Source organism: Lampetra planeri, chromosome 7 (assembly GCF_965212315.1).
Source record: "Lampetra planeri chromosome 7, kcLamPlan1.2.h2, whole genome shotgun sequence".
Classification (NCBI taxonomy): Eukaryota; Metazoa; Chordata; class Hyperoartia; order Petromyzontiformes; family Petromyzontidae; genus Lampetra; species Lampetra planeri.
Genome location: NC_136113.1, coordinates 7599646 through 7844928, shown reverse-complemented (window position 1 = coordinate 7844928; position 245283 = coordinate 7599646). Strand labels below are relative to the sequence as shown.

At 43.3% G+C, this 245283-nt stretch overlaps 2 protein-coding genes across 3 annotated transcripts; both read left to right on the top strand.

Annotated features, from left to right (window-relative positions):
* The first annotated feature begins 7155 nt into the window (after positions 1–7155).
* On the top strand, positions 7156–196472 carry PLCB1 (phospholipase C beta 1). Of its 2 annotated transcripts, XM_078596202.1 has the most exons (35): positions 7156–7510; positions 14768–14845; positions 48803–48871; positions 129320–129460; positions 132189–132268; positions 132949–133002; positions 135137–135212; positions 135887–135987; positions 140984–141150; positions 144102–144248; positions 157025–157182; positions 160898–160980; positions 162334–162418; positions 162902–163091; positions 168234–168332; positions 170793–170858; positions 175410–175480; positions 176044–176128; positions 177776–177860; positions 178202–178326; positions 178696–178850; positions 179877–180041; positions 180504–180603; positions 181713–181817; positions 182663–182769; positions 183208–183376; positions 184513–184560; positions 185049–185268; positions 185422–185611; positions 190443–190519; positions 191979–192077; positions 192458–192515; positions 193908–193994; positions 194589–194682; positions 196097–196187. In XM_078596202.1, exons 1-34 carry the CDS (start codon positions 7412–7414, stop codon positions 194664–194666), a joined length of 3717 nt encoding a protein of 1238 aa, XP_078452328.1. In that variant the 5' UTR covers positions 7156–7411; the 3' UTR covers positions 194667–194682; positions 196097–196187. The 2 variants fall into 2 exon arrangements, with proteins under 2 accessions (XP_078452328.1, XP_078452327.1); XM_078596201.1 differs by lacking the exon at positions 194589–194682 and having other exon boundaries at positions 196097–196472.
* A 22114-nt stretch (positions 196473–218586) lies between these two features.
* Positions 218587–229625, top strand: LAMP5 (lysosomal associated membrane protein family member 5). Its single transcript, XM_078596669.1, has 6 exons — positions 218587–218902; positions 219453–219610; positions 221367–221507; positions 224731–224839; positions 225692–225883; positions 229179–229625. The coding sequence occupies exons 1-6, from the start codon at positions 218821–218823 to the stop codon at positions 229349–229351; spliced, it is 855 nt and encodes a 284-aa protein (XP_078452795.1). The 5' UTR covers positions 218587–218820; the 3' UTR covers positions 229352–229625.
* Positions 229626–245283: the final 15658 nt, after the last annotated feature.

The following is a 245283-nucleotide window of genomic DNA, read 5'->3' as shown; positions in this document are numbered from 1 at the left end:
AGTTGATATATAACGTGTCATGCTGTCCGCACGGCCTTACTGTCGTACCTGGTAAACAGTGCGCTTAACAATACCATCACCAATCACATGAATGCAGAGACGAACATGAAACTGGTTTCCTCTTACAGTACAGTATAAAGAAAACCCTATGACTCGCAAGTTGAGAAGTTGTTTGACTTTGTCAAATACAGCACTCGTGCTTTTTTATAACTTTTCAGAGCAAAACTTGGAGGAAATAATCAGCTGAGAAAATCACAATCCCGACCGGAAGCGGCTTCGAGGTGTAATGACATTAATAGTGTTGGCCGGCATGATGACCTCATCCTAATCCTTTTCTATTATGAAAAATAAAATAAAAGTATTTATTACACAAGGCATTAGTCGAACGACCTTCTGGTGGTGCTTTACTTCAACAGCATTAATTCGGCACAAGTAAACTCTGAACCGGTTTCGACATGAGTTTCTCATCAGCAGTTAGGATTTAATCTTAGGATTTCTTGAACCATTGCTCGCCAACTGCTAGATCTTAAAGAGAGGGTCCTTGCCTATAACATCTGGCAGTTCACAATATTTGAATTAAGCAAGTATTCTAAAGAGCCACTGGATGTCGTTAACTGGTCAAATGGCTGCTTGTACTGAATTCATGCTGCTGAAACTGTGCACTCAGAGAAAGACGTTGGCCAACAGGTAGTCTTTGTTCAGGAATAGAGTACTTGTATTTTGTTTATGTGGCGAGACAGAGAAATCAAGGCGACGGCAATGGTGTGAATCCACCGTTTGATATTTTCCCCACAATGACCCTCGCGATTTTTCTGTGTTTATTCAATCATGTCCATGTTGGCGAGAGTAACATGCAGTACGGTACACTCCTGTAGGCACCACACATGAAGAATTGTTCAAAATAAAAGTTTTCATAGAGCCATTCACACATTCTTTGTGGCATCACTGGGGGGCGTGAATTGTTGCGATTCAATTCACAAGCCAGCTCGATTGCAGCTGCCAGGTGGATTGGACCGTAAGAGATTGCGACGGCTTGGGGAAGGAACTTGATCCAGCAGTGCAGTGACTGGTGATGATGACGACGTTGAGCTGCACGTACATTTGTAATCAACAGAGGGCAGCACAGTGCTGCGGTACAGCACTGATGAAGCCCAATATGTCTATACGACATCTCGTCCAGTGGTTCTGAATCGGGGGTAGGCGGACCCCCTGTGAGGAACGTGGCAATGTCCCAGGGGGTACGCGTGGTGATTTATAAATGGGACATTATATCACGCATGAGAGTCATTGGTGAATAATCATGTATGAATCTGCGGATGTAGAATAACGGATTCATTTAAAATCCATATGGTAACCATATGGTCACCTAGAAAGTAAACAACAATATAATAGATGTAAAATATCTTTATAAACTCATAGATCGGAAACAATGTGGTTTCCAAGAGTCACCAGCGAGCGTGAACCAATCACGGCGTGCATGCAGAGCGTCCGTTGAATTAATCATTCGCTTGCCAGTTAGGAAACCTCACAAAATGGACAATTTGTTCAAATATTGATGCTCATTATTCATGCATTCGTTTCTCAGAACAATGTTGGGCCAGGCAAGGGGGGTAACTCGTTCGTTCTTTTCTCAATCCGCTTGTCCTGGCGAGGGTGTTGAGTCGGGCGTTCCAGACCTCCCTTCCCATGGCCACACGACGACACCACACACGACTATACACAGACACCAGCTCTTCCTGGGGAATTCCCAGGCCAGCCGAGCGACATCGTCCAGCCAGCGTGTCCTGGGCCGGCCCCGGGGTCTTCGCCCGGTGGGTAATGCCCGGTAGAGTTCCAGGGGGAGTTGTGGGGGGGGGCATCCTTACCAGGTGCCCGAATCATTTCAACTGGCTCCACTTTATCCGGAGGAGCAGCAGCGGCTCGGATCACGGAGATTGGTGAAGCGCGGCAACCCTGCGGAGAAGCCTAATTTTGGCCACTTTGTATCCGCGATCTCATCCTTTCGGTCACTACCAAACGCTCATGATCATAGGTGAGGGTGGGAACGTAGATCGACCTGTACACCGAGAGCTTTGTTCGAGAACTCTGCTCCCGCTTCAGTGCCCGCAACATTGCGGACGCCGCACAAATCCGCTGGCCGATCTCCCGCTCCCATTTACCATCACTCGCGAAAGAGACCCCGATGTACTTAAACTCGGGGTCTCTCCTTAATCCACTCGCTTGAAACTGAATTCAACAAAAGGACACAGTAGCCAAAAAAGATTGAGAAGCACTGTGCTGTAGTCTGTACATTGCGTTCATAACGCATCGTTTTAATCCCTAACGTGTTGCCCACAAGTTTTCGGCTCGTTAGACACACTTACCTGTTGATGTAGTGGAGTATTTATGCGATATAAACTCAATTATATGTAATCTCGTATAAATGTCGTAAATGCCTACGCCTATGAGCAAAGGTTTCAAACAACACACAACATTTGTAAAAAGCACATTTTTTATGATATCAGTGCCGTCACTATGAAAATACATTTCCATTCGGAACTCTCAGTTAGCAGTGCACTACCCTGTGGCAGAACAATCCCGGAATAAGACGCCACAGAATTGATGTCGAAGCCATTTTATGTGCGTCGTATACTAAACCATAAAAATATATATTCAGAAAAAAAAAATACACGCATTGCATTTTATGGCTTTGTGTGTAGGCATTGGTGACCTGGCTCCGACCATACAGCTCTCCACAATTCAGACACCAGATTTAATTAAACACCGGCGGTTGATGGGTTATATTGATGCAATGGATAACGGATCCGAGTCAAGAGTCTCATAAGTTGATGGCAATTGAGGACGAATGCTTAAAGTTAGGGCTACACATCTCTTCGCGGGTCAAGATTAAGATTCAGAGTACGGATGCTGGCCCAGCAGCGCCGAACCCGGCCATGAATGACCAGATCGTCGTAAGCGTTTAGCAGCTCATTTATCTTGGTAACCTGCAAGACTCGCTCAGCGGCTCTCGAGCAGAGATCACGCGTCGCATCGGATTGGCAGCGAGCTTGCATTAAGAATGGCCTTTCATGTGTCTCACGTCAAATGCATCGCTGCGTTCAGATAAAATTGCGGCTGTACGTGTGATCGATATTGTCGGTGCCGATTCATGCATCTGAGACATGGACATTAACTCAGTGCGACTTTGACCACCTACAATCATTCCACATGCGCCACAAATTCTAAAGTGGTTTTGAAAGAATAAGGAATTTTGAGTTTGCTCGGTGGACTTGTGTTGCTCACATCGGCACGACATTTCAGCAGTGAAGACGTGCGCTATTTGGAAACATCGCACGGATGGATTCTGCTACTCCGAATCATTCGGTGCACGTGTGGTTTGCACAAAACGGAATGCTGCTTAAATCCGGATAAAATCGGAGGTTCTGTTCGTTAGCACTCAGACTCAGGCGAAAACATTTGTGGAGGGAGCAGGTGGAGCGGTCGCACACTCCAGGATTAAGTTTTCTACTCATCTAAAGAGCCTTGGCACCATACTCGAAGAGAATGTTTTTTGATCACCACTTGCAAAATATAGTCAGGTCCTGCAATTTTCATATCAGACTCTACGACATATTTGCGACGTAGCCAACACGGTGGCGTGTCGCATAGTATCGACAAAGCTCGAATATTGCAACTCCCTACTCTACAGGACGTCTGGCAAAAACATTACAAAGCTGCAGGGTGTACTAAATTCTTTGGCACGTGTCATGAAGGGTACTGCAAGATCCGACCATGTCCTTCCAGTGGCCACCAAGCTGCATTGGCTTCCAGTTTCTGAACAAATACATTATAAGGCCGCACTCAATACACACAAAGTGCTTGTGACAAATTAAGAAATACCTTGCTGATCTCGTAAAGGAGCATAAACCATCACGCGAACTCTGGTCATCCTCGCAGCGGCTTTTGGCTAGCCATCAAACAAAGACGGCCACTGCATCGTGCACTTTCATGTGCACTTCTGCGGCCGTCTGGAAAGCTCTTCCGTCAATATTAGGAAGCTACTGGAGCTATGCAATTTTAAATCTCGATTGAAAACTCGTGTCTTTAGAACTGCTTTTTTGGTGTTTAGTTTGTTGTCCTTTCTGGTCGCCCACGTAACACCTTGCTGACTGTGCCAGGACGAGCAGGGCAATATGATCTCTCCTGATCGCCAGCGCATGGACTCGTTCCTCCGATCGGCGATTGTGCAAGGCGGCGACGGCCTCGAAAGACGACGCGGTTTAGTGAGTGAGGTAGCTAAAATCCATGGTCGAAGGTTTACACTCAGCGTTTAAGTCATGCTGGCTTGAAGTCTCTAACATGGATATGATTAGTCACCGAAGTCAAGCGATCACCTTCAATAAGCTACTTTGGATGCAGACATTACCCATATAGAATCCACACTGTTGTCTACTTTGGATGCAGACATTACCCATATAGAATCCACACTCTTATGTCTACTTTGGATGCAGACATTACCCATATAGAATCCACACTCTTATGTCGAAGCCGCTCCAGAGTTTGCTTGCACTTATTCAAGGCTGCAGAAATTAGGTATTTCCAGAAGGCCGTACGGCCGATTGGTTGTGTAAGATATATGTTTTATATGTTTACGTGGAGAGACAAATATATGAAGGAGACATAACTATTTTGCTACATCGAGAATGCATTCGTCATGCATCTAAAACTGTAAAACTCTTCATTTGTGTGCAGCGACTCAAAACCAATGTCCAGCTTTGCAATGACCGACTCACACCACTGCTGACAGAATGACCTCAACGATAGGGAGCTGTAGAGAACCTCTGTAGACGGAATTTGGCCTACTCCTCCACATATCCTGGATAGGTGGGAATACTCACACGCGAGGTGCCGATTGACGAACTGTTGCGTACCCATTTATACTACTAGATGGACGAGCCGAGGGGGGGAGGATTCAAGAAACTTACAGACTGATTTAACTGCCGCGCCAGGAGATCGCACAAGCGGCGACTTCTCAATTGCAAGTCCAACGTTGCCCTTAGCGATTATCGGCTACAGTATCTCGTGCAGTGAGTGACTAACGTGGCATATACGTAGGATTGGCACAGCTTTTGGTTACAATTTTTTAACACGAATTTGTTCAGTGGCTCAACCATCGTGCTATCTAGGACACATTAAATATGTCATCGATGTGCAGCACTCCCTATTATATTACCGTATTGACATATCCAATTGTTTCCAGCGCAATGATAATGTATAAAGGACTTGCCAATTATCTCGGCAGAGGGCGCGATTAGCCAGTGTTCTTTTATCTTGAGCAGCTGACAGATGTCACTTCTGCGTTCCCATAAACGCAATTACAGATACAGCCGTTAAGATGCCGCATTAGAATGCAAAATAGATTTCTTTATTCCAGACTTACATCCAGTACAATCTATATCGCACAATGTTCTATATATATTCGACTGACAATCGACACATACAAAAATGACCCACTTTTCCATTAAATGTTCTGATTGCACGTTTACTCCAGTTTTATGAAGGGGTTTTTCGTAGAATATTGTCCATTTAATAAACTAAAATTTAATTGAAAAAGAGCTGACCCATTGATACATACTCCACTCATCTATAATGGCCCTCTTACTTTGTTCTCAACAGGTGATTGAGTTGGCTTCGTATCTTTCGAGGATGGTAAAATATTCAAAATCGCATATTGAGCTTGGTGGGACACACGCAAAGAGACTTTGAAATACAAGTTTTCTCTATAATGTATCCCTATTATTTTAGACGGATATACATATTTAGAAATGCTTAACCGTATACTATGGCAGATTTAAATGAGTATTTTTAGAGATACAGCGTCGTATTTGATAATCTATATTTAACAAAAAATTTCTTAAAAAAAAATATTTTATATTGCGATTATGATTTGCGAGCAATTTTGTATTTGTATTGTCTGTTATTGTTTATTATTTATTGATTTTGTACTGTGACTTGTCGATAAGCGGTGTTGTTTTTGTTGATGAAGCCCGATTTAAGAGCTTTTTGGCTCACAGGGTACTTCAAAATAAACTAAACTGTATACGAAGATGTATATTAAACATTCCTACCGTGTCCTACCAAGGTAGAACAAACAAATGATGTGGGTGGTAATGGGTAATATTGACATGCGGTAATTGCAAACATTAACATAATTGAATATGATCGTTGAAACACGCGAATTATGTTTGTGGGTTCTAATCGACTTAGTTTTGAAATGTATTGATAGTCATAGAGGCTATAGTAGTTACGATGCAGTACTTTCTAATTTCAGTGGACTCGTAATGTTGTAACGGAGGAGGGATTATCGCCTTAAGATATTTTCCATATTTTCCCAAGCACACACACCTCTACAAATATCTCCTGTATATAACCTAAACATACTCTAGGGACAAGTTCTGTCAGCAAACCACTCTACAGCACCACGTCCAGCCGCCTTTCTCACAAGTGACGATATTTAACACACCGCACCAGATACTGTGCTTATTTGAGGCTTTAGCCAACGTAGGGGAGGACCATGACCGGTTCGGATAATTTGTCACCGGTATTGGGTGGCCTTAGCGCGGGAATCGAACTCTGCTCGCCGAATTCGCAGCGCAACGCGCTAACCAGTGTGCCACCGGCTCCGCACAGGTCCACCACACACACAGACCATCACAAACACCATCACAAACACCATGACAGCAGCATCATCATCATCAGGACAATACAAATAATGATGGCGAGCCAAAATAAACACCGGGCCGCTGTTACGGTAACTATTTCGGGACTGAGACGTGATATCCCATTGAAATGCAGAAATCAAAGCATGAATCAAGCGGCCACCGACAGGCCCCGCTCACACACAGGTGTGCATTACAAGTCCAGGTGCACCACCCCGCTTAGCGTGGCGCGCGCTTTGATAACGACAGAACCTACCTACGCCGGGCTCTCTATTCCGTGTTCAATGAATGCAAACCTCACCAGCGGCATTACACAGCGACAACTGCCGTCGACAATGCACCGCCGATTGGAGCGACTGCGAGGTAGTGTGTGAACAACGTCAAAGAGGAGAGAGAGAGCTGGGGGAGCAAAATCACAGGTGGCGATTAATATTCATTGCGCGTAGGCGCATCATGAATATTAAGCGCGTTGTGACGAGCATGGTGGCGAGCGCCTCTGTAAGAGCGCTCGGGCATCCGAAGTGCACGACAGCCTCCTTCACTCGCAACCAGCCGTCATTGGGAGCACATCCTCCCCCCTCCCCACCCCGCTCGCTCTCTCTCTCTGCCCTTTATCTCTCTACAGCCCCAGCTCTCTCTCTCTCTCTGCAACTCCCTCCACGCTTGCTCTTTGCTCCTCGCTTGGCGGCTGCTGCTGCTGTTCGCCCGCTGACATGGCCGGGGCTCGTGCTGGTGTGCACGCCCTCCAGCTCAAGCAGATCGGCGTTCCAGACGCCCTCAAGAAAGGAAACAAGTTTATAAAGTGGGACGACGTGAGTAGCATTAGCCACCCACCCTGCCACCACCCCCCCTCCACCCTACTTGTCCGTTCTGCTGGCCGTCGCTGTACGCGACCTGAGAGAGAGAGAGCGAGAGATGTTGATGATGATGATCAATATCCCACGCCGTGGTGGCTGTGTGTGTGTGGTGTCTGGTGGTCGGTGCGCTTCCGTGCGCTGCTTGTTGAACAACGCTGCCGCAGCCACACGGGCCAACACGCAAGCCAGAGAGGTGTGTGTGAGTGTGTGTGTGTTGGTTATTTTGGCGACGACTGTTGCGCTCGGGTTGACTTTGTCAAGAAAAACAACATTCCAAGACGAACCTTGCTGTCAGCTGATTTTGACACCGGTTTTTTTTGGCGCTCTGCTTGTGCCGGTAGTTTGTTAGTTTGTTGTTTTGCCCGGCGCGACAAGTGTTTGTCGACAGGATTACATGGCAGTCCGTCCCAGGGCGATACGAGGCGACCTTTTGCTGCGCGTGTGTGTGTCTGTGTAGCCGACCTTCATAGGTGCTCGCTAACGGCACTTGCCCCAAAAGTGCCTTCAGGCTATACAGGGGATCTTTGTCTTTGTGGGTAGGTCCCCCCCGTGTAGCCTTTAGAGCCCCGGGGGGATGGGGGGGCCTTTGTCTATGTGGAAACACAGAAACAAAGGTCCCTTCTTACAGACTGTTGGGGACAAGTGCCCTGAGCGAACACCTTTCCTGAATGCCGGCACGGCACACGAGCGCGTGTGGGTGACCAGCGCCACGCCCGCGCGCCTTTGTCTCCCCAGTGCTGATGTTTACCCACCGGCCTAGGTACTCATTTGAGGCTGAGTTGACCTAGGGGAGGCTCGGTATTAGTTCGGATAATCGTCACTTGGTGTTGGCCGTGGGGGGTCACGCAGACGCACGCGGTAGTTGAGTGCTGAGCGCACTGCGCAACACACCCGCACCATGACCAACAACATCAGTCGCGATTCTCTGAACCGCTCCTGGGCCTCCCATAGGTCGACTCGGCGTTAAATGAGTTCCTGTTGCGGTGTGTAAACATCGGCAGTGGTGGGGGGGGGGCGACAAAGGCGGGGTCCAGGCGTGGTGTTGTCCATCCCACATCTTCGTGTGGCCGTACCGGCCTTCGTAAGGTGGTCGCGAACTGCACTTGCTCCATCAGCCTGTTTAAAAGGCTACGTGGTGAATCTCGTTTCGTTTCGTTGTTTTTGTTTGTTTGTGGTCATGGACGTGACCGGCACGCGGTCGCGGTCGATGTGTGCCTTTGCTCGCCGTCATTCATTCGAACTGAATACAGCGACAATAAATCCATAGCCGCGATTGCATTATACCAGACCGCATCACGCACCGCGGCGGACGTAAAGGGTTTGCTCCGCTTAATGATTGTGCCCGCCTCCGTCTCTCGAAGAGTCCTCTTATTATTTGGTACACTTCAATCGCGCTGTACGCCCACGGTGATGTACTACTGCACGGACTGCCCGCTTCCACATTTGCCCTGTCCGTCTTGGCACCGCCAGGCATTTGCTGCTATTCTTGTTCAAGTGTTGAACACACAGTACGCCGGGATACTGTGGACGCCAATAAAGGCTATGAATAGGCCAATAAGCATTGTGCGCGCGACAGCTTTGCCTTCAAGCCTAGCAGTGGATAGAAAATTACCGATGGTGATGGACAGACGTGATGAGTGCAGACGACCGTGCCCCTTCACGAATAAACCGTTACCAGGGCCACGTGCTGCGCACGCATCACGAGTTCACGGAGGTAAACGTTGCTGACCAAATGTGAACCTGTCTTACTTAAGCGGAGCTATCCATCTCTGCTGAAAACACGAAGGCGATTATCCAAAACGTCGCCTATTTTACATAGACATTTCTCTTTATGGCAGTGCCATCGACGAACGCGTTGCATTGTTCATAATTCGTGCTCATGAACCACTTGCCAACGCATTGTCACTGCACGCATTGCGAGCAATTGCCTCGAAACTTGGGACGGTGCTGATTGTGCGTCGATCAACGCGGCTCAGTCGTGGTGTTAAGAGACCCTTTGCAGGGGAAACCATGGCTTCATCAAACGCTTCGCATGACCAGGGGTGGCATAACCAAAGAAGCAGCTATTCTGGTTTCGCAGCCCGTTTCTCAAGTGCTGTTGTTGTGCTGCCAGTGGCATCTTTCCATTCATCCTTCATCCGAGGAGCGGCCAGATAGATACCTGCCGCCGCGCTCTATGCAAGTGAACACTGCCAGAATGTGTGAAACCTCTCTACAGTATTTATATACCGTGCTGTACGTACAGGGCTTAATTTCTCTATCTCCCCCCCTCTCCCCCCATGCCGAACCTCCCGAAGCCCACGTCAGGAGGGCCGGGAGTATTTTCCGGAAATTAGTCCCGGACAGCTCCAGCTGAAATGAAACCCTGTGTGCATAGGCATATATACTGCATGTCTACTGTATAGGCAGACATTTCCATTGCATGTGACCATTTGATGTTTCAGAAATTGAAATGCGTGGTCGTTGCCCTCGCAGGAGTGTGAGCTGCAGGGCACCAATGGCATTGGTCGGAGAGGGGTCGATGATTTGTAATGCCCGCGACGGCCAACACTTGGCACGTGACGTCACAATGCACTGAAAACAAACTTCCGGCGAATTTGTGAATGCCGACTTTAAACGTTCAGAATGCCTCTAAATCGTGCAAGGATGTCATGCGCACACAAAGCGCTGTTTATTCGGCAAATCCCCATGAAATCTCAAGTATGCCATTCTGAGACTGTATTTCTTCGTGTAAAAAAACGAAAGTAACCAGAACAAATGTAACTGCCCAGCACTGATGTTTCCAGAAACATTTTTCGTACTACCTTTCTACCCCAACGGATGAATTTCCCAAGCACATGATCTCAACGCGATCCACCAATCCTGCCTCTCTGTTGGTGTTTTTATAGGCACACGTCACCACACCCGCTCATTTCCTTTGCACCGATGATGAATTTCATGAGAAACACGCCCTTCATTATAGTAATGTGAATCATCAACTGTCATTATCATCAGCCATGGTCAATCCACTGCTGGATGAAAGCCTCCCAAGCCAACGCCATCTCTCCCAATCCCGTGATGTAATAATCCACCTCGCACCAGTGCACAAAAGCGAATTTCTATACTCCATCTCCTTGCGGGACGTCTCCCATCTCGAAAACATTTCATCCCTCGGCTGCCAATTCGTCATTATTCTTGGCCATCAATGATATTTTTTTCTGTAATGTTCCCTGACTACTTATCGAGGTGAGGTTTTACATAGACAACGAGGTATTGCAATATCAATATGCAGCATCATGATTGAGGCATGCTTATGCATTGTTACTGTAATACTCGGCACTCGATGTTTTGAATAAAATAAAATTTAAAACGAGTTATTTTGGAGAGGTATAATCTAGTTATCATTTGTAACATCTTGTAATATGTGGATCTATGTCTGAATAATATCTGCACCATCCTCTTCTGTCACCGTATTTTAACTGTGTCAAGGGCCTTGAGTAAAGATGCTCTATAAATATAAAATAAGATATATGGATGTAGACAATTGTCATAAAAAGGAGCGTAAAATGCATTAGAATAGATGAGATAGCATTGATAAAGTAAGTACTATTAAAATGAAATAATTGTAGTCAGTAACATTGTTTAATGAATTCAGGTACAACATTGATGCATATGATGATACTGATGCATACACCATCGCATTGATAGCCTATAAACGGAATGTGACTAAACGAGCATTAAAATAAATATTTTCCAAGCCATTCTCAATCCGCCATGATTGAAGGCCTTCATATAGGGGGATTTTGACCATACTTCAGCACAATGGTCAGTATTAGTTGGTGAAGGGGAGGCCAGATCGGCTCTGATATCACTCACCATTGATGTTAGCCGTGGCCGGGATCAAAACTTGGGTCGCCAGGTTCATAGACAGCGTGCAAACTACCACAACCTCCACTTCACCTGAACCCAGCAGTAAGTTACTGCTAAGATAAAAAAAAAGCATAAATGTCATTGCCGCTTACTTTAATAAGTTAGAATTCTATTGTTAGACTAGGTTAATTACATCCCCAAAGGACAACAGCAAAAAGTCCCACTCCCTGAAAATCTCAGACAAATACGAACGTGATTTGTTTGTGTTGTTGCCATGACTTTGTTTTGCAGTATTTAATTAAAAAGGGAATGTTTTGTCATCCGCGATTGCTAGGACCTGAATATATACACTACTATGACTGTTTTTAAAGGGAACACGACTACATCACGCACACATGACATTTTTTTCACAACTACAAATAAATGAGAATAAGAAATACAGCACATGATCCTTGACTTGTTTCCATGGTTGAAGGGCACTTCGACGTTTTTGAAAGCCAAAAATAATAGGGTGAGAGTGGCTAACGTGTGATGGCTTTTCATCTGGAAATTGAGTGAAGCGCATTCTACATGTTCACGTAAAAAATAATATACTTTAAAGGTTTAGTTGATTATATCCCGTGCTGTAATAGTTAATCCAACTGGCCTTGTAATCCAGAGGTCGCCGGCTTGTTCTTCTGGCGCGGCAGTTGAAGTTGTCCACCCAACGGTATAAATGGTACGCCACAATTAGTCGATCAGCAGATCGCGTGTGATAGAATAGAGCGCCATCACTCTGACCTCTTCCAAGACATCTGGGCAGCAGGGAAGAGCAGGCTAAAATATCCTAAAGGTACTGTTTTAGAGCTCCCTCTCGTGAGGGCCTTTCTGCTAGCAGTGATGTGAGCAGGTTATTCATGGGCTGAACCTTTACCTACAGCACGTTATATTTTCATGATGATTAAATGAGGCAGTTTCTGTAACTATTCATTCGCCCCCCCCCCCACCCCTGGTGATCTGAAGAATCGTAGTGCTTCAGGATCACAATTTAATTTAATACACTTTTTTTATTGTGGTGAATATAGCGGCCACTAGTCATGTGAACCAATTTCTTACAACGTATACGAATTAAATACCTGCAACATCAATAATTCCACCCGCACACTTGGAGGCATGTATAGCAAAGCTTAGTCGCTAATATTAATTGATAAATCAATGCAACATTTTCTGAATGATCTGGCATGCATGCATAATATAAACTCTTTCATCCAATAATCGACAAACGGTCACCATAATAATTGATTCAAACTAACAATTACAGGTAAAAAACAGACTACATGATTTGCAATGAGTTAACATTTCAAGAATGCATAATGTAACAAGCGCTAGTGTGCTCACAATTTACTTTATCGGTTCAGCAGAGCATGCTCCAAATAAATTGTAGCCACACAAAGAAAGCTTATCAACCTCGGTAAAATTATTATCAACGTCGGTTTTCATGGAAACTAAACACAGGTCAAAGACAAGTTGATTTATTTAGCAAATGAGCATTGAAGCAGTGATCATGTTGGAAATTACACATTGTAATGTTGTGGGGGGGGGGGTCTTCCATTGGACAACCCACTGTTGACTTCCCCACAAAGTGGCACTAATTGTATCAACCTCGGATGGATGATTGGCCAGGTCAACAATCGACCAGGATTTCAAACTGCTCGCTCTAGCGCTTTAGGAAACGCAAGGGCGCGATTGAATAATAAAAAGTGTGTGTAATGCATATAAAATATGTATTATAGTGCATATATAGGCAGTCCGTCAGGTGTAATCATGGGGGATTCATATAGCTTGTGATGTTGGCTTCAGGGTTCAATTGCCTGACCTCGGATGCATTGTGGCTGTATCACCTAATGTTGTCACAAGACTTTGAGCTTGCCAAAACAAAAAAATAGCTTCACTCAGCCCTTTTTATATATATTGGCGTCATACATTACCTATACATTAGGTCTGTAAAGCAGCATTGACGAGCATGGCAGTCTTAATCACAACATCAATTGATGTATAAGCATAAACAATAAATTAAGCCCTCCCAATGCTGCAGTCGTCTCACGATCCTCCAATTAACATCTCATAAGAATTCATATTATTTGGGTCTTTCGGTAGAGCCACGTGGATAGAAAAAATAATAACAATAATATCACGACGTTTCGATCACAAGACGGGCGAGTGAGTTAGAAAGCCCCGAAAGACCCAAAGAATATGAATGAAAGAATATGAATTCCTGCAGTCACGAAAGCTTTAAGTCAAAATTTATCTCGTAAGAATATTCAAATGAAGCCGTTGCTCAATTTTCATATGTATGTAAAATCGGACTTGTGTGAGGAAAATTCACTATTTTCGTAATACGTATTTGCAAGATTAACTATACAGTATACCACTTTAAGCCTAGTTGCCGAACCTGTTTTCGCGATGTTGGATGTATTCAAGTAATTGCTGTAATGTGAAAGTATTCAAATAACTTTCAATTGCCACTAATCCATGCAATAAGCCAGCCCCACTCTGCCCCCTTCCATAGCTTCATCACCTGTGACCATCACCTCTCCATAACCTTGTTGGTTTTGAATTTTTTTTACGTAAATTATCAAATTTATTATAATCACTATACTGTCTTTATAGACATACAAACAAAAAAAAATCCCCAAATATTTGTTTTATGCCACGTTATCGCACATTGTTCTGGAAAATGTAATAAATATGTAAATATCATCGCCGCTAAACACAAAATCACGAACTGATTATGATCACTCAAAATGCACCTGACCTCGTCAGACCTCGGATGCAAAGCAGGTTGAGCCTCGTGAGCGCTTCGATGGGTATCCACCGGGGCTTGCAGGGGTATTGTCGGCATGGTCAGGGTATGGCAGTATTGAGTTTCACGTTTTGTATGCATGGCTTTACTCTGGGTTCTCTGGTTTCCTCCCACATTAAACAAAACATTTATTAATGTTTTTTGCCAAAACATTGCTTTTTCAGGATCCTCCTCAAAACGTATTGAGACTCAATAAGGCTTTCTTTTGCTAAATAATTAACATATCAGTATGTGTGCTTACCCATTTCCTTTTTTGCCCACTCACTTTTATTTTTTTTTGCTGTACCCGACACCTCCATCTGCAATAGTCTCTTTCAGTGTCCAAACCTTAATATTTACATTCTGGTGGTGAAAAAACTTGTCGTTGATAGTTGCTGGAAAAAAATGGGTGAGGAATTCAATGAAATGTTTGCTTTATTATCATCATCATCATACAGTTTGGGATGAGAGACGTTCAGATCGTGTTGCGGGGCTTTCTAACTCGCTCGCCCGTCATGCAACCTTTCACTTCTGTTCCACAGGATTCGACTGCAGGTGTGCCTGTCACACTCCGAGTGGACCCGAATGGCCATTTCCTATACTGGTTGGACCAGAACAAGGTAGGGGGGGGGTGTGACAATGGTGTAAATGATACCTCTAGATGTGTGAAATGATAACGCTTTTGTTTTGTTAACTAACCACCACAGCAGATTATCACCAAAACACACGTGCTATACAAATGTCAATATGCACATTCAAATAAGGCAATTTCCATACATTACCATTGATGCTGAGAAAAGCACGTGACTGCTAGAAGTTCTTTGAGCGGTAAAGTGAAGCTATTTACAATCTGTGCAAATGTTTTTTTTAGAAACAAGCCAATTATGGCATTTCAAGTACAAACTGGGATGCATGTTTTTTTACTGCAGTTATAAAACATCATCTGCAGTAAATATGTTCTGCTGATAAAAATCTCGCACCTCTCAGTGCAACATACAACTGTATGTACTTTGACCCCATTTGTGCATTGCAAGTGATGCTTTATAATACTTTAAAAGGGCAATTGAAGGCATTGGTGTACGATTAGTGTATAAATGGTTCGGTTCATAATGGGATCTCATCTGAACTAAATGGAAAAAAAATAACATCAGATTGGAATAAAATTAGACAGGTATTTGATTGTGACGTGTTTCAGATCATAAATCTGATTACGATTAGCTTAAAGAATGTTGATCAGATCTGATCAGTGCAGAGTTGTATTTAAGTTAAAATTGACAAGTGAGTTCCATCAAAATGAAGTCACGGAAATATATACTAAGCTATATTGGACACCTCGCTCCTTATACAGTATATATAAAATGATTCAACACATTTGTCAATACCATTGCCTTAAAATAAATAAATATTGGCCACATGTCAGGCATATTGCACGTGATCATATTTTTACGTAGCATTTTTGTATTGCACATAATCGTTTTTATTTTTAAACTTTTAGAAATAATTGTTTAATCTCACTATCAAGAAGGGCCATTTCCAGAAACATTGCCGATTTTCTATATATACTTTAAGGCCACATGGTGTTATTGACGAATGTGTTGAGTTTTTGTTGATTGTGCTTGTGCACCACTGCCAATAAAGCATCCCCACATTATTTGTATATACATACATAATGTATTACTATTAAAAAAAATCAGTCGTTGATTGTGTAAAGTTGCACGTTAGTGGGATGAGTATTGGGACTCATCACTTGTGCTTCTCCGCGTTGCAAATGGGAGTGGTTTGTGGCAATTTCCAATTCGGCATTCGGCATTCGGCATTACTCGTGCAGAGAATAGCTACCGTTTCATGGCAAACAAGGTTAAGGCAATTCTCTCCATGTCGAGATGGTCACCTGTCATGTGAAGGTAATGTATACGCTGCACATCTTTTGTACGCAATATTAAATGTCTTGAGATAAAATTATATGCGGCAATATTAATATAACCCATTTAATCTGTCAAGAGAAATGTGCATAATGCATATATTTCTGTCTGTTTAAATGAAATGGAGGAAGGTCATGGCAGTTATGACTTCCCACTCAAATAACGTTGTATAATCCTTCACCTGGCAATGTATTGATGAAGGGCTGAACATTACTTTTATTACTATGCTTATATGGCATACAGTGTAATGAAATGGAAATGATTATCATAATTTATAATGTCAGCAATGATAAATGTTGTCATGCATTTCAGCAATACCAAGTATCACAGACCTTACCCGCTCAAATTATAAAACAATGTATTCCACCATCTTTTCCCACATTATCGTAAAATAAGATAAGTCATAAACAATAATGACCACCATTGAAAGGTGCAATTATATAAAATGACCCTTGAACATCATGATTTTCATCGGGAAAATAATATTGCCATGATTCCTATCAAGACAGCATTAGGCCAATCTACTAAAATATAGATCTATAATTTTTACTTGTTATTGTTGTCTTTTTAGAAAAAATGTAAAAATGTTGGTATTTGAATATTTGTTGTACTTATGTTTGCATTTTAAAAATATTCTCTGTACATTACAAATTGTGCTGTATCATGTAGTTTATAGATTTAGACGTTTCGGACACTTTACCTGCATTGGCATGGTATTAGAAAACAAAATTAACTTGGATTATCAATTATAACAGGGCCATTGATACATCTGCTTATTTAATATTATGTTGCAATTTAATCTATCAACCTGGGAAGGAGTAGTGGGTCTGGTAGTTAGCACACGATGCGCTACACTCGCGTTAATTGCCCAGCCATGGCTAACATCACATATTCTCAGTGATTGTTTTAATTGAAGAGTAATAGTTATCTCTAAAAGCAATGTAAATTACACTATTTACAAGGTGAATTATTTGGTGATGCTGCATTGATAGTGGTGCAAAAGCACAAACAACAAAAAACTCAACACATTTGTCAATAAAAGTGTGCCCTTTAAAGGGAAAATGATACAATATGCACTTCAGGCAATTGTCCTTCTTCATAGCGCATGTGCTATGAAGATTTAGTTTTTTATGATTTATATTTGGGATAAGATTGCAATTTAAACATTTTGGATTTAACATTTTTAAGGACCATTGCAGATATAATGAGGGTTTTGGATCGTATACATTACGTGATAATTTAACGCGTCTTCATGATAACACTGGTGACGTCACCCGATTCCATGTGACACTAATTTGACAGGAACAAAACAAATGTGATGTAATATGTGGCGTCATTCCCTGTGATGTCATACATTCTGATGAAATCAAAACAAAGAAAACATTTAATCATACAACATTTCTGGATCGAGGCCAGATTTTCTGATATATATATTTTTTGGATTCATCTGAAAATCAGGAACATCCCTAGTACATGCCTAAACATTGGCGATGGTGCACAATCGTATAGAACGAAAACTATAACTAATACATGCCGTTATTTATTTTTTTAAACCTCGGTTTAAACAAAAATATATCCAGAGTGCCTCAAAAATTACATTTCTAAAACAACATCTTGTATGATTCTCTGTGAACAAATGAGAAAACCCAGACTATCCCCTGAGGTTTTATTTTAACAGACAGTTGTTGCCAGGGGCCAGTTCTGGGTTGTAAGGTGCAAGGCTGAGATGTTTTAACCCCACAGTCAAAGATTGCAGCCTGTAAACCGTGAGCAATGTGAGTGGAAGCATTGTTATGCAAGATAAAAAAAACACCCATCAACATTTCGATTTAAAGCTTTCGTGACTGCAGGGATTCATCTTCTTGTTGGTTCTTTCGGTAAAGTCACGTAGAAGGGAAATAATAAAATAATAAAAATAAAACATAATAAAATAATTCTCACGACGTTTCGGCCACAACGCAAGCAGTCATCCTCAGGTGGAGAACAGGTCTGTCGGAAAGACAGCGTCTGAATGTTTTCCCGACAGACCTGTTCTTCACCTGAGGACGGCTGCTTGCGTTGTGGCCGAAACGTCGTGAGAATTATTTTATTATGTTTTTTTTATATATTATTATTTCCCTTCTACGTGACTTTACCGAAAGAACCAAGAAGACCCATCAACATTGTTTGCATTTTTTTATCGTCCACATTGTACATCAGTTTGTACAGTATACACACATGGTGCATGTGTGCATCTGTACGCTAAAGATTAATGTGACGACGACACACCCTTAATTTGCTTCCTGACAGTGTCAATAGTGAGCTGGGGGTAAAAAGTTTTTAAGGAAAGGTTCAGTCCCGGAAATTACTTGCTCGTGCCACTGCTGGTGGAAGTGACTCCACTAGAGGAAGCTCACAATAGCCTCTCGAGATGGTATTTTGGCCTAGTCTTTCACACTGGCCAAACATATTGCAAAAGCTGGGAGTGCCCACACTTTAGCCCCCAAGACAAAGATACCCCATATTGCCTTAGAGATGGTTTTTTTTACACATGCTGTTAGCTACCGCCTATGACGACTGGCACCGCACACAAGGGACGTGAGTGGCCTGAACCATGCCCGGCCGCCTTTGTTTCCCCAGTGGCGATGTTCACCAGGTACTCATTTGAGACTGAGTCGACCTAGGGGAGGCCCAGGACTGGTTCAAATAATTGTCACTGGTTCGTTGCCCAATGCGCTAACCACTACTCTACCGCCCACCCCCACACACATGCTGCCTATCAACAAACTGTTGTTTACCCATTAATACTGCTGGGTGAACAGAGGCCGGGGTGGGACGGAGGGGAGGGGTGATTTAAGAAACTTGTACCATTGTTTCAACTACTGCGACCTCTGGAAGAGGTCAGAGTACTGGCACTTTATCCAACCACACGCGATCTGCCAATCGATTAATTGTGGTTTGCCCATTTATACTGCCGGGTGGACATTACTTCAACTGCCTCGCCGGTAGATTGAACCAGCGACCACTGCATTACAAGTGCAGTGTGCGGACCATTACACCCAGCGTTCTGAATGCGAGGGGCTTTGGTCACGAATCCTATTATCCGGGGAGATTGTTTGTGTCGTCTAGGCGCCTGTCTGTGGATAAACACAGAAAATATTATGATTTCGCTCCTGCTTCTGGGTTTTACTCCTCTTAACCACAGAAAACAGCAGATAACAAGATGAATTTGTTGCTGCCAGGAGATCACTTCTACTGACTCATTATCATCGGATAACTGTGGATGATTGGAATATTTTTTCACCACTTCTCGATTACGGTACTGCTCTTATCTGCAGATGAGTCCAGAATATCAGGGTCATACATTAAATGTGCAAATTGCATTTTCCGCAGAGAGTTTGAAGTGTATGGAGAAGAGTAGGTACTCGGCACATGGATACGATGTGTTTCACAATACAATATTGTGATAATGAGTGTGTGTTTGTTTATTCTGCCTCGGCATATAAATCACTTTAAACTTGCGACACGTATTAGGCTTGGTGAAAAAGCCCACTAATTTATTACAATAATACAATAATCACATGAAACTATTTCAATGTATCGAGAACCTGTTTTAAAAATTAGTTGTTCTCCGCCAACTTTAATTGCAGGATTTAATTCAATTAAATATTGACTCATGATTAATTCAATGTTTTCGCTTTAATGCGGCTGTTTTTGTTGTGATTTATATGTGGTTATGTTTTCATCTGATTTATAATTTATTCATTGTTGTACTTTAGTTTGTGTTACTGCTTTTTTTATTTTGGTGACCGAGGTCGATTTTTCTACGTTAGACTCCTGGCCTCTGTGTTCACAAAATAAACTTGAAATAATTTAACTGAATGACCATATTGTTCGTATTTTCACATTGCTTTTTATTTCTCACTACTGAAAATGAACATACAGAAATGTATTCATTTCATTGAGACACTCTTTGTCATTAATGTTTTCATTGTGCAGAACATGAACATTGGCCCTGCCATTGATTGTCAGGAAGTTCCCACTTACAATGGTGAATACAGAGATCATTAATCTAGTGTGTCACAACACTGGAAACTCAGTTGTTATTTCCCTAACCGCAGTTGCCATACGGAGCGAGGAAATAAGTTAAATTGCAGGTGGCTAGTTGGAGTTTTAATTTGTGTTGGTATCGCTGATATACTTTTTTCTTCTGATTTTATTTTTCTGTACAAGTGTTTTGATACACTGCGAATCGCACTTCTTAAAAATGGACATTGATTGATAGTTACATCGCAGGATCATGAGAGGTGTGGCCAGCTTGTAAGAGGCCTTACACCAGCACTGGATTGAATATTTGTAATGATGGTGATCATGATGAAGTTTCATATATTCTCTCTCTTTGATAAAAGTGCAATGTTATTGATATTCACGTAGACTTCTAGTTGGAGGGGAGTGGTGGCACACCGCTTAGCACATTGCGATATGAACCCAGCTACCAACATCGATATTAAAAAAAAAAGTGATTTTAAATAAGTTTTGCACGCGATATAATTTTCTCTTTTTACGTGTGATCTATTCGTGTTATGTACATTGTTGTTTGGTCCACTACAATGGCATTTATGAACGGAATTAAGCAGGGGATGAGGAAAGGACTAAATATATATCTATATTCTAATTGGTACATACTTTATAAAACATTGTATTATAACATGTTATCATAAGCCATTATGAAAACGGTGCAATATTGCCGCTTCCATTAACTTAAAAAACAATGAGAGTTAATCGGTGAATTGTTCTTGTCAATGTTAATCTTACAATGCAAGGAAATGTACAAGTTGCAAATGGTTCAGTACTGTGCAGTATCATATCGTGATCCAGGCATGGTCAATCCACTGCTGGATGAAGCCCTCATGCTACCGCCAACCCTCATGATCCCACGATGCAAAAATCTATGCAGCACGTGACTTGATTTTATTCCTCCATCTCCTCAATGGACTTTCTCTCAGACACGTTCCAGTCCTTGGCTGCCGTTATTTATAGCCAATTAAATAAATTTCCAAATCCATATTGGTTTTATAATTTCTCAGTCTATCATGCCAGGTAGAGAAAAATCGGAAGAATGGCTTTAACAATAACTGTAATACGTTACCTGCAAATTGATTATCCTTCCTCGCATGAAGGTGTCTTTGCAAACTGAACACCATTGTTTTGCAATGTTTTTGAAAATCCACAATGAACATATAATTTCTACAAGCAAAAATATGCGGATTAGAACATATTTTTAAATATATATATATATTCCTTTTAATGCCAAAGTGTTATTGCCAAACGTGTTATTTTGTTATTTGCGTTGGTGGGCAACTGCTAACATATCAGGATCACCAAACGATTTGTTTAAGGTTATCTCTAAACACTGCCCAGCTCATATGTGCACAATGTTGTTACTACCCGAGGCTACCTCTTATGTCAAGTTACATCCCACTCTGGATATTGTATGGAGTAATTACATTATTTCACAGTGTGGTGGTGATAAACGCTTACCACGCATACTGGCGGTTTCAAGCGTGAGTGATGCACTTATTTTACTGTTATCTTTCTTCCCTTTGGATCAAATGAACAGGATAGTTTCTCGAAGAGCCATTGTGTTTTAAGCCTTTATCAAAGAGTGAAAACTGTCTAACTTCGTGATTCTCCGCATTGTAGGCGAGGAAGAGTGAGGTCCCCTTTATATTCTCGTCTGTAGCTTGGCTCTTATTTGACATGACAACGCTGCGATTTCTCCACACTACTGTATATGACTACATCAATATAATTCCTTTACTTGCAACGTAACGTGTTTTTGAATGGTATACGTCGGCTTTCACGACCAATTTTGTGATCCATAATTGTGTGTTCTTTTATTTGAGTTAGATCATCGCGTCAGTGTATAATGTCCGTTTTTGTTTTAACTTAGCCTCAACCATCCGACAGAGCCAAGCGAATGAAGTTTTCACGTGATGGACACACACCAATTGATTCGGTTTATCACCATAATCGGAGGAATGTTGAAGAACGAGAAACGCCTGACTTGATTAGCTCTGTATGGTGGTGAAGAGATATAGTCACACATGGTGTCACACCTGCACGACATAACCCAAAAGAAACCAGTTAGAAATAATGACGTTTCCTCAAGACATATTCACATGGGGTGCCACGGTGACGAGGTGCTAACTACCTCGCCTGGTATGCAGGCGGTCTTCGATTCGATCCCGACCGTCAAACGCCTGTATATTTGGAGTTTGCATGTACTCCCCGTGGTCGTGTGGATTTTTCTCAAGGTTCTCTGTTTTTTCCCTCCACATTTCAGGAGCAATTATTCATTTAGATTATTTGGCTGCCGTCAATTAAAGACGTGATGAGATGCCACTTCGTTAAGCTATTATTCATGGCTTGGTCGCTTCTGAAAAAGAGCTATGGACCTTGCCTGGTAAAATAAAAACATAGTTTAGTTGATACATGCAGGTAATTATTGTAAAATCATGAAAGATACAACTCTGAAATAACAGAATATTGGAATAATTAGTGCAGTATTGAAGTAGCTGGGATTCGTAGACATTTGTATAACCAAGGGCCCATTCGTACAGGCAGGTGTAAGTTTAAGAGTTCAAATCCTAGTTGGGGGTTGGCTCAACCCAGACATGTCCAGGGTTGATGAAACGAGTACCACTTTTGCAGGGAAGGCAACAGTCGTTGTCCTACGAATACACTGGTCCCTGCCATCGGAATGTGAAATTTCTACCACTAATCAGGGCTGTGGACAGGCGCACTGTCTTCAATGCTCATTTGAGCAAGACGTTACTTAGACTTGTTTTTTTACGGCCATTTGAACCAGTGGCCCAATTCACATACATATGACTTTAACGTTTTTGTAAAATTCTGTCAAAATCCAGAAAGTCTGCAAACGTGATTGCACGAAACGAATTTAACTAATTATTTGCCTCAATTCACCAAGCAAAATGGCTGGAGCTTCATTCCTCAAAAAACCTAAAAACGTCAGCCAATCAACAGCTGGAGGAGTTTCGACAGAAATTTCGGCCTCGCAATGAAGACATCGCACACCCATGCACCACGCTGACCAAACCGCGATCTGTCCATCACGCACAAACAAAACAAAGACAATGATCCCCCTGTATAGCCTTCACGGACTTTTGGGGCAAGTGCTGTTAGCACGCACCTATGAAGGCCGGTCCGGCACACGAGGGGGGTAAGTGGTCAACATCACGCCTGGCCGCCTATGTCTCTCAGCGCTGATGTCTACAGATCGCACCAGGTACTCGTTTGAGGCTGAGTCGACCTAGGGGAGGCCCAGTACCGATTCTGGTGGTGGCCGTGAGCAGGAATCGAACCCGTGCGGCCGGTTTCGTAGTGCAGCGCGCTCACCGCTACACCACAGCTCCCCATCACACGCGAGCACGCATACACTCTCTCTACAATTAACGCTGCAATTCCACACCTTGGTGTCGAGCAGAATAACAACAACAGGCACCATTCGCCACTAAGTGGTGGTGACATAACCACAGCGCCTGTGCCAGGCCCGGTACACTCAAAGAGTGGAGCAACACACACGCGCGCGAGTGATTCATAATTGGGCTTTATTTTTTGGTTCACATCGTGTACATATGATGTCAGTTCGAAGTACAGCCCTCTGCCACCCGATAAAGCCTAGCAAATCAAGTTGTCACCTGGGCAAATGCGGCGATTGATTTTGGGGTTTCAGCAAATCGGAATTTTGATAAGGAAAGCGAAATTTTTTACAATTTTGTACGACGTTTCTTTGAACATTACAACCGGCTTCGCTAAAGTTTTGTGCCGCTCTGCAAAAGCTGCCAAATCCTGGCATAAATCCAAACATGACCGAGCGCTCCTTTTAACAATAATGCTGACGGCAATAGATAATGACGTTATATGACGATGAAAACAATTCGAACACGATCGTGGTTATAATCCAGTAATGATAATGTTTGTGGTGCTGCTGTTGCAGCTGATGATGATCCACCAACCGTTGCCTCCAAAGCACTGGGTTACAGATGTGTGCACACCGTCTAGACCCGAAAACCTGTTCTATATTTAGTAATAGGTTTTTACCCTTTTAAACTGGTACAAAACTGACACCTTTATTCAAGGCATCATGTTTGCAATAACCACAACACAAGTAGTAAAAAAAGCAAACAAAAAGAAGCAACTATGATAATGATAATAATATGCACTGTCCTTGAAGTTGATTGGTCCACACCCGAGACGGCTTTCTTTAGAGCCTAGTCCCCATTGGTGTTGGACCAGATGACACCAGAAGGCGTACAACTCAAACACAGTGCAATATCTATATTCGTTTGGAAATTTTGAAACAAGTTGTCGACTGGAAGGCGACAGGCAGCCACGTGCATTTGTGCGGACGAGGGCAACCACGCATTCTCAGCACGCTTCCCGCAGCCACTCTTCCGGAACGTGATTGATCCGATTCTGCACGGTGAAGGAGATTTACCTCCATCACCGGCCATGCCCCCTTAACCCTGCCCTCTTTGGGCAAGCCACTCTACAATCGTGGCGTGAGTGGCGGTGGAATGGATGGATTTTCGTGCAGAATTAACTGCACGTCAATTGCAAACTCGTGGAATGGATCCGATTTTACGCCAAAACGGCTGCGACTTTGCCACGTAGTGGTCTTCGAATGATGGCCATTTGAAGACCACTACTGGAGTTTAGATTTTAATGGAGAGTTGTGTGCAAATTGGTACGCATCCTGTAATTTACATATAATACATAGTGTGGAATGCAGTATAACCTGCATATTGGCTTAAATGTACAAATGTGCATTCGTTGCCAACTTTTTGGCAACAAAAATGTGTTTATTTATAGATGCAGTGATACCAAAGCAAACAAAATACCCCCCAGAGGGGCTCTGTAGAACTCACGCGAGTGAGAGCTCTTCCGCCAGCAGAGGTGTGAGCAAGTCATTGAAAGACTGCACCTTTACTAAAGGGAGTTGGAATGCCAAAGTTGTGCCATTCTTAATGGTTACAAAGTACAATACTGCATTTACTATGGATCATTCCTTTACCTTTTCAACTAATTTAGGCCATAGAAGGGTTTAATATAACAAACCGTAAACGAACTACACGAAACATTTTCGCCGATGTCATGTCACTATTCAAAGTACATCGTGTTGAAGCCAATTCCTCACAGGGCTTTGCGATGACTCGCAGGAACCATTCATCCAGCAGTGGATGGGTCATGAATGATGATGGTAATGATGATTGTATTAAGATAGTGGTCTGGGCATGCAAAAGCCCTCGAGTAAACGACAACAAATTCATCGCAGTCGGGTGACCTGACTGTGACACCAAGCGTGGGCTGTGTGTTGAAAACGGCACAGCATCACATGTGCGGAATACTCAATGCTAACACTGCGCCACCATGAAAATATACGATGTAGATGAACGTCGTAAGAGGAAAGCAATTTTGCGTGGAGCGTGTCGCATACACCGTTTTGTTGCTCATGTTTCCAAAGGAAATAAATTACGGTTGTAAAAAAATATACCATCCCCTTAATTAAGTGTAAAATGTAAACGCCGACTCAGCTCTGCTTGTTGCTCTATAAGCGTCTGAGCTGGAAAATACTGTATACAGACCATCGTGAAGTCGTTGCATTACCCTGTAGGTTAATTAGAAAATTACAGGAATAAATGTAACACACTATCAAGCAGCATTTTGCACTCTAAAGAAGGAATGAGCTCCTGAATTATACATTCGCACATTTCTTCACAGAAAGTTAAAAATGCGAAATAGCGATGATAGAAATGTTTACATTTTATGTTTGTTGAGATACGTCTTATACGTCGTAATGTTGACGTCAATATTATAGCCGAATTGAGTCCTGTCGTCTGCGTCGATGCTTTTGGATAGACATGGATAATAGAATAAATTTGATGTAACGTTTGGGTCACTCCCCTCTTATCCGCAAAAAAAGTTGTGTATAATAGGATTAAGTTCATGCTTCTGGGAGACCACTTCCAAATGACTTATCCACGGATAAGTGCAAGATAATAAGAAGATGTGGGTGAACTGTCTGTGAACCACGGGCAAACACGCATAATGATATTTTGAGCAGTTTGAGTGCAGATAATTGGAAAAGCGGATACTGTGAGGCTTGGATAACGAGTTCAACTGTACATTTAAGGTTGTAAAACAATGCAGTCAAAAAAGCCACAACTCAAGCGGCACCCTTTTATCAAACATTTAAATTCTTATATGAAAACGCATTTACAGACACTGTTAGAGTCACAGCTTAATTTCTCACTTGCTAATTTTCTGGTTGCTGATAGACCGGAGAAAGACATCTGACATTGCAGTGACAGGTGGTAGACTGAATGTGGTGTGCATAAATATATTCCGAGTTACCAACCCGGACAAACCCCTGCTGAAATAAATCCCTGGATACATCGGAGTGTCGTTCTTGTTCCACTCGCCCAAAACACTTTGTATTTTAAAAATGTTACTTGTACCGTAGCGATATAATCTTGTGCCAAAGTACATGTGCACTTACACATTTATTTATTGATTTGTGTGGCTGTTGTTTAAGAGTAAAACAATAAACATACACACTAACCGGCACTTCCCTTCTAAAATTAAACAAAAGCAACAATCCGTTTGCATCGTAATCTGTAGGCGTCGCAGCATGGGTTAACAACGCCCATTCCGAGAACTTAATGGTTCATTTCGTCTATTGGACAAACGTCTGTTTTGGCTTTTCATTCAAATTGCTTACACTGGAGAATCATGTCACAACAGCTCTTATCACTTGGGTTCTATTGAAAATATAGCCTAAAAAAACACATAAAAGGCTTTGCATAACTCTGAAAGTTATTGCTTTCAAAAGTCAAGCATGTTTGCCCTGGTGGGTTGGTGTTTCAGCTGTACGCAAATTAAAGTAGCATATTTTATTCATTTTTTTTACATTACCAAGTTCTTTATTCTGAAGCTACCTTGAGTAATACTGTAACTGTTCGTATGCCAATGTAAGACTATTCATCTAGAAACAAAGTGCTGTCACCAACTATTATTCACTCCATCTCTCTAACCTCTTTCTGCGATGAATAAGGATCACTGCCCAAAACGTCGCCCATCACAGGACATGATGTTCATATTCTTGGTTCTTTCGGTAAAGTCACGTAGATAGAAAATAAAAATGAAATTTAAAAGGAAATAAAAATAATAAATTGAAAATAATAAAAGCAACACAAGCGATCGTCATCAGGCGATCGAAACGTCGTAGGTTTTTTGTTTTTTTTTATTATTTTCAATTTATTATCTTCATAAAAAAAATTATTTTATTTTTATTTTCTATCTATGTGACTTTACCGAAAAAACCAAGAATATGAATTCCTGCAGTCACGAAAGTTTTAAGTCCGGACAGGATATATACTCTTTGGTTCTTTCAGTAAAGTCACGTAGGTAGAAAATAATAGATCACGACGTTTCGATCGCAACACAACGGATCGTCATCAGGTGAGACAATCACAGCAGGGAAGCTTCAAATCCAGGATATGTTAAGGTTGTGATGCGGCCCAGTGGTCGCGCGTCTACCGTCGTTGCAGAGATTCACGGTTTATAGCCAGTGGTCACCCTGATTACTGATTATAATAATGACTGCGAGTATAACGACCCAAGTGATACTACCTGCCATCTGTTTTACAGTGGACGTTAAAAATCGCATAACATTCGCAAGAGTAGGTCATTGTGTGCAGGCGTCACGGTCAAAATTTGCCGAATTAAAAATATACTCGTAAAATTACTCCATTGTGATTGTACAATAATCACCCCCCCTACTGGCAGACGAATGCCCCAGGTTTCTCTTGCAGTTATCATTTGGGACAAGCTAAATAAACATGCATTTTTCCTCTGGTGCAGTCTTATTCATGTACGGGTTACGTTTTTTTATTTTGGCTTGAATAATACTGTGTTGAATGCCACTTGTGATTGCCATTATTATAACATGGTATTTTTTTTAAGCTCAATACTGAGGTGATGAACTCTATCAGGTTGTAATCTGATGGTATATTTCACAGCATTCTATGAATGTAAACAGCGAAATGCAGCATCTTATTGTGCAACTTTAATCATAGCCGCCCAGAGGTTCCTGGAGTCTCGGGCAGATTGCCACATGGTGTCTCCTTATTCATTAGCGACACAACAACAGGCTTGTTGTGACGTCCGCTTTTGTTCGAGGCCAGGGGAAATTTTCCCCCTTTGCCCCTGCCTCTGGATGGCCCTGACATGAAATGTGATGGGCGTTTTGTTGATGCGTGCCATTCTTTTGTCTAATTATTTGACCACAATGCCTGGGAAACCAGAAACCTAGCATGGATTTCTAGATGGAGAGTCATAGCCCATGACCTCTAAGAGATACCGTCTAACTAATTTGACATGGGACGTCCAATTTGTCATGAACGTATGGTACCCAATAATAAACACACACTCACGCACTCAAATGTTGTATTTGACTTCTTTTAAACATTCATGAAACATAATATTTAGCCCTTTGTCAATTGAATGCTGAATGCAGGTAGTATTCCGACATTGTGTTGGTCCTGGGAGTTGTTTGACTGTGCTTCATCACGCTAGTCAAAGGTGGGTTGGTGAAGTCATGTTCCCAAGTTCATAGTGCAATGTTATCCCCATTGCACCTTGGCTACATTGCCAGCACTGCATAAATAAATGTACTCATGTGAGCGTATTGTAATAATATACACGTGTCTCAAGTATTTTCGCGCCCATGACTTGCAATAAAACGCCAAAAGCCTAATTCATGTCCAGGTGGATAAACACCCAAATTATCCCTGCCAATGTATAATTTTTCCCCACGTAAAGTCGGAAAGCAGTACGTTACATGAACAGAAATCAAACCCAATGTGTGTTAAGTCGATTTATCTACAATTAGTTTATTTTTTCCCACAAGCAAACAAATTGCTTAAAGCTGTGTTTGCACGTTTGTTGTATGCTACACAATATTTAACTCGGAGTCTAGATTTGACTAACTCGGAATATTGGTGTTATTTACATGAAAACAAATCGTAGTCTAAATATGTGGCTAAATATTACAAATATTACTTGAGAAATTCCAATACAAATTTGTTGTAGTCATTAAAAAATGTATCTACTATCTGTAGTGGCACGAAAGTTTAGTTTTGTGCTGGAATTACAGTTCTTGTCCTGGAGTATTTTATATAACTAACCTAATAGCCATGACATCAGATAATACTATAAACTACCTTTATATTTCCTTAAACTTTAAATCTGAAATTACCAGTACACATCTGGAATTAATTTGTTGTAGGACTAAATCTTGACTTAAAGCTTTCGTGACTGCAGGAATTCATATTCTTGGGTCTTTCGGTAAAGTCACGTAGATAGGTTCAAAGAAAATATCAAAAAATAACAAAAAACGATGACGTTTCGATCGCAACACAAGCGGTCGTCTTCAGGAAACGGGGGGTTAGCTTCCAAGGCAAACTGTTTAAAGAGGTTTAAAATGGGCGTAGCCCAAATATCAGCAGCCAATTATAATGTAAGTGGTGGGTAGCCAACCCGACGGTGGTTGGTTTTCCACCAATCAAAGGGCTGCCAGGTGAAAATTAGCATGTTAAAGAGAGATTAGCATGTTAATGGCAGATCGCAGCGCCGCAACCAAGGGATCGGCGCGTGAAGTGACTGTGAGAGTGCAAGGTTTGAAATGGGTGTTAAACACAACTAACATCAGAAGGTGGTAGGATGGGAACATCATAGCCAATTATGACTTAAACTGGTTGATAATGTCCTTCCAATGATTGCTCAGTTTGTACTGTACACTTTCCTATATGACCTTGGGTTGTGGTCAGTATTGATTTACAGAAACAGAATCGATCTGAGAAGACACTGGTATTTATCCTTCTGAATGTAATTATTTTGAAAAGGTCTTTGAGTTCATGCACTGGCTTACATTACCCTTATACTATTGAATGCAAACTTACTAATGTACATTACACGTGTGTTTATGACGTACTATCATTGGCGTAATATGCTCCATGGGCTCAAATAAGTTGATATGCACCAGAGCTTTGAAAATAATGACAGTGAGCTCTGAGAAAATGCTTTCCAGAATTTGAGTAACATTAATTTTGGGTTGATAATAAATTCTTTCACCATTCACTTAAGGTTACTCATCGCCTGATTGTTAATTTGACCATGGAGATTGTCATATTGACGAGATGAACACTGTGACGTGATTAATTGTACTATTATTATCATCCACATTTTCCAGTTTGTACTGTATTACCTTATTGACATGAGGCACAAGTTTGGCGTATGTCTTACAATCCAGAGAACATTGTATTTCTGTAACATTCATATTTCAGTGGTGAGGAAAATTAATACCAATTGGTAATCGCCACATCATGGGAAGTTAGCAATGGATCCATCTACAGCAGTAGCAGAAGATACGGTCAATGTACTGATGGCCTCCCCACTTCCACAAATCTCCCAATCCTGCAGTGTAATCGCCCATCGAGCACAGGATCTGATATCATCGTTCCATCTCCCCTGTGAATGTCCTCTGGAATGCATTCCATTATTTGGCTGCCACTACCATCAACAATGGATACTCTACAGATAATACGGGCACCGCGGTGGTGAGATGTAAACTACCTTGCCTGGTATATAGGAGGTCGTGGGTTCGATCCCGACCAGAGGTTCCTGGAGTCTCGGGCAGATTGCCACATGGTGTCTCCTTATTCATTAGCGACACAACAACAGGCTTGTTGTGACGTCCGCTTTTGTTCGAGGCCAGGGGAAATTTTCCCCCTTTGCCCCTGCCTCTGGATGGCCCTGACGTGAAATGTGATGGGCGTTTTGTTGATGCGTGCCATTCTTTTGTCTAATTATTTGACCACAATGCCTGGGAAACCAGAAACCTAGCATGGATTTCTAGATGGAGAGTCATAGCCCATGACCTCTAAGAGATACCGTCTAACTAATTTGACATGGGACGTCCAATTTGTCATGAACGTATGTTACCCAATAATAAACACACACTCACGCACTCAAATGTTGTATTTGACTTCTTTTAAACATTCATGAAACATAATATTTAGCCCTTTGTCAATTGAATGCTGAATGCAGGTAGTATTCCGACATTGTGTTGGTCCTGGGAGTTGTTTGACTGTGCTTCATCACGCTAGTCAAAGATGGGTTGGTGAAGTCATGTTCCCAAGTTCATAGTGCAATGTTATCCCCATTGCACCTTGGCTACATTGCCAGCACTGCATAAATAAATGTACTCATGTGAGCGTATTGTAATGATATACACGTGTCTCAAGTATTTTCGCGCCCATGACTTGCAATAAAACGCCAAAAGCCTAATTCATGTCCAGGTGGATAAACACCCAAATTATCCCTGCCAATATATAATTTTTCCCCACTTAAAGTAGGAAAGCAGTACGTTACATGAACAGAAATCAAACCCAATGTGTGTTAAGTCGATTTATCTACAATTAGTTAATTTTTTCCCACAAGCAAACAAATTGCTTAAAGCTGTGTTTGCACGTTTGTTGTACGCTACACAATATTTAACTCGGAGTCTAGATTTGACTAACTCAGAATATTGGTGTTATTTACATGAAAACAAATCGTAAGTCTAAATATGTGGCTAAATATTACAAATATTACTTGAGAAATTCCAATACAAATTTGTTGTAGTCATTAAAAAATGTATCTACTATCTGTAGTGGCACGAAAGTTTAGTTTTGTGCTGGAATTACAGTTCTTGTCCTGGAGTATTTTATATAACTAACCTAATAGCCATGACATCAGATAATACTATAAACTACCTTTATATTTCCTTAAACTTTAAATCTGAAATTACCAGTACACATCTGGAATTAATTTGTTGTAGGACTAAATTTTGACTTAAAGCTTTCGTGACTGCAGGAATTCATATTCTTGGGTGTTTCGGTAAAGTCACGTAGATAGGTTCAAAGAAAATAACAAAAAATAACAAAAAACGATGACGTTTCGATCGCAACACAAGCGGTCGTCTTCAGGAAAAGGGGGGTTAGCTTCAAAGGCAAACTGTTTGAAGAGGTTTAAAATGGGCGTAGCCCAAATATCAGCAGCCAATTATAATGTAAGTGGTGGGTAGCCAACCCGACGGTGGTTGGTTTTCCACCAATCAAAGGGCTGCCAGGTGAAAATTAGCATGTTAAAGAGAGATTAGCATGTTAATGGCAGATCGCAGCGCCGCAACCAAGGGATCGGCGCGCGAAGTGACTGTGAGAGTGCAAGGTTTGAAATGGGTGTTAAACACAACTAACATCAGAAGGTGGTAGGATGGGAACATCATAGCCAATTATGACTTAAACTGGTTGATAATGTCCTTCCAATGATTGCTCAGTTTCTACTGTACACTTTCCTATATGACCTTGGGTTGTGGTCAGTATTGATTTACAGAAACAGAATCGATCTGAGAAGACACTGGTATTTATCCTTCTGAATGTAATTATTTTGAAAAGGTCTTTGAGTTCATGCACTGGCTTACATTACCCTTATACTATTGAATGCAAACTTACTAATGTACATTACACGTGTGTTTATGACGTACTATCATTGACGTAATATGCTCCATGGGCTCAAATAAGTTGATATGCACCAGATCTTTGAAAATAATGACAGTGAGCTCTGAGAAAATGCTTTCCAGAATTTGAGTAACATTAATTTTGGGTTGATAATAAATTATTTCACCATTCACTTAAGGTTACTCATCGCCTGATTGTTAATTTGACCATGGAGATTGTCATATTGACGAGATGAACACTGTGACGTGATTAATTGTACTATTATTATCATCCACATTTTCCAGTTTGTACTGTATTACCTTATTGACATGAGGCACAAGTTTGGGGTATGTCTTACAATCCAGAGAACATTGTATTTCTGTAACATTCATATTTCAGTGGTGAGGAAAATTAATACCAATTGGTAATCGCCACATCATGGGAAGTTAGCAATGGATCCATCTACAGCAGTAGCAGAAGATACGGTCAATGTACTGATGGCCTCCCCACTTCCACAAATCTCCCAATCCTGCTTTGTAATCGCCCATCGAGCACAGGATCTGATATCATCGTTCCATCTCCCCTGTGAATGTCCTCTGGAATGCATTCCATTATTTGGCTGCCACTACCATCAACAATGGATACTCTACAGATAATACGGGCACCGCGGTGGTGAGATGTAAACTACCTTGCCTGGTATATAGGAGGTCGTGGGTTCGATCCCGACCCTCAACGCCTGTATATTTGGAGTATGCATGTTCTCCCCCATGGTCATGTGGATTTTTGTATGGGTCGTCCGGTTTTACCCTCCACATTTAGAAACATGCGTTTAGAGTATTGGGCTGCTATAAACTTCCACATGATAAGCCACTTCGTCGAGCTATCATTTGTGGCCAGGTTGCTTCTGAAAAAGAGCTAAATAGCTCGGTGGGCCTTACCTAGTAAAATAAAAAAATGTTTTCGTTAAATCGATTTAAATACTGGTCCCGCCATACAGAAGTAGAATTCATATGATAGTCTTAGGGCTACTGAAAGAGATCAGAATCCATTAATTATTTGGGCATTGGAAGATTGGTAAGTGATGTCTGCATTGGCATGCTAATCTCAGATTTTACATTAACAGATTAAATGTCTCACTAACACAGCCGCCGTTGCTCGTGTCCTCGAGGTGGCGGCGGCTCTGCGATCTTACATTGACATGCTAATCTCTTACATTGACATGCTAATCTCTGATCTTACATTGACATGCTAATCTCTCACAATACAATGGCCACCTCCGTGCCCTCATCGTGGAGGTAGCTCTCCGATCTTACATTCACATGCAAATTTCTCACTTTAACATCACTAGCTCCACCCACTTCGTTTATGACCCTTGGGCTACACCCATTTCAAACCTTTAAAACAGCCTGCTTCAGCAGCTTTCCCCCTATTTTTTTCTCCTGATGACGATTGCTTGTGTTGCGATTGAAACGTCGTGATATTTTTTTATTTTTATACACTTTATTTTCATTTTTATTATTTTAGTTTTATCATTTTTTCTATCTACGTGACTTTACCGATTAACCCAAAGAATGTCAATCTTTTATAATGATAACATCACATTAATGACTAGTAATTAACATGCTTAAATATTGTTGCTCTTAAAATTTAAAGTTTTAAATGGCATTACAATCTCACGTTATGAAATTGTAACAACAAATAACAGATGTAATAACGACGTCTGGGTGCGATGTACTTTGTTCAGTATTGTGTGAGGTACCAGTTCTGTAAAGTTGTGATATGTGTTTTGTTTGGGAGCTCTTCCCTTGAGTATCAATTGACAAGAATGGTTCTGGATGGTGGGACACCGGTGAGATTGACTTAAATCCCACGTGTACTGCTCTCTCACCCTCTAATTGGTATAATTAAGGCCATCACTCAATTGGAAGTGGTGGTGAATGTATTCTGAGCATTGTGCAACAGTAGAAAAACATAGCGACATGTCTACTGTACAGACGTACAACAGGACACATCGTATCCGTCACCTTATTCGTATCTGCGGAGCCTGCATGGTTCCTGAACACTCATATTAACCATTTCCATGGCCTGCCTGTAATACGCAATGTTTTTCACGTGTCACTTGAGTACATACTCGGAAAACATCGTGGAAAACAGGATCTGTGATGTTCGAACCTCACATCATCATGGATGAGAGAAGTTCTACCATGTAGGATTCAGCACAGTACAGTATCCTGTTTCAGGCAAGCAGTTACTCGACATGCATGGTCACAAATGACTGGGGTGGTTGCACAGCCTTTTTATTCATGAGCAAAAAAATACATGCTGTGTATTTCATTCATGTGGAAATTCATTTTTCAATAAATCGAATTTTACTGATGCCATATCCATGTAACAAAATAGCATAATCCTCAATGTGTTTATGTATGTATGCTGTGAACTTCTTTCGCACCATACGTAGCCAACCGTGATAATCGGAGCTTTACTATAATGAAATATTCTACCAAGTCATTTAGGTAAATGTCATAATTGAGTAAAAACTAATATTGTTAGCTATTGAACATTTTGTGGCATTTCATGGCTGGTCACCTGTTCAGTCTTGGTTCGTAATTTGAGGCGTCAGCATTTGCATGAAAGCGTAAAGGTAAAGGTGCAACCCTATAATGTCTTGCTGTTGCTCCTGCTGGCAGACGGGCCCTCATGAGTGAGAGCTCTCGTGAGCCCCTTCTAGAAAGTATTTGGCCTACTCTTCCCCACTGACCAGACATCTTGGTCGAGGTGGGATTACCCACATTTGACCTGATAAGAGCATGCAGCTTGCCGATCACCTGTGATGAACCCATTTATACTGCTGGGTGAACAAGAGGCGAGTGGAGGGGATTTAATAAACTTTCCCGGTTGTTTCAACTGCTGGGAGATCGAACGAATTAAACTGGCCACTTGGATTGCAAGCACAGTGTGCCAACCATGACACCACGCTTAGCATCCCGATAAAACATTCCTAAAACATAGGCTCTAAAAGCCAGTCCTGTACTCAAGATGTTTGGCCACCTTGGAAGAGTAGGCCAAACACCCTCTGGAGGGTCCCTCTCGAGCTTCCTCTCATATAGGCGTATCCACTGGCTGTGGCATGAGCACACTATTGTATGGCTACGCAATTTTCCTTTTTTTTACTGTATTGAATCAGTTGAATGTTGACTGTTATGTAGTTGATGAATACAAATCACCATTTCAAACCGTGTGGTTTTTTTCAAAGCCTTTACGCAGTTAAAATCCCCTTTTCAACACAAGTGCAGTGCTGCACACGCACTCATGCTCTGATGTACAGAGTGGCCTGTGATAGCATTGTAATTTAGCAAAATAGTTTCAATAATCGTGTAGCGTTTGTTGTTGTTGTTGTTGTTTTAACATAGTGATGAAAAAATCCATACCCTCTGGCCACCAAATTGGATGAGCAATCACTGCTTTCACGTGAATACAAATGACCCAACGGTTTACCAGAGAGCAAGAGACGTGAATAGTGACAGAACGGGACTGCACAGACCATTGACGTCATTAAATTAGGTGGCTTTATTTGTGAATGACATGAATTATGTCATCAATACCAGTAGCAGTGGAGGAAAAGAATGGATTTACCCGCATATTTACCGAGCCTCTCTTTGAATCGAAACGACAATAGCTTTTTGGAGGAATCTGAAAGAGAAGTGTTAGTATTCTGCAGACACACTCGCTCCGCTTTTACGTGTACAGTATAATAATGAACATTTTGCCATTACGTGCTGCACTAAAAGGGCACGTTTGCAGATGCTTCTGCGGGGGAAGAGTCTATTTTCTATAATAATGCATGCTTTTTTAGTGTGCCTGCTGCTTTTTAACCAATTGTTAATACTTCGCAAAGCTCACGGAGAGATTAAACCTTTGTTTTTTCCTGGTATCTCTCGTATACACGTTTATGCTCACGTTTGTTTGTTTTCAGTCGGTGCGTATTATTTGCTGTGGTCTAATGGATCAAAAATACGGATACTTCTTGACTTAAAGCTTTCGTGACTGCAGGAATTCTTATTCTTGGGTCTTTCGGTAAAGTCACCTCGATGGGTTCAAAGAAAATAACAAAAAATAACAAAGACGACCGCTTGTGTTGCGATCGAAACGTCGTAGTTTTTTTTTGTTATTTTTTGTTATTTTCTTTGAACCCATCTACGTGACTTTACCGAAAGACCCAAGAATATGACCACGGATAATGTGAAAGAGAATTGAACAAAAATTGAACAAAATATAAGTACATGAAGAAGTATCGAGCGATGGAAGCTGGGAATTGCACCGACAGACGAACGGGAAACGCACAGATCAGAGACCAAATGTTAATTGGCGATGAAGAAAAGCAAGTTGGCTTGGGCAGGACACATCGTGGCTAAAAGGGGCGATGTCTGATAGATGAGGCTGGTGACAGAATGGCAGCAAAAGCAGGGAAAACATGTCTTGAGAGGATGACCACGATGGAGACATGCCAATAAGATCAGCTCGCGTACAGGAGCAAGATGGACAGTGGCATCGTGGGAGTGTGAGGGATGGCGATGACTTAGAGAAGTCTTTATCCAGCAGTAGATAGGCCATGGCTGCTGGTGCTGATGATTATATTTCAAGCAACCTTTGTTGCAGTACTGTAGTTTGAAATCCTTCATATTCTTGTTTTCGTACTACTGTAACAGCATGCATAATGTAACTTTGTAAGTATGTTGAACTTCTTTCTCACCGTACATAGCCAACCATGCTAATTGCGATTGCAGTTCTGTAGAACAAAGAAGTATCCATTCTGTTATGGAACATACCTGTCACCAGATAAGTAAACTCTTGAGTGAAATAAAATTCCTTTGCTAAAAATTCATTGCTAATCCCATATTCTAAGAATACATTTTTCCTTGTGGGATACATTTGGTCTCTAATTATATTCTACCAGGTTCAAAGCGTTTTTCCAAGATGATGCATTTTTGTTCATAGATTGCATTGAGCAATTCACACAGTTTTCCCGTGCAGGAGAAGTGTTATTTTTACATCACCATAATGATTTAGAAATCCAATACTATGTTACTTGATGATGATGATGATGACGATGCTGATATGCAGTATTTACTTTTTTTAAGGAAAAACAAATCCGACATCTTTATATATCATCATCATTAGCCATTGTCAACGAATGAAGGCCTCCCCAACCCACCACCTTTCACGATCCTACGATGTAATAATCCAACTATAACCTGCACACGAGCTTATTTCATTGCTCCATCTCCCAACTGATGCGTTCCATTATTTGACTGCCACGCCTGTTAACAATGGTTACTCTACAAATAATACTGGTCCCACCATATGGTGTTGTTCAGGAGATTAATTTGATAATTGACATTTTTTGATCTCTCAGTTGTTTAGCAAGAGTACTTACATGCAAAAACAATGTCTTCATCAAAATCAAGATACACTAAATATGAGCTTGGGTAAACCATGAGCTTTTAATGATTTATATGTGCTGATCTCTAAGTGATTCGCTTATTGAAAATGTGGAAAAAGATACGGTATTATAGACCAAAAAATATCCATAATATACAATCACAAAGCAAACATTGTGTGTCATTGCCGAGTACATTATATGACTGGGCAATGCAATGATTGGTTCTCATTCTAAGACATACGTGTGCACATCTGTGAATATTTTTTTTTAATCTTGCGCAACAAATACGTTACAAAATGTGAAATTCAATTTAGTATGTATCTTTCACACCGTACGTAGCCAACCGTGCTAAATCAGAGGTGTGAAATGATTCCCTGATTGCATGTGCATCCATATGCTGCTTTGTGCTAGGATTGCTTTTTTTCATCGTCAACAGTTACAACAATAACACACACATCAGTGTTTTAATCAAGCATTCTTATTTCAGTGGTTATGGGTGCTGTGCCAAATTATTTCCATGCATTTAGGGCGAATCCGATTTTAACTTGGGGACAAATGTTCGGAGTAGGTTACGTTTTAAGACGTTATGGAAAGACCGTGAGAGGTCGCTTAGTATATAAACTATGTTGCAATTTTGACAAATTAAAGAAAGTAAATGTAGTTATGTAAAGAACAGCTTGCACAAGCTTCTGCCCCCCCCCAACACACATATCCTCCCAATTTCCACCTCCTCCCCCACTTCTCCCTTACCACCTCCCCACCAGTATATAACAGCCTATAAATGAAACGTGCAAATACAACAATATGAAGCAAAATCTTGGTGCATGCTCGTTTCAAATTATTTAAATGATAAATAAAGCTTCGAGGGTTATTTTGCATGTTTTTACCATAACCAAGCAAATGTGAAATGGAATTGAGAGTCAAATGACTTATCATCAAAGTCATTCTCTATCCACTGCTGGAAGGCCTTCCAATGTCCATCTCTCAAGTGTCTTGCAAGTGATCAGGAACGGAACTCACACTGACAAATCAAATGTAACAATCGTGCACGTTGGGAATTTCGCTGCGAGACAGAAAGCGGAACAACATAGATGAGCACAAGTGCGAGTATAGCATATAAGTACAGTACGACAACGGATCCTTCAGCTGACCACCTTGCACCGCTGCAGCTGCCCATGCCAACCTGCTATGCGTGTGGTCACAACTGCCCCAGCAACATCCAGGTTCAAACCTGATTATCTTCTAGGATTTGATTAGATCAGGTACATTCTGGATTATTTGGGCATAGATGCTGCTGATGATGATGATTTAACACATTCCTGCGGAGGGAGCTGGTAGGAACGTTGGGTTGCTCGGTCAATGGCCAGGGTCAACGGCGGCGTGGTGTATTCCGTAAATATGCCCGACTGTGAGGGCGGGCACAAGCCGGCGTGAGTAGGTTAAACGTTGAGTTTTATAAGGGCACCACGGGGTGACCAGCCCCTCCCCACCCAGCCCAACCCTCCCCACTCAGCCCCTCCCCACCCTCCCCTCCCCACCCAGCCTCTCCCCAGCCCCTCCCCACCCTACCCAGCCAGCCCCTCCCCTCCCCACCCAGCCCCTCCCCACCCAGCCCAACCCTCCCCACTCAGCCCCTCCCCACCCGCCCCTCCCCACCCAGCCCCTCCCCACCCTACCCAGCCAGCCCCTCCCCTCCCCACCCAGCCCCTCCCCACCCTCCCCACCCTCCCCTCTCCACCCAGTCCGACCCCTCCCAGGTGGTTCCTACCAGTAAAAGTTTTCATCCTGTGAACACAATAGGCCCCTCATTATGGGAATGTGGAAATTTCACCTTGTTTGGAGCTGGCATTGGTGATGACAGTCACTCGATGCTTTTTATGTGAGCAAGAAAACACTGAGTGTTTTTTTTATGGGATTGATTGGCAAATTGTACGTGATTTAAGTAATATGAACAAACTGCCTTGTATTTGGTTTAACACGTGGTAGGCTTTCGTGACCAATATCCATAACACAGAATTGTTTGGGTTAGATCGCGTAAATATATAAATGTGTCGTTAAACCCGCCACCACCCGACACAGCCAACTAGTAAGGGTTGTCACGTAAACAAAACGTGCAAATTCGTTACTAGTACAGGTAGTCCCCGACTTACGATGGAGATGCGTTACGACGACCCCATCGTAAGTCGAAAATATCGTAAGTCGAAAATGGCCTAGCCTGCCCAGGAGTCTTAAAGAATGGTGATAATTTAGCAAAACAGAGCAATTAACAGTACCGTACTGTATAAACTATATATTGTATGTATTTATTAATTACAATACCGTATTGCACAGTAAAATTTAAAGTAAAAAACAATATAAATTCTTAGCCTACCTATATGAACTGCAATTTCATAGAAAGCTTTTTCAGGAAACAATCCTATCTGCTATAAAAACGTTTAACATTCATTGAACGTATGTATCGTGATAACCCTAAAATGAAATCGCTAAAACTACGTATCATACATGTATTGAACGTATCGTAACGTATATTGTACTGTACCCACCAATATTCGCACTAACACTGAGACAACTTAACTCCGTCGACCGCTGGTGAGAGTGAGAGGCATCACCACACGAGGCGGGAGATGCGTACAGTACATCCCGGCAGCGTCCCAACGTACAATATCGTACCTCGTACGCTGCTGCGTTTGCCTGCCGCGCGAAATGTAAAATATTTTACAATTTTGTCATATCGCTATCGCCATCGTAAGATCAAAATATCCTAAGTCGGACCATCGTAAGTCGGGGACTACCTGTACAGCACACCGGTGTGTTGGAGAGCAAAGCCACAACATTTACAATCTGAGTACTGTTCGACGTTTCGCCAGATGAAACGCATTGTAATAACTTGTAATAAGTAATTACTGGTAATGAGTAATTTGAGAAAGACCTATGACTTATTAATTGAAAAATGAAAGTGGCTTCAGTCGCATTTCAGTTGCCACATGATTTGTCTTCAGAATTTAATTATTGGATTAGAACATTTAACATGTTCGGTAGCTTTATGCAGAAAATAAGCTACCTAAGACGATTGTGTCCATGTGGATTCACACTCAAACTTACTAACATGGTTACAAAAATACATAAAATATTATGTTAATCGTATTACATTTACATGTAAACATCTCTCATAACAGTCCGTTGAATGCCTTAATCAGTTTTCTTCTTACGTTCATTCTGCGTTAACCCAGATTTCTGCTGGTGTATAGTAGCACAGTCCTGGTGTAATAAAAAAATAAATTGTGTATTTTCATGCACAAGCATGTAGCGGCAATATTTAGATGCTTTACTTCACTCAATGTCAGCCACGTGTATAAAATATGACGATAGTCACACTAGTGTTTTTAACAATTGGAAACTCAAAAGGTGGGTAAAGTTATCTGCTAGCAAGACTGCTACGGAAACTATCCTTTATGTTGGAATGCTCATAAAAACATGTTTCTCACTTGAACTGTCACCCAAAGATCAATACATTGGCAACTGGAGTTGGAAAATATGATTTTCCTTTGGATATGGTCATTAAGTCATTTTTGCTCAGTAACGCTGCCATGTCGGTCATCGTGATTGTGCTTCATGCCTCTCCGAGGTGTTTTCAGGCGGTACCGCATGTTCTTCCGAACAATGTCCGACGTTCCGCTCCATCTACAGGAACTTAATTAAATTTAAACAGAAAATACCTTACAGAGTTATATTGTTGTGCACATCTAGAATTGGAATATTTAAGTTAAGATTCAACTGAAGACTAAGTTGGAAAATGTCAATACAGCAAATGTATATTTTATTAGCGTTTGTGTTCTTTCGTTGAATATAGTTGCTTTAATCCAGATTGTGTAGCCTATGGGTTTTCATAAATTCTCAATTGGCATTTGGCATGTGCAATGTCCTCATCAGCTATAATATTGCTTATCAATCCCCGGTGTGGCCAAATTATGTCATTCAAATGTTCAAAAAAATAACACTTAAATTTAGCTTTTAAAATGCATTCGTGGTTGCAAGGTTTTATTACATATGTAGTGAGTCCAACTGAGTCGCAGACGTTGTTCTTTAGAGGCAACACTTTTATTGTAATATCAACACGTTAACACGAAGGGGTAACTGCCCCTTCACCAGATACAGCCTCGGGTGGTGACCACCCAGCTAACGACTCTATGCGTAGGAGTTACAGCTACGAAGGGTCGGGCCCTCACTTGGGTCCCCGACCACGCGTTGATGCCTCGTAGGACGTAGAGCTTCCAGCTTGTAGAACAAAGAACCCCGGTCCCTCTCAGGGACCCGCCTTATATCCCCCCCACCCCCCCCTTGGGGCCGCTCTGCCCTCGGCCCCGCCCGCCTTCTCGAGCGTTCCAGCTCCCCCTCGACCCCTCCTCGGGAGCTCTTCCTGGACACGTGATCACCCCTAGCCCCCCCACCTGGGGCCTTCTCTATGGACACTCCGGATCACGTGTCTACGGGGTCAACCAGAGTGCCATGGCCCGGGGCAACCCTGCCCCTGGGCTGACACTCTCCCACTCCCCCTTGTGGGAGCCCGCACCACACGCTATGCGTGGTGCCCGCGCTATCCCAGCGCTCACCAAGCCCCGCTAGGACTGGTACTACACCCACCGACGGGGTGTACGCGATGACGGTGCATCATGTGCCACGGCCCTCCCGGGCCGGCACCACGCAGTGACATCCCTGATGTCACTACACATATAGAGTAATGGTTGTTCTTAAGGGCCACTGTATTTTGGAATTAGCCTGAAATATTTTTGAAGGGCAAGGTAAGGTTTGGGACAAAGTAGAAAAAAGGGGACTTTTGCTGGAGGAAAGCATAGCAGTGAACAACGTTCCTTTACCAGTAAAGCAGATTTGTAATCAGAAGGACACTTTTCTCTGGAGAGTTTAATACAGAGTGTATTAATTTACTTACGCAAGTCCATGGGGCTTTTTCATGATTTTTTCTTTATCTTATAAAGATATTAGATGTTAGATTGTTGTTGAGCACTACACACACTGAGCTGCAGTAGCTTACGGCAATGCCCAAAGCTTTCTGGACATACAACATTGGATTTCACGCAGACAAAAAATATGCTATACAAAAAGCAGACTCTACGCGTAATGGACAGGTTAAAGCCCCAAGGTAAACATGACCTTTGAGGAAAAACACAAATGTAAATGCATGGCACTCCATCTGTTATGCCTTCTGGCAGAAAAGTGACTACGACAGCCATTGTCTACGATATTGAAATCCCAATAGGGTATCTGACATTTAAGGAGCATATTCACATTACTTTTCCTATCCATTGATTTATTTTATAATTAAACTCCTGCTGCGAGGTTGTGAGATTATCAACAAATGAATTATCTGCAATAAGAAGGTACAACGATCGTTTTCGTCCGTCTCAGATATTCAGGCTGTGCTCATCTCCTCTTTAGAGCCCTGAGCCAGTAGTGGACATTCCACATTCCTATGGTGGGGTAAATCTGTCCGTAGGACAACCAGAGTTGAATTTCTCATGAAGTAGTACTTATTTTATCGACCCCCGAGGGATGAAGATGGGCTGCATCAACCCCCAACCAGGATTCGGACTCCCAACCTTTCAATTGCGAGTCACTCGCTCTACCACTGAGCCCACCTGCCTAGAAAACAGTTATTTCGTTTTGCAGGTACAGAGTTCAAAGGAAGTTTAATGAATGATGATCGTAGTGCCGCTGGATATTGTTTATGTAGCTGTGCAGAGCGTTTCTAAGGAAGGACCTCCAGCACCGTTAACATTAAAGACATGAAATGCATATTTTTGTATTATGAATTATACCACCATTCAGAGTGTTGAGTCAGATTGAGGATTTGGTTGGCAATTAGTATAGAATAATATCGGTGTCTCAGGTATAGCCTCATCTGAATGAGCAATGTGTTTTTCAAAGCTATAATTGAATATAAAATCCCATAATCTGTCAGTATGACGTCTATGAAATTCATTTTAATAGCATGCTTACATAGCTTCCACTGTAACTCTTACAGTTAGTTGATCGGCAGGTTGTGTGCGGTGGGGTGAAGTGTGGGCACTCCCACCTCTTCCAGGACATCTGGCCAGTGTTGAACAGTCGACCAAAATACCCTCCAGAAGTGTTCTCTCGAGTGGGGAAGCCTTTCTGCCAGCAGTGGCATGAACACCTTCGATTAGCACCGTTGGCTACGTACGGTTCAAAATAAGTTCAACGAGCATTGGCAGGGCTTCACCTTTACCTTTTGGGTTATGGAATCCACTAACGTATTACGTATTTTGTTTTTTATTCATTGCGACTCTTATTACACCACCCTGGTTTCAGGGTTCAGCGTTGAGCACGGAACAACATTATTGCACAGTTCACACTACCTTTGCAATGGGTTTCAAGAAGGAATGGTGACTTGATGAAATAATTGTCACCCAAGGAAAGTACATTATTGCCGCTGGTGAAGTTTGCTGCTTGCTTTGGAGGTTTGTTTTCCCTTAGCTCTCAACAGAATCCCCTTGCTGCCCTTTTCTATGTACTTCCCGGTGAGACTTTGGGTGCTGAGTGAACAAATCTCACATACAGTCCTGGGTACTTTGACTTCAGGGTGTCTGAGCACGACTCTTCAGAATCATCACAGCCACTCACCTTGCCTGTCCTGCATTTTCAGTTGCTGTTGCCATTGAACATCTGCCCAACTTACACTGTTATTCCTCTACCGTAGCGTGCTGCCTGTACACAGCTGAAACCGACTTCTCATATGCATGTTGCAAAATTTGACTCCAAATCTAGATTTGAAGTTTTCGTGCCTGCAGGGATCCATACTCTTTGGTTCTTTCGGTAAAGTTACGTAGGTATAAAACAAAATGAATTAAATCATGACGTTTCAAATGTTGTCTGCCCGTTATTAACACACACACACAAGTACTCCGCAGGAGGATGGCTGCAGGCAGCAGCGCATGGCCATTGTTTGAGGAAATTTACAGCCTGAAGCCCCAAACCAAAAACCCGCACCTGGCTCTGTCAGTTTGTTACACAATCTCAGTCGACCAACAACCCTGCCTTCACTGATATAGGGTACTATTTATTATGTTGTTTTCCCATCAGTTGTAGTCGATATGCACGTGCATTTAACATGTTTGCCACTGTACTGTATTAAATATGTCCGACGTATAGTCCTTTATTTATAGCCTTGTGCGAGCCCGTTCAAATTAAAACTCTAAATGTTAACAAAGATTGGCAAATGGTTGAAATCCGAGGTAAATCAGTGCCTACTGAAGGTTTCCAGGTGGTTCTCAGAGGTCAGTGTGCTGTGCTGGTACGACTAAGATCAACTCCGTGTGTCAGCCACCTAGGATTAAACCGGTTCTTAAGCAATCACGTTAGATTTGAATTTCGATTTAAAGCTTTCGTGACTGCAGGGATTCATCTTCTTGGTTCTTTCGGTAAAGTCACGTAGAAGGGAAATAATAAAATAAAACATAATAAAATAATTCTCACGACGTTTCGGCCACAACGCAAGCAGATTGGTGTTCATTCAGACACTGTCTTTCCGACAGACCTGTTCTTCACCTGAGGACGGCTGCTTGCGTTGTGGTCGAAACGTCGTGAGAATTATTTAATAATGTTTATTTTTATTTTCCTTCTACGTGACTTTACCGAAAGAACCAAGAAGACGTTAAATTTGATCGAGATATTTTACTTAATTTGGCTAAATTCCAGCTCTGAAAATATCAGTCGAATTGTCATGCGACAAACACCCACCGCAAGAGAAGTGTTATGGGAAGGTTTGCACCCGACTGTGTAAATTATTGGATGCACAAGGGTCACACTGCTCTGCAATATTTCCAAATGGATTCACTGTCACAGCACAAGACATCGATAGCACACTGGAATGTAAAATTGGGGAAAAGTTACGATGAAAAAAAGCATTAACATTTTTTTTTCATGGCATTCATTTCAGTGGGTTTAGAAAGTTTATTCTATCAGCTGGGTTGGTGATTCAGCACGTTTAATTAGGACGTAAATAGATTTTTGGAGCAGAGAGAATACATGTAAATGTGTTCCCGACCTCTTGGAAGTAAAAGGAATAATTATTTATTTATTTGATGAGTTATCCAATCTTTATCACCAATGAAATAACAATATATAATATTAACAATGAATAACAATATATAATATTAACAATGAAATGACAATAGAAAATATTAACAATGAAATAACAATAGAAAATATTAACAATGAAATAACAATATATAATATTAACAATGAAATAACATTATGTAATTTGAATAATGAAATAAATAGCTACAGAACAAAATATACTGAAATTAAATGGTTTCGATTTAAGACAATGTGAAGAAATTTGAAACTTTAGTTCATGCAGCGATATAAACATTAGTAATGTTTGTACTTGCTGTTTAAATGTATTTTCTTTGAGATATTTGCACTTTTCCCCCATCCGTCCCCCAGGACTGTTTTGTATGCTACATCTACCGGAGAAAATTATATATTATTTTAGTTTTTCAATAAAAAAAAAACGAATTGCAAGAAACTCAGAAAAAACTACCACTGCAATTTATATGCCATTAAATTATAAAGTTTAAAACTGTATAATGATGTGGAATGCAATAAAACAGTTCCTGAATAAATAATTACGGTACAAAACTTTATCTGCACTTTGCATTTAAAATATTCGCAATATAATATATATAATTACAATACAGTAATGTAATTCGCAATTTAGCAAAATGCCTATGACGAAAACTTCCATGATACACCGATGCCATCATATTTCAGAAACTAAGCAGGATTGAACCGAGATAATGCTTGAATGAGTGACCACCATGCATTAAAAGACTAGTGTCCGTTAGAGTTGTGGGCATTAAAGTGCAGTGCAGCAAAATCCATTGTGGCTTTGAACTCCCCACCACCTTTGCACTGCACTGACCACACCAGGCACAGGGAAAGCCCTCATTCAGCAGTGTATTTACAAAACGGGCTGTACACACGTGATACGTGCTCGAGCGTAATACTATCACACACAAGTTAATATATAATGTCAGCGATATTGGCCTTTCTTGATAAGTGGAATCACTCCAGCACGTCGGCGAACTCTAGAGCTACGTTGAGTGCTTTGCCAAAACGTAACTTCATTAAGCTTGCTGCACCTTGTCAGCACTCAGCGGCTCTCTTAAATTATTATACATCCGTAAATAATGGGGGGGCTGTAATGAGGATATAATAGATTGTGCCGGCAATGAGAATAAGGTAGGATGTGAATTTAATAAGTATAACCTAAGAACGTCCCAAAGGTGATTAGTTAATTGGTAACAAGCTGCAGGTCAGTCAGGAACACAACATAGCATCCTGATTGAGGTGCCATAGCCGTTTATTATTGAATGTTGTGTTTCTAAACAACCTCAGGCCATGGAAGTATAGTTTAATCCCCTCTATACTGTGCACGTGATTTGCTCGCCTGACCTGTTCACATGCTGCCTGCCCTTAGTGCAGGTCCACCTTGATGTTTGTTGGGAATAAGTCTTCATTTAGGCAATGGGATTATCTCACAGCAACGACATCTCAATACAGTAAATAGAAGATAGAATTATACAACAGCTCCAGAGTAGAAGTTACATTTGGCTGGTATTGCATTGACCAAATGATAAGTGTATGTACTGTGTATCAGGGGTCCCCAAACCCTGGGCCGCGGACCGGCACCAGTCCGTGGCCTGTTAGGAACCGGGCCGCACAGCAGGAGGTTACTGTGAGTCCACGCGTGACCCGCCCATGATTTTATTTACCACTTCCGTCCGTGCCTCTTTCCCGCACTGCGCACTTGTCGCAGTTTTGGTAAGCCCACAAGCTCTAACCCCTAGCCAAAATGAGTAAAAAACAAATGTCGCTGGAGAGCTTCTTTGAAAAGGGCGAAAGACCCAATGATGACCAAACCCCCGGTCCGTGAAAAAATTGTCTTCCACGAAACCGGTCCCTGGTGCCAAAAAGGTTGGGGACCGCTGCTGTATATAATACATTTTTATTATGGAATCCCCTATGTTGATTCCCTCTGATGTTAAGCACACTAGATATGCAATTCAGAGGTCACGATATTGACGAACTCCTGGTGCAGCAGATGAAATAATGGGCAAGTTTCTTACATATCCCTGTTTCAGGTTCACCCAGCAATATAGTCAATCGGCGTTTTGCTTGTGGTCAGATAAAGTGTGAGTTCTCGCACCTCTTTCAAAAATATCTGGCCAGCCGGGAAGGGTAGACCAAAATACCCTCGAGAGACGGTTCTCTCAGGCTCTCTAGAGTTCCCTACGGTGGAGGCTCTTCTGCTAACAGTGGCATGAGCAATGGCTGCCTCTTTACCTATTAATAACAGAATCCGCTAAAGTATTAAAGTGAATTGGTATTTATAAAAGTTGACAAATAATTAGCCTTTTTGCATAGTCATGCCGTGATTTAATAAAGCCCTTGATGTTCTTACAGCTCACGGTGAATGTTTACCTTGTATGGTGCACAATTTCCAGTGAAAATGTCTACTTTCTATATTTTTTGCTGTTAATGTAATGAAGCCGTTTCTCTATTACATTCCAGGAGACGGAGTGTCTGGATATCACCAGCATCAGGGATACGCGCACAGGAAAATCCGCACGGACTCCAAAGGTAAGATGTGCTAAATTCAAGGGCAGATAACTGCCCTTGTCCTCACTTCTCATGCCTTCTCCCCAGCCCACAAGAAGCAAATGGCACGCTGACAACCAGAGCTTTATTCCCCCTGGAACATTCTGGAACACTATTCCGGAATTATTTTAGCACGCCATATCCATCTCATCGGATTATAGAAATACAGGGTACAATAATATAGGATATTATATTCCAATAATGTAGGATATTAATATAGGATATTATTGTATGGATCGGTGTACCTTACACTGTGGTGGTAATGCCTTATGTCGATAATTCATACTCCAAGGCAGCCGAGCAGTGATCCAGAAAATATCGAGTGACATTAATCCCTGCTGACCATAATTTGTGGTCAAAAATATAGATTCCAATATTTATTTACTTATACAGTATATGAAATGTTTGACTATTTATTTTCTTCAGTTTTTATTTTTTACTTTTTGGACAATTCATACACTCAACCAATTCAATTGCTTTCATTGAGAAGCAAGTTGGAGCACATTGAGATGAAGGTTACTTGTAAGGTAGACCTGGGGGAAAATGCAGAGAGACAACATTCACAGTACACAAATGTATTGCAGAAAACAAAACACAAATGTCAATAAAACAAAGTGAGCACGCGTACATCTAAAGAGTAATAAGGTTTCTGTCAAGATTAACACCTTGTTTTCTAGGAATTGTGACATAAATGTGATACGTTCTTAATTTTTTCTTAATTTGTGCCCAAATTAAGTTGTGCCCATGTTGTTCTGCATGGGATGAGTTCGGGACAGACCAGGTCACAATAACTCGCTGGAACAGCATCCTCATGTCATGTGCTGCATATATGCCTTATCACAGCTTTAGCAATATTGACTTATTACAGGTCAACAATCTAGCTATATTTAAAGATTCTCTTTTCACCACTAACTAATTTGCAAGTACTCCTTAATGATAGCAATTACGAACACAGAATGTATACATACATTACATGTACTCGCACAATTACACAATACAGGCTTAAATTTCATATTTTCTCATATATATTTAATATATTTGCCATTACATCGACATAATTAAAAGAATACAACACCATTTTTATTATACATTTTCATGGGAATTATTACAATGTACTGATATTTGTAGACACAATGCTTTCAGTGTTGAATTTTTATCAAAGGAATGCCAAGGAACGTGTTTTTTCCCTGGTTTTAAACATGCTTGAAAATGTGTACCTTTTATTTACTTTGCGTGATTGGCTCAGACCTGGACGTATAGGAGGAGGCAGTGCACATTCCTCTTTACCGTCGTTCAATTCATTATTATTTGGGTAAAGCCACGTGGCAACATTGCCCCCTTCCAACAGGCTAATGTCCACTTGCTGCGTTCACCTTGTTCCGCATAGGGACAGCTGCCATTCAGGGGCATCCCATAGGTAAAAAAAAAATCCTGCCCTGAAATATTGACGACGTTATGAGCACGTCATAAATGCCAGTGTGCCGTTGTTTGCTGTTCTAAGTTTAGTGTCTAAAATAGGATCATGAAGAAACGTATCGCCCATCTTTATCACATGTTGCTGTAAATGTTCGCCTGTATGTAACATTAAAACACTATAGCGGGTGACAGTTTTATAATGCAATTGCATTCCTGTGTTTAAAAATACCTTCTGATTCAACAGTTAATCATGAAGCCAACTCTCTTTTTAAGTCACTCCAATTATTAATAGCAAAGACCGAAAAGAGAAATGGTGCTCTTTGCATTTAATGTTAACATCTCTTACACACGCTGGATAATGTGGCCACATCTGCTAAGAAGGAAGAGGTTACAAGGTTCCATGCAGTTAAAATTGGACCTGTACACCGGCTGGAATGACTCCAAATCACAGCCAACTTTATATTCTTTCTTTGACAAAACATAATGTTTACCCTGACCATAATAACATTCCTCTAAGACTTTGCATAAACTGTATGGATGTGTTGGATTTAAGCATATCTTGCCAGAATGTGAACAGTCTCAATACTGTAAACAGTAACATTGTGAAACATATTGTAAACAGTTTCTTTTTGTTTCGTACTTTTTTATATTTAAAGGATTTAGTTTTTAGTTAAGTACATTTTCATGGTACAAAAATATATTGATTTGGTGTCTACCAGTAAAATGAACGTGCACTCTGAAACTTGTGATTAGTATATAAATACTTTTTGATTTAAAGCTTTCGTGACTGCAGGGATTCATATTCTTGGTTATTTCGGTAAAGTCGCGTAGAAGGGAAATAATAAAATAATAAAAATACAAATAAAGAATTTTATTGTTTTATATTTTTATTATTTTATGATTTCCCTTCTACCAAAAGAACCAAGAATATATAAATACTATCATCATCAGTCACGTTCTATCCACTCCTGGATGATGGCCTCCCTATGACCGCACAATCCCATCGTCTTCTACATATATGCTACTCATAGTTGCTCCATCTCTGGGGCCCATTGTCCATCAACCCTTTCTTGCAATGTATCTTGCCCAATCCAACATTTCCTAACAGTGAAAACGATATTATCAGATTCATGTGTTGCGTTTTCTTTCTCTCAGTGTATTTTCCAGTAGCTGTCTCTCCCTAATTTTTCTAGACTTTCAGATTTTGTGCCATTTTCTCGATAAGTTTAAATGTAGCCAATCCACGTGTGTAGTTTGTTGTCCTTCCCCCACACCTCCGATTGGCACAGTTGACTACGTACGGTGCGAAATAAGTTCAACATGCATGCATATATACATATCAGGTGATAGTCACTGATTGAAAACTCTCCGTGTTGGGCGCATTGGTTTGTTGTTTTCATTAAGAAAAATTTCCAGAAGCACTTTCAACTGCTCTCTCATACTCAATTAAATACATTTTCATACAATGGTCAAGCGGGATGGTATGTGATAATCACTTGTTTTTGGTGAGAATCATAATGATATGTAATTGTTTAATTGTAGAAAAATAGTTACTAAATCTAGCATGTTAGCATGGCGGGTCGGCCTCTTTATTGTCTATTGTTCGTTTCTCTGATAAGAGGCGAATGCATCTGCTGGGATTCTTCCCATCAGTTTTGTCTACTGTGTTTATTTTAAATGCGTTTAGGAAACATTCCAAGATTAAATTAATTGATTCCTGTGTTCGTTTGTAACACACGCAGATGATAAACAAATAAAAATGACACATGCACTCAGAGAGGAAAATAAAAATGAGTGTGATACAGAAATAGAAACATCACTTTGTGTATCTGCACAGTAGTTGTGTCGTTATTATTGTTGTTTTTCCAAAAAGGCAATGTTCCAGTTTACAGTAGTATCCACAGGTATTATACAACATATCACCTAGCAACTACTCTAGGGGGCTTCAATTTTTGTGGTGTTCCGTAGGTGACAGTTTTAAACTGTGAGCTATTTTGTAAAATGTAGCCTATGTTTGCAATAAAAAAAATAGAAATTGCAAAAAAGAGATTTAATATTTTCACATAATAAGCACAATACCATGTTGGATCCTTCACAGAAGAACTCGTAATACTACCATTATGTATAAGAAACCCAATATATTAATTTGCTTCGTGATTAATTGTAAATTATGGTTTTAACGACGTCCATTTCACTCGACATTAGTTGCAGTGTTTAAGGTGGAGCTAAAACCCTTAACAGGGGGGCCCAGGGTGAGATAAGGGCTCTCGTCTCCCACCCCGTATTGCCATACGCAAGAATAAATAGAAACATAATATTGGCGTAATTCTTCATTTTCACGTGAAACCGACAGCATATTTACATCGGAGCCTTTGCACGAGTAACACAATTAACGCATAAAATGAGGGTGATTTTTGCGCGAGGTTGTATTCACGGCATTGCCATACCGGCACAACGTCTCGTAAGCACCTTCAGCCCCAATCCCACACAGGTCACGGGGAGCGCGAGCAGCAGCGCGAAATGTGCGGTGTGCGTGCTATAATAATAGTGAAATGTGCGGTGTGCGTGCTATAATAATAGTGAAATGTGCGGTGTGCGTGCTATAATAATAGTGAAATGTGCGGTGTGCGTGCTATAATAATAGTGAAATGTGCGGTGTGCGTGCTATAATAATAGTGAAATGTGTGGTGTGCGTGCTATAATAATAGTGAAATGTGCGGTGTGCGTGCTATAATAATAGTGAAATGTGCGGTGTGCGTGCTATAATAATAGTGAAATGTACGTTGTGCGTGCTATAATAATAGTGAAATGTGCGGTGTGCGTGCTATAATAATAGTGAAATGTGCGTTGTGCGTGCTATAATAATAGTGAAATGTGCGTTGTGCGTGCTATAATAATAGTGAAATGTGCGGTGTGCGTGCTATAATAATAGTGAAATGTGCGGTGTGCGTGCTATAATAATAGTGAAATGTGCGGTGTGCGTGCTATAATAATAGTGAAATGTGCGGTGTGCGTGCTATAATAATAGTGAAATGTGCGGTGTGCGTGCTATAATAATAGTGAAATGTGCGGTGTGCGTGCTATAATAATAGTGAAATGTGCGTTGTGCGTGCTATAATAATAGTGAAATGTGCGGTGTGCGTGCTATAATAATAGTGAAATGTGCGGTGTGCGTGCTATAATAATAGTGAAATGTGCGGTGTGCGTGCTATAATAATAGTGAAATGTGCGGTGTGCGTGCTATAATAATAGTGAAATGTGTGGTGTGCGTGCTATAATAATAGTGAAATGTGCGGTGTGCGTGCTATAATAATAGTGAAATGTACGGTGTGCGTGCTATAATAATAGTGAAATGTGCGGTGTGCGTGCTATAATAATAGTGAAATGTGCGTTGTGCGTGCTATAATAATAGTGAAATGTGCGTTGTGCGTGCTATAATAATAGTGAAATGTGCGGTGTGCGTGCTATAATAATAGTGAAATGTGCGGTGTGCGTGCTATAATAATAGTGAAATGTGTGGTGTGCGTGCTATAATAATAGTGAAATGTGCGGTGTGCGTGCTATAATAATAGTGAAATGTACGGTGTGCGTGCTATAATAATAGTGAAATGTGCGGTGTGCGTGCTATAATAATAGTGAAATGTGCGGTGTGCGTGCTATAATAATAGTGAAATGTGCGGTGTGCGTGCTATAATAATAGTGAAATGTGCGGTGTGCGTGCTATAATAATAGTGAAATGTGCGGTGTGCGTGCTATAATAATAGTGAAATGTGCGGTGTGCGCGCTATAATAATAGTGAAATGTGCGGTGTGCGTGCTATAATAATAGTGAAATGTGCGGTGTGCGTGCTATAATAATAGTGAAATGTGCGGTGTGCGTGCTATAATAATAGTGAAATGTGCGGTGTGCGTGCTATAATAATAGTGAAATGTGCGGTGTGCGTGCTATAATAATAGTGAAATGTGCGGTGTGCGTGCTATAATAATAGTGAAATGTGCGGTGTGCGTGCTATAATAATAGTGAAATGTGCGGTGTGCGTGCTATAATAATAGTGAAATGTGCGGTGTGCGTGCTATAATAATAGTGAAATGTGCGGTGTGCGTGCTATAATAATAGTGAAATGTGCGGTGTGCGTGCTATAATAATAGTGAAATGTGTGGTGTGCGTGCTATAATAATAGTGAAATGTGCGGTGTGCGTGCTATAATAATAGTGAAATGTGCGGTGTGCGTGCTATAATAATAGTGAAATGTGCGGTGTGCGTGCTATAATAATAGTGAAATGTGCGGTGTGCGTGCTATAATAATAGCCAACGGCTTGGGGAATCGTCCTCCAGGTGCGACAGAAGCCGCCAAGGATTCCGCACACTTTCCTCGCCGACGATGTCCGTAAACGAGATGAAATTGCATATCCTAATGCACGGTATTTGTTATCCCACACAACGCTGTTTATAAAATGCAAGGCTTTATATCGCATCATATTCTTCACCGATCAGACCAGCCGCGATCAATCAACTTGCCTTCCTGAGCTGTCGGCATCTCTCACCATCCTGCGTGGTAAACTATTAAGCTACTACTATTTTTATTTGACCAACTAAGGTCCATTGAGCTATATAGCTCTTTTTCAAAAGCGACCTGGCCACAAATGATAGCTCAATGAAGTGGCTTATCATGTGGAAATGTATAGCAGCCGAATACTCTTAAACGCATGTTTCTAAATGTGGAGGGAAAACCAGAGACCCGGAGAAAAAAAATCCACGTGACCACAGGGAGAACGTGCAAACTCCAAATATACCAGGGTCAGGGTCAGGAGCGAACCCAGGGTCAGGGTCAGGATCGAACCCAGGGTCAGGGTCAGGATCGAACCCAGGGTCAGGATCTAGTTTAGACATCTCTCCACGACCTGCCAAATGACTAACTGAGAGTGCACCCATTCGTGCTCCTGCATAGACAGAGGGGTGGGGATTTAAGAATATTGCCACATTTGAACTGCTGTGCCAGGAGATCGAACCGGTGACCTCTACACTGCAAGCCCAGTGTGTTTATCATTACACTGTGGCAGAATCCTGTGCGTACTTTACGTAGCTTTTCAATAGTATTAAATAGCAGACATGCAATTACATAAACATGCATGGTATAGGTTTAATGGCTGATTAGTGGCATAAAGAATATAGATAATTATTATTGAGGAAATCCACCAACTATTCCAAAAGGTGGAGGTTTGTATTGTTTGTTGTTTTACGATGAATACCTCACAATAATTTTTGATATTTCTCTCAAGTAAAATTTTTTTGCTTTTGAATTCCTGCAGTATTTAATAAATTGGCCATTTATACGTAATATATAAACATATACTTAGACTATATTAATGTATTTTTATATTCAAATAAGTGACTACATTTGACCGTTCAATGATAAATTGTTTGAATGTTGTATTTATTTTTAAGGCAGCACAGGTAGAAATGTAGTTTGGAATTCCTAATGAGGGAAAATAATCTTAAAGTCCACAACCCTGAGTCCAACACTCCAAACAGCTCCTATCTTTCTCTTGCAGAATTTCCTCATAGCACCAATACTTTGAGCTTGTGAGGCCTGCATTCTAACGTATCAATCACTGTGGAAATTGGGGGGTGGGGTAGCCTTTTTATGCACACATTCCTCTACGCATGGGGACCTTGTTAAAATTTTGAGCAATATTTTTAATGTGAAGTTTAAATTCACCATTTGTACAAACAATAAAGTCACCGTTTACCCACAGGTGTGAAATGCATGATAGAAAAATACTAAAATATTGGAACGAATGGTGGAAACTAAGTATGTACTTTGGCATATAATGGGCATAATAATTGCAGAGAAAATATTGTGTGACTAAGATGTCCATTCTATTACATTAATATAAATAATAAGGTTGGTTATTTTATTTTCACTATTTTATTTATTTATGTAACTATCAAACAGTGTTGTTGAGGCATTTAGCTGACCATTACCCTTCAGAGTTTATTAAATCAACATATTGCTTTTTAATCAAATGTCAGTAAATTTTTTTTATAAACAAATGGCTTGAGTTTCTGGTTCAAAAAGTGTTTTTTTAATCGCATGATTCCTCACCTTGCTTGTAACAATCTCTTTGCTGGAGCCAAAATGCAATCTCCTTGTCAGTAGCAACTGCTGGTACTACACACCAGAGGTGTGGACTCGAGTCATGTGACTTGGACTCGAGTCAGACTCGAGTCATGAATTTGATGACTTGCGACTCGACTTGGACTTGCATAACAATGACTTTGTCCCACCTATGAGATGTGGACTCGAGTCATGTGACTTGGACTCGAGTCAGACTCGAGTCATGAATTTGATGACTTGCGACTCGACTTGGACTTGCATAACAATGACTTTGTCCCACCTCTGCTACACACCAGATAACATTGATCATACTTGGGGACAAAAGTTAAAATATATTATTTTACTGTGCTACGGAGTTCAAGACTCATGCTCAGAAGTTTGAGTTCAATTTCCAGTCAGGGGATGAGTGCAAATCATCCCTTTGGGAATGAATAAATTGAGTAGCACTTTATTGAAAGCCATCTGTGGTTGTCCTTTGAGAGCACATGCTTGTATAGAATTTCCGCTCCTGGCTCGGGGCTGTCCGTGGAGATAAGCGCCACACAATAGGGATACTCTGACTTTTCTTTTTACTTTGAGTAAAGTGAAGAAACACTATCACCAAACAACTTCGTCACATACTTGGAAAGCGTGATGGATGCCATTCAGGACGGCACAGTAATATGTGTGCAAGGAGAAAGAATAAATGACTTGAGATTTGCGGACGACATAGATCTGATGGATGAAAGTTGCTTAGTAGTACTGCAGGAAAGTGTCCATACGCTGAATAAGTCAAGAAAGGATGCAGGACGGAGGATTAACGTGGAAAAGACAATTGCGATGGTGTCAGGAAGGGAGGACATTGAGAAAGAAGTAATGATAGAAAGCAGCAAGGTTGTGAATGTGAAGGAGTTTGTATACTTGGGAAGTCTACTGACATGGGGCAACGACTATAAGAAAAACGTACGAGTGGGGATTACAAAATGCTAAATGAGTAATGGTGGATTCAATAACATCTGGAGAAGCAACATGCGTGTTCAGTTCAGCTTTGTATGCCTGCGAGACTTTGACATTTAAAAAGACTAACAGAGAGACGATATTGGCACTCAAAATGTATTGCTAGAGAAGGATACTGCATCTAAGCTGGACCCAAAGATTGACCAACGTGGTAGTAAGAAAAATGTTGCACACAGAAGAAGGCCAGATGCAGGCAGTGATGATAATGTAATTGGGACTATTTGGACACATATGTAGGATGGACAATAACAGAACATTTTAAGTGTGCTGTTTGGAAAAATGGAAGGAACCGGAAATAGAGGAAGACCTAACAGAAAATGGCTTGACATTAGAGGCTGGTGCCAGAAAGATGTGGCACTCCTTGAGCATATTGGCACAAGGCAGGGGAAAATGTAAACAAATGTGGAAACGTGCAATGGACACCTACGGGGCTATCTGCCCATGGGTCGCAATGACGATGATGAAAGTGAGAAGCCATCACAAAGCATGCACTATATTATGTGAAGTGACAGCCCTCCTAGAAATGCTCGCTCACTCCACTACTGGTGGAAACACCTCCACGAAAGGAGTAACCGCTCGAGAAGAGGTGGTAGGTAGTACCCACACCACACTTTACCCCACCACCACACACTACCTGCCAATCGACTACCTGTGGCGTATCATTTGTACTGCTGGGTGAAGAGAGGTGGTGGGATTGAACCGGCGACCCGTATATTGCAAGCGCAGTGTGCCAAACATTACAACATTGCAGCATCTTATTTGAAATAATGCAGCACGGAGCTTTGTGGCAAGGCAACATCGGGCATATGTGTGCAGGCTTGGTCAACTGTGTTTCCGAAATGAAACATTGTGGAATAGAGCAATTCTAGCTTGTCTTCATTCTCTGATAAAGTAATTTTTTTAGTCCATCTCATGTGATTTCCTACATGCACCGTGAATTATCCTTTAAAATAAAAAAAATAACAAACTGAGATGAAGCTAAAACATAGCACTTTATTACATTTTCTGGTGAGGTAAATTTCCTCGAATAAAATTGTAAATAATAGCAATTCACATGGACAAAAATATCAAGGTTGGGGTGGCCTTTATATTTAATTTAATTCACAACGTAAGTGACCGGCAGAGCACTGCAAGCAAATTGCATATTCCAAAATGCTTTACAATGGTACGTACGTTGAAAGAAAATTCAGATTGAGTTAGTGTTTATTGGTGCCTGTGGGTGACGAGCACAGCGTGGGGGAGGTGGATGCCTCATCTGTTTTTATTTTATTTGACGTCACTAAGGAGTCACGGGGTTCAGTCGGGTGACACAGTCCTAGTGAAAACTGACAGTGCAAATAATGGTATGGCAAGATAAAATGCACGCGTGTGTGCTTTCCACTCGCACTGTGGACAGTCAGCAGCAAAAAGTAGATTCTGTTTTAACCAAGCCACTTCCTTACCTCTGGTCCAATTGCCCTGAAAGTCAACCTGTTTTGCCTCATTCTACCCCTCTCTCTCTCTATCTAAAGCCAAAATCTCACCCCATTTTTTGTATCTAATCATAGCATTGTTAGTAAAGATAATGGAGCAACTCACAGCCTTTCACCAATCTATTGCTGGATAAAGCATTCCACATACCATGTCAGTTATGGGGCATATTGAACTATACTTCACCACACTGGGTCAGTGCTGGAAGCAGAGTTGGGGCGGGGTGGGGGCAGAACTGGTTCAGATATCACTTTCCACTTTCTGCTTGGAAATTCCTGTAAGTATCGTATGCTGTACCTTCGAATCCACCCTGAATGATTACTTACGTGAGTGATTCCCATGTTAAAACATTTATACATCTGTGCGTATGCATAATTTATCTGTCCGTATGCTACAGCAGAGGTGTAGAGAATTTCAACAGGCCCTGCATCTCTCTGATTTATTGACCCGGTCAAGGCCTATGATAATATCAATAGACCAGGGCTCTGGATTATTCTTTGTGCTTTTGAAAGTCCCAGACCGTCTGCTCACAATCAGTAAAGACCTTCAATGGTGGGCAGGCCTTGGTAAAGTTGCATGGCCGGGTGTCGTAACCATTTTCTGTTCACCTTCGGATGCGACAGGGATGTCCTCTCACCCCAACATTATATAACATTGTCTTTGATCATGTAGTTTGAAAAGGTTTCCATGGATGTAACAGTGGAATTTCCATCTGGTATAGATACAATTGGAGGCGGATCGATGCCTGGGTGTGGTCAAGGGATGGCTCCCTATTGGTCAACCATATTATGTATGCGGATGATCTGGTGATTGCTGTCCCCTCTGAGAAAGAGTTAGAGATGCTCCTGCCGAATCTGGAGCATGCTACTAATATTTGGGGCCTTATCATCAGCCCCACAAAAACAAAGCACCTATCTGGGTATTTTATGTCATCAAATGCTCCCCTCCCTCAACTCCCCATGAGGGAGGGGAGCTTATGACTAGCTCCGGTTTGGCAGCCGGGGTCTCATTCTGAATCAGTCGAGCGACATTATCTTTTCATCAGCTGCATAACACTGTTTGGAAGCTGCCTTGCTTGTCGCTTCATGCAGTTATGCCATTCCTTGCTTGCAAAATGTGGAGTCCTCTCAAGGATAATCTGCTGGTTTAAAACATTCCAGGCTAGCCTGCCTACGACCCATCCTGGCTTTAACCATACTGGATTGTGTGAGGAGTTCACATATCCTGAAAGATCTGGACACAGTCCCATGAGTGAGCTCCTCTAGCAAGTGAAGTTGTATTGGCTGGCTCATGTACCCCAAATGCCCAGCCATCACATGACCAAGCAGCTTCTGTTCAGCCAGATAGATGGGGCCAAAAGGACGTGGCATGGCTTAGAGAAGAGATGGAATGATGCGGTACAGAAGGATGTGAAGCCGAGTGGACTAGCCGATGACTGGTACCAGCAGTGTCAAGATCAGCCTCTGTGGATGAGGTTCGTTAAGGATTCTGCTGGGGAGTTGGAGGCAGTTGCCCTCCAGCAACAACGGAGGGCAGAGAAGTGACGCTCACAACAATGTGCGGGGCACTGGGTAAATTAAACGCAGACAGTTGGCAAAGTGGGGCGCACAGTTGGTGCATCTGCCAGTGATCTCAGTCAACCCATGGTCTGTTCCATGACCTCCTGCCAGCAGGTCTTTGTGGTCTCAAAGTGCACCTAGCATGCCGCAGGTGCCATGATAATGTCACCACCACTTAGTGGTGAACCGCGGTTGTTATAATGCATAATTGTGTGAATGAGCATCTCATATTTTGGTTCTCCTGGTGGTTTCAGCGGTAGTCATGCTGGTCCAAGTGTGCCTGGTAGTAGTTTTGGTATGCAGATTGGCAAGACCCATTGGTCTTCATTCTGTTAGAAAAATCATATTTGTTTCTAAAAAGGAAATCGCATTTCTAGTCCAATAATCATAAAAATTGCCTAGCTATGCTCACCACTAATGCCTGGGAAATCAAACTCAGGTAGCCAGATTCATGGTGTGGTGTGCGAACCACCACACCTTTTCTCCACTCCTTTGTTAACGTATACACATTGTTAGTAGTATCACTTATCCTACCAACCACACAGACATGCATTTAGAGGAATAGGTTTACTTTTGAATTCATGTCAGCTCAAATGCATGTATGCTTACGTTATAATAATAACCTATGCAATCATTATTGTTGAGGGTTTACTCGAATGTTACCGTGCCCTGAAAATTAGTCTGTGCAAAAGATATAAAAGACAATGCAACCATGCGTTCAAGTCCCATGATGAGCCAAGCAATGAGCCAAGGAATTGATATGACACCTGTTAAGCTGCCATGCTCTGTGTTGGTCTAAAGTGGCATATATTGGAGGTATGTGGGGATTCAACATCAAATGTCGTTTATTGAAAAAGAGACGTGTCGGCCTCACGGTCACAGCGGAACACAGATGAGAACACAGACTGCCTTTGCAGCACCATCTTCTACGGGAAATAGATTTTCTTTCATCATCCGCCACATCAATTCGTGTGCCTCCACCGATATTAAATTCTTTCGCTGGCTCTAACCGCAAGGACTATATTGTTGATAGAGTCCCCCCCTTCCGCCCCCTGCTTATTGGAATACACACAAGTATCCTTATGAATTCTGCAATAAAAAGATTTTAGAGGGCCCGTTTTTTCGTTATTTTTGCTAAAAATTTACATTATTTAAGCCAGTTTCATATTTCGTACACCTCGGTTTGCTTCTATTCAACAGTAAACGCTAACCAAAGGTCTCCTTAATGCGTGTGCACCCCCAACTGTGAGTGAAGGCAGATACTTTAATAAAATATTGTTTCTCATAAACCATTGGCCAAAACGAAGTTTTCTTTGAGGTCAGAGAGCTGTTGTCCTTAAATGCTACAAGCTGTTTTGCATTGCAAGAGGCTTCAGCGCTGCAAAGCTGGGGAGCTTAACAAGGAACGTGTCTATTGGAGAATGTGGGGCTCTGCAGTTGAGGGCATTCAAAAGGGTTCCCTGAACCAGAACGAATTTCCATTTGGTCACATCCCAATTGGTGTTGTCCTATATATGGAATGTTGCACTCTGATTCTCTCGAGGGAGATCTTATTACAGATCACACTTTTCAGTGGATGTGTTTCAGTGGGAGAATTTTTGACATGTACAGAGACGGTGTCCACAGTATGTCAGATGAGAACATTTGAAACTGTGACTCACTGTGATGGCCTGGAAATACGTACTTTGTTAACGTTGTGCAATACCACGAGATCATGGATAATGTTTCAGCACGTTTATACCCAATGTTAATTTGTATTCCGCAAACACTTGCACTACTGTGCGCCAAATTACAGCGGAAATACATTTCAAACGTTTGGTAGCTAAGATCGCTATAATGGCGGAATGTGCTTTATAAAATTACCATAATAATTTCCATTTCACATAATGCAGATATATATAATAATTGACTCAAACGGGCACATTGCCCAAAGCAACACTTTTCCTATATCCCATAACTTTCCAGTTATCCAGTGGAAATTACGTTTTTCAACAGGAAGATACATTCCAATATTGTGACTAAAATGCTCTTGCTGACGCAAGTGAACATCTGACGTAAATTTGTCTTTTCCACTGTCCAAATTGCGTGCTTGCTTTATCCATACTCTGTAAGGATAAACAATGTAATACATTTGTAAAACTAGAAGTCATTTCAGGATTTTAGCAAGAAAGTTTGAAGAATTAATCCCCATGATTTGATAATTTAATGAGTAAGTTGAAAGCATAGAATAATTCATGAGCAATCATTATAATGATGACTGACCCCATAATCCTGTAACGTCATGAACCCCGGATTATTATTTCCGCAGCGTTCACTCTCAGTATCCATGACGTCGCAGGGAACTTTTTATCTTTCTGTGTACATCCTCTCTTTGTACTCCAAACACTTTCCTTCCTCTAACATTATAGGATGCATTGCAGCAGAGGTCTATTCCAGCATGCATTTATCTATATTACTATTCTGTATGCACTGTACAATAACAATAACTGACAGCCCTTGGTCAATCCACTTCAGGATTAAAACCCCCGTTTGCTGTTTGGTCAGAAGGGTTGTTCGATCCTACGAACCCATGCTGGTCAGTGTGATTTGATATCACTTGTCACTGATGTTTTCCATGGCCAAACATCAAACTCAGCTCACCAGGTTCATAATGCAGTGCAATAACCACTACACTACCGGTTGACTGCATATACTGCATTTAAATATATATTCATATCATTTGCTTTATCTAGAATTTGACTAATATTATACCTATGGTTATTAGTAGAAAAACTGCATTCTAAATCCAGCTTGCTCAAGTGATTTTTTTTTTGGCCACTAAACTTTCCAATAGTCGGTTCTTTGTAAATTTTTATCTAAAAAGGATTTTTTTTTACCAATCTGCGAGCAAAGAGGAAAAAATGCAATTATCGCGCATTGCCTACAATTACCCGATACAGGAACATGGACAGAAACTGAAAAATAGTTTTTTAAAAAAACATGGAGAGAAAAAGGAACACGTGGATCTGAAAATAAATGCAAATTAGAGAAATCATATTAACTGTTAAGGTAAATAAGTGGGCTTGGGCAGGATACATCAACAAAAGTATGATGGCTAATAAACAAAAATCGTGATGGAATGGCAGCCAAAAGGGAACGTGCCTTAGAGGACAACCACCATGGAGATGGGTCCATGAGATCAATGCTAAAGGCCTTTGTCCAGAAGTGGATTGATGGTGACTGTTGATAATGATTATTGTATTTAAATAATACACTTTTTTATCAGTCCCATATATTGGCATTTTTGTGTTTGAGATCAATAAACAGGACGTATACAATATATCATAAATTGCATAACAGCCTGAGGAAAAGAGAGAATGTTCAATTCATTTGTACTTGGGATGCTTTCTTTCCGATATTTTATTTATTTTTACAATGTGCAATGCCAGCTGGAATGAATAATGTGGCATGTTTTTTTTGCAAGCGTGGAGATTAGACAGCCAGAATGGGTTTAATTAAGGCTTGTCAAAAGGGTAGGCACATTCACCTACCTTAAATGTCAGGGGTTGACAGAAATTCCATGGGTTTTTCTCAAAGCGAAAGCAAAAAAAAATTCCTATTATTATTATGACAGTATGGAACTGAACACATTCACCAGCACTAAAACATGCATGTGAGGGCACAAGCTCGCTTATGCAGCCTTTAATAAACCCAGACCACCTTGGTCAATGATCAACAGTTCAACGCATTCCGTGATTAATGTTCCATGGATTGCAATTTAAAAGGCACTTTACATCTAAACCATCTACAGTCAGTTTTGCGTTTATATATTAATGTTTTTGCATTGTTTTGATTTGCCAGCTATACATTTCACAGGACCTAATTGAAAATGAGGCTTGTTGTCTCTACGGCTCTTGCGTGGTTATATATATTATTTTTAATGTGATAGACCATGAGACTCTCTGTATGCAACCATTATGAAGGAGCTTTAGTAGTTATTTTAAAATGTTGAGGTGATAGAAATATATTGCATTGCAGCTGAAAAATATATATATATACCAGAATAGATTTGTTTTTATAATCAGGTGGCCTATATAGCTGCTATGTCCAACACCTTTTTATCTCCTATTGTGCATGAGCAGTTAATTGATGAGTCTGACATTACGGAGACAAGCTTAACACTTGGCAAAGTGCCTTAAATTATAACGATTGTATTCTTAAAATGCAAAAATCACTCACCACACTTTCTGAGCAGTCTTGTTGCAGACTAGAATCACAGGTGGAATATTTAATCTCTGCACTAATCAATATGTCAATAATGTATGTAAGCTGTTGATATATATTTTGCCATCTGAATAACTCTGCCTAACAGTTATTTAAGTTGCATGTTGGGTCACTAAAAGCAGTATCAAGGAGACTGCTAACCCTAACATATAGAACAATGCTAGTTTGTATTTCTCATTAAAAAATACAAATGTACTTTATCTTTAAACACAACTCTGGAAAGGAGTCAGAAATTATATTCTTGGTTCTTACGGTAAAGTCACGTAGAAGGGAAACGATAAAATAATAATAAATATATATAAAACAATGATCATCGGGTGTGAAATCCACAGCAAGAAAATGTTCGGATGATGATTGCTTGTGTTGCAGTCGAAACGTCGTGATAATTTTATTTTTATTTTTTTATTATTTCATTGTTTCCCTTCTACGTGACTTTACCGAAAGAACCAAGAATATGAATCCCTGCAGTCACGAAAGCTTTAAATCAAAATTTGAGTCAGAAATTGTTCAGGAAGTCAGCCAATTTAAGATGTTACTAATATACTACGACCCAGATAAGGTTAGGAAATTAATAAAGGGTGCGTACATGCAGAACACAATTATGCTCATTGATTGCAGTTTTATCGGTTTGATGTCCTTATTTGCTCAGTGCTTTGGCACATGAGGGCATGCATACTGCCGCAGCGTGTCAAGGTGCTGCCGGGCAATCACTTTGCTCACTCCACTGCTGGAGGAAGGGCCTTCACTTGAGGCCCTTCCTCCTCTTTCATGCTGTTACGGTGGCCACCTCTTTCAATGCTGGCCTTACATCTTGGAAGATGTGCGGGTACCCACACTTAATCCCAACACATACAACCTACCAATCAACTGTGGGTGGACAGAGGTAGGGATGGGGTGGGGAGTTTAATAAAATTTCCCCAATGTGTCAACTTCTGTGCAGGGGAGAACAGGCGACCTGTTCATTGTAAGTCCATTATGCTAACCATTACACCATGGTAGCATGTACAGTATGGACACAGTACATTACATTAAATGCATAGAATTAATACATGTATTTAATGTTAGTGAAGATAATTTGACAGCACATCACATTTGCTTTGGCTGGAAACTATGAGAGTAGAAGAGCTGTGAGTTCTGTAGTTATAAACATGGCATTAGACTTGTCTTGGGGTGTTTGGCAGATTCCAAAAGCCATTTTGCTGAAATGGCTTTTTCCATTACAAACGTCATGCCATGTCAGATGCCGTTGACAGACTTGAACAGCATTTTTTACAAAGTATTATAAGAACAGCACTTTACAAGGTGACATTTTTACGTGAAATGGCAGGAAGCTACGAGTGTTGGTTTTTGTAAGTTGCACCTTTCAAAGAGCAACTGAAGGGCGACTGGACCCATTCCGTTGAGCCCTTAGGCCAGATATTTATGTAGGACTCGTACTCTCGTTGTCTTTCTCGTCTCGTTTATTCATGCGTAGAGTTCACACCTCCTCATCATCGCTCCGGGTCTCTCCGTTCGCTCCGATGCACGACCCGCCATTAACAACACTCCATGTCTCCCCGTTCCTACCGTACACTGTATTCTCTCTATCCACTGCTACCGTACACTGTGTTCTCTCTATCCACTGCTACCGTACGCTGTGTTCTCTCTATCCACTGCTACCGTACACTGTGTTCTCTCTATCCTTATCGTATCTATTCCTGCTCACTGCTGCCCGGTCTCTCTTCCGGGCACCTACCACTCCTGCTCCAATCCCAACCAAGACTCCCGTCTCTCTGTTACACTGTGCCCTTTATCCCCGCACCAATCAGTCCCAATCAATTATCTCGTCCCCCACTTTGCTACTCGCCCCCAGGCCCCCAGCCTCACGTGACCATGTTATTGCCGCCAGGCCGGCGCCGGTCATTAGCCACTCACCCTCCTGACCAATCACCGGCCTGCGTCCTCAGTCACCCCTAACACCTGTCGCGTCTCTTAACGACCCCCCCCCTTAATGCCACGACAACAACAACCGTGTCCTCAGATGCTCCCACTGTACTCTGCTCGCTTGCCTAGCAACAGAACGCGTGGCGCGTGATATTTCAAGTCCTACATTTATAATCACATGAATAGTACCACAACACTACAGTATGCATCAGGCTACTATTAAAAATTATCTATGCCTCAATTTTCCTGGCTGGCTGCTGGCTGGGCACATCTCCACCCCAACAAATCCGTTGCTCGTGGCTGCAGGACTTTGCCAATGAAACTAGCTGGATAACTGGCTAAACGGGATTTTCCCCATGTGTAATGCGGGCGTAAAGGGCTTGGCGGATGTGACGTCATGTGGGGAGGAGTCAGGGTCACGTGAGAGGGAGATGGTATAGCGGTGAGACAGGAAGAGATCGGGGCAGTCGGGCGAGGGAAGAGTGGAGACCGCGTTGGGTGGTCGCCGTGCCCTCAGCCTGGTGGCTGAGGGGCTCGGTGACAGCGCCAGCCAGCGGGATGGAAGAGAGTTGGTTGGAGACTGGACGAGGGTGAGGCCAGGGAGGGCGAAAGCTGGGAGCAGCGACAGCAGCCGGAGAGGCTGCGTGTGGGAGACAGCAGCGAGGCTGCTAGGGGCTACAGCAGCCGGGGGCTGCAGAGCAAGAGGGCTACGGGAGCGACAGCAGCCGGAGGGGCTGCGTGTGGGAGACAGCAGCGAGGCTGCTAGGGGCTACAGCAGCCGGGGGCTGCAGAGCAAGAGGGCTACGGGAGCGACAGCAGCCGGAGGGGCTGCGTGTGGGGGAACAGCAGCAAGGCTGCTAAGGAGCTACGGGAGCGACGGAGACCAACAGCGGGGCTGTTGGCGGTGACGGGAGCGACAGCGAAGTCGGCACCGTGTGGAAGGAGCCAGATAAAGGACAGCCGTGTGGGAAACAGAAACGAACCCGAATAAAGGACACCAGACCAGATACTGTGGTCGAGTCCATTTATTACACATGTAACAAAACTCACAATTGAATTGAAATGGTGGGAGAAGTTTGAAAGACTTTTAATAATGGATGGCGACACCAAAGAGGTGGAAGTAACGAATACAGACAACTGATGACGGTTCATTTAAAATTGCTCTAACTTTTCAGTTTGCGCTATGTAATTCTTTCACCAGAATATTATTTAAATCCTAGATAATATTTATGTAATGGGTTCAATCGAGGCGCACACTTGAACTTGGAGGCAAAACGTTTTATTAACTAACATTTAGTTAACTCTTAACACGAACGGGATAACGACATAGGGTGGTGAACCATCAAGGCCGTAATTATAATATATATTGGGGGGGGGGGGACACCCCCCCCCCCCCAATATTCAAATATGCTCAAAATGTCCCCCCCCCCCCCAATATACTGCTATCAAAAATATTTTAAAATAATTGCTATACTACGTAAATAAAAACAACAATTTGCTAAACCTTGGCCACAATATCTGGACTTGTCTTCATATAACAATGCATAGATTTGTTTATTATTGTGGTTATGGTTGTACTTTATTCATCCCTAATCTCTGCCATTACGTACAATTAAACAAGAAAAGGTAAAAAAGAAAAACAGAGCAATGTAATATAATACACTATTAGACATTATTGTAAAAAATAAATAAAAAGTCCATCCCATGTTAGTGAATTTTTTTTATATTTTAGGCAGGAAATTAGTTTTCAAATTTAGATTCATTTTTTTCTGGGGGGGACCCCCTGGAAGATTTGGTCCCCCCCAATGTTGACTCCTTGACTACGGCCTTGCTAACTATATACACTCGGGGGAGATGGCTATTTACAGCTAACACACTACTTGGTCCACGTGCGCAAAGACCGGAGACCGAAGACCACGATGGTGGCGGTTTCTTCCCAGCCAGGACCAACCCGGTCCCCCCTGGGGCTCTGCTTTTATCCCTGCGGCGTGACCAGGCCCCGCCCTTGGTCACGCCCCTTTTCCAGATCCTTCGTGACGGTTCAGGACCCACATCACGTGTTCCTCGCACCCTCTCCCTGGCCCTCTCGTTACCACCTCATCCGGTCACGTGCCCCCTCGTGTTTGCTCAGCCTCTTCCCTGGTATGCTCGCCCAGGTGGCAGGGAGAGGCTCTGCACATACAGTACCACTCACACGGTACTGTCGCTACACTATTATAGTGCCATCATCAATGACACGACATATATATAAACCTTAGAATACATATTATCATGGCATTTGATTACGTAAGAAATATTACTTTGAGTGCATTTCATTGTTTACGTAATAACTTTAAAGCTATGGGTTTTTTTATTTGACGTTGCATCACGTGAAAGTTTATTTTTCTTGTCGAACTTTGCAGCTCTAGTCCCATCGGAATACAAGGCAACCATTCCAAAATCTCACGTTCATTCTGAATTAGCAAGAGAAAATGTGCCTACTCTGGTGGGAGTTCTTTGGCTTGAACACAGATGCTCCTTTGTTGCCCCGTAAACACAGTGGCCAGTGTCCTCAGATTCCTCGGTCCATCCACACTCCAAGAAGGGAGCTTTCCCTTTATCTGGGTCTGTACTACCAACTCTGCCTCTCTAAAGCAAAGGCAAAAATAAAGATTTGTAAAGCAGAACCCTTTTATGGCCAGGAATGCCTTTGCTAAAAGATCTGGCTTGGGAGAAGCTGAATGTGGTCTCTCAACATTAATTACTATTGCTCAGAGGAAACCATTCGTCCTCTTTGAGTTACTTCTGAGCTTAATGTTTGGCATCTCTTTGCTTTGCTCTTAAAAACGCGTAAATATTCACATCCAAAAAAACCCGTCTGGAAGTGCATGCGTTGAAGCACTGTGTCGGCTAAGTTTGGCTCGTGGTATTGTTTGACGTGAAGTAGTACAAGTGGCAAGACAGGTGTGACTGGTAAATGCAAAACTTCTCCCAACAAGAGACTTCCAAAATAAATAATTGTAAACTTCTGTAAACACGTACAAAAAACGAAAAGGAATGTGTTTACAATGAATCCATCACCGTAAACACACACAATCGACTAAACAAGCATGTATAAGTCACTTCTCTGGTCTGTAGTTTGGAAATGTCACGTATTATTTTTTGTCGTATCAATGAACATGTAGAGCCCATTTGTGAATCTATGGCTGGACGAAAGCCTCCCCATGCTACGGGGCAGTATGAGTAATTTGATCATACTTCACCACGCTGGTCAGCACGGATTCTAATCCTTTCCTAATGTAATGATAGGAAATGTCCCGATAATTAAATGTGCGTACGTAAAACAAAAACAACGTCTGTTTGTGGTCATGGAGGAATATACACATACATGGAAAGTGAGTGGAACATAAGCTTTACTGTGGAATGACAGCACAAATTGTTATCTGTCCATATGAACATCTATGTTTTGCTTCACATCAAACTTAAATAGTCAATGTGTTTTATCGGGCAGAGAATGTTCATGTGTATGCGTATTGTTGTGTACTACGTTGCATTACTTTTGTTTTAATCCATCATGAACATGTGGTCTCAATAACTGGTTTCTCAATGTCAAGATCACTGAAGGTTTTACATGTTTAAATTGCCATACAGTACTTTGTTTTGTTTTCCCAACAACCCCTCATGTAAAATCACTACCAGGCCATGACTGCTATGTTATGCAGGCTATCACTACTGCGTGCGTGTTTAATTCTAAATATGAAATAGAAACCATGGCAACATTATGAATGGCGTTGAGGTAACCAATGTGAACTTTCCCTTGTGTCAGTGCAACATAATGCAAAATTCTCCAACGTGATGCGAACAGGAAGTTCTGTATTTCTGAAGAAAGTTACATTTCACGATGTAGATTCACATATATGATGGGTAGAGCAATGTGGCTCGCAATTTGAACGTTGTGAGTTCAAATCCTAGTTGGGGTTTGACTGAGCCCACCATCCTTCTGGGGTGTACCGTTTTGTGGTGGGAACGCCAACAGTGGTTGTACTAGGGCAGGGGTCGGCAACCAAAATAACAAGAAGAGCCATTTCTTTCCAATTCGGTACAAAATTCAGTATTTCAAGAGCCGCAATGCATCTGAGTACATACTGTACATACGTACATATCGTCAAGAAGCAGCCCGTAAAGAGCCGCATGCGGCTCCGGAGCCGTAGGTTGCCGACCCCTGTACTAGGGGTAGACTCGCCCCCACCATAGTAATGTGTAATTTCCACCTCTGGTTTAGGACTGTAAGTCGACACGAGCACGGTTTTACTGTTCATTTGAACAATCCATAATTTGGCCCATATAGTGCAGGATAGAGCAGTGACGGTTAATGGAAGTCCTCGCACATCATGCCATCAGCTGCTCACATGAGACCATCTTGTCAGATGTGATTGTGAATCACGGCTACGTCCTTTCTCTTGGTACTTGGCACTATTTCCTCAAAAAGTATCCACTTTCAAAAAATCCTATAAAATGAATACAGCTGTGATAGATTATCTTCCTTTCAACTAGATGTCACTTAAGAACGGGAAATATACTTTACTGGGGTTCTTACATGATGATATAAAATATTGATGACACTGATTAATGAACTCATCAAATATTAAAATGTTATTTCCTATGTGCAAAAGCAACGTACTTAGGAGTGCAATTTCATATCCTTATTAACGTATCAAGTGAAATATTATTTTCACTGTCATCTTTCAGTTTTTGTTTCAAATATTCAGAAAAAAAAATCGACAGTGGTCAATTAGAGCCTGGTGTTCATATTGTCATGGTGGACGAGATGTTATATATTCCAGTAGAGATGACATTGGAACATAAAGCAAAAAATTACAATGTTATTAAACCTGAGGCTCCCCAAAGGTCCCAACTTCTGAAGCTAAGAACCTAAATTGAACTGCACATAGTCTGGCTGTTGCACTGTAGACTGATGTTCAAGTGCCTTCAAACAAATGTGCGTTTGTTGAAATATATTTGCTTAGACAACAGTGCCGGGAGAGCAGAGCAACCTTAATAACAATCATATGAACTCCAGGGGGCAAGTTGCTTCCCATGCCAAACGTAAATAAACACAAACAATGATATATGTCTGCCTTATTGCATCATTTGCCCATTTCATCTTAATGACATTAACATTCATAGTAATAAACAAATTGGGCAGGTATTTATTTACAAACATTCGGTAGGGTGGCTCAGCGATAAAGGTCAGTGAGCACGATCAATCAGGAAGTCGCTCGTTCAAACCTCATCGGGGACTCGTCTCAGTCCTTCATCTCTCCAGAGTCAATAAAATGAGTACCACTTTGTGCATGAGTCAACAGTGGGTCAGACTGACTCCCGCCATAGGCCTCCAGGTTTGAGCATGTGCCTCATTGAACCCACTACATCTGGTGTCAGAAGTGGTTAACCTAACTAAGTGATTGTCCTAGACTAGGTGAAATGATTACTCGAAGACGACACCCTACGAACACATCGTCGGCCGAAGAGGATGAGAAGGGGATCATTCCCCAGACAGCCCACGCAGTCGCAACCCCGGAGAGAGGGAGCGGGGCAGCGGGAAGAACATAACGCTGCCGCTTCGCCGCTGTCAGGGAGAGACCGCAGGGAGCGCAGCGCCCCCCTCGCCGAGCTGCTGGCTGCCGCGGCAGTGCTGGTCTCTGAGCTGGACCGTGAGGAGCCACCGACAGAGACCGAAGCGCCGGAGTTGAGGGGAGTCGATGCCGCAACTGCCATTTTCCACGTGCGGGAATCTCCGGATATACAGCCTGCGCGTGCTGCCGCCATTTTGGCGGACGGGTGGGAAGATTTTCCCGCTAAATCTGAGTTTCCACCAACAACATCAACTGCAGTTTCACCTCTCCGGCGACAACTTCCATTTGTTAAAGAGCTCGCGGCATGGGGTGGCGACTGGGAAGCGTTCAGGAGGCGCTTCACGGCGAATTATGAGTTGGCGGGTTGGACTGAGATGGAGGCGCTGCGTGCGCTCCCCACCGCCCTAGATGACGATGCCTTGGCGGCATTCTACGCCATCCCAGGTGCCGACAGGGATACACTGCCACGGGCTTTTACGCAGATGGCAGCGATTTTCAATCCACCGTCCAACGTTCATCACAAATTTGCCGCGTGGATTCGAGGGGAATCCGAGACACCTCTCACATTCCACAGCGTCTTACTGTCGTTGGCACAGGCGGCGTTTCCAAAAATGGAGCAGGACGGGTTGGACTCGCTAGTGCTTGAGCAATTGCTGGCACTGGCTCAGGAGCTTCACATCATCCTGCCAGCTACAGAGGACAGTAACTTGTCTTCTCTTCAAATCGCACGATAACTCCAAGCACATCTTAATCTGCAACGCCGGGCAGGGGTGGCGGAGCGCACCGATCCTTCCGAGGCTCCTGGTGCACCCAAAGACATGGAAGATCCCCAAGTATGCGATTCGGTAGGCAACGGACGTTGGAGGAAGGACGACGTGGGGCGACGAGGAGGGCAAGACTGGCGGAGATGGACCTCCTGCCCTAGGAGCAGCACCATCGTTTGCTACGACTGTGACCTGCCGGGGCACATTGCAAAGGGATGCCGCGCTGCGAGAGGGAGACTCTCCGGACTGACGTTGTCCTCCACCTGGCCATCCTCCACTCCACTGAGCCCCCAGGCAAGTTGCGATGCACCATACACTCGACCCTTGCTGCCACCTCATCGGTTTCGAGCATCGGTGCGAGTTCGTGCGGTGTATGCTCGGGTCGGGTCGGGGAGCGTGGGAGTCCAGGGTTGCCAAATAATAGCTGGCCATATCGGCCTGGTCAGTGGTCGGATTTAGCCCATAGGGTCGTCGCCGCGGTGGCTGGGTCTTTGGCCGTTGTGGGAACAGTACAAGGGGTTAAAGTACGGGTGCTCATCAATATCGGAGCATCCTCTACTATTATTTCAGAGTTTATTTTGAACATCTTGCCGAAACACTCTTGTATTCTTCACCCTGTCACCATTCTGTGTTTTGCCGTGAACGGGGATCCCTAGGTATCATCAGCCAAATTACTGCAACAGTATGCATATGTGACATCCAGTTGACCTGGCCAGTACTAGTTTTTAAATCCTTGGCTCTGCCCTGCCTACTGGGCACCGATTTCTTAGGAAAAATGCTCTTTCAAAACTTGATAGATCAGTGCTGCATCGAGTTGCCATCGGGCCGCCGAATGGTTTTTCTGCCTTCCCCAACTCAGTTGGGCATGGCTGACGCCACGGTCCAAGCTATGGCGAGCGAGTAGGACTGTAAAAATCCCACCCGGGGCGCAGATGCTGGTACCTTTGCGACTGCGGAAGTAGCTCGATCAGGTGACGACCGCCGAAGGGATCCTACTGGGACACGCAAACAAAGCGAGCAGAGGTTTAACACTAGTGGGGGCACAGACTTTGCTGTCCTATGACCAGGAACCATTCATTCAGGTCCTCAACGATGGGTTGGTCACGTCTGTTATACAGGCGAGAACCGTGTTAGCTCATGCATCTGCTGCGAGTTGCGGTGAGAATGTCATTGGTGAGGTGAGGGTCACGTCAGCTACGGAGCAGGGTACACCATGCGATGAGAAGTGGTTAGACACTCTCTGCTCCAAAAACCCAGATTTATCAGACACTCAGAGGGCTGAGTTGCGCTCACTCTTAAGGGAATTTTTTGACGTTTTTATGAAGGGAAAATACGACATTGGTCGTACGACATTGCGGCACCACGCCGATACAGGAAACGCCGCCCCCATCCGTCAGAACCCTTACAGATTGAGTCCCAAAGAAAAGGACCATGTCCGTCAGGCGGTCGATGAGATGTTGGCTGCTGACATTATTTCACCATCAAACAGTCCGTGGGGTGCTCCCATAGTGCTTGTCAAAAAACATGACGGGAGTTAGCGCTTTTGCGTTAACTTTCGTAAACTAAATAAAATCTCTGTTGGTGACGCGTCCCACTCCCGCGTATGGACGATTCCTTGGATGCCTGCTGTCGGGGTTCTGGCAGTTGCCTTTGGACTAGAGTTCAAAGCCCAAAAACACGTTTCGGACACTGCAAGGGTTGTTTGAATTCAACCGTCTTCCGATGGGGCTCCACTCAGCTCCAGCCACATTCCAGAGGCTTCTCACGGCCTATCGAATGGCCCCCCACACTTCCACCGAGTTCTCGGCATTTATTTTTTATGTACAGGAGGGAACAGGATCCCCCGATTGATATTCAACTGAACACGAGGCCACCTAAGTCTAAAGTTAACATACCTGGCCTCATGCGCCTTAACCTTCAGCGAGTGTCGGAAGCACGGGAGGCTTCCAGGGGGAATTCGGCCTTGCGGCAGTCGGCCAATGAGAGGTTAAGGGGGCTACGCGTGTCGGGCATTAACTGGACCCCCGGTGATAGGGCTTGGCTGCACTGTCCTCAGGTACCGGTGGGTACGTCCCCCAAATTATACAAACCATGGCGAGGCCCGGTCGACGTGATACAGGCTAACAGACCACAATGTGCGTAGATTCAGTTCGGTCGCCGGGGTTGGTTTGTACACCCTTCGCGACTCAAACCATTTGTTTAGCCTTGCGCGGTCCCCTCATCTCCACTTTCCAAGGTTTGGGTGTCTGGTGTGTCCGACGAGCTGGGGTGGGCGTCCGCTGAACTTGTGCCTCAGGAGGGTTCTGTGATTCCGCCCACAGGACCAAAGCGCCTAATGCCCTCGACGTCGCTAGTTACGCCGGCCACGGACGGACTACCAATTGCTGAGCGACCATCACCCACCCGCTGTACAGCTGTCGTCATCGATTCTCGGGAGGGTCCGCGCCCGTTAGGCCATTGTCAAGGTCCCCCCGGGTCCTCCAGGGTGCTCTCATGCTCACCTTACTTGGAGGCCCGGTGACGAGAACTCGTTCAAAGCCTGCCCGGTTCAAATGGCTCTCCTCCACTGTGCCGTTTTCCCCTATGCCGTCTGCTGCTTGCCACACTCGCGAGTCGGAGGATTCATTGGCTGAACCTGGTTCTTCTTGTGTTTGTGGGTGTTGGTACACATACGGGTGTAGGGTTGTGCTGGAGGTGGAAAGGGGGGGGACACCAGTCCTTGTACATTGCTAACTTTTTTCTTGTTGTCTCTTCCTTCCCTCTCTTCTCTTCCCCCTTTTTTCTCGGTAATTGTATAATTACTGTATATACAAAGCGGGGGGGGGGGGGGGGGGGTGATGTAGTGATATACAAGGCGTCACTATAGGGCAGCAACAGTACCAAGTGATGAATGGTACTGTAGGGGCAGAAGCCTCTTTCTTACACCAGGGTGTGGATGCAATGGAAGGGCTCTCTAGGAGGCATAGCCCTGGCAATGGTGAGAGAGATTTTTGGTAAGCCATTCATAAGATGAATGGATATTCAGCCTACACAATCCGTAAAGCTATCACCCAATCGTTGGGAAAGAACCATATGATGGACCCAATCAAAACCATCACCTTGCCAAACATAGCAGGAGTCACTAAAAGTATTTCCAAAATCATGAGCAAACACAAGATCCAGTTTCGATTTAACACAGTACATAAAATAAGCGGTGTCTGCAGCAGTAGTTACATTGGGGAAAGTAAGCGACATGTCTCGGACCGTGTTTGTGAACATAAGGCAGATCTGAAAAATGGTAGGACCAATAACTCGGCCGTGGCTGATCATTGTTTTAATGCGGTGGGATCACACGAAATTGATTTATCTAAGACGAAGGTTCTTTGCAAGCCCACTGGTTATCAACAAAGATTCGTTCATGAAGCCATCTATATATAGACACGGACACAATTTCAACCGAGAAGATGGGTACAAACCGAGCAATCATTGGAAGGACGTTATGAACCAGTTTAAGTCATAATTGGCTATGATGTTCCCATCCTACCACCTTCCGATGTTAGTTGTGCTTTACGCCCATTTCAAACTTGCGCTTTCACAGTCACTTCGCGTGCCGACTCCTTAGTTGCGGCTCTGCGATCTTCCATTAACATGCTCATCTCTCTTTAACATGCTAATTTTCACCTGGCAGACCTTTGATTGGTGGAAAACGAACCACCGCCGGGCTCGCTGCCGAACACTTACATTATCATTGGCTGCTGACATTTGGAGCTACGCCCATTTCAAACCCTTATAAACAGTTTGCTTTGGAAGCTAACCCCCCTTTTCCTGCAGACAACCGCTTGTCTTCCGATCTAAATGTCGTAGTTTTCTGTTATTTTGGATTATTTTCTTTGAACCTATCTACGTGACTTTACCGAAATACCCAAGAATATGAATTCCTGCAGTCACGAGATTTAACTGAAACCAATCACTGAACCCAATCAGGTGCAGAGATCGGAGGCGGAGGAGAGGGTGTTATTGTAATTATATACTAGATTAGTAATCAGTTAATTAGTATGTTCCCCCTATAAGGAATTGTAATTGTAATATTAATTACTGAATAATACGCTTCCAGGCTGTACTAAGCCTGTAGCTATCAGAGCGGTTAAAATTATTTGTATTTCTCTCAATTTCAATGGATCCTCTAATTAGTCTTGGCCAGTCATAATTAGTTTTACATAACACTTCAACGTTATCAAAATCAATTGAGTGTCCTTGTTGGCAAGCATCTGCCACTGTCGACAGTTGTGTTTGAGAGAATTTCATATTTATTTGGTGTTCTTTTAGTCTTACGCTAATGTTATGTCCCGTCTGTCCAATATAACATTTACCGCATAAGCAATAATCAACCTTCTGTTGATAACTTAGTACAAGACACTATTTTTTTTATTTTGTGTACCATACCAAATCTTACTTTATGTTTTGCTTTTGCAAATCACGGGATAATTTGTCAGTTACTCCTGAGATATATTGTATTTTACACTATGAGACCTCCTTTACCAGTGGCAAAATATAGTAATACGTTTTTACCCTTTCAACTGGTACAAAACTGCCACCTTTATACAAGGGATCATGTTTTCAATGACTGCTTGTGTTGTGGTTATTGCAAACATGATCCCTTGTATAAAGATGTCAGTTTTGTACCAGGTGAAAGGGTAAAAACCTATTACTATATTGTATTTTATTTGTTTTAATAATCAGATCACTTTCAGCAGTATTGTTGTTCGATATTGATTTGGCATTCAATGCTCTGTTAATTTGAGCATTATTGTAGCCATTCAGTCGTAGTTCTTCTCTAACATGTTTAATCTCTCCCCTTAGACTTTCACCATCTGACACTGTTTTAGCCCGATGTATGAGCATCTTGATGAGAGAGGATTACTGTGCGGGGTGATGGTGCGAATTTGCATTCAGATAGGCATCAGTGTGCATTCCCTTTTGGTGAACGCTGTGTTATTTTACTATTTAGGCCGCGTCCAAGCAAAATATCTAGGAAAGGAAGTTTGTTATTCACCTCCATTTCCATGGTGAACTGAATGGCCGGGTTTTGTGCATTGAGGTGATTTAGAAATTATTTAAGTGCATTTTTACCATGTGGCCAGACAACCAACGTGTCATCAACATATCTAAACGAAAAAGATGGTTTTAATATGCTTTGAGGCAAGTGCTCTTGTTTCAAAGTTTTCCATGTACAGATTTGCTATAGCAGGAGATAAAGGAGAACCCATTGCTGCTCCTTCCTTTTGTTTAAAGAAATCACCTCACCATAAGAAAAAAGTGTTATTTAGACAATGGTCAGCTAGTTTTGGAGTATCTTCTGGTAAACCTATCTTCTTTACTAGTGTATCAAGTTATTCGAGCGATTTGTTAGCTGGAACCTTAGTGAATAGAGAAATTACATGAAAACTCAACAGAATATCATTAGGGTTAAGTTTAATATCTTTAATGACATTCACAATATGTTCTGAATTTCTTATGAATGAAGATGTTCTACCGATGTAGGGCTGTATTTGTTTAGTTATATATTTTGTTAATTTACGTGGCAGAGCCTATTGTACTTACTATGGGTCGTAATGGGATACCGATTTTATGAATCTTTGGTAGCCCATACAGTCTAGGTAGTTTTTATGCCCTTGGCTTAATTTAGCATTGCTCAGTCTTGGGGATTAATGAATTTGCAATGGTTGCAGTAGTCTTATGTTCCAAAGTATTAGTTGGATCTCGTTTAATTTTAATATATGTACTTTCCTCCAGTAAATTATCATAATCTGCTCGTGACATCACTACAGTAGTGTGGCCTTTATCATCTGCCAGAATTTGAATATCTTTATTTAATTGAAGCTCTCTGAAGGCTTTTGCTTCGTTAAAGCTAATATTTATTTTTGGTACTTTGCTATTCTCAATTATTTTGGCAACCTCGTGTCTAGTCATTTCTGCCTCATTATGCGGACGGTGTCTTACCACTTATTCTTACTCAGCAATTATCTCATCTACTGGAATTGGGCGTGGGGCAACGGCAAAGTTAAGGCCTTTAGAAAGGATGGAAATCATGTCGCTGGTTAAATCAGTGTTAGTTAAGTTCATTACATTACAGTTCATTACAGTTTGTTTTAAAAATGTTCGTTATTAGTTGGGAATTGTTTGTTATGAAGTCTAGAGAATGTATTAATTTGGTTAGTTTTAGTTAGATTGTTGTGTTATAGTATCGATTATATTCCAATAATGTATGGATACTAATCTAGTATATAATTACAATAACCACCTCCCCTCCCTCTGATCTCTACACCTGATTGGGTTCAATGAAGACGTCGTCCTGCACTATTAAAGACCAGAAGCAGGTGGATGGCTGCACTATTCTGGCAAATCGCCTGATGATGCTGGATGTAATTGCCAGCGAAACACCGTACTCAAATTGTAAATGTTATGGATTCACTCTTCAATACGCCAGTGGGCTGAAGTAGTAACTATTTGTCGTTTTGTGACAAATCCCTTACTGATTGGCCGTGTCGGGTGGTGGAGGGTTTCGATACATTTCTAGTGACATCGCGGATGTGGCTGTGTGGTGCCGGCCCTAGAGGGGAACGGCGTGCGATGTACTCACATCGCGGACATCACGTACGTAGTGACATTGTGTATGTCGCTGGGTAATGCCGGCTCTAGCGAGGCACGGCGTGCGATGCATCGTCATTGCGGACACCCTGTAGGTGGGTGTAGTACCAGCCCCAGAGGGGGCTCGGTGAGCGCTGGGATAGCACGCAGTGGCACCATGCGTGGCGTGCAGTGCTGACTCCTACAGGAGGGAGTGTGAGAGTGTCAACCATGGGATGAGGTTACCCTAGGCCACGGCACTCTGGTTTACCCTGGAAGGCACGTGACCAGTAAGATCTACACTGGGGCCCCAGGCTTCGGGGTGGTCACGTGTCAGGGTGAGATCCTACGGGAAGGGTCGAGAATCGACAAGAGGTTTCTCGAAGGTGGTCGTGGCCAAGGGCGGAGCCAGCCACAACCCAGCAGCTTCTACAAACCGGGTCCACACAGGGGACTGGGGTTCAGCGTTGTTGCCATCATGTGAAGATCTACGATGTACGTTCTACGTCCAACAAGAAGTCACCAACACGTGGACGAGGACCCCAGCTCGGGTCCTGTCCGTTGTAGCTACTCCCAGTAACAAGCGTAGTTAGCCTGGTGATCCACCACCATAGGTTATCTGGTAAAGGAGCAGTAACCCCTTTGTGTCAATGTGTTGGTGTTAATAAAGATGTGTTATCTCCAAGAAGTACGTCTGCGACTCAGTTGAATCCACTACACATTTATACTTACGCGATCTCACCCAAAAACCTTTATTATGAATAATATTGGTCGCGAAAGCCTACGTGTTAAATATAGTTCAAGTGTTTACTTGACTCTGAGTGCCCTCATGTCCAGTATAACATTCCTTTCACCATGACCTCAGGCTTTCCCCAGACAATAGTATTGGGTGGCAAATGGAGGGTTTCTAACACTTACTTGCATTGTACACTTTGCCTGTTTGACTATCTGGTTTCAGCTTGAGGAATTGCAGAACTATATTGATCCTTCTTGATTTGAAGCTTTCATAACTGCAGGAATCCATACTCTTTGGTTCTTTCAGTAAAGTCACGTAGGTAGATTTGTGAATATAAATGAAAATAAAAAATATAATAAAATATGTAATTTTTCTTTTAATACTTTTATTCATTTCATTATTATTTTCTATCTACGTGACTTTTCCGAAAGAACCAAAGAATAGTGTACCACTTAACACGTGCGTATAGTACATGCACTTTCTCTAGTGTGCATTATTTACGTATAACTAATATACATGCTTGAGGATAACGAGGCATGCAAATGATTATCATGGGCGTTACAAAAGGAATGGAGAGAAAGCATCACTTTAGCCAAATGCTTTTTTCAGTTCACCTTAGGGGGGAAATTATAGCACAAAAAGTAGACCCCTTGGTTTTTTTTTACAAACAAAAGCAACCGCAACAATATGCCAATGGTGTTCATGGTGTTGTACATTATATTACATGTAAGCTTTCGCGACCAATGTTATGATTCATAATTGCATTTTAGGATAAGGTCCTTTTTAAAAATGTGTCGCTAACCCTCCTCCAACCCGACACAGCGAATTAATAAATGAATCTAACAATGTATAAAAAATTAGCGGTGAGAAATTTGCTGACTAAAGTTAAGCATTGTGTGTCATAGTATTTGAAGACGCAAATATTTGTTGATTAAAATCATCAACACATTGAGAATAGTAGGTTTTTCTTTTTTTATCTGGCAACAAAACAGGTGTTAAGTTGTTAAAACACCAAACTGAAACCGTTTACAAGGAATCATGTCTGCATTAACCACAATACTTGTGGTCACAATGCAAACAAAAAAAACATACTCTGATAATATTTGCATTGTCTTTGAAACTGATTGGTCCACACACAACACATTTGTCGACACCGCCTTAAAAAGAAAAAAAGAAATGTGTAAGTGTGTGTGTGTGCTGTGAATAACTGCCATTGCCCATAACGTTGCCTTTCATATACTTCTCCTTAAGCTAGTGTAGACGAATGTGTTGATTTTTTCTTGTTATTTGTGCTTGTGCCGATGCATCATCACCAAATAATGTGTTAAATATTCGTGAATGGAAAAACATTTCCGAGTGATGTGATGGAATTTGGCGAGCATATTTTATACGTGTTTGAATTATGTTGCTGCTGAAAAGACAGAATGAAACCCGTATTTAATAATTTTAAGACATGCAGAGGGTTCATACCTGGGTTACAGCCACACAATACGAATGGAGCATATTCTCTGCTGTATTCAGTCGATCAGGCATTTTGTGTGTATGCCACAAATCTTCCACGACGAACAGTTTTCATTATTTCGGTTACTGCTGAACAGAAATATACGAAAATTGGTTGTTATTTTCAAAATCGAAAGGTGCATTTCTTTTACCATCATAGACTAAAAATGGCTTAATACGTTTAACTGTGTAGGATGATTGTCCGGCCGCCATTATTTACTGTGAGAACATCACAAAATAGTGAAGGAATCGACTGCAGCCAGCCCTCGGAAGTTCTTGAATTATTATTTACACACCGTGTCCAGTGGGTTTTAGGTACATTCGTTCTTTGATTATTCATTTACTCAGATCCAAACAAACTTAAAAAGTGCTTCTTCAGACGTTGCTTGGTGCTGCTCGGGGCACAGAGAAGCTGCGCACGTGATGTCCTTGCCAACTTCCATTACATCACACGAGGAGTCGAAACGCGTTGGCCCCGTCCAACAAGATTTGACTGGTTATGCATTGCCTGGCAGGTCTGCGTTAACTTTACAGCCAGTTTCCCAACATCAACATTCACGTTTCGACACATTTTACAGGAATAACTTTGTGCAACACAATTCGGTGACTGGAAGTGTTTACTGGAAATGTGAGTTTTCAGTTTTCACTCGAAAAGTAAAATATGGCAATTACGTGCAATGGGCGTTTCCTTTGTTTTGTTAAGATGTGTTTTAGCTTTGCTGCATTTTGTCCGTATTGTAATTTAATTAAAAATTTCTTGTCAAAATAATTACAAAAGCACAATCACGTGGATATATACCAAATGGGGGTGGGGGGGAAAATATTGTGCTGACAATTTAACATCTTTTAATGTCACCTTTGCTTTACAATACTATCAAGTCATGCAAAATTTACAATGAAAATAACACGCAGAAAGCAATTGTAAGAGAGGAAATGTGCATCTGACGATTTGTCAAGAGGGCCCATTTTTATCAAGGACGACAGGGATATAAATAAGACTCCTTTTAAGACATTCATTGGCACCGAAAAGCAATAACAACTAAATGCATTTTACTGTTTTGACTACTTTTGAAATCCACAGCAAGTGTAGAATTAGGTGCCGTCCAAAAGCACCCCGAAGCCATATATATGTCCCTCATCCAGTTAATTTTGCCAACTACATCGTGAAAGGTATTTCATTCTGATGCACTTTTCACGCAACTTACTGGTAGGTGCTTGCCCTGCATTCCTTGGAGACAAGCCAATGAATTAAATGTAAAAGATGGCCAGATTTACCACCCAGTGACTTAAAAAAAAAATCACCGGGCGGTAAATGGATTTTTTTTTCCAAAACACAGCCAGACGCACTTCGGCGAGGAATTTCTGGCTGAGCTGATTATTTTTCACGTGTGTTTAATAACGTACCACAGATTTCTTTTGTAAAAATCAGGTGTTCATGAATAACAACAATTTAGCAGCACTGCATGTCCCATCAGGCAGGAAAGCAGCATTGGAGAGATTATAAAACCAACATGTCAGACCACTGCTGACATATTGGTCTCACAAGCCATGAATTTAGTTAGGAAGGCTTCCAACAGATGTCGCGTGAATGTATTGCAAAGTGAATGACTTTGGCAGCTGAGTGTATTGTGCACAGGAATACAGACACAAACTACTCGTGCTAATTCAGAATGGGCCGTTTGTCATTTTTTCTGAAAATGTCCCAGTTTTCTCAGAGCCCCCAGTGTGATCTCTGACTGTCAGTCAATCTAACTGCTCTCTCTCTGCTCTGAAACAGAGCTGTTACCTGAAATTTCAGCCTGCTAAATGTTTTCTGCTATCAAGGAGTCCTAATGATTAGTGTTAAGAGTGTGTTTATTTCATGCAATTCAAAAAAGGTTGAGGACTTTAATGCAGCAGCTCAGTCCGTTTGCCATTATGTCTGTCTAAAGACGAATTAAACTTGAGCGTGTAGTTACGTAGCTATTAAAGCTTTGCCATGAATAAAACAGGGCTCATTTATGAAAGGGGCTGCTGAACGCTTGGACACACAAATCGTCACTAAATTGATTCTTCTTGGCGTTTGCGTCGTAGCGGTCGAGGTGCCCGCGCCTCTGCTCGTCCCTCGCTTCCCGATGACGTCGCTGTGCACGACGTCGCCTTCTCGTCGTAGGGTTTGAAACGTAGCGTTATCGCCGCTTCATTAAATTCCTCCTTTCGGAATCCATGTATTTGCATGTTTTCTTCTTTTGTTTCGCAACGAGTGATTACCATTGCACATTAGAAAGAAATACATTTCCTTGAGAATTGCTGGCACTTTCCCCGTAGAAATGTAAATAGTGGAACATTAATCCTTGTGATATTAGTTTATGCTTTCAAATAACCCCCCACACCTTGGTTGAACCACGTTTTACGTTCGAGTTGAATGCTTTTTCTATTGTGAATTTGTGAAAAAGCCCAAGTGAAAAAGGGCCACGTGAAATGTCCTCTTGATTACGAGTTGCACGTGCAATGCGGCAAAGACGATTATAGGTGGGACTTTACATTGTCGCGCTGATGCCATACTTATTGTTCTCTGATTTTGATTTTCATGTCGCGGCTCACGAGCCACATGGGCTGATGTGAAGCTCTTGCCTGGTCATTGAATAGTGAAACCTGCTAGATAGTTTCTATTTGTTTCGAACACCTCACTATGAAACACCAACATGCTTTTATCAATGTGGAACCAATAAGAATACAGTTGGATCGCTACATGATCATACACTGCTCCATCACAACCAAGAAACCCCTCTTTAAATTTGAGAATTGAAATGTCACTTTAGTACAGATCTGTGATCGTGGGCTGTTTTGCGTTGACAGACATTACATACTGTGAGATTTTAATTTACGACATTATAGCTATGATACTCTGGACTAAAAACGATATCACCAGTGAATTACCTATACACATTTGACTGAATATAAATGTAATCCATTTTTCTTGCTAAAAAAATGTTTCATGCCTGTCAGTGTGTTGACACAAGCCTTGCCTATTCCTTAAATAAATAAAAGTTGCACATTTATGTGACTCTTTCATCGTAACATGTACTGCTATTTGTATTGTAGATAGTGGCTGTTATTAGATCAAATGTGCACTATACAGTATTTAAAACATAATCTAGATGCCATGACATTTTACAAATGGCATGTTCGTGCAAAAAAAAACCGTGAAAAAAATTAATTTTGATTTTATCAAGTAATCATGATTACTGCAATTTATGTAAATCATTCAATCGCTTAGGCATCAAGGAGCGACACTAATAATACTCAGATTACACCAAATGCCAGGATCTCTCAGGTGATGGCAGCCACTTGGGCATACCTTTAACCAGCAGTGGCCAAGGCTGATGATGATAATGATGAAATACTAGTTCACATGAACGTGTGCTTGCGTTTTATCTTGCAATGGATTGGTTTCGTGCACACATGGGTCCTGGTATGCCAGGCAACGATTGCTGCACACAACCTTTAACTTGCTGGGAGATAAATTGCGTGCACTGAGCCCTGTCCATTTAAATGTTGGTGCAGTTCAAGATAAGGATTGGATATACTGTAGCTAAATGTTTCATTAAGTAGAACTAAAGCAATTTATTTAAATTGTCTCCCAGCAGATATCGAACTTAAAAGCAGGCAAAGTAAATGATCTTACCGCTAACATCAGGATATAAATTACCCAATAGAGTTCCATGAATACATTAATAGGGGAGGGAAGAAAATTTACCGTGGCGAGATGAGGCAAAATGGTCAGGCCATTCCAGGTCTTTCCACAGTCACACGTATACATGCATAATTTGTGAACAGGCAATTCCGCTGGTTCCAGACATTAGGGGAGAAAAACAAATTCTACTAATTACAGTACATATCTGTGTGACCTAAGCCGGGGGTTATATTTAAATTTGTATAAGCAGGCAAGGGAATCGGCTCACTGTGCCTGATAGAGAGGCTTTGCAGTGGCAGAAAGGCATATGGTTAAATTCATTAAATCCATTAACATGCAGCCATCCATTATCACAACCTCATGCTTTTACGGAAGTGGTCAGATAATACCGCGTGTTGTAAACGTGTGATAGCAAAATTGCCAATCTAACTTGGAGACTATGCAAAGGAGATGCGTTCATAAAAAAAACGTTTACGCTTTACGCCATTCTTTCTCTATATATCATCATGGTCACCATGATGGCTTTCATTTTGCATGTCACATTTGTGTTTATGGGACAGCTATTGTTCAGCTTGGATCTTCACTATAAATGGACTTGAATAGCAAATTCTGCGTGGGCAAACTCGACCATTACCTGTCGCTTTTACACAGTGCCAGTAGCATGTATAGCAGTTAATCATTCAATTCGTCAATATCTGCATCAGGTAATAGAATTCCAGGAGCTCCCTTGGCAGCCTTACTTCTATATTCAGACTGACTAGCTGAGCACTTTAAAATGAAGTCATTATCATCAGCCACAGTCTTTTCATTCCCAGTTGAAGGCCTCCCCAAGGCGTCGCCATCTGTCACGGTTCCACAATCCCAACAATCTACCCAGCTGCTGTACACAAGCTGATATCTAATCGCTTTGTCTCCACCGTGGACGTCCTCTCGGGCATGTTCACAACGTTGGCTGCCATTTCTGTAGTGAGCAATGCATCACACTGTGTCAGAGAATGCCCCCACAAAGATGATGTCTCAGAATTACTTCTTGAAGTAACTTCAAATACGCCTCGAGATCCACGCTCGAGGTTATACCTTTCACATGCCTTGCAAAGTGTGTTCGTTGTGTGTCAATCAAGCCAAAATGTGTAATTTTCCTATCTGAGAATAAACCAAATCAAGTGAAAGCCCATATTTAATATTGTGTCATTTGTGGCCAGGGTGAGGCCATCAACTAACTATAATTGAGAACTTGGTTGAATCATTGGGTGGCTACATGGATTTGAAGCTCGGATTTCAGTAGTGGGAACTCGGTCTGTTCATTGCATTGGAATCGACAACCCTTGCCACTGTGGGTGGTGCTGCCTGTCCTGGTGGAATCTGTCACACCTGTGTGGGTTGACAGGTCGATGCGCGATAGGCCATTGCAGTTGCGTATAATTCCATCTCCTTCAATCGGGTATTGCGTTTCCCGATTCGTCTTGGCCGCATTGATCCGAACAGCTGGGATAACTTTGCAGCAGATAGAGGTTGTGGTGAGCACAGATGCATGAAGGCACAACAGCCTTTTGAAGAGAGTCGAATCATCTCCCACCGACAACAAAAGAGAAAGCCGACTTAGTTCTCTGGCATGGGATAGCAGCCTCAATCGGCAGCCCACCTCGAGTTTATCTGGTTCTCAATTCAGGCTAACGCGATAAAAAGTATTGAACAGTTGTCAGATTGTTGAAAGCACAACCAATTTCTATGAAATCATCTTTACTCAACGTTTTGTCTCATTCAGTTATGTATTTCTCATGAAAGGACACACCTGCTGACATTTATTTATTTTATTCGGCGCTTTGACAATCCACTGCTGGATGAGCGTCTCACCACACCGTACAGATTGTGGGGGGGGGGGGAGGATATTTAACCACAATTCACGCTGGGTTAATGCAGGCTGGTGAAAGTGGTGAGCATAGGTGAATATGAATGCAGCAGAACGATGGATGTTGTTGCGCTGCCCTCCGCTCTTCCGTGTTAACCCCGCAGCCTCTATAACAACCTCTCTGCATCTGGTGGGTTCTCGAGTTAATTACGCTTTCATCAACATTTTATACTGAAATTAATTATTTAATCGACTACACACATTTATATATGTAGTCTATTTATTTATGTATATGTGGTCAAGTAAATATATATATTCACGTGTATGCGTATATAACATCCATTGCGATATTTTCAAAATAATATTGCCTTCGTGTTATTTTATAATGAGAACAGAACGCAACCTACAGTTGTATCGCTTGTGGAATACCCCGTTCAGACAACGTGCCCTTGCACGATCCGGACGGAGGGTTTGTCGACGGCAACCGGCGAGGATGGCCGAGCGGAGTGCCAGCAAATGGTGAAGCACGTCGGTGCAGTAGACGCGTCCACCGCCGGCCTTGGGTTATGTGCACGTGCGCGTGACACCGTCGCCTTCAGGGCACGCATCGCCGGCGTGAAGATGGGAGATCACCATGTGAGGTTAAAGGGGGTAGGAGGTGGGGGAATGAGATGTGAGATACGGTGGAAGGATTTTCGGGGTGCACGGTAGACGGCAGGACAGCTAATTGCAAAACCGTCTAGTTTCAGAAGCGTCGGAGAAAGCCTGTAAAAAAACTTAAATTCACATTTTTTGTTAAAAATAATGAATTTGAAATTAGGTTATGGATCGCAATGCTGTAACTGCATTTTGAACGGAAAAGTAACTGTCTATATTTAATTCGGGCTGATTTGTATACTACAGATCCATGCAGGCCAAAACGACATCCACAACAATCGTTTAACATGGATAAAATCACACCTCAATAGCTCAACAAAACATCTGCTTAGTTTTCCAATTTTCGTTATTACATCATCTATTCATGGGACATGCTGCATGGGAGGTAGAGAAAAGGTCAGTGTAAGTTTAGCCACGTATAATTGTGACAGATCGATCCATTAACCTGTTGTCATAATCCCCACCTGATACATTATACATGCTTAACAGTGATGTGTATGAAGAGCAACTGGTCCATTCTGTTTCTTTATAAATTTTAAGTTATTATGTTTTTCTCATTTGGTATCAGTAAAATAAAGCATTATTTAGAATCAATAGGACTTTAGTGAATAAAAAATAAAGAAAATACATTATGTAAAAAAAAATTACAGGTACATGTATCATTTATAGCAAACACCTCAAGGAAGCATGAATAATTATATATGAAAATGGCCTAGAAATAAAATTATATGGAAAATATATTTAGTTACCATTATATGTTTCGGGGCTTTTCATATCGAACATCAAAAAGCCACGATGAGATGTTTAGTCTTCCTTTAGTAATATTGTGCCGCATTATTTACTGTTGTGCAGCTAAAAGAGACCGGTGCTGTTGATGGATACAACAGAGAAGAGGTCTAGAAAATAAGAAAAGAGAAATATATGACCATCAGATCGATGAGATGCCAGACTGGCGTGATGATTTGCAATTTATTCTGCTTTCACCAGTTGTGAGCCAGAGGATATATATGAGGCGTAGCACACAATTCAGCTCGCCGACCTCCACAGCTTCAAACCATCATATATTGTACGGGCAAACTGCAGTGAGTGAATATTACTTATCAAATGTGGAAACGATATGATTTATTGTGGTGTGGCCTAGATTGCCCTTTTGAAATGAGAGTTTTATGCCTGTTTCCTAAGTACTTACTGATCAATTCATCAATGTCACCAGGAGATTATATTTAGAGGAGTTGTTAAATGTTGTATTTTGATGTTTTGAATGGTTTTTATTTACATCGGACATGAGCAAACTTTTATTTAAAAAAAATTGTTTGATTTAATGGTGAAATATAAAATATCGTCACTATTTTTTAAGTTATATTGTCATGTAGAATATGCACATTTATATTGTCATCTGCTCTAAAAATATGACTGTTATTTAATGTTTTACATCGAATGTATTCGAGTTGAATATTTACAAACTATTGCTGATATTTACTAGGTGAGTATTCAATACTTGTATTTTTTCCAATGTATATATTATCTTTTATTCTATACACCTGTCATAAAATTCACAGTAATTCCATAATAACAGCTATGAAGTATGTGGTATTTTCCAATTCAGCATCAATGTTTTAAAAGGTGCATTGCATTAAAATGTATGTTGTATGCAATTTTAATTCATGGTGCTATTGTGGGCAAAACAATATTCTCACAGGACTAAACCCCATATATTTATTTCATGCTGTGAACTGTATTGGTAGATCAAATGAAACTTAATCTACTGAACACCATTTGTATAACATATATACTTTTACTACGGATAGTTTTTCGCAGTTGTGCTGTATAGCACTCCAATGTGTTTTCTCTTTGTACTGCATGTTGTTTGGAATTACATCTATCATATAGCTCCGCATATATCTGTTCTGTGACCTGCTGCCAGCAGACCTTCGATACTTCACGTGGCCTCAAAGTGCACCTAGCACAGCACAAGTGCCGTGGTGAACGGCGGTTGTTATATATAATTATACACACACACAGAATTCCGTGCCTGAATGAGCTCCCAGCACATGGAGAGAAACGTCGGACATTTGAGAGAGACACATAGACAGACACACAAGTAGAGAGATAACACACATACACACAAGTAGAGAGAGAACACAGTGTTCAGTGTTCTCTCTCTACTTGTGTGTATCTCTACGTGTCTCTGTGTCTGTGTTTTGTCTCTCTCAAATTTAGCATTTTTTGGAAGAACGTTAATCAACCAGGTAGGATGTTGACCGTTGTGTTAGCCGACTCTCTGGGTTATATTGCATTATATTTCTAAGTTTGCTATGTTTGTTTTCTCATTCATTCGTGTTGCAATCGAAACGTCGTATTCTATTATTATTTAATTTATTTTCTCTCTACGTGACTTTACCGAAAGGACCAAAGAGTAATACAGAAAAACATTGTTGGTTTAATGACATTTGGGGAGTAGGTGAAAACTTGTAGCAAGGTAGAATTGCAGGCTCTCTTGGAGGAAATTCTCTGTGTTAGTCACTTGCGCATCTCAGAAGGGGCACACAGAGACATGTGGAACACAGACCGCTACAGCCGATAGCCTCTTGTCACATTTGATTTTGGTCCCCACTTACAAAACCGCTTGCTTTTTGCATTCCACGGGGGCGTGTTCTGTTGTAAACAACAATACTGCACTCAATAACATTCACGTCTTGATGAGCAAGGCAATGCCTTCGGCTTTTGTTCATGTTGTCCGAAGTATATATATAAGGATTCTTTAAATTTAAAAGGAGAAAAATGTACTATGGTTTCAATTCTACAGCTTCTAAACAAACAAAAACATGCGATTATACGCAGTCTCAATGAGATTCCTCCACGAACTGGCCCACATTTTTGGATAATTATTTAAGTGGGCATACATGATTGATACCTTGTGGTTTGGGTAAAAGCAGAGCAAAGTATGTTGACCTTAAAAGTGAAACACGTCCCTTTGTCTGCTTGTTAACAATAAATAGTCTAACGATGTAATGTGAAAGCGAAACTCATAGTGTGCCACTCAGTCTCGAATTAAATGAGCTTTATAAAGTACACTGCAGCATATATGATAACACGGTAATAAATTATTTAAACAATGCATTTTTAAATCTGCGTTGCAGCTTATCTTCCCTTTGCATTCATCTGTGTGTAAATTCCATTGCAATGTTTAGATTTTCTTTCGGCGTGTGCCGATTGCAATAAATACTTGTGGCACATTTCGGATGCGATTTTGTACCACTTTGGCGAGATAACCAGTATGGGGAAAAAACAATACGACGATAAACCACTGTCTTTGGAATGCCCGCGATACGATTTCCAGCAGCACTGAAAGCCACTGAATGTGCCATGGTAATTTGTATTGAGCAATCTTCTGTTCTCCGAAAGAAGGCTGTTTAGCACGTTGTATCAGTCCGCTTCACTGTCTTGTAGTTTTCTAATCTCAGCTTTTAAGATTTAATATCATTTCGAAGGTGGAGTTTCCAGCTATAATTGACACTTGAGCATTTATTTGATTGTGTATTATGCCTTTATTCAGAGCTTCAGGTCGCATCCCATGTGCCACATCCGTTTAACGTGTTTCGCCTATCTTCACGCAGTACGTTCTTATTTTAGTGTTTGTTGTGACAACAATTGCTGCATTGTATTTTTTATTTCTTTAGCTTTTGTTAGTTTGGTGATCCAGGTCTAAAATGAGGCTTCATTCTGGTCTCTTGAGTTGAACTAAAATTTAATTGAAATTTTGATACATATTTACATGTGGAATCGGTGCCAACACACTGCTCGACTTTGGGGTTCCCTATCCATTGTCTCTTTTCCCAAGTTCTCATAACATTGGTCACTTCATAATGCAGTATATGTTGTATCTTACGATTAAAACTTCAACAGTGCCGTTTGTTGCTGTCTGCTAGGCATTTAGTGCCTTTTCTCAACAACTTCGTTTTTTTTATCTCAAGAATACGAATTCCAAACGGAATGCTACACTCTTGTCCTGTGCAAAGCAGCAAGTGATGCTTCGTAAAAACAAAACGAAAATATGATTTGAGATATTACACGCTCATAAGACAGAAATGCTTTCTGAGCGATTTAATTATTCAATTGGACACTGTTCGATTCTCCTCAGTGGGTTTTTGACAGCAGGTCCGATCAAGCTGTATTACACCGAGCTTGCACTTCATTGCACTTTTAGTTACGTGCATTGATTTTTAATGCCAAAACCTCCCATGCACAGCCATCACAAGGAGCTCAGGTGTCGTGTCACGGCAGAGTAATTAAATCACGAATTAAATAATCTATTTTCCTCTGAGTTTATTCCCTACATGAAATGTATACATACACTGCTTTCGAGCACCACCACATATACATGGAATACAGCCACTGGATAGACTCTTCCCCTGCCAAGAGAATATGGAAATGCCACCACCAGTTCAAGGCTATGAAGAGCAGATGAACATCGCCTGAAATGCTCATTGGAGCAGAACATAATTTTGACTAGCTGTCCACTTTAAGCAAGTCTGCAAACGTTTATTGAAGAGTTTTCAGTTCGAACACACAAAATCGCTGTGCACTTTGTTGAGGTCAACATTGAGAGGAAAGAGAAAGAGAGAATCCGGCTAAATTCTCAACCCGCAAATCCTCATGAAATTGGTTTAGAGGGCAAAAGTGGCTCAGTTCTTTTAAATCCCCTCCTATTCTTTGGCCAAAAGGCCTCAATTACAGTCATGGTTTTTGCGTTCCCCAGGCACTGTGCCAAATGCAATGACAGTCTGACAATCCACCTTAATCTTTCTGCTAACTGTATTTCTTGCTTCCTCTCTCTCTGCTACGAAGAAGACACCCATTGCCTGAAATTCCGCCTATCATGTGTTTTCCTCTTTATGGCAGTATTATTCATGAATGTGTTGAGTTCATGTATTTCAACCATTTGGAAATGCTGTTTGGATGTACATACACGATGAAGCTTTTATTCAAATGTGGCCTTCTTGTCTCTTCCTCCTAATATCCATGGGGTTGGGTCGATCCACGATTATCCTATGACTCTTCCCAAATTAGCACTCCCATTATCTGTAATTTCACAGATAAGAAGACGGAGTTGTGGAAAGGTACTAAATTATTCCTCTGTCCGTGGCATTCGTGAATAGTACAATGCTGCCAATTGCGCGGTGTGAAAGTCATCCCTTTATCCATAACAGCTGTGCATAATATTAAAGCCACGGTGCTAATTGTTTTGTTTTTTCACACCGCAAGAGTTGGTACAGTACGCAGAGAAGTTGATGACCATTCGGGAGTTGAACCAAAACGCACAGAATCCACGTTCTGGGATAAGCAGGATGTTTCGGACGATGTTGCTGATTGTCTAATAGTTGCGGATAATGATGATGATGATGACGACGTGTGATTAATGCTTGAGGACATTCTGTTGAAAATTGTTGCCACCATCAGCACTGACCACCTATGCCACCATGGCTACAAGATACAGAATACAACCTACACTGTACTAGAATACACTTCACTCAAGATAAAATTGATAAAATTATCCACATGAATTATGAATTAAATATTTTTCTGTTGATTATAGGACAAATACATCTACTTATATGTGATTTGCCTTGTCCACTATTGAATCCAATCCGCTGTCATGGATGAGACGAGTGTTATTGTATACATGTGTGTGGTATTTAATCATCTTAATTATAATGTCCTTTGCTACATACAATACAGTTCCAAATGGATTTTTTTTCTCCATACTATTTAACCTAAACGTGTTTTTCTATCATTAGCTGAATGATATATGTAGGTTATCTTGAAGCATGTTAGGACACAGCAAGGTCAGCTAACATTCTGGGGACCTGACCTCAGGAAGCTAGAGGCTCAAGCAGACCCGATAGTTCGTGGAAAAGTGATAATTACGAGTGAAGTATAAAATGTATGTGTCACATTTTAATACTTTACAATGTTTAAATCTTTTTTTACGTGTTTTTGACCTCAGAATGTATAATATATCTGGTAATATTTGATCTCCATTTAAAGTAAGGGCTTTTATTTGTTCTTATAACATGACTTATGTTAGAAATATATATGCAATTAATCAAACCATTAATAGTGTCAACTAGCAACCATACATCTTAAAAGAAAATTTATTTTACCTATCATTCTAATTTAGATGTACAGTATATTTACAGTCATTAAAGATATATCATTTGTTTCGTTATATTTTTGTATCAATAATTGTGTTTTTTGTTATATATATCAGAACACACGAGTGCAAATTTGAATGTGAAGCCTCATCATTGGCTATTTTACAGGCAGGTGCAAAATTCGCCATCCATTGTTGACGTTTAAAAAAGGACATTGCAGGTGCACAAAGCACCTACATCAGATTGCTCACCACGGCACCTTGAGACTAGAAATGTAAAATCACAGACTGGAAAAAAAATCCCAATGCACTCAGACTCCATGTTGAGACCTGTCCATACTTGCTGTGTAATCTGGAGATTAACCCTGAACTGTTACATGCCAAAACTGTCCTGAAAACATCAAGAACTCAGCCATTTTGAAAGGATTTTTTTTATTCATGCATTTTTGTGAAGTGAAAATCTTTTGGCGGGTGATTCCATAACGGTTTTACAAATACCATTGCATGGGGAAAACATGACATTTATAGAATGCTGCAGACCACGGGTATTTAAAACACTTATTAATATTGCACCATTATAAGGTAAAGGTGCAGCCCTGGTATTGCTTTCACAAGCCTCTGATGCTGGCAGGGGCTCCGCGAGAGGAAGCTCTGCAGTCCCTCTCGAGCAGTGGTTCTGAACCTGGGGTGCACGAACCCCCTCGGGGTGTGGGATATACCATCTCTTTTATAGGGTAAACCACAAGTCAAGCACGGGCACATGCGTACAACTACTTTGTTCCATCAAACCTGTGTATTTATTAACATGAAACATATTTTTTTACGATTGAGAACCAAAGGGGTGCAAGGCCGCAGTAAAGGTTAAGAAGCACTGCTCTAAAGGTATATTTTGCCCTACTCTTCCACACTACTCAGACTTCCTGCAAAAGGTGAAAGTACCCACCCTTTGCCCCACACTGATCGCTCCGCGAAATGTGCAGCGTTGAATGAAATTACATTGAATAAAATGAATCTAGAGTAAAATGAAAAATAACAACACAAATGTGTAACAGTATACAAACGTGAATCTAAATACATAAATAAGGAGGCATGTTATTTTGTGTTCGTATGTTTCTTCATATAAAAAAAAGATCCATTGAACTGTTCCTGTGACAGGTCACCCAATTTCAGTCCGGTACAGTAAGTGAATGAAAAAATAAAATAAGAATTTTGGACCCTAGGTACATATACATATAAAAAATGTCCCTTTCCTTCAGGAATTACCTTAACCTGGAGGTGGCTTGCTTGTTAGGAATGCTGTCCAGTCAGGACCTGCCTGATAATTAGTTTGATAACCGGGGCTTATCGCACCACACAGCCGAGCACACGGTTTTTAGGACTGAAAAATGAGCCAATTAGCCCAGAGAGGATGGGAGTGGCGCTTGTGGTCCTTAGATAGCAGCTCAGCTAAATCTATCCCAATGCAATCCCCCTAGGAATAGGAAAAAAACACTTACACTTGTGCATTCATAAACATATGCAACGATTGTACATTGATTGCAATCGAGGTAGTTTTTTTACAGCACTAGTTATTTTAATGTAGAGCATACGTATTAATAACACACGCATTGTCATTGGAGGTGTTTCAGTGCTGAGAATGCTACGATGTTTTTTGGGATGTGAACATGTGTCAAAGTGCCAACTGTGGATGACAGAGCGATGCTGGATGCAATTGGGTTCGCTTTTAAGAGAATATTGCAGGGGGTCTTGCCTTGGGTGAATGTGGCAGGATCATAATTTTTGAGCGTGGCATTTTTATTAGTAACCAAATGTTACGAAATAATATTCCACATATTTCATATGGATTAAAAAGAAAATTGCTAAATATTACAATGAGCATTGAAGGAAAAACATTAAATGCACCAAACACATTGTCACCAGTCGCCATTGCTCTGAATTTGTGTTCAAGCAAGTAAATGCTACCGCACAACGCTTTTGAGACAACGGTGAATAACACATTGCCTTTACAAAAAAACATGTTAATTATAATTTAATAGCTTGTTACGAACATCTGGCTTTATTATAGCAGATTAATTTTGGATGTTGTGTCCTCTACACAGTGGACTGAACGTGTCGATTGAGTGAAAACGTCACGCGAATACTGTAAGAGAAGTGTTGTTGCTATTTAAATTGCATAATGCAATTCGTACAGTAGTCATAATAAAGGTTTTTTGGGTTAGATCGCGTTATTTATAAATGTATCGTAACCCTCCACCACCCGACACGGCCAATCAGCAAAACATGTGTCTCGTTTACAAAAGACAAATAGTTCACTACTTTAGCCCACCGGTGTGTTGAAGAGTGAATCGACATCATTTAAAAAAATAATCATAAAGTAGTGTTATTTATTTATCTGGGTATGCTTCAATGTTCAAGTAGGGTAATACATTGGTTTTGCGTTGCTTGTAAATGTCACAACACTGTCAGTAAATGTCGTAACAAGCAGATATTTACTGGTCTTTTATTGCAACTACATACAAAGTAGTTTTTTTCATTGTAGATTACGATCACAAATATATTTTGTAGATGAAGCATTTAGAAATGTGTTGCTAGGCAGCATAGACGATGACCAAACTGACCAGAATGCACTCAGTATAATCAGATTTTGGGAGCTCAGCAGGCTTGAGCCTGAATACTGCTTGGGTGGGCAACCACGATGCATGACAGGGGTTATAGGCTTCAGAGCCAGATTGTGGACAACAGAGGGTAGTCCATCAACATCCATTAGTAGTACTGTGTTTTTATGCTCCCACGTCCATTGCTCTCTGCCTTCAACAACCCACAATTAGCAGTGTCGTGAAGTACGATCAACTTACCCGCATGATCCGCACGGCGTGGAAGAGACCCTCATCCAGCAGTTGATCCACAAAAGGGCAGCACACGCACATGTACAGGCTAAACAGTTGACCCGTGACATATATATCCCCATGAACGTTGTGTAATTCGAATACCCAGGACAAAAGGGACACATTTAAATGAGGCAAATTAGGGAGCCGTAAATTACGAGCCATCGCATTCTACAAGTTGGCTCGCGGTGTTCCACTTATAGCACCGTCAACGACGGGAGCCAGCAGCACATTCTCTACGGCAGGGTAATTAGGAGCATAGCTTACAGCAGAGACAGCAGGGACAGGCAGTGTTGCCCATGCCATGACATTGCAGTGCTATTTACAGACAGGTCTGCAACCACAGCCTGGAACTTGGTTTGCAGCGACGGACACTGTCGCCTGTGGTTATGTATAGCAGCAGCAGCAGAGCTAAAGGCGCAGTTCACTGATGCGGCCCGCAGCACAATCTACAGGGCGCTTTGGTGGTGCCCGCTTGGCCCCCTTGGTGTGGCTCACACGGCTCACCAATTGATCCTTATGGCGGTTACCTCGGGGTACCAAATAATACAAAATGGCCGAGGCAATTCAATCTTTTATTTCTGGGACAATATTTTTTCCAGGGGTGTTACTTAACTCCGCGACTGGGGTACCAATCAATCCGAAATCAGTGCTACTCCGTGATGTCGAAACGCCAAACATTGGCATAAAAATTTCGTTATCGAAAAATTCAACTTTGAATAGTGCATCGTGGACAGCTCGTCGAGATGAGTCGATTGCCACATCGCCGACCATCAAAAGACTAAAAATGATTACATCACAGACATTATGCGAGAGCCGGGGTACCGCCATAAGGTTCAATTGCATTGCAGTATTCTTGCCCGCCTTGAACTTACAAAACTTAGTCAAGGTTCATCTTCTTGGTTCTTTCGGTAAAGTCACGTAGAATGGAAATAATAAAATCATAAAAATAAAACATAATAAAATAATTCTCACGACGTTTCGGCCACAACGCAAGCAGCCGTCCTCAGGTGAAGAACAGGTCTGTCGAGGACGGCTGCTTGCGTTGTGGCCAAAACGTCGTGAGAATTATTTTATTATGTTTTATTTTATTATTTCCATTCTACGTGACTTTACCGAAAGAACCAAGAAGATGAATCCCTGCAGTCACGAAAGCTTTAAATCGAAATTTAGTCAAGGTTAATACCGCCCCCATCAAAGCAGTTTCACTTCTCACAGTTGCTATCGGGGTGCATGGTGTTTTACAGAAGTGGGCAGTTTCCGCACCCTTACATATGCCCTTGCGTAGCTTCATGTGCATTCTTCATGCGTATTCTTATCATCATCATCGGCCATTGCCCATTCACTGCTGCATGATGGCCTCTCAAAACTGATGGCATATTTTGCGGTCCTACGATGCATCCCATCACTCGAGCTGATGCACACGAGCTGATTCAATGGCTTCATCTCCGGTGGACGTCCTCTCATGTATGTTCCCTGCTTTGGCTGGCCATTCCATTTGGTAGTCTCGACCACAGACCGTCATTCTGTCGAGCAACATGTCCGTCCCAATCACAATCTGTTTTCTCATCAGTCAATGGGATATCTCTCACTTGCAGAATCTGTCTACTCTCCATGAACGTATGCATGTAGTGAGGTCATTTGAATAATCAAAAAAATAGATGTATTAACATGATAGGTCAAAACTTTTTTAGAATCTTATTCTCAAAGCATCTCGACTCTGCAAATATTTCGTATGATTATCTTTCATTGGGAACTTAATGGAAATACGTACATACATACATTTCATTGTAAATATTTATAGTAAATAATATAATGGGCTACTGGAAAAAGCACGTATGCAAGGGTGGGGTTACAAATGGTATGGAACTCTTAAAAAGATGTTACGTAAGTTGTTAAACTAAAAATCATATAAAAATGTGTTCAGAAATCTGCAAGTTTACCGGAAGTTTTTTTCCTTTCTCAATATACGATTACATTACAATATGAGCAGATATTTAATAGCTACTTATGTCTTATGCATGCATGTGTAGCGTGTGTAATTACGGAAGCACACACACACTGTTCATCAGAGGCAACTCTTTTGATAAACAACTAACTGATCACCGGGTTCTATTGTCTAGTGTGGCTTTGCTGCCCTATACTGGTCAATGTGTGACTGAGCTAGCGAACGGCTCTGTAGCTCACACGCTACAGAACCCACGATAACTCGACACGACGACGAAGAGCGGACCACCGAAGAGCAAAGGGCGAGTCCTCTCCCGTTGATCCCCAACACGAGCCCCGAATCCCCTCGGAGCTCCCCTTTTATCCCCTGGCCGCCGCCTCGCGCCGCCCTTGGCCACGCCCCCTGCTGTGTCCCGACAGGAGCTCTCCACTCCCGGTCACATGTCCTTCCATCCTCCAAGGGAGGCTCCCGGTGCTCAGCATCCCTCCAGCCCTGTGGTTGGCGCAACAGCGTAGAGACCACGATATGTGTCTCTACACATGTGTAGCTATAATTTGTGGCCAGGTTGCTTCTGAAAAAGAATATAACCGCTTAGTGGGCTTTACCTGGTAAAGTCAAGTAGTTTTGTATTTTTTTGTGATTTTCCTACCTTTCCTACACTTTGCGCTCCTATCCTGTTTTTGTATTTGTTGTTGTAACGTTCTGACCCACTCCTACTGGACACCTGTGCAAAAGAGCTTGATAGCTCATTGGATTCCTCCAGTATGAATACATATGTGATTTTGTATATTATATTGTTAGCATAGCTAATTATGACATCCGTATAACATAAGTACACTATTGTATGATGAACTATACATGAGATGCATGCTGAGACATACATTGAGAGGAAGAACATATGGAGATCTAGGAAGACATGCAAATTAGAGGCATCATTAGGACTGTTAAGAAATGTGAACGGGCTTGGGCAGAAGACATTACTGGAAGGGATGATGGACGATGAACGAGACTGGTGATGGAATGGCAGCCAAATGAGGGATCGCAATGCTGAGAGCACAGCATTGCAGACTAAGGGGAATGGCCATATGACATGGGTAGGCCTTCATCCAGCAGGGGATAAAACATGGTTGGAGATCATGATGAATTATACAATATAGATGTGAAAACTGAATACATGTGTATGATGCATTTACATATAAATATACTGACTCTATATACTCTGTAGTATACATATGAGTGTTTCATATTATGCGTTAGCCTGTATTATTCAAATTAATCTATATGTTCAATAAACAGTGTTATACTATTAAAGAATGCAATTCTGCTTCCAGGCAGGCAATCAAAATATCACAAATAATCGCACACATTCGCGTTTAGCAGGCATTCCTGAGTGATGAAGGTACATTTCCTCACGTAATTTCTAGAAAGTAAATTTAAGATAAAAAAAAATCACAGCCCATTGTCAATCAACTGCTCGATGAAGACCTCCAGATTGTGTGTCGGTGATGGACGTCGCTTTGGCCATACTTCGCCACGCGAGTCGGCACGCCGTTGGGGAAGGGCAGGGGGCCAGGAACAGTTCAGATATCGCTCACCACTGACGTTCTCCACTGCTTGGAATCGAACACGGGTGGTCGGATTCAGAGCGCAGTGCGCAGGCTTATCACTTGTGACCACCGCTCCATCCGCGGATGGAATATTTTACAGAGGCCCACCATTCTTTGCACGCACGTGCATTCAGCAGCGCGTGAGCATTCGAGCAGGATATTATTTCAGCCTGTGTTGTCAGGTGCCGCGCTAACAATGCGGTTGCAGAAGAGGGCGGCTGTTTTACACCTCCACAACCACCATGTCAGGTTTTTTTTACACTTTAATGACGCTTCTTGTGACTGCTGAAGAGAAAATACTTTTTTTTGAGTCAAGGTCTTCTGTACGGGACGAAAGGTGGAAAATTAGAGTACAAAATAAAGAATGCAATGCTTCTATTTTAGTTTCTGTAATGTAATTTGAAAATGAAAGCATTACATCTGCAATATTTTTTTCCAGTTGAATGAATAGTTATATCTTAGAATTTCAACATGTATTTTATAGTTGGCGGTTTCTTCCTATTAACTGATTTTTTTTCAGTGACTGTACTGACACTGAATTTTCCAAAAAAAATCCGTTGCATAATACTTGGTACGTATATCGAAATATTTGTTTCATCTGTTAATGCTAACATTCATAAATCTATATGTATATGTAATTCACCGAGATACTGTCTGTTTCTGTATGTACTGTATACCCAACATTTTAGGTAAAGTATTTGCATTGTTAAATAGTTCTGGAATATATCTACCAAATGTTCAGCCATCTAGTTGACTAACACATTACACGCATCCCATATAATTAGCATTTTGCAATCAGGAAATACAAGTAATTGCTAATCCATAGTGCTCACCTTTCTTACCAATGCTATAATTTCAAACCTTTTGAAATCTGCAATGGTATTCTCTCAGTGTTTGTGTATCACTGTGAAAACAGCTCCATGCAATTAAAGGTGTTAGTAGAACCCCGTATATGTTCTATAACTAATTTTAGACCAGCCACCAGAAAAAAAAACAGTCTAAAAAAATGAGCTGTCATCTATGCTTATAAATATTCATGTAGAAATGATCTCAACCAAACTCAGCGTAGCTCCATTTTGCTTGAGTCTGATTGGTTATACGGTGATGTCAGATATGAAGTTAGCACTGTTGACTGCAGACTCACGTTCGTTATGAACGCTCAGTGCAATTGGGTCGTGGTAAGTGTGAAGTCTTGCCCAGGCAGTGCTTAATTAACAATTCAAAGAGTCATTCCACAATCTGTAAGGATAATATATTGTTTCAGAATGCAAAATGCATCTCCGTGTAAGCTCATACATGGGTTGCTAAGCTCTTTAATTGCTTTCTAATATACTGGGCTACATAGACAGATGAAAATGTGAGTGGTTAGCAAACTTTCCACGAGGCGATTTGCACAGACATTGGTTCAATTACCACAGCTGCCCATTGATTTCTGCCGGGAATCACTGAACTATGAGCACTTTCTAAAATGCAAATATTAAATACCCTTTGACATAATACCCATTAGTAAGCTTGTGTGTGTAGATCTCGTAGCCATATTTTGAAAGTTGTGACCCTACACAGCTTTGTTTTATGAGGTCAGCGTTGCTAAAATGAGTTCAGTGAGCTAGCGCTTTGTCGACCGGAGGAGAGAGCATTAATGTCAGTTAAATAGCGACGGCTGAGAGGAGAGAGGTACATTACACTTGCCACCCAACAATGAGAATCTCATGAAGCAGGCAACAAGCTGATGCTGTTGTCAAGCTCGTTGGAATTACCTGGGGAGCAGCAAAGTGGCATGACCGACAGAAACAGTGACGTACTTGATAGGTTCACATTCACTCGATTGTGAAAAAGTGTTGCTCATTTATGCACACATTTAGTGGGAATTGCTCATTATCCAAGCCATTTTTTTAACTCTTTGACTTGTTGAGCGTTGAGTGAATATGTACACAGTATATCATATGGCCACATTAATGGTGTGTGGAATGATTAGTAGTTATTTTCCATATATTTTGATAACATTTGTAACAACAACATATTTTAGAGACAGCACAACAACTTTTGCCTCACTGTTGTTGAAATGAATACAACTTTTAAGAAAAAAATCTAATCATGCTCGCATTTTTGCCCGTCCTAGGACGGAAGCTGTAATATTTGCGCAAAAATTGAGCAGAGTATAATTGTATCTTGTGTAATTTTAATGGCAATGAATCTTGCACTAAAGTATGTCATAAAACATTTCACTGCATTTCACCGTAACACTATTAATGGCAGTGAATCGGGCACAAAACGAAGTCATAAAACACTTCACTGCAGTTTACTGTAGCACTGTATTAATGGCAGTGATTCTTGCACAAAACGATGTCATAAAACACCTCACATCATGTCACTGTAGCACTGTATGTAACTGACCTTCAATTTGTTCAAATTCACTGCTCCGATACTTTATTCTCTTCTGCTTTCGGTTGCTGTTTGAAATAAATTGGAAATCGATACAATATCTGCAAAATCAGAGAGAATTATCTCAATAAAGAAGGGGCAATTTGCGCCTAAACAAATTATATTACCGTACTTTAGGTGCAGTGCTCTGAGACTTACTTATGGTGTAATGTAGCTCGCCGGAGTAGCAAACTATTTGAATAGGAGGCAATGGTGACAAAACAGCAGAGAAATGTTTCTTTTGTGCATAATTTGCAAGCGTAAAGTTCACCTTGCTTTAGTTTGACGTGGCGAAGAAATAAATGAAGGCAGTGGGATGTGGCGTGGAATTGTCTGGGAAGCTCGAGATTAAAAGGGGACAATGGACGTAAAAAAATGTAATTGGTGCCTAAACAAACTTTCATTTCCGCTCCACGTTTCTCCTTGCTGAGCGCTGTCAGTCGTTAACGATTATAAATTAGCTGAATGTAATGGCGGGGAATATTGGCAAAAAATATCATAAAGCACCGCACTGCATGTAACTGTAGCACTGTATTAATGTGAGTCCATGTAGCACCAAAGGAAGCCATAAGACACCTCACAGCATCAGACTGCAGTGATGGCAGTGAGTGTTGCACGCATTAATGTGATAAAACAGCTGACGCAATGCCGCTGTGCCACTGCATTCGACGGACACTCAAAGACTTTAGGTGCAGTGCTCTGAAACGTAGTCGTGTCCCGCTTTAGCTCGCCGGAGTTGCAAACAATTCCAATTGCAGTCAATGGCCGCAAAGCAGCTGAAAAATTCTAGATGTGAAGTTGTAGTGACTGCAAGGATCCATACTCTTTGGTTCTTTCGGTAAAGTCACGTAGATGAAAAATAAAAATAATCAAATGAAAATAACTAAATTAAATCACGACGTTTCGGAGGCAACACAAGCTTCCGTCAGCAGGTGCCAAAGGCCGAAAGAACCAAGTACAGCTGAAAATTTTCGATTTCAGCATACATTTTTATTTCAGCATAATTTGGAAGCGTCAAGTTGGCCTCCCTTTTGTTAGACGTGGCGAAGGAGGAAATGAAGCCAGGAGATGCAGTGCGATGTGACGGTGCATTAATGTTAACTCTCTATAAAGATGGGTGAATTGGCGTTACAAAAGCAGCAATAGTTGCTCCAACTTCCTCGGCGTTAGTAATGAAATGCAGCGACACATGAATATGTATTAGTGGAGGGGCTGCATGTGGAGTGACGTGACACGCGGGAGACACACACACACAGACGTTTTCGGCACGTTACATAAGGTTACTTTATAATAGTGGCAAAGTGCAAGCAATTGTGCCTAAACAAATTTAAGTTTCCGCTCCTCCTTTCTGCTTGTGGAGTGACGTCATTATTAATGGGGGGAGGTTCTCCATATTGAGTGACGTCACCCGCTCATGAGTATGAATAAGGGGTGGGTGGGTGTCCATTTGGAGGACGTCACCTGCTCATGAATATTAATGAGGGGGGATGGTCGATGTGGAGTGACGTCACGAGCATTAAGGACATTCCAGGGTGATTGTAGCAGGTATAATTTTTTATGTAACTACTCAAGGTATAAATTTTACATTTCGTGCTAGCATTAACCGTGCGTGTGGTCTTAACGAAATGTAAATTGTTGGATTCCCCTGGTCGTATTGTCCTCTCAGGTACAGAGAATTTGATTGGCTGTCGGTTGGCCTGTCATAAGCCTGTCACTTGCATTCATGAAGACATACCGACTCAACATCTCGTCACTGGAATTCATGCACTTGTGCTTGGTGTCACATGGAGGTTAAAATGATGGAATAACACAGGAAGAGTCGCATACCAAGAATCCTGTCAAACGTATTATTATTATTTGTGACAAACTCATTTCAGCACATTTCTTACATATCAAAGCTGCATGTGTAGTTTTTGGTTTTAGGAAAGCTTTCGAATCAAATAGGCTATTCTATAAATTTCTGGCATGTGGCGATATGTTCAGCAGCTTTATGGCAGTGTGTCTCGGTCTGCGCGCTGCGACAAGAGGTCTTTGGGGGAGAGAGAGTTCGTGTCGTGTTACTATTTGAAGGAGCACAGACTGCAGGTGGTTTGCTTATCTGGTCGATAGTTCGCCAAGATGACGGTATTAGTTCAAGTTCAAGTTCATTTATTAGGTATAGCCCTGTGAGCCATTCGGCTCTTGAATCGGGTGCAACCGCAACAAACAAAAAACAAAAACATGAACAAAAAACATCTTAAAGTTAATATGTGACTAAGTGCAAACAGAAAATCCAAGAAAAGACGATTATATCTTCCAGCTATTTAATATTATCCACATTTGCAATGCTTATTATTTCCAAATGTTGTATAACTGCCTTTATTTTTTAGCACAGCCCCTTGGGGAGGCCTTAAAAATGCAGTTGGATGAAGAGTGTAATGATAATAGTGAAGATTTAATACTTGAATGAATTAGAATCCTCATGGCCTCTACATAGCCTCTACTGTTTATGATGTAATTAGTATGAATTGTGGCAGATTATGTAAATAAATGTCATAAACATTTTAGAATCTGCATAAATGTAATTGATATTTTGTGAGGGTCAGTCACTGCTGAAGAGAATATGGTATACCCAGAGGGGGGGGGGGAAATATCAATTTCAAACTCTAAATGCCATCATCCAAAATATACTGATGGTTTAGAATAAAATGTTAATGTTCCTTATGTACCTTTTAATTTCCACTGTTTGACAGATTGATTGTAACATAACAAGCACTCCCTCAATCCACCAAACTGAAAATTGTGCTGATCAGCAGAGCTGTCACCACTGAATGTGTGTGCAGCAGTGGAAGGACGAAGCTAAATATACACCTTCATTTGCCGGCTTTTCAAAACGTCGTGAAAACATTCGTACGAATAGATGCGAGTTCAGTTTCCTTCAATGAAATGTCAACATTTCTCTTGATATCATGGGACCTCCTTTGCCAGTACCAAAAGTATGATAATAGGTTTTTCCCCTTTTTTCTGGCTAAAAAACAGGTGTTAAGATTTAAATTTAGATTTAAAGCTTTCGTGACTGCAGGGATTGGTTATTTCGGTAAAGTCACGTAGAGGGGAAATAATAAAATAATATAAATATAAAACAAAAAAATTCTCACGACGTTTCGACTGCAACACTAGCAATCATCAAATATATGTCTTAAGATGTTAAAACACCAAACTGAAACCTTTTACAAGGAATCATGTCTGCATTAACCACTGCTTGTGGTGAGAATGCAAAAAAAGACACTCTGATACTATATGCATTGTCCTTGAAACCGATTGGTCCACACCAGATATCTTTCTTTTGAGCCTCGTCTCAAACGGTGTTAGACCAGAGGACGCCAAAAGGCGTACAGCCCAAAGACATTGCACTATCAGAGTAATGAGAGCTCGGGTGAGCTTCTACATGAGAGCTCGGGTGAGCTTCTACCACCCGACACAGCCAATTAGTAAGGTTTGTCATGTAAACAAAACATGCCAATTCGTTACTAGTGAAGTATTGGAAAATGACGGCAGGAAACTCCTTGACGGGAACACACTTCTTTTATTAAATCTTGACTTGTAACAATACAACGCGTGGCCTCTCTTCTTCACAATGCACTTCTCTTGACTCTGGATTCTGTGCTGCCGGCTCTCTGTGCCTCGTGTAGACTCCGCGCCTCGGCTACACTCTCCACTCGCCTCGTGTAGACTTTGCACCTCTCTCGCTGGCTACACCGTATGCATACTCGGCTCGTGCAGACCTTTCTCTCTCGCTGGCTACACCGTATGCATACTCGGCTCGTGCAGACCGTTCTCTCTCGCTGGCTACACACTACACATTACTCAGCTCGTGTAGACCGTTCTATCTCGCTGGCTACACACTATACATTACTCAGCTCGTGTAGACCTTTCTCTCTCGCTGGCTACACACTATACATCACTCAGCTCGTGTAGACCTTTCTCTCTCGCTGGCTACACACTATACCTTACTCTCTTCTACTCTCCATTACTCTCCTCTCCGGGCTCTATCTCTGCACCTTCGTCTTCATTCTTAGATGGTTCCACTTCTGCCCCCTGCTCCTCTGTGCATCACCTTATATACCCCTTCTTCCCGGGAGGCGGAGCGGATGCGGACCTCAACGTCGGCACCGCTCCTCAGTTACCCAATCCCCACGCGCTATCCTCACGATCCGGTTCCGCTCAGCGCGTGTTTCCACTCCCCGACCAATCACACCGCGCTGCTACCCGATCACTCCCTCTGGGCGCGTCACCGGCACACAGCCAATCAGCAGCACTACCCCCACCCGCGCACTGACGCCTGCTCCTCCCCGTCAGCGCGCGTCACCACACACACACCCGTACATACGCGCTGGCACACGACATATACACCCAGCGCGTATCACCACTACATCACCCCCTCCCACATAGCTCGCAGCCGGCCCGGCTGCTAACAACAACCAACAAAAAAAAAAAAAACCCCATAACCCCCCGAGTGTGCCCCGTAACATAACACAACAACAACAACAACAAGAATAACTATGTACAGATTGACAATGAACCCGAAAAGTCAACAATAACACGATACGAGCAAATTCGAAACGAACGCGCCCCACGTCCCTGCGACTACACGCAGTGACGAGGCGCTCCAACTGCCCCGACTCCTCACGAGGCAGGTCATGCAAAGTAGCACGACCTGGCGCGAGTCCGTTTGGCTGGTCCATCGTATGGGGCGGGACACTGACGACCGTCCGGCGGCTCCGGCCGCTCCAGACGGCGCGGAACGGGCCTGAAAGGGCCGGCCCCGCCGCGGAGATCCGGCCGCCGGTGATCGGCAGCTGTCAGTTCCGAGACACCTGGGAGCAGATCAGGCGAAAATACGTGTGGATCAGGCAGAGACATTTCCCCCTCTGGGTCGCCGGTCACGTCACACGCCCGGCCATCACGACACAAGGGGAGGCCATATGGAGGCGAGAACGGTTTCAGTCGGGAGGGGTGAACGTACCACCGGCGCTTTCCCCACTTTATCTGAACGCACTGGGGCCGTGCAACGCGCACGACCTCCACGGGTCCCCTCCACGGTCTCAACAATTTAGGCGACGTAGCCAAGGGTGCCTGAGGGCAATGCAGCCAGGCCCTGTCACCTGGTTTCCATTCGTGCATGGACACCTTCCGTGCCCGCAACCGTTCATTAGCAATTTGGCGAGCCCGCGAATTAAGCCGCGCGGCCTCCCTCGCCTCTGTCAGCTTGTGAATATTAAACTTAATATGTTCTGCCAAATTAGAATTAGTTCGTGGAGCGGACAGGCCAAGTTGCGTTTCTATTGGCGGGTCAGCTTCCCGACCGTACATCAAATAGAATGGGGAAAACCCCGTAGCTGCATGGGGGGCCATTCTATACGCAGCAAGGACTCCCGGGACCTGCAGGTCCCAATCTACATGTGCCTCGCACACCTGCTGGCACAGCATGGAAGTCAAGGTTTTGTGGAGTCTCTCCACCATCCCGTCAGTCTGCGGGTGGTACGGGGAGGTACGCACCTTCTTGGTACCCAACAGATCGCACACCTCTTGCAACAATTTACTCGAAAAATTTTTACCTTGGTCGGTCAGCAGGCGTTCGGGAGCCCCCTTGTCCAGGACATAGCCCTGGACAAAGGCATCCGTCACAGCCGCTGCCGACTGGTTAGCGAGAGGCCACGCCATAGGCCATCGGGTAAAGTATTCGACCCCCACTAACAAATATTTATTCCCTCTCGGCGTGACTGGGAAGGGCCCCAAAATATCGAGTGCAACGAGCTCGTTGGTACGCGAGACCTGAATAGATTGCAGCGGTGGATTAGCTGCTACGGCCGGTGGTTTACGCCTGGCGCACTCAACGCACCCCTTCAGAATATGCACCACATCACTTCCCATTCCCGGCCAGTAATAGTCACGCTGAAGCAGGGCAAGCGTCTTGTTAACTCCCAAGTGCAAGAGGCGTTCGTGTGCCGCCAAGACAACCCTCCCCCTCACAGCGGAAGGCACCACGAGTGCGTTCCGCCGGGACAAACTGTCCCATTTCAATAACACGCCCCGCTCAAGTACATAGGAGCCGGTACGCTCCTGGTCCCCCTCGGGACCCCCAACCTTGCGGCGCAATGCTAGCAGCGAGCTGTCCGCCATCTGGAGGCGGCCCCATTCACTGAGCGACAGCGAGAGCAGCGAGTCCCGACCCTGAGAGGCAGTGGAATCATCCCCGATCGGTGCGCCCGCTGTCGCAGCCAGTGCCCCCATCTCCCCCGCAAGCGTCGGTTTACAGCGCGCCGATCCCGACAAACACGCGCATTCATCACAAGGCAACAACCGCGACAAGCAATCGGCATTCGTGTGTCGCAACCCCTTACGGTACGTAGTCGTAAACTGATAGTCCTGGAGGACTTCCAACCAACGCGACAACTGGCCCGAGGGCTGGGCGACCCTCAATGAATACTGTAGCGCCGCGTGGTCCGTTCGGACTGTAAAGTGACGACCATAAAGATATGGCCTAAACTGTTGCACAAAAAAAACAATGGCAAGCAGCTCGCGACGGGTGACACAGTAGCGCTGCTCCGCCGGAGACAACACCCTACTACCGTAGGCGACAACTCTTTCGACACCCCCAACGACTTGGGATAGCACCCCCCCAATGCCCGTGTTGCTAGCATCCGTGTCCAGCAAAAAGGGACTGGCAAAATCGGGATAACACAAGGGTGGGGCACCCACCAAGGCGTCCCGGAGGGAGCGAAACGCGGCCTCCTCCTCCGGTCCCCATTTGAACTTCACTCCCTTCGCCGTTAGAGCGTGCAAGGGTTTTGCAATAGTGGCGAAGTGCTCAACGAACCGCCGATAATAAGAAGCAAACCCGATGAAACTACGCACGTCGGAAACGGACGTAGGTGTCGGCCACGAACCGACACAATCCGTCTTCGCGGGATCGGTGGAGATCCCCGAAGAATCGACAATGTGACCCAAGTATCTAACGGACCTACGAAGGAGGTGACATTTGGCCGGTTTAAATTTCAACTTAGCCGATCGCATTCGCAAGAACACCCCTCTCAATCGCCGGAGGTGTTCCTCAAACGTTTTACTGAAAACAATGACATCGTCCATATAAATCAAGCATGTATCCCACTGCAAGCCCGACAAAACCAGCTCCATAAGTCGCTGAAACGTCGCTGGAGAGGAGTGAAGTCCCATGGGTAACCGGTTAAACTGGAACAGCCCCCCTGGAGTCCGAAATGCTGTCTTAGGTTTCGACTCTTCGTCGAGCGGCAACTGCCAAAACCCCGATAACAAATCAAGAGTCGAAAAATATCGCGCACCAGACAATGCATCGAGGGACTCATCCATCCTGGGGAGCGGATACGCGTCAGCCACAGAGATCTTATTCAGGCGACGGAAATCAACGCAGAATCGCAGGGACCCGTCCTGCTTCTTAACCAGCACAATAGGCGCTCCCCACGGGCTAGAGGAGGGCGAAATAATATCGGCTTCTAGCATATCGTTAACAGCCGACTGAACATGTTCCTTCTCCACGGGACTCAGTCGGAAGGGATTTAGCCTGACCGGCGCCGCATCGCCCGTTTCAATGTGATGGTGCAACAAATCCGTGCACCCAATGTCATACTTATGTTTACTGAATACATCAGAGAATTCAATGAGCAACTCGCGCAGCGCACCCAACTGCGCCGCCGACAAATCGTCCGAGGCGGCACATAACGAATGGACCCACTCAAGGTCTTCCCTTGGCTCAACGTTCCGCGCGGGGCTCGAGCCCACCTGCGCAACCAACCCATCATCCCCAGGGACCTGCGCCGCGTGAGCCAGCACGGTGCCCTGCGGAATGACAGCTGGTCGCGACCCCGCGTTCAAAACCATCACAAACGGATCCCTGTCAGCCCGCACCAAAGTGTGAGCCACCGATAAATCAAGACCCCCGACAGCCTTGTTAGAAGGACCCAAAAGCATACTCTGTCCCGAAGCCTCCCTCACCCATGGTTTTCGCAACCGGAGGGGAATCAACATCTGTGAACCCGGGGGCACTTGCACTGTCTGCGTCGCCACCGCTTGTATCGTAGCGCACGCCGTCCGAATGTCAGTAGGGCCCGTCAAAAATGAAATCCGGCGACCCGATGGCAGTTCAATGCATCGTTGATCGATAAGAATTTTAATGGGCATTTTAGCCAAAAAGTCAGTGCCCAAAAGACACGGAACTGCCAAAGAAGACGAAACGAAAACGGGCCCCGACAATTTGATATCTCCAATGCAAATGGACGCCCTAACCTGACCGATAATGCCCAACGATCCCCCATTAGCGGCGTAAAATGGCACATCCACTGGAAGCAGCGGACGACATTGGACTGGAAGAATATTATAAATGAGGTCCGATATAATAGTTGCCGATGCCCCCGTGTCCACTAACACCCTAATCTCAACCCCATCAATAGATCCCGTAACAACGGACGAACCCGCCGAAGCAGCCACAATTCTATGCCCCAATTCCGCCCATTCAATGTCTCCCTGGTCCCGGCCGAACCCCCCTCGCCGAACCGAATCCCCGAACCTTAACCGGCCCTCCTCCGCCGCAACGCGGCGTCCCATGTGTGCCGAATAAACAGGCCGAGCGTGTGAGGTGCCGCGACTTGCCGGGGATTGTAGAGATGACTTGGGCTCTCGGTCGTCGTCCAGCCGAGCTCCCATGGCGCGCTGCCGCGGAGCGCGGCACCCGGACGCCACGTGGCCCCGGAGGCCGCAGTTATAGCACGTGACGAGGGTCGGAGTAGATCTTGGTTGCTCCGACTTTCGGCCCGATCGCAGAGGCGACCGGGCCCCCGGCCTCCAGTCCCCTGGTCGTCCCGTGGCGAACGCCTCCTCTCGTGGGCTGACGACTTGGGGTTCGGCGACCACCAACCCCGGGGCTGCGACGACAGCAGCGTTGCAACCAACGCCTTGCTTCCGTTGTAGGGCCTCGTGCGCTTGAATACTCGTGGCGACTCTCAAAGAAGAAATATCAATGTCGTCAGCTGTGTTGATAGGGACCCCCAGGTCCTGCGCCAACTTGAGCAGCTGCTCCAAAACCATCGCGTCTTGGCCCTCCTCGTCCATCCGAGGGAACGCAGCATCAGCAAGAGCCAGCAACGCCGTGCGATAGGCCAGCGCGGTCTCCGTGGCCGCTTTCCGTCTTGCGTAGAACTGGTGGCGGCATGTAGAGGGAGGCCCGTAGACCCTGGCCAACAACCCCAGCGCATCCTTCAGCGTGGAGCGGTCCGACTTCCGTGCAGCCCTGAAGGCCGCGAGCGCATCGTCGTCCAGCATGGCGGGCAATGCCCGCAGCGCCGTAGCATCGGACCACGCTGACATCTCTTGATGCGCCAAAAACCTTCGCTGAAATTGGCCCCAGTCTCCGCCTTCCGCCTTGAAGGCTGACAACGTGGGCAGGCGCTGCTGAAAAATGAAGTCATCCGCCTCGTGGTTCCTCTCCGCCTGTCCGTCGGTGTCTAAGATGGCGGCTCCAGCAGCAGACGTAAGATGGCGGACCCCCTCGCGCGCTGATGACGTCGATGCGCGCGCTTGGGAACCCACCACCACGTGGCGCTCGCCGTTCCCGCCAAAAGTAGGCCCAGGCGCAATGGCGGGAATCCCCCATTCGTTTTGGCGGGAATCTGCGGGGCGACCTTGTAAAATGTCCCCCACCGTCCCCGCTCCTCCCGACGAGCTGATCTCCGCCAAGATGGACGCGGCGGCGAGCAGCAGCTCCGCCAGTCGGGAGTGCGCCTCACGAAGCCCGGCGTCTGTCCCCGGTCGCTCGGCCGGCGCCGTCGACGGACCCTGCAGCGTGGGCAAGTCCTCTTCCTCACCCCCCGCCACCAGCGGCTCCGAGTCGTCCAGGTCTTCCTCGCGGTCAATCCCGTGGGTCCTACGGGTCTTCCTCGTCTCCATACTTGGAAGCCCGTTTCACTTCTGACTCCAGATGAAGTATTGGAAAATGACGGCAGGAAACTCCTTGACGGGAACACACTTCTTTTATTAAATCTTGACTTGTAACAATACAACGCGTGGCCTCTCTTCTTCACAATGCACTTCTCTTGACTCTGGATTCTGTGCTGCCGGCTCTCTGTGCCTCGTGTAGACTCCGCGCCTCGGCTACACTCTCCACTCGCCTCGTGTAGACTTTGCACCTCTCTCGCTGGCTACACCGTATGCATACTCGGCTCGTGCAGACCTTTCTCTCTCGCTGGCTACACCGTATGCATACTCGGCTCGTGCAGACCGTTCTCTCTCGCTGGCTACACACTACACATTACTCAGCTCGTGTAGACCGTTCTATCTCGCTGGCTACACACTATACATTACTCAGCTCGTGTAGACCTTTCTCTCTCGCTGGCTACACACTATACATCACTCAGCTCGTGTAGACCTTTCTCTCTCGCTGGCTACACACTATACCTTACTCTCTTCTACTCTCCATTACTCTCCTCTCCGGGCTCTATCTCTGCACCTTCGTCTTCATTCTTAGATGGTTCCACTTCTGCCCCCTGCTCCTCTGTGCATCACCTTATATACCCCTTCTTCCCGGGAGGCGGAGCGGATGCGGACCTCAACGTCGGCACCGCTCCTCAGTTACCCAATCCCCACGCGCTATCCTCACGATCCGGTTCCGCTCAGCGCGTGTTTCCACTCCCCGACCAATCACACCGCGCTGCTACCCGATCACTCCCTCTGGGCGCGTCACCGGCACACAGCCAATCAGCAGCACTACCCCCACCCGCGCACTGACGCCTGCTCCTCCCCGTCAGCGCGCGTCACCACACACACACCCGTACATACGCGCTGGCACACGACATATACACCCAGCGCGTATCACCACTACACTAGTACAGCACACTGGTGTGTTGGGAAGTAAACCCACAGAGAGAATGTTTTATGTTGTGAGTTTACTCTCCAACCCGCTGGTGTCCTGTACTAGTAACGACACATTTATATTTACGCGATCTAACCCAAAAACCTCTATTATGGAAACCTGTTTTTCATTTATTTCATTTATATTTGAAAAACACAATGAATTCCGGCAAACATTACATTTATTAATACGAGTCCCGAGCCGTGATCTCAGGAGTGATAGAGAAATAAGAGGCAGAAAAAATAAAAAGAAGAGAAAAATAGATCGAACCTATTTTAATTCTGGATAGGAAGATGCAATGTTCCTTGAAAAGAAAAACACCCAAGATTAAATTTTCGATTTTATTATGTTTTATTTTTATTATTTTATAATTTCCCTTCTACGTGACTTTACCGAAAGAACCAAGAAGATGAACCCAAGATTTAACCACATACCAAGAATCAAAACTGCTATTTGTTATTCCATTGTAATGTGGTATTTTATTTACATTTTGCAAGCCCTAAATAATTCTCAGGCGTGCTTTTTTAAATCCTTTATATTAAGTTTGCTTGCTTGCTTGCGTGCTTGCGTGCTTGCTTGCTTGCTTACGACCGTGCAAATATTTCGGTCGTTTTTTAACCCACTTCCCGTGATCCAATCGAGCTGACATTTTCCACACAGACACGTTGTGCGTGACAATTAATTTTCGTGAAATTTTTTTTCTAAAATGTTACACTTTTTAGGGAAACATTTTTAAATATTTAATTACCAATTGCTTAATGGTGGCAGACAATCATCTGACCCATAGGTGGCAGCCATCTCAAGCCAGAGGACGAGAGGACTGTAGCCACCCGTTTCATGATGACGCAAATGTTGACTAACCACATGGCATGAAATCCCTGCCCCCACGCTGTACAATGGAGACTCTTTATAGAGCAGTTAAATTGAAGCCGTCAGGTTCTTGAAAGTGGTAAAACGGGTCAACGCTAGTGCCCTCGGGAATATACGGGGCATGTCAAGAGGTGATCTTACATATAAAGGATTTATAGTGAAAAACTTTGTTTTTACGGGTTAATTTTTTGTGATTCTTATTTGAAAGTATGCATTCATCACCAAAGTTCCACCTGCACGTTATCTCACGTGTGCTTTGAAAGTCAACAACTTATGAGGAAAAGACAACGTCTCGTTTAGATTAATTCCAATAATATCTGAACGTGTGTAAAATAACACAGCATTGGAAATCGCTCACACCTGCGTTATAATTCAAATTCTGTTATAACCGTATGAATTACTTAACCAAACGGCACATTTTTAGAGTTTATCTCCCACCGCAGCGGACGTTGCGTGGCATTTGATTAGACGCTGCATTTTCTAAATTCGCATCGTCCTGCCGTGCAAAATCCGGTGTACTTCGTAGAACGAGCTAACGTAGTCTGTGAAGGACGAATAGTTTGGCAATTAAACTGACATTATTCCTTAATTATATGCTTATTTATAGAATAAAGAGAAAAACTGAAACAATAAAAAAAATTCAATAAATTGTGATGCTGCATTTGGCAGTGGTGCGTGAGCACATTCAAGAGCAGAGAGCTCGGCTATTTGAAGGGGTGCTATTGCTCAAAACCCGAAATAACATTCGTGCACGAGCAATGTGCGTGAACATTTTGCACGAGTGAAAGGCGGCGGGTACGATTCTTTGTCCGTTTGTGAAACGTCGTGTGTAGGTGAGATAATGGATGCAGATGCTACATTAAGAGCTAACGGTTTGCAATCGGTGAACTCTGATTCTTCGCTGGAAGCCACCCGGGCAGCTTGGTAATGGGGCTGACGGTGCAGCGAGGCGCGTGCCGTGAATACAGAAACGCCGGACGAGGTCTCTTATTCTATCTGTCACGGCAGCTGGATGCAGCGGAGCACCCCGCGTTGTATCAGCCAGCCAGCGGTTTCAAACAAACAAACTTCAATCCCACGGAGATGGCACCGATTCGTCAATACATTCATGGGCGGGTGGCAGACAGAATTCCGGAATCACGCGTACGGTAAGGGGCCATCCATGTAGTGGGTAGCCAAAAATCTGTCAAAACTTGACCCCTCTCCCCCCCTCCCTGTACGCACGCGGACTTTTTAAACCCCTCCCCCTCCCCCCCCGAATCCTATAGAACGGCCGATATTTTATCCACGCAGAAACGATCAAGGATTAATAATATTGACGTGTCTAAGCAAACAGATAGTCCACCGCCGGACTATCTAACTAATTTGAAGGCTAATGTAGACAAATTATTATCGAGGCTTCACCCCCCCCCCCCCCGTTTCCTATGCGTACGTACATTGTCAATAGACCCCCCCCATACGCAAGCGTACGCATTTGGGTTAACCCCCCCTCCCCCCGCCATGCGTACGAGCTAAATGGATGGCCCCTCACCATGAAACGCGGCCAAGTCGACCGCACGGAGAGATTCCGCGTTTCCCCCCCCCACCCCTCTCATTGTGCACGGCGCGTGTGTTACGACCGTGTGCAGACGTTAACGATCTTCCGATTATAATTGGGACTGTATAGAGATCCAGTGAGAGTGCATAATGAATGGCGTTATGCTTTACGATTCATATGTTTACAGGCGATTTTATTGTAGCCACGCTTCTTCAAAAGAATTAAAAAATAAACACATTTTGACATTGTGAAGCAAAACGAGTTGCCCTTTTATCTCTCTCTCTCTCTCTTGCGCTCCTTCTTGTCCTTGGCCAGGTGTGACTAATATATTTAATTCATTAATTACTAGCTTCCAAGGCAATTAAAATTAAAATAGCTTTGATACGCTGCAAATTCCAAAAGTAATTTACTCCATTGGACCATTGCGTGCACAAGCTACCGCTCGCGTTCCGTTGACAGACCAATTTTGTGTCTCTCTACGTCCTCTATTGATTCTGTGATTTTCTGTTGGGGCTCCTCTCTGTCAGCTGTTGGTAAAGTTGTAGCTTTATGGGTAATTAAGTTTGAATATGTTATACTTTTTGCAGTTTATTGTGGCAACATTTCTAACCGAGTGCATTTTTTGAGCGGTAATATTGGACGGATAATTCAAAAGACAATGCTCGTACATTACATGTATTTGAAATGTTCAAGAAAGTTCTATTCAACGTGTTTTATTTTTACTGAGTGTACACTTCATTCCCAGAGCTCATTATATCATCTCTGTGAATATAACAAAGTGTTCAGTACAACATTAATCCAAAAAGAAGCTTTTTATAACGAGGTACATCTCATCCTGACAACACATTATCACCGTCTTTGAGTGTGAAGGGTACACCGTAGCCATTTGTAGCAATTATAAACTTTTGCGACGGTGACGTGTTATACCCAACAGAACTTACACGAAGCACGACTTAAAATTAGCCGTCTTCATTTTTCAAATTGTAAGAGTTTGAATGTTTTTTTTTCCACACAATAACTTTCATCAGTTGTTGATGAGTGTAAATGGAAATTCGTTCAATCAATTTAAATGCTGGAATATCTCACGTTATCGTATAACACGTATCGATCATCATTTATGCTGATAAATCTGTTCATTCAAACCGTGAATATCAATCAAAACGCTCACTTAATAACTTACTTAATCAAAACGTCAGTTGTCAAACTTACTGTATGACTGCATATGGAACTCGTACGACAGTATTGCAAAACAATTCCTGTTTTCATTCAAAGCAAGTCATCACTGTCAGCCATTGTCAATCCACTGCTGGACAAAACGCCTCTCCATCGCGCCATTGCCATCTGTCAGTTCGCACAATGCCACAACGCAACCCACTTCCACAAATGAGCTGACTTAATCGCTCCATCTCCCCTTTGGGTATCCTCTCGGTTATGTGCGTTCCTTTGGCTGACACCATCAGAGACGTCCATCAGCCATCATCCCTCCAGCAATGTGTTCTGCCCAAGGCTATGTACTTTTCTTCACCGTCAACATAATCTCTTTAACTTTGCATTTGTTCTGTGATCCACGTGGTTTCTCTTTCTGTCTCTGAGTGTAATTCCCACCACGCATCTCTCCAGTATTTATTGTGTACTGTTCAGTTGCGCCAAATTCTTTGTCATCATCGATGTTTCTGATAAAAAAATGTCACAGTGAACAAATTATTTGATGATGATGCTGCTGCGTTTGGCGGTGGCGCACAAGCACAATTAATGAACAGAAAACTCAACACACTCATCAGCAACACTGCCCTTTAAAGAAAATATATAATCGGAGACACTCAGGCAATGGTCCTTATTCACAGCACATAAACAGAGAGGCAAGAGAGAAAGTTAATAAGGGTTGGAGACTGCACTTAACACCATGGGGCCTGATGTGAATTAAACAAATAACACACTTTTCTGATGACCAGTTTTGAAATTGGCATGTGAATAGTACGTGCTAATTGGCGGGGAATGACAAACTAAACACAAAAAGTTGTTCTAAAGAAATGAGTTTTTTCAATCTAGATTTAAAAGTGCATCGTTCCAGTAGCTTCTTAATGTCGGAGGGAAGAGCATTCCAGACGCCCACAGAAGCGCATCTGAAATTACGTCTTTGTTCGATGGCCAGCCAACGTGAACGCTTTATCTTCACGACTCCTCCTGTTAATCTCACAAGCATTGGATGTTGGTTTCATTGTAATCATTATCAACAATCTCATCGGCCATGGGTCAGTCTAGCGCTGGATGAAGGCCTCCCCATGTTGTGTTGGTCATGGGGGTTGTTTGACCGTGCTTCACCACACTGGTCAGTGTAGGTGAGTGAAAGGGTAGGGGGCCCAGGACCAGTTCAGATGTCACTCGCCGCTGATGTTAGCTGTGCATTCAAGTTGCAGGATGCATGGTGCAGTGCGCTAACTACGACACCACCGTCCTCCTACCCCCTCCCCCTCCATGTTCATTTACAACTCTCTCATGTGCTCTTACGAGTCTAAATTTAAAGTGCGTACACGAGGGTATGTTTAACTGGAACATCGCCGTAAGTCTTTTTTTGAGACTCATCTGGTGACAGTAAACAAAAAGCGGTTCTGGAGTAACACAGCATGAGACGGCATGACTTTGTCAGTGTTTTGACAAGTGTTGCCAACAGAGATGCAATTTCAATTCGACAAGTACCTACCGAGACTTTATGAAAAGGGGCTCTTATGTGCAACCATGCTTGGAAAATGATTGTAATCATATTCTATTTTATCTGGATCGCAATAATTTTTACAACATGCCGCTAATATGGCTGAGCCTCCATGTCATGAATATTAAACATTATTGGACAAATGAGCATTTGATTAGAACATGACCAAAGGTTGAGAATGAGCCATGCAGATCAAAAAAGCCCATAATTACTACATGTAAAAATGACAGCCTTCCTTTGCAAGGAGTTGCCAGCATGCACATGAAATGTTTTGATTCCTGATTTGATGATTTACTCAGGCCTTGCACGAACTATTAATTGCGGTGTAAAATTGCTTTAGAAAACTTGTTTTCAACTGAATGAGCTCTTCGGAAATATAATTACCTTGTGCATATGTTGATAACAAAATAAGTAATTACATATAGTGTGTGATATAAATCATGGAGATAAATAAGTTTGTGTGGCTCTTTGTCCGTGAAATTATGCTTCATTGTGCAGAGAGGTTAAAATATTACGTAATACATACTTCAATAATGTATGGATCTTTCCAATTTATACTTCATTTATTGTACTCAGACTTGCATGTGTAAACAGCTTTTTAAGTGGCACTCATTCTCAGCGTAAATTAAAATGATTTTTTACTAATATCACACTGCATACTTCTCTAAGGTATTTGATAGCCTCTTCATGCAGCTCCCAGCATTTTCTGGAGAAGTTCCCAGCACCTTGAGCGAAACGACAGGCATCATGCCAACGGCATGTGGTGCAACCTGAAAGTAGAAGCCTAATATTGGCGGAGCGCTCCAAAAGTCAGCAGTAGGGGTTTTTTTTATTCCATAGGTATTGTGTCAGCCGAGAGCTAGCACATCACACACTATCAGTATTTTATTTCAGACAAGCTTTTAGTATATACGTTTTCATGTAGTTTATTCATGGTTAGTTATGTATGGGTTACGGCGGTGGTGCAGTGGGTAGCACACTGCACTATGATTCCGGCGACCTAAGTTTGATTCCTGACCACAGCTAACATCAGTGACGAGTAATTAGCTTGACTAGTCTTGGTATCCCATTCTCTTAGGTTTTTCGGTAAAGTCACTTAGGTAAAACATCAAAATTAATGAAAATAAAATAAAATAAAAACAAAAATCACGACGTTTCAGATTAGCTGCTAATCTGGCTGTGACGGTCCCACCTGATGACGGAGACTTGTGTTGCCTCCGAAACGTCGTGATTTTTGTTTTTATTTTGTTTTATTTTCATTAATTTTGATGTTTTACCTACGTGACTTTACCGAAAAAACCTAAGAATATGATTCCTTGCAGTCACGAAAGCTTCAAATCTAGAATCTTGGTATCCCATTCACCAACCCTTAATGGCCAGCGCAGTGAAGTATGGTCAAACAACCGCCATGAACTTCACATGCTGTGGGGGAGGCCTTCATCATGCAGTGCTTTTACAAAGATCTAAACGTGTATTGTTTATTATTACACTATTTTCAGCACGCATATAACAGGAATATCCAGCCCTGTAATCTGTTCTTCTCTAGTATGTGCGATGCAAATCATTGTGTAAAACGGGTTATGTGACTAATTTCCTGTGATTGTGACCTTACAATCACAGCAATGTTGAATGAGGTTCTCCATTTATAAAGTTGTTATGTCAGCGTTTGGAATGATGATCGATCACATATGCAAATACCTGCATTATTTTCACTTCTGTGGATTTCAATTTTCGTCCAGGCCAACTGCAGTTAAGACGAAATACACACGACGCAATACTTGTCACTGCACTTGCTGGGTGTGCACGTGATTTTTGTTTTATATATATATAAATAAATGCCGTTTTCAAAATGTTCACCAGCGTTAATAGTTCCAAAAATAGTTCTGGCACAAAGCGTAATAACTCTGCATGTATTATGGATCGTAATTTTACTCTTCTTCACTCCTGAATTGTGTGCTTTTTCAAAGGAATATTTTTTGCCTTTGTGTTTGTGTTTTCTCAATACGGAAGGGAATAAAGGACGCACATTTGAATTACACAGTCCATTGTGCGGCTTGCAGGGAATGCTATTTTCAACACTTTCAAGAGTACTTATCTTCCTTCCGAATCGTCACTTAGAAAAAGAGCCCCGTGTTTAATGTGAGTGCAGTGTCTCACGACAAGTGTATTTAGACGAGAACGTGACCAAAAAAGACATCACTTTCAATTCGTAAGGCAGCTGAGGCAACAATACCAGTTTCCGTAATATTATGACCGAGAGAGGAGGTAGTGTAATTAAATTAACAAAATGTAAGCTAACCCCTTTGTGGTTTGTTGTGGGTTTTTTCTTTCTAATTTGGACTGAAAGGGTTATTGACGTGTTACGAGCTTTTGTCTGTGAATGCCAGTCGCTGCCTCTGTCTTATTGTTGTTTTGGCATTGACATACGTGCCCTGCGCTGGGAGGCTCTGTGGCTCACGTGTGCAATGCTTTTGTGCCACATCTCGAAGCCGTTTGCGGTTGTGTCCCTGTGTGCAAAGCTGACATGAGTAATACAATAAGGGAAGATACCCCCTTGCCAACTATTACACAACTCAGGCCTCACAAAGACAACTGTAGGGGTGTTAGAGAGAGAGCCCGTTATGCATGGCAGCCTATGGTAAACAAACACAGTAGGCGGGGCTACATGTGTGCACAAGCAGGTGCCCTCTGCGACGTCCGCGCCAGACACCCTGGGGGGTCGATTCGGTCGTTATGATCCCCCGGGGCCCCACCCCTCAGGGAGGGGTTGGGTATAAAAGGGGATTGTATCGAAGGGCTCGGGAGTGATGTTTAGCTAAAGAAGAGGAGGCGGAAGACGTCTGAGATAGAGCCCTGGACTCCCCCTGGTACGCCGTCCTTATCAGGACCGCGCAGGCTCGAGCCAGTGGCGTGGTACCAGAGCCAGAGCCAGTGCTGGTCTGGACTCTGGGTACCGGGCCCGACTGACCAGTGTCGGGCCAAGATAGCCTCCCCTAGCCCATTAGTGGAGGACTCAGAGGCAGGCTAGGGTTAGCTAGAGAGGTGTGTCCTCAGATAGACGGGTGAGGGGGCCGATACCCCCTCAAATGTGTATGTCACAACGTTGGTGTTAAATAAACAAGTGTGCCTCCAACTCCGGTGTGAACGAGTCGTGAGCGTTACTACATCTGGCGTCAGAAGTGAAACAAAGTACGAACATGGATACACGCCGGACGACTCGAGTCGGAGTACCAGGGGCGGAGGACACCGCTGCAGTCGGAGGGCCCGAGATGGCTGAAGATGCCATCGAGCAGCCGGGGCTGGGTGCATCCACGCCACAGCAGCTGGAGGAAGGGGAGCCGTCGACGGAGGGGCTGAGGCAGGCGCACGCGAAGCTGGCCGAGCTGCTGTACGCCGCAGCCGCCATGCTCGACAACATCACGCGGCTGGGGGCTGCGGGACCGCCACGAGGCGACAGCAGCCAACGACCACAGCGCCTTCCCGCCATTTCAACGGAGCAACATTTTGAAACTCCCGCCATCGCCGCAGCTGCTGTTGAGGGCGTGGCCGCTCTAAGCATCGCGTCCAACGGCGGGAGTACAGTGCCTGCCGCGTCACCACGGGTGCGACCGGCGATGCCATCGCTGGTTCGTGCCGACGCTGAGTTGAGTGAGGCGGACGAGGGAGTGCGTTCTTCCTCTGCAGCCGCTGCCTTACATCAGCGGCTACCTCCACTCAAGGAATTTGTGGGCGAGGATGGCGACTGGGGCGGCTTCCAGCGGCGCTTCCTCGCTCATCAGGAGATGGCACAGTGGACAGACGCCGAGGCTCTCCGCGCGCTGCCAGCACTTCTCGACAGCGACGCCCTCGCCACTCTAACATCGGCTTCAAAGGAGAGGCGCTCCACGCTGCGGAAGGCGATGCAGGTGCTGTCGGCGGTATATGGTCCACCATCGGACTGTCGCCAACTCTTTTACGATCGCCAGCGGGGGACGAAGGAGTCGCCCCTGGCGTACCGCACAAGCCTCCTGGCACTGGCGAAGGAGGCCTTTCCACGAATGGATGACGAGGGTGTCGACGCCATGGTGACAGAGAAGATACTTTTGCTGGCGGACGACTTAGACATCGTCATTGTCGCACAGGACGATGCAGAGATGTGCTCCCTCCAAGCGGCCCGTCTCCTCCACGCAAACCTGTCCTCTCAACGACGGAAGGCCAGCAAGGCGGCGAGCGGGCGCGCCGTCGCTGCGGCCACCCTCCCGGCGGAAGAGGTTTGCGCCATCAACCATCAACGGCAGCACGGAGCGGGAGCGCGGGAGGACCGGGCCGGTTCAAGCCGTCTACAACGTCCATCGTCGCCACCAGCGCTTCCACGCTGTTATAACTGCGGCATCCGGGGCCACGTCGCCTCGGGGTGCCGCTCTCCTCGGCAGCGCGGAACGACACCTCAACGGGACGCCGGCCCTCGTCACAAGCTCCACCATCATAATCCGGCGAGTCGCGGCACCCCTCATGTTTGGCCCACGCACACGCCCGTCACACACTCGAACACCGCAGCGAAGGGGGGGCAAATATCGCGTACCATGGCACCAACACGCACCGCTCTGGGTACTCACATTGAACCCAGCCAGTGGTCCGTGTTGGCCCATCGGGTTGTAGCCGCGTCATCGGGGTCGTCGGCCGTTGTGGGTCACATCGATGGGGTCGAGGTGCGCATCCTGGTCGATACAGGAGCATCGGCGACCATTATTTCGGAGTTGATTTATAACATTCTCCCTGCCCAGAGCCGTCCTTTGATGCCTGTTAATGTGCCATTCTTTGCTGCTAACGGGGGTTCACTTGGCATCATCGGACAAATTCGAGCCCAAATTTGTGTCGGGGATATTAAATTATCTGGGCCGATTTTTGTTTCCTCCTCGCTGGCGGTTCCGTGCCTGCTGGGGACGGATTTCCTGGCCAAAATGCCGATTAGGATATTAATCGACCAGGGATGCATTGAGCTCCCATCGGGCCGACGCATGGCGTTTTTGCCATCCCCCGCTACGAGCCGGACGGCGTTCGCGACGGTGCCGGCGTTCGTAGATAGAACGGTGCGCGTTCCTCCGGGGGCGCAAATGTTAATTCCTTTGAGACTTCGGCGGCCCTTCGCTAAGGGCATTGGGGCTCAAGGGGTTTTGCTGGGACCGTCTAGGGCCGGGGTCAGTGGACCTAATTTACTCCCGGCCCAGACCATAGTGAGAGGGGATGGAGAACCCTTCATCGCGGTCCTCAATGTGGGCTCGCAGACGGTGGTGGTCCCACAGGGGACCGTGCTTGCTCACGCAACGCCGGTGCCCTGTGAGGAACCCGTCGCGAGTCATGTCGGCGCTGCCCCTGCACCGCGACCACATTCAGACAGCGATGAAGGGTGGCTCGAGGCGCTTTGCGCGGGATCGACGGACCTGTCAAATTTAGAGCGCCAACGTCTTAAGACACTACTGAGGGAATTTTCCGACGTTTTCAGTCGGGATAAATACGATTTGGGCTGCACTCATCTGCTGCGTCACCATATTGATACGGGTGACAGCGCGCCAATACGCCAAAATCCTTTTCGGTTGAGTCCCGCCGAAAAGGACCATGTCAAATCGGCTGTTGATGACATGCTAGCCGCCGACATAATTTCTCCCTCCAACAGCCCTTGGGGAGCGCCGATCGTCCTGGTTAAGAAGCAGGACGGTTCGTTGCGGTTTTGCGTTGACTTTCGGCGCCTTAATAAAATTACGGTTGCCGACGCATACCCGCTCCCACGGATGGACGAATCGCTTGACGCCTTGGCGGGAGCGCGATTCTTCTCCACATTGGACTTACTTTCGGGATTCTGGCAGCTTCCTCTGGACGATGATTCAAAGCCTAAAACTGCTTTCCGTACTCCGCACGGCCTGTTTCAATTCAACCGGTTGCCGATGGGCTTACACTCAGCGCCGGCAACTTTCCAGCGGTTGATGGAATTGGTTTTGGCTGGATTGCAATGGGAGTCGTGCCTGATTTATTTGGATGACGTCATTGTCTTTGGCAAAACTTTTGAGGAACATCTCCAGAGGTTGCGGGCGGTTTTCCTAAAGATGCGGGCTGCTAATTTGAAATTTAAGCCCCAAAAATGCCATTTGTTACGCGAGTCGGTGCGTTATTTGGGGCACATCGTGGGGCGCTCAGGTATTTCTACCGATCCCGCCAAAACGCAGTGTGTAAGCTCCTGGCCGACTCCCACCTCAGTGGGAGAGGTTAGGAGTTTTATTGGGTTTGCGTCGTATTATAGACGCTTCGTCGCTAATTTTGCGACTATCGCCAAACCCCTACATGCTTTAACATCTAAAGGGGTTCGGTTTTGCTGGGGTCAGGAGGAGGAGGCTGCTTTTTGCTCCCTTCGGGATGCTTTGGTAAACGCTCCTCCCCTGATTTACCCTGATTTTTCAAAACCGTTCTTGCTCGACACCGATGCGAGCAACACGGGTATTGGGGGCGTGCTCTCCCAGGTGGTTGACGGCGTGGAACATGTGGTTGCGTACGGCAGTCGGGTGTTGTCTCCAGCGGAGCAACGGTATTGTGTCACCCGTAGGGAACTGTTGGCAATTGTCCATTTCGTCCAACAGTATCGCCCATATCTGTACGGTCGGCATTTCACCGTCCGCACAGATCATGCGGCACTGCAGTACGCCCTGAGGGTTCAACAGCCATCGGGACAATTGTCCCGATGGTTGGAGGTCCTCCAGGATTACGATTTCCAAACCACATACCGTAAGGGCGTTCGCCACACCAACGCGGACGCTCTGTCACGCTTGCCAACCACCTCCGAGTGTGCATGCCTCCTGGGGTCTGGACGTTGCAGGCCTCCAGGGGACACATCGGTACCTGTCTTGGCGGCCGCCAACGACGACGATGCAATGGTTCCTAATTCGATCGAACAGCAGGGCAAAGATTCCCTGTTGGGGTTGCCCGTCATTGAATGGGGGCGCCTCCAGATGGAGGATGTCTCCCTCCTCGGGTGGCGACGTCGCGTTGGCGGTGCGGCGGGGGGAAAAAGTGGTGGTTCCGACGCATGGGAAATGTGCCAAGGTCTGCTAATGCATTGGGACGGGAAGTCACGTCGACATCGGCTGGTTGTCCCTACTGGGTTGCGGGGTAGGGTGGTATGGGCCGCTCATGAGCGCCTCCTACACCTGGGGACCCAAAAGACTCTCGCCTTGCTGCAACTTGATTTTTACTGGCCTGGCATGACGAGGGATGTGGGGGATTTGTTGGGATCGTGCCCTCAATGTGCACAACGCAAACCGCCGGCACGGGAGTCTAACCCGCCCTTGCAATCGATCAAAGTGTCCAGGATAAACGAGCTGGTCGCTCTGGACATTTTGGGACCATTCCCCGCCACCCCCAGAGGGAATAGATATTTGTTGACGGGTGTCGAGTATTTTACACGTTGGCCTATGGCCTGGCCTTTGGCCAACCAGTCGGCAGCAGCCATCGTGGAGGCCTTTGTTCAGGGTTATGTCCTGGACAAAGGTGCTCCGGAGAGGCTGCTGACCGACCAGGGCAGAAATTTTTCCGGTAAACTACTCAGACAAGTCTGCGATCTCCTGGGCACAAAGAAAATTCGGACCTCCCCATATCACCCACAAACTGACGGGATGGTCGAACGTTTGCATCGCACCATCTCGTCCATGTTATCACAACAAGTTTCGGACTCGCAAACGGATTGGGACCTACAAATTCAGGGGGTCTTGGCGGCGTACCGGATGGCACCCCATGCGGCTACGGGGTTTTCTCCCTTTTACCTTATGTACGGCCGAGAACCAGACCCGCCTGTTCGTGCCCAGTTGCGGATCCCTGTGCCGCAGGGAAAAACTAATCTGGCTGACCACGTTAAATTTAATCTGGACAAATTGACCGAGGCACGGGATGCTGCAATGCAAAACTCTGACCTCCGTCAGAAGGCAAATGAGCGCCTCAGATTGAGTCGAGCGCACATGCTGCAGTGGAAGCCGGGGGACAAGGCATGGTTGCACTGCCCCCAGGTGCCACTGGCAACCTCCTCTAAACTTGTGCGGCCGTGGCGGGGCCCTGTGGAAGTGGTGGAGGTGTTACGTCCGCAGTGCGTGCGCATCAAGTGGGGGAAGCGGCGATGGTTCGTGCACCCCTCCAGATTAAAACCCTTCGCTGCGGTTCACAACCCCACTTCACACGCGCGTGGCCAAACATGTGGGGGGTCGGCCGACTTGCTGGGTCCGTCTCCGTCGCTCTCACCAAATGCCTTGCCGGCTGTGCCACCTTCAGGAGCATCAGGAGTGACGGGCTCACGCCCGATCACCCCTCCTGCGGATGCCGAGGGTCACGCGGAGTCAGAGGAATGCTCACCTCAAGACGGACAGTCGCCACCTGATTGTCCGCCACGCGGGGTTACCCCGTGTGAGGGGCCCGCTGCAAGGACGCGCGCTAAAATGCGCAAACTGTTGTGAGGCCGGAAAATGTGTACATAGCTGTTGTGTTTATTGGGTGTTGTGTGGATGGTGTGTTTCCCGCTCCTCGGATGTACATATGCTGGGTTCACCGTTTGTTGTGTGTGCGGGGTGGGTTCCCTGCTGGTTGTATATAAGCTGTTTTTTTTACGGAATTCGTATTTATTCGGGGGGGTGCGTCGGGTTGTTTCTCATCTTGTTGTTGCGTTCTTGTTCTGGTTCCTGTTATTGTTCAAAAAATAGTGAGGCACACGCGCGGTCAGGGGGTGAAGGCACCTTTATTGTCAAATTTTTGTATGTTGGCAGCCGGGACGGCTGCATGCTATGCGGGGGGGAGTGATGTAGGGGTGTTAGAGAGAGAGCCCGTTATGCATGGCAGCCTATGGTAAACAAACACAGTAGGCGGGGCTACATGTGTGCACAAGCAGGTGCCCTCTGCGACGTCCGCGCCAGACACCCTGGGGGGTCGATTCGGTCGTTATGATCCCCCGGGGCCCCACCCCTCAGGGAGGGGTTGGGTATAAAAGGGGATTGTATCGAAGGGCTCGGGAGTGATGTTTAGCTAAAGAAGAGGAGGCGGAAGACGTCTGAGATAGAGCCCTGGACTCCCCCTGGTACGCCGTCCTTATCAGGACCGCGCAGGCTCGAGCCAGTGGCGTGGTACCAGAGCCAGAGCCAGTGCTGGTCTGGACTCTGGGTACCGGGCCCGACTGACCAGTGTCGGGCCAAGATAGCCTCCCCTAGCCCATTAGTGGAGGACTCAGAGGCAGGCTAGGGTTAGCTAGAGAGGTGTGTCCTCAGATAGACGGGTGAGGGGGCCGATACCCCCTCAAATGTGTATGTCACAACGTTGGTGTTAAATAAACAAGTGTGCCTCCAACTCCGGTGTGAACGAGTCGTGAGCGTTACTACACAACTAATAGACCGTGGCTATAAATCTGGAGAGCATTGCCTTTCTGATTTATATGCACTGTGTAGTTATCTAAAGTGTAGTTCACTGAAGCAATGTTGAAGTAGGAATTCGCTGTGAAAGTAATATGTTATTTACAGGTCAATGATCTCCAATATCAGTTAGACTTCCGAAGACGTTTGATAAATATAGTGAAACATTGCGCAATGGCCTTTACTCTTTGAGAGTGCCGAATGCGATCTGTTGTTCAATCAGCATGATGCGTCCCTTGAAATAATGATTTATTGTGTCTGCCTAAAAGTTCAAGTTGAAAGTTTTTATTTGTATACCGATTTCATAGCCGGTGTTGGTGGCGACGGAGTTTCCAATTTATCTTGAGACCTCAGGGTGCAGCTTTTAGGGAAAGGTGCTTACGGTGTGAGGAAGCATCCTACCACCCAGGTTGTGTTGACGCAGAGGCGTAGCTAGGGGGGGGCAGGGGGGTACATATGTCCCCGGGCGCCAAGGTAAAGGGGCGCCAAAATGAGGCTTACAACGTTACATTAAAACTTATTGCGGCGGGCGCAGCAGCCTGAAACTACTGCACAAATCTACAGCTCAAACTAAAAGTTTATATATCCCGCCACACACAGCCTACATGTCATGTAATTACATTTTGTATGTGATTAAACGGGGGGGGGGGGGGGCGCCAATTTTATAGTTCGTCCCCGGGCGCAAAATATCCTAGCTACGCCACTGTGTTCACGCAGACTGCCCATGATGGAATGCCACGGTTTTCATATTGACCGCCACCGTTGTGATGTACCGTGAGGAACACTAAGACAGACGTGCCAACATTCCTCTTCTGTGTGCAGGACGGCAAGCTGCGTGACGTCTTCGAGAGCGGGAATGGAGAGGGCCGACTGGAGCAAAAGACGGTGACCGTGGTGTTTGGATCAGACTTCGTCAACCTCACTTTCCTGAACTTTGTGGCCTTCTCTGAAGAGATTGCCAAGGTAAGATATGGAACGACAGACAAATAGGCCTCCGGTACTGTGTTCAGTTTGCTCCATGGGTTAAACACCGGTATAATCTGACATAACGGACAACCTAGGATAATGGGTATAAATAATAAATGGAGGGGGTGAGTGATTGCAGCAGACAAGCTAAATGCCAGAGACTAGAAATTTATTTTATTTATATGCACGCTTTCATATTCATAGAATGCACTGTGCAAAATACCTGATGGATGTATATGGCTGCCTGTTCAAAATTAGATTTATTGACTGCAAATGATGGTTCAAATCACATTCAAAGAACAGCATTAAATTGTTTTTTCTTTGTTTATTGATCACGCATTATTATGCCAGTGACCTCTATGAGGACGATTCTACATGAACCTAAATAAATTTTCGTCACATTTTGCAACGACAAATCTGCACGTCGATATATATTTCAACGTTTGTGTAAATCCTAATAAAAGCTACTAATTTCCTTGAGCCCAAAGCATTAGGCTTTTTAAGCCGCAGAATTTGAATGGCTCACAGCGTACCAATTATATTTATAGATCAGAAAAGAGGGCAGCAACACTGCCCTGCACTATACTTAAACCTCCGTGGCTAAAAGAACATACCCCCAGCTATGAGCACCCATCAGCCATAAGAACATTTCTCAGCTATAATAACATCCCGCCTCTGTCGATGCGCCTAAACTTAGAATAGAACAAAGAGAATCTACTCTTCCATTGTCAAGTTCGCTGTACTTCACATCAACTTGTCTCTATTCTTCCAAATGTACTCTGCACAGAAATGTGGTTCACAGCGCACGGGACTTGCGATCCAAAGGTTGCCGGCTTGATTTGATCTTCCGGTGGTGATAGATAAATAAAGATTGTGATCCTGATTGTTTTTCGATTTAAAGCTTTCGTGACTGCAGGGATTCATCTTCTTGGTTCTTTCAGTAAAGTCACGTAGAATGGAAATAAACGTCGTGAGAATTATTTTATTATGTTTTATTTTTATTATTTTATTATTTCCATTCTACGTGACTTTACCGAAAGAACCAAGAAGATGAATCCTGATTATTGTTGTAACTTTCGGACCCGCCGCCGACTGGACGTCTGTGAAAAAGAGCTTCATAGCTCATCAGATTCCTCCTGCAGTATAAATAAAGATTCTGATTCTGTTTACACATCGGGAAAGTTTCTTAAACCCCCAGCCCCCATCCGCCTCTTGTCGATCCAGCAGTACAACGGGGTCCGCCACAGTTAGTCGATCAGCAGATCACGTGTCGTGGTGTAAAGTGTGGGTATTCCCACCGCCAAATACCCCCTCAAGAGGTTCACTGGACCACAATCTAGTGGAGGCTTTTTTTGCCAGTCGTGGCATGACCAAGTAATTGTCAGGCTGCACCCTTATCTTTGCTGGGTTTTAAAACAGGTTTTGGAAATAAAAAAAATTCTCTCCCATATTCGTCGTGAGGATTTCGAGGCTTTCTGTCTGTCAGCTGTGTCTCGACGTTGTATGGAGGTTGTATATGATGCCTAAAGCTTTTAAACAATGCTGATTGAAGTGTAAGATGGTAGTGTTATAAGTGGATTTAACTGACAGTTGTGATCTTTATTTATATATTTCCAGTCAATACCACAATCTCTTCAATTTTTGACATTTGTACATTATTCTAAATCAACACCTTGGAGCATTGTACTTTACAATATGTCACAAATCTTTGCATCTTGACATATCTCGCTCTCACACACAACAGAACAGGTACTCTTCCATGGTCTGATGTCAAATCGGAGTTTGATGGAGTTTAAAAAAAAAGTTGGTCCAACCGAACTCCCACTGTTTGTTTTAAGGGCTGTGTCTATTATAACAATAGCTTTCAGGAAGGAAGCAGTGTTATTTTATTCTAAAATATAAACCAGACATTCAATAGGGTTTGCTGTGTAAACTTAACCCCGGGACCAGGAAGAACGTTACACCCAGAAAAAAAAGTGTCTACACAAAACATTTCACAGCTCAAGGGATTTACATTGGCATTGTTTCAAACCCAACATTGCCAGTGGGGGGTGGAGTGAGGATAAAGGTGCAAGGAAACTTAGAACAAGATTTAGACTTTTCCTGCCCGCACTTTTGTGCGAGTTTCATAATTTTGTTACGCAACTCGATTGACCACCATCTGGTTTGTCCATTTTCTAACAGAATGCTTCACGTGCAAAGCATCCAAACTTTCTCATTTAATATTGCTCATGTTTAATGATTTTAATTGTATGAAAAAATAGTTTACCAGGAAAATCCGATGAGATGTAACATCTCATTTGCCACATATATGTCAAGTTTCACGAATGTCGAAAAAACGTCAAGACACATACAAAAACGTTTTAAAATCTATAACTTACCCAGTGGTGCCCGTTCATATGTCAAATCCATTTACATAGCGTCAAGAACGGGAAGATGACGGCCATAGGCATTGAACTGGAACATCACAATGGTACAGCCAAATGCATAAATCAAATGGTGCACATCACCGGTTCATACGGAACATCATGATTGTAAATTGTGGGGGATAAAAAAAACTAAATCCACATTCATAATTTTTATTTATTTATTTACGGGCATGCGTGTATAATCAGACACTTTTAAGAACTAGCGTTGATCACGCACATGTGTGATGGGAGCCAGGGGACGCTTGCTGCAAGTGATAGTTTCCATGTCACGTCTCCCTCTGTTGTGAATCTCCCAGGAGTGGGCGACAGGAATCTTTCAACTCGCTTCAAATCTCCTCTACCACAACTCCTCCCGGGACATCTTTCTGGATAAACTGTGAGACAGTTTTGCACAATTTCACTTTGGCTTTTGAGCTGATGTATTACGGCAAAATAATTCACAATTTGGCGATCCTGCCACTGCGTAACGGTTACGCGCACACCAGACTCTCCATCCAGTTGTCGCCGTTGTGTTCTCCCATTGAACGAATGCCGCGAGTTTCTTAAATTCCCCCCACATTTGTGTCCGTCCAGCAGAATGAATGGGTATGGCACAGTTAGTCTATCTGCAGGTCACGTGCGGTGGGGCAAAGTGTGGGTACTCCCACTTATTCATTGATGCCTGGTCAGCATGGAAGAGAAAGCCAAATTCCCTCTCGTGGAGTCCTTCCCACCAGCAGTGGTGGGAAACAAGGCAGTGCAGGGATGGGCATTTATCTTTGTACTCATTCACAATTGCTTCCTTGTTGGCCTACATACATCCCTATGTGATGTTTGTATTTTTATTTAATTTACAATATACATATTTCATTTGCATATACTATTCGTGTTTGGCTTTTCAAACATGACAACCATTTTAATGGTAATATTTCAGCTATTCAGTGACTGTAATTAACTCATAGCAATGAAGAATAGTTCCAGCTGAAAGTAAATATAAATGCATGTTATGATGGATAAAGAACTAACTCAAGTCAAACATTTAACACGTTTCATCCAGTGCATTATTTTTCTCCCCAGGTATACAAAGCTGACTCTACAGCTGAACCAAGATTCGAAGATTCCAGTTAAGAAGTGAGCTCTGTTTGCCCCTTTTCAGTTTCATACGTTTATGTAATAAATGCATTTTCCTGTACAATAATCACAATCGTCGTGTGGCAACTGTTTCATGCCTGCTATAGCTATATTGTAAACATGCAAAATGAAGCTTTGCCTTCAGTCTGTCAAACAATTGCAACAAACATACAATATAGATTACAACATGATAAAAAAAATGAATTTGCACTGCGTCTAAATGTGAACACATATCAAGGAGCCGAACACTTAGGAGGAAAACGTGCACAACTTGACTGATTGAAGAAGTGGGCTTTTTAGGTGGTTTTTTTTACGGCAAGTTGAGGAGTAAGAGTTGGGTGCTTTGGGCCGGAGAGCGAGTTGAGATGACATTGTGGAAAGTTCAAGGGAAGAAACTTCATCGACAGACAGTAATAGGTCAGAGACACAAGCAGTTTGGCTTCTGCGTGTGCTATTAATGCAGCTAATCAAGGCAGCGCTGCCTGATGCACTTATGGGCAGAAGGCAGCGCACATCTCCATTGCCCCTCTTGAGTCGTTCCTGAATATTCCACATGCCTGTGGCCGCCACCGGGATACCCCGAGGATGACCTGGCGCTGACTTTGTGCCAGGTGGATGCTCAGCAGGCGGTGTTCGTTTCACCAGTCGCAGATGAGAGGTGACCGTAGCTGACTTTGGCGGTGGCTGTGAGCTCACAAAGTCACGGATGCACGTGTGCTGCCCGACCGGCTGAGAGATCCAATCCTTTTCTTCTGAGGATATGAGAGAAGCGCTGCTTCCTGCCGTCATACAATGAAACTCGGCTGAGAAATCGTGAAATCTTATTACATTACTGTTATGGTCGACTATCTTTTTCTTATAAATAGATATGCTTCCTTTTTCCCAAGATGCCCATGTGCCACTGTTTCTGTGCAGCGTCTTGAGATGGGGTTGCATTTAGACTCCGTGTGACTCCAATTAGTTTCTGTTATTGAAGTTTAGTTTGGTGTAAAATAATTGCATAAACTTGCCTTATTAATTTATGGATGAATCCGAATGTTCCACACTTGCCAGAGTTAACAGTGAAAGGTTTTCCGGCTCAACAGAAGGTATCAGCAGGGTTTATCCTTGATCTTTGCTGGCAGAGAAATGTCGCTTCCGGATTTTAAATCCCTTCCACGGTCACTGAAAGCTTTTGAAGTGGTCTGGGGACCCAACTTCCAAACTTTTGTCTCACATGGGGCCCCATTCAACTTTAAACATTCTCCACAACTTCCGAAGATTACTCTCTCAACATGGCAACGTGAAGAACAGTTTTTGGCCCTTTGTTGGCCATCGCCGCAACGGTGCAATTTAGCGTTACGTTAGAAATGCAGCATTTTAAAAACACTGGGAGTCAAGTTGTGCCGTGATTGTGACATGCTGTGTACAAATAAAAACCACGATTTACACATTTGATATTGGAGCATCACATGGAATATTGGCAAGAGTCAACGGCTGCCTTGGCCGTCAGTGCCTACGTTGATAAATGTCGGTACAGGAATGCAACAGTGTGTGCCTGTGTTTGAGTCGGTATAGTCACGTGAATATGTTTATTTGATCATTGTTATCTCATTACCGGTGCTGCTAAACTCCCATCCCATACATTTTTGTTCCTTTCTTTATTCAACATGAAAAACTATCTTCTCTGATTTTACTGTCTCTTTGTTAAATACTCACATCCCACATTTCCTGCTTCTGTAACTCTCTTCCTCTACCCCACTTCCCTAAAAGTTATTTTCTTTTCTCTATCCATCACTTATGCCTTCTGCTCTTTACCTACTAACACCTTAACCCCATTAACTATTTCACCCTAATGTCCACAACATACATGCCAACCTCTGCCTTCTATTGTCCATCTCTTAACCTCTCTTGCTTACCCCCTAATTCCTATACACACAAACTCTTATCTCCTGACCTATTTTTTTCATTCCCACTCTGTGCCGCACTCTACCCCGAAAACCCACCGACACGTCGTGTAACACTTAACATGCCCTCATTATGCCTGAAACACCTACCCTGTGCATTGCTTCAATCTCCCCCCCCCCATATCTCTAATAAAACCGTTGCTGCCTCTGCTGCGAACCCACTCCACCCGCCCACCCACTGCGTGCAGCATTTGCCGGCTATTCGCAGCAGACCGCAGGCGGGTGGAAACGGCGCTGGAGAGCTGCGGACTGCCGAACGGCAGGGTACGGGATAGTGGGGTCGCACACCGGCGAAAGGTTATCGTGAGGGGGGTGGCGGTAACTTGATTTACAGCCGCTTGCAAAAAATTAATTGCTGGGCTCGGGAGTGCGCTGCGCTAACCGATGCGCCACCCGCTGTACCCACAAGTGACATTCGAGTTTGGAAGATGTTATAACATCAACCATGTTGGGGTGAACCTGTAATATTAATACAATGTATAAATGTTTTTGCTGCTTAGTAGCTTCCAATTATAGCAATCCCATTTATTAAAATATTTATATTCTCAGCAAATGTACGTGTGTGTTATTACGTTTCATGTCTATTGGAGAGGCTCTCATCAAATATTTATCGTGAATGGTTTTTCCTTTTCCTGCATAATAGCACTAATTGGGCTTTAGATATAATTTAATATATGCTACTATTTCATTGATTTAAAAATAAATAATATCTCAAACAATTTAATTATGTATAGCATGGGACCTTCATATTTTGTTGATCCCAGAAAATTAAGAACATATATAATTCGTCTGATATCCCTTCAAGCAATATCAAATGTTAGAATGACATTCACTTACATATTAATTAAGGCTTCACTATGTTTTATTCATCGTAGCTGCAAGGTTGTATTATGAGGTTTGTATTTTAAAACAGCATGGCTTGCCGTTTGTTCATGCAGAATGATGCCATCTACCCGGCAGAGTTTGGACCCGATGTGTTCAGACTTTTCATCAAAAGCATTTGCCCTAGGCCTGAGATTGATGGGATATTTGCTGAAGTGTAAGTACATATTTTCACGGTCATCAACACTGCGTGCTTTGCGTTAGCATTTCCATCGTTGGCTCCTTTTGTTTAGACATCCCTGTTCCGACGTTATAAGTAATCAGTAAACTTGTAATGATTGCTATCCACTCCCTGCTGTTGTACCCCCCTCCCCCCACCAAGATAAGACATTGTCAGATATGAATGCAATGATTTGAATCAATTATTGATTATTTTTTGTCATTTTTTTCCTTCTCATTAGCTTATTCACCATGAGCATATCATTCGATGTGATTTGCAAACATAAATAATCAATTCTGACATACACAAATTCCACGCTCGTCTGTGTCTTGAGTGTAAGAATATATTACAATTATGAATTCATGCACCATTACATGCCTGATGAACAGCGGCACTCAGTACAAACTAAAATAACTAAACAACATGAAACTATAGCTTTACAGATCTCGACTTTACTGCAGATGCGATGTAAAGTTCATCACTGTCAGTGTTTTTATTTGTTCAGCGAAATGGGTTTACCTGTGTAACTACGGTTTAGGTGTCTCTCATTAATACCTCTGATCATTGACCTCATTAAATTAATTTGATCTGCTTATATATACTTGGCGTGCCTATAATGAAACGCTTATCAGAGACCGCTCAAAGGAAAGGCTGACGAAAGTAGCAGGAGCGTAGATTGGAATCGACTTTTGGATTGCGTTGATACAAGACAAGACTTATATACCAGTCCATTAAATGTTTGTCACTCAATAGCCCATCACTGCCATTGTTTTGCTTGGTTCTTCACACACACACACGTGACAAATCCATCAGAGCAAAGCAATATTGTTCAGACGATGAATGATACTCCCATCGGGTGCCGATGGATGACAACCCAAATTGCAAACAGATTATCCATATTAAACCAAAATCGTCATTTTCCTTGTTTTATCTATGGGACGTTGTTTTTCCAGTATCAAAATAATAACAGGTTTTGCCCTTTCTGGCAATAAAACAGGTGTTAAGCTATTCCAACACTAAATAGATACATTTTGCAAGGCATCAAGTCTGCATTAATCACGCATACTTGTGGCAAAACATGCAAACAAACATGCTCAGATAATGTATGCATTGCCTTTTAAACTGATTGGTCTTTCACACCACCCCGCCGGGTTGACTTGAGGCCACAATGCAAAGAAAGATCACATTCTAGATTTGAAGCTTTCGTGACTGCAGGGATTCATATTCTTAGGTTTTTTCGATAAAGTCACGTAGGTAAAAAACATTAAAAAGTAAAATAAAAAATCACGACGTTTCGGAGGCAACACAAGCTTCCGTCTTCAGGTGGTACCGTCACAGCCACGTGACGGTACCACCGAAAAAACCTAAGAATATGAAAGATCACATCTCTACGCCTCTCGTCAACGTGGTGTTAGGCACTTGCTTCATGTTGCAAAATAAGTGTGTTTTGTGCTCTCCGCACACATTTTTTATTTCTCCTGCATGGTATCCACGCCACAGCCTACAACCCGCAGGTTGAGAAGGAAGCCTCAATTCGAGGACAGTGCACAAGAGCACTGAATGTATGCGGCATCGCACAGCTGCTATAGATGCTCCAGATGAAGAGAGAATTACTGAGGCCACCTGTGCCATCCCAAGTCCCTGACTTGTATTATTCACAGTGGGAGATTAGATTGTTGGACCATGGATTGCTGAGAGTCTATAATATTGCATTTAATTAACATATTGAACCGAGATTAAATTCCACACACTGACCATGAAATATGGCTCATCTTTAATTTGAGGAAAATTCTGAAGTAGTACACCTAACATTTTCATATTTTCATTACCCCTTGGTTCATCTTCATAGGAAATATAATTTATTGAAAGCAGGTGTTTGTAGATGCAAAACACCTTTGTTTTTACTTGGGAATTTTTTTAATGTATGTATTTTTTCCTTGGAAATCTACTTCATTTTAACATAAATATATATTCATTTTCATCAGCCATGATCTATCCACTGCTTCGTGAAAGCTTTCCAACTTTGTCGCCACCCGTGACAGTCAACATGATGCCACACAATATAAATCAGGAGTTAGACAAGGCTCTTAATCAAGGCTATTCAAGGTGAAATTGCAAGATATCTCTCAACAACTAGATTGTAGAAATATAAAGGCATAAGCATAAATATTGATACAACCTGTTCTCCTATAGCATGGTAGTTGCGTTCCTGAAAAACACAGAGTTATGGAAAACTCGCGCGATAATTATTAATATATAATATAGGGTAAAGGACCATTCGCGATAACTCGTCAGATGCATATGCAGGCTGCACAAAGACTGAGGCACGTGGGTAGCATCTAGAAGCATCCAGCAGCATCCCAATGCCTCATGTGATGCTCCGCTGAGGCAACCCTACAACCGCTTATTACTATTCTTAGGTTTTTTCGGTAAAGTCGCGTAGGTAAAAAATAAAAATTAATATAAGTAAAATAAAAAATAAACTAAAAATCACGACGTTTAGGAGGCAACACAAGCTTCCGTCTTCAGGTGGAACCGTCACAGCACGATAGCTGTACTTTTATTAATTATGAATTTTAATTTTTTTACCTACGTGACTTTACCGAAAAACCTAAAAATATGAATCCTTGCAGTCACGAAAGCTTCAAATCTACGCTTATTACTACTCGCGCGACGTAGTTGTGGTCACTCAATCGCATTAAATCCAATTCGCATCTGCGTTATAAAAAATGTGTTCCCCAATACAGCAATGGAAATGAACTACAATAAATTATCGAAGAACTTATGAAGAAGGTTGCAATGTGGGGCTCGAGAGATATAGGACCAGAATAGAAGTCACAAGCCGAACAGCAAAAATAACTGTTGGAGAGACACGACTGGAAAACACAACAGAGTATTTATATATGTCAGTATATATCTAGGGCAGTTATTGAAGGTGGAACGGGATCAATATGATGAAATAAAGAAACAGACGAGAGCAGGTGGGAGTGAATTTGGCAATTTTTATTTAATAAAGCGGAATATACCAATGTGCCAAATATTGATGGCTAAAAGTACCGATCGTCTTTGCAATTACATATTTGTACAAACCTATATTTCAGTTTTAAAGATGCGATTAACAATATAGGTAAGTTTTCGAAAAGGTATTTAATTCTGAAATGACATTTGAACGATATTAAAATTACTTTCAATGACGGCAGAGTCCTATGGGAATTTGGCCGGAGGGTTGCGTGTATTCTATGAATGTTTTCCCATCAAAGTCACTCTCCAATTAACCTTTGCTCCACTTCTATTAACCCCAGTAAGGAACATACATCAACCTTTACTGTGATGTCGATGCTACCGTGATGTACTGGTCAGCACACTTCACTGACAATCCAGAGGTCACCGGTTCGACCTCCCGGTGCGGCACTTGAAACCATTGGGCAAATTTCCACAATCCCCTCCGCCTGTCTGTCCAGCAGTGTACATTGGTACACCACACTCGATTAGCAAGTCACATATGGTGAGGTAAAGTGTGGGTACTCCAATCTCTTCCAAAAACGTATGGCCAGCATGGAAGAGTAGGCCAAACTATGTTCCAGACGTGCTCTGTACAGCTCCTGCAAGCAGAGGCCCTTCTGCCAGCAGTGGGATGAGCAGGGAATTGCAGGGCTGCACGTTTACCTTGAACAGTGTTACCTTTCCTCGATTGCATTTGGCACTTATAAAGGCAGCTCTGGTTGATATGTTTTTGCTGAACAAAACAATGATTGTGCCTGGTTGCCCATTTCGAGAACATAATTGCAACTTGTATTCAGGCCTCTCCTGGGTGAATTTGAAATGTCATCGTAGATTCTGCTGGCCAGTTTGTATTCGTAAAGGTATACACGGCAAATGTTATACACATTTCTGCTGTCACCTGGTTCGCCTAACGTCATCGCATGCCATCAGGTCCATGACATCTGTCGCACGTGATGTTCCCTTTGTTTTGGGGCTGCAACGATTTCCCCTCCTGAGTAGTACGATCGACTGGAATTGGTCACATCCTAGCATGAGGCTGATTGAATTTGGTTTTACTTTAAACAACGGTGAAACATTACAGCGCAGTCTTATATTATTTTGGACACCAAATTGAGATGTTCCATTGCAATGGATTTTGTAGATATAATAATTTAACTGATAAGTAATTCATGCTTCGCCATTTGGTCACTTTCATCCATGCATTGTAATTTATAATAGTTTTTTTACATTTCATACTGTAGATTTTATACCATTTTTGTTCAGGTATTTTGATAATCTATGTGTTGTGGATTACTACTACTATTTTTATTTTACTAGGTAAGGCCCACTTAGCTTTCTAGATTTTTTTCAGAAGTGACTTGGCCACAAATAATTGCTGAACTTAGTGGACTATTTAGCAGCCAAATTCTCTAAAAGCATGTTTATAAATGTGGAGGAAAAACTGGAGGACCCGGATACAAATCCTCGTGACCACGGAGAGCACATGCAAACTCCATATAAATAGACCTCCTTTATACCAGGCGAGGTAATTAACATCTCGTCACCACCGAGTATTGATTGGCTATGTTTGCTGAGGAATTGATATAATACTGCTGCGTTCTAGCCAGAACCTCACTGGAAATATGAATCTCAAGGGTGTCATCTGAGTTGAACAAATATAATACAGTACTCTTATTTTGCCCAGGAGACATTTTCAATTTCTTCATTAGTGTGCATGCTTAGCCCTAATGTACTTCACATCTATAAATATTGTAGACACACAGCATGCACTATGCACATGTTTGTATATGCGACAAAGTGGGCCGGGGGGTTCTTCTGTGATAGATTGTGTCAGTTTATTTCACCAATTTGCACACAAATCCCTACAGGTTATATCTACGACTGCAAACTGCAGGTCCATTACTCAAGATGCCTCACCTCCTGTCCAATCCTGAGATACTCCTCCCGCCCTCTAAAATGACTTACCTCCTCCACTTGCGTCCGTTGGCAGGGGGGCACGCAGCCGTCCGTACTTGACAGTGGACCAGTTCACAGAATTCATCAACAACTGTCAGCGTGACCCCCGCCTCAACGAGATCCTCTACCCTCCGCTCAAGCCGTCGCAGGTTCAGCTCATGATAGAGAAGTACGAGCCCAACGCCAGCCTGGCAAAAAAAGGTGGGAGCCAACTCCTTCTCCCTAACCTCCTTGCTTTAATTCACTTGAACACCAATCTATCCCTTCGCACTAATTTTCCATTAGCAAACACCGTGTTCACGCTGTTTTGGTTCTTTAACCTCTTCGTCCAGATTCCCATTGTCAAAAGACGATGTTTACGTGACTTCGGAAAAATTTGTTCCACTTTGTTCTCCATCAAATCAATATTCCCCTAGAGCAGAGCCATCTTCTGTCCAGATGTATGTCATTATTTTCATTGTTATTCCATGTATATAGCTGTGTGCATTTGATATGATACACATATATCACCTGTAAATAAAATGACTCTCTTTCTGTAATAGGACTGTCCTTTCATGCTATAATTCGGCCATTTGCACTACAATTTATGGCCACGTTTATTCAAGGTATAATGAAGGTTTCATGGGATGCTGCCATGGTGTAATGGTTAGCGCACACTGGACTTGCAATCCAGAGGTCACCGCTTCTATTTACTGGCACAGCAGTTGTAACGATGGGCATGTTTCTTAAATATGCCCGCTTTTGTACGCCCAGCAGTATTAATAGAAACACCGCAGTAGATTCGATTGGCAAGTTGCATGTGGTGGAGGCAAAGTGCAAGTATTACCGCCTCTTTCAACGTATCCCCTAGATTGGCTCTCCATATCACCCTCAAAGCTGCAGAGCGCACAGATCTAGCAAGCAAGAGCAAACGTCACATTTAATGTTATTCATATTTTTGGCCGATACATGTTGCACAGTTTGTGGCTTTTGTTCAGAACTGTTCACAACACAACGTGCATTGTAACGTGCATTGTTGTAATGGCAACATGTTGACTACAGCATCCAACTCATCATGATACCTTCAGTCCCACATTTCACAGGAGTGTTGCGAACCTTTCACACTACAACATGTTTTTTGTTGGTTCGTTGGTTATGAGACAAACATCTGCTGAATCGTAAATTTTCTCACATTCTTGGCAATATCTACGTTGACAATGTTTCTGTTTTCCCTGATCAATGGAGCCTGCCAAGGCCCTGCAGTCGGCTTACCAATTGCCCGAGGGGTATTTATCCATTAGCTTGACAAAGCTGTTAACCTTGTCCTTGTAGGCAGAAAGAACTCACATGTTTATTCTTGCAGTGAATTGGAGCAGCAATCAAATGAAATATACATGCACTCCATTTGCACAATCCTTCTGGTAGACAGATCCTGTCGTTTAAGGTAATAAAGAATCCAATAAACACCACGCTTATTATTACTGAGGCATTTCTGGATTACAGAGTATGTCCTATATGGGTTTAAAAATAGGTTTCTTGCATGGTTATTTTTTACTTTACATTACTGAAACAATTATGCATTGGTGAAAAATTGCAGGGTTTTTCAAGTAAAATTGGATATATGGGTTCTATGAAATCCAGGTGACACTACCAGATAAGCCACCGTTTGCGAATTACATTAAGGTATTCCATGTTATGTTGGCTAGTCATTCCAAAAATATTTTGTTATCATTATTCTGATTGCTTTATGCTCAGAAAAGTTTGAGTCAACTAGTATGAATACACGTAGCAACCAGGTTACAATTATTAGAAAAAATGTTGGCCTCATTTTTACCATGAAGTCAGATTTGTATTATTTAGTTTTTGTACATTATATATTTTAAAATAAACTACATTTTATAGCTATGGCATGCTATATATATATGACACGGTGACTATTGCAGTACTCTTAAAGTAAATATGTAGCTAAAATCATTGCATTATATGATAATTTGACACGCAATGTTTAGCTTTTGCATGTTGATTATTATTAACGTGAGACACATTGTGGACATTTTGTCTGTCATCCTTGTAGATTTCGGAAAAAACTAAGCTTTTATGGTTGAACATTCCATTCACTCCTTCACGTTCACGAATGTGAACCGCGAGTAAATTCACAAGGGGAGTATTGTATTTACACATTTCTAAGAGATACCACCAACAGGTTTATTCTACAAAGCCCATTTCAGACTTGCTGGTTCACAGGTCATGCCAGCATTGAGCAGTGCATGAGATGATGACTTAATGTATCTACCATCCTCTGAGTGTTTTAACATTCTTGCATCTCATTTCAAACGTCTTCTTTTGTTTTATGGGACGCTGCCATGGTGTAATGGTTTGCACACTGGACTTGTAATCCACTGGTCACCAGTTTGACCTCCCGGCATGGCAGTTGAAACAATTGGGCAGGTTTCTTAAACCACGCTCCCTCTATCCACCCAGCAGTACAAATGGGTGCAGAATCATCATTTTTATCTATTTTCAGAATCATAATCAGACTATTTAATTATTCTTGAGGAATCCGATCAGCTATTAAGCTTTTTTCCACAAATGTCCAGTAGTTTCACAGATATTCAGAAGACCGCAGTTAGGTTGCACCACACTTAGTCAATCAGCAGGTTGCATATACTGGGGTAGAGTATGGGCACACCCACCTCTTCTAAGATTCATGACCAGTACCGAAGAGTAGGCCAAAATACCCTCTAGACTTTAGAGGGACTCTCTAGGGCTCCCTCTCACCCTTCTGCCAACAGTGGCTTGAGCAAACAACTGCAGGGTTGTACCTTTATAAGCATGTGTTTAGAGTATTTGGCTGCTATACATTTCCACATGATCAGCAACTTCGTTGAGCTATTATTTGTGGCCAGGCCACTTCTGAAAAAAGATAGTTAAATGGGCCTTACTTGATAAAATTTTAAAAATTGTTTTAGTTTAGACCTTCACTGACAGAGAGGTATGCATGTGTGTAGTTCCACATTTTCCACATTCCCACAACCACTTGGAACCAGGCTCAATGGCTCGTTTCCAGCCCTGGGCCATTCCAGGATCGGCAGCACAGACCGGGACGTGAGTTCCCACCCCCCGAATAGCAGTGCTCCCTTGTTTACATGCCCTGCTCTGTTTGTGCTTGGTAGGCCACATCTCAGTGGGAGGATTCCTCAAGTTCCTACAAGGGGACGAGAACTCTGCCATCCCAGCCGAGAAAATCGACCTGAGTGACGACATGATGCAGCCCCTCTCTCACTACTTCATCAACTCGTCCCATAACACCTACTTGATGGGTACGTGTCCAACTGCACTTGGCAATGAGCGCGGCAGTCTGCGGGTGCCTTGGGACTTTCGTAAAGGTCCTAGGGGAGCAGCAGCTCAAGTCTAAGTTTGCTTCAATATTTCATGAGGTGTGCTCATTTCTCAGTCGCTTGCGCAACCGTGTTATCCTTTAGCAAGATGCTTACAGGGGTTTTGATATTGCAAAAAGCTGTATGGTTTAGTTTCATAGTAACTTGAAGGTGGGACACATTTAAAATGAAAATGAGGACAACCATCTTGAGTTTTTTTTGTTACCAGCACCTTAACATTCTCATTATCATTGCCAATTCTGCAAAGGCTCTAAACTTACACAAGTTAGGTGGATTTATTATTATTACTGTCTTAATATTTTCTAAAGGTGATGCACTCAGCATAGTGGACATGGACTTCTTTATTTTTCGAAAGTCATTTTGCAACAATTTCTGAATCCAGAGAGACTAATATTCTAAATATAGCTTTGTATATCCAGGCTTTAAAAAAAAATATGTGACGGTGATCCATTTCAAAAATGATTATATGTAATTGGGACAGAAGCTAATTGTCAGGCAACCCTTTTACCCCGAGTGGAATCCAAGTCTGGAGCTAATTTCCCCCCTTACCTGCCTCATGAGATATTAAGCCACTTGAATTACTTCAAAGTAAATGAAATATGTAACGTTCTCTTGTTGAATGGATCTATAAAACATTCCCAATAAAAAATGCCTGCCATCACAAGCCCTCGTCAAAAATTGACGCACGCCATTTAATCAAGCAGCTCAGTCTGTAGATGTGTACGTCGCATCATGACGGAAACGCATGATAATGCACGGCACTAAGCCCTGTTGATAATTTAACTGTGCAGTGTGTAAATATGTTTAGATTGTGCACCACCATCAAGTGCATAATGTGAACAAAGTGGCAGCTGTGTCCACTCTCGGTCTGTGTGCGTTGTGTGTGTGTGTGCACGCATCACATAATCGATGTTTGAAAAAGTGGGTTAACGCTGTCAAAAAAGATCGAAGCGAATGAAATAAATAAGTGCCGGCCGTAATTATAAAAAAAGAGAGTTAGTTGGAATTCAGCATCCAGTATAGAAATCAATATCTTTCTGTTGGCCATCAGCGCAGGCAGGACTCGGCACGTGGTGTGTGTTGGAAGGAGCCAGGTAATCTCTCTACAAGAATTCCTCTTTTGTCTTGCCTCCTTTTAAATTCAAAGAATGACCTCCACATCCAAACCAATGCATAGCTTTGTTCTATTAAACCCATATCAGACAGTGCATTGAATCTGAAGACGTGATACCAAAGTGTTAGTTGTTTCTGAAATTTAATACGCATTTTTTTCCCCTGTAAATTTAACCAACTGGAGAAACTGTATTTCTTTGATTTGCTTGAGGACTTATGGAGACATTTCAGCTGATAGCTTTGATATGTTTGCTAGTCAGATGTTATTTTGTTGCTTGTAACATTTTAATGTATTGCTCATGATGGAAAAATGGACCATAGTCTATTGCAGAGCCGTGCGAATGATCCAAATACATAGCAGCTGTGGTGCGTGCTTACGCAGGGTGGAGTTATTTAAGTATGGCTCAGTATGATGACTTTAATTGTTCTGCGATTCACATCAGCAGAATGCAACTGCATCTTACACATTAAAATGGTCTTCTGTCATCACGTCCTGTTTTTTTGCTTTCATATCATCCCTTTTCCTGCCTCACTATCAACATCAGCCATGGTTCCTGATCAATCCACTCCTGAATGAAGGCCTCCCCACGCTGCTGCCACCACTTGACAATCCTGAGCAGTAGCAATCCACTTAGTGCTTGCACACAAGCTGATTTCAACGCTCCTTCCCCCTGGATTGGTACTCGTCACAATTTGAAATAATATCATCTGTATCAGTAAATTTTTTGTGACTATTGATACATTATGTAGGCATATTCCGGCTATCATAAACATTAATTTGCTTTTGCATTGCTTTGTGAAAAATAAAACAAAATTGTAATTATATGAACAAAATTATGAGTTTTGCTATAGTGCCTCCAGAATATCAGTTTTAAGTTCTATTTGTGCACGTTGTAATTTTAACAATTAATATAACACACATTTTAATATAGCACACATTTTACAGTGCTTAAAATATCTTAATGCGGCTGGCTCACACATGCAATTGATTTCTCTAAGACGATGGTACTTTGCTAGCCTACTGGCTATCAACAAAGATTCGTTCATGAAGCCATCCTTATATACAGACACAGACACAATTTCAACCGAGAGGATGGTTATAAGCTCAGCAATCATTGGAAAGATGTCATCAACCACTTTGGGTCATGACTTGATTTGTGTTTTCTTGTCAACCTCCACCGTCAGCAGTGTGGGTGTGTGGAGCGAGGTGCAATGATTGCCTGGCGGCCCTTTGATTGGTAGACCTACTGCCGGTGTCGGGGTTTTCTCCTACATTAACATTATCTGCCCCGCCCATGCTGCTGACACACTTAGGCTACGCCCATCTTTAAACCTTTATAAACAGTTTGCCTTTAGAGGCTAACCCCCCTTTTCCTGATGACGACCGCTTGTGTTGCGATCGAAACGTCGTGGTTTTTTAAAATTCTTTTTTATTTTATTATTACTGAAAGAACCAGAATAAGTCTACATTATAGACTACCAGTGCGCTCACTCAGGTTAAGAAGCAGGCTACAGTTTGCATTATAGACTGCCAGTACAATCCCCAGCTTAATAACCATTGCTATAGTCTATATTATAGATTGCCAATACGTTCACCAGCTTAAAAACCAGGCTACAGTCTACATTATAGACTGCCAGTACACTCACCAAGGTTAAGAACCAGGCTACAGTCTACATTATAGACTGCCAGTACACTTACCCAGCTTAATAACCATTGCTATAGTCTACATTATAGACTGCCAGTACACTCACCAAACTCAATAACCAGGCTACAGTCCACATTAGAGATTGCCAGTACACTCACTCCGATTAAGAACCAGGCTACATCATGGGACCTTCTTTGACGGTATCAAAATATGAGAATAGGTTTTTCCCCTTTTTTCTGGCAACAAACCAGGTGTTAAGATGTTAAAACATCAAACTGAAACCTTTTACAAGTACGCCTTTTGGCGTCCTCTGGTCTAACACCGTTTGAGACGAGGCTCAAAAGAAAGCTGTCTCTGGTGTGGACCAATCAGTTTCAAGGACAATGCATATACAGTATTATCAGAGTATGTGTTTTGTTTGCATTCTGACCACAAGCATTGTGGTTAATGCAGACATGATTCCTTTTCTATCTACGTGACTTTACCGAGAGAACCAAAGAATATACTCTCAACTAATTACATTTTGAAATGGCTTTTGCTGCTCTAACTTATTACTGTGTTCAAACCAGACCCATCTCAGAATGTGCATTCATTAAAAAGCATAAGTCAGTCTACAAATTATAAACGATCTCAACCAAAAAAAAAACACTTATTCTTCGCAGTCAATGTTTAATGGTATGGTCATACATATTCTCTATACATACGGGGAGGGATAAAACAAAATCCTGCAAAATCCACGGCATTCATTGACACATAAAACACAATTGTACTGTAGGTCCATGCAGCGTAAACGTAACTTGCATTAAATAATTCAATGCAAATATATATTCAGACAGTGTCCACGGTTTTACATAACCTTAAATATGACTGCATTGAATCGTACAAAACACGTATTCAAAGTCACTAATATGTTGGCTAAGGGAATGATACATTTATAAGTTCATTGACTTATGCTTCCCTGTCCAATGGACTGGGAACAATGATGTTTGTACAGCTTACAGCAGTGAACAACCACAGCGAGTTCTCATAGCATGAAGGGACGTGGCCAGGAGCAAGTGATCAACAGTTCTGAGTGAAAGTAAATCTGTGTCCTATATCTATTTATTTTACAAACACCAGTTCGTGCTGTAAAACATGTATTGACTCGAGCGTTTTCACTTAATGCTTGCAATTATAACATTTCTGATATAGCTTATTTAAATAATGAATAACATTGACCACTAAAGTTATAGTTTTGTTTGCCAGTTGGAAAAAAATACTAATGGTATACTAATAATTGACATTTTACCCAGGAAAGCCACACTGAGTTCAAGAAATCTTTTTGTTCAAGAGGGTCCTGCTTTGAGATGTTTGGCCGACACCAATTACAGTGTTTGTGTGTAGCTATGGGAGGAATCTCGAACCCGGAGGAAACCCTTCCAGAACAGGGGGAGAACATACAAACTCCGCACAGGAAAGATGCTCGAGTTAGGAATCCAACCGATGTTCTCCTCGCTGTGGGGCACAGGCGTTACCATTGCACCACCCTGTTATCCATTGTGTTTCAGCTATTAATTTGAATAAAAACAACCACAACAATGATATATATTCTTGGTTCTTTCGGTAAAGTCACGTAAATAGAACGGAAAAAAATCAAAATTAAAAGCAAAAAAAAACACGAGGTTTCGATCTCAACACAAGCGGTCTTCATCTCTCCACCTGATGAAGACCGCTTGTGTTGCGATCGAAACGTCGTGGGTTTTTTGCTTTTAATTTAGATTTTTGTTTTCTATCTACGTGACTTTACCAAAAGAACCAAGAATATGAATTCATGCAGTCACGAAAGTATTAAGTCTAAATACAACAATGATATGTTGCAATGCACAAGCAAGATGAATGGTTCAATTTGCAGCAGATAAATACCGTATTAAAAACAACCATTTGACAGTTTTCTAAACAGTAAACCGAGCAATCAGGAAGACAGAAGCGAGCTTGTATATCGCCAAAGCACTCGCAGGTCGAGGGCACGTTCACCTTGACGGGCACTGAAGCGGTATATCGCTCACCGCCACACAGATTATTACACGTGAAGACGCAGCTAATGATCATGACAGCATAAATCATGGCAGCAAAGAAAGACATCAAAGTTATCGGACTGGTCGTTTAGTTCCGAATGCAAACGATATAATGAATTTCCAATTACCAAAGTCGCGCATAACCCATTTCACAAATGATCAATCCCCTGCAGAGGTGTGTCGCGGGCGTTGGAGCTGATGTGTGCGCGCGACAGCTGGCCAAGCGCCGCCGCAGCGGCTCCGAAAGTTTTTACTTTGACGCAGCGGCCACGGCCAGGGATGTGAATGTCACCTGGTGAGATAAATGGGCGGCTTGTGAAGCAGTTAATGAGGCATGGAATGGATCCTCGCCACCGACAGCCACTGCCGGCTCCCGGCACTGCCTCCTGCATTTAATGCCACTAACGAATATTTGCTTGATTGGATGTGATACTCTTATTTGGTCATATTAAACCGTTATTGCTACGAGGAGAGATCATCACCCAACAAATAAGAAACGTAATAAATCATAAGCTGCGGTGTCTTCCTCGTTGATTAATGTGGATGCGCGCGGTATATTTCACGAGCGCTGGACAGGGCAGGGGATGGGCTTTCTCACATCTGTTACCCTGTTGCAGAGGCTTTGGTTAGCGGCTCACCAGAGAGTGACTTCAACACTTGTGTATCAATGTGCGAGCATCCCTGTATTACCAATCAAATGTCCATGCATCGTTAATCACGAGGGCAGGGCGGGGTATGCGAAGCGGCCAAAAGCCTCGGAACGACATCTAACAGCTGTAGAACCCGTCGGGGGGAAAATAAAACCGAATCTTTGATCTAAATTAATAAATAAAATGCTGCTATTTTGAAACGTTATTAAAATCATTAGGTGTTCTTCTTATATAATTTTTTTCACTCCTCGCTTGCTTTTAGTATTAAAGTCAGCCAGGTGGAAAATGGGCCCTATCGATTTATGGCACCAAGTCACAAATTACGGGGGGCATGTGCTCTCACGATCGCACCCTGCTGACCCCGCCGTCATTAGGAAGCGCAGCTGGATGAATCAGTGCGCGCAGCCAGAGTGCCCAGCGGCAGGCAAAATGCGCGTTGCACGTGAGCTGCAAAGTTACTCGACGGGCAATCGTCGTGTCCTCGCGCGATACCGCTGATGAGATCAGCAGGCAGTGCATTTGAATTTCAGGAATTTTATTCCTGCACCAGAACCGGCCAATTGGTTAATATTTCATTGTCGCTCTGATCTTTCTTTTTATCCCGTACCATCGTGTAATTGTACCAATATGTGAACTTGGGAAAGATGCGGCAATTTTTGATACTTTGCGCCTGTCACGATAATATAGCAATACCTTTTACTTCCACGTTTTCATTTTCTCTAACCACGGGGGGGGGGGGGGGGGGAATGTACAATTGGTTGTTCAAGCCCGTACACTGTGCACTACACACTCACACATATGTCTATATATGGGGCTGTATTGCCTATCGGGGGGAACAGTGGTGCAGTGGTTAGCGCACTGCTCCATGAACCCGGCGACCTGAGTTCAATTCCTAGCCATGGTTAACTTCAGTGCAGAGCAGAGATAACTCCTTGTTCCACACCCACCCCTTCACCAATCTCTACTGACTCCTGTATGGTCAAGAAACCTATTGCTCAACATGTTGAGAAGCCTTTATCTGTCAGTGGATAGACAGAGGGATGTAAGATAGTTAATTCAATGATTCGTTTATTGTTCCTGATACATCGTACTGCATTAGTATTACTGCCGAGTCCAGGTGTATTTGTGCAGCACAAAGGTGCACTGCGTCTCGGCATGGCTGTTCTTCAATGGGATCACTTCTCAGCTAATTCGCGTATGTGGGAAGATAATTGCATGCACAGGTGTCTTAACCATCGCACTCCACAAGCGAAGAAAAGGTACTAATTGAAGGTGCATAACAAACTAGCACTCATGCCCCATTGAGATCAAATTGGGAGCGTTGCTAACATGCAATTGAGTAGTGCTCGCTTGTGTAGAGCACGCATTTATTTGTAAATGTTAAACAAACGGTTGTTTCTCAACACTGATATGGCTTAATCCACATAGCCGCACGGTTGTATAATTTACAGGGCTGCAATTGTATTCTTGACATTGTCGTGTTTTTAACATCTAATTGGTTACAATTGTGCCAAGTGACTCAGACATTCCACTTTGTAATGCACTACAAGCAAGAGAATTAAGGGGGGGGGGGAAATAATTGTGCAATGTTAGAGTCTGTCCAGCCTGCTGAGCTGTCTTAATGGGCTTTGGCCTTCATGAGCTTTGGGCCTTTATCGGCGGTGGACCATTAAGAACTTACACCATCTTGGGGGGGGGGGGGGGTCTTTTATTCATTCCTGACTCACAACCAGAGAAAGGGACACGCCACAGGCAATGATTGATCTCGTTACAGTTTATCGGACATTCTTTGTAATCTTGAGTTTGTATAAAGAACACACGCGACCTGCATGCACGAGGGATTCCCGTGTGAAATGCCGGGAAACAGGAGTGAGCGGTCAGCATTCTTTACGTCACGTGACTATATCTGACTGCAGAAACTCTGTTCATGCCCTGAGTACTTTTTTTTTGTTACTCCAAAAGAAAAAAAAATGTCCATTCTAGATAAGAAGCTTTTGTGACTGCAAGGATTCATACTCTTTGGTTTTTTAGGTAGAGTCACGTCGGTAAAAATTGAAATAAAATAAATGAAAACAACTAAATTAAATCACGACGTTTCGGGCGCAACACAAGCATCCGTCTTCAGGTGGGGACAACCCCGTTCCTCACATCGTTGCCTCCCAGTCCACAGCCCGCCCCCACACTCACCATGGCCCCTCCCCTCCCTCCATCCCCCGCGACTATATAATTCCTCGTCACAGCCGTCTCTTCGACACACTTAAGCGGTTTTGCTTTCGCTACGTTGTCCCCACCTGAAGAAGGACGCTTGTGTTGCGCCCGAAACGTCGTGATTTCATTTAGTTGCTTTCATTTATTTTAATTTTTTACCTAAGTGACTTTAACGAAAAAACAAAAGAGTAAAAAATGTCCAGTTGCTGTATAATACTTGTTTGACTTTATAGAGCAAGATATGATAACCGTATCATATATTTGCATGTTCAATTAGCTGATGATTTAGTGCAGTGATCCTACTTGAGGGTATTGTGCATAACCAACATCTTTCAAGTATGTGACGTTCATCTTACGAATAATTATGTAATCCGAGCAATACAACAAAGGAAAGATAATTATGAGAATATGTATTTGTCCCAGAGTAATTGGTGCCACACGCAGATTGTTCAACTTGCGATCCGAATGTTACGAATTCAAATCTTAGTTATGGCTTGACCCATCCCTTAAACCTGACATTGGCATCTTGGTTCTTTCGATAAAGTCACGTAGAAGGAAAATAATAAAATAATAAAAATAAAACATAATAAAATAATTCTCACGACGTTTCGGCCACAACGCACTGAAGCTAACAGGTCTGTCTTTCCGACAGACCTGTTCTTCACCTGAGGATGGCTGCTTGCGTTGTGGCCGAAACGTCGTGAGAATTATTTTATTATGTTTTATTTTTATTATTTTATTATTTCTCTTCTACGTGACTTTACCGAAAGAACCAAGAAGATGAATCCCTGCAGTCACGAAAGCTTTAAATCGAAATCTGACATTGTCAATAAACGTGTAACTTCCACTGCTCTCTGGCTTCGGTCTACCAGCGGATATGACGTCGCATCCCTGTAGCTCACCGACTGATACAAATTGACAGATTTTTACCTTTACATATTCAAATGTTGTCAATATGCAGAGCTCAAGTACAAATATATTTTCCAAATAGCAACGAATGTGGCAAATAACACATCAGGATTTTAAGATGTTGCTTCAAGCTTAGGCACCTCCTACGCTATGTCCACTGGACTGTGGAGTTAATGGAAATGATTTCCTGTAAGTTGGTGGGGTTTTTTCCCAATGCAACCAACTTTCGTGTCAAGCAAAAGTCATTCATGCATTGAACCTTGAACTGTTTTCAGGACATATTACAATTGTGTATAATGCCCAGCACTCGCGAAAACTATGGTCCATGTCAAACTTACATAATGGTGCATCTGTCAGCCCTGTGTTGTCCAAAATATGTTGCCGACAATGGAAATGACATAGTCATTACATTACATCTGAGAGCCTGAGACCCGTATGTCTCAATGCTCAAATTACAAAATGTTCAACCTTCACCGAGCTGAGGGTCAATAAAAAAAATGTCCTGGCCCACGAGAGATGAAACTAACACGGAGTAAGTCAGCGGAATTGCCATAGCTATGAGAGGTTTTGTGAGAGACCAACTTGTAGAAGAGGTGGCTTTTCCAAAACAAGAAGTGGCATTCGCCCTCCCCTCCCCCCACATGTCCACTCGTTTCTGAATCCCTTGGTGTGTCAGAAAGTCGTTTTCCAAGTTTAAGGCTCACTATTGTTGTTGACCTTTTATCCCTGGCGTGTAGCACGCACGTAACAAAGACTTTTTTTCTGAAACTGTAAATCCATTTGGCTGGCTCTACATCATATACGTGTGGTGAGAAACTACACCTTTTGTTGAAATGCTGAGAACATCAATGATCAAAGGCTGCAGTGTTACGCCACAAGAAGAACTGCAATGTGTAAACTGTTTTTATTATGCAGTAACTAGGCAATGCAAGCCATGGCATCCATTAATTAGATCCAAAAATACCTACACATAACACATTCCAGAGCTGGCATATCTTATTTCAAGTTTTTGAAAAGGGCCACTGACAAACACTGAATGTTAATAGTCTAAATCATAATTTAGTTAAGTTGTTTACCACTCGAGTTGCCAACATCTTACACTTGTTTGTTAATTTCAGTTCACATATCTCTTTAATTTGCTTTCAAGTACAGATAATAATCCGGAATTTATTTATCGATATACAGAACAAATACAGCAATGGATAGCTTATGGATGATGATAATAAACAATTAGGAACAGATACGAACGCGTTGGTATTGTTTTATTTTATTACGTAAAATGTATTCTGATCAGTGGTTGTGTTTGCGTGGTTTCCATTGCAAGACGCAATTGTGTTTCCCCCAACACCCAATGTGTATCCCGGTAATGTTGGTTTAAAATTAGTTAAACAACAACATTTGTTGGACATCCATCCACCAACGTTTTCGATCTCACATGGTACTTCATTGATAATTACCAATCATGAAGTGATTGTAATTAGCTTCAGTGCCTTTAGGATCTGACAAGTGAGACAGTGGAGATCTCTCGATCTTGCCGACGTTGAACATTGGCTGAACCTGATGCTTGAGGTGTGCGTACTCGGATGTCTTGTGTGTCTCTCTCTCGCGGGGCTTACCGTCTTCTATAGGAAGGTGCAGACCCCTTGTGATCAACCACTCCTGGCTTGATCATCTTACCCCGCTGTGTACCTATCGCTTATCACTCTTTCTTCTTTCACCTTCTCTCAATCTCCCCTCTCTCTCTCTCTCTCTTCCATTCCCTCTGCTCCTCATCCCTGCCTTAGATCACAACTGTTTTTCCTTTACATTCACTCGATTATTATATCGATGCGGCGAGCCTTTGTAACACGGATCTGTCTTTACACATTCGAGTTACTGAAAATTAGAACGTCTAAAATAAAATGTGAAGTAACCGTTTGTAGTACTGTATAATAGACCATGCACATGGCAAGCTTCCATTGCAATACATGTCTATATAAACAGTGCCATAGCATAGATCTTATATATTATTGCCCTTGGGACAAATGTCCATTCCAGCTTTCAGTGTTAGCATGAATTGTTAATCTATATGTAAATTACGTTCCCTGTTTATGTAAATTCAGTGAGACACATTACATGGAACTGTTGACTGGTAGACATATAACTTAGACTGGCTGATAGTTTATAACATTTCATATGATGACTGTCGCCATACATCAAAAGGAAAATGTCAAGATTTGCATAGTTGGTAGACTTTGCATGCATATTACTAAACACAAGCATTATTGAAAAAAGCATACGTTTAGAGCTGCAATTAGTGCATAATTGTAAAATATTTGTTGTGATGTTACAATTAACTCACTTTAATGACATTACCAGTGTAAGACGTCATATTGACTGTAAAGAAAGAAAAGCGCGCGGGCTTGGGCAAGACCCGTCGCTAGAGGGGTCGAAGGCCGGTGGTCAAGACTAGCAACCAAGCGGCAGGCAAAAGAGTGAAATGGGTCAAAGATGCCGTTCACTGTGAAGGCGGAGTGATGGATTCGGGTCATCTGCAAGTGGTGGATGGATGGTTGCATTACGATTATAGCCGGCAACGGCTTGGAGAAGCCTTCTTCTGGCAGTGGATAGATAATGGCTGATGATGGATTACTTGAGGTGCCAATAGATGGAACTGCGAGTGTTGTTTAAAATCCCTCCGCCTGAGAAAATGTCACTTGTACTGATGGAACGGCGCTTTCTCGATCTGTTTCTGCATCAGTAGTTCGTGATAGCTCAACTGAGTTCATGGTTATCTTGTCAGCAGCACAATATTGCAAATACTAGCAAAAATATCGTGTCTGTTCAACTATCTTGTACTTTATTCCTGAAAGTCAGATTTTCTTTACGATATCATTCATGAAACAGTGTAGATATATGGCAAACATTAGTGCATGCAAGTTGCCGGTTCTCAGATGATAAATGTGGCCTCACCTGGTATGCAGGAGATCGTGGGTTCGATCCTGACCCTGGCACATGTATATTTGGAGTTTGCATGTTCTCCAAATGGTCACGTGAATTTTTCTCCGGGTCCTCCGGTTTTTCCCTCCATACTTAGAAACACGCGTTTAGAGTAGTTGGCTGCTATAAATGTCCACTTGATGAGCCACTTCGTTGAGCTATCATTTGTTGCCAGGTCGCTTCTGAAAAAAAGCAATACAGCTCAAGTGGGCCTTTCCTGGTAAAATAAAAATAGTTTAAATAGTTTTTTTTTTACGTGAGTCAGTACTTGACAAAAAGAGGGGAGCCTCGCAGTAAGGGGCACATTTCTTACATCCCCCGCTCATGGTTAGTCTATTGGCAGGCTGCGTGTGGTGGTGTAAAGTGTGGGGTACTGTCACCTCTATCAAGCCAGCATGAAAGAGTAGCAAAAAAAAAACTTTAGAGGGGCTCGGTGGAGCTTCCTCTCGTGAAGGCCCTTGTGACAGCAGTGGCTTCAGAATGAAATTTCAGGGCTGCACCTTTACCTTATACCAGTGCAATGTTAAAAATAGTAAGGATGAAGATTTATGAACCTGGAAATTGACGAGAAAATGGAACAAAAGCTGAAATATGTGCAAAACAGCACGCAGAGGTGCATGCATGGAATTACACTCGCATCTACCAGTATGAGCATCAAGTAGCACGTCTGCGAGTATTTTAAGAGCATGTGGGCATGAAGCTTTACACCACATAATACATTTCAGATAACATAATATATTACGGGTGTGTTAATGCTTTCCAACTAAGAATGAAAGCGTTAATTCATTAGCGTTGTCTGTCCCTCCGTCTGTAATTGGGGGGGTCACAATAAAGATGATCCAAAACAGATGACATTTGTATTTAAAGCTGTGTTGCTATGAGAGACACACCCTATGGAAAACCTTGCCAAATGTATCATAGCTAAGCAAATTATTTGGTGATACTGCATTGACAGCGGTGCACAAATGTTTTTTGACAAATTGATCAAAGGGCTGCCTACATGCAGCATGCAAAAATCTGGCTGTTGGGGCTCGGAAGGTCACGTTATCATCATTTTAACGAGACACTTTCGAGGACTAACGCATGCTGCAAACCATTGGATAAAACGTACTACTTTTCTGTTTGTTGTTTATTGTCAGCCGGTCAGCTGGCCGGGAGCTCGTCGGTGGAGATGTACCGGCAGGCACTGCTGGCCGGGTGCCGCTGCGTGGAGCTCGATTGCTGGAAGGGACGCACGGCTGACGAGGAGCCGGTCATCACACATGGCTTCACCATGACCACGGAGATCCTCTTCAAGGTCAGCACCTGGCCCCTGTCAGTGGTGGTGCTGCAACTCGCCCACTGGAGGGCCCACAGCTAAAACTAATTATTGGGCAAATTCCTCCTCCTCCTCCTGCCCCCCCCCCCCCCCCCGTTTCCTTTTCGATGCATAAACTCAAAGTGAGATGACAGAAGAAGAGATGTAGACAAGAGATTACTATAAATTTCGATTTAAAGCTTTCGTGACTGCAGGGATTCATCTTCTTGGTTTTTTCGGTAAAGTCACGTAGAAGGGAAATAATAAAATAATAAAAATAAAACATAATAAAATAATTCTCACGACGTTTCGGCCACAACGCAAGCAGCCGTCCTCAGGTGAATACCAGGTCTGTCGGGGACACAGCGTCTTCAGACCTGGTCTTCACCTGAGGACGGCTGCTTGCGTTGTGGCCAAAACGTCGTGAGAATTATTTTAAGAGATTGCGATGTAATAAGTTGAGAGACGAGAGATGCACATGAGAGGGAGATGAGAGATGTAGGCAAGGGACACAAGATGGCATTACAGGAGAGAGGAAAGAGATGCAGAGAAGATTGGGATGAGAGAGATCATTCGCTTTTTGATGTGCATTCGCTTTTTTTTATGTTGATTCACATTTGAATTCGTGCTGGGACTTGGTTTGCTCCAAATATGTTCTGATTGTGAATCCAGGGCCCCATTGTGCTGCTTTGATCCCTTCGCTTGTGCTCAGTTTGTTTCTGCCTAGCGACTACCCCTGGCCTCCATGACACATAATTATGTTTTGCCAACATGGAATGCTTTTTGTAACGTTGGTGTAAAGTGGTTAAGGTTAAAGATGTTTTAATAACATTTTGTCGTAGATGACTACAAACTCGAAGTAGTGATGTGTGTGGATTTACCGTGACCACAGAGATGGTCTTCAAGGTCAGCACCTCGCCCCCGCAACAAATTCCCATCCACGGTCAGAATTGGGTCTGGCGAGATGGATTGCCAGTGCCGGTATAAATTGCAGCTGTGTGTCCGACGCTGAACGATTAGAAGTCTCCAAACGGCTTATCTTATAATTTAACACATGTGCATGATGTCTACCTTTTCTTCGTCCACTCTTAAAATGCTCCCACAGACATTCACTGCAGTAGCAATAGTTATGCACGTACAAGTGCACGCATTCGCCAATGACGTACCTTTAAAGTAATGGATATAAAACAAGCAAAATTTTACATTAAACAATACGTTTAGAATGATTGAGTGACAATTTTTTTTTTATATATATAACGGCAGTTTGTAAGAAGTGCATTTTGACAAAACGAAGGTAAAAAAATTTACTTTGGTGCTGAAGGTTTCATTTTCAGTAAAGTTAATACAATTATGCTACATGATTTATTGTATCAAAATCAATTGGAAAATAATTCCGAGCCTGAAATAATAAAGAAGAAAATAATGCTTGACCAAACTAAATACAGATGCATCTATACGTTTAGCACAGCATTAATTAAAAATCCTTAATGTGTATAAGTTTAAATATATAGGCAATGAAGGATTAGCATTACATAGCATAAACTGTGATCACCAGTGTTTCAGTCCAAACATTGCGGCACTGTCATAAAAGGACTCCATCAAAGAGGATTTGATTCAAGCAAGCATTACCGGGTTTGGGGTTGGGGGGAGTTGATTTGAGAACGCGAGGAAGGATGGTTGGGGGGAGGAGGGGCGAGAGAGGGTGGTGGGGGTGGTGTAAAGATGTTGGTGGAGGGTTGGTTGGTGCTGTTCACCATTCATCCCACTTGTGTTGTAAACGGATTTCAATCAAGTGTTCACCAACAGCACTTGCCCAATCCACCTGACAATCACGTCCGAGGGCCCGCGGTCACACCTTGGCTTTCACTGCGGTGCTTGCGAACACCATTAGGACATGGCGTCAATGACAGGTCAGGCGGACTCTGGGGCTTCTCTGGCCACAGATGAGCTGCTGCTGCTGCTGCTGCTGCCGGCGTTGTTCACACGGCCCGACCGCAGCAGAAAATGGCAGTCTCGCGGTGATGGACAGAGGTGGCCTTTGATGACAAATGGCGAGCGTATCTCTGTCTGTGCCCAGGGAAGCCTCGAGCCCTTTACATTCGTTCAGGTTGGCCACCGTTGCGATCCTAAATTGCCTTAAGAAACCTTTTCTTTTTTTTCTTTCTTCTTCTCTTTTCTTTTCCAAAAACGGCTTTTGGCTTGAGTATCATGCCTATTCATTAAAAAGCCGTGCCACTTTTCAGAGGTGTCTGCCGATCATCTCCGACAGCTTGCCGTCTCGTGAATGGAAAGGGGATTTTGAATAAATGTTTTTATATGCGATCTGTATATATATTCTTGTGTCAGCATATGCTTGCATTTTTGGCTTAACCCAAACTCCCCTCTTGACCTCCAATAGCTGTAATGTTTGACCTCCGTGTACATTTTATCACCTTGCATTCCACCCACTCTGTCTGGTCATTAAACTAAAACGTAACTATTTTTATGTTTCCAGATGAGGCCCACTGAGCTGTATAGCTGTTTTTCAGAAGCAACCTGGCCACAGATGAAGTGACTTGTCGTGTGGAAATTTATAGCAGCCAAATATTCTGAACGCATGTTTCTAAATGTGGAGGGAAAAACTGGAGAACCTGGAAAAAATTCCACGCAACCATGGGGAGAACATGCAAACCCCGAATGTACAGGAGTCAGGGTCGAACCCACACCCTCCTGTATACCAGGCGAGGTAGTTAAAATCTCGCCACCGTGGCACCCCATTGTTAAACTATCACGTCAATCAACCTCAGCACGACTCTTAAATCTAAGAGGACACTAATTAAATTCGCAATTCTGGCCTCAAATAAAGATTACAACGTGAACAAGGTATTTCCTTATTGGTGAGGATTACGCTTTAACACAATGTAATTTAATGTTGGGTGAGAGTAAAAAAAAAATAAGTCATTAAGCTGCTTTAACCTCGTAATGTCGAGAAATGCATTAGTACGTTGAAATCTGACCTTGAGTCCATTTCCTTAAGCTGGATCATTCCCCCCCCCCCCCTCAGAGCTGAAGGCCATGAGCAGTGTTAGAGTTCCGGAGCAATTTCAATCATTTTGATTGCCATCAGGTTGCGTGCTCTGTTTGCGAATACTTTGAAGCGTCTGAAGGGAATTGCAAGGGTCTTGCCAGTGGAGGAAGGGAGTTGGGAAAGAAATACGGTTACCAGTGGCCGGTTCTAGCGATTGATGTGCGGTCACCATGACAAAGCTCTTGAAATTAGCATTCAGCTGCACGTAACTGTGTGCGCGATGAATGGTTTTCAGCAGCAGCAGAAAACTGTCAAGATGTGTGGATCGCCCCTCGTAAACATATCTCGAAGGCCAATGTGCCGCACATTTAACAAGGTGGGGAAAAATACATAATTCGGGAGAATATTAACTTCGCAAGATAAGGTTGGAAAGGGTTTCTTCATGATATTGTTTGTCTTATTTACAAACAACTGACTTATTTCTAGATTTGAAGCTTTCGTGACTGCAAGGATTCATACTCTAAGGTTTTTTCGGTAAAGTCACGTAGGTAAAAAATAAAATAAAAATTAATAAAAGTAAAATAAAAAATCACGACGTTTCAGAGGCAAACACAAGCCTCCGTCTTCAGGTGGAACCGTCACAGCACGATTGCTGTATCAAGTAAAGAGAACTGACTTAAGTCGCATGGCACTGTTTTTGCTGCATAGGATGTGATCGAAGCCATAAAGGACTGCGCGTTCAAAACGTCACCGTTTCCTGTCATCCTCTCCTTTGAGAACCACGTGGACTCGTACGTATCGCCGCTGCGCACCTCAGTTCACATTGGCCTCTATGTTCACATTACGGGACGGTTGCAGCTCTTTTCAGACGAAAGTGGTTCATTTTCTCAAAGCCATGCCCCCTCGGTATTTTCACGTATTCAAATATTAACACAATATAAATAATGTGGAATATTAATGATAATTCTCTTAGTGCTGTGTCCATGTTTCCTGAACTTATGTCCTCGTAAAAAGCAGAGGTAGTTGCTTATGCAGCACATGTACCGTGCTTATCTGTGTTTATTATGAGTATTATTATACGTGAGCATATAAATGCACATACACGGAGGTGGTCAGAATTTTGTTTTATTTGCACTGAACCAAATGCTGAGATTGCCTATCAATGGTTTAATATAACAGTGGAGTGGAAACTGAACATAAAAACACCGTATATGACCACATTTCTCATGTAAGCAACACATGCTTACACTACACTCGTGAAGGGAGGGGCAAAGGACAACTTCTGATACAGGCACACGACTTTGGATATAAGCACATCTGGCCTTGCTCTCAAGAGGGTGCGCTCATAGCCAGGTTCTACTGCATGGAAAAATAAATCAGCAAATAAGTTAACAAATTCATGAATGGCTTTTACATTTCTTTTTAAAATATGGTGGTGAATGTCAATTTCTCCACCCCAAAGGATTACGGCCTATATGTATATGCTACGACAAGATAGGGGCAGAGTTACGTGAAAGTCATGAACACTCTTGACACATTCTGTTTCTTTACTCATGGACATGCTGTGTTTCGAGTGAGTGAAGTTAGCTGAAAGATTTGACATGATAATTAATTTAATAATTAGTTCGCCCCCCCTACCAACCCAAAGATTATCATGAAGCTACTTACAAAAAAGGAATGGTCTTCTTTACCATAACAGTTTATATGCAAAATGTTATTTTATGACAAACTTCCCAACCCCCACCATTACAAACGTAAGACACTCTTGCTAAAAATGGAAGTGCTGTGACAGTTACACGCAGCATGTGGCTTGTAATTCAGCACTCGACAATGTGCGGCGGTCCATTCACTTCGTGCGGGGGCGTTCGGGAGATGCGTCCTCAATTAGCAGCCGTGCCGCTGCACGCGCTAAATTTCGCTGGGAAGTAAACGATGGACTTGCCCCGCACAGCAGTAATGTCCGACCCGTTCTCTTCGCAAGCGGTCGAGAGGTGATGGATGCGGAATGCAACCGAATTATGCACCACGTTTCAATGCGCCGCTTAGTATTGATCACGTCACTTGTAAGTTTATCAACCCTGCTCACGTACGTTTTGTGTGTGTGTGTGCGTGTTTGCATATGCATGTGTTTACCCATCCTAAAGCCCCAAACAGCAAGCGAAGATGGCAGAGTACTGTCGGACAATATTTGGAGATGCTCTGCTGATGGACCCTTTGGAAAAGTACCTGGTAACCTCAGCCTGGCGAGAGACAACCATTGCAACAACAAGCACCATGGCATCATTGCCTACGACCATAATGCACTGGCAGCCAAGAACTGCAATCAATGAAGCGTCGACCATGTATTTTCTGTTCCGGACAAAAAAACAAATCCTGTGCAGCCACATCTATGGATAGAGAATCAATCCTGCCTCAACTGGGAATGCTTTATTTACATTCACCTCTGGATTTGTGCTCCGATTTAATTTTGGCCCAACAATCTAATTTTCTTCCAAATGGTGCGCTGACGTTTGCCTCGCAGAGGGGCCACGGATTGAGAGAATGAATTGACCCCTTCCGCATGTTGCTTTTTATATTCTCGCCATCCTCATGGCACCAAGGCCATTATCACGAGTAGAGGGGTGGGGGGGGGTGTCACGTGGTGTTAATAATACGTAGGTAATTTTTTACTTTAAGGCTAATAGCATTTACCCTCTTGTCCATTGTGTGCAGCTGGAGTCTGGGATTCCCCTGCCCAGCCCTCAGGACCTCATTGGCAAGATCCTCATCAAGAACAAGAAGAAGAAGCACCCACCCAAGGGGGCCCAGGAGGGCGGTTCGGCCAAGCGTAGGGCAGGAGAGGCCATCTCAAACACGCAGAGCGACTCCTCCAGCGTGTGTGACCCCTGCTCTCCAAGCACAGGTGCTTGCAAGGACAAAGATGTCTCCCCCCCCCGTATAGCCTTAACAGACTCTTAGGGACGAGTGCTGTTAGCGAGCACAATACGAAGGCTGACACGGCACATGAGGGGGCGGGTGGCCAGTGGAGATGGTTACACACCTCCGATGAACACGGTTGGCTACTTACGGTGTGAAAGAAGTTCAACTTACATACATACCACACCAGGTAGTCATTTTAGACTGAGTCGACCTAGGACAGGCCACAGGAATGGTTTACATAATTGTCACTGGTGTTGGCTGTGAGCAGAAATTAAACTCAGGTCACAGGGTTCATAGTACAGCTTGCTAACCGCTGCACCAACGTTCGTTCCCCAGGTGCTCACACTCACTCATTATCAAACGATTGCAGTTGAGCAGCAGCCAAGATTTGTGTAGGGAATTTTTGGCTGACATTAATTCGTAAGGATCTCACACTTAAATTTAATCCAGCAGCCAATTGACCTTGGCTGATGATGATAGCTGAATGGCGAACACAATGGTTAGCAGCAGACTGGTCGATTCTCCCAGCATTGTAGCTGAAAATTTGGCAAATGTCTTACCCCCCCCGGCCTCTGCCCATCCAGAAGTATAAATGGGGACACCACAGTTAGTCGATTGGCAGTTTGCGTGGGGTCGGAGAAAGTGTGGGTACTTCCACCGATTTCAGTACATTCAGTCAGTGTGGAAGAGTAGGCCAAATACCCTCTACAGGGGATTTCTAGAGCTCCCTCTAGTGGAGGCCCTTCCGCCAGCAGCGGCCTGAGCGAGCAATCTGGGGGCAAGTTGCCTGATTATGCACGTGTGTCACGTGTGAAATAAACACATTCTTTGCATCCATTTGGTCGCTTAGTTAATCTTTAACAATTAGCACCTTCCCCATTAGAGCCACGGGACATGGATGCATAGAGAGTTTAGGGGTGGGCACTGAGTGCATCAACCATGCCGCCCACCCCACTCCCCCCACCCACTACCCATGGGCATCGATGTTTCCTTTGCATCTCCGGGCAAACCGCAGAGTTTTAGCCACAGCTAAGTACATATATTTTTTATTCGCACATAGAGCCTCCAGACAAGCAAACACAAATTTACGTAATGCACCTTTCTTCACTCTAAGTGCGTCGTTTTCCCCTTCTATCGTGGAGTTTTCATTATTATTTGCATGTGTGTCATGTGTGAAATAAACACATTTAATTTCGTTTACAAAAAATAACCAATGGGCACGAGCTTCAAGCATGCTAAATCAGTCGTAGCATTTTCTATGACGGGGATATGTATATATTATTGCAAGGCTGATATGAATGGAATGCATCCTGTAGGTGAAGCAATTCAGTCAGTTAATGTGCAGGTGCTAGGCGGATTATTTCATAGCAGAATCGTCAGAGGTGACTGTGGTCGCTGGGGTGGGGGGAGGCCTTTACTCAGCAGTGGATCGACTATTGGCTGATGATGATGATGATATGACAAGCTAATTTTAATGGTAAATGAGATGAAGACAAATGCAAGCTTCCCACCGCAGTGCATTTTCTGCATGCTGCTTTTTTTCTGTGTTTTATGAAGACAAACTTGCCAAATCACGTATTATGAAGCCGCACTTATAATGGTGATACATTCCACACGTGCAGCTGTGCAAAATGAGAATTTAGTCCGGCGAAATGGCTTCACAAGATTTATACGCCTTGGGCAATGTTTCAAAGCGAGATACAGATTAAACATGGGTGCTGGAATAAGGAAAGATACCTTTGCTCTGTGGGTTTGCTTTTGGGCAAAGAAAGGACATTTTCCTCCAGGAACATGATGCACCGCCACATGCACCCTTGCGCACATTTCTGCGAGAGTAATTACCCGCCTTATGTTCGATGTTAGAGATTTCATCATTGCAAAAAATAAGCACTTGACTGCAGCGCTGACGGTTTAGTACACTTTATAATATACATGTTTCAGCCTGTAGTTTATTTCAATCGTTTGATAATTATCGTCATTATTTTCATTGCTGACCTACGTTATACAATATGGCAGTTGTGCCACCTCATAAAAAATGCAGTGAAAATCGCCTGAATTATTTCTATCATATTTTCTTCGCAAAACGTGCATTATTAGGGTTGAAGGACTGATGTTTTATTGAACACTCGTCGTGGATGAAAAATGGATTATGCCTTTCACACTCGATTAACAGGCCACGAGTTACTGCAAGCAGGGCCAAGTGGTAACTCTAAGGTTTATTAAAATCACGTTTATAAAACCCCCACATCGCAAAAAAGTGTTGACAAATCAACTGTGCTCCACGCCTTTATTTCCCTGCAATGCATTTGCACGAATATAGTCAAACTAAATTAAAGATGCGAACAGATTTTTATTCAAAAGTTTTTTGTGGGAACAAAAACTAAGTACAGTAATGGAAATAACAAAAATAGTGAAGATGGAAGCGTAATCTGCACGTTTTAATCCTCACAAGCTTTAATTTTAAAGATAGGTGTGTCTTGCTGACCATAGCACAGTTGGTTACGTACGGTGTGAAAGAAGTTCAACATACAAAACCTTAATCTTGAGACGATATGGAATGTTTTACCCATGATACGGTGATACAAAGCTCAACACCGAAGTTGACATTTTATACTCCTATATTCTAAAGTACTGTATTCACATTTAATATAAAATTCTGAACAATATAATGGATGCTGTCATGTTGTAATGGGTAGCACATTGTATTTGCAATAGGTCTGGAGCCTCTGTCCACCCAGCAGTATGAGTGGCCACACCAGTCAGTCAAGTGGTAGGTGACACGTGGTGGGGTAAAGTGTGGGAGCTCCTACCTCTTTCCATGACATCTAGCCAGCATGGAATAGTATGACAAATACCCTCTCGGCAAGCATCTGCAGGCATTGACGCGATCATGCAATAGTAGAACTGTATCTCTACTCAGTAATGCATGTAAACAGTAAAAAAAATACTTCGGAATATGGTAACAGGTCCATTATTTTCTCTCCTGCAGGGCATTTCACAATATAAACCTTAACATTTTAGCACTCGGCTTCGAGAGAATCTGCGGCGTGAACGCATATGCAAAGTGACACTCCTTCCAGGTCACTGTGTGTATCATGCCTGCAGCGGCATACAGATGAAAGTATTCTATGCACAATGAGCAATTTCAGACCGCAGATGTCCTGTAGTGAAAAGAACAAAACACAAATGTGCTTAAATTTCGATTTAAAGCTTTCGTGACTGCAGGGATTCATCTTCTTGGTTCTTTCGGTAAAGTCACAAATGTGCTTACTTTGTATGTACACGTCTATACGTCATAGTCTTTCCACATACAATTGTAAGTGGTAAAATATTAAATGCTTTCTAGAAACATAGGAGACTAACACGGTAAAATTCAGATTCAAGGATGAAGCCATCCATATATACAGACACAATTTCAACCCAGAGTATGGGTACAATCATTGGAAGGACGTGATAAACCAGTTTAAGTAATAACTGGCTGTGATGTTCCCATCCAGCCAACCTCCGGTGTTGTCATTTTCGGCTCTCCGATTTTACATTAATAGGTACAATTTCTCACACCAACACAGCCACCTCCGCGCTCCGACCTCAACGTGGCGGAGGCTCTGCGATCTAACATTAACATGCTAATCTCTCGCATTAACATAGCCACCTCAGCATGCTCGCCATGGAGGCCGTTCTCCGATCTTACATTAACATAATCATTTTTACCTGACAGCCCTTTAATTGGTGGAAACCCACCACCAGCGCCGTCGTTGATCATCACTTAGCATTAGCTACCCCACCCATGCTGCTGACACTTGGGCTACGCCCATTTTAAACCTTTATAAACAGTTTGCCTGATGACTACCGCTTGTGTTGCGATTGAAACGTCCCGTGGGTTTTTTGTTTGTTTTTTCTATCTACGTGACTTTACCGAAAGAACCAAAGAATATCAAGGATTACCAACTTAAGAAAGCTGAGAGAATGGTAGAATTGTAGTTCTTATCCATTTGAACCTTATGGCGGGACCCCAGGGTCCCATAAGCCCCTGGCTCTCGCATAAACTGCGTTGCGACGCCATTTTATGTCTGTTGAAGGCGAACGATGCGGCAATCTATTCCTATCGACGAGCTCTACACGATGCGCTAAAAGTTTCAAAGTTTTCTATATGACTACGGCAATTTTGGCAACGACATGACAACAGATGGGTTGCGGCGTTCATGTGCGCAGTGGGACGGATTCGCCAAAAATAAATGTATATTTGGGACCCCAGAGTCCTGCCATAAGGTTAATTAAACCATTGAGATGAAATGGTCATGTGACTGTGCTCAATCACTGAACTTCATTTTCAGTCACAAGTTTTATGGCAGGTGAAACTATTTCCCCAATTTGCAAGGTGGAGACAGATGGCAAATATAGGTTGGAATCTATAATAATACGAACAATGCCCATGCCACGTTAGTCACGAGTGTTATTTAACTACACTTTGATCTTGCTAGCCAGTGAAGACGAGTGAAGGGGAGGGATGCCCAGGAGCTGGTCCAGATTTGCCACTGATGTTAGCTGTGCTCGGAATCAACCTTAGATCACCGGTTTCAGAGCCTCGTGACAATACCACATATCCCCATCTACAGTACTGACATAACAGTTATCGACGTTTCAATAAGGTAGCAGTGAGTGGCAATTCCAGTTTCCCCTGCTTTGGATGTAGGTTATTACAGCATGTAATTATTCAAACCCACACCACTCGTGATTTAAATAAGTGTGCTTATTTGGAGTCTTAATTGTTGTAGAGAATAATTTTTGCCCAATACCATCTCGTTTAGATCTGTCAATCTAGATTGAATTGTTTAATTGACAATGAAATCAGAATATTTGACTTTACCAACTAATCGTTCCAGCTCTAATCATGAGTATAATAATAAACTCTTTGTGACAATGTACATACCCCTAAAGGGTATACTTCTAAAAGGAGCTTGCTTCACTTTATTTGCGACTTGGCTTAATTTGACGCAGTCACTGCGGCTATGCTCAAGGCCATACAGTGAGATTATAAGTGGCGAGTTAGATGTTGTTGGATGGTCTCGCGTGTTGTTTGGCTGAGCCAGCTATGTTTCTTGACCCTGCTGTCTCTGCCGTTTAGGCTCCGATCTGGCGCAGACACCCCAGAGCAGCGACAGCCTGTGTGCAGGCCTGGAGGCCGATGAGACCACACAGCCGACCCTGCTCAAGAAGCCATCTGGTAGGGCCACAGCCTCACGCTCTGCACCTCTGCCGTGATCAAACCCTCTGCTGCATGAAGGCCCCCGCAAGGAATTCGCCACCACTTGTGATCAATCCGGAGATGCAATCATGCATCCAGCACCTTCATAAAACGTTGGATGCTAAACGAATTGGGATTAAATCTTAATTTTAGAACTTTCGTGACTGCAGGAATTATTATTTGTTTCTTTCGGTTAAGTCACGTCTAAAGATAAAACAATAAATTAAATTAAATAATAGAATACGACGTTTCGATTGCAACACAAGCAATCATCATCAGGTATAATGAAATAGCGACATAAAATCTAACCAGAAAACTATAGACAGACATATCTGCTAATATGTCTGTCTATAGTTTTATACCTGATGATGATTGCTTGTGTTGCAATCGAAACGTCGTATTCTATTATTTAATTTAATTTATTGTTTTATCTTTAGACGTGACTTAACCGAAAGAAACAAATAAGAATTGGGATTAATTAAAACAAATGTTATGAGTTCATAAGGGACGGTGTATTTTCAGTTAATTGCCAAATGTAACATTTCGATTTAAGGCTTTCGTGACTGCAGGGATTAATCTTCTTGGTTTTTTCGGTAAAGTCACGTAGAATGGAAATAATAAAATAAAACAAATACAAATAATAAAATAATTCTCGCCATTATGTTGTATTTGTTTTATTTTATTATTTCCATTCTACGTGACTTTACCGAAAGAACCAAGAAAATGTAACATTGTGCAATGGCCAGGGCTTGAATTCAGCTATATCTGGCTGGGGCTGAGCTCCATGGATAACATTCCATGAGGAGTTGTGTGTTGGGGGGGCGGGCCTGGAATATATTCCATGAGATATTAAACCCCCATTATAGCCACAAGTTTTACTTTTTTGCAACAACAAATAGAAAGATAACGTGTCACTTACGGTTGAGGAACGGATTAAAAAAATGGCAGTGCCAAAAAGGTTTCTCAGTGTCACATCCCCTGATATAAATTATGGTCCCAAATCTGTTGAGCTTTTCTTCAAGGCATACAAAAAAGCCTTGGTTCCATGAGAAATATAGAGTGTTGTATAATGAGCACTTTTGATGAATTACTGTAAAATGCATGTGTCCTTTTTTCGTCTTATAAGATTTCGCGTTTTTATATCTGTAGGTGTAATGTTTTCTTATTGTCCTGCTCGTTGTGACAGCTTAACAAATTACTAATATAATGAGCCAAGAATGTGTGTGTCCCACGCGTGACGGCACTCCACATGAGGCCCCCCCCTCATTAATAATCATGAGCAGGTGACGTCACTCCACATGCCGCACCCCTCTCCAATAGCCATGAAGGGGTGACGTCCCTCCACATGCCGCACCCCTCCCCAATAACTATTAGCGGGTGACGTCACTCCACATTGGACAACCCCTCCCCCTCATTAATAAACATGAGCTGAACATCTTGGTTCTTTCGGTAAAGTCACGTAGATTGAAAATAATAAAAATAAAACATAAAATTATTCTCACGACGTTTCGGCCACAACGCAAGTAGCCGTCCTCAGGTGTAGAACAGGTCTGTCGAGAAGACAGTCTTCAGAGTCTGTCGAGAAGACAGTCTTCAGAGTCTGAAGACTGTCTTCTCAACAGACCTGTTCTACACCTGAGGACGGCTACTTGCGTTGTGGCCGAAACGTCGTGAGAAATTTTTTATAATGTTTTATTTTTATTATTTTATTATTTCCATTCTACGTGACTTTACCGAAAGAACCAAGAAGATGAATCCCTGCAGTCACGAAAGCTTTAAATGAGCTGAACAATTTGGCTATTTAATATTTCAGATTTACTGCAATATACACCCGTCCTTGGACGGGCAAACAAGCTAGTTAAAATATATTCTCGCTCTTCTGCATATCAATGCTAGTAATCCTTCAGTGCTGTTTGAAAAATCTTTTTTATTTTTTGAGACTGTAAGTAATTACAGATCCAATCACTGTATCCCACTCTCTTTCCATCTTGCTTTCCCAGACATATTTCAACTGTGTTTGAATAGTCAGACAAGACAGCCACGAAATATTTGATAATGTAGTTAATAAACACAGCACAAAACATGAACAAAATTGTTACTATGTGAATGGTACATACCATACGTTCTATTTTCGAAGCATTAATCAGACCTCTGAATGTACATGCATGTGTCTCTCTCTATAAGCATGCAGTGGTAATGCAGCGGTCAGTGCGCTTCGCTACAAACCCAGCGACCTGAGTTCGATTTATTCTCAGACTTAAATGAGTACCGGGCGCAGTGTGTCAACATCCCCATGAAGGAAACAAAAGCGGCCGAGCGTGGTGCTGGCCACCCACTCATCCCATCATGTGCCGTGCCGGCCTTCATAGGTGCTCGCTAACAGCGCTTGCCACAAACATCTTTTAAGGCTATACGGGGGGTCTTTGTCTGTCTCTGTAGGTGAAAGCATGACCAATAAAAGATCCCTGAGCCTAATGACCGGCATGGGTTCTGCACAAGTCTCAGGTGAGGAATGCTGTTGGTAAATCTGTTCGAGTACCAAAGGGAATTTGTGGATTTATTGACGTGCCCTCAGCTTTGGTTGGACAACTGGGGAGGGATAAGCGAGTGTTTAGTTGCTGGCCTCGGTGTTTAGTTGTGTTACCATGGGCATCTGAGAAACCAACATGGGAAACACGAGGTCACAGCTGCAACTTGGTCACGACATCAGATGTTGGCGCAGCTTCACATAGACTAAATTACACCGTTTGTTTGGCTGCGAGGGGAGCGGAGGAGGATGGAGTGAGATCCCCTTTAATTCACGGCTGAGTGGCAGAGACTAAAGCTAACAGAACTAAACTAAGGCTCCGATATGGATTTGGTAAGGCTGGTACAATATGATACACACACAGCAACCTGGGATATATCACAAACAATAAACAAAATCACCATAATAACACGCCCTTAATGGCGTATACAATAAAACACAATTCATACATAAACTAATTATTAAGCCATGCATAATAAATACCAAATTCATCTTTCATCCAAATTGTCTTTTTATATAAAATTATCACAGGACAAACACACTCCTTTGCAGAAAGTCATCGAGCGATAACATTCTTATTTTGTTGCGATTATTTTCACTCGCTTTAGATTTAGCTGTAGCCCACTTTTATTTGATGGTGCAGGTGATTGGAGACCATCTAATGTTTTCTGGCAAACAGTTCTATGTGAGTGGGCTGCCTGTCCCCAATCCCCACTCAAGCCATCACTGCGTCTATTTAGCTTAGTGTCACCGTCAGGTCTCTTGCAAGCACAGTGAGTCACACTCAGGAGAGCCGTTCCTCTCGGCAGTACGCAGATTATTTTTTCACCAGACATTACCCACAATGCCATCCAAGGACATGTTCGTCAGGACTGTCAGGATGAGCGGGTTCCAAAAAGCAAGTTTGCTGGCCCTGCAGTAATTATGTGAGTGGCACTCACTTGTGATTTAATATCCAGACCTCCCTGTCAGGTACACAATACAAACACACACAAAGACAGAACCCCCCCCCCCCCCATAGCCTTTTAACAGACCGTTGGAGCAAGTACTGTTAGCGAACACCTATGAAGGCTGCTGGCATGGCACAAGAGAGTGGGTAGCCAAACACCAGGCCCAACTGCCTTAGGTTCCCCCAATGCTTATGTTTTATACACCACACCAGGTAGTCGTTTAAGGCTGAGTCGACCTAGGGGAGGCCCATGATCCGTTCAAATTTTAGTCACTATTAATGGTCGTGAGTGGGTAACGAACTCGGATCACTGAGTTCTGAGCGCAGCGCGTTAACCACTACACTCCCGCTTCCCAGAGCAGCGCCCACACACTCAATCACGCAGACACACACGTGGCAGAATTTGAAAATTCTACAGCAGCAGGTGTTTTTTAATTAGGGTGAAAAAGCACTGCAGCTGTTGAGGGAGGCCTTCATTTTGTACAAGCTTAGTCCGCATATATCTGGCCAGGTGCGGTAGGCAGAGCGAGCAGCTCGCAATCGGAAGGTTGTGAGTTCAAATGCAGGTTGGGGGTTGACTCAGCCCATCATCCCTCTGGCGTCAATATAACGAGTACCACTTTGTGGGGAATTTGAGAATGGTTGTCCTCTGGATAGAATCGCGCCCATCATAGGAATGTGAAATTCCCACCATGAGCTCTGGGCTGCGCACAGCAAACGAGTAACCACCTCAACGCTCATAGGATCACAAAATCACTTTGACTGTTTTTCATACAACCAAACTCACACATTTGCAAATGTTTTATGGAAAAAAGCTTAAATGTTGAGTGTACTTCTTGCGCAGGGCCTAAAGCATGTTATTGCTGAGTTTAGAAACACGTGTTTAGAGGATTTGGCTGCTTTAAATGTCCAAACTTCGCTGAGCAATCAATTGTGGCCAGGTCGTTTCTAAGAAAGAGCTACTTAGGTCAGTGGGCCTTACCTGATAAAATAAAAACGTTTAGTTTTCGTTTTTAGTTTAATAGTTTAGTTTTAGTTCAGTTTGTAGCTTTAGTTTATAGTTTAATAGTTTAGTTTGTTGTTTCTGATATACAGTCCTTCGTATTTATACAAACACGTGCATAATTTACTGGACGTAATAGCCCATACTTAGAGTAATTTTAACAAATTTTTGCGCTCAACATCTGAATCTGCAATTTGAGAATTGCTAGTCCCTCTTGTAAACGTCCTATATATGTTTGCCGTGTTATTCATTGGTTGTCATTGAGTTAGGGGCAGAACGGGAACATTTTTGACCTGACCTTACAGACATGGAAAAAGGCAATTATACCCCGAGGGCATATTTATGCTCCTGCTTCTGAGCTAAACATGCAGTTTGTGGGATCCCCACTTGCAATATCGGTATTGCTAATTTGTAATTGCGTTAACCACTTAATGGCGGTGGGGCCTTAACCAAGCCATGTTGTGATTGAACAAAATGATAGTCCTCTTTGTATTTGTAAGCAATGAAAACGAATTCAGAATTAGGAAGATAACGATTCCTGTTTCTGTTTTGGAACATCTTCCCAAAGGAGGACGTGACTTGTGCATTTGGTGGGAATAATTGTTTTCAATGCAAATTGTAAAAAAAAAACCTAGCTATAAGTGACCAAACAATAGTCCTTTTTAATGTATCCTTTAAAATCATTATATGAGGACGTTTGTATGCGACATCTATGAGCTAATGTTGCATATAAAATAGTTATGAGAATTATCCATTTAGACTCACTCAATTTGCGTTTTTGATGTTGGTCAGAACGTAATTATTTAAAGCAGTATTGTCTTTGTATGCACTTGCCTGGAATGGTGTCACTGAAAACCCAAGATTTATATTTGAGATTTTACTTACATGGCAAGGAATGAATGCTTTAATGCTTTAATACTCCTTGCCATGAAGTCATAAATAATACACACACATGTAATATATAGTGAAAGCCCCCAATACCAGTGAATTTCCTGAATCCACTGTGGGAGAACTGCTATAAAATAGTCATATGAAAGGGATTTTATTTTATATTTCATGGAGTTAAATAACCTATCGCATCCATAAAAAAAAGTTTTAGAAATCACCTGTCCTGCCTTACAAAAGCTTAAAAATAGGGCAATTGACAGCACACTCGATTGTTTGGCAGGGGAACATCCCATCGTCATCCGTTGCTCAAGGCAATACTTGGCCTGAATATGTCACTGAAATATTCGCCTATCCATAATAAAATAGGGGTGCAGCGACTTGAAGAATATTTGAATAAATAACGACCACAGTACTCAATGAACTCACGTCGTAAAATTGTCAATTTAACTCAACCCAAAACATTTGGCACAAATCGCTACGCCTCTTGGAATATATAAAGTTCCCTTGAGGATTACGTTCCTGACTTTGAAGTGCCTTGCTGATGTTAGCCGGAGGAAATGCGATGAAAGAAACAATGTCTGTGGTTACCAGAAAGACGTTGCTCTGATTGCACACGAGTGAGAGCAAGAAATTAACACGACGAACATTACTAACGTAACTTATGGGCCAACGTCTTTACACACTGTGCCCCGCTGTGACACATCCCAAGACTAATATCGCCATTGTTTCCGAGCAGTTTGAATGAAACCCACTCACCAGTCTGATGCAACACAGCAGTTGCATAGCGTGGAGCATATGGCTGCCTGCAGAACAAAAAAAATAGGTTACGGTGGTCAGCGGGAGAGGGCACAAAGGAAGACCTTGAATCTGAACTTGCACATGGGCAGGTTGGTTTGGGGAAGAGATTTCCAGACGAGGCAATTCATTTACTTTTTCTTTTCTGATTTCCCCAACCCTAGAGTTGCTTGATCAACTGGCTGATTGGTTTCAGAACGTTATGGTAAAAATCATAGGATGTGCATGTTCACAAAGCTGAATTGTAGATCCTGCGGTTTTATGTAAAGCGGGGTCAAACATTTGGTCCTTCAGCGGGTCCCCCAGGTTAGGTTTGTGCAGCAGGTGCAACTTGCATCAAGGCGTCGATTGAATCGAGATTCTTAAGTGTACAATACACACATCAATTTGCACGTGTTGCAGTTGATGTTGTTTTTCTTCACACGTGTCATTTCACAAGATATTTGCAGGCAAGAGCGTTAAAAAAAAAATATATATATATAAAATTGAAACCTTGAATCGAATAACTGATGGCGGTGAATATAATTATTGGCATATATTTCTTTACAGGAATATGTTGTTACGGAAAGGTAAAAATGTAGAAAGTCCAATGTATTTGACACGTGTGTGCTAAAACAACAACAACAACAACAAAGAGTTTATGTTGAAATCAATAAGTGTTTCATATCAGGCCATTACTAGTAGGCTTGCGTGACACCTTTATTACTAGTTTCCATTACGTCCCAGATCCTTATTTAATGTTGTTCCATTGCCAACGGATTGATCACAAAACTGCGAAGCTTGGAGTTGAGATAGTCCTCAGGTTGTTGATTTTATTACCTCTGCGATTCCACAATGCCTGTTGTGCTCTTATCGAGTTCGGTGGTGATGAGTTCTCAATGCTTGCTGTGGTAGGGGAGGGAGATGGGGAGAGCGAAGAGGAGTACGATGAAGATGACGATGCCAAGAAAGGCTCAACAGACGAGGTAATGCCCGACATGCGCGACACAGATATTACTGCAGTTTTTCTCTTTGATTTAAAGTGTGTATTTAAAGATAAAGCTTATTGTTGAGTATATAAGAGTTTGTTGAAATCAATACGAATAACACAGGAGAGCAAAACTGTAGCATCTTAATTCGCAAAAAAAAAGGTGTGCTCGGACTTGTATGTACGGTATTGAGTTGAACACGTTCGATACACAGTTTACTTGCGTGTCTGACGATTAAACGTGAACCGAGCACCTGCGACTGGATATTGCATCCGACAGATTATTCACGCGGAAACTTTGCGAACGCCGCTGCGGTTCACAGAATTCGGCGTATAAATAAAGCACCTTCGCAAAGACGTATGAAAAAAAAAATATTTCGCCGGCCGCGGTTACTTCTGAGGGTTCTTATAACTCAGCGTGACGAATGCTTTCGCTCCATTTTTAAATTGCCCGACATAGTCAGCGGACCCCATGCAGCTCCGTGCGCATTAGCACGGCCACTCCTGGGCGGCGCGTGTGGGTATTTGCAACGTTACGCTGGGGTGGTTCTGTGCTTGCAGAGCGAGGCCATCGCCACAGAGGAGATGTCCAACCTGGTGAACTACGTGCAGCCAGTCAAGTTCACCACCTTCGAGGCAGCCAGAAGTAAGCGAGACGGTGCCACGCAACAACCCTCTCTCTACCATTGGAACCTCATTTGCCAGTAAAAAATATGCTAATTGGTTTTTTACCCTTCCATCTGGCAACAAAACTGACACCTTTTTTACAAGGAGTCATGTTTGCATAGACCAAAATACCTGCAGTCATAATGCAATCAAAAAACATAACTCTGATAATGTGCACTGTCCTTGAAGTTGATTGGTTCACACCCGAGACAGCTTTCCTTAGAGCCTTGTCTCACATGGGTTGGACCAGGGGCTGGAGCAGATGACGCCTTCTGGCATCATCTGGTCAGTTTTGTTGCCAGATGGAAGGGTAAAAAAACAATTATCAACCCTCTCTCTACTTTGATATTTTGGCTTGGCAGTACCGTAGCGTATTACAGTCAACACGTGCACTTCCATGCCACTCACCTGCATACGTATCGCGAGTGCCTGTGAACAGCTCAATCCACCGATGGTGATGTCTGCTTGCTGGCAGTCCCATTGCGGATGCACACTCACATGCAAATTCATTAGAGGGTGGCCTGTACAGAAACTCATGCAGGGGCACGACACAGTCAATTGTAAACAAACACTGCACAAATGTGAAACGCCAAGCAGAATGAGTAACGATACGATCTGCCGTCTACCTATCAAGAGTTCCGCTCTGGCTTTGACCCCGCTTTTTATTTCAGGAAATGCTGGCCATCACTTAATTGGCACTGCTGTTAAATATTTTACCAACATTTTTTATTTGAAATTAGAAGGGGGGGGAGGGGGCTGCACCTTCAGCAGCAGGGGAGGCACTAACGGGTGACCATTGCATCCTCAATTGCAAAACATCAAAGCATTCACTCCCACTCACTCGCTCGGCCACAGTGGTTAAGATGCATTTTAAATCAAAGTTAATGTTTTGGGGAGGGCGGCTTTTTTTCTCGTACACATTTCTCCTCGCTTCAAAGCGGCACTAGAAAATCTCTTTTCCAAGCCTCCCACTTCATTAACTTAATTAGAACGTCTAGTTGTGATCTTTACTTCCTGCCGGTTTGCCACTCTTCATGCATCCTGCATAATCATGCACACCCTCTAAATATGCAGTCATGTTTGATGCTTGTACGAGCTCTGAATGCAGATCCCGTGGGTCGCTGCGATGTGTGTTGATTTTGTCAAGCCCTTAAAGTATGCTGCATTAAGCACGTACACCCTCCCATACAGTGCTGAGAATTAGGCTATTACCATTATATTGGTATGTAATCAGCACCATGTAAACACTGCATTTATTCACCACAGTGAATGCAGATGTGATGCAGTGTAACGTAGCAAACATGGTGTGCCATCTAGTGTCGCAAAGAGTTGTTTACATACCCAAGCGCATGAGCGGACGTATTGTTGCGGCAGTGGTAATGTTTGCATGCCACATGGTGCTCCAATGTATGCCAATGATACTGCACAAACAATATCTTCAGATAAAAGCTCCCATTGCCTGCGCTTACACATTATTTGAATCACCCCACAAGTAATATAAATAAACACTATTTAATATTCCTTAAGGGATTCGCATTACACGTGGAACATTCAAAATGTTGGACCGGTCTGTTCGCCAGTGGCCTGTACCCCTTGTAATGGTTTATTTTGTTGTTGTATTCTGCAGAAAAAAATCGAAGCTACGAAATGTCCTCTTTTGTTGAGACAAAAGGCATGGAGCAGCTCACCAAGTGCCCCGTGGAATTCGTGGAGTATCCTTTACATTTGAACATTTGACCACCCCCGCATTTAGAACATTCAACGGGCAGCTTGAATAGCCTTTGAGTCTATGACCTTGTTACATTTTTTCTTCTTCTTGTAAATACAATTGGAATCACTGCGGTAATACTTGCATGCAGCCCATGCACCACCATTGCTGGCATGTGAGGTGCAGATGAAAACTCATTGCTAATTTACCATCAGTTGGCATGACATTTGAACATTCAGTCCCCGTTTCCGTCTTGAAGCAGCCCAGCTATTTTTGTCCCGTTGAAGCCGAAGGCATCAACACTCTCTGCTGCCCACACATTTCTTCACTCGCACGGCGGTTCAGATACAACAAGTGTCAGCTGAGTCGCATCTACCCGAAGGGCACGCGTGTCGACTCTTCAAACTACATGCCGCAGGTGTTCTGGAATGCTGGCTGTCAGCTGGTTGCCCTCAACTACCAAACAATGGGTAACCCCTGCTCCTCACCTACATCAGCACACGATAGCATCCCACGGCATAGACAGCGGGTGGCCTTCAAAAGTGTGTTCAAGGCAAAAGTTTCTCCCCACGCTATAACATGAGCACAGGGGCCATGCTCACCTCAGTTTGGTAAGCGTGATAAAAGTGGCAGAAATTCCACATTGTTATGACAGGGCCTTGTCCGTTCACGAGATAATCACTACTGGTGTGTATTATATCATGTTTAATATGTGGACATTATTAATTAGTTCCTTCGGTGCACAATTCATTTCCAGATGTTTAATGAAAGAGTCATTTGTCTTCAGAAACACGATGCTGCAGATGAATAATAGCCTTTGTTTTGTTTCTGCGGAACAGACCTGGCCATGCAATTAAACATCGGCATGTTCGAGTACAACCGCAGGAGCGGCTACATCCTCAAGCCAGAGTTCATGCGGCGTTCAGATAAGCACTTCGACCCATTCTCTGATAACACGGTGGATGGGATCATTGCTAACACCGTCTCTGTGAAGGTGAGGCCAGGAGGGGGCATCTACCGCTTAGCACGGATACAGCACTTACGATTCTCTTACCCAACACAGCGAGCACACACCTTTGGCCCGGCTTGGCGCAGCGCTGTCCTGACATGTCACTTGTCGAGAGAAATGCTGGGCCCTCATTATTGGCTGCCCCCTTCTCCCCCCTTATTCATCCCACATTCCCCCATCACCATCCCCATTCCCCATTCTCAAATGGCGCAACTTTGCCCAGGCTGTGATTGTACGTTTTGGGGGCACGGCGGTGCCGAGATGTTAACTACCTCTCCTGGTATACAGGAGGTCGTGGGTTCGATCCCGGCCCTGATGCCTGTATATTTGGAGTTTGCATGTTCACCCTGTGGTCTTGTGGATATTTCTTCGGGTGCTCCGGGTTTCCCCTCCACAATTAGAGTATTTTTTGCATGGTAAGCCACTTCGTTGAGCTATCATGTGGCCAGGTCGCTCTTGACAGAAATAGTTATCTAGCTCAGTGGGCCTTACCTGATAAAATAAAAAATAATTTAGTTTAACTAAACACGTAACTTTGCTCAATTTTACTTGGGACAAATATTGCCATGAAGCAGGTGGCTGAAATATTAAACGACAAAATAAATCGCTGTGTACCATACATTTAGTATTCACCATAGGAGTCGGTTCAGTTTCCATGATATTCATTGCTTGACTCCAATATCCCAATTGTATCCTATGGACTGCGCATTACATGTACATAGTATGACACATTGGTCAATTAGGAAATTACTATATGTTTGTGATTAATTTACAAGCCTTCCCCGAGCTTGGAATGCCAGTACAGTTGTACCCTCCTTCCTCCCAACACTCAAGTCAGGCCTGTGTATCGGAATCAGAATGAGAACCTTTATTTAGACTTCAAGAACATCCGATGAGCTATGAAGCTCGTTTTCACAGATGTCCATTGGGGGCGGGTCATAAAGTTTGTTGTTGCCGATTAAACAAATATTGTTTAATGGTGAAACTTACCCGTCACGTGGCCGTGTGCAGGTGATTTCAGGCCAATTCCTCTCTGACAAGAAGGTCGGCTGCTTCGTGGAAGTGGACATGTTTGGGCTGCCTGTCGATACGAAGAGGAAAATTTACAAGACCAAGACGGCACCTGGAAACTCCATCAACCCCGTTTGGGACGAGGAGCCGTTTGTATTTAAGAAGGTACCATCATACACGCGTTATGAAATGTGCATTCAATCCACGCAGAATGCAAATGACGCCTGTGATATACATTGGGTGTTGGAAAACTATACGGGCGATTTTAAATGTGTTTTTCAACTGATAAGTAAAATAATAAAACTTTTTCCAGCATGTCTTTAATGGCCTCATGGTGTAATCGAGTCCTCTGAGGCAACAAATTCGTCATTTATTTCTAAAACATCCAAGCGTAAAAACGTGTGTACATTTTGAAAATCTAAACTGTCACGCACATTGCATGTTTGTTTGTTTTTGGTTTCTTACGTAATCTTCGGTGTTTTTTGATACGTTTCGCATTCAAGTTTAAAGAACTGTTGCTCATCGTGTTTACCCCCCACCCCCCCCCCCCAATACTCGGCACCGTCATGCCACGTTCCTCTGCCGTATTAACCCCTGGGCCCCACCCCTCTATGACTGGTGCCGTAGGTGGTGCTGCCCACGCTCGCCTGCCTCCGAGTCGCCGTATTTGAGGACGGCGGCAAGTTCTTGGGCCACCGCATCATGCCCGTGTCGGCCATCCGCCCGGGTGCGCTTGTGTTCAGAACAAAATTATTTTGGTGGTACCGCATTCGCAGTGGTGCATAAGCTCAGATTAAAAACAAAAAATTAACACATTCGTCGGTAACACTTCCCTAGAAGTAAAAAATATATAAATATGCAATAGATACAATGAGCTGTTGCAGGCATTGTCCCTATTAATATCACTTATGAAGAATAATACCCAAAATATTGCCAATAGTATGTGTTGTTTTCCATTTTAGGGCAGGTTACTGATGAATCTGTTGAGCTTTTGTGTATTTTGATGAATAGAATTGTATGTTTCGATTTAAAGCTTTCGTGACTGCAGGGATTCATCTTCTTGGTTCTTTCGGTAAAGTCACGTGAGAATTATTTTATTTTATTATGTTTTTTTTATTACTTCCCTTCTACGTGACTTTACCGAAAGAACCAAGAAGAATTGTATGTTTTAATGCCTAGGATTAATTACAATATTTGGGAATGCATTCTGGCTCATAATATTAAGCAGAAGCCAAGCAAGGTTTAACCTGGATATTGCTTTGATGGGTGACCACAATGCATAACAGGCGTCATGGGCTAAGTTGTGGGCAGCAGAGAGAAAATGCATTAAAACTGTTGATGCACTTCGGTGTTCCCTTGTCTCTGCTCTTTGCTTTAACTAGCCCACAATGAACCAGTATTGTGAAGCGTGATTAAATAACCCCCATGACGTATACAGGGAAGGCCCTCATTCAGCAGCGGATCAATAAATGGCTGAACATGTGCATGTTTAAAGCTCGTATTTGTTCGATACATTACATTAAATCTTCTCTGTATAACAACATGTTAATTTTAAGTGGTGGGAAAGCTATAATTGTGCCTAAGTGGCCTGACTGCTATAAATATCCTATTTTATATAACAGCATAGGTTTAAACTCTTTTGTAATTATGCGAGGTATTGAAATTGTGCAAAAATTACATGAAATAAGAACATTACGCAATCATAAATGTGTGCGAGGGAAGGATTCATTTAATTAACATTTTACTTGGGGGGGGGGTCCTTCATCCAGCAGAGGCTGGAGAATGACTGTGGATTGACACTGGAAATTAAAATGAGATGTATGGTTTTGTGTTTAGGTTATCGGCACATCTGTTTGCGTAACGAAAGCAACCAGGCCCTGGCCTTACCAGCCATCTTGGTCTACATACAAGTCAAGGACTATGTCCCCGATGCATTTGCAGGTTCGTGTCCTTTACTTCAAACATATGAGCGTTCATAACACGCACGACTTACTTTCGGTCGGGGTCAGCGACCAGGAAGACATTTCCATGCCCAGCACATGACATCCACAGTAGATCTCACTGTCGCCGTGGCAACGAATCATGTGCCCAGCCCCTTCTGGCATACCAAGCTATGAGGAAAATATTCGGTCGTAAATGTAGCCCCTGATTACATGGGTGCTACACCCAGCTCTCCTTTGCATTGAAGAGTTATTGTTGAGAGTGTGCTGTCACCTGGTGGCAATGAACACTGTTGGATAATAAGGGTGGAGCCGTGGCCTAGTGTTTACCAAATTGCGCTATGAACCTGAATGGCCCCAATTTGACTCTTGACCACAGCCAATGAGCTCACATCAGTAGCGAGTGATATTTAATCCAGTCCTGGGCCCCGGCACTCACCACCCCTTCTCCAACCTGCACTGACCGGCGTGGTGAAATATGATCAAACAAACCCCTCTTAGACTGAAATACCATGGGAAGGCCTTCCTCAAGCAGTGATGATGATCTTTGGACGAAAAACTAATTATGTTAGAAAATACACGTAATTTATCTCTACACGTACTATGCAAGTTCAAACAGACAAAAACATGCGTTAAAAGGACACTCTTCCAAGACATGCCGATTGTATGTTGCATACGGACTACGGCTGTGTGTTGTGTGTTGTTTGACACGTACGGGTTTTCCGGCCCGCATTATTATCCCGACACACCGGGGTTTTTCCCCTCATTTCCAGGTTTGATCGAAGAGGTGCTGCTTCAGTATAAAAACCGCCGAGACACATTTGCGTGCCGCCGTTCCCTCCCCAGATTTGACGGAGGCGCTCGCCAATCCCATTCGCTACGTGAGCCTCATGGAGCAGAGAGCCCAGCAGCTGGCAGCGCTCATCGGCGAATTCGACGAAGGGACTACGGAAGTGCGTATGGCTCATGGGCCTCGCTGCCCTGTTGGAGATGTGGCGTATTGCTGCGAATGTATACAATCTCGCTTTGCCATACAGTGCGAAATATTTACATGCAGTTTCTCCCCACCCACCCACCCCGCTCACACAATGTTTTGCAGGTTGCTCATTTTTTTGGCCCACTTACAATATTGAAGATGTGCATACATATGATGTGCCTGACAACTCTGAGTAAATGAAAGTGCACGTATGGCAGCACAATCCAGTCACCTGTGTATGGTTCTGGTCAAGTGCAATTTCTTTTAAAGCATTGTTTTGTTTCCAGCTTGTAATCCCCGCTTCGTACTTACAGTGTTGCGCGTATTCAACCCAAGTTGATTAGCAGATTGGCGAGCGTGGCCCATTGCCAAGGATGCCTCCGGATTGATTCGCACACTGCTTGCTTGTTGACAGGAAGTCGTTCCCAAGATCATTAAGAAGGAGGAGAACGGCGTGAGTGCTTTGGTGCTGAGGCAGATTTCCGAGGATGGGCCAATATCCATGCCCCCTGCACCGCACAAAGTGGCCGCGCCACCCGGAGCTCCGCAGGGATCCGGCCCAACCGACACTGTCAAGTCACCAGGTACAGCGCCGCATGCGCTCCATACAGACCATCAGCAATTCACCACACCTCCCCAGCAATTAATTGAACTTTCAAGATTCAAGGTCAGCATGTGGTTAACGAAGCGATACCTTGTCTGATTTATTAGAGTCTCGTTTGTACTGTTTCTCATTTTACAACTGTGTTCTCTCCGTTAGTGTAGATTATAATTTCACCACTGATTTGCATAAAAAGCATGGCCAAAACCTACTGGAGGGGCTCTACAGCTTTCTCTAGAGCAGGCCCTTGCACCAGCAGTAGCGTGAAACAAGTAATTGCAGAGCTGCCCCTTTGCCCACGATACATACGCATTCCAATCAATTCATGCATTGTAAGTGCAACACATGTTATGCTCTAAGTCGATCACATTGTTGCATGGCTAGTTTCATATTTGTATTTTAACAACCATTAATATTTCAGCAGGGATAACCCCATCGATGTTTGCCCCTATTTAACCTTCATAACCGGAGTGTATTTTAATCTTATCAAAACTGGTAACAGTATAACTCACAATTTTATATATTAACTATTGAAATGAGGGCACCTTCGTAGCGAGATGTAAACTACCTCACCTGATATACAGGAGGTCGTGGGTTCAATCCTGGCCCTGACACCTGTTATATATTTAGAGTTTGCATGACTCTCCATGGTCACGTGGATTTTTCTCCGGGCCTTCTGGTTTTCCCTCCACATTTAGAAACATACGTTTAGAGTATTTGCTTGCTATAAATTTGCACATGATAAGCCACTTTGTCGAGCTATTATTCGTAACCAAATCACTGCTGAAAAAGAGCTGTATAACTGTGGGCCTTATCTGGTAAAATAAAAAGTTTCGTTTAGAAATATGTCATCATTTTAGCAAGTGAGGGATAGTTCTTATGCAGCTCCAAGTCATGTGCACTGTTCCAGTGCATCGCTCACACTTTTATTATCGTTCCTATGCCACTTTCGACATTTTATTTAATTTTTGCCAAAGCAAAATTTACGAAGAGACTTCATGAAGATGAAATTATCCCTGTCGCAGGCTAGGCTTAGTATGTTCAGCCTCAGTGTCATTACATAAAGTAACAGTTCTATGTGCACTTTAAAACATAACTTTCCCCACATTTGCATTGCAGCAAAACCACCACCACAGAAAGATGACGTCTTGGCCAGCATCTTGAGAGGTAACCTCTTGCCAACTCAGCTTTTTGTTTTGACATTTGCCAAAAAAAAACGCCCCTTCAGCAATATTTAACTATATATCCCTACATTTGTTTAATTAAAACGTGGACCTTTAACATTTGAGTAACTGAAGATTATTTACATTTCACGAGAACTGCTGGGATCATCATCTTCGATGGAGATTCAGTCCACAAATTTCCGTGGTACATATTGTACACGTGAGAGGCACGCCTCGAATTACACTGAAAGACGCATGAATTGGAGAGCATATGCGGGTGAATAACATCAGTCAAACTGTTAAGAAAAGTGAGTGGGCTTTGGTAGGAGGGTTGATGGCCAATGGTCAAAAGAACTAACAAAAGTGGCAATTTATGTTTCTAAGATCTGTCCCTCTAATTTGTCCTCAACGATTAAGGCATGCTATCTCGCTGTTAGTGTGTGGTCGCCGTCGTGTGGAAACGGGTTGATCTCCAGCAGTGTCTCTCTGCAGGTGTGGAGGCTCTCACGGTGGAGCAAATAAAGCAGCACAAGGCCATTCTGAAGCTGCAGTTCAAGCAGCACAAGGAGGCCAAAGACCTGAGCAAACGGCACCAGAAGCGCATCGCCGAGCTGGCCAAGGAGCAGATGGCGAGGCTGTCCGACCTTCAGGCGGAGCTCATTAAGCAGAGGGTCAGCTTGGAGAAGGCCCTCAAGAAGTCAATTAAGAAGAAGTGAGTTTCAACCGGCATGCGGCCAACTCAATTTGCAAGGCAGGACACCGGGTTCAGTCCACAATTTCCATCGATTGGATTTTCAGGAAAAGTGTCAACCGACGTTAACTTTTCGTTTTTGTCCCTCTGTCAATTTTTTGTCGTCGGCTGCAGGAGCAGGTCACTGAGCATGTCTCCAAGCATGAGCCCCTCCGCCAGCCTGGAGGGCGAGTTGTCGGCGCTGGAGGGGCAGGGCGGCCGCCAGATCACGGAGATGAAGCAGCAGCAGCAGGAGGAGATGCTGCACATGCGGCAGGACCACTGCGAGCTGGAAAAGGCGCGCAGGCAGCAGCACATCAAGCAGGTGCGTGTCCGACGTCCGATATCGCGCGGAGGAAGGTTCAGAGCGGCCACCAGGCTCCCGACGAGAGGTCGGAGGAATACCTCAGCTTTTTCGAATCAAAATGTGCCCCTCTGAAAGTCGAGAAGAACGGCACTGCCAAGGCCTCGATCATTTCAGACGTTCACCAGGCTACTCTGAGTCGTCCGCTGGCTCACCCAACTAATCTCAACACGAACGTACAGATGTTGCCGACAGACTCCCTGCCCCTGAGAGAAAACATAAGTATATTCTTGTTTTCCAGGAGGAAATCTTGTCTGTGTAATGGCCAATACTGGCGTTGTATGATGTCATTTACGGTGTTTTTGCAGTAGCGTCCTGATAGTCGCTGTCTGTAATTGGATGGAATCCATCGCATGGAGCTTGTTTCCAGCGAATACTCATTCATTGTCTACTAATTACAAAATATTTTACATTCGCACTAACTTTCATTCGAATAAATGTCACTTACTGAGATAAAAAAAAAGTTAATTGGAAATATGGTCATTAAAACTCCTCTCATCACTATACCTATTATCCGCTCTTCCTATTGATCATTACCCTAAATCTATCCACGTAAATTAATGGTCTGGTCAAGAGTTATTTTTGTTATTCGAGTCTTTGCACAGATAAGAGGAGCGACCTGGAAGTTGTTAATATTTAACGCAATTATCCAAGCTGTTTGCGCAAATGAGTCACTGGAGTTTTGCCCCCCCCTCCCCGAAACGCTGAATTAATTCCATGATATGAGCCTTTGCTGGAATGAAAGAAGTGACCAAAAAGTGGCGGAAAATTAATCCAATTATTCAGCATGTGCATAGATAAGTCACAAGGAAGTGGTTTCCCCTGGAGAAATTATTTGCAGAGACGAACACAGATATAATCTTCATCTTCTGCATTTACATGCCAGCGCCTTTCATCACCTCTCAGCCCAAACATCCTAAGGGCATCCACAGTGTGGTAGTGGTCCCTGTGTGACACAGGGTGACTCCGCACCCAGCCTGCCAGTGGAGACTGATGATCGTAATCCCAATTGAGTAATTTACGGATAATACTTTGGAATTTGGCAATGTTTGACGTAAAACAAATATCCCTGCAGTCACGAAAGCTTTAAATCGAAAAGTAAAACAAATACTTCAGGGGATATTTACCATCCACGTTGACGCATATATATGGTGAATACAACTGTAGTAATAACCAGGGCAGCCTGCTAGAATTGAACCGCGAACCTCTGCGAAATGGCAGGTGTCAGTACTCACATACTAGGCTCTGCCCCAGAAACTACTCCACAGAAATAGTTTAATGATCATTTGGCAGTGGTGCACAAGCACAATTTACGAACAAAACTCAGCACATTGTCAACAACACTGCCTTAAAAAAAATATATATACATATTATAACGAGAAACGTTTTAGGCAATTGCCCTTCATCATTGCACATGTGCTATGAGGAAGGGCCACTCCCCACATGTCAATCAGATATGTATTTAGAACTTAATTCGCACCATACGTCGCCAACCGTGATAATAGGTGCGGAGGTATGAACATTTCCCCTGTCATTGCAACTACCACATTTGCCAACAGGCCTATAGGAGTCAAAAAAAAATAATCCACTCACATACAGCACGCACAACCATTTCCTCACCAGCCTCGGTGTGCTGTGAATGTTTTCTTAATTCTCTGGACCTCGCTGATGGTTACGGTATTTGTTCGCCCTCTTCTGGTGAAAAGGAAGCGGTGCATGTAAAATCGCATGAGTACCGTGTAATATTAACACACTGGTACAGGTGTAATGATCAAAATCTAAAGAAAACATACAGCACATTTTTGTTGCACAATTAAGATAAATGTAGAAAATGTCCTGGGTTAGATTACCGTTAAAATTAAGATTTTCCTGTCTGACTTGGTCAACCCAATGTGACACCTACATTTACCAAGCCAGACACATCAGAATATACACTATGGGAACCTCATTTGCCAGTAAAAATATGATCATTGGTTCTTTACCCTTCTATCTGGCAACAAAACTGACACCTTTTTACAAGGAGTCATGTTTGCATAGACCGCAATACCTGCAGTCATAATACAAACAAAGAACATAACTCTGATAATGTGCACTGTCCTTAAAGTTGATTGATCCACACCCGAGACAGCTTTCCTTAGAGCCTAGTCTCATATGGGTTGGACCAGATGACGTGCGCCTTTTGGCGTCATCTGGTCCAACCCATATGAGACTAGGCTCTAAGGAAAGCTGTCTCGGGTGTGGATCAATCAACTTTAAGGACAGTGCACATTATCAGAGTTATGTTCTTTGTTTGTATTATGACTGCAGGTATTGCGGTCTATGCAAACATGACTCCTTGTAAAAAGGTGTCAGTTTTGTTGCCAGATAGAAGGGTAAAGAACCAATTATCACATTAGAATATGTTGTGCAGGTCTTTAAATATCACGAAGCATTGCACTGAAAGTGTGATGCATGGAGCACCTACAACCAAATCAACCTAAAATGTACCCAATCTTGTCAGATCTCACAAGCAAATCAGACTGCAGCTTGGTTAATGCTGCCGATGAATACCAGATGTTGTCGGCTTGGGCTGCACGGTGGCCAGTTGATAGCATTACAGGAATTGATTTGCGAGTCTGTTCGGAGCTTTGAATGTTATCCCTTCGAACAGAAGGTGTGGGCTTTCTCTGGGTACGCCAGTTTCCTCCAACGTGCCAAATCCCCAATGCAGGAACCCTCCTGATAAACTATCTTAAAACTCAAGTATTCCTGCGCAATAAAATTATTTCTGATTGTAAAAGTGTAACGACAAAATCAAATTATGCTTGATTTGCAATGGAAGAGGACCGACCAGTGCTCGGCTGCTTTTATTGCATTGCTCGCATTATTCACCACGCACTGCTGCACCAGTTTCCAGTCTGGTCTTGCAGGGGATGGAATACAAGCCGTGCATGCTTATCTACACAAGTGTTTACACCGAGCCCTGCGCTGTCCTATCTCGCTGATTTGTGTGCGGTGCCAGTCGCTGCCTGAGCCAGTGTCGTAAACTCCGGGCAGCAGCAGCAGCACACGATGACCTGATTGTTCGCACACAGACGTCGAGATAGCGGGCCCCAGTAGCTTTGCAGTGTCCAGCCGTCCACTCACGCACCCACCTATTCAATCACTCACTCACCCACTCACTCACTCACCCACCCACTCACTCACCCACTCCCCCACCTACTTGCCTCACCAATTCACCCGCTTGTTCACTCAACCGGATCACACTCAACCACACTCATCGACTCTGCCACCTACGCAACCCGCTTACTCACTGATAATTATGATTGTTATAATGATCAGTGTTTTTATACCGCATCATTCGTGCAAATTGTATCTCAGAATGCTGCACAATCTACGACATAGAGGTACATATATATTATGAAACCCCTCTTGACGACGGTAATTCGTTCCACGAAACCGGTCGTTAAGTGATTTGGTCGTTAAGCGAGTATAGGAAATACACGTTAAAGGCTTAATTCGTTCTGATAGCATCGAAAAGTTACCCTTTTTCGCCCAAAAAACGTACTTTATAATATTAAAACTATTGATATTAATACATACAGATACTAACAACATTATACATACATAATATTAAAAGCATGGTTAACCCATGCATTAATTAATATTTACTGTACCTATATCAGCCCGTCATTAACATGGGAACGGTCGGTAAGCGAACACATTGAGCTCTATGGAGGTCCGTCGTTAAGCGATTAGTCATTAACAGGGGTGGTCGTTAAGAGGGGTTCTACTGTATGAAGGTGTTTTCAGCCACAATTAATGTTTATAGGTGTGGGAGGAAACTGGATCACCCGGAAAAACCCACGCATGGCAGCGGCCAACACTCGCATAATGCTGACAAAAATAAATATCGAGATTAGTCCACACCTAGTGCACCGCATTCTACTGGCAAGCCAGGATATGGCATCTCTACGCCCACGGGAAGGGAGTTTCACAAAATGTATGTGATGCCGCAGCCCTCGCTTTCTATAGCGCTGGGTTACAGCTGTGTGCTGCCACCCCACGGATTCACCGACACATCCATTCACCTGCTCACCCACCCACTGATTATACCCACTCACACTCACACACTCACCCACTCACACACTCACCCACTCACACACTCACCCACTCACACACTCACCCACTCACACACTCACCCACTCACACACTCACCCACCCACTCACTCACACTCACACTGACCCCAAACTTTTTCAGTGTCCGGCCCATTTACGTGGAACTTATTTCCGATCACCGTCTGGGATTTGTCGTCGTCAGCCAGTTCTGCAGTAGAGTCAAGACGGAAATTATTTGTAAATCGTTTAAAACATAGCCAATGTTGTGGTAGACTTTGTGTACTAGGAATGGTGTTAATGGAAATTGCACTCCGTGTGTGTTGTTTGGCATGTGGTGCAAGTGCCCCCCAGATGGTTCAGACAATGCACTAAGTTGGCAGCGGTAGTGTCGTGGTTAGCGCGTTGCGTTACCAACCCAGAGGCCCGGGTTCTATTCCCGATCATGGCCAATACCATTGACGATTATCTGAACTGGTCCTGGGCCTCCCCTAGGTCGACTCAGCCTCAATTGAGTACCTGGTGCGGTGTGTAAACATCGCCACTGGGGGAGACAAAGGCGACCGGCAGTGGCGCTGCCCACACGCACCCCTCATGTGCCGTGCCGACCTTCATCGATGCTCGCTAACGGCACTTGCCCCAGAAGTCTGTTAAGGCTATACCGGGGGATCTTTGTCTTTGGTGCCTTTGTTCCTAGATGGTGCAGAAACTGCACGAAGTTGCCGTGGAGTGCCAGGCTACTCAGCTCAAGAAGCTGAGAGACATCTGTGAGAGGTGAGGCTGCACCTCCTGATTCATCACAAACGATGAATGTGAACTAAACGTGGTATGGGTACCTGTTTTAGAAAAAAACACATTTTAGTTCAAGTTGGTTCAATTACAAAATACAGCCAACACAGAAGGAGATAACCATTCTCTTTCTGCCTTTGTTATTAGAAACTGATGCCAGACTACACCTGCCTTGTCAAAAATGGTGTAGCTTTTTTTAAGTACCCAAAACTATTTATTGAGAAGATTACATAACAGTATTTGTTTTGAACGCCCTTCACAAAAAATGTATTTAAATTTTAGGGGGCCCAACATAAACAAATTTTTATTTAAGGAATTAAAAAATCTGTCGTATTTGGTTTCAGGATCCTTTAAAACCTCTGAATGCAAATGTTGTAGGCCTAGACTCGAATACTAAACAAAAATATCCACCTAGGGGGGGGGGGGGTCCCGCAAATTGTAAACTTTTCACTTTCAGATTTTTCCTGATATGAGAACAGACTCAATCACGTTTGTATCAAATGTCAGATCTCTACACCATAACCAAGTTCAAGTTAATTTATTAGGTATAGCCCTGTGAGCCATTCGCTGCTCTTGAATCGGGTGCAACCGCAACAAACAAAAAACAAAAACATGAACGAAAAACATCTTAAAGTGAATATGTGACTGAGTGCAAACAGAAAATATGAAAAAACTCAACTTCATCAATAACACCACTTGCCTTAAGAGGAAACATATAAATAGGCGACATTTTGGGCATTGAGCCTTCTTCATAGCACGTAAATATGAGGCTGAATAGGAGATGGCCTCATCGCGTGCTCAAGATTGCCCTCTATTGAAATCGTCTGGTATATTTGCCACTGCTGTTAAGAAAGCACTGGGGGAAAAAAATCAAGTACAGAATTGCAATAATATCAGAGAGGCTTTTTAACTTATTTCAACTTGAGCACTTAAAAAATTTTAACATTCAAAGTAAATAAAATAAATACTAAAATTCCCATTCTTCGGGGTGAGCAGCGACAAAATGGGATCTTTTTTGCCAGCATAAAAGTATGAAAACATAAGAATCGGTTTACCCTTTCTGGCAAGAAAACAAGAGGTGTTAGGACGTTCAAACACCATTCCTTGCAAAAGGTTTATGTTTGGTGTTTTAACGTCTTAACACCTGTTTTATTGCCAGAAAGGGTAAAACCTATTCTTATTTTTTTTATATTCCCATTCTTGTTCATAATTCCTCGAAACTCGGGGCAATGAAGGTATCAGAAAAGGTGGCAATGTGCAATCTAAAGAAGTAGCCTCCGCTTCACCGTTTGTTGTGTGCGAGCGTCAGTCCACGTGTGACAGCAGCGACTTGCCACGCTTTAAGAAACGACGCGAGACCGCTCGACACATTCATCTTCGGCTCTCCAAAGCGACAAGACGGCGCCGTGCGCAAAACAACATCTGCTCTGGTTTTTTTTTTCAGAGAAACTAAAGAGCTGAAGAAGAAAATGGACGGCAGGCGGCAGGAGAAGATCACAGAGGTGATGTCCAAAGACACGAAGGACAAGCAAGAGGTGGAAGGGTACGAGTCGGACCCGAGGGATTGCTGCAGATTTAAAATAATTCCACTCGTGTGTACTTTTTGTTTCTCAAACGTTAATTTATTAAGAGATCGGTGATTCCACAGTAACTGAATTGTACAAGCTATGCAGGTGTATTGGACACGGTGATTAAACGGAATCTCTAATGCTTCACATCGACCTGCCATGTAAGGACATTCAGACTTCAAAACAGCCCAAATTATATTTCAAAGAAATATTGCGATTATCAGGTTCTGTGTGGCGTTGTGTCATTCCGTTACCGTTGGCCACAGACAACACCAGATTCAAATACGTAAGCGTTTGCAGAACAACGCAGTGGCATCTGCTTGTAATAATTGTTCTCAATTCTTTCCTTTGATAGGCTCAAGACTGAAATCAACAGGACCCATATTCAAGAAGTGGTGCAGACAATAAAAATGGTATGTACACACACAGACAATAAGCAACAGCTGATGTTTGTTTTTCCTCAAACACTGGTCTCATGAATTCCCCGTGCTTGTACTGCTTTTGTTATATTTTTCCAAGGATTTGTTTGATTTGCATGATGCATGAGAGTAGAATGACAATAAAAAGGAGCTACTTTATCTTAAATCACCACAATGAGACAAATAACATCATGGGACCTCCTTTGCCAGTACCAAAATATGATAATAGGTTTTCCTCTTTTTTTCTGGCAACAAAACAGGTGTGAAGTTGTTAAAACACCAAACTGAAACCTTTTACAAGGAATCATGTCTGCATTAACCACAATACTTGTGGTCAGAATGCAAACAAAAAACACTCTGATAATAAATGCATTGTCTTTGAAACTGATTGGTCCACACCAGAGATAGCTTTCTTTTAAGCCTCGTCTCAAACAGTGTTAGACCAGATGACGCCAAAAGGCATATTATCAGAGTATGTTTTTTTTTTACATTCCGACCACAAGTATTGTGGTTAATGCAGACATGATTCCTTGTAGAAGGTTTCAGTTTGGTGTTTTAACATCTTAACACCTGTTTTGTTGCCAGAAAAAAGGGGAAAAACCTATTATCATGAGACAAATAAATAATATAAAGTTACTTTCTAAAGTCAGTATAGATTGCATCACATATAGCAATTCGGAGGATGTGGATGTGTAAAAAGGTACTGGCAAAAGAGGTCCCATGAAGTAGCTGCTCACCCCGAGCTCTCATTACTCTGGTAGTGCGTTGTCTTTGAACTGTACGCCTTTTGGCGTCATCTGGTCGAACACCATATGAGACTAGGCTCTAAAAAAAGCTGTCTCTGGTGTGGACCAATTAGTTTCAAAGACAATGCATAAATTATCAGAGTATTGTTTTTTGTTTGCATTTGACTGCAAGTATTGTGGTTAATGTAAGCATGATTCCTTGCAAAAGGTGTCAGTTTTGTTGCCAGAAAAAAGGGGAAAAACCCCTATTAGTATATTTTGGTACTGGCAAAAGAGGTCCCATGATGTAAGGTCAGATATGTTAACATCTATCGAAAAATCACAGCTACATCATGCACAAATAGGTTAACGGACAAAATTAAGTGAAAAAATGGCAATACTTGCATGTGCCGTACTTTAGAAGTGAGTGATTGTATGTGAGATTAAGAACGCATTGCCGTGTCTGGAAAGGTGTGGATTTGTGAGCATCAATACAAAAATGACAGTTACGCCATGCACAAATACTGCACTGGTTGATGGCAGATTAATTCATCAGAGCAGGTATGCGACATTGTATTGTAAATGCCAGTCTATCACATCTCTTAAGCAATGGACGTCCTCATGATCGATGTGGCCATATCTCTGTGCTCGTGTTGCCCAGCTGACGGAATCTCAAACCAAACGTCAAGAGAAGCTGGAAGACTCCCACAAGGAAGTTTTACAGCAGATCCTCGAAGAGGAAACCCAGGTAAGATCAATGACTTCCAAAATGTATTTCGCTCTGAAGCCCATGAGCATTCCATTTCTATTTTATTTTCAAATTCATGTACACACCGATTTTAGAATTTGTTGTACTACTGTCTTTTTTTATAGCTACATTCATTTTCTGGATGTAGAATTGTGGACGATTGCATCACAGCATTTCAATATCATCATTATCAATCAGACATGAGCAATCCACTGCTGGATGAAGGCCTTTTCAAACCTGCCACCATCTCTTGCAATCATGCGATGTCGATGCATTTCGTTTCCATAAAAAAACACATCTACGTCTCCTGCACACAATTTAATTCCACGTCACACCAGAGGCACTGTTGATATGCAATGTAAACTCAAACGACATTATTGCATTCAAATGCATTCAAGGTCAATGTTAATGCATTCATGCAAATGTATAAGAGTGTACAGCTAACAACAGGATCTTTACAAATATAACTTCATCCCACCACCTAGATGGGTGGTGGGGGGGGGGGTTTGCTAGGGTGAAATAGCTTCTCTTCAAAGCACACTCTCGTGGGAGCCTTTCCTCAACACCTTCTCTCCCCCACTCTCCCCGGCACAGTACTTGCAGGCTGTAGCGAACGAGTTTTCTGAGAAGGTTTCCCAGCTCACTGAGCAGCCGTCTCTGCGGCCCAACTAAGGGCTGCCGAGCTGTAGTAAGTACAACGTGGCTTGTCATGGCACGGCATGGGTATGCCGTGGCATCAACAATCACCACCACCACCGTGCAACGTTCGTGGCTTCACACACATTCCACCGCGATGAACCCATGCGGCCAACTTGATGGCCGCTAGCTGATTTGTGTGCCTGACTTCTTTGCCTGCCCAATCTTTTGTATTTTTGTGGCTCTTATTGTTTTAAAAATGGCATGAGTGAATCGGGGGCAGAGATGTTAATGAAAGTCAATTTCACCTCCGAGTGGAAATGCTTGTGCATCACTGCTGTGAATTCAAAAGCATGTTCACACATTGCACCCTACTTCAAATCAAAACTTATCTGACAGTCGCGTGATATAAATATATTGTTTCTCCATAGTCTGTGTCATGAACGCATTGGTATTCACAACAGGTCTGTGCAAGAGCTGAGCTTCAAGAATGTAAAAAAAAGATCCTTTTGGGTGTCCATGCATTATTTACATTATAGCCCAATGCTCATTATTATGAAATCAACCTGAAGTGCATTTACGTAACATTAACGCTTCCACAGCTTTTGATTTAAAACCAATCCTAATCAATGATCACGCAAACAAATTTCTGTTGTGTTTTCACCAAATAAAATAAATTGTGATTATTTATGATCATAGCAACCGGAGAGAGAAGATCGATTTTAAAATGTGATTCATCTCGAACATATTTGTTTTGCGATTTGAGATGTTCTTTTCGTATGAAGCAGTGGTTCTTAACCTTGCACCCTTTTGTATAATGTTAATAAATACATAAGTTTGATGAAACAAAGTAGTTGTACTTAGATGCCCTTGCCTAATTTGTGTTTCGATGATTTACCTTCTAAAAAAAATCTGGCCATGTCTCGCACTCACAGGGGGTGCGTGCACCCCAGGTTAAGAACCACTGGTATAAAGCATAGCAGAGAGAACCAATATAATAAAGTACCATGTGGGTCAAGGTGACATCACTCTGCTGGGTTTTAAATTGTGCTGCTACAGTTGTTTAGGAATAATATGGCAAGTGTGTTCATGGGAACTACTTCCTGCACTCGGCCAGGCTTGAAAAATATCTACAGCTTAGAACATTGTGTGAAATTGAAAATCGAGGTCATGTCCAATTCGAGTGCCTTTGATTCATCTCAAGGTATATAACGTTCAGTCGAACAAGGTTCTTTTAATTTTGTTTTATTATTAAGAACCACTAGAAAAACATATCGCTTATTATATGGCTTCAAAGAGCAAGTCAAAGATGTTATCACACAGACTCAGCTGTCAACTTGGAGCTCAAAATTTGAAAACCCTAGATTTAAAAAAAATTCTATCCACTGCTGGATTTACCACCGATCCAGTGTCGTCACGGGTGTTTGTCGCGAACGTCTTAAAGAACGCTCACTTTATCGCCACAGTACTCGCAGCAGCTGGAGGTGGATCACTCGCGCAAGCTCCAGGCACTGCCCCAGGAGGTGGAGCAGGACATGAGAACGATGATTCTGGATCGTTTCACGGTGGATCCCGTGGAGCTGTCGCCCTCTCCTGGCTCGACGGACGAGAAGGTGGTGGTGCCGCTGGGGGACGGCGGTGGCGGCGTCGAGAGGGAGGCGTTGACGATGGTCACGGACACGGACGACGTCACGAGGCTATAGAGAAGTCCCTCGCAACGAACAAAAACGCTGGGCGTTTGCGATCCTCTGTGTAGTAATTGGCAGCGTGTGAGATGGGACCTCTTGTTAGAGTGGACTTCTTCACGGGCAAATCCGTATTCTGTAAACGCTGCTTGGAAGTTTCGACATTAATTGCAAATTGCTAATTCTCCTTTATTCGTGAATAACAAGGCTGAAGAGGGAATCGAGAAAGTGGGATTCATCCAAGAGATGCGAATCGAAACCTTTGGCACTAGTGCGGATAAAGACCTGAAGATGCTGCGGTTTTCTCCGAGCAACTGGCAGTCCAAACTTCACCGTCATCTCCGGTAACAGCCTTCGCGTTTCAATAAGCACCTCCATAACGCAAAATATTTTCTGTTGCTCCGTGCCACCGCAAGCAACGAGCACCTTCAAGCTTTAGCGGGAGCTGGTGAATTTGTGGTATAGCTTTTGTTGAATGAGAGCAACGATTAGCACAGTTTGAAGTTCAACATACATACAACGCACGTTCATGTTTCGAAGTCATGCGTCATCATTTTAATACGAACATTTCAAGTACAATACATGATATGAAATAATCGTTTTAAAGATGTCACTTCAGTTTTTAGTTTTATTGGGAAATTGGCAAAACGTATTTTGACATGGGCTAAATTGTATACGGAATTGTTCTTTGAAGAGCGCCACAATGAGAGACGTTTAATGCTGTAGACGTGAAAGTGACATTTGGTGAAATGTAGAAAATGCTGTCAAACATTATGAGCGCTAAAAGTAATCGCCAGCGGAAGCATTGGGATCAATCTCATTACGATGCAGAATTGAGCAGCAGTCACAAAATACACGAGGCCATGTGAAAACCTGTACATGTCACAAGGCAAAAGAAAAAATTCAGCATGTTGTACAAGATTATTCACACAAGTGGATGTTTAGCAATTCACACTCCAGCCAACGCTCACCACTCAGACTTTTACACCTCACGGATGGGTCATTCACACGCAACCGAGTACAACAAAATTATATACGGCATTGATAAAATAATCAATGCAATAATATTGTTTGCATAACAACATTATCAAACCTGAAACTAATAACAGACCAAACAGAAAAAATACGCCACGCTGGACACAGAAGCATCTCTGTAAAAACTGTTTGAACTTCAACAACTCTGTTAGATCACTGTACACATGCATGGCACATTGAGTAAAGCGGTACATGAGTAACTCGCTAGAACTCATAGGCACTTTCCTTTGAAAATACCGGGGCCAAATGTCTACGCGGAAACTTAAAGTTTGCTCACGACATGGAAGAGTGGTTAAGCAGTTAAAATGTTCTTACACGAATCCTAATTTTAGCTGTATCGGTTGATAATTGGGGGTGGGAGGAGCTAGGATTTGGGTCACATTTCTTAAGCCACGAGGCAGCTTCTGAAATTACATTGTTGCAATCACTTATCTGGTTCGAGCGCCACAATGATGTACAAAGTGAAACGGGCCTCTGTGATAACTGTGGCAACAGATAGTATGGTCATATATTAATGGTGTACATATTTTTTTCATATTATCCACCAACAACTTTACCAGTTCTTGTTGATTAAATACAGCCTCTAATTGACATTCAGGAGAGAAAACAGTACTTTACTTTCATACTTGAGGAATTTGCTTTTCTCACTCAACATTAGATTAAATAGCACTTAATTCGCGATAGTAACGGGTTGAAATGCTAGCATTTTGTGACAAACCCACAAAACGTAAGTTCCAACACCAAAAGCGTCCGCACGCTCACCACGATGTTGCAAAGTGCATGTTACGGTCAGGTTCATGAAAACCGGTATTCTTTAGTCCTATGCAGTAGCCTATATTTTTTGCATTCTCAAATTATGCAGAAGATGTGTAAATGTATACATGTTCAACACGATATATACCTGTGTGTGCTATACACAATGTTCTTATGTTCTTTCTCAAGAAACAGAGTTCCAATGTTATGCTGAAACGTGTACCGGGGGCAGAGCGTTACAAAGACACGCCCAGCCCAAGGTGATACACAGAGCGGAACCTAGACAGGTCCAGTCCTATCGTCACTCTACCGCCGAGTGAGGGCCACCTCACGCCGTTGTGGGTCACGTGACCCTCACCATGCTTCACCACGCCGGTCAGTGCAGCGTGAAGGCGGGCAGCATAGATGTGAGAGCATAGTACAACACAACGATGGATTTTGCTGCACTGCCCACAAAATAGCATCTGCCAGCACTCTATGGCAGCCTGTTTTATTCACGATGGTTGCCCATCCAAGCACTATCCAGGATGAACTCTTGCTTATCACTCGGCACATGCCGGGTGATTTTGTCGGATATATTCACAGAAATTGTTAGTACTTGAGGAAGTTTAACACATTGAGCACTGCTCAATATATATCTTATTTTTCCCCCCAGAAAAATCTTACGAACCTGAAAAAGTGCGAAAGCTCATTTAGTTTTTTTGGCTGTGGTCTTAAGTGTGATTAAAAACCTGCATGCCTGGAGAAATCCCACTAATACTCTGCACGGATTGGTCAAAAACCTTGCTGTCTTACTCTCCCCCCCCTCGCCCGCCCCCCTGAGTGGCACGTCATGTACCCTCGTGTGGGTGTTTCACACAGCCAAGTGCTGCAGCCAGATCACATACCTGCGACGTCGTGTGTTGTTAAATGACATTCAAAATCCGACTTGCATGCCACGAACAGATTCGAATAAGTCATGCCTGTTTTGGTAGTGTACATTATCCGTTTGAATATATTTTATACTTTAACTATTGCATTGAGAGTTTGTAGTTTACAATCGGGGTGACCTTTTTGGAATGTCTTGTACGAAGCACCGTTGCATGACACAGCTTGTGAATTTTGGAAATGTCGGTAATTATTTGCATAGATAATTAGCCAGTATTGTATTGTCGAACATTGGGCCTTTCATGTAAACTGGTGGCTAAACACTGATATTGTAGCTCCAGAGAAGGCTGAAATGTTCGACGCTAACGACAAGCATATTTGAGTTTTTAGGTCAATGAGGATGACAGATTAAAGTGCGGCCTGTCATTGCACAACATTCCATATCTGGACATACATTAGTCCACGTTAACCAAGTCTGATGAAAATCTCGAATTTCTTGCTTAAAACTTGTCATCTTTGTATACGAGGTCTTTGTACATATAACACAAATGGTGAGGTGCCATGTAATCACACAAAATTCATTAACGAGTATTGAACATTAGCTTTGTTATTACCTCGTGTATTTTTACTTGCAAATGTTGACTCAAATATTCAGAAGCGTCTTTTTCCATTGACACAGCCAAACCATGCCGGGGCCATGCCGAACAAACTCGGCATAGCTCAGGAGGCGCTATAGGTTATTTTTCACGACAGAAAGCCCCGAGCTGTACCTAGTGACGTCTGCATCACACATGACACGTGTGTATACTGTCTGAAATAACGTAATGACTACAATGATACCCCCCCCCCCTCTCCACCCCTGGCCCTGCTTGGCTGCGAGCCAGACTCAGAAGTCTTATAAGGTCAGAGTTTCATAGTTTGGTTCTGGCTCAGCTCGGCAAATAAGCAGTGGCATAAGTATAACCCATTAAAACAACGTTTTTCACTATAAATCCTTTATATGCGTGGCGGCTAGAGTCCTCTCGTCCTCTGGCTTGAGATGGCTGCCACCTATGGGTCAGATGATTGCATTGCACCATTAAGCAATTGGTAATTAAATATAATATTTTTGTCCTAAAAAGTGTAAAATTTTGGAAATAATTTTTCACGAACATTCATTGTCACGCACAACGAGTCTGTGTGGAAAATGTCAGCTCGATTGGATCACGGGAAGTGGGTTAAAAAACGACCGAAAGATTTGCACGGTCCTAAGCAAGCAAGCGAACTTAATATAAAGGATTTAAAAACCACCGGGACCGCGAGGCTCTCCCCAGGGCTGGCTCGGCTCAGATGTGCCAGTGGGAGGGCAAGCCAGAGATTGTCATGCAGTGCTGGCGCTGTTCATATATACCCTGGATGCTGCAGTTGTTGGTCACCGGTGGTCACGGTTAGTGAGGTGGATAGTGGTTTCGATAACTTTCTATTTTGAAAAGACCTAGCTTCCCCAATCTACTAAGCACCCCACCAGGTTTTACAATGAGGCACACATGATGGCTGTGGAGTATTGCAAGTAATTTTTTTTGCAGGATAGAACTACTGCTTGCTCCGCCGTCTTCGTTACTTGTCATTAAATACGCAGAATGGGGTATTAGGAGTCACCGATGTAATTCAAGCCTGCAAACAGAGATGTGTTTCAACATACCAAACACATTATTTTTCTCAATCAATCTTTATTTTACGTGCCAATATCGCCCTCCATAAAGTAGACATCATTGCACATTACAGCAGAACGGGGAAGGTACAGGGGCATATGAAATTATAAAATTACAACATACAATAATCACTGGGCCTACAACGAGGCCCCGCCAAATCCATATATGCCGAGATGAAATATGATAATTTGGTCTGCCATTGCTAGAACTAAGGGAAGATTGGATCATTATCACCAAGCGTCATACATTCTTACAACGCTATACGTCATAGGGAATAGAACACTTTTGGTAGGAATCATTAAAGAAACAATTACTTGTTCGATATCTGGACGTGGCTGACTGTTAGTACTGCTTCATGAAGTATACACACTGATCACATGTTGACGGCATAGCAGAGGTGGGCAAAATACATTCAAATTACATATTACTTGAGTATCGTTGCGTACATACAAGTATTTTACATACCCATTACGTATGTAATGAAATTACATCTTTAAAGTACGTGTGTACTTTATAAAACTGTACCACCCATCTCTGCAACACCAGCTGCAACGAGAAGACAGCATGACCAGTGACAACCAGGCATGAATGGCTTTGGCCACGACTCAAATGTTTGCTTGGTAGTTGGGTCTCCATAACCCTATCCTATGTAGAGGCAATGTTCAACATTTATTCGCTACACTAAATAGACATAGGCTTAACAAAACAGTTATTGCTCTACTCTCTGTCGTCTATATCTAAGAACTTTAAATTTGTTACATTTGTACTCACCTTTGTTCTGCACGTTTTTTTATTTATTTTTTAGTGGGCATTAATGCTATGCAAAATCGCGTAGCATTAAAATGTGTTGCAGTTAGTTACGGTGCTAAGATAAGTTGTGGTTTTTTTTATTATTTCTGTCGCTCGTAAAAATGTTTAGTGATACTGTTGTATACTACTGTGCTGCATTGCAAATGTTGCTAAACTTAAATTAATTCATGATATTATGGGGGCATGCATGTGGTATTAAGATAAATGGGTTTTCACTGCTCACTACTCATCACCTTCAGTAGATTGAATGTATGGGAAATGGCATATCATAGTCACACTACTGCACTGTAAATAGGCAATGCACAAAATATACGAGACCCAGTTAACCACAATGTGTGTGCTCCCCTTCAGATAAGGAGTCTTTTAAATGCACAATCAAATTGAAACAGACATTTAGTCGAAATGAAATTAAGACCTCGTGTAGGCCCACCAATACGTATACCACAATTTTAAATGTATTGGTGTGTAGTATTATTATTCAAATACCACCTCTTGTGGACATGCATATCATTTGGTATTTGAATAAGTCAGTTTGTTAATAAAAACAACATTCAACAATCCATAACCTTTTAGCATGACAATGCTATGTTTATCACTTGGACTTTCATCACCAATGTGAGGATTCTTAATATATTTTTTGCGTCAGATTGTGCGAGTAACATCCCCACGTGTGCGGTGCACTCTCCAGCACATCGGTGTCCTCAAGCAACAATACTAGTTTGGCATGTTTGCTCGTGTGACAACTTTATTTTGCCGTGGTGGGTTGAGGCGCGTGCACGACTTTTTTTTGCATGCGGCGATCGGTCCAAAAAATAAATTAGTCTCTCTTTTAAAAACCTCGATTGCTTCATTTGGTTGTCCCCAGACAATCTTGTCAGACTCTCGTGATAGCCAAGCATGCCCACATCACAGTACAAGCCGTATTCTGTTGACGTGTAAATCGTTGTTATCATTGTTATACAATGGCATAAGTGCTGTTCACAAGACTATTTTTAGAAGCTGCGTGCAAGGTGGACCCTTGAGCTAGATTCGTAATAAAATGGGATTTTGTAAAAAGCGACACAATTCCGAATGCTATGACGTGAACTTCAGGCAGATGTATCATGCAGTCCACTCAGAACGCCCCTTACGTCAGTAATTCCATGAGCTTTGGATCAACTGGAATGGATCATTTTTAAAATGTCACATTCGTCGCTGTTGACGGTCACTCTTTCATCTGGATGCTTTTAGGGAAATCGATCATTTTTATGAGGCAATACAATAACTCACGTGTATGTGTACACAGCATATATTAAAAGTAGTGCTAATCACTGTAATCGCTCATGGATAATGTCTACCTTGCACTTTGTAAATGTCTCGTGTTTTTTGTTCGTTTTTTTTCTATCGGCATGATTAGGTTCAGTTAAGATTATGGTATTATATGCAAATGTTACAATTACACCAGTTTGTACTGCAGCATCGACTGCTCTACGCTATCAGAAAATTTAACAAAACCTATATTATACACGTCTTACCGTGTTACTCTTTGAAGTTAGTTATATATTACAGATACGTGTTTTAAAATGACAACAATTTTGACAATTCTAGTTTTAAAAAGATGCGTTATTGTTGTTGGAATTATGACCAAACATTAACCGTGTATATCGATGACGGTTATTTTGAGGTTCGTACTGTATAGTGGCTTAATTAAAAGAATATATTTGCAATATGATTTTCTGCACTTAATTAAAATGAATTATTTAACATTTCCGTAATATTACCGTATACATTCATGACTATATGCACTGTGAACTTAGATTTTTTTTTTATTCATCTGGCATAGATGGGTATAAACACTGGTAAAGAATGCATTTTTTTTTCAGCAGTGCTTCACAGCCACTATCAAAGCCTGTCCGTCGTATCTTTCATGAAACAAATGTGTATAGTTTGTAAATGTTTTATTAGATTTTTATTATAATATTTAAAAATGTCAATATATAATATAACCCCCAGGATATGTAACTAGTGGTTAAGTTTGACGTGCAGACAATTCTGGCTTTGTCGCAAGAAAAAATCACTAAATATTTTCGATTTTACAAACATATACAACTATACAGAAAACTGTGCTCCCTTAAAATGGATTAAACAGTGATAATACCGAGCACCCTGCACAACCAGATCTTAGTTTCAGTCAGGATATATTTCTGCACCAGTCACACCACATCCAGTATACAGCACCTCTCTTCCTGTGGCTTACTTGGAATGTCTTCTCTCCACACGACCCGGAAAAATATCAGAGATAAATGAAGCCCCTGTATACAACAACACAATCATTGCAACCATCCGCCACTTCTTAAAGGACTGCCAGCGTAATACGAAATAGCAAATAGTGCTCCTGAACCGTTTCTCCTTCAAAATATGCACTTTATAAGCAATGCTCACATGAAGTCTTAAGAATGTTTCGATTTAAAGCTTTCGTGACTGCAGGGAGTCATCTTCTTGGTTCTTTCGGTAAAGTCACGTAGAAGGGAAGTAATAAAATAATAAAAATAAAACATAAAATAATTCTCACGACGTTTCGGCTACAACGCAAGCAGCCGTCTTCAGGTCGTCAGGTGAAGACGGCTGCTTGCCTTGTAGCCGAAACGTATTCAGGTCTTCAGGTGAAGACGGCTGCTTGCGTTGTAGCCGAAACGTCGTGAGAATTATTTTATTATGTTTTATTTTTATTATTTTATTACTTCCCTTCTACGTGACTTTACCGAAAGAACCAAGAAGAAGTCTTAAGAACATTGGCCCACACGCTTTAACACTGTTCATTAACCTTCACAGCCCCTTCAGTGAGCCTGTTGCTGTAACCCTCGACTTGTATTATGAAGTGCAAGTTGTAGGGGGGAAATGGGACATTAAGTTGGTTTGCTGTGTTGCTCAATTATTTAATCCTTTATGGTGAAACAAAATAATTGTCCACCGGACTTTCAGTCCAGAGGTCACTCGTTTATTAACTCTTTGCCGTTCCGATAACGTACATGTACATCATCAAAATGAAACCGGACGAAAAACTTAAACAAAATAACTTTGTCGGTACCGAGGCTGCCACAAGGCCTTGCGGGGGAGGGCACGTGGCACAGTTTGGTGCCAGCTATCAGAGTGCGGACGTGTCGCTACAGTTTTCTGCGGTGAGTACAATGTCTTTAAAAACAACGGCGAGATTCGGGGGTGAACGGGATCCACCCTGCAACTTGCAGCCTTCTGGGAACGGGAAATGGTTAATCTTACAGCACTGGGGTGCCACTCAATATATGTAAGGAAAAGTGAGGTTTCAGTTTTCTTGGATCACACCCTCTCAATGTGTTACTTTTGGTATAATATTGACTATATGCATTGACTGTAATGCAGCTTTCAACTCTGTTGAGCCAACAAGTAAATATGAAGTAATTGTCTTTAAGCTTGCGGTGCATCAGTTGAACAGGGCTTGTGACCTTGAAACTAGCATGTGTGAATTTCTAGTGACAGCCTACCCCGGAACCTTATGAAACACAATTGATTTGATAATGCAACAATGGAATTCTGTTGTTATTATTATAATCGGTGGCGAGGTCAGATTGGTTGGATATTTCCCAATGGATACAGTATTCTTTTGCAGATGCAGAACACGCTGCTACACTGTCGAGCATGCCTTTTGAAGTTTCTTTGAGTGAATTTTACTCGTTTTGCAAACTCCGTAACATTAAATACTACTGTGCGTGCATTTTTTATGCATAAATTCCAAAACACATTTTTATTCTAACGTTACATTTAGGGATTCTGACATGAAGTTCATGTGCCGGAGCAGAAATCGGTACCACCTAAGGTAGCAAAGCGTTGTTTGATAACCCGCTAACTTCACGTGGTTTTCCCTTAACTCACTGTGTTATTGGCTACCTCAGCTGGCATCGACAAGCGAAATATCTGGTCTGGGCTCTTGGTCTAGTAACGGAAAGCGGTTAAAAGGCAGGCGATAATTTCTAGACGTCGTTGTGAAATTAAAATGTACAAAGTGTATTGCTGTTTTAAAAGGTGAAATTTTATAGTGGTAAAGTATCCGTATTAACATTTTAAGAATTTTACCGTACAAAGAGCTTCCAATATAATTGCATAGTATAAGTAACTGTACAGTTTTTTTTGCATTCTAAAATAGTTAAACAAACCTCTGTGTGATGTATGCACCCCCAATGAGGTTACACTCGGTGTAAGCACTCCACAGGACCTGGGGAGTCGCCGTTTCTGATTTTGAATGTGCCATAAAGTGCACACGTGTATACTGTGGTGGGTGACCTGTGTTTTGCATACCTTTACGTGAATGTTTCAAATTTACTACCACAATCGTATTGCGCACGGGTCCAAACATGGCTTTTTGCATAATGGTGTGGTGTTTGCAACTATCCTTTGCTCTTCGCGCTAGCCAGCTATCTGCCTTCGGTGAGTGTTGGTGTTAACGCAATTGATTGGGCTTTGTGCAGTGAATATTGGCAGTGGCTTAGTGTCTCTTCTGTATATAAAGGTTTGCGTGAGCAATGTGATCGTAACACACGTGTGTATTTTTTTTTTCTATGCAACACTAGCATGACGCCCTATGCCCCTTCCCAACTGTATTGTACACATTTTTTTTAATTGACGAAATAAAAGGGAAAAAAACCAGTAAGTTATGGTATCAGCACTACTTTTTTTACATCTGTGTGTTGTATATGGAATTGATCATTATTACGCTGGTATGGGGTTACAGCGTGTATCAAATAAAACAGTGTTTTGCTTGTGTCAAGGATTTCCCATGTTTGTGAGCTTTTTACAGTCCGGATAAACCTTCGTGTATTCCGCAAAATACCCTTGGCAACGTTCAGTTCCATTGCGATGCACAAAGCAAAATGATCAACAACCGAAAGAGCCCTCACAAAGACGACAACACTCGTCCAGTGGCTCAGTAGCACCGGGAACCCCAAGTTTGATTTTCTTGCCAAGGCCCTCATGCCATCTCAACCAGTTCCACATCACACTCTCGCTGACCAGAGTGGTCGTAGAAGCACGCTCTGTACAACGTTTTCAGCTATGGGTTTTTTTTAATGGACTTTCACATATTTTGATTTGAAGCTTTCGTGACTGCAGGAATCCATACTCTGGTTCTTTCGGTAAAGTCACGTAGGTATAAAATCAAATAAATCACGACTTTTCGGGCGCAACACAAGCGTCCATCAATCCATCAAAAGCAGTCTGCCTCAGCAGCAGACCATGCTTTCCCATCTGATGATAGACGCTTGTGTTGCGCACGAAACGTCGTGATTTGTTTGATTTTATACCTACGTGACTTTACCGAAAGAACCAAAGAGTATTTCATATATATGTTTTGCATTACCTATGTCATTGCCAGCACTGAAAAAGAGAAAGGCACGGGGAGTTGTTGATCATTTCTTGGACTGCAGCTCCCAAAACCCAGTCAGGTTCAAATGTTACCCTTTTTTCTGGTAAAGTTGATGTGCAACAAATTCACTCGCAATTATGAATTATTATTTTTTTACGGAAAATAGTCTTCAGAGTGGCCGTTTCCTTCACTTAATCGTGGTGCCAAACGCGGCGGTCGCCCATTGCTCTCCACGAGATCCAAAGCCACTGCCACAAAACCCCCGTTGCAGATTGCGCGAAGGGCAAATCCGCGGGGCGCGTGGCGCTCGGTCTCCCGGCAACTCCTCCAGCCGGAACACCTCCGCCGGATGCGTCACGCGGACAGGTGCAAGGAAGAGGCGCGTGGCGACGCTTGCACTCTACTTCGTCGGTGCAGGGACACCGGCAGCGCCAAACAAGGGGGGGCCACTTTCTGATGCTTCGTGCCCCAGCCTCACTGGGTCCTCCTTCCCCCCCCCAGCACTACCATGCACGTGTGTGTGTGTAGTATGGTGCATTCTAGATTTGAAGCTTTCGTGACTGCAAGTATTCATATTCTTAGGTTTTTTCTGTAAAGTCACGTAGGTAAAAAATTAAAATTAATAAAAGTAAAATAAAACTAAAATAAAAATCACGACGTTTCGGAGGCAACACAGCTATCGTGCTGTGACGGTTCCACCTGAAGACGGAAGCTTGTGTTGCCTCCGAAACGTCGTGATTTTTATTTTATTTTTATTTTACTTTTATTAATTTGAATTTTTTACCTACGTGACTTTACCGAAAAAACCTAAGATTATGCTGCATCTCTTTCGCGCCGTGTGGAGCCAACCGTGATAATCGGAGGTGCGGGGGGAAGACACCTAAGCACGAAAAGCAGTTCTAAAGAAAAGAGTGTTCAATCTGGATTGTATCTGCCCCATGCCCCGACCCCACGGACGAAACAGAATTCCAGACGGCCGCAGAAGCGCACCTGAAAGCGCCCGATGCAGCGACTGCCTTTGTTCAATGGCTCGTCATGGTCATTAACATTATAGGCTGTGGGTGGCCACACTTCCTGACCCTACGTGCCATCTGCCAAAACCTTCATATAGCCGAGAGCCACAATATAATACATTATACTCTACATCATTAGTATAATTGGATATCATAGCCTAGATCTGGGGTTGGCAGTCTGCAGCTCCGGAGATGCATGCGGCTCTTTAAGGACTGAAGGGCCACCAACGTCTCATATTCACGTGCATTGCCGCTCTTGAAACATTCAAGTTTTTTACCGAATTAGAAAGAAAAAAATGTCTCTTCTTGTGATTTTTATTGCCGATCCCTGGCCTAGGTTATCTCTGATTGGACATCACAGAATACAAGGCTTCATTTCTCATGGAATATTTTCTGGGGCACTCCAACCCCCAGCCGCCTGACAGTGAGGGGTCGGGGCATGGGGCAGAGAAATATTTTCCAGAGCTCAGTCCCGGACGACGCCATCTCAAATTCAAGCCCGGCTGCTATGTAGACTATCACTACTGCGTGTCGCTCATGAGGCACGCAATTTAGCCACAGCTGGTTACAGACAATCGCTGCAAGGGAATTTTTTTTACAAAAAATGAAAACCTCAAGTTCGTCGATAACACTGCGTTAAAATTATAGATCTATGCAGCAATAGTCGACGTTTGAGGCAACATATGGCCGACGTTTCGGGAAATCGCCCTTCTTCATAACACATATCACTGCAAGGATGTTGACCAGCGCTCACACTTTGGGGGCGCTGGGGTGGGCCCTGAACCACTAAATGCCGTTTTGGCCCAAGCAAGGTAGTAGTGTTGGTGGTGAACATCACTATTACAGTGCCACCCTGCCTCCCCCATCCAAGAAGAGCTGGAGCCGGACCTGAAGCTCGTCCTAATGAGAAGTGACGCTGACAACGCATAGCCAAGATGAATATTGAACGCGTGTCCCGACATCTGCATGTGTAGAGGGCGTACACACACATAACAGCATGTTATGGAGGCGTGTTGACCGTTAGGAACTGTAGACCATACACAAAGACGAAGATCCTCCATATAACTTGAACAGACTCATGAGGTTAACTGCTCTTAGCGAGCACCTATTAAGGACAATATATACCACCGCCACACATATCAGGATAGACGCATTTTCATAAACTACCGCCGTGATAGTCTTGAAACTTTCAATTGATCTTCATCCAGATGTGACCAGAGCAAGTAACATCATTCATCCCGCTGCAGGTCGAGAAGGATGAACTATGTAGGATAAAAAAAGGCACAGTTGAAACGTCTGAGTCCAAAGAAAGATACCCAAACCCAAGGAGTGTCATACTATTAACTTACGCATGTGGATTCATTTGAAGCCACACCGTCAGCACCGTAAGCTCCCTTAAATTTATCGGTATAACGATGCCATTCCGGAAACCAAGCGAGACGTTGCATAGTTGAAGCTACTTTAAATTGCATTTGTGGCCTTATTAATAGCGGTGCCGCGGTGGCGAGATGTTAACTACCTCGCCAGATGTACAGGGCGTGAGTTCGATCCCGACCCTGATGTTTTTATATTTGGAGTTGGCATGTGCTCTTTGCCCGTGGTCTCCACATTTAGAATCATGCAATTAAAGTGTCTAGCTGCTCGATATTTCCACGTGATAATCCACTTCGTTAAGCTATCATTTGTGGCCAAGTCATTGGTGAAAAAAAATAACTGTATAGCTCAGTGTGCCTTACCTGGTAAAAAATGTAAAAAGTCAATATTTTAGCTCTCAAAACACATACGCACACGGTGCCCGCAGTGTTATTTCTATGCGAGCCAACGTACGTAAGCGTGTTATTCCTGCGTGAACGAACGTACGCGGTATCGTTTGGCAATGCGTTCAACCAATGACGTACAACGTATTAAAAACAACAATTTAAAAAAAATCACTGAAAGTTTATCCCATTCTAGCAAAGAAATATCCTCCGCACACAAACGTTGTGAACGTAGACAGGATATATTATTCATCGTTAAGTTTTCGTTTTGTGCAATCAGGGAAGATACCTTGTGAAGCATTCGCACATATTCTTGAGACTCGCGAAATCCATGATGCTGGTGGAGGATCGCTGTATCTGCGTGGGGTACATCTCGTCGTGTATCAAGCGACCGTCCAAACATTAAAAACCGTGATTATTCAAAAGCTCCTAACGACACGCACACCATGCTAGGAACATTGCGGTGCTTGCCGCAGTGTCGACTCGTGATGCTCTCTCGAACAAAGAGCAGGACTAGAGTGACCGATTACAATGCAATACCTGCCATTCTCGTTAATCTTGTTTTTTGTTCATCGCCCATCGTTTATTGACATAGCCAATGATGATGATGCAGATGATGATGATGCAGATGATGATGATGCAGATGATGACGATGCAGATGATGCAGATTATGATGATGCAGATGATGATGATGCAGATGATGCAGATGATGATGATGCAGATGATGACAATGCAGATGATGATCATGATGCAGACGATGATGATGCAGATGATGATGATGTAGATGATGATGATGCAGATGATGATGATGCAGATGATGATGCGGATGATGATGATGCAGATGATGATGATGCAGATGATGATGCAGTTGATTCTCATGTGAAAAATACACCGCAGCATTGCAGATATACAGCAATGGCTTAAATACGCAATTGGAGATACATGTACACGTGTGTATGCAACCCAACGTGATTTTTTCCAACCCCTAATTCAGAGCATGCGAATGAATTAAGCAAAACAAAGAATTGGCATTGTTGTAAAGTGCAGAATATGACTCAACCTGAAAAAAGATCGTGAATGATTCAAGTATTCTTTCTTTTTAAATACGAATGAGTGGATTATTGGACGTGGGTCTGTGAAACCATTTTCCAAACAAGAATAATACACATTGACGACTCGTTCATCTTCGAACAATAGTTTCAACTATCGAGCGTATGCAGGACACTTTGTCTGTACACCTTCTCAAAAATCCGTATAGATTCGAATGATTACACGGAGGATGAACGCCGGTCTCTCTCTCTCTCTGGGTTCGTCGAATCACTTCCACGCTATGACCACGCCCTACCCATTACCAATGCGTCATCATCGGCGGAGAAATCACAGCGATACACTCCGCTGATCCTGACGCCGTTGGTTTGGCTTGGCCACCAAAATATGAAATTGTAGTTGTTGCTCTGCCTGTAAATCAGCCATACGAGAGAAGAAGATTACCATCGGGGCACCGCTCGTACACGAGGACCACCCGCCCCGGAGACTCATTTGCGACTCACACGTGTGCGTCAGACGCGCCCAGAGGCTGAACGAATTGTTAAGTTGCTTGCCGTATGTAACCAACGCAAAAGTGGCACATTTTTGCGAAACCAAATCGTACACATTTTTACTTGAATATTATATATATATATGGCTATAACATACATGCTGGCAAATGTTTATAATATTCACGGTACCAAATTTGAGTTTAATACAAAAAAAATTACAACCCCGCTGTTAATTTAGTGAGCCGACGAGAACACGCTTGCTTGTATTTTGCCCTTTTTGTGATAGAAAAAAAGCGTGCATGCGTCATGTTCTCGGGTCTTGTTACACACGGCATCACCAAGGATACTCACCTTAGCAACACGAATAATGAAGGGCACGATATATTTTTACAGACTTTTGAATTTCTGCCCCAGCCAACGCAGAGAGGCGTACGCTCTCACCACACGCAGTTATAGCTCCTTCGACTATATATCTCCCTCCCTATCTCTCTCTGCCATTCATAGGTGGACTGTTTTAATTTAATCGCACACATATATATTACACCCATTAATAGTTCAACACTGCCCGTTACGATCATTCGCTGGCAGAAGTTTCACACATTCATCAGGCCACCCTTGAAGCCGTCCCCACTCACCAACCTCGACATGAACACAAACACGTGCTGCTGCTGAGCAATTCCCCCACCAAACGAAAAGAGAAGAAGCAGAAGACGAACAAAACCTGTCATTCATCAACACGACCATCGAGCAAGTGGGCCAACGAATCACACAGCCATGATGCAACAGCGACGATCAGTTCTGGAGCAGAGCGGCACACAGGCGCTGCTCGAAGCCATGGGGAAAGGAAAGCTGCATTTGGCGCGCTTCATCCTCGACGCGTTGGACCGCAGGATCGTGGACGCCCAGGTGGCCTCTGGCCAGACCCTGCTCACCCACGCCGCCTCGGCGTTGGACTCGGGCCGGGCCGCCTTTCTCCGTCTCCTTCTCGACTCCGGCGCGGACGTGAACGCGCAGGACAGCGAGGGTCGCACCGCGCTCAGTCACGCCAGCGAGAGGGGGCACATGGACGCCGTGCGCCTGTTGGTGCAGCGCGGGGCCGACCCTCGCGTCTCCGACCACGGCGGCCGCAGCCCCATCGCGCACGCCAGCAGGGCCGGCCAGAGGGACGTGCTCCAGTTTCTGCTCAGAGCCTTCAAGAGGTTCGGTCTGCAGGAGCAGCAAAGCGTGGCCGCAGAGCCAAGGCGATGCGCGCCGGCGGGCGCGGACGGGAGCGAGGCGGAGACATCGTCGGGGTTTGGTGCAGACGCGGACGAAGAGAAGAGCGAGATGGGATGTGATGTTGATGATGATGACGATGTGGACGATGGGCGAGAGCTGAGAGAGTTGGGCGCCTTCGTGAATGCGAGCAAGAGGCGCTATAACGACGACGAAGAAGGGGACGAGGATGCGCACATGGAGCTGGACACAAACACGAGCCCGTGTTCTTACTTCAGTGCAGGCGATGTTCGAGCAGACAAGTGATCGATGTGGAGGAGCAGCGAGGGGCACAATCCAAGAGTGCCCCTCTCTCCCCCAACCCCCCAGTGACAACTCCCCCCCCAAACCCCTTCCGCGCCCCCACGGCTATGAACAAGATTGTTGTACAATATGAAATGTTTTCACCTCGAATTTTAACATGCCACGCAATGCCTTACCTATCTTAACTCCGCTCTCCGACTTGCTGTGTCCAGTTGTACCGCGTGTTGTTTTCCTTAGCACGATGTCCGACGTTTCGACGCTCGTGCTGGGAGCTTCTTCAGGCTCGTTACAAGACAAACACACACAGACACGCCAGAGTGCTGTCCAGCGCGACCATCGAAAACCTACGCAGTCGTTGCCTCAATGCCTCCGGTTGCCGTTACTCTGCCAGACACCGCTGTGCCCGTGCAAAGCTGTCAAGTCGAAGTCAGACTGATTTCAAATAGTCGGTAAACTTTTTGTTTACAAAGCCATTGCGGCAATGCTCACGCCCAGCTAAGATCGTGACGCTTCCTGTAGTGGTGTCGAGAACTGCCCGCCCGCCCGCTCCTTGCTGCTGCCTTTGACCATCGTCACGGGGAATAAAGCGGCGGGCAATCCACGGCGGATGAGACGCCGTGCTTGGAGTCTTAAATTCGCAGTGCCCCGTCGTTTCAATAGTCCAAGGGCCAGAGCACTTATTAAATAATATTATTGCATAATTCGCGTTTTTTGGGGGGTGTCATATAAACAGCTTGGCACAACTCAAGTGTTATTATCTCAAGGTGGTACCTAAAATTATAATATGTGATTCGGGGCCAAGGGGACTCATGCTGCATAGCGTGACCTCACGTACCGGAGCTGCTAAAATAACCGCACAATTGCCTATACATAAGTGTATGGATATCAATTAACTTTCAGCCTTTTGTTAATCCACTGCTGGATGAAGTTGTGTTCCCCGCCCCGTGTCGGTCGTGGCTGTTGTTGGACCATACTCCACCACGCTGGTCAGTGCAGGTTCGTGAAAAACGAACGATGCAGGACCCAGGGCTGAGTCTGAAATCGCCGGCTCCCGGCAAAGCGTGGAATGCAGGGAGGTGGCTGGGAGGTTCATCCAGCAGTGGATTTACAAAATGCTTAATCGTTTTCGGTGTATTGATATCATTATTATTGTTAATTACCAACTTCAATGAAACGCTATTGTCTGTATATAGCCGACAGCTGAATCGTAAGCAAATGAGCATGAATTTCACTCACTGCAGATATTTGCGTGCGCATCTGTATACGGCGGCAGCCACTTGCCTTGTTGAGTTAGATGCACTCGCCAAAGTAACCCATACAGATAGACACACACTGTATGTCCACAGACCAACTGCGTGTACACGTTTTCCCCAGGATAGCTTGTGTATGTACACATAGCGACCCGTACTATATGACATCGTGTTCTCTGCATTCATTCAAGTCATGCTCACGGCATTGCGAAATACATTGCTCAATTCGCTCACGTTTTGTTCCCTGCATTCATGCACAGCCATTGCCTTGTGTACGGTGCAATTAAATACGTGTGATGCAATGAGATGGTGGACTAATGCGTCGATGTTTATAAAGTCGAATAAGCACACTGTCACGCTTTACTCCAGCAGTGGATTGGCCGTGTGTATGATGATGATGAATGGACACTCGGAGGTGGGGAACGATGTCATCAGTGGTTAGCGCTCTGCGCTGTAACCATACTCAGCTGAGTTCGATTCCCAGCCAGGGGCTAACATCATCCGCGGGTGACTGCCTAAACCAGCATCTTGCCCCTCACGCTCTTAGGGGCCATCCATTTAGTACGTACGCATGGAGGGGGGGGGGGTTAACCCAAATGCGTCCGCTTGCGTATTGGGGGGTCTACTGACAATGTACGTACGCATAATAAACGGGGGTGGGGGTGAAGCCTCGATAATAATTTGTCTACATTGGCCTTCAAATTAGTTAGATAGTCCGGTGGTGGACTATCTGTTTGCTTAAACACGTTTATATTATTAATCCTTTATCGTTTCTGTGGGGTTAAAATATCGGCCGTTCTATAGGATTGGGGGGGGGGGTGCGTCAAGCGTACGTACGCAGGTGGGGGGGGGGGGTGTAAAAAGTACGCGTGGGTACAGGGAGGGGGGGAAGGGGTCAAGTTTTGACAATTTTTGACGTACCTACTAAACGGATGACCCCTTATCACATATCACCGGTTCCACACTGACCGACGTGAAGTATGGTTAAACAAACCTCCACGGACAGACACGACGTCGGGGAGGCTTTAATTCGGCGGTGACTTGACAAAGCGCGTGTGTGTTATTGTTATTAATAAGCACACATCCTGGCTTGCATTGTATGCCGTACGCCTCGAGATATGAAATGTCAGAGAATGTCATCTTATTGAGGTATGTTTGTATTGCTGCGGCGTTGAACCAGTACACAAACTGCTCGAAGTAATATTGACCCTGCATCGTATAGCCAGGGTATTGGCCCTTGATATACGATGGGTGTCACTGTAAAGCAGCAATGTTGTAAATGCACTATAGATTATTTTACAAATTGCGAGAAGCCATCGTGAAGAGTTTAGCATTGCATGTTGGAGCTCTTGGTAAACATACTTTTATTTGCGTTCATATATACAGCTCTTTTTAAATCCTTTATATTAAGTTCGCTTGCTTGCTTAGGACTGTGCAAATCTTTCGGTCGTTTTTTAACCCACTTCCCGTGATCCAATCGAGCTGACATTTTGCACAGACTCGTTGTGCGTGACAATGCATTTTCGTGAAAAAAAATTTCCAAAATTTTACACTTTTTATGAAAAAAATAATTATATTTAATTACCAATTGCGTAATGGTGACAGGCAATCATCTGACCCATAGGTGGCAGCCATCTCAAGACAGAGGACGAGAGGACTCTAGCCGCCCGGCATATAAAGGATTTAGAGTGAAAAACTTTGTTTTTACGGGTTAATTTTTGTCAATCCACTGCTGATTGAGGGCATCTCCACCACGCCTACGATTTCACCAAAGTCTGTTCAGCGCGGGCTGGAAACGGGGAGCATAGAAGTAGAACCCACGCCACCCCCGCTCGAGTGACCGTCTCGTAGCAATGCTACGTAGCCTCCATATGACACCACCAACCTGGCGTGCGTTCTTGGTCATCCGTTCGGTATCTATGTATGTTGAACTTCTTTCGTGTTTGCTATGTACGTTGAACTTTTTTCGCACCGTACGTAGCCAACCGTGCCTAATCGGAGGTTGTGGAGGGAAAGACAATAAACTCTTACCTATCAAATTTCGATTTAAAGTTTTCGTGACTGCAGGGATTCATCTTTTTGGTTCTTTCGGCAAAGTCACGTAGAAGGGAAATAATAAAATAATAAAAATAAAACATAAGAAAATCTAATTCTCACGACGTTACGGTCACAACGCAAGCAGCCGTCCTCAGGTGAAGAACAGGCTGTCAGACGCCGTCTTTCCGACAGCCCTGTTCTTCACCTGAGGACGGCTGCTTGCGTTGTGGCCGAAAGGTCGTGAGAATTGTATTTTATTACGTTTTATTGTATTATTTTATTATTTCCCTTCTACGTGACTTTACCGAAAGAACCAATAAGATGAACCTATCAAGCAAAACGCGGACTCAACCCTGCTCTAACATCCGAGATCTAACGAGATCGGTGGGATTCAAATCCGGCTGATTTGGTCACGGGCAAATGTTGTATTTGCTTGAAAATAAATCCTGCACCGCCGCCGTGGTTGGGACGATCGCTCCGTCTGTCCGCGTAGAACTCTGCATTGCGCAATCTTGACGCGGCGAAAGCACGTGTTTAGCACACGTCGGGGACAACGTTAGATGAAACACATACACACGGTGAAACATTCTTGCGAGACCACAAAATTGTACCAACGTGTTAAAAAAAAACGTTCTCACGTTGTTTTCACATTGCATAAACTCGACGTACGGGTATTTATGTTTCCTATATGTTGCACACTATATATTCTTGGTTCTTTCGGTAAAGTCACGTAGGTAGAACATAAAAAATAATAAAATAAAAATTAAGAATCAATTGAAAATAAAAAAGCAAAAAACCACAATGAAAATTTGAAATAGTAAAATTAAATAAAAAAGAAATTCAAAATAATAAAAGCTAAAAAATGTTACACACTCTATCGATAACTGCGGTGCGATTGTCAATAGATGTGCGTGATAGTCTGTAGGTTGAGGATTACCGCTCAATTAATAGAACAAATGCAATACATGTACACGTGAATATATATCCGTTGTGATGAACATACATTGTACGTGTTCCATACGATGCCGTTTTCAATTTAAAAGCGAGCATCACACGATGAAGTAACGTTTGAACCACACACTAATCATAAGCACGGTTGGCTACGGAACGGTGCTAATTGAAGTTGAACATACTGTACATGTATTAAACTAACATCTAAGCGTGCTAATTACATAGTTTAACACGAATCGTCTGTTACTATCCTTCACGCTGTAATACAACAACATCTTCGAGCAGCAAATGTGACGCGTGTCTGCGGTGTATTCACAAATAAATGAACTGCAGTAATAGCCACGTCATCCCTATGACTGCAGAACGATTGTACAAGTGCATTGTACAACCGGCAGGCCTCGAACGCTGACAAATAAAACTCGACAAAACAAGCTCCCAGTTGTTTCAATTCAACACGACACAATTCACGTGGATGGCGACCATCTCCGCTATGTTGGGGCACATTTCAGAGTGGCCATCTTGAGACCAAGGACTGAAGATTGAACACCAAATCGCCGTATGATTTGGACATTCGCAAGCATCGCGCTTTTGAGAAGACAAAGAACAATTCTCGCGCTCGATCTTCGGGTACACTCGAATGTGCGTCAAGTCTCGACGCACATGCTGCGTCATTGTTTCTTTTAAAAACCATCTTCGCCTGACGTTTTCGTGCGTTGTCACTATCAAGCGGAATGTTTAACAAGCAACTCCAAATTGCCTACCTGGCGTATTAAGTCTCCAATGAACGTCATATAACATCGACAAAACCAAAGACGAATTCAGCTCGCCTCATTGATCCAGTTCACGTATTTCGCAAAGAAAAAAACAAATATTAAGTACACGTACCGGCGACCTTAATGTCTCCACGCGAACAATTTCGAAAATAAACTTCTAAATGAAATATTATTTTTTAACAATTCCTTAATCCCGCTGCTGCTGCTTCTGCGCTATATGCATCCGTTGCATCGGCACCGTCCAAGAAGCGAGACCTTGAAGATTCCTTCCACGCGTCTCGCCACAACCAAATTTGCGCCACCAGCAAACGGAGACACGTCCCTTTATAGCTGCAACACGGGGCCACGCGCGCGACGCAGTGGCGGAATTCGCAGGCACGCAGCGGACACGTTACGATGCACTGCCATGCTCGAGCGCCGCGCATTGCAAGCACCGAGACTCCCGTGTGTGTGCGACGACGATGATGATGATGCATTGTGGGGAGCGGTGGCGCAGTGGTTAGCGCGCTGCGCTACGATCTCGGCCACCCGAGTTCGAATCCCGCTCGCGGCCAACACCAGCGGCACATATCTGAACCAGTCACTGGGCTTTCCCTAGGTCTACTCAGCCTCGAATGAGTACCTGGGGCGATGTGTAAACACCGCTATTAGGGAGACAAAGGCGGCCGGGCGTGGTACAGGCCACCCGCATCCCCTCGTGTGCCGTGCCGGCCTTCATAGGTGCTCGCTAACAACACTTTCCCCAACAGCTTCTTTGTCTTTTTGTCGGATGCATTGGGATTTCAGTGCACGCCCGACTCTCTGGGTTGGAACCGCCTCTCCAGCACGCGCAGGAATTTCTGTATGCGGACTGAACCACATGATGATGGTGGTGGTGATGATGAGAGCAAAACGCTCTTATTATTGCGAGAGCCACCATCAGGGAAAGGGTTAATCCTCACACTCCGCCCCACGCCCCCAAGCACGTCCATGGCGTTGCCGGCAGACGCACTCAGCAGCTTTCATCTGCTCGCCCGCTGAAGACGGCTTGCTTTCAGATTTGCAACGAGTGCAAAATATATTTACATATTTTTTTGTTCATTTATTTTCGTGTAAGGGATTGCTGTGGGTTAGTGTGGGTTTTTTTATTTGAGAAAACATGGCCGGGAAAGAAATTGTACAAGGTAGCAGTCGTCTGCTGTTCGCACTCGGAGTGAACATTCTCTCGTTCCTGGCTTGTGGTAAGAACTCTATTGTAATTTGCAGCGCGTGGTTTTGTGTGGTTTGTGTTATGCATATTGATGCAGCGTGCGCACCACCTGAATATCCAAACCTGTGTTTGCAGTGCAATGCACAGAGACGTGCACTCGTAGACTCGTGTTTGGTAGCGTTAGCTTCAAGGAATTCTGCTTGCCTTAATGAGAGAGGTGCAGATGATGCGTTTTAAAAGTATACTCGACTGAATATTAACAAAACTAAAAGTTGGCAGGTTATACTTTCGAATCAACAATTTAAAAACGCGCTGAGATAATTTGAATTTGATGGACTCAGCTCGTACAATTCTGTGGGGAAAAAAATATAACAAAGGACTATGACTCTATGCCTTTCGGATTAGTTTTTTTTCCCGGTTGCACCGCGGTTTGTTTCGGCATGATGTCCAACGTTTCGCTCCGCGTGCTGGAAGCTTCTTTAGGAACTGTAATCAGTTCTCGAAAACACACCAACACTTCCGCAACAACAAAAAAACTCATACGTAGCGTTCTAATACAATTCCCGTCTGTCTTTGTGTAGGATCCGGAGCGGAGGAAACTGAGAATCTGTCTGGGCTGGCTAAGATACCCGGCAAGGACATCTTTGCCGTGCGAGAAAACGAGACCACGTGCCTGATGGTGGAATTCGCCGCAAGGTTCCACATCCCTTACGATACCTGGGCGAGCAACTACGTGGATGTACGTGCTACCCCGGCGATTGTTTCTCACTCGAGATTTAGACGGAACGCTGCTAGGCTGCTTGGGAGTCCTGTCGTGATTATTGGCATATGGTACTATCACGAGAGAATTATGTACGCATTTTTTTAAAAATAATAATGATCCTGTATTCCTGTAATCGTACGAAGACGTTAATAGGATGTAGATTGACAAAATAAGGCGAAATGGATTCGGCGTGATAAAATACTAATTTCCCCGGAACAGCGTTCCAGACTGTTTCGGTTAAAATGAAGCGTGCTGTTGCCTTCAAGCACTGTCTATCCAGTTGAGGAGAACCCTTCAACTAGCTTCCCTCTGTCCCGCGACTAATTGCCGCAGTCCCATGTTAATTATGGCGCGGACCAAACGTTATGGCTGAGGATGAGAGGTGGGCGGTGGTGCAGTAATTAGCACACTGCGCGATTAACCCAGCGATGTGAGTATTTGGATTCCTAGCCACGGATAACATCTGTGGCGAGTAAAATATCAAATTGTTTTTGTTGCCTCCCCCCCCCTCCCAGCACGCACTTCACCAACCCACAATGACCATCGTGGTGAAATATGTTCGAACACAATTTCCATGACCGACACGGGGTGGGCGGCCTTTCTTCAGCGACGGATTGACAAAGGGCTGCACATATTCTCATGTTAATATTGCATAAAGCACGCCTGCATGCAGGTATACATTATCTCATGTTAATATTGCATAAAACACGCCTGAATGCAGGTATACATTACTGGATTTATCTGGAATTTTTTATTAATCCGTTTTTTTTTTCCATTTGCGCACGACAAATTTTTTTATGATGCAACGTCAATATGACAGGAGGTCATGCAAAGTTTGGACAGCTAATCTGCGTGGGACACTGCAGCGAGTACATGTCTTTTATTGAATGAATTCCACTGCAAATTATGTAACCATTGCCTATGGCGAAGCCTGGGATGCTGCAGATATGCAATAGCAGTTATAGTTTTTTATTTATTTGCCTGATCTATGGGGGTTGCCCACTCGAGTACAAACCAGGATCAACCCGGTGAGCTTCCGAGATCTGGCGAGATCAATCGCATTTCTGGTGATTTGGAAGTATAATCCACCTCGCCGCTGACAGCGATCGAGCAGTAGGCGAGAAGCAACAGCACGATGAGGTGGACGTTATGGCCTTTTGATGTTCACCCTGAGCAAAAAAAATCACGATATATTTTTGTTTTCATGGGAAACTTACTCGGCGGAGATGCGAGTGGGACAACTCGTCGACCGTTTTCAGCTACCATCTCCAGCCGTGCACCCCGCGTGTGTCTCAGAGAGATGCGGCAGTCACCTCTGAGTCTCGAGGTGTTGGTGGTATCAACAGGGAGTCGCGACCGTGATGACCTCTTGACCTTGACTCTGAATTTAGTAACAAACTGCGTGGCTCAGCGGAGATGCGAGTGTGACACCTCGAGCGCTCTAGCAAGCACCAACTCTGGCACCTCTGCGACTCTATATTGAGGTGTGGTCGCATCAACGGGGAGTCGCGGCCGTGTTGACCTCTTGACATTGGCCCCGAATAGAAATCTAACAAATGTTCTTGTTGTCATTATTGTTGTTGTTGTTGTTGCAACCTTGGCACGGCTCAGCGGAGATGTGAGTGTGACACCTCCGCGGCTGCAGCTCCCACCTCCAGCCAACCGCACCGCACGCGTGTCACACCTCTGAGATGAGACCCGGTGGGTCCCGTGTGCGCGTGTGGGCGCGCAGCTGGTGACGGAGCAAGCCAGCGTGTCCATGCCTGGGAACGCGCAGGTGAAGGGCCGCTGTGCACGGGGGGCCACCGCACAGCCCGAGATAATCATCTCGTGGAGCGACGACTCCTACATACTCAAGCTCTACTTTGACAAGGTCTCCTACCGCGCGTTTGTCCCCGTGCTGCGTGCACAAATCCATAATCCATCCATCGGGATGTATTGATTCACGTGTGAGTGCGCAAACAAGCGTGCGGGCGAGATGCATGCGTGGAATTACATTGAGAGACGGTAAACGATGAACGCGTGGATGAGAGAACATACCCAGGTTAGTGACATCGTTCAAACTAGCTTGGGCAGGGCATGGCGCTAGATGGCGTGATGTGGACCTTTATTAAAGAATAATTTGTGGCGTGCGGGTGCGGGGTGAATTGTTACGTCGCAGGCTCGTGAGAGGTGGAAGCCTTCGTCCCCCGTCCCCCTTTTCCTGATGACGACCGCTTGTGTTGCAATCGAAACGTCGTGGTTTTTGTTTTTATTTTATTTTGTATTATTTGTATTCACTTTACTTTTATTATTATTTTTATATCTACGTGACTTTACCGAAAGAACCATAGAATATGAATTCCTGCAGTCACGAAAGCTTTAAGTCAAAATTTGACAACAGTGTTGTTCATTCGTATTCATGTTATGCGTCGCATTTCATTAAAAGTTTCTTTACATTCTACGAGCCAGGTGGGTCGGAAGAGTCGGGTGTCGATTTTCCAAAAAAGTCTATAACATACAGTATACATGCAGTGCAACTAAGATGAGAGACGTGAAACTAACTCAACTTTTAGGATGAATTTTCAAATAGCGTGCTAGTTTGAGCAGATTTTCAAACTAACGAATTCGCTTGCTTGGACAAAGGAAATCATCGACTCGCGAGGCTGGTTTACAGCTGAACAACCCAGTCGCGAGGTTGCGTTGAGAGCAGGGCTCGCCAACCTGCGTCTCCGGAGCCGCATGCGGCTCTTTGGCTTCGCCCATGCGGCTCTTTGGATGCCCCCATGCGGCTCTTTGGATGCCCCCTTGTGGCTATTTGGATGCCCCCATGTGGCTATTTGGATGCCCCCATGCGGCTCTTTGGATGCCCCCCATGCGGGTCTTTGGATGCTCCGTTGTGGCTCTTTGGATGCCCCCATGCGGCTCTTTTGATGCTCCCTTGCGGCTATTTGGCTGCCCCCATCGCGGGCAGCCGTTTTTTTATTTAACTTAAATTTTTAACATAATTTAACGTCAAGATAATTAATAAAATATGGCAGGGAATGGGTCACTATGGAATGTCTTGATGACAACAAAATGTACAGTCAACCTGTATTGTTAATGAATAACTCAGGAGGGCGGAAAAAAACGAAATAGACGCAGTTTATTCCATCACCTATTTTGGTGATTTAAGTCAGAATATGTTTGTCATCTGCCGTATATCTGCTTTGTTTGTGTACAAGTAGCTCTGCGTGTCTCGAACTATTTTGGTGGAAGACAAAAACAAACAAAGAATGTCTCTTCTTCTTCTTTGAAAGGTTGCCGACTCCTGGTTTAGAGTTTCGAGTCAGGCCCTCCATCGAGCGATCTGTTCTACTAAGCAAGGCTGACTCTGCTGATGGGACACTGAATGTCGAATCCGCTCCAGTGTATGCGTGCATTCAGCCAAGGCTGCCGACACAATGCCATTCCCCCAGTGAGGTCGTGTGGCCGATGGGTTGCTTGTAACCAAATACTAAAAACAAAACCGTGTACGTGGAGAGACGATCATGGCAAGGAATCGCATAGCGTGTGTAGTTATTGTGTTACATTGTTGACAACGACCCCCCCCCCCAATGACCCCCCCAATCATTGTTGTGCGCTTAGCGATTTGATGGTGCAGGTGACGGAGGTTGTGAACCCAGTTTGACGTGGCACACGAGGTTGGTAATTCCGCACGCTAAACTATTCTGGTACAAATCTTTATAGTAAGAACAGACAGATCGCACAATAATTCACCCTGACACTTAATAATGATACGGTAGTCAGTGCACGCAACGTTATAATTATGAATACGGTCAATATCCAAATACATGACATTAATTATTAGTTGCAAGGGCTGTAAGTGCCCGTTACCAATGGGAATTTACTAATATCCATGCAATCATGTTCTCCATTGTTTCACTTTCACGTTGGAAAGTAAAAAAATTGCGTTACAGTATCATTAACAAGCATTGGGTGAACGGTGGCGCAGTGGTTAGCGCACTGCTACGAACCCATTCAGTGATCTTAGCTCGATTATTGCGGCCACGGCCAACCTCAGTGGCGATATATAGGAACCGATTCTTGGTCCCGCCACCTTCACCGATGCGCACTAACCAGCGTGGTGAAGTATAGCCAAACAAATCCCTGCACCGATACGGCATAGGGAGAACCTTCATCCTTCAGTCGATTGACAACGGTCTGCAAATTATAGTGCGATTATTATTGTAAATGGATGCATAGACATTCCCGTTACGTGGAAACAATTATGGTTGCATTGTCGCAAGGACACCATGGTGTGTGTGCACGTTGTCACGGATGTGCTGTGTCGTTCGGCACGATGCCCGACGTTTCGCTGCACGTGCTGGGAGCTTCTTCAGGAATTGAATCCAGCTCGTGAGGACCACACATCGCAGAGCTCCGCACTGGAGAATTGTATTTTCTCGTTTGTTGTTCAAAAGCTGAGAAAAGAAATGGGCCCGGTGATGTTCTTTGTGCGTCGCGAGAATGCGTCTTTACGATGCTTTGATCTCTGGCGCGGTGAACTCAGCTCTCGCACGGGTTCAGAGCGCAGAGAAGACGCGATGGTATTTACTACTATAATGAGCCAAGGATGTCTGTGTGTCCCGCGCGTGACGTCACTCCACGTCGGCCTGCCCCCTTCATTAATAATAATGAACAGGTGACGTCACTCCACGTCGACACCCCCCCCCTCCATTCATAATAATTAGTGGCTGACGTCACTCCACATGGGGGGGGCGAGGCGCCTCCTCCCCCCTCCTCGGCGTCTACTCACAACCCTCACTACAAAGGCAGAACCCTCACGTCACACGATCTCCGTAACGCTGTTGAGACATCGAAGTAAAGAGGACGTCATGATGAACAAGGGATTATCACCTTCAAATGAAATAAGTCTGTGTCACCGCGCCCTTACAAATTGCACACGAATGGATGCAGTGAATATCACGTCGCGCTCTGCTTTTCGCTTGCAAGTTTCAGATTTACTGCAATACACCCGTCGTCCTTGGACGGGCAAACGGCTCGTGGCGAAGATGACCCCTCGTCGCTGCCCCCCCCCCCGTAACACCGAGCGACTGTGTCACGCGCACACACAGGAGACCCGCAACGTGACGAAGAGACGGCAGCAGCATTTCTGGAAAGTCAGCAAAATTAAGTTCACCTATGACACCTCCGACAGCGCGCACTTCAAAGACGCCGTCAACGGTAAGAAACCGTGGATTCGCTCAATCGCAAAGCCTTCCAATTGGCTTCAAAAGGAGCCTCCTCTTTGATCTCGAACTGGTGCGCGAGGATTGCCCTGAAGGAGCGAGGGTAACGGGGGGGGCGACGCCGCAGATGCTCAGTAGAATACGCGGACGTCTAAATCACGCGAACGCACGGACTTTTGTTGTGCTTTCAAAAATGCATTTGTCGTCGCAAGGATGAAAACGTTAATGATGAACGCGCGGACATAGCAGATGCATTTACGCTTTCGACCTTAAAACCCTTAGAGCCGAGGGGACAGGACGTGACGAAATGAACGCGCGAAACACGTGGGCATGAATGCCCTGGTCTCTGTGTTGTTTGTTCATATGTGACCCTCTCGGCGACACTTACTCCAAATGAGCGAAGCCGTTTTTTGTTCCCCTTAGAACCGCGCCTTTGCAAGTGTAACATCGATATTATGTTCAGGACAATGTGCGAATATCAATATATAATAATAGAAGTTGAAATTAAGCCAGTCGGCTTATACATACTCCCACGTCAATAGGAAATTATAGTGGGGGGCTAAGGTCTATTGTTTGTCCCCCCTCCCACGGACCAGTCTGCCAAGTCGGAGGGTTGAAATTGCCCTGCCTCCCCCTCCCTTTCCCCAATCCCTCTCCCCCCACTCCTTGCCAAACCCCCAACTTTGGTGCAGCCTGTGAGCGGGGGGTACCAGTGGGCAGGTGGAAAAACAACGTTTCGTTCCTTCCGTTGCGCGACGTTTCTGACGGGTTCTTATGCGGTATAATACATCCGTTGTTGATGATGACGACGACGACGACGACCACTGTCCTGCGTGTGTCTGAGCAGTCGGCAAGTTCACCGCCATCAGCAACCCACACATGGCGCTTTTCCTGACGCCCATGGGCCACTCGTACTCGTGCCTCACCACCGAGACGATCTCGCTCAGCGCGCACGACCGACAGAAAGTGGTCGTGTTCAAGATTTCCGAAGCCAAGATGCAGCCCTACGAGATCGCGGGTGACTTCCTCTACGGTCCAGGTATAATTCCACTCACGATGTCGATGGATGAATAGCAACGGTTTACCCTGATGACGTAAAGTATGTATTCCAAGGCCGTAATTATAATATATATTGGGGGGACACATCCCCCCAATATATATAAAAAATGCTCAAAATGTCCCCCCCAATATATTGCTATTAAGAAAAATTCCTATGCTATGTAAATAAAAACAACAATTTGCTAACCTTGGCCACAATATCTGGACTTGTCTTCATATAAATCAATGCATAGATTTCTGTTTATATGATTGTGGTTATGATTGTACTTTATTAATCCCTAATCTCTGCCATTACATACAATGAATCAAGTAATGTTAAAAAAGTAAATACAGAGCAATGTAGTACAACACACTATTAGACATTATTGTAAAAAATAAATAAAAAGTCCATCCCATGTGTTAGTGCATTTTTTAATAATTTAGACAGGAAATTCGTTTTCAAATTTAGATATTTTTCTGGGTTGGGACCCCCAGACACCCTGGAAGATTTGGTCCCCCTCGATGTTGACTTCATGGCCACGGCCTTGATGTATTCCCAAGGCCATCATACGGACACGTCGCAAATCAAAGTGTCTCACTTTATATGACAAAAAACCATAAATTAGCCACAGGGTTCTTTTTTCTCGCCGATGTTCCAGTGGAGAGATTGACCGAGCCCATTAAAAAGTGTTTGGCTTCATGTGGGAAGAAACAAAGTGCCCAGAGAAAACCCACGCATTTGAGTGGATAACACCCATATCCCAATACAGATAGATTCAATCTGTAGCGTGGATTACATCTCTCTGTCGACCAAACCCATTGTTTTACTGGCATCTCATACCCACCTCACAGCCCAAGCCTACAACATATGACACGCACTAAATTGCTCCTCCATTAATATTCTAACCATACTCAAATCAGCCTCGCTTCTGAGGTTCACGACATTAAATGCATATTAAGGGTGATTTAGTCGTACTCTCATTTTCTGTTTGTTGCCTTGAAGACAGCGGTGAAAATTCTGCATTACTATGGTGGGAACCAGTCTCTCCACGGCGCAACCATTGTTGATTTCCTACAACGTGACGCTCACTTATTCCACCCTGGAGCGTTAATAAGCTGAGTGGTCTCCTGAGCAGGCTTTGAACTCAGAACTTCGTGTGTTACGCATTTGAGCACTGTCGCATCGTGACTCAGCTATCATTATTAATTGTTAACATATGGTAAATGAGGAGATTACCAAAGGGACCTATGACGTACGATATTGCTCTTAACAAAATTGAACTGTGGGGTTTTTTTTTACCTGCAAACTAATTTACTGAAATAAATTGGTCTATTTTTTTTTCTGGAACAAACAATCAGGTTGACGTTTTCAATAGATAGCATCTTAATCGACTCTCACCATGTTCTAAGTATTGTAAGGAGATTCAATTAAAAAAAACAACCTGCCACGTTCGCTTATCGCAGCCTATACAACAATCCACTTGCTCCTACTCCCAAGTCATTTGGAGTGGGGTTGATGTATGAGACTGCACAATGCGATGGTGTTGATGTGTTTTTTTTATGCACTCACGACCAATTAAAATTATTTCCCCAACATTAAGAGTACATTTGTCCCGTTCGATTCATTCATTATAAATGTGATAGCAATCAAATTCAATTTGCAAAGAAAAGTTAAATACAAAAACATTTCACACAGGGGAGATGTAGACTTGTATTCATGGTTTAGAATTTAATGATACTCATGATTAACCAGCACACTACTTATAATTGCAATAATAATATTATTTATTTACCCAGGAAGGTCTGGGTTTTAAAAGTGCAGCCAGGATAATACATTTATTTGTATTGGCCTTAGCATTTGCCAACAACTTCATGATTTCCGCCTTCACCAACATTGACGGACCCGCGCGGTGAATTATGGTCGGATAACCCACACAACCCACCACAACATGCGGGAGACCTTTATACAACAATGCATTGACAAGTGGGCCATACATGTGTGCCGTATGTTAAAGATAAAACAAAGTAGTTACCAGCATACCTGTAACTTATGGGTTATGCAAAAGATGAGAAGCTATGCATCCAAACGGCATGGGAAATGCAACTGGAAACATTCTCCCGATGGGCTGTGCAACTATCCAGGTCATGGGGCGGGCAACGAAGTTCCTGACATTCCTCCGTGACCTCCTCGCTCACGAAGTCCCTGTTCTTCCCGTGCTTTCCACGATTGCATTCTCGAGAAGGATCAGCTGACATGCCTCGCTGTGGGAGTGCGTTTACGTTGACAAAGCCGCTCGGAGATCTGCACCGGCAGACAACGTCACGCCCAGTGCACCATGGAGCGAATATTTCGAGTTTAAATTTCGATTTAAAGCTTTCGTGACTGCAGGGATTCATCTTCTTGGTTCTTTCGGTAAAGTCACGTAGAAGGGAAATAATAAAATTATAAAAATCAAACATAATAAAATTATTCTCACATGACAATTATTTTTTATAATTCTCACATGAGAATTATTTTATTCTCACATGAGAATAATTTTATTATGTTTTATTTTAATTATTTTATTATTTCCCTTCTACGTGACTTTACCGAAAGAACCAAGAAGATTTCCAGTTTAGCCAGATATTTAACAGATATAATACTGTGAGGCCTATAAAAAAAATAATCTATTGCATAAAAGGTCAGAGCCTTGGCTTCGCGTTTATAAATTATGTGTAGGGCTGATGTCTAGAGGCTCGGCATAAAAGCGCAGTGTAATAGTGCTCTGTGCCGCGTGAAAGTGGGTCCGATTGGGCTCCCCCACGGTAATGTGAAAAATCCAACGGTGGCTCAGGATCGCCAGCGGTGGCACCCATCGCGACGTGGCCCTACGAGTGTTGCACCAGCATTGTCAAGACAAACAACGGGGCTACATTATGTCACACCAGTCGTGGCCTTTCCATATTTATGGGGGTTGAGTTCTCGAGCAGAATTCAAGGAAGAAAAAACACGTGAAATCATTACTCATTCTGTTTCGTGTTTTAACATTTTATTTAAAGATTGTTCACCACTGTGTCATGCCCCCGTGAGCTTTTGTAAGCAAGGTCATGCGCTACAGGGTTTCCCCTTCACCGAGGCTTCACTGGGGTAAACAAATAACTGACATAGTAATTGCTGAAAATGTAACATTTCGAACAGAACAGGGTCAACAATGATATCGTGTAATTCGTTCCGTTCTGCTGCGATGCTTGGTTCTCTTAATCGCCGCGAGCCCTATAATCGCGTGCCCCCCCCCCTCCCCCGACCCTGTGAGCAGAGAGCCAGTGCACGGTCGACCAGCGTGAGAGTCTCGAGGAGACCCTGCCGCTGGCTCTGGGGTTGGCCCTGGGCCTCATCATCGTCGTCATCATCGGCGTCTATCACCTGCAGCACCGGCTCAGCGGCTCCGCTCAGCCGCAGCAGGATCGCGCCAACTACAAGGAGATGTGAGCCCCGCGGCGGCTCCTGTGGTGCGGAAAGACGCCGGCATCCGTCGTAACGCCGACGTTGCATTATAGAGAGAGCTTATATGCTACGAACAACAACAACAAAATGTGCTGCTGTTGCTGCTGCTGAAACACCGTTTTTCATGGTTGCTATGATTACCACGCGAAAAATTTTATTCAGAAAAAAAATAGTTAAAGTATCCTGGTGAGGGCCAACTGCTGAACAGCGTTGAATCCACTATACATTGTTTTTTTTTCTTCTTGGTTCTTTCGGTAAAGTCACGTAGAAGGAAAATAAAAAAATAATAAAAAAATATTGTATTATGTTTTATTTTATTATTTTTATTTTTATTATTTTAATATTTTCCTTCTACGTGACTTTACCGAAAGAACCAATAAGATGAATCCCTGCAGTCATGAAAGCTTTAAATCGAAATATACATTGTTTCCTGCTGCGTGTAATGTTTTTGGCTGCGATTTGTTTATTCTCGAGAGAAAGTGTGAGGAAAAAATAGACGAAAGCCACTTGTTAGTCAATTTCAATACAACTGGATCACGTGGACGATAAATATAAATTGGTAAACTGACACCCCAGTCTTATCGTGTGGAAATGATGCGTCGTTTATGCATCTACGCGACTGGCTGCCAATTTAACATTCTCACACCTTGTCATTTAGAAGTAAAGAAGAAAACTCTTCCGTTATAGATATAGATACAGTGCTATCGCTTAGTTGATAGGCAAGAAACGACAGTCTTATTGGACACAATGGCATTTTATATATATATTGGAGATTTCCCCCCTTATTTTTCAAGATGCTCATCTTACAAAATCCATTACAACCACTTCACAAAAAATGCTAATGTGGGAATACTGTATTATCTGATGCCACTGTTGTTCAGGAAAGATTCCATTCCACAGACCGTTAATTCATTTTTATCTCATCCGTGCATTAAGATGAACTCATGAATACATTAAATATGGGAATGCAACTGCCATGATTGTAATACCGTTGATAGTGATTTCTTCGAAATAATACTGTAGTCAGTGTGCAATTTGTTGTTGATGCCTGATTGTAAAGTGCTCCTAACTTAAATGCATTTGCGATATTTGCTTAATATGAACGTGGTTCCGTTATCATATCACATGTTTTCTACTTGCACAAATAATATGCGATTGAACTATATTGAAATGTAGCTACGGAATAATGAATCCGCTAGATTACGAGCAATGTGTGAGAATAGTGATCGTTGCTTCAGTGTTTTCAACTTGGATGCGAATATGTGTGCGCTAAGCCACTGAGACCAAAGCAAATCCATGCTGATGGCTACATTTCTTGTTGTATGGGAGTCTGGTGTTACATGGTTTATGTCATTTCAATTGGGCTATTGCTAATCGCTTATGTTTTGAATTTGTGATGCTGAAATGCAAACATTCATTGCTGCCGTTGAACGTGTGTGTCTGAGTCGACAGAAAGTGTTGAATAAATGACTAATCATTGACATCATTACTTTACTTTTTTTAAATCCCATTATAAATGCCTTACGTATGAAGGGCAAATAAATGAATATTGCTATCGAACATTTTGTACATTTTTGTCAGGGAAACAACACCAACGGATTTAAATTCCGATTTAAAGCTTTCGTGACTGCAGGGATTCATCTTCTTGGTTCTTTCGGTAAAGTCACGTAGAAGGGAAGTAATAAAATAATAAAAATAAAACATAATAAAATAATTCTCACGACGTTTCGGCCGCAACGCAAGCAGCCGTCCTCAGGTGAAGACCAGGTCTGTCGGGGAGACAGCGTCTGACAGACCTGGTCTTCACCTGAGGACGGCTGCTTGCGTTGCGGCCGAAACGTCGTGAGAATTATTTTATTATGTTTTATTTTTATTATTTTATTACTTCCCTTCTACGTGACTTTATCGAAAGAACCAAGAAGATGAATACCAACGGAGTTCTATTGAAGGAACTCAGCATAACACAGCAGGTAATTACTTTTACGTATAACACCTCATGCGCAAAGCGATTTCAGCAATATTATTTTTGCATATAAATAAGCGTCCCTTGCCTGTGGCAAGCCATGAACAGTTTCATTGCTGGCAAACTCGTCGTTGTTGTTGTTGTAGTTGTTGTTGTTGTCAGCCTCTTGGTAGCTCTTAATGATCTCTCTCCGTCATCACGTGGCAGTGCCGGTTAATGGAGCGTCAATCCATCCCCAGTCTGATGAAGACTGCAATGTTCTGGAACTGATCATCAAGAGTGTATATTTCCCCAACACCGCACCCGTCACGGCATACTAATGCATCGCAACCCAGACGATCTACTGTAAACGCCTCGGGGGAAATTTTTCTTTTTACTGTAGCGTCATGTCTTTTTTAAAATTACGTCTAAACAGGCAATTATGGACAAAATCAAAGGCACGCAACTTTCTAGCATAACCCAATCTCATCAGTACAATTGTCGTACTCGCGTTGACAATACCCCAGTCAACCAGGCCAACGTTCCAAGCTCGCTGGGACGGTATATGTGATGACAAAACGTAAAAGTGGTCATTATTCAGCGGCGGAGGGAAGAAAAATTCCGATGAATTCGCGAAGTCTATGCTTCATCAACATTGAGCGGAATGCACTTCCTTCACCGATGTACATACGTACTACTTGCATACGCGCTCCACATGTCACCCAGCTCTTCACATTCATCGCTCTCAGTGGGCCATCCTGCACAAACCAACATCAATGCCCCCCCCTCCCCCCACAGAAGGAGCACTGCGGCTACGATTCCGTGAAAAAGGTCGGAATATTGCCGCAGTGGAGCGTACTCCTCCTGAAGAGGCTTTTGCACCCGGCGAAATGTACGGGTAATGTGGCCCCATCTGTCTTCCCAACAGCAGCCAATAAATCTCTGTCCTCTGCTCAGCCGCTGTGAAAGGCGCTCGTGCTCCGCTGAAGGTTGTGCGCGTGTGTAGCCCTCGCCGATGAAAGCAAACTCTGAATTTCTAAGGAACTGCGAAACGGTGTTGTTGCTGCTCTTGGTATCGTTGTTGTTGTGGTTGCAGCTGTTGATTTTATGTTCGTTCCACTAACAAATGCTCGCACAATTCACTGCATCCTGCTAGGACGGCACATTACAGAAATGCACAACACGTTGGCATTTTTAAAATCATAATCTGTTATAAATTAACTATATTGTTGTTATTTGTCTTACGGGACAAACTCTCCTGGGATTATTCGCTAGCGGATTTTAGATGACGTTAGGTATGCTGTGTAGTTGGGAGTAAACGTAGAGAGCCCCATCGTTTCGATGAAAGTGCTATCTGCGATTACATCTGGTGATCCAACAGCATTGGTGAAACAAGTCCGAGTCTGCTGATGAGACTCAGAAGGTCAAAACCAGACATGGGTTTGCTTGCTTAAGCAAATGCTGCGAGATAATATCGCTCTGGTAAGCCAATAGGCCGATGGAATACCCCACCCAAGCTCTGCGGTCCTCTATATATTCAGGCGTCATCAGCCAATTCAGAAGTGTTTACTTGGAACAGAGGTAGTCTCCATTCAGACTCTGTCTTCTCGACAGACCTGTTCTTCACCTGAGGACGGCTGCTTGCGTTGTGACCGAAACGTCGTGAGAATGATTTTATTATGTTTTATTTTTATTATTTTATTATTTCCATTCTACGTGACTTTACCAAAAGAACCAAGAAGAAAAAAAAAGTCTCCACGTTCTTCAAGCGAGTCCTTAACGCCCACGGGCAGGTAGTTTCACAACATGTCGCGTGACCCACCAACCCTCGCTGCCTCCGCAGTGCTGGATCGCAGGCGTGCGCCACCACCGTCCCGCTAAAGCACATGTTTACTTACATGTGGAGATAGAGGACAGAGTTGTGCTTATATATGCTTTGACTTATTATTAGTATTTTCTAATAAGTAGTAGCTCTGTAAAAGCTGATGTTTGTAAATAATTTTACAATTAATTTTAATAGGCTACGATAACGGCGAAGGTCACAATTTGTCGCTTCACGCGTCTAGAACTTCCCTGCCCCGATGTGATGGAAGAATACTTGCATTTCTGCACAACCCCGCTCTCCAAGGTTGGTGACATTCTGTAATTGAAATGCGACTGGCAGAAAAGAGGAGTTCACGTGTTTTCTCGGAAGGTCACGTGTGCAACGTCCTCGTTTGTGGCACCGCGTGCCAACATCAATTTTCTCTCCATTACACTGAAAGGCAGCAGCACCTCTGATCCAGCAAGCGGCAGTATGCGGTGGAGAGGCAGTGGGTCAGGATGCAACGCCTTGTCCACTGAGGCTTGAAATTGAGCCCATATCTGGCAGTTATTAATGACTGTAATTTCCCTCACCTTCTGCAATTGCTTTCCAGGTTGATGTAAACTTGTATTGTGGGCTTGTGATAGCCAAAAATAATTACAAAATAAAAAAAATTGTTACATTTTTTTTAGGGGGAGGGGATGGGGGTGGGGAATTAACCCGGATGGTAGAAAAAGTATTCTCTCCCCAACGTTCAATTAATTCGTTATAAGATGTGTTCAATGTGATATGCCCAAAGTCACCCTGCCGTCTCGTGAAGCAAACGCACGAGGCAAATTGTCTACTTACAAAGCTCGTCTTGAAAATCATCAATTTTAAATTGACAAATGCTCATGATCGAGTTATTCAGTTCACCGTATTGGAGATTGCTATTACCACCGGGCCGTCATTACAATATATTTACTGGAAGGAACAGGCCAGAGCAAGCGGAAGACGACTCTGCTAAATTCGATTTCTGATTTTACAGGCTCGGAGGGAGACAAGATTAATGGAGAAGAGATGTGCAGCTTCAGCGAAACTATCGGTTTCCTATTACACACCCTGTCGCATACTCCGCTGCCTCCAAACACCTGCATTTATCTCCTTTTCTATTAGGTGTTGTAATAAACACATAATTGAAATTCCATGGCACTTATGTCTAATGCCAGAGCAAAAGCCCTGTAAGGCCGCAAAATAGGATAATTGCTGTTATTACAGCGATCTTCTACCTACCCATTTTTCGTCTGTTGATTTTGCGGTCAGATGTCAGCTGCACTGTGCACATCTCTAAGGGTGTTTTTGTCATTTGATATTGTATCGCATAACCGTGTGGAATGATGCAACTAAAATAAAACCCGAGATAATTCTACTGAAAAAGGCGAAATTTTGCACACGGAAAAGGATGGCAAACACTTCAAAAAATGTCCTACGTTTAAAATGGACCTTTTTATAGTTATATAACAAAGTCAAAGATCCCCCATATAGCCTTAACAGACCGTTGGAGCAAGTGCTGTTAGCAAGTACCTATGAAGGGTGACCAACACCACGCCCGGCCGCCTTTGTATTTCCAGTGCTGACGTTTACACACCGCCACAGGCACTCATTCGAGGCTGAATCGACCGAGGAATGACCAGCACCGGTTCAAATATTCATCACGGTCATTGACCGTGAGCGGGTATACGAACTCATGTCGCCGGGTTTGTAGCGTACCACGCTAACTACTGCGCCATCACCCCCCACCTTCCCCACGTATATACATAGTACATAGTACACCATGTGAGACGCGTAGCTCAGCGCAATGCAATATAAAGCCAAGGACCTAAGTTCGATTCCCTACCATGGTTAACATGGGTGGTGAGTGAGATTTGAACTAGTCGGGGGTCCCCCATTCAATCACCCGCACTGATTCGGCGTGGTGAAGTACGGTCAATTAACCCCATGACCGACAACGCATGCATAGTAGGCCTTCATTCACCAGTGCACTGACACAGAGGTGTGAGTTATTCGTTCGTGTTAAATGTAGACATAATTTGATCCCTAGCACACCACAGGAAGGAGAGTAGAGTCGTGGATATAATGGATGGGAAAATAATCAGGAATGGGAAGAGAGAATAGGATGGCCGGGAAAAGGATGTTCGAACGGATGTCCCCAAAACGGACAAAGAGGGAGTCACTAAAGATGAGCAGGAAGAAGAAATAAGGAGCACCTGATCGGAAGAGGAGAAGGAGGAGGAGGAGGGGGAGATGAAATTCCCAGGCCAATATGTTGGAGCTGAGAGGGTGATGGTGGGAGGGGAGGCAAGAGAGGTAGAGAAAGAGGGATGGGGTAAGGAGAGCAGAGCGTGAAATATTTTGTGAAATATTTCATTTAAAAGGGGGGAGGGCGGGTTAACATAAAGCAAAGCATTGAAAAAAACGAAATGATGAACGAAGCAAAGTGCCGACTACACCGAGCATCTTCTTGTTTCCTCTGATCTTAAACAAAGAGAGGGAGCGAGAAACAAGGCGCAAGTAGGAGGTGAGCTGCACGAAACAGCGTCTGTATTCACAGGGAGTGGGGAGAGGAGAGGGATTCAGCGTGGGGCTGGCCATACATAAGTCACATGATTTGTGGGAGGCTTGAGCTGGAGATATGAGAGATGAGAACACATTCCTGCGGAGGGAGCTGGTAGGAGCGTTGGGTTGCTCGATCAATGGCCAGGGTCAACGGCGGTGTGGTGTATTTTGCAAATATGGCCGACTGTGAGGGCGGGCACAAGCCGGCGTGAGTAGGTTAAACGTTGAGTTTTATAAGGGCACCACGGGGTCACCAGCCCCTCCCCACCCAGCCCCACCCAGCCCCTCCCCACCCTCCCCTCCCCACCCAGCACCTACCCACCCTCCCCACCCAGCCTCTCCCCACCCTCCCCTCTCCACCCAGCCCCACCCCTCCCATTTTTGGATGCACGACGGACGAACGGACACAATAATCCCCTGTGGGCTGGTGTAACCAGGAGGTTCCTACCAGTATTAACGTTGTCCACTAAATACTACAGCGTGTGACTATGAAGTGGACGATACATCTATTCAAATAAAGTATATGGTGAAAGCGTAAGGAGGCCTTCATCCATCAAACAGTGGGTTGACAGATAATGTTATATTTTGTTTGTTGGTTATTGTCGTACATACACGAATGTGCAAGAAGGCGATAAAGATAATACGCTAATTGCCATCGTTCCTCTTCGTCCACTTTTTTTTATTTTGATTATCATTTCAGCCAAAAAAAGGGAAGAACGATTCACAACCACAAATATTTCAGACGACAATTTTCACCCGTTTTAAATATCATCCCAGGACCTAATCAAGGTGTAAAAAAAAAGAGCAGGCGGCCAGGTGCACGGGAGAATGCAGGGGGCTGGCAATTGACACGACGCTGCAGGGGGGTTGGTTGTAGGATGGCCGCAGTGTGAGAGAGCGACGACGTTGCTCGCCGCTTATTGGTTTCCAGCCGCTGTGGTAGGAGTCGGTTGCTTTGGCGTCTGAGCGCGGACCGCCCAAGCCTGCTGCGGGGCCCTGCCAGTGGAGTAATGACGGGGTGAAATGAAGTGTGAAATTGAATTCTGGAGCGAGCGAGTGAGAGAGAGCACCGAGCCATCCGTCGCAAGCGCAACTCCGAAGGGCTGCAGCAATCAGCTGCTGCCCGCAGAGGCACGTGCGAACGTTCACTAAATTGTGGTAATTTACTAATTTAATTGAAAGCACGACTGATATGGATCAGAGAGCTCGGCGAAATGGACCACGCTGAATGCTTTATGTAAATTGAGCGCCGCCAAAAATGCAAATAAATGTTTCGAATAAAGCAGCAGCGCTGTTTTGTTCATTTAAAAAAAAAACGGTATAGTCCGAGATAAATTCGGAATTTTCTTAAAATTCTGCTAAGACCTTGCGAAACGCTTTGACAAATATAGTTTCATCATCAGCAGCCACTTCTGGATGAAGTCTGTGCATACAGTCTACCAATTACTGAATGTAATGTTGAACGCGGTAATACTGAAAATGTCTCATTTGCATGGATTTTGGCACCACTACAGTAATGTACTCATAATTACGAACAGTAGATACATCAATTGTTATTTTAATTCGGAGCTTATAGAACATGTCGGCAACCTTCAATAATTTCAGTAGATAATCTATCAAACCTAAGATAATTTATCTCTCTCAGAATCATGCTTATCCTTTTCTGAAGAGAGTTATTAATACATAATGCGTGATTAATATTTTGTTATATCGCAGAAATTTAACAGTGGAGACACGAACATAAAATGACCTACCTGCAGAATAAACTATATATTCAACGATAGTGTTCATTTTTTAGATTTTAGTTTTACATTACAAGACTAATACTGAATTAAAGAATGATACACGATGGTCAAGAATAATTACCGAGTGGCAGCCAATGAGTGGAATGCGTCCGAAAGATGCGATAGGTTTATACTGGTAGGAACCTCCTGGTTACATCAGCCCACAGGGGATTATTGTGTCCGTCCGTTCGTCGTGCAGGGAGGGGCTGGGTGGGGAGGGGAGGGTAGGGAGGGGAGGGTGGGGAGGGGCTGGGTGGGGAGGGTGGGGCTGGGTGGGGAGGGTGGGGCTGGGCTTGTGCCCGCCCTCACAGTCGGGCATATTTGCGGAATACACCACGCCGCCGTTGACCCTGGCCATTGACCGAGCAACCCAACGTTCCTACCAGCTCCCTCCGCAGGAATGTGTTTATTACGTTCGCTGGACAATGAGAGATGGCCAAAGCTCATGCAGGCCTTCATCCAGCAGTGGATTGACCATGGCTGATGAGTATTGTAACGACTGTATATCAGGTCGCGGCAGGAGGCTCGTGCCGAAGTGTACGTGTCGTGACAGATTTCGACTGGAATTTTCATTTTTTTTTAACGTGTTGCTAATTCTGTGTCCACCATGTTAATTATACGTAGAGCGAAATAAATGAAAAAGTCGCGGAAGGTTTGTGCAAAAAAATTGTCTTCTTTCCAGAAATGTTCTCCGACTTTATGAAGTAATGAAATGGTTAATAATAGCTGTTTATACTTACTGAGCACCAATGATGGAAAGGTCAGCGTCGTAAGGGGGCAAGGGAGACAGTCAGCTGAACGCTTAAAATCGCGCACGCGGCACATTTACTCAAGCATTACGGCAGATTATTAGCATAATTACACGTGTGTTGCGTGCCCAGCGTAGATTGGATTGTTCACGTGTTACACAGAAGTGCGCTAAGTGCTCAGATTTGCACAGCTGTGCACGATTGCCAATTCTCCGTTCACTCTCTTCACCCTCAAATCTCAATCTGTGGAGGTGGAACAGCCATCTGCTTGCGAGAAATGCCCTCGGATGTCAACCAGGCACGGATTCGTCAACAAACAAAAATAATAACGGGGGAAAAAATGTGTAGAACACTGTGTAGAAGGGGGAATTTATATTAAAGTAAAGCGTTGTAAGCATATATATTATAATAGATGTTATAGCTTAATATTAATATTCTTTTTGGTACATTGCTCTGCTATGTTAAACCAAAATATCTTGTATTTTATACACATTACTATTTTAAGTGACGGCAATTCACGTGAATTTGATTTTACGCGAATCGCTCTGCGACGCATGCCTTTGTAATCTATGTTGCGCTATATGACCATTGATTGATTGGGAAAGGCGAGAGAAGGGGGGGAGGGGTGAAACAATCCAGTCCTGTTACATTTTATCTGCGATGTGATCTTAAATTTCCAAGGAGATCGATTGAACAGCTGTCATCGTGCGCCACGGTAGCCGGGGTTCAGGATCGGGGGTGACGACGAGGGAGAGGCCGTGGGCGACGGGGGGGGGTGGCTCGATGAGGGTTGGTAGGCACAGGAGCTGCACAAAAAGTGCCCGAGAAGAGCGGACTCAAGATAAATGTTTCCGCTTTGCTTTATTAGAGGTACAATGCTGGCAGGAGAATGGCTGTGTAGCGGGAGGGAGGTATGATAAAAACGGTGGCAGGCTCATCCATCTCGTCACCCTTTTTATGGAGCCTGCACCAGGCAGATAAGCCCCGAGTCCACACCACGAAATAAACGATTCCGGGGTATTAGTGCGGTGACTCTTGATTGCAGAGAAGAAGAAGAATAAGAAAACATCTTTGAAGACTTCTTTTGTGGTGAGCTACAGAGCGTCTCAATGCCTGGCATCTCTTATCTGGAAATATGCATGGTAATGCTCACAAAGAAAAAAGCATTGCTGCACACATGCATTTTTTTTTCTTACTAATGACATTGATAACGTATAAAGGAAGTTTAGTTTGTGGTTATTTTGAAGATAACCAGAAACAAACGTGGCAGTCCAACACAAAATTTAACATTGCTGCAGGTACACATTATAAATGATTATAATGTCTCATAACATTGAGCAATTAGTTTCACTTACTGATAGACCACAGTATTTGAAATGTTAACCTTGAATATCCTAAATACATTCACAATAGTAATCAGCCACATTACATTTCGAGTGTTTCAATGCCATTAAAAATAGTGCAATATTAATTCCATTACACTTTCTGGATTAATAATCCCAATGTTTGCAATTAAGATACTAAACCAATAACTTGGTACAATCTCTTTGCCATAATCTTATTGGCTTGTCTAGCATGCCTTTTTTCTGTAGTGTTGATATTTTACATGTCGAATGCTGTGTGATCTTGCAATAAAAGACGTATTGTAAAAAATATGAATTACTGTATTTGTAGTTTTACATTATTAACTGTTATTATTCAAGATGCATTGTAATACAGAGGGCGTATGCACAAGCAGGGACTGCAAAAATATCTCGTAGCAATTTACTGTGAATTCGCTGTTAAGGAAATATTTATAAAGTTCTTTAGGTCTATTAAGCAAAGATATAGAATTGTGGGGAAACGGGGTCACTGCACAGTACGGCAGGTTAATCCAAGTTCTTGCGCTTACTCTGATTGCAATGTGAGAGGCCTTTTCATACCTTTAGACTCTTGGTCCAAGCAGGATGCGCGAAAATAAACGTTTATTTTCAGATTACTGTATATGAAAACAGATTCTGATTTTATATATACAAATAAAAAGCTTATTTTTATATGTATAGTTGAATGGGGGCATACTCGATGTTCTATTGCTGTGCCCTGACAGCCAAGTGAAACACTTACCCTACCTTCCACTATCGTCTATCCAGCTTGATGTGCAATATAAACAAACATTTAATTTATATATTCTTTATATTTTTTCCATGAAAAATACTAATCCAGCAAGCTTTTCAGGACACAATCTAATGACAGCCAGTAAAACCTAATTAAATTTTTGTTGTACTATTTAACCCCCCTCCCCCCCCACCTAAAAAGGTGCATGTATTATATTACTACAATACAGGCAATGTGCCTGTATTGTGACTGGTTCCTTGAAAAGAAATGCCATTTCAATTCTTTTTTTACCATGTGAAACATTGTTTTCAACCCTCTACAATAAATGTAAGGAACAAAAATATGCAGGCCGTGCCACTTTGCATGAATTGTATACCTTTTGACAGCTGATGCCCTTTGTGCCACAGCTTTGCGCATTGGGGGCAGACGGTCACAGGTGGAAGTGGGATTCGGCATCGAGACGTTGAGTTTCGAAGTAGGTCATCGCCTGGTGGATACAGCGGCAGCCTGCTCCTCCCAGTCTTGAAGGTCGATGTTTCCACGCTTCAAGGAGGACTTGAGGGTGTCTTTGAACTGCTTCCATTATCCTCCCCTCGTCAGCTACCCATTGGAGAGCTGGGAGAAAAGTATCCGGTGGGGAAGGTAGTTCTCAGGCACGTGAATTCAGTGGCCAGTCCATCTGAATTGTTTTTGTTTATAAGTATTGCTTCGATACTGGTGGTGTCAGCTTGGAGGACACTCGCATTGGTGCAGCGATCTTCCCACTCGATCCCCACGATTTGGCAGAGGCAGTGCTGATGGCGGCGCTCAAGCGCAGTGATATGGCACTGGTACGTTGTCCACGTTTCGCTGAAGTAAAGGAGTGTTGGGTTGACAACAGCCTGGTCAACTAGGAGCTTGTTGTTCTGCGGAGATGGTTGTGATCGAAGATGTGCTGGCGCAGTTTGTAGAAGGTGGTTCTGGTGCACAGGACTCCGTGTTGGATCTCCCCGTCGACGGTGGCCGTTTTGGAGAGATGACTACCGAGGTAAGGGAAATATTCCACATATTCAAGGGCCTCTCCAACGATTATATCTAGTCGGGGGGATGCTTGACTGGTCCGATGGTGGTTGGTGGAGGACCTTGGTAGTATTAATGTTCAAGGTTAAGCCAAGTCTCTTACATGCAGAGTTGAATACAACGAGGGCCATCTGGATGTTCTGCGTGGAGTGAGCCACCACGCAGCAGTCGTCTGCAAACTGCAGGTCGTGGATGTCCTTCGTGAACAGCTTTTTCTTTGCCCAGAAACGTCCGAGGTTGAATAGCTTCCCGTCCTGACGGTACTGGATGCTGATGCCAGATGGAAGACGACCGTGGACGAAGAGGGTGACCACGACCAGATAGATGGTGAATAAAGTGGGGGCAATCACTCAGCCACAATTAACATCCGTTTCAGATCCCCCGCTCAGCACGGTGGCAGTCATGTCGTGCAGGAGCCGCAAGATGGTGACACACTTCTCTGGACAGCCAAGGCATTGGAGGACACTGCAAAGGTCTTCCCTGTTGAGGGAATCAAATGCCTTGGTTAGGTTGACGAATGCCAAGAACAGTTCTTGATGCTGCTCCCGACTCCTTTTCTTGAACCTGTCGGGCAACGAAGACCATATCTGCAGTGCCCCGGGATGGTCGGAATTCACACCACGTCTCCGGCAGGACCTCCTGGCTTAAGGTACTGGCATCAGCAAGATCGACAGGCAAAGTCAGGCACACAGAGGGAGCTCTAGGGAGAACCTGAGAAGGGTATCTGGTCTACCTTTATATGCTGGTCAGACATCTTGGAAGAAGTGGGAGTACCTACACTTTACCCCACCACACGCGACCTACCAATCGATTCATTCATACTCACATTTTACAGTACATTTAATTCCAGTTCATTCCGTTCAACTGCAAGGAAATGACTACATTCTTTGTTAACTGCTCTGGCTGGTATGGGAAAAGTATAGCTGAAATAAAAACTGCTAAGCACATAAGCTGATTTCCTTGTGTAAGTGATGACTGTCACTCAGATGTGGGTCTTATGAAATGCCAGCTGGAAAGCTCATTTTATTTGCCCTAAGCAGTGATCAAAATTACTGCGAAAAGATAAGCAGTGGCCTATTTACGACGAGGGCAACATCACGATCTGCTCCAAATATGGATGTTATAATTAAGATTAGAGTTGGAGTCCCATTGTGGAATCAATTCTAATTATCTGAAGCCAACACAAAACGTATCCGCACGTCCAGTAACTTGCAGCCCTTTGTCAATCCGCTGCTGGCTGGGGGAAGCAGGACACGGATCAGGTCTCACTCGCCACTAACGTCGTTAGTCATGGCTGGCAGTCTGATGAAAAACACTAATAAGTAAATAAATACGAATTCTCTTTCGTCGTAATTAGAGGTCATAAAGGTACGTGCGATGCCACAACTCACCGTGAAATATGTAAATATTTGCTTCCACGTGCCAACCAATCGAGAACTGGACGTCTCCTTCAGCTGTGAAACAACAAGCACGGCATGGAGGATCCTGTCTCTAAGAGGATTAGAAGAAGCCTTCGCGTTCTGTCTCTCACCTCTCCGCGCACGGATTAGTCGACGCAGTCGCTATGCTTTTCACAGTAACGCATTTAATTCATGCCTCGCCGAATGCAGCTTATCCCAATATTATTTCTGAATCATCCTGCGCAAATCAGCTCACATTTGCCTTGTTTGTATTAATGTATTGAAATGAATTGCGATATTTGGATATTTATACTGAATCACAAAGGATTTTTCTCCTTAATTTTAGCCAATAAATTTGGAATTATTTTCTACATTTAAATCAACATGGCTCAATAAATTAAGATCATGATGCCCATGTTTTCACGAAGAATCAGACTCGCACGCGTCTCTATCGTCTTGCCGCTGACGGCAGTCAACTATAAGAGGATTCTACTAAGACACCATTGTTGTGCCATATGCCTGCACCCTGTGCAACATGACAGGGAAAGAAAGAGAGATTTACCGAGGCAAGACATGTTAGTTTAATCAAGTGTTTACATGTACTACTCCTCAGCTGACTATAAATAGTTGGCAAAAGGTGCCAGACGGGCGAGCACCGCTCAGTTTTAACATGGAACGACCAACATCTGGCAATGTGAGTATGGGGTCACATGCATTATTAGTGATATTGCTTTGGATTAAACGTATTAACAGTGTGCAGATGTGAAAAACCGCTAACGTTTTTCAAACTCAAGACAGAGATACCATCATGTTTAAATATAATCAACCAGATGATGTAATTTAACACAATAATTCCATGTCCTTACACATTAATTATGCTTTGAATATTTAGTTTCAATCAAACTGTTTATTATTTATACTCACATCACCTACTTAACGTACAATTTACGTTACGGTGTATTACAATGTACCACGTATGCAATGTTATGCTATTCAAATTGATTACGATGAAAAAATATTTTATCTTCGTTTTTTTTAAAGCTAAGCATGAAAGTTGGGTCACAAAATATGATCAGCAAGGGTCACGCGTTGTTTTGAGGACGCCTTAACAAGCGGGTGTACGGACGCAAGATTGAGGTTTCAGGAATTAAGAACATGCCTGGTGCAGATGCTGAGATAAACAGTTCACAGTTCATAGAAGTCTGCCTGTTGGTACGCTGTTGAACTGAGTATCTCGACATCTGCCCTGTGCTCTGTCTACAACACCCAAGTGGTGAAGAAGATAACAAATATATCATTAAATTACATTCTGAAATGCAATTCGTTGCTTTACATAGGCCGCCAAATGAGAAATATTCTTAAATCCTCCACACCTCTTTACAGCAGTTAGTCATTCGGCAGGTCGCAAGATGTATTGCCAGCGTGGAAGAGTAGGTCAACATACCTTCTCTATAGAAACTCTAGATCTCTCTGAATTGAAGGTCCTTCTTCCAGCAGTCGTGTGAGCAAGCAATTGCATGGCTTCACCTTTACCTTTCAGATATATATGGTTTTGGTTCTTGCGTACAAGTGATTCAAGGCCGGCCTTTATACTGGTAAATTCATACATCTCCAAAAAGTGAGATGCAGTCATTTTCATATGTCCGTTCATAATATAAAAAATTTTGAACAAAATTTCCTTGATGCTGAGATTAATGATATACACATAGTATTTCGATTTAAAGCTTTCGTGACTGCAGGGATTCATCTTCTTGGTTCTTTCGGTAAAGTCACGTAGAAGGGAAGTAATAAAATAATAAAAATAAAACATAATAAAACAATTCTCACGACGTTTCGGCCACAACGCAAGCAGCCGTCCTCAGGCGAAGAATGAGAACATTATCAAGCTAGGAGCTTATATAGGTGTAGCGAGGAGGAGCGCCCTAATGTGTATCGAAATGGTTTATTACGTCCTTCCAATGATTGCTAAGCCTGAATCCATCTTCTCGGTTAAAATTGTCTCTGTGTTTGTATATGTGGATCGCCTCATGAACGAATCTCTCATGATAGCCAGATGGCTTGCAGAGAACCTCCGTCTTGGAGAAGTCAATGTCATGTGAGCCCACTGAGTTGTAACAGTGGTCTGCCACGGCTGAGGTGTTTGTCCTACCGTGTTTTAGATCAGCTTTATGTTCACGAATGCGGTCTGAGACGTGTCGTTTGGTTTCCCCAATGTAACTGCTACCACAGAGGCAACTTAGTTTGTAGACGCCAGGGTACTGTATGTCTGGAATCACATCTTTTACAGATGGTACCAGATCAAGGATTTTATGTACTGTGTTGAATCGGACCTGGATCTTGTGTTTAATCAGGATTTTGGAGATCTTTTTTGTGACCCCAGCAATGTAGGGTAAGGTGATGGTCTTGAAAGGCTCCTCAACAGGATCTTTCTTGATGGTTGGAGTGATGGCTTTGCGGATTGTGTAGTCGGAGTAACCATTAGCCTTAAGA

Coding starts and splice junctions, on each gene's coding strand:
- PLCB1 (XM_078596201.1), top strand. CDS start 7,412: ATGGCCGGGGCTCGTGCTGGTGTGCACGCCCTCCAGCTCAAGCAGATC. Junction 170,859..175,409: donor GGGTTCTGCACAAGTCTCAG/GTGAGGAATGCT, acceptor TTGCTGTGGTAG/GGGAGGGAGATGGGGAGAGC. Junction 178,327..178,695: donor CCTCAACTACCAAACAATGG/GTAACCCCTGCT, acceptor TCTGCGGAACAG/ACCTGGCCATGCAATTAAAC.
- LAMP5 (XM_078596669.1), top strand. CDS start 218,821: ATGGCCGGGAAAGAAATTGTACAAGGTAGCAGTCGTCTGCTGTTCGCA. Junction 221,508..224,730: donor TCAAGCTCTACTTTGACAAG/GTCTCCTACCGC, acceptor GCGCACACACAG/GAGACCCGCAACGTGACGAA. Junction 225,884..229,178: donor TGACTTCCTCTACGGTCCAG/GTATAATTCCAC, acceptor CCCTGTGAGCAG/AGAGCCAGTGCACGGTCGAC.